Source organism: Leuresthes tenuis, unplaced genomic scaffold (assembly GCF_036924035.1).
Source record: "Leuresthes tenuis unplaced genomic scaffold, fLeuTen1.0.hap1 SCAF_21, whole genome shotgun sequence".
NCBI classification, from domain to species: Eukaryota; Metazoa; Chordata; class Actinopteri; order Atheriniformes; family Atherinopsidae; genus Leuresthes; species Leuresthes tenuis.
The window spans coordinates 295566-564687 of record NW_027325375.1 but is presented as its reverse complement, the minus strand read 5'-3'; the positions used below and the strand labels follow the sequence as shown (position 1 = coordinate 564687).

The following is a 269122-nucleotide window of genomic DNA, read 5'->3' as shown; positions in this document are numbered from 1 at the left end:
TTTGACCCTATAAAGGGTCGTAACTCTGGAAGCTTTGACCCTATATAGGGTCATAACTCTGGAAGCTTTGACCCTATATATCTCGTTTAATTAAGCGTGTCCACCAAACGGATTTTTTACAGCGATAAAAAGATACCATTCAGCGTCATTGAGACACATTAAAACTCCTGAATCCGACTGTAAAACTCCTGAATCCGACTGTAAAACCCCTGAATCCGACTGTAAAACTCCTGAATCCGACTGTAAAACCCATTAATCCGACTGTAAAACCTATGAATCTGACTGTAAAATTCCTGAATCCGACTGTAAAACCTATGAATCCGACTGTAAAACTCCTGAATCCGACTGTAAAACCTATGAATCCGACTGTTAATCTCCTGAATCCAACTGTAAAACTCCTGAATCCGACTGTAAAAACTCCTGAATCCGACTGTAAAAACTCCTGAATCCGTCTGTTAAAACTCCTGAATCCAACTGTAAAACTCCTGAATCTGACTGTAAAACTCCTGAATCTGACTGTAAAATTCCTGAATCCGACTGTAAATCCTATGAATCTGTCTGTAAAACTCCTGAATCTGACTGTAAAATTCCTGAATCCGACTGTAAAACCTATGAATCTGACTGTAAAATTCCTGAATCCGACTGTAAAACTCCTGAATCCGACTGTAAAACTCCTGAATCCGACTGTAAAAACTCCTGAATCCGTCTGTTAAAAACTCCTGATTCCGACTGTAAAACTCCTTAATTCGACTATTAAACTCCTGAATCTTACTGTTAATCTCCTGAATCACACTGTAAAACCGATTAATCCGACTGTAAAAACTCCCGAATCCGACTGTAAAACTCCTGAATCCAACTGTAAAACCTATGAATCTGACTGTAAAACTCCTGAATCCGACTGTAAAACCTATGAATCTGACTGTAAAATTCCTGAATCCGACTGTAAAACTCCTTCATTCGACTGTTAATCTCCTGAATCCAACTGTAAAACTCCTGAATCCGACTGTAAAACTCCTGAATCTGACTGTAAAACTCCTGAATCCGACTGTAAAACTCCTGAATCCGACTGTAAAACTCCTGAATCCGACTGTAAAACTCCTGAATCCGACTGTAAAACTCCTGAATCCGACTGTAAAACTCCTGAATTCGACTGTAAAACTCATGAATTTGACTGTAAAATTCCTGAATCCGACTGTAAAACCCACGAATCCGACTGTAAAAACTCCTGAATCCGTCTGTTAAAACTCCTGAATCCAACTGTAAAACTCATAAATTTGACTGTAAAACCCATGAATCCGACTGTAAAACCCACGAATCCTACTGTTAAAACTCCTGAATCTTACTGTAAAACTCCTGAATCCGACTGTAAAACTCCTGAATCCGACTGTAAAACTCCCGAATCCAACTGTAAAACTCATAAATTTGACTGTAAAACCCATGAATCCGACTGTAAAACTCCTGAACCTGACTGTAAAACTCCTTAATTCGACTATTAAACTCCTGAATCTTACTGTTAATCTCCTGAATCAGACTGTAAAACCGATTAATCCAACTGTAAAAACTCCTGAATCCGACTGTAAAACTCCTGAATCCAACTGTAAAACTCCTGAATCTGACTGTAAAACTCCTGAATCTGACTGTAAAACTCCTGAACCTGACTGTAAAACTCCTTAATTCGACTATTAAACTCCTGAATCTTACTGTTAATCTCCTGAATCAGACTGTAAAACCGATTAATCCGACTGTAAAAACTCCCGAATCCGACTGTAAAAACTCCCGAATCCGACTGTAAAACTCCTGAATCCAACTGTAAAACTCCTGAATCTGACTGTAAAACTCCTGAATCTGACTGTAAAATTCCTGAATCCGACTGTAAAATTCCTGAATCCGACTGTAAAACTCCTTCATTCGACTGTTAATCTCCTGAATCCAACTGTAAAACTCCTGAATCCGACTGTAAAATTCCTGAATCCGACTGTAAAACTCCTGAATCCGACTGTAAAACTCCTGAATTCGACTGTAAAACTCATGAATCTGACTGTAAAACCTATGAATCTGACTGTAAAACTCCTTAATTCGACTGTAAAACTCCTGAATCTTACTGTAAAACTTCTGAATCCGACTGTAAATCTCCTGAATCCGACTGTAAATCTCCTGAATCCAACTGTAAATCTCCTGAATCCAACTGTAAAACTCATTAATTTGACTGTAAAACTCCTGAATCCGACCATTTGAGTGTTGAAGAAGCACAGCTTTTATGTTTCGTGATTATTGTTCTGGAAAATGAATTCCTGGACCGACTGTAAGCACCACACAGCTGGATCTGAGTCCTATGAAAACAGACGGCAGCAGTGCAGAGATCTGGCCTTGCATTAGTTGTTTTTCCCATTTACTCAGCGAGCTCCGTTTCTGAGGATGTTTACGCAGGTAATCAAGCTGCTCTTGGTTTGCTGTTGTTGGTGCGTGTGAATGAAGCTCGAGAGTTTTTAAAGATTTGTTTTCCGTTATGAGTTCAAGATAATTTCTTTAGGAATCAGCATGAAATAGGAAAACTTCTCTGAATTACTCTTTTAAACTCGACTGCCGGCTGCTGCTGACCCGGAGAAGCAGAATTCAAGGTTTCATACATTGAAATGACTCGTTTTGTGTTAATTCAGTGTTTGAGCTTCAGCTAAATATACTAAAAGAAGACGCAGCCAAAGTATTGTCTAATTCCCGTGTGAACAGGGCCGTGCAGCCGAACCATGGTTCTGTTTCAACGTTTTCTTTAAAGGCCTTTTTAAGACTCTGAAGTGTGTTAATACCAGAGGAAAATCCCAGAAGTCTCAGCACACTTTACTCCAGAGAGTATCCCCAACCTTCTTCTTCATTTTCTGTGCTGAGATGGAACCGATGGAACTGATTTTAACCTTTTTTTTTACCGGTAACTCACTCAAAAAGCTGTGACAGCGATGATGCTGGCTCCAAGGCAGCATGTGTCTCCAAAATATTTCTGCATCCTTGCTGGTTTCTCATCTCTGACACACAGGCGCCTCCTGCATTATTTACAGCTCTGCTTCATGGCTTCATTTCTGCATCTGATGATCAAACAACAGGCTGAGCACAGAGGAAATGATAGGCCTCAAAGCTATAAAATAACAATTTAACACAGAAATCTGTTAGTTTAGGGGGAAAATAAGATGAGGAACACACAAATAGATTAATAATAGATCAATAAAAAAGTAAATAAAGTGGTTTTGACACTAAGTTAATGCAGAAATTTACATTAACTGATGTATAAACTAATGCTTTGCTGCATTTTGGTAACATTTATTGGATTATTATCAGTCTGTTCATTGAGCCCCCCCCAGACAGACCTCATTCTGCAGCACAGGGAATTCTTTATATGCAGCTGGCCTGTTAAACCTCTAAGGATCATTTCTTAACTCAGAGACAGATTTCCTTTGTGTTCCCCCCCCTTTTTGTTTTTTATTATTATTCTAATGTGATGAAATAGGCTGAACTGGGTGTTAAAAACAAAGAAAGGAAAGTTTCCCACTGGAGAAACAAGCTCGAGTCTCTGTGTTGCCTCAATTTCAGCAATGGATCTGCTCAGATGAGATTACGGCTAATCCACAAAGGATTTTCAAAGAACCAAAGAAGAGTGATGGAGATAAGTGAGCGAGGCTTTCCCCACAGGGACCCGTCACAGAGTGATGTCCAGCAGCCACAGAGGCATCAGATCGGAGAGACCAAGCATCTGGAGGTGAGTTAGCTAACTCCATAACTCTGGGAGTGTTTAAACCCTCAGCGTTTGGCACTTAGAGCAGAAAGCAGGACAGGCAGGGGCACATTTAGGGGCTGGGAATTGCATTCGAGAGGGGGGGGGCAGAGAGGTATAAAAGAGTTGAGTCACGTCCTACGCTGAGAACAGACACTGAACGGGGCTTTGAAGGGGTTTGCTGTGGAGGCATTTAAAGGGGAGAAATAATTGGATGCTGGAGGCCTGGTATCAGCAGAAGAAAGTATGCAGTCCTCATTCTTTCAATGAATCTGAGGCATGTGGAGGAGCTGAATCTGGGGAAATCACATCCCTTTCCCTCAACATCAGCCATTCAATATAAACTCTTTATCCTCTTCATCCAAACCTGTGAGTCGGGTTTCCTTCCCAGACATCCATCCCTTCAGGGCTGCTCCACAGTAAATAACAGGGACTCTCTGCCGGGTTTCACTCTTTCTGAAGAAAGAACTGAAGCAGAACCGCTGAATGGGATCCTGTGACCCGGGCCACACTTTCAGGAGCAGACCGGAGAGCCTGAGCAGCTCATCCTCCTTCATCCTCGTTGAATTTATGGTAATTGGCTGGATTAAGGTTATTTGACCAGAATGACACGTCACAGTCAATTTAGCACGAATATGTTTGAGTGCGATTGGCTCTAAGGCCGCCTCACAGAGAGCTGCTGGACTCATTTATCCTGCACACTATGAGGCTATAAAGCTGCTCAGAGCGCTCATGGCTGCCTCCTGCTTTCAGACCACAGCTCCTTCATCAACGCAGTATTTTATCCTCTTTCAGCACTTTTAAGCGTGTTGTTTAGATAATATTCCACAAGAAGAGATTCTCATTAGTTAAATTGTGATGCTTGGGTTTATCCTGATTATGATTCGGTTTCTGCAGAATTCTGTCAATAGTTTCATAGATGAACATCTTTCCTAATTTCAGAAATGTGGGAAACCAGATCCCTGCTTTGAGGAGCCTCAAACTGTCAGGTCTCACAGGCTCTTAGGTTTTTGTAGCTTCTCTTGTCACTTCCTGTTTTATTTTGAAATTAACAACTCCTCTTGTTTCAGATAACTTGCTCTTCCTCCCTTATCTTATTGTCTTCCCTGATTCCCAAAGTGTTTCCCCCTGGTCCCTCAGGTGTATTTAGTTTGCGTTTCCCTTTGTCTCGTTGCCAGTGTGTTGAATTGTCTTTTGAGCGTTAGTCCGCCAGCCTCCAAAGTGACACCAAGTGTCCAAAGTGTCCAAAGTGTCCTCGAGTGTCCCCGAGTGTCCCAGAGTGTCCAGAGTGTCCAGAGTGTCCAGAGTGTCCAGAGTGCCCCGAGTGCCCCGAGTGCCCAGAGTGTCCCGAGTGTCCCGAGTGTCCCGAGTGTCCAGGTGTCCAAAGTGTCCCCGAGTGTCCCCGAGTGCCCCGAGTGCCCAGAGTGTCCCGAGTGTCCCGAGTGTCCAGGTGTCCAAAGTGTCCCCGAGTGTCCCCGAGTGTCCCCGAGTGTCCCAGAGTGTCCCCGAGTGTCCAGAGTGCCCCGAGTGTCCCGAGTGTCCCGAGTGTCCCAAAGTGTCCCAGAGTGTCCCAGAGTGTCCCCGAGTGTCCCAGAGTGCCCCGAGTGTCCCGAGTGTCCCGAGTGCCCAAAGTGTCCCGAGTGTCCCGAGTGTCCCGAGTGTCCAGGTGTCCAAAGTGTCCTCGAGTGTCCCCGAGTGTCCCAGAGTGTCCCCGAGTGTCCAGAGTGCCCCGAGTGCCCCGAGTGCCCCAAGTGTCCCGAGTGTCCCGAGTGTCCCGAGTGTCCCGGTGTCCAGAGTGCCCCGAGTGCCCCGAGTGCCCCGAGTGCCCCGAGTGTCCCGAGTGTCCCGAGTGTCCAGGTGTCCAGAGTGCCCCGAGTGCCCCGAGTGCCCCGAGTGCCCCGAGTGTCCCGAGTGTCCCAAGTGTCCCAGAGTGTCCCAGAGTGTCCCGAGTGCCCCGAGTGCCCCGAGTGCCCCGAGTGCCCCGAGTGTCCCGGTGTCCTCGAGTGTCCCCGAGTGTCCCCGAGTGTCCCAGAGTGTCCCAGAGTGTCCCAGAGTGTCCCAGAGTGTCCCAGAGTGCCCCGAGTGTCCAGAGTGCCCCGAGTGTCCAGAGTGCCCCGAGTGCCCCGAGTGCCCAGAGTGTCCCAGAGTGTCCCAGAGTGTCCCAGAGTGTCCCACAGTGTCCCAGAGTGTCCCGAGTGTCCCCGAGTGTCCCCGAGTGTCCCCGAGTGTCCCCGAGTGTCCCGAGTGTCCAGAGTGCCCAGAGTGCCCAGAGTGCCCAGAGTGCCCAGAGTGCCCCGAGTGCCCCGAGTGCCCCGAGTGCCCCGAGTGCCCCGAGTGCCCCGAGTGCCCCGAGTGCCCCGAGTGCCCAGAGTGCCCAGAGTGCCCAGAGTGTCCCGAGTGTCCCGAGTGTCCCAGAGTGCCCAAAGTGTCCCAAAGTGTCCCAGAGTGTCCCAGAGTGTCCCAGAGTGTCCCAGAGTGTCCCAGAGTGTCCCAGAGTGTCCCAGAGTGTCCCAAGTGTCCCAAGTGTCCCAAGTGTCCAAAGTGTCCAAAGTGTCCAAAGTGTCCCCGAGTGTCCCCGAGTGTCCCCGAGTGTCCCCGAGTGTCCCCGAGTGTCCCGAGTGTCCCAGAGTGTCCCGAGTGTCCCGAGTGTCCCAGAGTGTCCCGAGTGTCCCGAGTGTCCCGAGTGTCCCAGAGTGTCCCAGAGTGTCCCGAGTGTCCAAAGTGTCCAGAGTGTCCCAAAGTATCCTAAGTGTCCAGAGTGTCCAGAGTGTCCAGAGTGCCCAAAGTATCCTAAGTGTCCAGAGTGTCCAGAGTGTCCAGAGTGTCCAGAGTGTCCAGAGTGCCCAGAGTGCCCAGAGTGCCCAGAGTGCCCCAAGTGTCCCGAGTGTCCCAGAGTGTCCCGATTGTCCCAAAGTATCCTAAGTGTCCAGAGTATCCTAAGTGTCCAGAGTGCCCAGAGTGCCCAGAGTGTCCCGAGTGTCCCAAGTGTCCCAAGTGTCCCAAGTGTCCCAAGTGTCCAGAGTGTCCAGAGTGTCCAGAGTGTCCAGAGTGCCCAGAGTGCCCAGAGTGTCCAAAGTGTCCAGAGTGTCCCAAAGTATCCTAAGTATCCTAAGTATCCTAAGTGTCCAGAGTGTCCAGAGTGCCCAGAGTGCCCAGAGTGCCCAGAGTGCCCCAAGTGTCCCGAGTGTCCCAGAGTGTCCCAAAGTATCCTAAGTGCCCAGAGTGCCCAGAGTGCCCAGAGTGCCCCAAGTGTCCCAAGTGTCCCAAGTGTCCAAAGTGTCCAAAGTGTCCCGAGTGTCCCGAGTGTCCCGAGTGTCCCGAGTGTCCCGAGTGTCCCAGAGTGTCCCAGAGTGTCCCGAGTGTCCCGAGTGTCCCGAGTGTCCCGAGTGTCCCAGAGTGTCCCGAGTGTCCCGAGTGTCCCAGAGTGTCCCAGAGTGTCCCGAGTGTCCAAAGTGTCCAGAGTGTCCCAAAGTATCCTAAGTGTCCAGAGTGTCCAGAGTGCCCAGAGTGCCCAGAGTGTCCAAAGTGTCCAGAGTGTCCCAAAGTATCCTAAGTGTCCAGAGTGTCCAGAGTGTCCAGAGTGTCCAGAGTGCCCAGAGTGCCCAGAGTGCCCAGAGTGCCCCAAGTGTCCCGAGTGTCCCAAAGTATCCTAAGTGTCCAGAGTATCCTAAGTGTCCAGAGTGTCCAGAGTGTCCAGAGTGCCCAGAGTGCCCAGAGTGCCCCGAGTGTCCTGAGTGTCCCAAGTGTCCCGAGTGTCCAGAGTGTCCAGAGTGCCCAGAGTGTCCAAAGTGTCCAGAGTGTCCCAAAGTATCCTAAGTGTCCAGAGTGTCCAGAGTGTCCAGAGTGCCCAGAGTGCCCAGAGTGCCCAGAGTGCCCAGAGTGCCCCAAGTGTCCCGAGTGTCCCAGAGTGTCCCGAGTGTCCAAAGTGTCCAGAGTGTCCAGAGTGTCCCAAAGTATCCTAAGTGTCCAGAGTGTCCAGAGTGTCCAGAGTGTCCAGAGTGCCCAGAGTGCCCCAAGTGTCCCGAGTGTCCCGAGTGTCCCAAGTGTCCCAAGTGTCCAAAGTGTCCAAAGTGTCCAAAGTGTCCAAAGTGTCCAAAGTGTCCAAAGTGTCCAAAGTGTCCCGAGTGTCCCGAGTGTCCCCGAGTGTCCCCGAGTGTCCCCGAGTGTCCCCGAGTGTCCCCGAGTGTCCCGAGTGTCCAAAGTGTCCCGAGTGTCCCGAGTGTCCCGAGTGTCCCGAGTGTCCCCGAGTGTCCCGAGTGTCCCGAGTGTCCCCGAGTGTCCCAAAGTGTCCCAGAGTGTCCCGAGTGTCCCAGAGTGTCCCGAGTGTCCCCGAGTGTCCCCGAGTGTCCCAGAGTGTCCCAGAGTGTCCCGAGTGTCCCGAGTGTCCAGAGTGTCCCAAAGTGTTTATTAATGATTTCCTCCTTGAGAGTGATTTTCTGTCTCTTTGTCTTCCCTGATTCCCAAAGTGTTTCCACCTGTTCCCCTTGGTCCCTCAGGTGTATTTAGTCTGCGTTTCCCTTTGTCTCGTTGCCAGTGTGTTGAATTGTCTTTTGAGCGTTAGTCCGCCAGCCTCCAAAGTGACACTAAGTGTCCCAAAGTGTCCCAGAGTGTCCAAAGTGTCCAAAGTGTCCAAAGTGTCCAGAGTGTCCCCGAGTGTCCCGAGTGTCCCGAGTGTCCAAAGTGTCCAGAGTGTCCAAAGTGTCCAGAGTGTCCAAAGTGTCCAGAGTGTCCAAGTGTCCAGAGTGTCCAAGTGTCCAGAGTGTCCAGAGTGCCCCGAGTGTCCCCGAGTGTCCCAAAGTGTTTATTAATGATTTCCTCCTTGAGAGTGATTTTCTGTTGTAAGTTTTGCCATAGATTTATTCAGTAGTTTCTCCGGTAGATGAGTGTCTTTGACTTAAAGTTATAACTTTCATAGCAGCTCCATTAGAAGGAGCCTCCTTTTATTTATTGGTTCGTTAAATTTCTATAGAGCCTCCGACGGTTCGGATAAGTTTATTTGTAAGATTTATATAACCATTTATTTTTCCTCCTAGCGTGGAGAGAACTTTCTTTTGATAAGTTTTATAGCCTCACTCTCCTCCCCATAAGTATCGAGAAGAGTTAGGAGTTTATCATCAAGTGACTATCATTCTATAAATAAAATCTGATTATTGATTATTGACTCTACCCTGCATCTGAGTCCACTGCTTTCACGGATCGAGACACATACGTTCCTGCAGAGAAACCAGGATATTCTCTAAGCTTTTGAACCCTCTCATGGTGGCGGTAAATGAAGAAGCAGCTCCAGGTTTGATCAAACCATGCTCTGATGTTGTTTGACAGGACTAACCGGAGCTCTCGAGTTGCATGTAAACACAATAACTCAAATCATATCCGACGCTCGTCAGGGTTCAGGATTGTTTGAGGGGAGCTGTCCTCAGGAGACGTACCTTTAAGTCAGAGACCAATCAAGATCTTATATTGAGAATAATCTGATGTTTTTGGACTGCTTGGAAAAATAAGATTCTTCTCCCCAACCTTTCAAGACCAAATAATCAATCAACTCTGGGCTGGAAATTGGCTTCTCTGGTGATGAGAAAGCCCAGATTTATGGGCTAATAGACGGAGACTGTGTCTGCTGCTCGGGCTTTTGGCTAAATTAAAGATTCTTTACAGGTTTCTGTGTTTAACGGGGCATTAATATCTGTAAATGAACTGTTTCTGTGCATTTCTGACAGTTTGTTCCCATCTGATTGCATAATGCTGCACAGTCGGAAGCCTTTTGAACAAGTTTTCAATGCGTTTTGCTGATTTTTACCTTCACTTTCTGACCGATAGGGACACATCCGACTGGTGTCTGCTGTCAGTTTTCCTTCTGTTGCAGCCATGAATGCAGACAGGAAAACATCCTTCTGAAGTGCTCTCTTACAGGAGACTGCAGTGCCGGTCCAACCTTCAGCCTGACAGGTACAACTTTCTTTATTTGCTCTACTGCATTAAGTGTTGAAGGTCCTGGTTAAGGTTGGTGAAAAATAAAAACAGCATCATGCTTTTATTGTGGAAAGCGTTCCCACGGTGACTCGGCCTGACATCTTCAATTCAATTTTATTTATAAAGCGCCAGATTACAACAATTGCAACAAGGCACCTAAGTAATATAGTCCAATTCAAGCCAATTCAGCAGTCAAACCATTAGATTTGACCAGTTTTTCTGGTCAAATCTAATGATTAAACTGTGTATTTGTGCGGATTGATCTTCTTTTGGACCTTCAGACTCTTTGGATATATTTCGTATGACTCTTTGAGTCTTAAGTCCATTGATAAGACATGAATGTGTGCAGCAGTTCACTCTCCTCTGCTGCAGCACCTCTACACATGTTATCGTGTCTTTTTGTCTTTATTTTGTCACTGAAAGCCTTTAGATTCCTGCCACCACTCTAGTCTTCTGTAGCCATGCAGTCCTATCAGTGCCAGGCAGAAATTCACAGGCTGTGCTTTACAAAGAGGCTGCAGCAGCAGAGCACTCAGCATGCAGAGGAATATGTCTGCATATAGTGGACATATGTAGCGGTGTGTGTGCCTTGCAAGGTCAACGTCTCTCATCAATCATCCAGATAGATGAGATTCTCTAATCTGCCAAAGTATGGCAAGGTTGGACTGAACAGCTCCCATTAAAGATGGAGGGGGATTGTTTTGTGTCTGCAGGACTGTTTCAATGTCATTTATGAGCTTCTCGATCCAGGAAAATCTATTTCTGGTGTTTCCTTTGGAAGCGTGCAGCTTCTTAAGGTGAAATGAAAGCTTAATCTTTCATATTTTATCAGGGAGAATAACCAGGGACACAGATTCTGTGATTTTGGTTCAGATGAGCTGTCATGGTGCAACGTACAGAGTGGCTTTTTCAGCGGATAAACTTAGTCAATGAGATGCAAATCCATGCAGCACAGAAGAGGAAAGGCAGCCAGCAGCACGTGCACGCTCTCCCGTGCACGCTCACACACAAACGGCATTAAAACATGACTCTCTTCCGGAGATGCTGAGTGGTGAAAGTGTCCTTAGTCTCGATCAGTCACCATGTGGCTCATTCTCCAGGGTGTAGCCCACAGAGCTGTCCGGGCGAGCCGAGCCACAACTGAATCAGGCCAATCAACCTCGCCAAATCTAATCATTCTGCAATACAAATATTCCACGTGGGCCTTTATTCGGTTAGAGAGGAGCCGTGTTTCTAACCGTCATACATCCATTTCAGCTGGGGTAAAAGGTGGGGAAGAGGTGGGGAAGAGGTGGGGAAAAGGTGGGGAAGAGGTGGGGAAAAAGTAGGGAAAAGGTGGGGAAAAAGTAGGGAAAAGGTGGGGAAGAGGTGGGGAAAAGGTAGGGAAAAGGTGGGGAAGAGGTGGGGAAAAGGTGGGGAAAAAGTGGGGAAAAGGTGGGGAAAAAGTGGGGAAGAGGTGGGGAAGAGGTGGGGAAAAAGTAGGGAAAAGGTGGGGAAGAGGTTGGCGAGCCGAGCCACAACTGAATCAGGCCAATCAACCTCGCCAAATCTAATCATTCTGCAATACAAATATTCCACGTGGGCCTTTATTCGGTTAGAGAGGAGCCGTGTTTCTAACCGTCATACATCCATTTCAGCTGGGGTAAAAGGTGGGGAAGAGGTGGGGAAAAGGTGGGGAAGAGGTGGGGAAGAGGTGGGGAAAAGGTGGGGAAAAAGTAGGGAAGAGGTGGGGAAAAGGTGGGGAAAAGGTGGGGAAAAAGTAGGGAAAAGGTGGGGAAGAGGTGGGGAAAAAGTAGGGAAAAGGTGGGGAAGAGGTGGGGAAAAGGTGGGGAAAAAGTAGGGAAAAGGTGGGGAAGAGGTGGGGAAAAAGTAGGGAAAAGGTGGGGAAGAGGTGGGGAAAAAGTAGGGAAAAGGTGGGGAAGAGGTGGGGAAAAAGTAGGGAAAAGGTGGGGAAGAGGTGGGGAAAAAGTAGGGAAGAGGTGGGGAAAAAGTAGGGAAAAGGTGGGGAAAAAGTAGGGAAGAGGTGGGGAAAAGGTGGGGAAGAGGTGGGGAAAAAGTAGGGAAAAGGTGGGGAAAAGGTGGGGAAAAAGTGGGGAAAAGGTGGGGAAAAAGTAGGGAAGAGGTGGGGAAAAGGTGGGGAAGAGGTGGGGAAAAAGTAGGGAAAAGGTGGGGAAGAGGTGGGGAAAAGGTGGGGAAAAGTAGGGAAAAGGTGGGGAAAAAGTAGGGAAGAGGTGGGGAAAAGGTGGGGAAGAGGTGGGGAAAAAGTAGGGAAAAGGTGGGGAAAAGTGGGGAAGAGGTGGGGAAAAAGTAGGGAAAAGGTGGGGAAGAGGTGGGGAAAAGGTGGGGAAGAGGTGGGGAAAAAGTAGGGAAAAGGTGGGGAAAAGGTGGGGAAGAGGTGGGGAAAAAGTAGGGAAGAGGTGGGGAAAAAGTAGGGAAAAGGTGGGGAAAAGGTGGGCGAGCTGAGCCACAACTGAATCAGGCCAATCAACCTCGCCAAATCTAATCATTCTGCAATACAAATATTCCACGTGGGCCTTTATTCGGTTAGAGAGGAGCCGTGTTTCTAACCGTCATACATCCATTTCAGCTGGGGTAAAAGGTGGGGAAGAGGTGGGGAAAAGGTGGGGAAGAGGTGGGGAAGAGGTGGGGAAAAGGTGGGGAAAAAGTAGGGAAGAGGTGGGGAAAAGGTGGGGAAAAGGTGGGGAAAAAGTAGGGAAAAGGTGGGGAAGAGGTGGGGAAAAAGTAGGGAAAAGGTGGGGAAGAGGTGGGGAAAAGGTGGGGAAAAAGTAGGGAAAAGGTGGGGAAGAGGTGGGGAAAAAGTAGGGAAAAGGTGGGGAAGAGGTGGGGAAAAAGTAGGGAAAAGGTGGGGAAGAGGTGGGGAAAAAGTAGGGAAAAGGTGGGGAAGAGGTGGGGAAAAAGTAGGGAAGAGGTGGGGAAAAAGTAGGGAAAAGGTGGGGAAAAAGTAGGGAAGAGGTGGGGAAAAGGTGGGGAAGAGGTGGGGAAAAAGTAGGGAAAAGGTGGGGAAAAGGTGGGGAAAAAGTGGGGAAAAGGTGGGGAAAAAGTAGGGAAGAGGTGGGGAAAAGGTGGGGAAGAGGTGGGGAAAAAGTAGGGAAAAGGTGGGGAAGAGGTGGGGAAAAGGTGGGGAAAAGTAGGGAAAAGGTGGGGAAAAAGTAGGGAAGAGGTGGGGAAAAGGTGGGGAAGAGGTGGGGAAAAAGTAGGGAAAAGGTGGGGAAAAGTGGGGAAGAGGTGGGGAAAAAGTAGGGAAAAGGTGGGGAAGAGGTGGGGAAAAGGTGGGGAAGAGGTGGGGAAAAAGTAGGGAAAAGGTGGGGAAAAAGTAGGGAAAAGGTGGGGAAAAGGTGGGCGAGCCGAGCCACAACTGAATCAGGCCAATCAACCTCGCCAAATCTAATCATTCTGCAATACAAATATTCCACGTGGGCCTTTATTCGGTTAGAGAGGAGCCGTGTTTCTAACCGTCATACATTTATTTCAGCTTCAGAGTTCATCATCAGCTCTACTCTGAACCATTGGGAAGGAAGAGATTTAGCTTGAAATGCTATTATCATGATGGATGAGACATCTTTTGTAAAGTTATTCAACTTGTTTCTTGAATTTGCTTCATTACAAACACCTCGGCTTTAATTGCATTGCTAGGTGTGCATGTCAGCCCCTTCTGGGCTAACCTGGTGCAACAATCTGTGGTGTTTTTGGATAAAAATCAGCTCATAGAATCCATTTTTCTCATTAAACTAATTAAAACACATCATCTTGAACTGCATTCTGCCACAAACCCCCCCGAATGTTGCACTCTGGGTACTTTAAGGATGCATCAAACGCTGTGAAGCACTTAATGTGAGCTCCGTGCATTATAGATAAACACGGGTGAACTTTGCTGAGGCCTCAGACGTCAGTTAGCTTATTAGCGCTAACGCATGTTCGCTGTCTTCTTCAGAAGAATCCAGACGATGAAATTTTCAGAGCTTTATGAATAGTTGATGCGGATGACTCTTCAAACTGTGTTCCAACAACCTGCTGCTGTGGAGTCCTCAGAGGAGCCGCCAAGCCCTGCAAACCGAGAGCTGAACTTTCCAAAGCAAGAGAAGGGCAAGAGAAGGGATTTCAGAGGTGATGGCTAACACTAAGGATGCCCTTGTTGCACCTGCACAGATATGACCTTCAGACTTCAGCAGGGAGCATCACCAACATGTGTAACATCCAAATGAATCCTCAGAGTTTGCAGAATTCAGTGAAAAGGAAAGGAGACATTTTACTGGATCAGGAGAGCAGCTCAGTGATATTAATTCTCATGCAAGAGGCCGTTAAATTCCACAGAAGATGCTCAAAGTGAAACAAAATCATCTGACTTCTGAGCCCCTCGCCGTACAGCAGCTCTTTGTCTCCTCTTAGAGCTTCACTTAAATCTCATGCCTCTAATGGGACCTTCGCTCTCAGGCTGCAGGTTTCCTTCCCAGGAAACTGAGAGCTGAACTTTCCAAAGCAAGAGAAGGGCAAAAGAAGGTTTCAGGGAACTGTTTCAGAGCTAAGGATGCCCTTGTTGCACCTGCACAGATATGACCTTCAGACTCCAGGAGGGAGCATCACCCGTTAGTCTGTGAGAATAAAACCTTTTGGCCTCAGAGTTTGCAGAATTCAGTGAAAAGAGCAACACAAAGGAGAGATTTCTCTGCTCAGTGATATTAATTCTCATGCAAGAGGCCGTTAAATTCCACAGAAGATGCTCAAAGTAAAGCAGAATCATCTCCACGCTGTGACTTCTGAGCCCCTCGCCATTCATTTGATGTTTTCCTCAGCAGCTGTTTCTCTCAGAGCAGCGGCTTCACTTAAATCTCACGCCTCTGATGCATCACGAGTTATTTGAAGTATTTATCAGTATATTTTTACTCATGAAATCAAATTGCAGCTGAAAATGAGCCGTTTTCCTCAGCTATCGCTCCCTGTTCACTGCATATTTCATAATCATCCATCAAACTTCTTCACAGTGTGTCGTTCTGCATCATCTGTGCGTGAGAAGAGTCACGGTGGCAGGAACGAGCCTCGCTGTGTCTGAGGAGGAGGTCACGTTTTGTTGTGCTCTGCAGATCCTGTGAAGGTGGCAGCTGAGTCAGATTAGATATTGATCTCCATTGTGTGTGTGAGTTCATGTTTGGCTACTTTTCAGTGAGTTACCCAGAAGGCTTTGCAGCATCTGTAAGCTGCAGGTCAGTCTTTGACTCCAGGGTCCTTGGATCTGCCGGCGGTTTGATGAATGCTTTAGGCCTTCTCTCTTCTTTAAATGTGTGTGTGGTGCATTAGTGGATGGATTCTCCTCAGTTTGGTTTAGTTTAGTCGAGTCCTCCTTCTGTCTGTGATACAGATCATCAGAGGAAGGTGACTCCTGACTGATGGAGGATTCAGAGAGTAATGAGGAATCTGCCTTTTGATGCTTTCTGTTTAGTGTGCTGTCATTTTGTACAAGGATCCAGGAGATACTGCTGCACCTCAGCTAGCAAAACGTCCAGGAGAAAGGTGGGAAAAGGTGGGGAAGAGGTGGGGAAAAGGTGGGGAAGAGGTGGGGAAGAGGTGGGGAAAAAGTAGGGAAGAGGTGGGGAAAAGGTGGGGAAGAGGTGTGGAAAAGGTGGGGAAGAGGTGGGGAAAAAGTAGGGAAGAGGTGGGGAAAAGTGGGGAAAAGGTGGGGAAAAAGTAGGGAAGAGGTGGGGAAAAAGTAGGGAAGAGGTGGGGAAAAGGTGGGGAAGAGGTGGGGAAAAGGTGGGGAAGAGGTGGGGAAAAAGTAGGGAAGAGGTGGGGAAAAGTGGGGAAAAGGTGGGGAAAAAGTAGGGAAGAGGTGGGGAAAAAGTAGGGAAGAGGTGGGGAAAAGGTGGGGAAGAGGTGGGGAAAAGTAGGGAAAAGGTGGGGAAGAGGTGGGGAAAAGGTGGGGAAAAGGTGGGAAAAAAGTAGGGAAAAGGTGGGGAAAAGGTGGGGAAAAGGTGGGAAAAAAGTAGGGAAAGGGTGGGGAAGAGGTGGGGAAAAGGTGGGGAAGAGGTGGGGAAAAGGTGGGGAAGAGGTGGGGAAAAAGTAGGGAAGAGGTGGGGAAAAGTGGGGAAAAGTGGGGAAAAAGTAGGGAAAAGGTGGGGAAAAAGTAGGGAAAAGGTGGGGAAAAAGTGGGGAAAAGGTGGAAAAAGGTGGGGAAAGAGGTGGGGAAAAAGTAGGGAAGAGGTGGGGAAAAGGTGGGGAAAAGTGGGGAAAAAGTAGGGAAAAGGTGGGGAAAAGGTAGGGAAAAGGTGGGGAAAAGGTGGAAAAAGTAGGGAAGAGGTGGAAAAAGGTGGGGAAGAGGTGGAAAAAGGTGGGGAAGAGGTGGGGCACCACTGGCACCGGGGGTCCTTCTCCTTTAAAAAAAAAAAAAGGATTTCTTTGAACAGTTTTAAGCTTAAAGCCCGTCTCGCAGGAGGAAATAAAAAACCTAGTGGCCTTTCTCTGTCATTGAAACTGAATTGAAACTGAATTGAAACTGAATTGAAGTGCACACATTTACTCTTATTCTGTCCTGTGGAACAGAGCGGTCCGGATTTCTTCTTTTGTGCATCATAATCTAGCTTTTCTGCTTCTTCCGAGAGCTTTTATTGGTACAATGTCATTTTCTTTCTTTGTGTTTTGTAAAAGTAAATCTGACCTTGATGTCATCCTCTTAACCTGCTATTTCCTGTTTTGAATGAATAAATAACCTTTGTGTTCTCTCCTCTGCACAGTGACATCACTACAGTAACTGAGCAGGTTGATCACACACAGCAAGGCTCTGCTTACAGCCATAAGTAATAAATGTAAGTTTTAAGAGTCAGTTTGAATGCAGAGAAGAGACTCCCTCTGATGATATTCAATCATTTTAAGTAAAAATCCAGCAAGGACACAATAATTTGTCATTAAAGGTTTCCTTTGTCAGTTTTTATTGGAGGCTAACAAAGAAGATGAATGTGGGGAGAAGAGCTTTTTGCCAGATTAATACCAGAAAGTAGGAGAAATCACCTGCTGGGTCCACTTCAGGGGTTGAATCCTCAAAGATGCCTGAAACACCAAGTTTATAATGACAAATAACATCAGATTTATTGTCATAACCCATCCAGGTTGGCTGGCTCAGATGAGCCTGAAACATCCCATAGTTCTGCTGCTATGGGCCCAGCCTGCTCAGGACATAAATCACACGCTGAACTGAAATCTAACTTGAGCCCTTTGCTCAAAGACGGGCACATCAACGTAGCTGGATATATGATGAATAAAGAATAGCCCGTTTACAGTTTTATGTACAATAGTCTTCCATTTTTTCTCCACACAACAGGACATTTATCTATGCAAAATTTAGGAAGAAATTAAAAATGATGCCAACACCTTAATTCTCTGAAGCAATGCTTTGAACTGTGAACCTGTTGTTTTAACTCTATCTCACTCCCTCTTCCTTACCTGTCCAGGTAAGGTTCCTTATTGTGTCCCATCAACTTGTTATTTCTTCTGCATCCCCAGTTCTTAACCAACCAGACTGTTCAAGAAGGTTTTATATCCAATCTCCCTTTTTTGTCTAAAGTTCTTAAAAAATAGTTGCAGTTCAACTTTGTGATAATTTCCACAGAAATAATCTGAAGAGTTTCAGTCAGGATTCAGAGTGCATCATAGCACAGAAACAGCACTGGTGAAAGTTACCAATGATCTCCTCTTAGCCTCTGATAGCGGACTTGTTTCTTGTCCTGTTGGATCTCAGAGCTGCATTTGATACGATCGATCACAGCATTCTGTTACAGAGACTTGAACATGTTATTGGGATTAAAGGAACTGCATTAGGCTGGTTTAAGTCACATTTATCTGATAGATTCCAGTTTGTTCTTGTAAATGAAGAATCTTCCTCACACGTTGGAGGAAGTCATGGAGTTCCTCAGGGTTCTGTGCTTGGACCGATTCTTTTTACTTTATACATGCTTCCATTAGGTAACATTATCAGACAGCATGGCATAAATTTCCATTGTTATGCTGATGATACTCAGCTGTACTTATCTATGAAACCAGATGAAACCAAGTTGTACTGAATGAAGTGGACTGATGTCCGATCCATGTTTCCAGCCCTTGAAAAGATTTTGACATGAAAGTGCCTTAAAGAGCACTTTAAGGAACAAGCCTATCATCACAATTACTCTAATACTGAATGGAAGTAAATGGGACTGATCCCTGATGTAGAGATAACTTGGACATTTACACCCTCTCTACCTTTAAGATCAGGCTGAAACTTTCCTTTCTGATAAAGCTTATAGTTAGGGATGGCTCAGGTGAGCCTGAAACATCCCATAGTTCTGCTGCTATAGGCCCAGCCTGCTGGGGGAGCTCCCATGATGCACCTCTCCTCCCTCCATGTACAGATGACATCATTGCTGTCATTAACTTGTGTTTCTCTCTCTCAGCAGGTGTCTCTGGCCTGGTGTTACGCTGCTTGTTGTCCCCTCTTTCCTGTCCTCTCAGCCCCAGCTGGTCCAGGCAGATGGACCCTTCCTGGTTCTGGTTCTGATGGAGGTTTCTTCCTGGTTCTGGTTCTGATGGAGGTTTCTTCCTGGTTCTGGTTCTGATGGAGGTTTCTTCCTGTTAAAGGGAGTTTTTTCTCTCCACAGTCGCCTTCTGCAGCTCAGGATCAGAGAGAAGTTTCAGTTAATCTGCTGGTTTCTTTAGCTGTGAAACCGTGGCTTTGAATGTATGAATTGGACCAAACTGGAATATAATGAATTGGATTTGATTGGATTATCATTGGATTGCAGTGATGGTACCTTTGAAGTGCCACACTGCAAAGATTCAAACTGCAGAACCAATCAGATATGAATACAACATAAATGCTGTAATTTAAGTGTTAAATCTTAACTTCCTTCAGCTTTCTACTCAGCTACACCATATCAGCATTTTGGGAATGTAAGAAATAAAGGTTCGTGGCGCTGAAAGTGAAAACTTTCCTCTTTCTGGCTTGATAAAGGGTTTAAGCAGTTATTTTGCTGTTATTTTGCTGGTTAATCTGCTTTCTCCACCTATCTTTGGCTCAGTTTGTCAGCCGGTCTCTTACCTGCTTCCTCTGCCCTCATCGCCTGCTCAGTCCTCAGCTTTTCTTGTCTTTTCTTCGCTTTAAGCCCACCTGAGCCGAGCCTTTTCCTCCCATATTACTGTTTTATGCAGTTTTGTTGTTTAAGCTGCAGCACGGTTACTCTCTGTGGCTCTTATCTTGGGACAGGAGTCATTTGTGCTGATGAAAAAGCTCTCCTCCTCATCTCTGTGAAGCATTTCAATGTTTCTCACCTCATTTTACTGTAATGTGTTTGTTTCCTCGGTCATCGGCTTTATTTCTAACTCCTGCAGGCGGCTGCTTTCAGCCAGAAAGACGCGTTCAGCAGCAAACTGCAGCCTAACGTGTGGAGCGTTCAACAGATGTTTCCTTTCAGGGTTTCAGACCAAAACAGAGATTAAGGAGACTGGAGACTGGTACCTCAGTCAGCTTTCCGAGGTATAAAGTGTCAGAGTTACAACCCAAACCACTGGATCTATTTAACTGTTAATTGAAGCCTTTAACCACTGATGCTGTGGATGCAGATCGATCGTTTCACACACTCGAAGCCAGATATACGTCAAGTTTTCAGCTGCTTTGTTTGCAGAGGATGACTCAGCAGACAAAGCTGCAGCTTTAGTGTGTTTGAGGGATTTATCCATGTTTCTGAGACACCGTTTTAAATAAAAACCTTTCAAACCGCAGATGAAGGGGAAATAAACCAGCCTTCACATTCAAATGACTTCACCTGAAAGACTGAGAGCGAGGAACTGTCTTCCTGTGGGTGTTTGCTCAGCCAGTCAGACCTCAGGCTGTTCATCTTTTCATATTAGAGTTGGCAGCCTCTTCCTGTTTCTGTGTATATTTAGATATTGAAATATGTCTCTTATGCATGTGCAGGAAGTCTAACTATGCTAATTCAGTCCCTCTTTCTCACCCAGTGCATTTACGCACCGTTCCCCACCTCTGGCACACTGACAGCCCGCCCTGCGCCTCTCCTTTGGCCTACTTCCTCTCTGGTCATGTGACCAGCTGGCAGCAGCCTGATGGAGAGGGAGAGCTGCCCCACCATGCTGGAGGGCCCTGCAGGTCCCAGGATGCAAAGGGGCGCCTCGCTGCTTTCCTCACCCCTCGAGGAGCTCTCAGTCAGTAATTAGCCAACACCGCCTCTGGTGTGTGTGTTGTCAGCGTATTACTCATCTTGTGGGGACCCAAGTGTCTCTGCCGAGCCCCACTGTGGAGACCGGTCTTCCTTATGGGAGCGAAAACAAACTCCTGTTCGGTAAATGATTCACATCTGAGGCGATGAAGCTTTTTCAGCTTAAGGATAAGCTGAGGTGGGAAAAGGTGGGGAAGAGGTGGGAAAAAGGTGGGGAAGAGGTTGGGAAAAGGTGAGGAAAAGGTGGGGAAAAGGTGGGGAAAAAGTGGGGAAAAAGTGGGGAAGAGGTGGGGAAAAAGTGGGGAAGAGGTGGGGAAAAAGTAGGGAAAAGGTGGGGAAGAGGTGGGGAAGAGGTGGGGAAAAGGTGGGGAAGAGGTGGGGAAGAGGTGGGGAAAAAGTAGGGAAAAGGTGGGGAAGAGGTGGGGAAAAGGTAGGGAAGAGGTGGGAAAAAGGTGGGAAAAAGGTGGGGAAAAGGTGGGGAAATGGTGGGGAAGAGGTGGGGAAGAGGTGGAGAAAAGGTGGGGAAAAGATGGGGAAAAGGTAGGGAAGAGGTGGGAAAAAGGTGGGGAAAAGGTGGGGAAAAGGTGGGGAAAAGGTGGGAAAAGGTGGGAATAAGGTGGGAAAAAGTAGGGAAAAGGTGGGGAAGAGGTGGGGAAAAGGTGGGGAAGAGGTGGGAAAAAGGTGGGGAAGAGGTTGGGAAAAAGTGGGGAAGAGGTGGGGAAGAGGTGGGGAAAAAGTGGGGAAGAGGTGGGGAAAAGGTGGGGAAAAAGTGGGGAAGAGGTGGGGAAGAGGTGGGGAAAAGGTGGGGAAAAGATGGGGAAAAGGTAGGGAAGAGGTGGGAAAAAGGTGGGAAAAAGGTGGGGAAAAGGTGGGGAAATGGTGGGGAAGAGGTGGGGAAGAGGTGGAGAAAAGGTGGGGAAAAGATGGGGAAAAGGTGGGGAAAAGGTGGGGAAAAGGTGGGAAAAAGGTGGGGAAGAGGTGGGGAAAAGGTGGGGAAAAGATGGGGAAAAGGTAGGGAAGAGGTGGGAAAAAGGTGGGAAAAAGGTGGGGAAAAGGTGGGGAAGAGGTGGGGAAGAGGTGGAGAAAAGGTGGGGAAAAGATGGGGAAAAGGTAGGGAAGAGGTGGGAAAAAGGTGGGGAAAAGGTGGGGAAAAGGTGGGGAAAAGGTGGGAAAAGGTGGGAATAAGGTGGGAAAAAGTAGGGAAAAGGTGGGGAAGAGGTGGGGAAAAGGTGGGGAAGAGGTGGGAAAAAGGTGGGGAAGAGGTTGGGAAAAAGTGGGGAAGAGGTGGGGAAGAGGTGGGGAAAAAGTGGGGAAGAGGTGGGGAAAAGGTGGGGAAAGAGGTGGGAAAAAGTAGGGAAAAGATGGGGAAAAGGTGGGGAAGAGGTGGGAAAAAGTAGGGAAAAAGTAGGGAAAAGGTGGGGAAAAAGTAGGAAAAAGGTGGGGAAGAGGTGGAGAAAAGGTGGGGAAGAGGTGGGGAAAAAGTAGGGAAAAGATGGGGAAAAAGTAGGGAAAAGATGGGGAAGAGGTGGGGAAAAGGTGTGGAAGAGGTGGGGAAAAGGTGGGGAAGAGGTGGGGAAAAGGTGGGGAAGAGGTGGGGAAAAGGTGTGGAAGAGGTGGGGAAAAGGTGGGGAAGAGGTGGGGAAAAGTAGGGAAAAGATGGGGAAAAGGTGGGGAAGAGGTGGGGAAAAGGTGTGGAAGAGGTGGGGAAAAGATGGGGAAAAAGTAGGGAAGAGGTGGGGAAAAGGTGGGGAAGAGGTGGGGAAAAGGTGGGGAAGAGGTGGGGAAAAGGTGGGGAAAAGGTAGGGAAGAGGTGGGGAAAAAGTAGGGAAAAGGTGGGGAAGAGGTGGGGAAAAAGTAGGGAAGAGGTGGGGAAAAGGTGGGGAAAAGGTGGGGAAAAGGTGGGGAAAAGGTGGGGAAGTCTGAGGCGATGAAGCTTTTTCAGCGTAAGGATAAGCTGAGGTTTAGGCTTAGGGTCAGAATACAAGTCAATGTGATGTCTCTAAGTCATGAAAACACTGTTTGAGTGTTTTTGGATGTTCACAGGAGATCGTGTTGCTCTCTCATTCCTGACCTCATTATTCTCCTGGTAAATACAAGATGGCTGCACTTTCATTTCCTTTGGTTTTATGGCATTTTGCATAAAACACTCTGGAAAAGTGGAAATTCCTGCTCAAGTGGACTTTGACAGTCCTCACAACCTGTGAGAAGTTTACTTCCTTTATTTCCCAGGCTGGCTGAGGCTCTACTGAGGCAGTTATCATCAATATGTCGTGCATTTAGGTTCCTGCTTTGATCAGTTCCAGTTTCTCTTTGAAAAGTGTTGGTATCTCAGTCAGTCTTGGGTTCATACTGACCGGCTGCTCACTCATTCAGCCACTCAGAGAGGATGGAACACAGTAAATATGCAGCATTTAGTCACAATTACCAGTATTAGCCAATCAGATTGAGTGATTTTAATGAAAATGTGTGGAGTCAGCTACAGACTCGTGCTGTTCTGCAGCCACAGAAACACACCTGTAAGGTTGTAGCTGTGCTATTACATCACTTCATTGTGCTTTATCCATGCAACACGGTGTTTGTAACTCACCTGAAAGAAGCTTCTGAGTCTGTTTATAACCCAGAGACCCGCTGCAGCGGTTCTGCAGAGTGAGTTTAGCTTCACAGTACAGGGTAGAATGAATAAGGGGGTTTGGCTTTTCTTTGGTTTTCTGTCACTGCAGGTTTTTTACCGCCTGGGGTTCATCTACTGTTTCACAGACTGTCTTTCAAACAAGCTTTCTACCCACTTTGTAGTTAGTGTGTCCCAGTTCTGATTCCCCTCGTGTTTTACTGTAAGTTTCAGTGTGTTTTCCATCTTACCTGCGCCTGGTTTTCTGGTCTTTTTGGATCTTGCCTTTCGTTCTGGTGGCCTTGCCTTGCTGCCTCACCTTTGAGAGCTTTTCCCTTGTTCTACACTTGGATCATAAAGTTAAATCCCTGCGTTTGGACCCTCTTCATCACAGAAGTTCAGGTCGTTTCAGAGTGTTTAGTGAGATGTGACCTCTTCCATAAATAATAACCTGCATGTTCAACTGCTAATGTGTCCATAAAGAAGGTTTAATGGAGTCAGTCAATGAATTCTTGGCTAAATATCATGTTGACCCCTTATTTTAATCACTAAAAGGGCAGATTAAACATTACTTTTATGTTACTGGACTAATTTATCCTGCTATAAACAACCTCTTAACAGACAAATGTCACTATATATATATATATATATATATATATATATATATATATATATATATATATTCAAGGTTCATTCCATATATTCAGAGTTTCATTCAATATATTCAGAGTTTCATTCAATATATTCAGAGTTTCATTCAATATATTCAAGGTTCATTCAATATATTCAGAGTTTCATTCCATATATTCAGAGTTTCATTCAATATATTCAGAGTTTCATTCCATATATTCAGAGTTTCATTCAATATATTCAGAGTTTCATTCAATATATTCAGAGTTTCATTCAATATATTCAGAATTTAATTCAATATATTCAAAGTTTCATTCCATATATTCAGAATTTCATTCAATATATTCAGAGTTTCATTCAATATATTCAGAGTTTCATTCAATATATTCAAGTTTCATTCAATATATTCAAGTTTCATTCAATATATTCAAGTTTCATTCAATATATTCAAGTTTCATTCAATATATTCAAGTTTCATTCAATATATTCAGAGTTTAATTCAATATATTCAAGGTTCATTCAATATATTCAGAGTTTCATTCAATATATTCAGAGTTTCATTCAATATATTCAAGGTTCATTCAATATATTCAGAGTTTCATTCAATATATTCAAGGTTCATTCAATATATTCAGAGTTTCATTCAATATATTCAGAGTTTAATTCAATATATTCAGAGTTTCATTCAATATATTCAGAGTTTAATTCAATATATTCAAGGTTCATTCAATATATTCAGAGTTTCATTCAATATATTCAGAGTTTAATTCAATATATTCAGAGGTTCATTCCATATATTCAAGGTTCATTCCATATATTCAGAGTTTCATTCCATATATTCAGAGTTTAATTCAATATATTCAGAGTTTCATTCAATATATTCAAGTTTCATTCCATATATTCAGAGTTTAATTCAATATATTCAAGGTTCATTAAATATATTCAGAGTTTCATTCAATATATTCAGAGTTTCATTCAATATATTCAAGTTTCATTCAATATATTCAAGTTTCATTCAATATATTCAGAGTTTAATTCAATATATTCAGAGTTTCATTCAATATATTCAAGTTTCATTCCATATATTCAGAGTTTAATTCAATATATTCAAGGTTCATTCAATATATTCAGAGTTTCATTCAATATATTCAGAGTTTCATTCAATATATTCAAGTTTCATTCAATATATTCAAGTTTCATTCAATATATTCAGAGTTTCATTCAATATATTCAGAGTTTAATTCAATATATTCAGAGGTTCATTCCATATATTCAGAGTTTCATTCAATATATTCAGAGTTTCATTCAATATATTCAAGGTTCATTCAATATATTCAGAGTTTCATTCCATATATTCAGAGTTTCATTCAATATATTCAGAGTTTCATTCCATATATTCAGAGTTTCATTCAATATATTCAGAGTTTCATTCAATATATTCAGAGTTTCATTCAATATATTCAGAATTTAATTCAATATATTCAAAGTTTCATTCCATATATTCAGAATTTCATTCAATATATTCAGAGTTTCATTCAATATATTCAGAGTTTCATTCAATATATTCAAGTTTCATTCAATATATTCAAGTTTCATTCAATATATTCAAGTTTCATTCAATATATTCAAGTTTCATTCAATATATTCAAGTTTCATTCAATATATTCAGAGTTTAATTCAATATATTCAAGGTTCATTCAATATATTCAGAGTTTCATTCAATATATTCAAGGTTCATTCAATATATTCAGAGTTTCATTCAATATATTCAAGGTTCATTCAATATATTCAGAGTTTCATTCAATATATTCAGAGTTTAATTCAATATATTCAGAGTTTCATTCAATATATTCAGAGTTTAATTCAATATATTCAAGGTTCATTCAATATATTCAGAGTTTCATTCAATATATTCAGAGTTTAATTCAATATATTCAGAGGTTCATTCCATATATTCAAGGTTCATTCCATATATTCAGAGTTTCATTCCATATATTCAGAGTTTAATTCAATATATTCAGAGTTTCATTCAATATATTCAAGTTTCATTCCATATATTCAGAGTTTAATTCAATATATTCAAGGTTCATTCAATATATTCAGAGTTTCATTCAATATATTCAGAGTTTCATTCAATATATTCAAGTTTCATTCAATATATTCAAGTTTCATTCAATATATTCAGAGTTTCATTCAATATATTCAGAGTTTAATTCAATATATTCAGAGGTTCATTCCATATATTCAAGTTTCATTCAATATATTCAGAGTTTCATTCAATATATTCAAGTTTCATTCAATATATTCAAGTTTCATTCAATATATTCAGAGTTTCATTCAATATATTCAGAGTTTAATTCAATATATTCAGAGGTTCATTCCATATATTCAAGGTTCATTCAATATATTCAGAGTTTCATTCCATATATTCAGAGTTTAATTCAATATATTCAGAGTTTCATTCAATATATTCAAGTTTCATTCCATATATTCAGAGTTTAATTCAATATATTCAAGGTTCATTCAATATATTCAGAGTTTCATTCAATATATTCAGAGTTTCATTCAATATATTCAGAGTTTCATTCAATATATTCAAGTTTCATTCAATATATTCAAGTTTCATTCAATATATTCAGAGTTTAATTCAATATATTCAGAGGTTCATTCCATATATTCAAGGTTCATTCCATATATTCAGAGTTTCATTCCATATATTCAAAGTTTCATTCCATATATTCAGAATTTCATTCAATATATTCAGAGTTTCATTCAATATATTCAGAGTTTCATTCAATATATTCAGAGTTTCATTCAATATATTCAGAGTTTCATTCAATATATTCAAGTTTCATTCAATATATTCAAGTTTCATTCAATATATTCAAGTTTCATTCAATATATTCAAGTTTCATTCAATATATTCAGAGTTTCATTCAATATATTCAGAGTTTCATTCAATATATTCAAGGTTCATTCAATATATTCAGAGTTTCATTCAATATATTCAGAATTTAAATCAATATATTCAGTTTCATTCAATATATTCAGAGTTTCATTCAATATATTCAGAGTTTCATTCAATATATTCAGAGTTTCATTCAATATATTCAGAGTTTCATTCAATATATTCAGAGTTTCATTCAATATATTCAGAGTTTCATTCAATATATTCAAGTTTCATTCAATATATTCAAGTTTCATTCAATATATTCAGAGTTTAATTCAATATATTCAGAGTTTCATTCAATATATTCAAGTTTCATTCAATATATTCAAGGTTCATTCAATATATTCAAGTTTCATTCAATATATTCAAGTTTCATTCAATATATTCAAGGTTCATTCCATATATTCAAAGATTAATTTCCTGAACGGCATGCCATAATATATATATATATAATCACTAGAATAACAGGAAATGGGAGGTCAGGCTGACCAAACCCCAGATTTGTCCCAGATATTTTCAGATTTGTGCTTGAGTCAAAGTCCAAATTCTAAGACACGCTGAGCCTGAAAAACTCGCCTCAGTAACTTCTCAGAGCTTAATTAGTCACATTAAAGCAACTGAATGAACCATTAAACCATGTGCAGTTCCAGAGCTAAAAAAAGGTTTGAATATTCGCTGAAAAGACGAAGAGTAATTAAACTGAAACCAACAGATTATCTGTTTGCACGTCCAACAGCTGCTGTGGGAAACCTCTGAGCTGGGCCCAGAGGAGGTGAACCTGAAACATTTATTCTGGGCCAGAGGTGATCGTGTATTTAAATGCAACACATTCTCCTGAATACACCTGGTCCCGTGTCCTTGATCTTGTCCTGAATCCCTTTGGAAACACACTCAGACATCAGATCCCTGCACTCAGACACTCAGAAACAAACATTTACCCAGCTGTGGTTTATGTTGAATCACCTTCATCCTTTACGCCGTCAGCGCCTGTTCTCTGTTAGAGACGGAGCTCATAATCAGACTCCACCTTCATCATCTCCATTCATTGTAACTACACAAAGACCTCGCTGCTCTCCTTCTTCTTCACATGCTGCATTTAAGCTGAACAGAGCCAGTGATTGATGTGCCGCTCTGCCCCCTCTTCAGCTCCTTCTCCAGAGCTGCCTTTTGTGTCCGTCTGCATCCGCGACTCATCAGGTAAAGGAATAATAAAGGGAAACAGGTAAAGGAATAATAAAGGGAAACAGGTAAAGGAATAATAAAGGGAAGCAGGTAAAGGAATAATAAAGGGAAGCAGGTAAAGGAATAATAAAGGGAAGCAGGTAAAGGAATAATAAAGGGAAGCAGGTAAAGGAATAATAAAGGGAAACAGGTAAAGGAATAATAAAGGGAAGCAGGTAAAGGAATAATAAAGGGAAGCAGGTAAAGGAATAATAAAGGGAAGCAGGTAAAGGAATAATAAAGGGACAAACCTGGCCTCCGACCGGCTGAATGGGAGGCAGAGCCTTCAGTTATCAGGCCCCTAAAAGCAGAATGGGAGGCAGAGCCTTCAGTTATCAGGCCCCTAAAAGCAGAATGGGAGGCAGAGCCTTCAGTTATCAGGCCCCTAAAAGCAGAATGGGAGGCAGAGCCTTCAGTTATCAGGCCCCTAAAAGCAGAATGGGAGGCAGAGCCTTCAGTTATCAGGCCCCTAAAAGCAGAATGGGAGGCAGAGCCTTCAGTTATCAGGCCCCTAAAAGCAGAATGGGAGGCAGAGCCTTCAGTTATCAGGCCCCTAAAAGCAGAATGGGAGGCAGAGCCTTCAGTTATCAGGCCCCTAAAAGCAGAATGGGAGGCAGAGCCTTCAGTTATCAGGCCCCTAAAAGCAGAATGGGAGGCAGAGCCTTCAGTTATCAGGCCCCTAAAAGCAGAATGGGAGGCAGAGCCTTCAGTTATCAGGCCCCTAAAAGCAGAATGGGAGGCAGAGCCTTCAGTTATCAGGCCCCTAAAAGCAGAATGGGAGGCAGAGCCTTCAGTTATCAGGCCCCTAAAAGCAGAATGGGAGGCAGAGCCTTCAGTTATCAGGCCCCTAAAAGCAGAATGGGAGGCAGAGCCTTCAGTTATCAGGCCCCTCTCTGTGGAACCAGCTGCCAGTTTGGCTTCAGGAAGCAGACACCCTCTCTACCTTTAAGATCAGGCTGAAACTTTCCTTTCTGATAAAGCTTATAGTTAGGGATGGCTCAGGTGAGCCTGAAACATCCCATAGTTCTGCTGCTATAGGCCCAGCCTGCTGGGGGAGCTCCCATGATGCACCTCTCCTCACTTTGCTCTCTTTTTCCCCCTGTTTAATTTCTAAATGATTTTATGTCCATGTGACATTATTGTGGTTATTAACTTGTGTTTCCCTGTTCCAGCAGGTATCCTTTGAATGGTGTTATGGTGTTTTTCCCCCCTCTTTTCCCTCTTTTCTGTCTTCTCAAACCCCAGCTGGTCGAGGCGGATGGCCACCCTTCCTGGTTCTGGTTCTGCCAGAGGTTTCTTCCTGGTTCTGCCAGAGGTTTCTTCCTGGTTCTGCCAGAGGTTTCTTCCTGGTTCTGGTTCTGCCAGAGGTTTCTTCCTGGTTCTGGTTCTGGTTCTGTCATGAATTGGTTTGTTATTATGCTGAAAACTCAACCTATAAATCAGATAATGGAGATGATGAAGTCTGGCCAACTGTTGTTGAATCAGAGATTTTAGAATCCACCGCTCAGGTGAAACTTTCAGAGAACAGTTCTCTGAAAGCTGCAGTTTAAGCTTTTTCTGACCATCTGTGTGTTTGCAGGGATGGAGGCAGCAGGGTCTGTTTGCTCCTCCTTTACAACGAGGTGAGGCTTAGAAGACGAGTTTGGGTCCAAACCACTCCTCCTCCTCACATACTGATACATAATGAGCCATTTCTCACTGAGGAGAGTGTTGTCCGGTAGAATAATGGCCCATAAAAGTGTTTTTATGAAGGTTAAATTAGAATATCTTATCATGTGGCATTAAACTGGCAACAGATGGAGACCTATGGCCACTTGTCTGCTTCCACCAAGGGCAAATAGTCATGTTCTGCTTTGTTTTTGTCCTTGGACTGGCCCCATAGTCACATGATGCTGCAGCTCTGCTCTTTTTCATTAGTATTAATGAATCACAAACCAACTGCATCCCATTCATTATCTCTCTTTTCCTTTCAGTTCAGCTCAGAGAGACCCGGTTAAACACTGATGAAACAAAGCTCAGGAATCCTTCTCTTCTAATGAAATGTAATGACCGTCTGTACTGACTCATTAAGGCTGAGATTTCTGACATGTTGACAGTATTTAAGGCTCATTCAGCCTTCTTTGATGTCACATCAGCAGCTAAACTGTCAGAAAGTGAAGAACATTTCAGGATAAAAGCTGCACATTCGCTGTGTTTTCCTCTCTGTTGTCTACAGAGATGCAGATTTGATGCATTTCTCCATATAAATCCAGTTTTAATGAGTCAAACACGTCTGAGGATGGCAGGAAGTGGTGATCCACAGGCCTTCATGCAACAGAGAGCTGGTCCAGTCTCCATCAGACACCTGTTAGTCGAGCAAATGGAGATTTAAAACTGCATTAATCAGTACTTTGCACTGGAAAATCCATATTTAACTAGAAAGGGACAAAGCTGCGTAGCTTTAATATTGGGGACAGAGCTTTCGACGGGTGATAAACTCTTTCCCTGCAGTTTGCTGTTACAGCAGCACCCAAACTGGCCTTATTATTCTCAGCCATCGTTAACAGCTGTCAGTAATTAACACCAGAATCCAGCTGCTCCACGAAGGAAACATCTGAAGCATCTTTTCACCACCAGCAGCATTCATTCCTTCGTTCTAATTACTCACACGGTGTTGTTTTCAGCCGGCTGCTGTCCAACGGTACTGGGCACCTGAAGAAAAACAACATGTTTTACTTACAGCTGCTTACAGGAAGGTTTAGAGGCTGAAGAGCCAGATAAAGCGTCTGAAACCCGACCAGAGGAATAATTAATGCTGGCTGTCCTCAGTCAGACATCAGCAGGTTTCTGTATTTATCAGACGCTTTTATCCAAAGAGACTTACAAATGAAGATATAACAGCTCTATAAAAAGCTAACAATAAGCTAACAATAAACTAACAATAAGCTAACAATAAGCTAACAATAAACTAACAATAAGCTAACAATAAGCTAACAATAAGCTAACAATAAGCTAACAATAAGCTCCATAGAAGGAACCCAGGAGTCCGACTCTGTCAGAGGGGACAGAGTAGAGATAGGGTGCAGGCATAGAAGGAAGTGCAGAAAGATAAAGTGCAGAGATAGAGGGGGGAGGGAAGTACAAGGTAAGTGCTGGGATAGGAGATGCTCTCTGAAGAGCTGGGTTTTCAGGAGCTTCTTGAAGATAGACAGGGACGCCCCTGTTCTGGTAGCGCTCGGTAGCTCATTCCACCATCGTGGGACGACACATGAACAGAGTTTGGATTGTCTTAGGCGTGGTGTAGGAGCTGCTAGACGACAATCCTGGGACCAACGGAGGGACCCAGTTGGGACAGAAGCCTTTGCAAGAGCATTCAAGTAGATGGAGCCGTTCCATTAAGCTCTTTGTAGCTAACATCAGGGACTTGAACCTGATGCAGGCGGCTAAGGGCAGCCAGAGGAGTTCAATGAACAGAGGGGGGACGTGTTCTTTTAGGCTGATCCAAGACCAGACGCACCGCCGCCTTCTGGACCATCTGCAGAGGTTTCACAGGCTGGAGACCAGTTAGGAAACCAGTTAGGAGACCAGTTAGGAGAGCAGTTAGGAGACCAGTTAGGAGACCAGTTAGGAAACCAGTTAGGAAACCAGTTAGGATACCAGTTAGGAGACCAGTTAGGAAACCAGTTAGGAAACCAGTTAGGAAACCAGTTAGGAGACCAGTTAGGAAACCAGTTAGGAAACCAGTTAGGAAACCAGTTAGGAGACCAGTTAGGAAACCAGTTAGGAAACCAGTTAGGAGACCAGTTAGGAGACCAGTTAGGAAACCAGTTAGGAAACCAGTTAGGAGACCAGTTAGGAGACCAGTCAGGAGACCAGTTAGGAAACCAGTTAGGAGACCAGTTAGGAGACCAGTTAGGAAACCAGTTAGGAGACCAGTTAGGAAACCAGTTAGGAGACCAGTTAGGAGACCAGTTAGGAAACCAGTTAGGAAACCAGTTAGGAAACCAGTTAGGAAACCAGTTAGGAGACCAGTCAGGAGACCAGTCAGGAAACCAGTTAGGAGAGCAGTTAGGAGACCAGTTAGGAGACCAGTTAGGAAACCAGTTAGGAGAGCAGTTAGGAGAGCAGTTAGGAAACCAGTTAGGAAACCAGTTAGGAAACCAGTTAGGAGACCAGTTAGGAAACCAGTTAGGAAACCAGTTAGGAGACCAGTTAGGAGACCAGTTAGGAAACCAGTTAGGAAACCAGTTAGGAAACCAGTTAGGAGACCAGTCAGGAGACCAGTTAGGAAACCAGTTAGGAGACCAGTTAGGAGACCAGTTAGGAGATCAGTTAGGAAACCAGTTAGGAGAGCAGTTAGGAGAGCAGTTAGGAAACCAGTTAGGAAACCAGTTAGGAGACCAGTTAGGAAACCAGTTAGGAGACCAGTTAGGAAACCAGTTAGGAAACCAGTTAGGAAACCAGTTAGGAGACCAGTCAGGAGACCAGTTAGGAAACCAGTTAGGAGACCAGTTAGGAGACCAGTTAGGAGATCAGTTAGGAGACCAGTTAGGAGACCAATTAGGAGAGCAGTTAGGAAACCAGTTAGGAGACCAGTTAGGAGACCAGTTAGGAAACCAGTTAGGAGACCAGTTAGGAGACCAGTTAGGAAACCAGTTAGGAGACCAGTTAGGAGACCAGTTAGGAGACCAGTTAGGAAACCAGTTAGGAGACCAGTTAGGAGACCAGTTAGGAGACCAATTAGGAGAGCAGTTAGGAAACCAGTTAGGAGAGCAGTTAGGAGACCAGTTAGGAGAGCAGTTAGGAGAGCAGTTAGGAAACCAGTTAGGAAACCAGTTAGGAGACCAGTTAGGAGACCAGTTAGGAGACCAGTTAGGAGACCAGTTAGGAAACCAGTTAGGAGAGCAGTTAGGAGACCAATTAGGAAACCAGTTAGGAGACCAGTTAGGAGACCAGTTAGGAGACCAGTTAGGAGACCAGTTAGGAAACCAGTTAGGAGACCAGTTAGGAGACCAGTTAGGAAACCAGTTAGGAAACCAGTTAGGAGAGCAGTTAGGAAACCAGTTAGGAGACCAGTTAGGAGAGCAGTTAGGAGAGCAGTTAGGAAACCAGTTAGGAAACCAGTTAGGAGACCAGTTAGGAAACCAGTTAGGAGAGCGTTGCAGTAGTGAAGGTGGGAGATGACCATGGCCTGCAGCAGGAGCTGGGGGGCATGTTGGGTCAGGTATGGTCTGATCTTTCTGATGTTTAGTAATGCAAAGAACGAGTAACCAAGGTAACGGGATCTTTGAAGGTTAGTTGGTCACCAATCAGGACAGTTTCAGCAACCTTTGATGCAGCCAGAGATTCAGTTTGGATGCAGATGCTGTGGTGTTTGGTTGGTTTGGCAGCAGCTCAGTTTTCCATGCTATATGATGCAGATTCATGCACTCCCTCTACAATACTCACCATGACTTCACTTGAGAATAGACTATAAATTTTAGTCTTTCTTTACTACCTGCTATTTTCAGCATATTTTGTAGGAATTTTTCCATTTACCTTATAGGAAACCCACCAATCTCACACCTTGGCAGCCCCTGTGCTGCACTTACAGAACGTGTTGTGACAAAGCTGACCTCCTTTCCTGCATCTCTGGGGAGGAGAGATGTGGATGATGGGGAAAGAAAGGAAACTGACAACTAACAGGGGGATTTGGGCTGTGAAAGGTGAGGTGAGATAGCTGGTATAAAAGTGAGAGGCTCTGGGATCTCAGCCTCCACCCCCATTTCTGTGGGCTGATGCTAACACCTGAGCTGCTGTTCACCTGCTATGACATCACAGAGCGTCACATGACCACCGAAGATGGGAAAAAAGTGTCGTTCTGCAGAAAAAAGCAGGCTTTTTTATTATTATAACCCTGCTGTAAAACAGCTGAGGATGTTGTCATAGAAATTCAGTTTCGTAAAGAACTCGAATGCGTTTCCATGGTGATTTCCATGGCAGCTAAGGTGTCATGTGAGCCCGATGAGCTTTCCATATTTGAATTGGTGCTTATTTCCAGTCATGTTACACAGCTGAGATCAGACACACTTTTTTAAAGCTGATGATGAATCCAAATGATACATAAACCTGTTAAGTTATGGCCGGAAACTCCTTCATGATGCTTCTTTGTCCTCCACCTAATGAAATATGGACTTGGACCACCTATAGCAGGGGTCGGGAACCTGTGGCTCTTTTGATGATTGCATCTGGCTCGCAGATAAAACTAAATATTCTCACTTGTTTTAATCCATCCATCGATTTTTCATGTCCTGCTCAGGGCTGCAGGAGCATTATTTTAATTGGATGATGCTGGACTACGTTGTAAAACAGGTAAACGGCCCCTTTTGAATCAGTCTGCTCGGTCGTTAGCTCAAAGCTAACCCTTCGACGAAGAAGATGGCGAAAAGAAAAAAAGATGACGAGTATCGTACATTTCAGGCTGAATGGACTGAAGAATTCGCCTTTGTGGAGAGAGCAAATTCTGCGGTGTGTCTAATTTGCAAAGACAAAATTACATCGATGAAACGGTCGAAAAACACGCGCCATGCTACCTTTGCATCAAAATACCCGGCAGGAGGCAGCAGAAAGAATATAATATATTATATGGCTCTCATTGAAATAAATTCCCAATTTTTTTGCTTTCATGGCTCTCTTAGTCAAAAAGGTTCCCGACCCCTGACCTATAGGGTTAGGTAGACTCACAGCACAAGGTGAGATTAGCACGAATTAGCACAGCTGCTGAAGGAGATTAATTATATATATATATATATATATATATAATGTGATTTTCAGAGTTATCAGTTAGAGGTTTCTCTGATTTCTCTTCTCAGATGATGCCACATAGAGTCTAATTTTCCTTAATCCAAACCAAGTTTTAACTTGACCTGGAGGTTAAAGATATATAATCTGAATCAAGCCAAATGAACTAAATACAGAAGAGAAGACTGAAGTTAAAGTGTAGAAAGTATCTGGGAAGGGAGGAGACAAGCTGACTGACTTCTGCAGAGCTTCATCACCACTGAAGATGATAAAAATGGTTCCTAACGATGATAATTCTACAAAATGTTTGTGTCTTGGTTGGTGCAGAGTGACTGTGGAGGAAATAAAAGATCCTCCATGTTTCTCAGGCCACCTTTGGACCTTTTCCTGTATCTAATCTTTCTTTATTTATCAGACTTCCTGGCAAACTTTTCTTTTCCCTCTTGTTGTTAGTTTACAGCTGTGTTGCACCTGCTGATTCTCTCTGTTTGCAGATCATCATCATGTCTCCCTCCTTCAGCCCGGTCAGATCCCTGTTGGACTATCCCCACTTTTACAGCCTTTTAGAGCCTTTTACAGCCTTTTAGAGCCCTTTACAGCCTTTTATTCAGTCTTTTAGAGCCTTTTACAGCCTTTTACAGCCTTTTTAGAGCCTTTTACAGCCTTTTAGAGCCTTTTACAGCCTTTTAGAGCCTTTTACAGCCTTTTAGAGCCTTTTACAGCCTTTTAGAGCCTTTTAGAGCCTTTTATTCAGTCTTTTAGAGCCTTTTACAGCCTTTTACAGCCTTTTAGAGCCTTTTATTCGGCCTTTTACAGCCTTTTAGAGCCTTTTATTCTGCCTTTTAGAGCCTTTAACAGCCTTTTAGAGCCTTTTACAGCCTTTTAGAGCCTTTTAGAGCCTTTTATTCGGCCTTTTAGAGCCTTTTATTCAGCCTTTTATTCGGCCTTTTAGAGCCTTTTACAGCCTTTTAGAGCCTTTTATTCAGCCTTTTATTAGGCCTTTTAGAGCTTTTTACAGCCTTTTACAGCCTTTTAGAGCCTTTTATTCGGCCTTTTACAGCCTTTTAGAGCCTTTTATTCAGCCTTTTATTCTGCCTTTTAGAGCCTTTTACAGCCTTTTAGAGCCTTTTATTCTGCCTTTTATTCGGCCTTTTAGAGCCTTTTACAGCCTTTTAGAGCCTTTTAGAGCCTTTTATTCAGCCTTTTATTCGGCCTTTTAGAGCCTTTTACAGCCTTTTAGAGCCTTTTATTCAGCCTTTTATTAGGCCTTTTAGAGCTTTTTACAGCCTTTTAGAGCCTTTTATTCGGCCTTTTAGAGCCTTTTACAGCCTTTTATTCAGCCTTTTAGAGCCTTTTAGAGCCTTTTACAGCCTTTTACAGCCTTTTAGAGCCTTTTATTCAGCCTTTTAGAGCCTTTTACAGCCTTTTACAGCCTTTTAGAGCCTTTTATTCGGCCTTTTAGAGCCTTTTACAGCCTTTTAGAGCCTTTTATTCGGCCTTTTAGAGCCTTTTACAGCCTTTTAGAGCCTTTTACAGCCTTTTAGAGCCTTTTATTCGGCCTTTTAGAGCCTTTTACAGCCTTTTAGAGCCTTTTACAGCCTTTTACAGCCTTTTACATCCTTTTAGAGCCTTTTAGAGCCTTTTATTCGGCCTTTTACAGCCTTTTAGAGCCTTTTACAGCCTTTTAGAGCCTTTTACAGCCTTTTACATCCTTTTAGAGCCTTTTAGAGCCTTTTATTCGGCCTTTTACAGCCTTTTAGAGCCTTTTACAGCCTTTTAGAGCCTTTTACAGCCTTTTACAGCCTTTTAGAGCCTTTTATTCAGTCTTTTAGAGCCTTTTACAGCCTTTTACAGCCTTTTAGAGCCTTTTATTCGGCCTTTTACAGCCTTTTAGAGCCTTTTATTCAGCCTTTTATTCTGCCTTTTAGAGCCTTTTACAGCCTTTTAGAGCCTTTTACAGCCTTTTAGAGCCTTTTATTCTGCCTTTTATTCGGCCTTTTAGAGCCTTTTACAGCCTTTTAGAGCCTTTTAGAGCCTTTTATTCAGCCTTTTATTCGGCCTTTTAGAGCCTTTTACAGCCTTTTAGAGCCTTTTATTCAGCCTTTTATTAGGCCTTTTAGAGCTTTTTACAGCCTTTTAGAGCCTTTTATTCGGCCTTTTAGAGCCTTTTACAGCCTTTTATTCAGCCTTTTAGAGCCTTTTAGAGCCTTTTACAGCCTTTTACAGCCTTTTAGAGCCTTTTATTCGGCCTTTTAGAGCCTTTTACAGCCTTTTACAGCCTTTTAGAGCCTTTTATTCGGCCTTTTAGAGCCTTTTACAGCCTTTTACAGCCTTTTAGAGCCTTTTATTCGGCCTTTTAGAGCCTTTTACAGCCTTTTAGAGCCTTTTATTCGGCCTTTTAGAGCCTTTTACAGCCTTTTAGAGCCTTTTACAGCCTTTTACAGCCTTTTACATCCTTTTAGAGCCTTTTATTCGGCCTTTTACAGCCTTTTAGAGCCTTTTACAGCCTTTTAGAGCCTTTTACATCCTTTTAGAGCCTTTTAGAGCCTTTTATTCGGCCTTTTACAGCCTTTTAGAGCCTTTTACAGCCTTTTAGAGCCTTTTACAGCCTTTTAGAGCCTTTTAGAGCCTTTTATTCGGCCTTTTAGAGCCTTTTACAGCCCTTTAGAGCCTTTTACAGACTTTAGAGCCTTTTATTCGGCCTTTTAGAGCCTTTTACAGCCTTTTAGAGCCTTTTACAGCCTTTTAGAGCCTTTTATTCAGCCTTTTAGAGCCTTTTACAGCCTTTTAGAGCCTTTTACAGCCTTTTAGAGCCTTTTATTCAGCCTTTTAGAGCCTTTTATTCGCCCTTCCTCCTTACAGAGCTGCTACTTTCTGCACCTGATGGCCTTTTAAACTCAGTTCCTTTTGCTTGTGCAGAGCTGCTGGAATCCCCTTGTATAGCATAGTTAAGTCCTTGTGTTTGGAGCCTATAATGACCACAGAGCACCCTCCTCTCCCCTCCCCAGCCTGTAGAAACAGAGTTTCTCCTTCCTTACCCTCACCTGCTCCTTCCTTCTGGTCTCCCTCAGCTGTCTGTCTCTCTTCCCCTTAAATCTACCCTCTTTTAAACCCTTCCCCTCCTCCTCTGGTTCCCCTGCTCATCAGACATGTTTCATTTACTCTAATCTAATTGGATGTTATTCAATTTGGAGAGCCGTGACTTGTGATGGCTCAGCAGGGACTCGGCAGTTTGTAGAAAAGTGCACGTGCACGTGCACAGATTCCCCTCAGCAGAGCAGAGATGTTGGATTTTTTCAGGCTGGAGTCAGAGAAAATAAACTAACTTAAAATCATGCCAAGATGAGGATTTATTCACATGTTTGAGGAGGAGCTGGGAGGCGGAGGGATGATGAGGGGCAATAATCGGGTGGATAGGGTGCAAGATGAGAAATAAATGGGAAGAAGAGGGAAAGGATGGCTTTCGATGACCTTGGGGAGGCCTTATAAACAGGGCTGTTGTGATTTATATAACTTGATGCATTATTGACAAGCCAATTATACGCTGCGGGCAACAGCCTCTTCTTCCAATAACCTCCAGACTACTTTAACAGAAGTGCATTTCCCATTCTGCTGCAGCCCAAAGGACACAAACAAGCTGCAGAGGATGGCTCTGAAACTCCAACATGGAGAGCACTGCTGCCTCTGAAGCATGTCAGCCGTAACGCTGCAGCCACAGATTTCTGTTGGATGTGGTTTGAATCATTATTCTGCAAATTTAGGAGCAATGACCTGCATGGATTTTAAGAGCAAAATACTAAAAAATACTTTTATAAACACAGAAAACGTTTTATTTGGGTTTTTTCATGCTTAACATCATTGAGAAGAACAACCAAAGGCAGCCAGAGCTGAGGAAGTAACCAGGACAGGAGCTGAGGAATGAAGCAAAACTCCAACAAGAACCAAACCAAGCTGACAGAAAACCTGAAATCTTCCTGCCAAAGGAAGAAAAAGCAAGAACCTACAGAGCATGACAGGTAAAGTGCTCTTTGGTGGCCAGTGTCATCACTGAATTATGAGCAGAGATGAAATCCTGTTAGTTTAATCCTTCAGACTTCCCCAGAGAGCTGCCAGCAGCAGCATATGATCAGGGATTAAAAGTCATTTGATTGTGCTTTAATCAGACCTCATTTGGGTCTGTTACCGGGCGGATTTATGCTGGTCTGTGCCCACCGGGGTTTCTGCAGGCTTTGGTCTCTCCCTTTAGATGTTTTCTGGACTTTTTAAAGCAGCCCTTCTCTCAGTTTTCTTTCTGCTGCTTGTTTCTTACTTTGGGTTCGAACTCCTGCTCCTGCTTCACTTCTCTGTTATCTACAAAGACACACAGTTAGAGAAAAACACTAAAATCCCCGACTGAATGCATATTTCTCTGGTTTGTTGACTCCACCTGAGCAGATTCTGCGCCTGTTGGATGTGAATTGGAGCTGGAGGATAAGCAGCAAAGTGCTGCTGCTGGATCTGGGTTTCTGCAGAGATGATGGACTGGCAGCTGCCAGCTTAAACCTACCAAGGTGTGAGATTTATTCATGCAGGGTGTCTGCTGAGGTGCAGCTGATGTGGTTCCAAGAACAGGTACATTTGTGAATTACATTCAGTCATTTCAGGCCAAAAGGGACTCCTGTGTATCACCTTTTTATTCCTTGGGTGGGAGAGACTTCTGAAAAGTCATTTAGGACAAAGTGACACTCTAAAACCTCTTCTGAAGCCCATTAAAAATAGAAGAGTCCCTCTTTGATGCTTGGGGTTAAAATGGGTTTTTAATTTACCAAAACATTCGTAAATGATTAAATGAGTGAGTTAAATCTGCAAAGAGCAGAATGAATGGCTCCAGGAGGATGATTAGAAAGGATGCTTCTTCTTGTGCATCCGTTTGCTCAGAGGAGATGATGAAGCAGCCAGAGAGCTGGAGTTAAACAGTATTTTCAGGTAGTCACGGTGCAAAACTGAAGCGTTAGCAGTTCGAACAACTCTCACTTTCTCTGAAGTGGGTCGTAATTCTTCATTTTATGGCAGGAGCCATGTTAAAGTTCCCGTGTCTGATGCCATTAAAGGCCGTCGAACACTCATTACTCCAGATGTGTGGCTCTCAGCTCCCAAAGTCTGCACAGCTGAGGCATCAGTGGCTCTCTCTGTGTATCAGAGTTCTGTTTTTATCCTGAGACGACAGCACCTTGATTGATGGAAAATGCTCAGATCAGGTACAATAAGTCAGACTTTTTGTTATGTCTCCATCCTTCAGTTTGCAAAGCAATGACTGATGGAAAAATGTGGGAAAACTGAGGAAAGTGCAGCCAAAACCACATTCTGTTCTGTCTGCAAACACACTGACAAAATGAAGTCTTAACAAGTTGTTTCTGTCGTAAAAAAGTAGCTTAAACAAACTTATTTAGTGATAAATTGCAGTCATGCTCTTTATTTTCACACATCCGGGACATGAAGACGTCTCTGTTTTGCATAAGAAACCATTCAAAGAAACTTAGCTGAGATTATTAGCTCTTCTAACTCCTGCATTTATTTTGTGGCAGCACAGAAACACTCCTGGAGATGCAGCATTTACTCACTGAGCCCAGCCTCACCATAAAACAATTTGTCCACATTTCCAGAACCTTATTGGGCCATAACTCAGTCCGAGGAGCTGTTTTAGATGTTATTGGGTCATAAATCAGTCCGAGGAGCTGCTTTAGACGTGCAGGGCGGGTGCTGAAGCTGAGGTATCTCTAAAAGGTGTTTAAATGTTCAGGGAAAGACTTGGAGGGACGCTCTGCAGACACAGGGAGAACACAGCACCTCTGCTGAGAGGCGGCGCCTTAAAACACCATTAAGCCCGTGTTTATGTCCTAACTCTGAGGAAGCTGATTATCTTCATGTCTCAGTGTTAAATGGACGAGCAGCTGGCCTTTTCCCAGCTGCCTTCCTCCAAAGGGCTGCCTGTTAAACCCAGTCTGAGCTGCATTATTCAGCAGGTGTTGCTGATGTGAGCTCCCTGGGAAGCGGCCTGAAGATTTTTCATGATGTTTGGCTGACTAACCTTTGACCTGTGATGTAATGTGCCATGAATCTATCCCAGCTCCACAGACACCTGAGTTACCTGCGTAGGGATTAGATTTAATTCCCCATGATGCCGACAGCTGAAACTCAGGCTGACAGGGTCCTGATTCTCCCCCATGGAAGGTCACCGCTGCTCCGGGGCTGGAAATGACCACGAGGTGGCTGTGGAGAGGAATGGATGATGACAACATTTACATGCTAATGAAGATGAAGCATGTGTTTCTGAGGTTTCCACCTCAGGAGGGAACAGGAAACAGTATCTGAAGTCACCCAGACAGAGGAGCTCTGCAGTCACAATTCATTTCACGCCACCTTTATCCTTTATTTGAAGTTATTCCATCACCAGACCAGGCCTTCGAGCTTTTCTTTGAATGCAACATGGAAGCAGCTCCTGAAACAGCTCATTGTCGTCACATTTCCTGTTTGGGGATGAAATGAATTGCCGTATTTGAACTTGAACTTTGAAATGGCCTCTTTGACCTCTGCAGAGACACTTTGAATAATTCGGGAGTATTTGACCTTCTGATCTGCTGCTGCAAACCGACCATTTGGTGCCGTTTGGTAACTCATCCTCAGCTCCCTCCAGCCCTTTAAACTGCATCTCTTTCCTCTGTAACAGTCTCATTAGATAACAGGCAGAGTGTGAAAACCATCTCAAAGGCTGTGTTTTACTCATAGTCTCAATTATAATCATAATAATTAAAGTTGTGCATCTATTAGTGAGAAAAACATGGTTTTGCAGAGCAAACATTGGAAAAAAGGTGACTTTTAAAGCCAGACATGGCTCCCTGTATTGACTTGTTTTGAGGTCAGAGTTGGCACCCCCCCCGTGGCTCTATTGGATGGTTTAGACCCCCCCCTGTGACTCCTCTTTTTGTATTTGTGAAGCCTGAGATTTCGCCCATTGTCAGCTGTCTCGGGTCGAGTAAAATCCATGTGATACTCAGGCTAAAGTGTTTTATCCAGCCAGCAGGGAGCTGCAGGATGCTGAAAACAAGTCAGCTCCTTTGACTCTCTGCAGAGGTCCGCATTGAAGGGAAAACAGAAAAGGAGCGGCTGACATTTTGTTTGTGATGTTTATTCTGGGAAATGAACGATAAACCAAATGCAGCAAATTGGATTTCTCAGTACCTGAGACTCCCCGTGAGACTGAGATTATCAGCAAGCCAGATATTTACCTCCCAGCTGTGTCCCCTCTGCGGTAAAGGAAGAAGAAAGACATCAACACCCAGACATTTGTGTGCATTTGGGACAGAATCCGCAGGACAAGGAGCTGTTTAAGGTTTTCAATGATAAAAAGATTCATATTTCATGATTTTACTGATTCAACAGATGTAAAAAGGCTCCCCATGAAGCCCACTGATGTGTGAAAAATCACAGAAAAAAGTCCCTGAATGGTGAGCAACATGCAAGCGTATATTCCCAGATTTAAAGATCCTTTTAGACTTCATCACAACACCAAGAGGGGAAGGATTAATAGAACATTTGTCCTCCATTCAGAAGAGTTCAAAGAGAGTTCAAAGACTCTACATCAAGCGGCTCTGCGTTAATAATCAGCTCAAACACCTTGTTTTGTCCCAACAACACACTGAAAAGTCTCTTCCATGTGTGACACATGAAGGCAGATCATTCTCACATCTCTTATAGGCCAGAAACAGACGTTTTAAGAAAATAACTAATCATTCAGTGAGCTTCTAACAGGTAAATTCAGACCAGGCAGCTTTAAAATGATGCTGTGGCAATAAATTCAAACCTAAGCCGTAAGCAGACTGTCCAACATATAGAGAAATACATCTTAATTAGCGGTAAAAGGCATTATTTTTCTCTTTCGGATGTCTAAACTGTGGTAATATGTACACCTAGGGTCTCACTGAATGAAAAACATGCTCTAATGAAGGAATGAAGGCTAATTTATTGCTTTCTTGGCTCATTGCTCCATCTTGTTCTGCCTTCTGTACTCTCTAATATATCTAACTCTATATATCTGTGTCCAGGCAGTATGAAAACCTGTTTATTTTAGTTTTTTCCCTCCTCATCAGGCCCTAAATGCTCCCTTATCGGGGCTTTGCTGAAATGAACGTGTAAAAACACAGGTGGGGCCCATTAAAGTCACTCTTTATCTCCCCAGAGAGCGGATTTAACGCAGTTTACACTTTTTCCTTTGTTTCATGGGATTATTCATCCAGTAAGAGACTAATGTTTTTGAAAATTCGCATAGTCAGAATGAGATAATGAGATAAAAATAATGAAATTTTAAGATATAAGAGCGTTTGGATCCATATTTATGGATTTATTACGGAATTAGCGCTATGAGAAGAAAACATTCCCTGTTTCTCTCTCGGATGGCGCCTCAGAAGAAGTTCAAATCTTATTTGAGGAGGCATAAATTACAGCCAGGCTGTTTCTAAATGCCGCCACGAGGCACATCGCTTCACCTTCACTTGTCCTACCTCAGCAGGACTTAAAAAGCCTTCAGATCCACCGCTTCATCATGATCGCTTTTGGAATTAAAATGTAAAATCCAACCAGATTAGTTCAGGTTTCACATCAGTCTCAACAGAGATTGTCCCACAGTGGCCTGAGACGTTCATGACTCACTTCTGCTGCCTTTACTTTGTACTTGAGCCCAAACTCCCGGTGAAACAGAGCAGCCTGGCGGCCCATCACACAATGCGTTAACCCTTCAAAAACCGGACGGATTGGGTGATTGAACAAGGAGCTGCAACCATCTTTAATTAGAACAGAGGCAGACACAGCTTCATCCTCCAGGCTGAGACTGCAGCCGTGCTGCTGCGTCCCACTGAGGAGCATCTTATGTAATTATAAGAGAAACGGGTTAGTTTGGGGGGGGGTGCTAATAAGAGTGTGAAAAGTGTGGAAAATGTCTTGAATCTTTCAATAAGATGAGGAAGAAGATTAAATTTGGGTGGTGGGAGGTAAGAGGAGGACGGGGGCAGGCGCTGCATCATTTAAGTACTGCGGCTGATGTAATTTCCTAAGCACCATAATTGGACATCAATGACTCTTACAGCTGTGAAGAATGGCTGAATGAAGACACGCGCGCGCACACGCCCCCAGAGGGAAGGTTGCTGCTTCACTGGTCCACTGAAACCTTAATGGCTCGGACCTCACAGCGCCTCTCTTTCTGCCTCACGCACACACCTGAGAGGAGCCACATTTCCACGCTCACCTACACGCATCCTGCCGCCGTGGCCCCCACCTGGCCCCTCCCTCACCAGACAGCACGGACACGTTAAATGAGTTAAATCTGTCACGCGGAGCAGCGGGAGATCCCTTGACCGAGCCGCGCGCGGAGCTCTCGCCGGGCATCCTCCCTCCTCTCCGGCGGTGATTCAGCAGCGCAGACGGATCCAAAGCTGCGGTTTCCCCCTTTAGAAGAAGCGGCGGCAGCGCACCTCAGACCCAGACCCGTGGGCGGCTGCGGGTGGTCTGCGCGAGCTGATAGGACGGGATCCGGCGCCAGCTGCCTCAGCCCAACAACACCCCGACATCTCAGGATATGGCGCTGATGTAGAGAAGCCACAGTAAGTCATTCATGCGGGCTTTGACTGAAACGGACAGCATCTTCCTCCTTACCAGTTGATATTCTAAGTACCTAAAAGTGCGCGGCTGGTGAATTCGCGCGGCAGGTCCAGCTCTCAGACTGAATGAGTCCATCTTTGGCCGTCGGACGGACTCAGGAACCCACAGCCTCTCCGCCGCCGGTAAACTAACCAAACGGGAGGGGACCCTCACACCGGCGGACCGCAGATTCACAGGCAGGTAAGCTGCGCGTGTCACCTCTGCGCGTGCGTGTTAAAGGTGACTGTCCGCTCCTGCTGGTGGCCGCAGAGCCTCCCAAGCGTCTGCACCTGTTGTGATCTCCGTGAACGCACGGGGCGTGCTTGTGCGCGTGCACGCTTTAATGGCTGATCACACCTAACGTGTGGCTGTCCGTTTGCGTTCAGCATCTGACCGTTTCCACTGTTTCCCCAAACCTTTGTGATGTTGGTGCGCGCTGTGTGGGTTTGATCGATGTGATTATAGGTCCATCACGCGCCTTAAGTGTAATTACAGTGTGATTGTCTGAGCACGCGGCGGGTGTAAAGCACTCCATCATGCTCTATATATCATTCTTTGCGCCTCATTCAGCCTGGAGCCTGATGAATGGAGTCTGGCTGCACTCTGAAACCCAAGTGAATTCATTCTCAGTGCCAGATGCTCTGTGATCCTCAGTCTTATGGCATGATGGCCACATCTGTTACCTGCTGCGCGCTCCCATCATGAAGAGGATCCACGTCCACCTGTGGGTGGAGAAGGGAAGGATGGAGGTGTGTGAGAGAGAGAGAGAGGGGTGTTAAGTCCTTATTTACCTGTTATTTACCTGTTATTTCTATATTATATTATATTATTTTGTGTTCCTGTTATTGTGCAACATGTATATGTTATATATATACATCTATATATCCATATACATCTATATATATATATATACAAATATATATATATATATATATGTGTGAATATGAATATGAATATTACATATTCTTCACCATGTAATTCTTCACCTTGGAGCGTCAGACGGTGAGTTTCCAGCTGCGCTCCGTCCGCTGTCAGACCTTCAAAGTGTCCAACACTTCTTTCCCTACGGGTGGGGGTTCTGTTAGTGTCTGTCAGACCCCCCACACACACACTAAAGGCCGCGTGTGCACGTCTCCCCTGGCGGAGCCGGGCACGAAGCACGGCCGCGGCTGACGGGGTCAGAATGACCCGCAGCTCGACAGCAGAGGCGGCTGTGGGCGAAACTACGGAAGCCCACGCAGGGCCCCTCCTCGGGAAATGTTTTCAGGAGGTGGGATTGATGGGTTGGAGACAGACAGCTGAGATCATAGCTGTTATTGTCTTTGCCCAAGGTGACTTCCGAAGGACGCTGACAGGGTGCTACTGTGCAGGACAACAGTAAATAATCTCATTTCTCTGCATCATGTTGTTATTGGTTTAAAGTCTAAAGTAAATCTAATAAAATGCCATTTTATTGTTGGTTCCCATTGAGCCTCCTCTGATCCTCTCCATGAGAAACTTACTCTGACCAATCACAGAGCGGCTCTTTACTTTTCTCCCGCAGAGCTTCAGCTGATCAGCCGAGCCTCGGAGTTTTTGGCAGGTTTCAGCGGCTTTAATTCTAAAACCGGAGACTTTCAGTGGCTGTGAGTAAAAGGAGAATTATCTGTTATCTAAGGCCCTCTGTAGATCTCAGGTGCATCAGAGAGGCACCGCAGGAAGTTAAATCACAGTCCTGCTCGTTTATTTGGTTAATTGGTGGCTGAGGGGGAAACAGCATGTCTTCCTTCTGAAGGTTTGATTCTGATCTAAAGGATCTAAAGGCTCTCTGTTTGTGCTATATTGCTGAAAAAAACACTGTTGTGACCCTGTTCCTGCCAGTTGGCGAATGCATTTTCCTCCATGGGGGACAAAGAGTGAAAAAACAAACCCTTTTTGTTTAAATCTCAGTTTCCCTTCATCTCAATCTCTCCTTTGGGCTTAATTTGGTTCTGGTGGCCTGCTGCAGACTTGAAACTGGGCTCCCTGGTGACCCACAGTTCAGACACTGACAGGCAGCCCACTTTCATTTGCTCCTTTCATCTTCTCCACATACTGTTTCCATACCTCCTGCACTCAGGCAGTGGAGCTCATGGAGGTGTCCTGTGAAAGCCTGTCGCTGTCAGCTCCCATCTCTGTGCCATCAGCCGCTGATTTCACACGTTAGGAAAGAATAAAAAAAGATGCAGCCCAAAAATATATGGAGGATAATAGACTGTGACAGAAAAGACTTATTTTTGTGTGCATGTGTGGCTGAGTGGGTGTTTCTCTGAGGGAACAGTTGGGAGCAGATGGACTGTTGAAATACATTCTCATATTAATTTCATATCATATGTCTTATTAATTTGTCCAGTTGAAGAATTTGGGAATTTCAGCTTTCTGCGGCAAATCAGTCATGACATCTCCATTAGTTTGGACTTATAGATGCATCCTTATAGATCACATAAGTCCGGTCCTGGAGGGCCGCTGTCCTGCAGCTTTTAGATGTTTCCCTGCTTCAAAGCACCTGATTCAGATCAAATGGATCTCTTCAAAAGATTGTTAAGTTCTGCACAAACCAGCTAATGAGGCATTGATCTGATTCAGGTGTGTTGAAGCAGTGAAACATCTAAAACCTGCAGGAAACATCTAAAACCTACAGGAAAACATCTAAAACCTACAGGAAACATCTAAAACCTGCAGGAAAACATCTAAAACCTGCAGGAAAACATCTAAAACCTACAGGGAAACATCTAAAACCTGCAGGAAACCTGATAAAACCTGCAGGAAACATCTAAAACCTGCAGGGAAACATCTAAAACCTGCAGGAAAACATCTAAAACCTGCAGGAAAACATCTAAAACCTACAGGGAAACATCTAAAACCTGCAGGAAACCTGATAAAACCTGCAGGAAACATCTAAAACCTGCAGGGAAACATCTAAAACCTGCAGGGAAACGTCTAAAACCTGCAGGGAAACATCTAAAACCTACAGGAAAACATCTAAAACCTGCAGGGAAACGTCTAAAACCTGCAGGAAAACATCTAAAACCTGCAGGGAAACATCTAAAACCTGCAGGAAACATCTAAAACCTGCAGGAAAACATCTAAAACCTGCAGGGAAACGTCTAAAACCTGCAGGGAAACGTCTAAAACCTGCAGGGAAACGTCTAAAACCCGCAGGGAAACGTCTAAAACCCGCAGGAAAACATCTAAAACCCGCAGGAAAACATCTAAAACCCGCAGGGAAACATCTAAAACCCGCAGGGAAACGTCTAAAACCCGCAGGGAAACGTCTAAAACCCGCAGGGAAACGTCTAAAACCCGCAGGGAAACGTCTAAAACCCGCAGGGAAACGTCTAAAACCCGCAGGGAAACGTCTAAAACCCGCAGGAAAACATCTAAAACCCGCAGGGAAACATCTAAAACCTGCAGGAAACATCTAAAACCTGCAGGGAAACATCTAAAACCTGCAGGGAAACATCTAAAACCCGCAGGGAAACGTCTAAAACCCGCAGGAAACATCTAAAACCCGCAGGGAAACGTCTAAAACCCGCAGGAAACGTCTAAAACCCGCAGGGAAACGTCTAAAACCCGCAGGAAAACATCTAAAACCTGCAGGAAAACGTCTAAAACCTGCAGGGAAACATCTAAAACCTGCAGGGAAACATCTAAAACCTGCAGGAAAACATCTAAAACCTGCAGGGAAACATCTAAAACCTGCAGGGAAACATCTAAAACCTGCAGGAAAACATCTAAAACCTGCAGGAAAACATCTAAAACCGGCAGGGAAACGTCTAAAACCTGCAGGGAAACATCTAAAACCTGCAGGGAAACATCTAAAACCTGCAGGAAAACATCTAAAACCTGCAGGGAAACATCTGAAACCTGCAGGAAAACATCTAAAACCTGCAGGGAAACATCTGAAACCTGCAGGAAAACGTCTAAAACCTGCAGGGAAACGTCTAAAACCTGCAGGGAAACATCTAAAACCTGCAGGGAAACGTCTAAAACCTGCAGGGAAACAACTAAAACCTGCAGGGAAACAACTAAAACCTGCAGGGAAACGTCTAAAACCTGCAGGGAAACGTCTAAAACCTGCAGAGAAACGTCTAAAACCTGCAGGGAAACATCTAAAACCTGCAGGAAACATCTAAAACCTGCAGGAAAACATCTAAAACCTGCAGGGAAACATCTAAAACCTGCAGGAAAACATCTAAAACCTGCAGGGAAACATCTAAAACCTGCAGGGAAACGTCTAAAACCTGCAGGAAAACATCTAAAACCTGCAGGGAAACATCTAAAACCTGCAGGGAAACGTCTAAAACCTGCAGGGAAACGTCTAAAACCTGCAGGGAAACATCTAAAACCTGCAGGGAAACGTCTAAAACCTGCAGGGAAACATCTAAAACCTGCAGGGAAACGTCTAAAACCTGCAGGGAAACGTCTAAAACCTGCAGGGAAACGTCTAAAACTTGCAGGGAAACATGTAAAACCTGCAGGAAAACATGTAAAACCTGCAGGAAAACGTCTAAAACCTGCAGGAAAACATCTAAAACCTGCAGGGAAACATCTAAAACCTGCAGGAAAACATCTAAAACCTGCAGGGAAACATCTAAAACCTGCAGGAAAACATCTAAAACCTGCAGGAAAACATCTAAAACCTGCAGGAAACATCTAAAACCTGCAGGAAAACATCTAAAACCTGCAGGGAAACATCTAAAACCTGCAGGAAACATCTAAAACCTGCAGGAAACATCTAAAACCTGCAGGGAAACATCTGAAACCTGCAGGAAAACATCTGAAACCTGCAGGAAAACGTCTAAAACCTGCAGGGAAACGTCTAAAACCTGCAGGGAAACGTCTAAAACCTGCAGGGAAACATCTAAAACCTGCAGGAAACATCTAAAACCTGCAGGAAAACATCTAAAACCTGCAGGGAAACATCTAAAACCTGCAGGAAAACATCTAAAACCTGCAGGGAAACATCTAAAACCTGCAGGGAAACGTCTAAAACCTGCAGGAAAACATCTAAAACCTGCAGGGAAACATCTAAAACCTGCAGGGAAACGTCTAAAACCTGCAGGGAAACGTCTAAAACCTGCAGGGAAACATCTAAAACCTGCAGGGAAACGTCTAAAACCTGCAGGCAAACGTCTAAAACCTGCAGGGAAACGTCTAAAACCTGCAGGGAAACATCTAAAACCTGCAGGAAACATCTAAAACCTGCAGGAAAACATCTAAAACCTGCAGGGAAACATCTAAAACCTGCAGGAAAACATCTAAAACCTGCAGGGAAACATCTAAAACCTGCAGGGAAACGTCTAAAACCTGCAGGAAAACATCTAAAACCTGCAGGGAAACATCTAAAACCTGCAGGGAAACGTCTAAAACCTGCAGGGAAACGTCTAAAACCTGCAGGGAAACATCTAAAACCTGCAGGGAAACGTCTAAAACCTGCAGGGAAACATCTAAAACCTGCAGGGAAACGTCTAAAACCTGCAGGGAAACGTCTAAAACCTGCAGGGAAACGTCTAAAACCTGCAGGGAAACATGTAAAACCTGCAGGAAAACATGTAAAACCTGCAGGAAAACGTCTAAAACCTGCAGGGAAACGTCTAAAACCTGCAGGGAAACATCTAAAACCTGCAGGAAAACATCTAAAACCTGCAGGAAACATCTAAAACCTGCAGGGAAACATCTAAAACCTGCAGGGAAACATCTAAAACCTGCAGGGAAACGTCTAAAACCTGCAGGGAAACGTCTAAAACCTGCAGGGAAACGTCTAAAACCTGCAGGGAAACGTCTAAAACCTGCAGGGAAACATCTAAAACCGTCAGGAAACATCTAAAACCTGCAGGGAAACATCTAAAACCTGCAGGGAAACGTCTAAAACCTGCAGGGAAACGTCTAAAACCTGCAGGGAAACGTCTAAAACCTGCAGGGAAACATGTAAAACCTGCAGGAAAACATGTAAAACCTGCAGGAAAACGTCTAAAACCTGCAGGGAAACGTCTAAAACCTGCAGGGAAACATCTAAAACCTGCAGGAAAACATCTAAAACCTGCAGGAAACATCTAAAACCTGCAGGGAAACATCTAAAACCTGCAGGGAAACATCTAAAACCTGCAGGGAAACGTCTAAAACCTGCAGGGAAACGTCTAAAACCTGCAGGGAAACGTCTAAAACCTGCAGGGAAACGTCTAAAACCTGCAGGGAAACGTCTAAAACCTGCAGGAAAACGTCTAAAACCTGCAGGGAAACGTCTAAAACCTGCAGGAAACATCTAAAACCTGCAGGAAAACGTCTAAAACCTGCAGGGAAACGTCTAAAACCTGCAGTGAAACATCTAAAACCTGCAGGAAACATCTAAAACCTGCAGGGAAACATCTAAAACCTGCAGGAAAACGTCTAAAACCTGCAGGAAAACATCTAAAACCTGCAGGGAAACATCTAAAACCTGCAGGGAAACATCTAAAACCTGCAGGGAAACGTCTAAAACCTGCAGGGAAACATCTAAAACCGGCAGGAAACACCTAAAACCTGCAGGGAAACATCTAAAACCTGCAGGGAAACATCTAAAACCTGCAGGGAAACGTCTAAAACCTGCAGGGAAACATCTAAAACCGTCAGGAAACATCTAAAACCTGCAGGGAAACGTCTAAAACCTGCAGGGAAACGTCTAAAACCTGCAGGACAGCGGCCCTCCAGGACCAGAGTTTGACATCCCTGTTATAGATGAACAGTCTGTGGTCAGAACAACATGTTAAAAGGTGCTTAGTTTGAATGATTCGCTGGGAGGTTGTCATGGAGACGGGGCATAACAATGTGGATAATATTACACACCTTTAGCAGCATTAGGGACTGTGAAAGCCAGCTCTGCTTTTGCTTTGCTACCAATCATTTCACCGTAAAAGAAGTGGAAGAGGAGCAAAGCTGTTCTACAAATCTAGTTTTTTACATACTGCACTGTTAAAAAAGATAAATCGAACTGACGATGTGTGTCACAGGTTGCCAGTTTGAATCTGAGCTGAAGCCTTTCTGTGTGGAGTTTGCTCTTCTGTAGCTTCTCTGCAGGGACTCGAGTTGTCCAGAAGAACCTCTCAGCCAGCATCTAAATGCCAGCTCTCACAGAGGCTCTTAGGTTTTGGTAGCTTCTCTTGTCACTTCCTGTTTTATTTTGAAATTAACATCTCCTCTTGTTTCAGGTAACTTGCCCTTCCTCCCGTGTGTCTCTTTGTCTTCCCTGATTCCCAAAGTGTTTCCACCTGTTCCCCTTGGTCCCTCAGGTGTATTTAGTCTGCGTTTCTACACATTTTGTAGCCTTATCTAAACTTCCCACAGCCCTGGAAACTGCAGAACTTCTCTCCAGTCGTGCGTTTTACTCACTTTGCATCCTCACTGATGGCTTTTTTTGTCATACTCTGTGTCAGTTTGTCCACTGGTTTTCACTCTCAGAAAGCAGAGTTGGCCAACCAAGAACTGGAGGCTGCTCTACTGTGCATTGTTGCCACCAATCCCTCCACCTACGCCAGTGGAATCCGCCCATAATTCTCTCATCTCCACAGCCGCAGGACTGCCTCCCTTCGAAAGCTATCTACTAACACTATTCCCAGATCTGGAGGGAGAGATTGCTGTGCTGTCCATGCAACTCTGTCTCTGCTGCAGACTCCGGAGAGAGATGAAGACCCTCCTCAGGACCTCTGAATGCAACCAACAAGTTGCGGACCATTGTCAGACATCTGCACCTTATTATTGTCAAGGTCAGAAAGTCAAGACAGAAATATCTTCTGCATACTTCATACAGAAACTGTCCCTCAGGTACATTGGACCCTCGAAAGCAGTGATTTGGTTCCAGACACCCTTCACCCTCTGGGTCATTGAAAAGCAGCCTGAATTCCCTGCTCATGTCTTCTGAATGTCCATCGCAGTGGTCGGGGTCTCTAGTACCCGGCTGACAGGGAGCGATAAAGTCCTGAGGAGAGGTTGTGGGTGACCCACTTCCTCATCTTGCACTCCAACCTGGTGAATGGATTTCAGGATGTCCATCCAGACAAGCCTGGAGGATCAGCTGGAGGCTCCTGTTGAAGTACTGTCATGAGGCCATTCCTCTGGACTTGGTATGTGTGTGTTTGTTTTTTACTGTGGTGTGCTGTGGAGAAAAGGCCAGAGAAGGTGTCAGATAGCTGTCCATCATCACTTCATCATAGGATCTGCTTCTCTGCCCTGATTGGCTCTCTCCTCATCATCAGATCATTTAGTTTCCCTCTGTGGTAAACGTTGGCTGAATACCTCGTCCCTGGTTCTTTCTCTGTCTATGCCCTTATCTAATCTTGTGTTCTCCGTGTTCCTCAGCTGGTCTGGAGAAGCTATTCTCAGAAACCAATGCACCTTACTACACCAAACCCACAGAAATCCTGAAGGACTCGACTATTGGCCTGGCTCCTCCATGTACCCTGGAAACCATGACTTACCTGGACTGCATGTCAGATGGTTTGGCTTACACAATCTCTTTGGGGTCCTTTGGGGTCCTTTGAGGTCCTTTAGGGTCCTTTGAGGTCCTTTGAGGTCCTTTGGGGTCCTTTGAGGTCCTTTGGGGTCCTTTGGGGTCCTTTAGGGTCCTTTGAGGTCCTTTAGGGTCCTTTGAGGTCCTTTAGGGTCCTTTGAGGTCCTTTAGGGTCCTTTGAGGTCCTTTGAGGTCCTTTAGGGTCCTTTGGAGTCCTTTGGAGTCCTTTAGGGTCCTTTGGGGTCCTTTGGAGTCCTTTAGGGTCCTTTGGAGTCCTTTGGAGTCCTTTAGGGTCCTTTGGAGTCCTTTAGGGTCCTTTGGAGTCCTTTGGAGTCCTTTAGGGTCCTTTGGAGTCCTTTGGAGTCCTTTAGGGTCCTTTGAGGTCCTTTGGGGTCCTTTGGAGTCCTTTAGGGTCCTTTGGGGTCCTTTGAGGTCCTTTGAGGTCCTTTGAGGTCCTTTGAGGTCCTTTGGGGTCCTTTGGGGTCCTTTAGGGTCCTTTAGGGTCCTTTGAGGTCCTTTAGGGTCCTTTGAGGTCCTTTAGGGTCCTTTGGAGTCCTTTAGGGTCCTTTGGAGTCCTTTGGAGTCCTTTGAGGTCCTTTGGGGTCCTTTGGGGTCCTTTGGGGTCCTTTGAGGTCCTTTGGGGTCCTTTGGGGTCCTTTGGGGTCCTTTGGGGTCCTTTTGGGTCCTTTGGGGTCCTTTGGGGTCCTTTGGGGTCCTTTTGGGTCCTTTGGGGTCCTTTGAGGTCCTTTGGGGTCCTTTGGGGTCCTTTGAGGTCCTCTGGGGTCCTTTGAGGTCCTTTGGGGTCCTTTGAGGTCCTTTGAGGTCCTTTGGGGTCCTTTGGGGTCCTTTGAGGTCCTTTGGGGTCCTTTGGGGTCCTTTGGGGTCCTTTGGGGTCCTTTGAGGTCCTTTGGGGTCCTTTGGGGTCCTTTAGGGTCCTTTGAGGTCCTTTGGGGTCCTTTGAGGTCCTTTGAGGTCCTTTGGGGTCCTTTGGGGTCCTTTGGGGTCCTTCGAGGTCCATTGGGGTCCTTTGAGGTCCTTTGGGGTCCTTTGGGGTCCTTTGGGGTCCTTCGAGGTCCATTGGGGTCCCTTGGGGTCCTTTAGGGTCCTTTAGGGTCCTTCGGGGTCCTTCGGTTTCCAGAAAGACTCCATAAGTCCCGGCACCTCTGCTTCCTGGAACCCACATCTTAACATTTTCCCTAGAAGAACGTACCTGCCTGTTAAGGGTTCTAACCTGAGTTTTCCGGTGACTCGTCTGCCTTTCTGGGTCCAAACCTTTTGACCATGTGACAGATTTTCTTTTTTCGTTGCAGCAGGTTGTAAAAGCAGCAGTAAAACCTGAAGTCGCTGATGTTAATGAGTCAGAATCCACTCCTCATGCCAGGCAAAGACTGTCCCTGCCTGCTTGTTTTGATCACTTCCTTGAAATCATTTTCCTGGTCTGTCACAGCAAGAATGCTGCGGCGCATTTTAATGTCTGTAAATCCTGCTTTAATTTTCTGTAAGAGCAAGAATCCTGCCTCTCATTTTTCAGCAAACAGTGACAGAAATAGGGAAAGTCAATTTAAAAAAGAGGATCCAGGAAGAACTGATGAAATAAAGGTCAATCATTCAATTTACCCCCCCCACACACCTCTTTCTGCCTCTTTTCGTGATGATCGATGTGACCAAATACAGAATAAGAACACGAGTACAGGCTACTGTTTGGCTCAGTCTCACGTTGCCGTGGTGATCTGAGTAGCTTTAATGTGCAGGTGAGATAAGAGTGGACCCAGGAACAGATGGACCGAGGGGTAAATCTTCTCAGAGCTCACAGAAACATCCTTATACACCAGATCATCAGAGCCCACCCTTTTTCACAGTCTCTGCCTCCCATTTTCTTTCTCTGCTCCGGTTCTACAAAGCGCCGCTGTCCTGAACAACAGCAACGAGAGGAGAGAGGCTGCTTCTATTTCCTGTCACAGAAACACTTCCATCCCCATTGCTCTCGTCTGGCAGCTGCCGGCTCAATGCTCTTGGGATTTCTGTCCCTCCCACGTCTTCTTTTCTAACCCTCACCTCAGCTCAGCTCGGCTCCACATGTTCTGGAGGCAGAAATAACATGGAGCCTATCACCAAAATGTCAAATTTACACACAACTCTTCTTCAAAGCAGGGAATCGCTCTGATCTCGCACCGGCGGGGGCCACGGCTGATGTTTGGTGGCAGCGGGGATCGTCTTCTGGGACAAGGAGTCAGCGAATCTGACAGACTAGGTTAGAGGAAACAACAGCTGACAGGGCTTTCTCCTCCTCTCCTCTGGCACTCAGAGAATGGCTGCTGGCTGTGCTCTGCTGGTATTATTCACAACAATAATAACGTCTTTTTCTTTGGGATCCATTGAATTTTAATGTGATTACATCATTTGTTGCTTTGATTGTGAAAAGAGGACCTTTCTAAAAAGAGCCAGCGTTTGAAAGCACTGAACCAGTCTTTCCCATCTCTGTTTTTCCCTCTGTGACACATCTTCACAGCCGCTGTGCGTTTCCTCCACAGGGAGAAGATGCCGTTCCACCATGTGCGGGCCGGCCTGCTCTATCCAGACAACTACCTGAGCAGCTCCCTGACGGAGGGCAGCGAAGCCTTCCAGCTCACCAGCCTCTCCACAGAAGAACTGGGAGGTAAGGGTGCTGACAGGGAGGCAGGAGGTGCAGAACAAGGTCTGAGGTCCACCAGTGGAACGATGCAAGGCTCCAGCCTTTCCTGTCGGCCATTTTGTCTTGATTGGATGCATTGGTTTCCGATTACAGAGCTTTGGCAATGAAATGAGTCAAAGGGCTCATAATGAAGCCTGAGAGAACACCAATGTGTTACTGTTAGCATCTTAATCCAAGTTTTCATTTCAGACCAGATTATCAGTTACCAGACCCCCAAATATTGAGCTTTGAGGTTGCAAATGTTCAGAGAAATATGCTCCATTCGTGAGGAACAGTGCTTTAATCTCTCGTATTATTCTCATCATTTTTCAGCCATGATAGTTAGTTTTTCTGGCACAGAAACACAAAACTCAACAAGCCGATCCCTGAGTTACTGAGGAATGCAGCAACATCTGTAAAAATAGAAATAAAAACATCTGTAAAAATAGCTCAAACCGGCTCACAGGAAAGCAGTGAACACATCTCCAGGTTAGTCGGATGTGTTTTAGGGACAGAAGTTACAGCAGCACCTGCAGCGGCTGATTGTGTGCACGGCTGTGCACGTTATTACTGATTGTGTGCACGGCTGTGCACGTTATTAAGCATGACTGCATCATTTCAGGGTATCTTCTTCATATAGAGCTAATGTAACTGCTTCCAGTGTTGAACAAAGACATTAAAAGCACAGTTTTTGCTGAATTCACCTTTAATTTAATCACATAAAAGGTTTGCTTTTCAAAGGTTATGCTCACCCTGGAAGACGTGCACGTGCACTGCTTCTGTCACTTTTGGTGGGAAAGAAGCAGCTAATCCTGAGCTTTGAGTGTGTCTCTGTTGTTCCAGTTCGTACATGTGGCCTTTTGTCGTTTGCTCGATTCTGCTTTGCTATGAAGTACTTTGCAGAATAAATCTTTTAATCCGATGTCTCTGGAGCACAACTGGACTCGAACCGGTTCAACAGAACAGTCACCGACAGCAGAGCTTCTCCTTCGTCTGGTTGGCCTCTGCCTGTGTTTTATTCGCTGTAATTCGGACATATAAGTTGCTTTAATATATAAATTGAGTTGAAGAATCTGTAGTTGCTGTCAGCCACAGATCTGAGGCAAAAATCGAGTTTAATGTGTGTTTGCTTCCAGCGTTTTTGGAAAACTTCTAATCCTACTTCAGAGAGACGTTCAAGGTTCCTTCAGGATAATCAGTTAGAACAGATTCAAAGCTAGTTAATCACCCCTCAGTTTCCAGGCTTTTCATCAGTGAAATGATGCCAAATGCAGGCAGTCTTCTCTGCACATCCCACAGAAAAACATCCGGCTCCCTGGTTCCATATGTAAGATGTAGTCTTAACTGTTGAGCTGCATACAAAAGCACGCCAGCTTGTTTTAGGAGCCCCAACAGCTCGCCTATGATTCTCACTTCATGGAGTGAGACTGGAGCTCCAGTCCAGTTGGGAGCCGGGGGGTGTTTCCAGGCTTAGAAGGGTCTGAATTTCAGCTGTTTTTATGCAACATGCAGAGGAAAGAGAGGCACAGGGAACAGGTCGGACACAGAGGAAAGAGAGGCACGGGGAACAGGTCGGACACAGAGGAAAGAGAGGCACGGGGAACAGGTCGGACACAGAGGAAAGAGAGGCAGGGGGAACAGGTCGGACACAGAGGAAAGAGAGGCACGGGGAACAGATCGGACAGAGTGGAAAGAGAGGCACGGGGAACAGTTCGGACACAGAGGAAAGAGAGGCACGGGGAACAGATCGGACACAGAGGAAAGAGAGGCACGGGGAACAGGTCGGACACAGAGGAAAGAGAGGCACGGGGAACAGGTCGGACACAGAGGAAAGAGAGGCACGGGGAACAGGTCGGACACAGAGGAAAGAGAGGCACGGGGAACAGATCGGACAGAGTGGAAAGAGAGGCACGGGGAACAGTTCGGACACAGAGGAAAGAGAGGCACGGGGAACAGATCGGACACAGAGGAAAGAGAGGCACGGGGAACAGGTCGGACACAGAGGAAAGAGAGGCACGGGGAACAGGTCGGACACAGAGGAAAGAGAGGCACGGGGAACAGATCGGACAGAGTGGAAAGAGAGGCACGGGGAACAGTTCGGACACAGAGGAAAGAGAGGCACGGGGAACAGGTCGGACACAGAGGAAAGAGAGGCACGGGGAACAGGTCGGACACAGAGGAAAGAGAGGCACGGGGAACAGGTCGGACACAGAGGAAAGAGAGGCACGGGGAACAGGTCGGACACAGAGGAAAGAGAGGCAGGGGGAACAGGTCGGACACAGAGGAAAGAGAGGCACGGGGAACAGGTCGGACACAGAGGAAAGAGAGGCACGGGGAACAGATCAGACCCAGAGGAAAGAGAGGCACGGGGAACAGGTCGGACACAGAGGAAAGAGAGGCACGGGGAACAGATCGGACAGAGAGGAAAGAGAGGCACGGGGAACAGGTCGGACACAGAGGAAAGAGAGGCAGGGGGAACAGGTCGGACACAGAGGAAAGAGAGGCACGGGGAACAGATCGGACAGAGAGGAAAGAGAGGCACGGGGAACAGGTCGGACACAGAGGAAAGAGAGGCACGGGGAACAGATCAGACACATAGGAAAGAGAGGCACGGGGAACAGGTCGGACACAGAGGAAAGAGAGGCACGGGGAACAGGTCGGACAGAGAGGAAAGAGAGGCACGGGGAACAGGTCGGACACAGAGGAAAGAGAGGCACGGGGAACAGATCGGACAGAGAGGAAAGAGAGGCACGGGGAACAGATCGGACACAGAGGAAAGAGAGGCACGGGGAACAGGTCGGACACAGAGGAAAGAGAGGCACGGGGAACAGATCGGACAGAGAGGAAAGAGAGGCACGGGGAACAGGTCGGACACAGAGGAAAGAGAGGCACGGGGAACAGGTCGGACCCAGAGGAAAGAGAGGCACGGGGAACAGGTCGGACAGAGAGGAAAGAGAGGCACGGGGAACAGGTCGGACACAGAGGAAAGAGAGGCAGGGGGAACAGGTCGGACCCAGAGGAAAGAGAGGCACGGGGAACAGGTCGGACACAGAGGAAAGAGAGGCACGGGGAACAGGTCGGACACAGAGGAAAGAGAGGCAGGGGGAACAGGTCGGACCCAGAGGAAAGAGAGGCACGGGGAACAGGTCGGACACAGAGGAAAGAGAGGCAGGGGGAACAGGTCGGACACAGAGGAAAGAGAGGCACGGGGAACAGGTCGGACACAGAGGAAAGAGAGGCACGGGGAACAGGTCGGACACAGAGGAAAGAGAGGCACGGGGAACAGGTCGGACAGAGAGGAAAGAGAGGCACGGGGGAACAGGTCGGACACAGAGGAAAGAGAGGCACGGGGAACCGATCGGACACAGAGGAAAGAGAGGCACGGGGAACCGATCGGACACAGAGGAAAGAGAGGCACGGGGAACAGGTCGGACACAGAGGAAAGAGAGGCACGGGGAACAGGTCGGACACAGAGGAAAGAGAGGCACGGGGAACAGGTCGGACACAGAGGAAAGAGAGGCACGGGGAACAGGTCGGACACAGAGGAAAGAGAGGCACGGGGAACAGGTCGGACACAGAGGAAAGAGAGGCAGGGGGAACAGGTCGGACAGAGAGGAAAGAGAGGCACGGGGAACAGGTCGGACACAGAGGAAAGAGAGGCACGGGGAACAGGTCGGACACAGAGGAAAGAGAGGCACGGGGAACAGGTCGGACACAGAGGAAAGAGAGGCACGGGGAACAGGTCGGACACAGAGGAAAGAGAGGCACGGGGAACAGGTCGGACACAGAGGAAAGAGAGGCACGGGGAACAGGTCGGACACAGAGGAAAGAGAGGCACGGGGAACAGGTCGGACACAGAGGAAAGAGAGGCACGGGGAACAGGTCGGACACAGAGGAAAGAGAGGCACGGGGAACAGGTCGGACACAGAGGAAAGAGAGGCACGGGGAACAGGTCGGACACAGAGGAAAGAGAGGCACGGGGAACAGGTCGGACAGAGAGGAAAGAGAGGCACGGGGAACAGGTCAGACACAGAGGAAAGAGAGGCACGGGGAACAGGTCGGACACAGAGGAAAGAGAGGCACGGGGAACAGGTCGGACAGAGAGGAAAGAGAGGCACGGGGAACAGGTCGGACACATAGGAAAGAGAGGCACGGGGAACAGGTCGGACACAGGAAAGAGAGGCAGGGGGAACAGGTCGGACACAGAGGAAAGAGAGGCAGGGGGAACAGGTCGGACACAGAGGAAAGAGAGGCACGGGGAACAGGTCGGACACAGAGGAAAGAGAGGCACGGGGAACAGGTCGGACACAGAGGAAAGAGAGGCAGGGGGAACAGGTCGGACAGAGAGGAAAGAGAGGCACGGGGAACAGGTCGGACACAGAGGAAAGAGAGGCAGGGGGAACAGGTCGGACAGAGAGGAAAGAGAGGCACGGGGAACAGGTCGGACACAGAGGAAAGAGAGGCACGGGGAACAGGTCGGACACAGAGGAAAGAGAGGCACGGGGAACAGGTCGGACACATAGGAAAGAGAGGCACGGGGAACAGGTCGGACACAGAGGAAAGAGAGGCACGGGGAACAGGTCGGACACAGAGGAAAGAGAGGCACGGGGAACAGATCGGACAGAGAGGAAAGAGAGGCACGGGGAACAGGTCGGACAGAGAGGAAAGAGAGGCACGGGGAACAGGTCGGACAGAGAGGAAAGAGAGGCACGGGGAACAGGTCGGACACAGAGGAAAGAGAGGCACGGGGAACAGGTCGGACACAGAGGAAAGAGAGGCAGGGGGAACAGGTCGGACAGAGAGGAAAGAGAGGCACGGGGAACAGGTCGGACACAGAGGAAAGAGAGGCACGGGGAACAGGTCGGACACAGAGGAAAGAGAGGCACGGGGAACAGGTCGGACACAGAGGAAAGAGAGGCACGGGGAACAGGTCGGACAGAGAGGAAAGAGAGGCAGGGGGAACAGGTCGGACACAGAGGAAAGAGAGGCACGGGGAACAGGTCGGACAGAGAGGAAAGAGAGGCAGGGGGAACAGGTCGGACACAGAGGAAAGAGAGGCACGGGGAACAGGTCGGACAGAGAGGAAAGAGAGGCACGGGGAACAGGTCGGACAGAGAGGAAAGAGAGGCACGGGGAACAGGTCGGACACAGAGGAAAGAGAGGCACGGGGAACAGGTCGGACACAGAGGAAAGAGAGGCACGGGGAACAGGTCGGACAGAGAGGAAAGAGAGGCACGGGGAACAGGTCGGACACAGAGGAAAGAGAGGCACGGGGAACAGGTCGGACACAGAGGAAAGAGAGGCAGGGGGAACAGGTCGGACAGAGAGGAAAGAGAGGCACGGGGAACAGGTCGGACAGAGAGGAAAGAGAGGCAGGGGGAACAGGTCGGACACAGAGGAAAGAGAGGCACGGGGAACAGGTCGGACACAGAGGAAAGAGAGGCACGGGGAACAGGTCGGACACAGAGGAAAGAGAGGCACGGGGAACAGATCGGACACAGAGGAAAGAGAGGCAGGGGGAACAGGTCGGACACAGAGGAAAGAGAGGCACGGGGAACAGGTCGGACACAGAGGAAAGAGAGGCACGGGGAACAGGTCGGACAGAGAGGAAAGAGAGGCACGGGGAACAGATCGGACACAGAGGAAAGAGAGGCACGGGGAACAGGTCGGACACAGAGGAAAGAGAGGCAGGGGGAACAGGTCGGACACAGAGGAAAGAGAGGCACGGGGAACAGGTCGGACACAGAGGAAAGAGAGGCAGGGGGAACAGGTCGGACGCAGAGGAAAGAGAGGCACGGGGAACAGGTCGGACACAGAGGAAAGAGAGGCACGGGGAACAGGTCGGACACAGAGGAAAGAGAGGCACGGGGAACAGGTCGGACAGAGAGGAAAGAGAGGCACGGGGAACAGATCGGACACAGAGGAAAGAGAGGCACGGGGAACAGGTCGGACACAGAGGAAAGAGAGGCACGGGGAACAGGTCGGACACAGAGGAAAGAGAGGCACGGGGAACAGGTCGGACACAGAGGAAAGAGAGGCACGGGGAACAGGTCGGACACAGAGGAAAGAGAGGCACGGGGAACAGGTCGGACACAGAGGAAAGAGAGGCACGGGGAACAGGTCGGACACAGAGGAAAGAGAGGCACGGGGAACAGGTCGGACAGAGAGGAAAGAGAGGCAGGGGGAACAGGTCGGACACAGAGGAAAGAGAGGCACGGGGAACAGGTCGGACACAGAGGAAAGAGAGGCACGGGGAACAGGTCGGACACAGAGGAAAGAGAGGCAGGGGGAACAGGTCGGACACAGAGGAAAGAGAGGCACGGGGAACAGATCGGACACATAGGAAAGAGAGGCACGGGGAACAGGTCGGACACAGAGGAAAGAGAGGCACGGGGAACAGGTCGGACACAGAGGAAAGAGAGGCACGGGGAACAGGTCGGACACAGAGGAAAGAGAGGCACGGGGAACAGGTCGGACACAGAGGAAAGAGAGGCACGGGGAACAGGTCGGACACAGAGGAAAGAGAGGCACGGGGAACAGGTCGGACACAGAGGAAAGAGAGGCACGGGGAACAGGTCGGACAGAGAGGAAAGAGAGGCACGGGGAACAGGTCGGACACAGAGGAAAGAGAGGCACGGGGAACAGGTCGGACACAGAGGAAAGAGAGGCACGGGGAACAGGTCGGACAGAGAGGAAAGAGAGGCACGGGGAACAGGTCGGACACATAGGAAAGAGAGGCACGGGGAACAGATCGGACACATAGGAAAGAGAGGCACGGGGAACAGGTCGGACACAGAGGAAAGAGAGGCACGGGGAACAGGTCGGACACAGAGGAAAGAGAGGCACGGGGAACAGGTCGGACACAGAGGAAAGAGAGGCACGGGGAACAGGTCGGACAGAGAGGAAAGAGAGGCAGGGGGAACAGGTCGGACACAGAGGAAAGAGAGGCACGGGGAACAGGTCGGACAGAGAGGAAAGAGAGGCACGGGGAACAGATCGGACACAGAGGAAAGAGAGGCACGGGGAACAGATCGGACAGAGAGGAAAGAGAGGCACGGGGAACAGGTCGGACAGAGAGGAGAGGAGAACTTTAATGGCATACAGCATGAGACAGAGATGATCTTCATGTAAAATTCATCAGCTGCACTCAGGAAAGGATCAGTCTTGGGGAAATACACTTTTGATTGTGTTTCTCCAGTAATGATTTGCAGTGTAGCCAAATGCTGTCATGACACCTTTTCCACCCCGAGATGCAGAGATCGACCGTTCATTTAGTTTTCATTCCCGCTTCATCCTACGCAGGGAAGAGGGGCGGCTGGAGCCGGTCCCAGCTCCCGCCGGGGGGGAGGCGGGGTACCGACAGGACGCCGGGGGGGAGACGGGGTACGGACGGGGCGCTGGGGGGGAGGCGGGGTACGGACGGGGGGGAGGCGGGGTACGGACGGGACGGCGGGGGGGAGGCGTGGTACGGACGGGACGACGGGGGGGAGGCGGGGTACGGACGGGGCGCCGGGGGGGGGGGCGGGGTACGGACGGGACGCCGGGGTACGGACGGGACGCCGGGGTACGGACGGGACGGCGGGGGGGGGGGCGGGGTACGGACGGGACGCCGGGGGGGAGGCGGGGTACGGACGGGACGCCGGGGGGGGGGGGGTACGGACGGGAGGCCGGGGGGGAGGCGGGGTACGGACGGGACGCCGGGGGGGGGGGGGGGGGGGTGGGTACCGACGGGAGGCCGGTCACAGCTCGCAGACATCTTCAGAATAGCTCAATAAATTACACAGAATCGTCGGTTTGTAAAAAGAAAAAAAGAAAAGTATCACGACTCTCCCGTCTCTGACATCTTTATCAAGTCAATAAATTCGAGCAACTCTTCGAGTTCAAGCGGTGCCTGCCCCCCCCCCAACATCCCTGCCAAATGATTGACAGGTAATTTACTGGAGACTGACAAGGTCATTTTTTATCATGTTCCTCAGTTTGAGTGTTTCTGCTGCAAAGACAGACGCTACTGTTGAGTTCTGGGTCTGAAATGACATTTTCAAGGTAGAAAGAAGCCTTTTTATAGGTGGGAGGAGAGCTATTGGCACTGATAACAGTGATTAAAGTGTGGAGCCATCCCAGCAGGGCCTTTTGGGCCCTTTGGGTTTGTAAAATACGAGTTTATGTCTATTTATTTATGTTTATGAGGAAAAACCTGACCAGACATCAGTGGAGGTGAAGGTGAGGAATAAAGAGTAAAAATAAACCTGAAACCAAAAGCCAAGACAGGACAGTTACTATAGATGTAGGAGAGAAAAGGGAAGGAGGCTGCAGCACCTCCAGTTCATGGGAAAGCACCTTCCAGACCTGTTAATCATCCATTTTGGGTTTTACTCTGACACACTGATACCATCTGATGACTCACACTTATATTTTTGGATTAAGCTTTCTGAAGCTGAACCAAAACAATGGAAAAATGCTGTCTCTTAGAAATTTGTGCTGTTGCAACCTGTTGAAGCGAATGATCGGGGTCTTTGTTGCTGTGAGTGACTCATATCTTTTATTGTTGAGGTTTAGCTCCAGTTGGACAATAAAACTTCTTGGTTACAGGACAGGAATCCAAGCTTAACAACACAGAACGACCCCAAAGGATCGTGTTCATCTTATCTTAAAAACATTTAAGTCTATATTATTACAGCCAAACTTCCAGTTTGACTTGTGGTCCCTTAAAGTAGTTCCAAACTGTAGCTCTGCGCCAATAAATCCAGGTTTTTATAACTTAAAGACAAAGTCTGTGCAGTGAATTCAGGTTATTTAGCTGTTTAATGATATTCCACAGAGAAAATGAGAGGTAGCAGAATATCTTGTACAATATGGTGGCAAATAAAGTATCTAAAGTATCGGTTCAACGGTGACATTCAGTATCTAAGTTCATTTGTTAGACTCTGCATGCACCACATTGTCTGTTCTGCAGAATGATTAATCAAACCTGCTGCATTTAATACACAAACCAGCTGAATCTGTGGCTTCTTGTACCGTGATTCATGGCATTTTTTGGTTTAATTTGTACATTTTTGCACATGCAATGCTTCAGTTTCTGAGAGGAATGTGTTAAAGTCAAAAAGTTATCTTCTCTGGGGATGCAAAGATCAGCAAATCCTGGTTAAGTTCTACTTACCAGCAGCGCAGCGCTTCACCCAAACGCTATCTGTCCAAACTTCACACAGAGTTTGCTGCTGATAGTTTTGTGCAACATGGCAGGATATTTATCAGATTTAGACAATATGAACGAGGACTTTGAGTAAGATGGAGGTTCTTACCGGAGTGAATGAGCTGTGGTTTAAGGTTTAAGCGAGACACTGGACCTCACATGTATGTAGAAAGTGATAACGAGGCGCTATATAAGTGTGAATTGTGTATGTCATGCAGCAACATATTGATGAGAGGAAAGATATATCAGGAATTAAAAACCTTTAGAAGAAGTTTTGATTGCAGATGTACAGTAAAAAAGAAGAGAAAGTAGAGTATTACTCACCAGATCTCATATGAAAACATTTAGGGAAAGATTACTCAGTCAGTTATGTCCCAGTCCTGGTTTTTAAAGGTTTTTAAGGGTTTTTTTTTGGGGGGGGGGGGTTAAGGGTTTTTAAGGCTTTTTAAAGGTTTTTAAGGGTTTGTAAGGTTTTGTTTAGGGTTTTTAAGGGTTTGTAAGGTTCTTTTAGGGTTTTTAAGGGTTTGTAGGGTTCTTTTAGGGTTTTTAAGGGTTTTTAAAGGTTTTTAGGGGTTTTTATAGGTTTTTAAGAGTTTTTTAAGGGTAACGCTCTCCTGTGAGGAGTCATCTGCTTGTGAGACACATAGAAAACAAGAAGTGACAGAGTTCACAAATGTTCACACCTCACTGTCTGCAACCAGCAGACACTTTAGATGCTTCTTTAGGGTTTTTAAAGTTTTGTAAGGGTTTTTTAAGTGTTTGCAAGGTTTTTTTAGGGTATGTAAGGGTTTTCTTTAGGGTTTTTAAGGGTTTGTAAGGTTTTGTTTAGGGTTTTTAAGGGTTTGTAAGGTTTTGTTTAGGGTTTTTAAGGGTTTGTAAGGTTCTTTTAGGGTTTTTAAGGGTTTGTAAGGTTTTGTTTAGGGTTTTTAAGGGTTTGTAGGGTTCTTTTAGGGTTTTTAAGGATTTTTAAAGGTTTTTAGGGGTTTTTATAGGTTTTTAAGAGTTTTTAAGGGTAACGCTCTCCTGTGAGGAGTCATCTGCTTGTGAGACACATAGAAAACAAGAAGTGACAGAGTTCACAAATGTTCACAGCTTACCTCACTGCCTGCAACCAGCAGACGCTTTAGATGCTTCTTTAGGGTTTTTAAAGTTTTGTAAGGGTTTTTTAAGTGTTTGCAAGGTTTTTTTAGGGTATGTAAGGGTTTTCTTTAGGGTTTTTAAGGGTTTGTAAGGTTTTGTTTAGGGTTTTTAAGGGTTTGTAAGGTTCTTTTAGGGTTTTTAAGGGTTTGTAAGGTTTTGTTTAGGGTTTTTAAGGGTTTGTAGGGTTCTTTTAGGGTTTTTAAGGGTTTGTAAGGTTTTGTTTAGGGTTTTTAAGGGTTTGTAGGGTTCTTTTAGGGTTTTTAAGGGTTTTAAAGGTTTTTAGGGGTTTTTATAGGTTTTTAAGAGTTTTTAAGAGTAACGCTCTCCTGTGAGGAGTCATCTGCTTGTGAGACACATAGAAAACAAGAAGTGACAGAGTTCACAAATGTTCACACCTCACTGCCTGCAACCAGCAGACGCTTTAGATGCTTCTTTAGGGTTTTTAAGGGTTTGTAAGGGTTTTTAAAGGTTTGTAAGGGTTTGTAAGGGTTTTTAAGGGTTTGTAAGGTTCTTTTAGGGTTTTTAAGGGTTTGTAAGGTTTTGTTTAGGGTTTTTAAGGGTTTGTAGGGTTCTTTTAGGGTTTTTAAGGATTTTTAAAGGTTTTTAGGGGTTTTTATAGGTTTTTAAGAGTTTTTAAGGGTAACGCTCTCCTGTGAGGAGTCATCTGCTTGTGAGACACATAGAAAACAAGAAGTGACAGAGTTCACAAATGTTCACAGCTTACCTCACTGCCTGCAACCAGCAGACGCTTTAGATGCTTCTTTAGGGTTTTTAAAGTTTTGTAAGGGTTTTTTAAGTGTTTGCAAGGTTTTTTTAGGGTATGTAAGGGTTTTCTTTAGGGTTTTTAAGGGTTTGTAAGGTTTTGTTTAGGGTTTTTAAGGGTTTGTAAGGTTCTTTTAGGGTTTTTAAGGGTTTGTAAGGTTTTGTTTAGGGTTTTTAAGGGTTTGTAGGGTTCTTTTAGGGTTTTTAAGGGTTTGTAAGGTTTTGTTTAGGGTTTTTAAGGGTTTGTAGGGTTCTTTTAGGGTTTTTAAGGGTTTTAAAGGTTTTTAGGGGTTTTTATAGGTTTTTAAGAGTTTTTAAGAGTAACGCTCTCCTGTGAGGAGTCATCTGCTTGTGAGACACATAGAAAACAAGAAGTGACAGAGTTCACAAATGTTCACAGCTTACCTCACTGCCAGCAGACGCCGTCACACCAGGACCATCAAGTGGACCACATGGTTTATACTCTTTATTCCTGCAGCTGTTTGAACTCTAAAATACCAACTGTGTCACTGCAGAACGTGTGATAACCATAGTCCACGCCAGAACCCTTTATTTTCCCCATACTGACCGACAGGGAAACATCTTGTGTTTGTTGTGCAGAGATCCGAGAGGCGTTTCGTGTTTTGGATCGGGATGGAAATGGTTTCATCTCCAAACAGGAGCTGGGCATGGCCATGCGCTCCCTGGGTTACATGCCCAGCGAGGTGGAGCTGGCCATCATCATGCAGAGACTGGACATGGATGGTGAGGCTCTACATGAGGACACACACTCGGGTGCATGCACAGAACATGCAAAGCAAGGAAAACCTGCACAAACGGGACAGTTTAACATGAGAATCTGTTTTACTGTCATATATTATGCGTAACCCTGAATAGGGAAGTGTTCCTATTCTCAGACAGTTGGTATGAATGTTTCAGTAAATGAAAAACACTAAACTGAATGCCTCCTTCATTTGCCTCAGGCTCATGTAGGATTTCCTTTAAAAATGACTCCATTAAACAGTTTCTAAACAGCCTTAATGGGAGCAGGTGGTCAGCTGTCAAGAAATGATTCCCCTGGAGTGGTGAAGAGCCGGCCGATCAGCTCTTTCTGCCTAAACTCCAGCTCTGCTTGTAATTCCAAGCAGATTGCAATGACTCCTATGCAGCCCTTGCATCAGAAACAGTCTCCTGAGGCGTTTCAGCTGGTTCCTTATCAGCCTGGTCTTGGTTCTTGATTCCACAGCTTGTGGTAAATCTCAAAGGTCAAAGCTAAAAGCTTTTTGCTTCCATGAGTAGCCAAGCACCTGAAAGCATAGCTGCCGTTTGTTCTGAGGCTGCATCTCTCTCAGATTCCTCTACAACTGACTTCCATAATGTCCCAACACGTCTTTCAGCTGTATTCTATGACATTAAACACGTGCTCAACATGAATTAACCGCTGGTACCTGCAATTATCCACCTTCTAAGCCTTTAATATTCTTTATTAGGATTTAGTTCTGTTAATTCGGGGCTGTAGTATTTGAGGAAGTCATCAGGTTTAGCAGGAATTGAAATGGATGATACACACAGACAATAATTATCTGGCATTTCTTCACCATTTGGGTCATTTTGAGGCTGGAATTTATTTTCTAGAAAGAACCACGTTGGGTAAATATTAGTTTTCTGTGCTTTAATGAAGCTGAAATTGAATTTTAGGCTTGCCCAAAGACAGATTTTATATTTTTGTGCCCTGGAACTCACAGAAATGAATAAGAAACTCTTCTTCTTAGTGTTATTAAAGTGTTTTCTGATGTATTTTCGTGCTCCTTATCATGACGCAGGAACTGAATGCTGTGATCTTGCAGTGAAATCGGTTAAATCGAGCTGCAGTTTATGCTGTTTTCCAGCGCTGTCACGATGGTGCCCGGCTGTGTAAAGCTGTCACTGACTGCAGGCTGCACCTGAATACATAATGCAAACTCACACAAGTCGTGTCCTTTGAATTCAAATGTTACCCGACAACACGCCCAGCTGCCCTGTTACACATGACCACAGATGAGAGGCACACACCTTATCTGAAAAGGCGAATTAATGCTGATGATGTGTGTCACGGAGGATTCCCATTCCTCGATCTTCTTCTTCTCAGTAAACACAGATGATTGAGCTCTTTCCTGCCAGGCTTCCTGTCTGATTTTCTTCTTCTTCTTCTTCTTTTTCCCGTCCTGTCTCTCTCTTTGTGGCCCTGCAGGCGACGGCCAGGTGGACTTTGAGGAATTCATGACGATACTGGGGCCTAAGCTGCTGTCCTCCGACAACAGAGAAGGATTCCTGGGTAACACCATTGACAACATCTTCTGGCAGGTGCGAGACATAACTTCCTCCTCCCAGCAGGCAAACCGTCTGTTTCTCATCACTTTGACTACCTGTTATTTATCAGCTCCATCTTTTTTCACCTCTGGCATTCAGAGCAAATCTCACATTCTCAAGCACAGCCCGAGTTTCTGCAGGAACAGAAAATACCCTCCCAGCCTGCTTCTTTCTGCTTCTTTCTGCTTTTTTTGAGTTGGGGGAAGGAAAGGAGACCTGGGGAGAATTCAGAGGTATGCTTGAGTGTGTTTGGGCATAATGTTAGCGCTGTAAAGACTTCAGGGATGCTATCTCAGGAATGTCTGAGTTTGTGTGTGTTTAAGTAGCCACAGTGGGTGCGATGGTCATTAAGGCTGCATTAATGCTGTTCTCTGAGTCATTATCTGCCTCTTAAGGCCTGCAACATCACAGAAACAGTGTAGAAGCTGTGTCTGTGAGGTGTTTGCATGCAGAGACGGGGGGGCGACAGCACTCAGGAAGCTGTGCTCTGCTTCCCTTGGACCAACTGAGAGGAGAAACGTTTAGAGGGTGACTCACTGGAATCAGGAGGAAGTTACACAGACCTTCCTCATCCCAGGTTTCATCTCTTTAGAGAAGATAATAACTGAGGAAACGGTTAACTATGCTGTTCACGGATCAGAAAACAAACACATTCAAATGCTGATTTTAATGGAAGATCTTTTATAAATGAGATGCACAGCTTCTGGGATGGAGAGGAGGACCAACCTGGACTGCAGGGTGCCACCCAGCGAGCCTAAAGAGACAATATGAGGGGATGGGGGGGGTGCCCCACATAAAGAGACAGGAATATGAAGGAAAATCACAAAGGAGAAGAGAAAATGAAAGACGTGTGAGAGTCTGTGACTCATGAAGGTGGCAGACAGTGTGCATCTCAGGGGATTTAAAACATTCAACTCCCACAAAGGATGGAGCGGGAGAGGATGGATGGAGCGGGAAAGGATGGATGGAGCGGGAAAGGATGGATGGATGGAGAGGGAAAGGATGGATGGATGGAGCGGGAGAGGATGGATGGATGGAGCGGGAGAGGATGGATGGAGCGGGAAAGGATGGATGGATGGAGCGGGAAAGGATGGATGGAGCGGGAAAGGATGGATGGAGCGGGAAAGGATGGATGGAGAGGGAAAGGATGGATGGATGGAGCGGGAAAGGATGGATGGAGCGGGAAAGGATGGATGGAGAGGGAAAGGATGGATGGAGCGGGAAAGGATGGATGGAGCGGGAAAGGATGGATGGAGCGGGAAAGGATGGATGGATGGAGCGGGAAAGGATGGATGGATGGAGCGGGAAAGGATGGATGGAGCGGGAAAGGATGGATGGAGCGGGAAAGGATGGATGGAGCGGGAAAGGATGGATGGAGCGGGAAAGGATGGATGGAGCGGGAAAGGATGGATGGAGAGGGAAAGGATGGATGGATGGAGCGGGAAAGGATGGATGGAGCCGGGAAAGGATGGATGGAGAGGGAAAGGATGGATGGATGGAGCGGGAAAGGATGGATGGATGGAGCGGGAGAGGATGGATGGAGCGGGAAAGGATGGATGGATGGAGCGGGAAAGGATGGATGGAGCGGGAAAGGATGGATGGAGCGGGAAAGGATGGATGGAGAGGGAAAGGATGGATGGAGCGGGAAAGGATGGATGGAGCGGGAAAGGATGGATGGAGCGGGAAAGGATGGATGGAGCGGGAAAGGATGGATGGAGAGGGAAAGGATGGATGGAGAGGGAAAGGATGGATGGAGCGGGAAAGGATGGATGGAGCGGGAAAGGATGGATGGAGCGGGAAAGGATGGATGGAGCGGGAAAGGATGGATGGATGGAGCGGGAAAGGATGGATGGATGGAGCGGGAAAGGATGGATGGAGAGGGAAAGGATGGATGGATGGAGCGGGAAAGGATGGATGGATGGAGCGGGAGAGGATGGATGGAGCGGGAAAGGATGGATGGATGGAGCGGGAAAGGATGGATGGAGAGGGAAAGGATGGATGGATGGATGGAGCGGGAAAGGATGGATGGAGAGGGAAAGGATGGATGGATGGAGCGGGAAAGGATGGATGGAGCGGGAAAGGATGGATGGATGGAGCGGGAAAGGATGGATGGATGGAGCGGGAAAGGATGGATGGATGGAGCGGGAAAGGATGGATGGAGCGGGAAAGGATGGATGGAGCGGGAAAGGATGGATGGAGCGGGAGAGGATGGATGGAGCGGGAAAGGATGGATGGAGAGGGAAAGGATGGATGGATGGAGCGGGAAAGGATGGATGGATGGAGCGGGAAAGGATGGATGGATGGAGCGGGAAAGGATGGATGGATGGAGCGGGAAAGGATGGATGGATGGAGCGGGAAAGGATGGATGGAGCGGGAGAGGATGGATGGAGCGGGAGAGGATGGATGGAGAGGGAAAGGATGGATGGAGCGGGAAAGGATGGATGGATGGAGCGGGAAAGGATGGATGGATGGAGCGGGAAAGGATGGATGGAGCGGGAAAGGATGGATGGAGCGGGAAAGGATGGATGGAGCGGGAGAGGATGGATGGAGCGGGAAAGGATGGATGGAGAGGGAAAGGATGGATGGATGGAGCGGGAAAGGATGGATGGATGGAGCGGGAAAGGATGGATGGATGGAGCGGGAAAGGATGGATGGATGGAGCGGGAAAGGATGGATGGATGGAGCGGGAAAGGATGGATGGAGCGGGAGAGGATGGATGGAGCGGGAGAGGATGGATGGAGAGGGAAAGGATGGATGGAGCGGGAAAGGATGGATGGATGGAGCGGGAAAGGATGGATGGATGGAGCGGGAAAGGATGGATGGAGCGGGAAAGGATGGATGGAGCGGGAAAGGATGGATGGAGCGGGAAAGGATGGATGGAGCGGGAAAGGATGGATGGAGCGGGAAAGGATGGATGGATGGAGCGGGAAAGGATGGATGGAGCCGGGAAAGGATGGATGGAGCCGGGAAAGGATGGATGGATGGAGCGGGAAAGGATGGATGGAGCGGGAAAGGATGGATGGAGCGGGAAAGGATGGATGGAGCCGGAAAGGATGGATGGAGCGGGAAATGAAAGCACAAAGCCAAAGAGTCCAGCAGGAGAGGAGGGGAGGGAAATGGCTGCAGGGGGGTGTCTCAGAGGAGCCTGTTTCTATTTCACAGACTTCAGGGGAGGCAGGAGAGATGGAGCTGGGTTAAAAAGGAGGAGAAAAAAGGAGGAGAAAAAAGGAGGAGATGGAGCTGTGTTAAAAAGGAGGAGAAAAAGGAGGAGATGGAGCTGGGTTAAAAAGGAGGAGAAAAAAGGAGGAGATGGAGCTGGGTTAAAAAGGAGGAGAAAAAGGAGGAGATGGAGCTGGGTTAAAAAGGAGGAGAAAAAGGAGGAGATGGAGCTGTGTTAAAAAGGAGGAGAAAAAGGAGGAGATGGAGCTGGGTTAAAAAGGAGGAGAAAAAAGGAGGAGATGGAGCTGGGTTAAAAAGGAGGAGAAAAAAGGAGGAGATGGAGCTGGGTTAAAAAGGAGGAGAAAAAGGAGGAGATGGAGCTGGGTTAAAAAGGAGGAGAAAAAAGGAGGAGCTGGAGCTGGGTCACCACAGAGAAACCGTCAGCACGATTCCTTCACTGCAGAATTAGCAGGTTTTAGCAGGTTTTATCTGTAATAAGACAGTAGAATTATTGGAATTCCTTTTGGTCCTTTGGTTCCTTTTTCTTCAGCAGCACAAAGCTTCCCTACAGTCTGACTGAAAATGTTTACAGATGTTTGGCTGCAGAACCTTCAGCAGCTGCTGGATGCAGGAAAACAGGAGCTTCCTGCCGGCAGTTTCTGCCTCTTTCTTTGCTCTGGTTCAGTGGGATTCTGCTCATTCCTCTCAGCCTCTCAGATGAATATTCAGCTCATCGTTCTGCAGTAAAACATCGTTCATTGACTCATTCGCACCACAATTATTGTCCAGAACATCTTTGTTTTGGACTCTTCCAGATGAAAAGCCTTTATTTTGCTGCTGTTCCATAAATCTGGACATTTCATTCAAATATTCTGATGATATTCTGATTTCTGTGCCCATAATCAATGAGCTCACCAGACAGAAATGTGCTGTGAGTTCATCTGAGAGACTTTAGAGTCAGATGCCTGCAGTAAGAACATGTTCTCGGGTTGCTGGGCATTTAAAACAGTTCATTTGCTGTGTGGCTCTCATCACAAAGTAAGACAGAAAGGAGGTTTTTGCCTTTATTGACAGACTGCTGCAGACAGTGGAGGTCTGACGCTAACAGCCACGGGTTTGAATAGATTCAGGGAGGATTTCAGCTTCTTTATTGGATGCAAACTCTACCAGGAGAAGCTGTTCACTGCACCTGTCCACAAACCTTTCAGCTTCCCAGGTCCTGGCATTCATCAGGATGTTTCCTTCATCTCACATAACTAACCCAAACAGAAGAGCGAGTTCTCCACATGGCAGCTGCTCTGTCAGAGGGGGGCAGCCACCCGGCAGGACTGCTCCCCCATCAGAATGTCCTGATACTTTCCAAACAGAGCATCACACCCTTCACCCTTTTCCTGGCGTTTACTTCCCTGAGCCGAGCAGCTGAAGGCTTCAGATGGAGTTCTGTTTGTGCAACTTAAGAAGAAGAAACATCTGTGGAAGCTCACAGGAGAAGGAAGGAGGATGAGGAGCAAACTAGAGTCTTACTCTCTTAATCAAAGGTGGGAAACCGTCCTCTGATCGAATCGAATGGACAAAAACAGAGAAAGCTGATGAAGATGGGACCCGAGTCGGCATAAAGAAGGCGCCGTGCAAACAAAGGGACCCGAGGAGCATGAATGATGACCAGAGCAGTTAAAACTGGAATTAGGAGGGAAACCTATCGGAGCGGCACAAGGAAAAGCTTTTTTAGAGAAAAAGTGAAGCCAAAGAAGCTCCAGAACCCAAAGGACAGAGTCCCAAAGAACATAAACCCAAGAGTCAGAGCTGAGGTTTGTCTCAGTCTATCTGTGAAAAGGGTAAGAAGTGGTTCAAATCTCTGCTGAAACACTCTGTAACGTTCATTTTAATGAGCTCTGATATCAGTCTTTTAAAGGGTTGCCTCCCTGTTGCATAATAACTGAGAAATGGCTGTAATATGGGCTGATGAAATGCTTTCAGAGCTGCTTTTCCCTCAGTCAGCTGTGACTGGTTCTGTTGTTCTGAGGCCTCATTTCAGCCATTTTTTAAGTGTCCTTGTTCAGATTTCTTTAGTTTAGCATCATCTTTACTCCAATGTGAGACATTAAGCTGGTAAAGTCAGAGGAAAACAAACTTTTTGTTAAGGGTCAGAAGACAGAGCAGGTGGAGGCCTGACGACTGGAGGCCCGGCGGGACGAGAGGCTGGGGAGGCACCTGCTCCTCTGATTGATGCGTCTTGGCTCTCGCTGACAGGCTCTCGCCGTGTTCTCGCAGATTTAGGTTCAGAAATCTCTCAGATCTTCATGTGGCCTGTCGGTTTCTCCGTGAGCGTCCGTCAGAGTCTGCTGGTGGCAACAGGAAGCTGCTCTGGAGCTGCCTTTCTTCAGCTGTCATCTGCAGCTCAGACACATTTCGCTCCGTTTCCCTGCATGCATTCGAGGCAAAGACAGCAGAAATCAAGCATCACCTCCAGCTGCTCGTGCCACAGCTTGCTTATGTTCCCTGGAGCGCCACATATTTTTTTACCAGGTCTGCAAATTGGCAATGACCCCCTAAAAAAGGTCAATATGACGTTGACACGGGGACCATAGCAACAGAAACCCCACAAGGAGCCCCTGATAAAGTGCATGAGCAGCTTTGGCAGACCGAGGCAGACCTACATGATATCAGACAGATGGTTTCAGGGACCCCCATGATGCTCACTTACAGATAATTATATTTTCCAGGTCCACCAGAAAAAAGGTGACTCAAACAGTACAATCCCTGCCAAAAGAATTAGGCCATTTATTCAGCTGTTACATTCTGCCAAAAGAAAGAAAAAGAGAAGGAAAAACCATCGAAACTCAGGTGATTTTCACACATTAAATTAAAAAAATTCATGAATTAATACAACCGACGGCTTTTTTCAGGTCGAGAATGCAAAAGAAATATTGAATTGTGAAAAAATGAATCACATCTAGTGACAATTTGATCAAAAAGATACATGTACACTTAATTTATTATTCCTCTGAGGCTGAAAAATGCTCCTGCTGCTGGTAAGGAGGCAGAAAATGTCTTTGATGGACACATCTGCCTCAGACCTTTACTCACAGCTGGAAATAGCCCCTTTAATCCTCTCCCTGTTAATAAACAGCAGAAGCAGGCCTCTGGGAGTTTGAGTTTGGTGCTAAAAGAAGCAGCAAAAATGCTAAAATTGATATGTTTCCATCAGGCTCCTCTTTTATGACCAAATGCACAGAATCTGATGGATGAAGTTGAGAAAACAAGCGACTTTCCTCTATATTTTCCACTTTTTATATTCTGAAATCTCTTTATCTGACGCCCGTTTAAAAACCTTTGAATCCACAGTCAGGATGATTTTATTTACCGGCTAAATATTTGTCCTTATAAGCATAGAAATGTCCTTCTTTATGCCCAAAGTTGTGCATCAGCTTTAAGACACGTTGCTTTGAGTTTGGCTCCCTGACATGTTTCCCTTTCACTTCCTTTGTGTTGGCACTTGGCCCAAAGTGGGGTGGAACCAGCATCTTTTGTCAGACTTTGACTCGATGCAGTTTATTGAGGTGCTTTTATCATCCTTTCCATTGTTTCCAGTGACAGCTCTCTTGTCGGGGGCATGTTTCCTGTCAATCAGCCAGCTGCAACAGCTCATTAAGCTCTGCCAGCGCTCCCTTTTAACTCCACACTCATCCGCATATTAAGGTATTCCTTTGAGAAAATCAGCACCGTATATCTTATAGTTGTGTTTTCCAAAGAATGAAATAGTTTTCTGTCATTTTTTGAGTATAAATCCTCCCAGACGGGTGATAGTTGGCTGCAGCAGCTCCTCTCACCTTCTGTTTTCAACACCTTGCTTAGCTCCTCTGTCTCTGAGATCCTCTGAGATCTGAGCCAGAAGACAAGTCCAGTCAAGTCCTTTCTTTCTTCATACGAGCCATCATAGCCTCATGGGGCTTCACAGTCTCTGAATACCACTCATTCAGCACTTGATTACAGAGAAGGAGCCTTTTTCAAAGGAAAACTAGAGAAGAAACCCTGAACAGAGCATCTGAGGAACGATTCCTCCTCCAGGATGGGCCATTATGGAACAAAAGACCAAGAAAGGGGTTTTATAATGGAGAATTTAGAAGATTTATGTGGAAATAATCCATGAAGACATCGAGTAGCGACCACATTTGGTCACACAGAAGAGATAAAATATGATAATTCAAGCTGTTAGGAGGTATTAATCTATCAATCAGATATAAAAGGACGACTCAGCACCCCAAAGGTGGAGGTGGGACAGCTGCACTCTGGCTGAGGTGTAAATGTGTAAAGTGGCTTTTTAGGCTTCTTCTTTCCTTTTAGGGGAAGAAGCCGGGTGTTTCTCCCATGTGAAATCCTCCTCCTGTGGTGTTTGTTTCTGCTCTAAAGCCTGTGTGGTACGTGGGAGTATTTCCATAATTATGGAAATGAATGATAAATCAATAGACATGTGCAGAGAGGAGGAGGCATGCAAACACATGATCTCACTCAGTTACATAAAATGTGTTTGCTTGCCTCATTATGCGAACATATGTATGTCTGAAGATAGTTTCCCTCTCTTCCATAAGCGTATTAATATCTTTCTAACTGTCCTCTGGTGACGCTTCAGTTGGAAGTTTGATGCTTCTCTCATATGAAGCTCCGCCTGCATGTGAAACGGCTTCTTTTCTGCCTTTGGTCGGGGGAAATTCAGCCGTTTCTCCCACTTTGAGTCTAAAGTGAAACCTTCTGGTGTCTCGGACCCAAAGGACCGGTTTGACCCTTCAGATGTTTTCATCTATGCCAAAAATGAGAAATTTTACATTCAAAGACTGAAAATGAGAAAGAAAAGTGGAAGTAGCTCTTAAATATATTATTCTTTCTTACTTTGGTCTCTTTAATGTTCAGATATTTTACTTTTAGTTTGTGAAACCAGACGATTTGACGTCTTTTTAAGTGAAATATCGTAGTTCTGTTGGTTTGTTTCAGCTTAAGTAAAGCATCTCTGCCACCATCTGTCCCTCTTCTTCACTCATCTGCCTCTTCTTCATACTTTCCTCGTCCTTCCCCTCTCCCCCGACCCCCTTTTCTCCCCCTCTTCCCCATGCCGGCCTCGCTGTGTCCATCTGTTGTGCGAAACCAAGCGACTGATTGTATTTGAGGCTGTCAGGGATGTAAATAACGCAGGGATGCTCTGTGCATACATATGTGTGGATTTAAGGGAAGAGCTGCGGGGAGGATGTGATTTTCTCTGGAAGATCATAAAAGATGGAGCAAAGGAGTCACATCAGAGCCTCCTGAATCATTTTATAAGGCTGTAAATGCAGCGTTTTAATTGATAAAGCCATTGAATTGATGGGGCCGGCATGCATTAATCCTCCTGTATCACACACAATCAGACGGCTGTAAATAGCTTCAGCTTCACATTACAAAGCAGCGTTTCTGCAGATATAAGCCGGTGCAGAACATGCTGCTCGGTTATCTCACACACTGCTGATGGCTCTCTGCATTGATCCCTGTGTCCCTGCAGTTTGACATGCAGCAGCTGTCTCTGGATGAGCTCAAGCAGGTGCTGTTCCACGCTTTCCGAGACCACCTGACGATGAAGGACATCGAGAACATCATCATCACCGAGGAGGAGAGCCTCAATGAAACCTCAGGGAACTGTCCCGAGTATGAGGGAGGTGAGGAAGCGTGGCGTTCATATTCTGCATTATTTACAGCAGCACAGGCTGCGGTTACCAAGGTGAAAAAGCTCTAAAGAAACAGAAAAGAAATCTGTTGCAGAGGGGTTGATGGGGAAATCTATATCTCAATATACTGGAGCTAAAAGCCAAGTAACAATGTGCAAAAATACAAGAAACAGCAGGAGACTGACCTGCTTCCAGGTCTCTGACGGATCCCTGGAGCAGAGTTTAGTGAGAAATGATAAAGACACAATCTTCCTGCTCAGGTCCTTTAAATATAGAAGACAAACAACGCCGGTTAGGGAAAGGAAAAGATGCTTTAACATGAAATATGATCACATCTCGGTTAAGATAATTCCTCTGCAGCTGAAATGTGAGGATGGGCTGTTTATAATGAGGTAGCCATGACTGAAATGAGTTAAAAGCACCTTTGAAGACACGTTATTTGGGTGAAATGTTGCTTGAAATCCTACTTAATGTGTTAAAATAAAGAAATATCTGCCCCAGGTTTGATCTGTAGGGTGTCTACAGAAACAAAAGCAGAAACCTGGCCCCGTGGCTGCTGTGAAACATCCTTCAAGACAGACTGGAGAGCAGTAAAGACAGATCAAATGTGCTAGAAAACTTCTAAAAGTCTTAATGAATCCACTGGGTACCGGCCCACAGGCTCAGTGAGACCTAAAAAGAGTGTGCCGGCGGGAAATGGAGGAGAAGGCGGCGTAAAGGAGGAGATAAGAGGCTAAAGAAGGGATCAGGGAAGTGCTGGCCAGACATTTCCCAAAGTTTCTGGTGTTTAGGGTGGAATATACCATGCGTTGGGGAGGTTAGGGGGAGTTAAAACACTGAAATAAAAGAGGGTTTAAGAAGAGGAGATGAAAGGAGTCTGTTACCCTCATCCTCTACTTCCTTCCACCATCCTCTGTCTGTCAGGTGGGAGCTCAGTTCTGCTCACAGCTCCTCTTCGACCCACCAGTCAGAGCTCTGAGTCGGAGTTACTGATGCAGTGTGGGACTCTGACAGACTCAGACAGGGGAACTGGCAGAAAGGAAACTTCTCTGCTCATCTGCCTCTTTCAATCACCATGAAACCCCGTCTTTGGGGGAAGGAAGTCCTGAACAGACTGATAGCAGAGCAAAAGTTCCACCCTGCCTTTGTTTTTGCTGCTTTTGTAACCGCTCTGAGTCACTTCTGCTTCAAATCTGGGTCACAGAAATAAGCTGCAACACAAGGCAACTGGAAAGCCTTTTCTTTCAGGCAAAGGACATTCGTGTCCCGTGAGAACCGAGCCAGGATTCTGAAATCTGACATTTTTATTGAGGTGCAAAAGAAGAGTTTTTTATTCACGTTAGCATGAAGTGTGACAAAACAGTTTGTTTCAGAGCTTTTGACTGCATGTCACACTTTTCATTTGGCTGAGGTGAGCTCCAACATTTATAGACCTCTGCAGAAATATGATCTGAAACAGCACAGATCACAACACTTATACAGCCCCAAAAACATCTGGACGCCGTGTGGGACGTGAATAAAATCAGAACGCAGCAGATTTACAGTTTTCCACCAGGAACAACATCAAATGTGAGACATTTCGCTCTTTCTTCTCATTTTAAATGTCATCAACGTGTCTCAAAAGCATTGGGATGAGGCCCAGTTCACCACTGTGTAGCATCCCCTCTTCCTTTAACCACATCTGGACACATCTGGGGACGGAAGAGACCAGCCGCTGGACCTTAGAGGGAGGAATGTTGTCCCAGGGACTGAAGCTGCTCAACATTTCTTCAGGACATTCCTGGAGCTGGAATAAAAGGAGCATCTCAGCTGTTTTCAGAACCTCTTTTCCAGCTTTATCCAGATGTGTTGTTGCATCAGATTCCAGATGAGCAGATATTTGTCATTTCAGCATGTTTAGAAGTGGATATAGATGGATTTAGATGTGCATATCTGTGAGTAAAAGAAAGCCTTTGCTGTCAGAATCTGGTGCCTGCTGTTGGTTAGTCCTTCACATCACCTTGAAGGGGTTTGTGGAGATGACTTCAACCCAAAGATATCAGTGGCTTTTCCCTCATATGCTGGTTTTTAAAGGTTTTTAAGCATTAACTCGGTTCCTATTTGAACCATTCTTTGGTTGAAAGACATGCTGAGATCCTGTTTTGCTGTAGAATCTGTTAATTCAGACTTAATCCTTCAGCCGATGCCTTTAATCTGCCCTGGTGCAGCATATTGACCCAAACCATGATACATCCACCAACATGTTCACACATGGGGCTCTGTTTTGGTGCCATATGTCCCCATAAAAAACAGCACCAAACAAACAGCACCAAACAAACAGCTCCAAACAAACAGCACCAAACGACCAGCACCAAACGAACGGCACCAAACGAACGGCACCAAACGAACGGCACCAAACGAACGGCACCAAACGAACGGCACCAAACGAACGGCACCAAACAAACGGCACCAAACAAACGGCACCAAACAAACAGCACCAAACAACCGGCACCAAACAAACGGCACCAAAAAACCGGCACCAAACGAACGGCGCCAAACGAACGGCGCCAAACAAGCGGCGCCAAACAAACGGCACCAAACAAACGGCACCAAACAAACGGCACCAAACAAACGGCGCCAAACAAACGGCGCCAAACAAACGGCACCAAACAACCGGCACCAAAGAAACGGCACCAAACAAACAGCTCCAAACAAACAGCACCAAACAAACAGCACCAAACAACCAGCACCAAACAACCAGCACCAAACAAACGGCACCAAACAACCAGCACCAAACAACCAGCACCAAACAAACAGCACCAAACAACCAGCACCAAACAACCAGCACCAAACAACCAGCACCAAACAAACAGCACCAAACAACCAGCACCAAACAACCAGCACCAAACAACCAGCACCAAACAAACAGCACCAAACAACCAGCACCAAACAACCAGCACCAAACAACCAGCACCAAACAACCAGCACCAAACAACCAGCACCAAACAAACAGCACCAAACAACCAGCACCAAACAAACAGCACCAAACAAACAGCGCCAAACAACCAGCGCCAAACAAACAGCGCCACACAAACAGCGCCAAACAAACAACACCAAACAAACAGCACCAAACAACCAGCACCAAACAACGAGCACCAAACAACCAGCGCCAAACAAACAGCGCCACACAAACAGCGCCAAACAAACAGCACCAAACAAACAGCACCAAACAACCAGCACCAAACAACCAGCGCCAAACAAACAGCGCCACACAAACAGCGCCAAACAAACAGCACCAAACAAACAGCACCAAACAACCAGCACCAAACAACCAGCACCAAACAACCAGCGCCAAACAAACAGCGCCACACAAACAGCGCCAAACAAACAACACCAAACAAACAGCACCAAACAAACAGCACCAAACAACCAGCACCAAACAACCAGCACCAAACAACCAGCACCAAACAAACAGCACCAAACAAACAGCACCAAACAACCGGCACCAAACAACCGGCACCAAACAACCGGCACCAAACAACCGGCGCCAAACAAACAGCGCCACACAAACAGCGCCAAACAAACGGCGCCAAACAAACGGCGCCAAACAAACGGCGCCAAACAACCGGCACCAAACTACCGGCACCAAACAACCGGCACCAAACAACCGGCACCAAACAACCAGCACCAAACAACCAGCACCAAACAAACAGCTCCAAACAAACAGCGCCAAACAAACAGCGCCAAACAAACAACGCCAAACAAACAGCGCCAAACAAACAGCGCCAAACAAACAGCGCCAAACAAACAGCGCCAAACAACCAGCGCCAAACACACAGCGCCAAACAAACAGCGCCAAACAACCAGCGCCAAACAAACAGCGCCAAACAAACAGCGCCAAACAAACAGCGCCAAACAACCAGCGCCAAACAACCAGCGCCAAACAACCAGCGCCAAACAACCAGCGCCAAACAAACAGCGCCAAACAACCAGCACCATACAAACAGCACCAAACAAACAGCGCCAAACAACCAGCACCAAACAAACAGCACCAAACAACCAGCACCAAACAAACAGCGCCAAACAACCAGCGCCAAACAACCAGCGCCAAACAAACAGCGCCAAACAAACAGCGCCAAACAAACAGCGCCAAACAAACAGCGCCAAACAAACCGCGCCAAACAAACCGCGCCAAACAAACAGCACCAAACAAACAGCACCAAACAAACAGCGCCAAACAAACAGCGCCAAACACACAGCAGCAAACAACCAGCACCAAACAAACAGCGCCAAACAAACAGCGCCAAACAACCAGCACCAAACAACCAGCACCAAACACACAGCACCAAACAACCAGCACCAAACAAACAGCGCCAAACAAACAGCACCAAACAACGAGCACCAAACAACCAGCGCCAAACAAACAGCGCCACACAAACAGCGCCAAACAAACAGCACCAAACAAACAGCACCAAACAACCAGCACCAAACAACCAGCGCCAAACAAACAGCGCCACACAAACAGCGCCAAACAAACAGCACCAAACAAACAGCACCAAACAACCAGCACCAAACAACCAGCACCAAACAACCAGCGCCAAACAAACAGCGCCACACAAACAGCGCCAAACAAACAACACCAAACAAACAGCACCAAACAAACAGCACCAAACAACCAGCACCAAACAACCAGCACCAAACAACCAGCACCAAACAAACAGCACCAAACAAACAGCACCAAACAACCGGCACCAAACAACCGGCACCAAACAACCGGCACCAAACAACCGGCGCCAAACAAACAGCGCCACACAAACGGCGCCAAACAAACGGCGCCAAACAAACGGCGCCAAACAAACGGCGCCAAACAACCGGCACCAAACTACCGGCACCAAACAACCGGCACCAAACAACCGGCACCAAACAACCAGCACCAAACAACCAGCACCAAACAAACAGCTCCAAACAAACAGCGCCAAACAAACAGCGCCAAACAAACAACGCCAAACAAACAGCGCCAAACAAACAGCGCCAAACAAACAGCGCCAAACAAACAGCGCCAAACAACCAGCGCCAAACACACAGCGCCAAACAAACAGCGCCAAACAACCAGCGCCAAACAAACAGCGCCAAACAAACAGCGCCAAACAAACAGCGCCAAACAAACAGCGCCAAACAACCAGCGCCAAACAACCAGCGCCAAACAACCAGCGCCAAACAAACAGCGCCAAACAACCAGCACCATACAAACAGCACCAAACAAACAGCGCCAAACAACCAGCACCAAACAAACAGCACCAAACAACCAGCACCAAACAAACAGCGCCAAACAACCAGCGCCAAACAACCAGCGCCAAACAAACAGCGCCAAACAAACAGCGCCAAACAAACAGCGCCAAACAAACAGCGCCAAACAAACCGCGCCAAACAAACCGCGCCAAACAAACAGCACCAAACAAACAGCACCAAACAAACAGCGCCAAACAAACAGCGCCAAACACACAGCAGCAAACAACCAGCACCAAACAAACAGCGCCAAACAAACAGCGCCAAACAACCAGCACCAAACAACCAGCACCAAACACACAGCACCAAACAACCAGCACCAAACAACCAGCGCCAAACAAACAGCGCCAAACAACCAGCGCCAAACAAACAACGCCAAACAAACAGCAGCAAACAACCAGCAGCAAACAACCAGCACCAAACACACAGCACCAAACAAACAGCACCAAACAAACAGCGCCAAACAACCAGCACCAAACAACCAGCACCAAACAACCAGCACCAAACAAACAACACCAAACAACCAGCACCAAACAAACAGCGCCAAACAACCAGCGCCAAACAAACAACGCTAAAAACAAACAACGCCAAACAACCAGCACCAAACAACCAGCACCAAACAACCAGCACCAAACAACCAGCACCAAACAAACAGCGCCAAACAAACAGCAGCAAACAACCAGCACCAAACACACAGCACCAAACAAACAGCACCAAACAAACAACACCAAACAACCAGCGCCAAACAAACAGCGCCAAACAACCAGCGCCAAACAACCAGCGCCAAACAACCAGCACCAAACAAACAACGCCAAACAACCAGCACCAAACAACCAGCACCAAACAAACAGCACCAAACAAACAGCACCAAACAACCAGCACCAAACAACCGGCACCAAACAACCAGCGCCAAACAACCAGCGCCAAACAAACAGCGCCACACAAACAGCGCCAAACAAACGGCGCCAAACAAACGGCGCCAAACAACCGGCGCCAAACAACCGGCACCAAACTACCGGCACCAAACAACCGGCACCAAACAACCGGCACCAAACAACCAGCACCAAACAACCAGCACCAAACAAACAGCTCCAAACAAACAGCGCCAAACAAACAGCGCCAAACAAACAACGCCAAACAAACAGCGCCAAACAAACAGCGCCAAACAAACAGCGCCAAACAAACAGCGCCAAACAACCAGCGCCAAACACACAGCGCCAAACACACAGCGCCAAACAAACAGCGCCAAACAACCAGCGCCAAACAACCAGCGCCAAACAAACAGCGCCAAACAAACAGCGCCAAACAAACAGCGCCAAACAAACAGCGCCAAACAACCAGCGCCAAACAACCAGCGCCAAACAAACAGCGCCAAACAACCAGCACCATACAAACAGCACCAAACAAACAGCGCCAAACAACCAGCACCAAACAAACAGCACCAAACAACCAGCACCAAACAAACAGCGCCAAACAACCAGCGCCAAACAAACAGCGCCAAACAAACAGCGCCAAACAAACAGCGCCAAACAAACCGCACCAAACAAACCGCGCCAAACAAACAGCACCAAACAAACAGCACCAAACAAACAGCGCCAAACAAACAGCGCCAAACACACAGCAGCAAACAACCAGCACCAAACAAACAGCGCCAAACAAACAGCGCCAAACAAATGGCACCAAACAACCAGCACCAAACACACAGCACCAAACAACCAGCACCAAACAAACAGCGCCAAACAAACAGCGCCAAACAACCAGCGCCAAACAAACAACGCCAAACAAACAGCAGCAAACAACCAGCAGCAAACAACCAGCACCAAACACACAGCACCAAACAAACAGCACCAAACAACCAGCGCCAAACAAACAGCACCAAACAAACAACACCAAACAACCAGCACCAAACAAACAGCGCCAAACAACCAGCGCCAAACAAACAACGCTAAAAACAAACAACGCCAAACAACCAGCACCAAACAACCAGCACCAAACAACCAGCACCAAACAACCAGCACCAAACAAACAGCGCCAAACAAACAGCAGCAAACAACCAGCACCAAACACACAGCACCAAACAAACAGCACCAAACAACCAGCACCAAACAAACAGCGCCAAACAAACAGCGCCAAACAAACAGCGCCAAACAAACAACGCCAAACAAACAACGCCAAACAACCAGCACCAAACAACCAGCACCAAACAAACAACACCAAACAAACAGCGCCAAACAAACAGCGCCAAACAACCAGCGCCAAACAACCAGCACCAAACAAACAACGCCAAACAACCAGCACCAAACAACCAGCACCAAACAACCAGCACCAAACAAACAGCAGCAAACAACCAGCACCAAACAAACAACACCAAACAACCAGCACCAAACAAACAGCACCAAACAACCAGCACCAAACAAACAGCACCAAACAACCAGCACCAAACAAACAGCAGCAAACAACCAGCACCAAACAAACAACACCAAACAACCAGCACCAAACAAACAACACCAAACAACCAGCACCAAACAAACAACACCAAACAACCAGCACCAAACAAACAACGCCAAACAACCAGCGCCAAACAAACAGCGCCAAACAACCAGCGCCAAACAACCAGCGCCAAACAAACAACGCCAAACAACCAGCACCAAACAACCAGCACCAAACAACCAGCACCAAACAAACAGCACCAAACAAACAGCAGCAAACAACCAGCACCAAACAAACAACACCAAACAACCAGCACCAAACAAACAGCACCAAACAACCAGCACCAAACAACCAGCACCAAACAAACAGCACCAAACAAACAGCACCAAACAAACAGCAGCAAACAACCAGCACCAAACAAACAACACCAAACAACCAGCACCAAACAACCAGCGCCAAACAACCAGCACCAAACAACCAGCACCAAACAAACAGCACCAAACAAACAGCACCAAACAACCAGCACCAAACAAACAGCGCCAAACAAACAGCGCCAAACACACAGCACCAAACAACCAGCACCAAACAACCAGCGCCAAACAACCAGCGCCAAACAACCAGCACCAAACAAACAGCGCCAAACAAACAGCGCCAAACAAACAACGCCAAACAAACAACGCCAAACAACCAGCACCAAACAACCAGCACCAAACAAACAACACCAAACAACCAGCGCCAAACAAACAGCGCCAAACAACCAGCGCCAAACAACCAGCACCAAACAACCAGCACCAAACAACCAGCACCAAACAAACAGCAGCAAACAACCAGCACCAAACAAACAACACCAAACAACCAGCACCAAACAACCAGCACCAAACAAACAGCACCAAACAAACAGCAGCAAACAACCAGCACCAAACAAACAACACCAAACAACCAGCACCAAACAAACAGCACCAAACAACCAGCACCAAACAAACAGCGCCAAACAACCAGCGCCAAACAAACAGCGCCAAACAAACAGCGCCAAACAAACAGCACCAAACAACCAGCACCAAACAACCAGCACCAAACAAACAGCGCCAAACAAACAGCGCCAAACAAACAGCGCCAAACAAACAGCACCAAACAACCAGCACCAAACAACCAGCACCAAACAAACAGCGCCAAACAACCAGCGCCAAACAAACAGCGCCAAACAAACAGCGCCAAACAACCAGCGCCAAACACACAGCGCCAAACAAACAGCGCCAAACAAACAGCGCCAAACAACCAGCGCCAAACAAACAGCGCCAAACAAACAGCGCCAAACAAACAGCGCCAAACAAACAGCGCCAAACAACCAGCGCCAAACAACCAGCGCCAAACAACCAGCGCCAAACAACCAGCGCCAAACAACCAGCGCCAAACAACCAGCGCCATACAAACAGCACCAAACAAACAGCGCCAAACAACCAGCACCAAACAAACAGCACCAAACAACCAGCACCAAACAAACAGCGCCAAACAACCAGCGCCAAACAACCAGCGCCAAACAACCAGCACCAAACAACCAGCGCCAAACAAACAGCGCCAAACAAACAGCGCCAAACAAACAGCGCCAAACAAACAGCGCCAAACAAACAGCGCCAAACAAACCGCGCCAAACAAACCGCGCCAAACAAACAGCACCAAACAAACAGCACCAAACAAACAGCGCCAAACAAACAGCGCCAAACACACAGCAGAAAACAACCAGCACCAAACAAACAGCGCCAAACAAACAGCGCCAAACAACCAGCACCAAACAACCAGCACCAAACACACAGCACCAAACAACCAGCACCAAACAAACAGCGCCAAACAAACAGCGCCAAACAACCAGCGCCAAACAAACAACGCCAAACAAACAGCAGCAAACAACCAGCAGCAAACAACCAGCACCAAACACACAGCACCAAACAAACAGCACCAAACAAACAGCGCCAAACAACCAGCACCAAACAACCAGCACCAAACAACCAGCACCAAACAAACAACACCAAACAACCAGCACCAAACAAACAGCGCCAAACAACCAGCGCCAAACAAACAGCACCAAACAAACAGCGCCAAACAAACAGCGCCAAACAACCAGCACCAAACAAACAGCGCCAAACAAACAGCAGCAAACAACCAGCACCAAACACACAGCACCAAACAAACAGCACCAAACAACCAGCACCAAACAACCAGCACCAAACAAACAGCGCCAAACAAACAGCAGCAAACAACCAGCACCAAACACACAGCACCAAACAAACAGCACCAAACAAACAACACCAAACAACCAGCGCCAAACAAACAGCGCCAAACAACCAGCGCCAAACAACCAGCGCCAAACAACCAGCACCAAACAAACAACGCCAAACAACCAGCACCAAACAACCAGCACCAAACAACCAGCACCAAACAACCAGCACCAAACAAACAGCACCAAACAAACAGCACCAAACAACCAGCACCAAACAACCGGCACCAAACAACCAGCGCCAAACAACCAGCGCCAAACAAACAGCGCCACACAAACGGCGCCAAACAAACGGCGCCAAACAACCGGCGCCAAACAACCGGCACCAAACTACCGGCACCAAACAACCGGCACCAAACAACCGGCACCAAACAACCGGCACCAAACAACCAGCACCAAACAAACAGCGCCAAACAAACAACGCCAAACAAACAGCGCCAAACAAACAGCGCCAAACAAACAGCGCCAAACAAACAGCGCCAAACAACCAGCGCCAAACACACAGCGCCAAACAAACAGCGCCAAACAAACAGCGCCAAACAACCAGCGCCAAACAACCAGCGCCAAACAACCAGCGCCAAACAAACAGCGCCAAACAAACAGCGCCAAACAAACAGCGCCAAACAAACAGCGCCAAACAACCAGCGCCAAACAACCAGCGCCAAACAACCAGCGCCAAACAAACAGCGCCAAACAACCAGCACCAAACAAACAGCGCCAAACAACCAGCGCCAAACAAACAGCACCAAACAACCAGCACCAAACAAACAGCGCCAAACAACCAGCGCCAAACAAACAGCGCCAAACAAACAGCGCCAAACAAACAGCGCCAAACAAACAGCGCCAAACAAACAGCGCCAAACAAACCGCGCCAAACAAACCGCGCCAAACAAACAGCACCAAACAAACAGCACCAAACAAACAGCGCCAAACAAACAGCGCCAAACACACAGCAGAAAACAACCAGCACCAAACAAACAGCGCCAAACAAACAGCGCCAAACAACCAGCACCAAACAACCAGCACCAAACACACAGCACCAAACAACCAGCACCAAACAAACAGCGCCAAACAAACAGCGCCAAACAACCAGCGCCAAACAAACAACGCCAAACAAACAGCAGCAAACAACCAGCAGCAAACAACCAGCACCAAACACACAGCACCAAACAAACAGCACCAAACAAACAGCGCCAAACAACCAGCACCAAACAACCAGCACCAAACAACCAGCACCAAACAAACAACACCAAACAACCAGCACCAAACAAACAGCGCCAAACAACCAGCGCCAAACAAACAACGCTAAAAACAAACAACGCCAAACAACCAGCACCAAACAACCAGCACCAAACAACCAGCACCAAACAACCAGCACCAAACAAACAGCGCCAAACAAACAGCAGCAAACAACCAGCACCAAACACACAGCACCAAACAAACAGCACCAAACAAACAACACCAAACAACCAGCGCCAAACAAACAGCGCCAAACAACCAGCGCCAAACAACCAGCGCCAAACAACCAGCACCAAACAAACAACGCCAAACAACCAGCACCAAACAACCAGCACCAAACAACCAGCGCCAAACACACAGCGCCAAACAAACAGCGCCAAACAAACAGCGCCAAACAACCAGCGCCAAACAACCAGCGCCAAACAACCAGCGCCAAACAAACAGCGCCAAACAAACAGCGCCAAACAAACAGCGCCAAACAACCAGCGCCAAACAACCAGCGCCAAACAACCAGCGCCAAACAAACAGCGCCAAACAACCAGCACCAAACAAACAGCGCCAAACAACCAGCGCCAAACAAACAGCACCAAACAACCAGCACCAAACAAACAGCGCCAAACAACCAGCGCCAAACAAACAGCGCCAAACAAACAGCGCCAAACAAACAGCGCCAAACAAACCGCACCAAACAAACCGCGCCAAACAAACAGCGCCAAACAAACAGCACCAAACAAACAGCGCCAAACAAACAGCGCCAAACACACAGCAGCAAACAACCAGCACCAAACAAACAGCGCCAAACAAACAGCGCCAAACAAATGGCACCAAACAACCAGCACCAAACACACAGCACCAAACAACCAGCACCAAACAACCAGCGCCAAACAAACAGCGCCAAACAACCAGCGCCAAACAAACAACGCCAAACAAACAGCAGCAAACAACCAGCAGCAAACAACCAGCACCAAACACACAGCACCAAACAAACAGCACCAAACAACCAGCGCCAAACAACCAGCACCAAACAACCAGCACCAAACAAACAACACCAAACAACCAGCACCAAACAAACAGCGCCAAACAACCAGCGCCAAACAAACAACGCTAAAAACAAACAACGCCAAACAACCAGCACCAAACAACCAGCACCAAACAACCAGCACCAAACAACCAGCACCAAACAAACAGCGCCAAACAAACAGCAGCAAACAACCAGCACCAAACACACAGCACCAAACAAACAGCACCAAACAACCAGCACCAAACAAACAGCGCCAAACAAACAGCGCCAAACAAACAACGCCAAACAAACAACGCCAAACAACCAGCACCAAACAACCAGCACCAAACAAACAACACCAAACAAACAGCGCCAAACAAACAGCGCCAAACAACCAGCGCCAAACAACCAGCACCAAACAAACAACGCCAAACAACCAGCACCAAACAACCAGCACCAAACAACCAGCACCAAACAAACAGCAGCAAACAACCAGCACCAAACAAACAACACCAAACAACCAGCACCAAACAAACAGCACCAAACAACCAGCACCAAACAAACAGCACCAAACAACCAGCACCAAACAAACAGCAGCAAACAACCAGCACCAAACAAACAACACCAAACAACCAGCACCAAACAAACAACACCAAACAACCAGCACCAAACAAACAACACCAAACAACCAGCGCCAAACAAACAGCGCCAAACAACCAGCGCCAAACAACCAGCGCCAAACAAACAACGCCAAACAACCAGCACCAAACAACCAGCACCAAACAACCAGCACCAAACAAACAGCACCAAACAAACAGCAGCAAACAACCAGCACCAAACAAACAACACCAAACAACCAGCACCAAACAAACAGCACCAAACAACCAGCACCAAACAACCAGCACCAAACAAACAGCACCAAACAAACAGCACCAAACAAACAGCAGCAAACAACCAGCACCAAACAAACAACACCAAACAACCAGCACCAAACAACCAGCGCCAAACAACCAGCACCAAACAACCAGCACCAAACAAACAGCACCAAACAAACAGCACCAAACAACCAGCACCAAACAACCAGCACCAAACAAACAGCGCCAAACAAACAGCGCCAAACACACAGCACCAAACAACCAGCACCAAACAACCAGCGCCAAACAACCAGCGCCAAACAACCAGCACCAAACAAACAGCGCCAAACAAACAGCGCCAAACAAACAACGCCAAACAAACAACGCCAAACAACCAGCACCAAACAACCAGCACCAAACAAACAACACCAAACAACCAGCGCCAAACAAACAGCGCCAAACAACCAGCGCCAAACAACCAGCACCAAACAACCAGCACCAAACAAACAGCACCAAACAAACAGCAGCAAACAACCAGCACCAAACAAACAACACCAAACAACCAGCACCAAACAACCAGCACCAAACAAACAGCACCAAACAAACAGCAGCAAACAACCAGCACCAAACAAACAACACCAAACAACCAGCACCAAACAAACAGCACCAAACAACCAGCACCAAACAAACAGCGCCAAACAACCAGCGCCAAACAAACAGCGCCAAACAAACAGCGCCAAACAAACAGCACCAAACAACCAGCACCAAACAACCAGCACCAAACAAACAGCGCCAAACAAACAGCGCCAAACAAACAGCGCCAAACAAACAGCACCAAACAACCAGCACCAAACAACCAGCACCAAACAAACAGCACCAAACAACCAGCGCCAAACAAACAGCGCCAAACAAACAGCGCCAAACAAACAGCACCAAACAACCAGCACCAAACAACCAGCACCAAACAAACAGCGCCAAACAACCGGCGCCAAACAAAAGGCACCAAACAACCAGCACCAAACACACAGCACCAAACAACCAGCACCAAACAACCAGCACCAAACAAACAGCAGCAAACAACCAGCGCCAAACAAACAGCGCCAAACAAACAGCGCCAAACAACCAGCGCCAAACAACCAGCACCAAACAACCAGCGCCAAACAAACAGCGCCAAACAACCAGCGCCAAACAAACAACGCCAAACAAACAGCGCCAAACAACCAGCACCAAACAACCAGCACCAAACAAACAGCACCAAACAAACAGCAGCAAACAACCAGCAGCAAACAACCAGCACCAAACAAACAGCACCAAACAAACAGCAGCAAACAACCAGCACCAAACAACCAGCGCCAAACAACCAGCGCCAAACAAACAACGCCAAACAAACAGCACCAAACAACCAGCACCAAACAACCAGCACCAAACAAACAGCACCAAACAAACAGCAGCAAACAACCAGCAGCAAACAACCAGCAGCAAACAAACAGCACCAAACAAACAGCAGCAAACAACCAGCACCAAACAACCAGCGCCAAACAACCAGCGCCAAACAAACAGCGCCAAACAAACAGCGCCAAACAACCAGCGCCAAACAACCAGCGCCAAACAAACAGCGCCAAACAAACAGCACCAAACAAACAACGCCAAACAAACAGCGCCAAACAAACAGCGCCAAACAAACAGCACCAAACACACGGCGCCAAACAAACAACGCCAAACAACCAGCACCAAACAAACAGCGCCAAACAAACAGCAGCAAACAAACAGCACCAAACAACCAGCACCAAACAAACAGCACCAAACAAACAGCACCAAACAACCAGCACCAAACAACCAGCACCAAACAAACAGCACCAAACAACCAGCACCAAACAACCAGCAGCAAACAAACAGCACCAAACAAACAGCACCAAACAACCAGCACCAAACAAACAGCACCAAAAAAAAAGCTATCCAGCTGGCTGCCGTCTTCATGGCAGCTTGTTTCCAAGGCCACCGCTGTTTTCCGGTGTTCACATGAGCGCCAACATGAGCCGATGTACGAGAGGCTTTCAGTTGTTTCGAGGTCCAGCATCCATCCATCCATCCATCATCCATCCATCCATCCATCCATCTATTCCTCCATCATCCATCCATCCATCATCCATCCATCCATCATCCATCATCCATCATCCATCCATCCATCATCCATCATCCATCCATCCATCCATCATCCATCCATCCATCATCCATCATCCATCATCCATCCATCCATCCATCATCCATCCATCCATCCATCCATCCATCATCCATCCATCCATCATCCATCCATCCATCCATCCATCCATCATCCATCATCCATCATCCATCCATCATCCATCCATCCATCCATCCATCCATCATCCATCCATCATCCATCATCCATCATCCATCCATCCATCCATCATCCATCCATCCATCCATCCATCCATCCATCATCCATCCATCATCCATCCATCATCCATCCATCCATCATCCATCCATCCATCCATCAATCCATCCATCCATCATCCATCCATCCATCATCCATCCATCCATCCATCCATCCATCATCCATCATCCATCATCCATCCATCATCCATCCATCCATCATCCATCCATCATCCATCATCCATCATCCATCCATCCATCCATCATCCATCCATCCATCCATCCATCCATCCATCCATCCATCCATCCATCCATCATCCATCATCCATCATCCATCATCCATCATCCATCCATCATCCATCCATCCATCCATCCATCATCCATCATCCATCCATCATCTATCCATCTATCCATCCATCCATCATCCATCATCCATCATCCATCCATCCATCCATCCATCATCCATCATCCATCATCCATCCATCCATCATCCATCCATCCATCATCCATCCATCCATCCATCCATCCATCCATCCATATACTTTTTTCATACATTTTCAAATACGTAAATCCCATATTTCAGGTCCTATTTATGTAGCCACACAGCCAAATCTAAAGGGTTCACAAACTTTAAAGCACCAGTCATGACACGAAGGCCCAATGAAACTCTTATGACTCATTTCTTCTTCTCTCTCTCTCCTCTCAGTCCACCCTAAGAAGAAGAATCGGCAGACGTGTGTCAGGAAAAGCCTGATTTGCGCCTTCGCCATGGCTTTCATCATCAGTGTCATGCTTATCGCAGCCAACCAGATGCTGCGGAACGGCATGGAGTAAACCTATTGCACTGTGAGCATGGGGGGTGGACAGAGCAGCCAGGACCTCACATCTCGCCTCTGCAGCCAAAGCTGGACCAACCACAACCCGAGCACTTCTCCAACAACCCGTTGAGTTTTGGTTTTCATTTGAACTGACCCTGTGAAACGGATCCAGGAGTTCTGCAGTGAAGGACTCACTGGGCAAAAGGAACCTGAAGTTTTATATCATGACAGGAAAGATAGGGTCTTATTCAGCTGTTTTTCAGACCAAAACCACCCTTTAAACTTGATTTTATAATTACCGAAAATCAGGTGCTTTGAGCCATTCCTAGTTTTGGAAAACAAATACCAATTATCACGGATAACTGCATATTTACCCTCCAGAAACTGCATCCAATGTGAGCTGAGCACTGAATATTGGCCACAACATTTAAACTCTTCACTTCTCATGTAGCCGTGTACCAACATCCCACTTTTGTCTCCTCGTCTCGGCACACATGAGATCTTTTTGTGTATTTACAGGAAGCACAACTCAACACTCAGAGAGGGACCACTTCACTGGACACACTGGTCCACAGACATCATTTGCTCAGGCTGCCTGAAGGGTGTTAAAGATGAGAAGCCAAAAGAGACCAGACTGAGACGAAAGGCTTCAGAATTTCACTGTAAAACTGCCCAACTGTGGAATTAACTGCACAGCAGCATGCCAGTATATACACTGCCATTTACTCCAGCTCCCCGTAGAGTTCGCTGTATATATAGTACTACTTAGTTTGTGTAATATATTACTCCTCTCAACAAGAGAATGTATGAAAAAGATAGAAACTAGTGAGATATATCAGGGATCTACAGTAGAGCCGTGTTAGGAAAAGGCTGCCCTCTAGTGGTCAGACTGAGAACTGCAGAGACATGAGAGCACCACTGAATCTGAGCCTTCATGTTGTGATCAGTCTCTGTTTTTAATGGTAAGATCTTTTGTTTTTTACACAACCCAAACTGTGCAGATCGGGATTGGATGGAATACTTTGAAATGACTCATTTGGGCCTCATCTTGTATACTTTCTGCACTCATCGTCCAGTTATAGCTCTAGTCTGTTATGTGGAGCAGGCGTGAGTCGGCTTTAAATGCACATTGGAGCCATGTTAGGAATGAAGGTGGAGGAGTTTAGGCAGCCAGTCACCATGAGAGTACCATCATTTACAGTAAGGCCAAACACCTGTGGTACCCAGGCAGCTTGGTCCGACTCATGAGGCTTACAGGGCTGGAAAGGTTGGGGAAACACTTTGTAGGAGTTCACGGTTAAGCTTTTCTTCTGGTATGAAGGATGAGGGCCTAACTGAGCCCACAGATGGAAACCGAGGATGAAAACATCCTTTCAGTGGGTGCAGGACAGGATGCTCGTCCAAAACTATGTTGGATTCTTAGCAAATTCTCACGTTTCGAGTAGCAAGTCTAAGGAACGAATGAAACCCTGTGACAACACGTACTGTTTGAATTAACTTCTGTGTGATAACTGTGTGAAATCAGTATATATATCCCCTGAATATTCTCATTTCGACCACCCAGCCCTCTGTAAATGTAGCCGTGTCTGTGAATCATACGGTGCTCCCCTGGGACAGTTATGGGCTGCAGACTTATGGGCATCAAGACCTCAGAGCATTCCTGTCTTTCTTTGGTTTTTCTTCCCGTCTTTGCTCAGTAAAACATTTCAGTCAGACGTTAGCGCAGCCGTGTGGTTTACTGTTGGCTGGAAAGAGGATCGAGGGCTTTCTTTTAAAACAGAACATAGCTTTCTAAGACCATGTATCGCAACAAAAATGCACGATACTGGAAGTGAGTCTGCAGGAAACAGGGAATCCAATGACTTTGGTTTAAATGTGAGTATCTCGTCTCTTGACTTTCCAATTTCTACTGTAATAGCCATTTTTATAGTTTCAACCAGCTATTAATCAAATCCAAGCGCAGAAGAGGGCATTTTCATAAATATGCAAATACAAGGTCACGTCGTCATGGTGTCCGTTTCCGTCCTCTGAGGTGGAGCCAGCGGAGTCTCTGGATGGCTTCACTCGTTCAGTCCACTGTATTTTGTGTTTTAGTCACTTTAGGCTGTACTGGAGTGTCCCACTGCCTCATATGTCTGTACCAGCTGCTGTATAACGTGCGCTACACTCATCCTTTTGTCTTTGATATTCTCGGCACGATGTTTCTACTTCTGTCTGTGACATCATGGCCCGTTTGAAACCAGCATAACTCATTTTATCCGAACAATTCTCTAATATTTGTGCCACTCAGACATCCTTGCATGACTATGTAAGGCTTTCAGCCCTTTTAAAGTTTACATTGTTACACTTTACATCTGTTTCAGGATCGGTTCATGTTTTTGACTTTTGTTTTTACCTAAACATGTTTTTACCAGCTGTAAACTGTACAAAGATAAAACTGAACCCAGATTATATGTATTCCAACCTTGGCCTGCAGCCTGGAACAGGAGCAAGAAAACAGCAATAGTTACCAACTGAGTGGATATTAAAAATGCAAAGTTGGATCTGTTTAATCTAAAAATATATATCCATACATGTTTATGCAATAAAACCTTGTTTTGATAGAAATACTTTGCAGCTGTGTCTGTTTGTAAAGGAGAAAAGAAAAGAGCCCTCCAGAGGAAAGGTTTTCACCTGATTTACAGCTCAAGGTTGCTGCTCATCACGGCGCCGTCCTTTTAAACACCGACCCACGGGTTAGAGGACGACCCACGGGTTAGAGGACGACCCACGGGTTAAACGCCGACCCTCGGGTTAAAGGACGACCCGTCCTTTTAAACGCCGACCCACGGGTTAGAGGACGACCCACGGGTTAAAGGACGACCCGACCCACGGGTTAAAGGACGACCCACGGGTTAAAGGACGACCCGTCCTTTTAAACGCCGACCCACGGGTTAAAGGACGACCCGTCCTTTTAAACGCCGACCCTCGGGTTAAACGCCGACCCACGGGTTAAAGGACGACCCGTCCTTTTAAACGCCGACCCTCGGGTTAAACGCCGACCCACGGGTTAAAGGACGACCCGTCCTTTTAAACGCCGACCCACGGGTTAGAGGACGACCCACGGGTTAGAGGACGACCCACGGGTTAAAGGACGACCCGACCCACGGGTTAAAGGACGACCCACGGGTTAAAGGACGACCCGTCCTTTTAAAGGACGACCCGTCCTTTTAAACGCCGACCCACGGGTTAAAGGACGACCCGTCCTTTTAAACGCCGACCCTCGGGTTAAACGCCGACCCACGGGTTAAAGGACGACCCGACCCACGGGTTAAAGGACGACCCACGGGTTAAAGGACGACCCGTCCTTTTAAACGCCGACCCTCGGGTTAAACGCCGACCCACGGGTTAAAGGACGACCCGTCCTTTTAAACGCCGACCCTCGGGTTAAACGCCGACCCACGGGTTAAAGGACGACCCGTCCTTTTAAACGCCGACCCACGGGTTAGAGGACGACCCACGGGTTAAAGGACGACCCGTCCTTTTAAACGCCGACCCACGGGTTAGAGGACGACCCACAGGTTAAAGGACGACCCGTCCTTTTAAACGCCGACCCACGGGTTAAAGGACGACCCGTCCTTTTAAACGCCGACCCACGGGTTAGAGGACGACCCACAGGTTAAAGGACGACCCGTCCTTTTAAACGCCGACCCACGGGTTAAAGGACGACCCGTCCTTTTAAACGCCGACCCACGGGTTAGAGGACGACCCGACCTTTTAAACGCCGACCCACGGGTTAGAGGACGACCCACGGGTTAGAGGACGACCCGACCTTTTAAACGCCGACCCACGGTTTAGAGGACGACCCTCGGGTTAAAGGACGACCCGTCCTTTTAAACACCGACCCACGGGTTAGAGGATGACCCACGGGTTAGAGGACGACCCGTCCTTTTAAACGCCGACCCTCGGGTTAAAGGACGACCCGTCCTTTTAAACACCGACCCACGGGTTAGAGGATGACCCACGGGTTAGAGGACGACCCACGGGTTAAACGCCGACCCACGGGTTAGAGGACGACCCTCGGGTTAAAGGACGACCCGTCCTTTTAAACGCCGACCCTCGGGTTAAACGCCGACCCGTCCTTTTAAACACCGACCCACGGGTTAGAGGATGACCCACGGGTTAGAGGACGACCCGTCCTTTTAAACGCCGACCCACGGGTTAGAGGACGACCCGACCTTTTAAACGCCGACCCACGGGTTAGAGGACGACCCACGGGTTAAAGGACGACCCGTCCTTTTAAACGCCGACCCTCGGGTTAAAGGACGACCCGTCCTTTTAAACACCGACCCACGGGTTAGAGGATGACCCACGGGTTAGAGGACGACCCGTCCTTTTAAACGCCGACCCTCGGGTTAAAGGACGACCCGTCCTTTTAAACACCGACCCACGGGTTAGAGGACGACCCACGGGTTAGAGGACGACCCACGGGTTAAACGCCGACCCACGGGTTAGAGGACGACCCACGGGTTAGAGGACGACCCACGGGTTAGAGGACGACCCACGGGTTAGAGGACGACCCTCGGGTTAAAGGACGACCCGTCCTTTTAAACGCCGACCCTCGGGTTAAAGGACGACCCGTCCTTTTAAACGCCGACCCACGGGTTAAAGGACGACCCGTCCTTTTAAACACCGACCCACGGGTTAAAGGACGACCCACGGGTTAAAGGACGACCCGTCCTTTTAAACGCCGACCCACGGGTTAAAGGACGACCCACGGGTTAAAGGACGACCCGTCCTTTTAAACGCCGACCCACGGGTTAAAGGACGACCCGTCCTTTTAAACGCCGACCCTCGGGTTAAACGCCGACCCACGGGTTAGAGGACGACCCACGGGTTAGAGGACGACCCACGGGTTAGAGGACGACCCACGGGTTAAAGGACGACCCGTCCTTTTATTCATATGCTGATTCCAATCTTCCCCCAATAAAGAAGTCACACTGATGATGGAAGGGATAAAAACTATTTAATGAGGTACTAATTGTCACTTTGATGCTCACACATTTAAATGCACACACAGAACGGATGTAAAACACAGAACTCCCCCCAGACCCACAGAAACTGATCCCAGACCCACAGAAACGGATCCCAGACCCACAGAAACGGATCCCAGACCCACAGAAACGGATCCCAGACCCACAGAAACGGATCCCAGACCCACAGAAACGGATCCCAGACTGATCCAGACTGATCCAGCAGAGTGGAACACATTAACCAGCAGCACCGCACATCATGGCAGCCATTCAAAGAGGCTTTGAGGAAAAGCTAAAGGAGCAGTACGTAACTGAGGCTTGCTGCGTTGGTCCATTAAAACGAGGCTTTGATGTGAAAACCAGGACAAAGTATCCAGTGGCCTGCAAAAAGTATTTACCCCCTTTGGCAGTTTCAGCCTTGAATATGCAAAATAAATTTTAAAAAAGCATTTTTATTCACCATGATTAGCGCCCTGCCGCTGCGGCGCGATGCTGCCGCCACCGTGCACCTGTGACCGTGGCGATGGTTCAGTTCCTGTCTCACCTGAGGATCTTCTTCCATATCTACACGCTTTCTTATTTTTCCTGAAAGCTAAAGGTCTTTTCTTTCCGGCCACTCTTCAGCAGGTGCAGAAGATGGATGAACTTTGCCCCTGAGCTGTTTGCAGAGCTCCTCGGACTTCAGGGTGCCGCTTCCTGATTAGTGACTCTGGGGCCTCTCAGCACAGGGGGCCCTCCTCGAAGGCCCTGCTTCAACACACCTGATTCAGATCAAACGGATCTCTTCAGGCTTGTTAAGTTCTGCACAAACCAGCTTTGAGCTCGGGTCTGCTGAAGCAGGGAAACGCCTAAAACCTGCCGCCGCCGGCCCTCCGTTTGACTTCCCCGACATGAGTGACATTAGGCTGCACACGGGGGGCGTTTTTAACCAAATTTATGACATATGAGGGTCATTTGTAGAGCAGAACACGTTTTTTTCCCCATTACTTCACCAAATTGGACCATTTTGAGAGTTAAATTGGAGGATTTAAGGCAAGAGAAACTGAAAAATGGGGGGGGGGGGGGTGTTTCTACAGGCCACTGTAACACCTTTTCAGCCCTTTTCAGCACGATCTTTACACGCCTTCAGAGCTGTGGCGTGGTGACGAACAACAGCAGAAGAAGAAGAAGCCACATCAGCTGGAACAAAGAAGCTTTAATAGCTCGTCCTCCTGCACCCGACGGGACATTTCAGAAGAAGGTTTACAGACTTTAATCATCTGAGTGCAGCTGGCTGCAGGTTCACGTGTCCTTGCGGGAGGGGATGTGTCTGCAGATATAACCAGAGGTGGGGGGTCAGAACTCTGTGTGTGAGTGACTGTAGTCTCGGCTGCCCGCCGGCATCTCGCTGGGCTTCATGAAGATGCCCTCCATGGCCTTCCACAGGCCGTGCTGGCTGGGGCTCGGCATGGCGTGGACCTCCATCTGACCGTGGATGGGCCGGCCGTACTGCTCGCCCGTCACCGACAGCACCGCATCCGTGGCCCTGTGGCGGAAGCGGATGGCCTCCTCGCGTTTCCACACGGATCCCCCACACTGGACTGTCCACTCGTCGAGGTTGTCCCCCTCTCCCTCCTCGCCAAACGCACTCACCTCCTGTGCACACAGGAACAGGAATCAGACGAGCTTTATTCACATGGTTTTAGTTTCTGACATGAACAGCCCTCGGTGCCTCACAGCTTCCTGTTAACTCAGAGCTGTACGAGTCATACAAGGCGCCCTGCTGCACGCCGATGACTGCGCCTCACACTGTGGGACGGTATGCAAAACCTTCCACTGCTGCCACACCGGTTCGACCACATCACCATTTATGCACGTGTGGCCCATTGACTGGAGTAATCATCCACCTCTAAGGACACTTTTCTACTCGTCCTGCTCGACCTCTGACCCCTGCACGGTTTGGGCTGAACTCGCATTTTGTTGACCTGAAGCTTTTCCCCAGAGACTTTCAGTTCAGTGCAGAAACTGTTCTAAGCTCAGGCACATTTCAAATAGTCTGTCCAGAATCTAACTCAGGCTTTAACCCGGTCTCTAACCCGGGCTTTAACTCAGGCTTTAACTCAGGCTTTAACCCAGGCTTTACCTAAGGCTTTAACTCGGGCTCTAACTCGGACTCTAACTCAGGCTTTAACCCAGGCTTTACCTAAGGTTTTAACTCGGACTTTAACTCAGGCTCTAACCCGGGCTTTAACCCAGGCTTTACCTAAGGCTTTACCTAAGGCTTTAACTCAGGCTCTAACCCGGGCTTTAACCCAGGCTTTACCTAAGGCTTTAACTCGGGCTCTAACTCGGGCTCTAACCCGGGCTTTAACCCAGGCTTTAACCCAGGCTTTAACCCAGGCTTTAACTCAGGCTTTAACTCAGGCTTTAACTCAGGCTTTAACTCAGGCTTTAACTCAGGCTTTAACTCAGGCTCTAACCCGGGCTTTAACCCAGGCTTTACCTAAGGCTTTAACTCAGGCTTTAACTCAGGCTTTAACTCAGGCTTTAACTCAGGCTTTAACTCAGGCTTTAACCCAGGCTTTACCTAAGGCTTTAACTCGGGCTCTAACTCGGGCTCTAACCCGGGCTTTAACCCAGGCTTTACCTAAGGCTTTAACTCAGGCTTTAACTCAGGCTTTAACCCAGGCTTTACCTAAGGTTTTAACTCGGACTCTAACTCGGACTCTAACTCGGACTTTAACTCGGACTTTAACTCAGGCTCTAACCAAGGCTTTAACTCAGGCTTTAAACCAAGGCTTTAACTAAAGCTTTAACTCCGACTTTAACTCGGACTTTAACTCGGACTTTAACTCAGGCTCTAACCCGGGCTTTAACCCAGGCTTTACCTAAGGCTTTACCTAAGGCTTTAACTCTGGCTCTAACTCTGGCTCTAACTCGGGCTCTAACCCGGGCTTTAACCCAGGCTTTAACTCGGGCTTTAACTCGGGCTCTAACTCGGACTTTAACTCGGACTTTAACTCGGGCTCTAACTCGGGCTCTAACTCCGACTTTAACTCAGTGTTTCCAGTGCTCATGACCCACCGCCCTGCATGTTTTGGATGTTTCCCTCCTCCACCACACCTGATTCGGCTCTTCATCAGGCCGCTGCAGAGCTGGATGGCGAGCTGATCATTTGAATCAGGTTGAGAAACGCTGCTTTATTTTAGCATTAATGCATATTATTTATCAGTTCCTACCACAGATCTGTCAGAGGCATAAACCTGGCTCACTGCTGATGGATTTTGGGTTTCTGAAGCATTCTAACAATCAGATTTTCTAAATGAGTCCAGCTGTTACAAGGCTGCCTTTTGAGCATGAACCATTTCCTGATCTCTGCAGGAAGCTCTGGGTTAACCCTTCCCCTGACCCCTGACCCCGTCTTCACGCTCTGCTCCTCGTAACGCACCTGGTTAGAGGACAGGGGGGGAGAAGTGGCGGCTGTAACGCACCTGGTTAGAGGACAGGGGGGAGGAGAAGTGGTGGCTGTAACGCACCTGGTTAGAGGACAGGGGGGAGGAGAAGCGGTGGCTGTAACGCACCTGGTTAGAGGACAGGGGGGAGGAGAAGTGGTGGCTGTAACGCACCTGGTTAGAGGACAGGGGGGGAGGAGAAGAGGTGGCTGTAACGCACCTGGTTAGAGGACAGGGGGGAGGAGAAGTGGTGGCTGTAACGCACCTGGTTAGAGGACAGGGGGGAGGAGAAGCGGTGGCTGTAACGCACCTGGTTAGAGGACAGGGGGGGAGGAGAAGCGGTGGCTGTAACGCACCTGGTTAGAGGACGGGGGGGAGGAGAAGTGGTGGCTGTAACGCACCTGGTTAGAGGACGGGGGGGAGGAGAAGTGGTGGCTGTAACGCACCTGGTTAGAGGACGGGGGGGAGGAGAAGTGGTGGCTGTAACGCACCTGGTTAGAGGACAGGGGGGAGGAGAAGCGGTGGCTGTAACGCACCTGGTTAGAGGACGGGGGGGAGGAGAAGTGGTGGCTGTAACGCACCTGGTTAGAGGACAGGGGGGAGGAGAAGCGGTGGCTGTAACGCACCTGGTTAGAGGACGGGGGGGAGGAGAAGTGGTGGCTGTAACGCACCTGGTTAGAGGACAGGGGGGAGGAGAAGCGGTGGCTGTAACGCACCTGGTTAGAGGACAGGGGGGGAGGAGAAGCGGTGGCTGTAACGCACCTGGTTAGAGGACAGGGGGGGAGGAGAAGTGGTGGCTGTAACGCACCTGGTTAGAGGACAGGGGGGGGGGAGAAGAGGTGGCTGTAACGCACCTGGTTAGAGGACAGGGGGGAGGAGAAGTGGTGGCTGTAACGCACCTGGTTAGAGGACAGGGGGGAGGAGAAGCGGTGGCTGTAACGCACCTGGTTAGAGGACAGGGGGGGGGGGGAGAAGCGGTGGCTGTAACGCACCTGGTTAGAGGACGGGGGGGAGGAGAAGAGGTGGCTGTAACGCACCTGGTTAGAGGACAGGGGGGGGGGGAGAAGCGGTGGCTGTAACGCACCTGGTTAGAGGACGGGGGGGAGGAGAAGCGGTGGCTGTAACGCACCTGGTTAGAGGACAGGGGGGGGGGGAGAAGCGGTGGCTGTAACGCACCTGGTTAGAGGACGGGGGGGAGGAGAAGCGGTGGCTGTAACGCACCTGGTTAGAGGACAGGGGGGAGGAGAAGTGGTGGCTGTAACTCACCTGGTTAGAGGACAGGGGGGAGGAGAAGTGGTGGCTGTAACGCACCTGGTTAGAGGACAGGGGGGGGGGGAGAAGCAGTGGCTGTAACGCACCTGGTTAGAGGACAGGGGGGGAGGAGAAGTGGTGGCTGTAACGCACCTGGTTAGAGGACAGGGGGGAGGAGAAGCGGTGGCTGTAACGCACCTGGTTAGAGGACAGGGGGGGGGGGAGGAGAAGCGGTGGCTGTAACGCACCTGGTTAGAGGACAGGGGGGAGGAGAAGTGGTGGCTGTAACGCACCTGGTTAGAGGACAGGGGGGAGGAGAAGCGGTGGCTGTAACGCACCTGGTTAGAGGACAGGGGGGAGGAGAAGCGGTGGCTGTAACGCACCTGGTTAGAGGACAGGGGGGAGGAAAAGCGGTGGCTGTAACGCACCTGGTTAGAGGACAGGGGGGGAGAAGCGGTGGCTGTAACGCACCTGGTTAGAGGACAGGGGGGGAGAAGCGGTGGCTGTAACGCACCTGGTTAGAGGACAGGGGGGAGGAAAAGCGGTGGCTGTAACGCACCTGGTTAGAGGACAGGGGGGAGGAGAAGCGGTGGCTGTAACGCACCTGGTTAGAGGACAGGGGGGGGGGGGAAGTGGTGGCTGTAACGCACCTGGTTAGAGGACAGGGGGGAGGAAAAGTGGTGGCTGTAACGCACCTGGTTAGAGGACAGGGGGGAGGAAAAGTGGTGGCTGTAACGCACCTGGTTAGAGGACAGGGGGGAGGAGAAGTGGTGGCTGTAACGCACCTGGTTAGAGGACAGGGGGGGGGGGGAGTGGTGGCTGTAACGCACCTGGTTAGAGGACAGGGGGGAGGAGAAGTGGCGGCTGTAACGCACCTGGTTAGAGGACAGGGGGGAGGAGAAGTGGTGGCTGTAACGCACCTGGTTAGAGGACAGGGGGGGGGAGAAGTGGCGGCTGTAACGCACCTGGTTAGAGGACAGGGGGGAGGAGAAGTGGTGGCTGTAACGCACCTGGTTAGAGGACAGGGGGGAGGAGAAGTGGTGGCTGTAACGCACCTGGTTAGAGGACAGGGGGGAGGAGAAGCGGTGGCTGTAACGCACCTGGTTAGAGGACAGGGGGGAGGAGAAGTGGTGGCTGTAACGCACCTGGTTAGAGGACAGGGGGGAGGAGAAGCGGTGGCTGTAACGCACCTGGTTAGAGGACAGGGGGGGGGGGGAAGTGGTGGCTGTAACGCACCTGGTTAGAGGACAGGGGGGAGGAGAAGCGGTGGCTGTAACGCACCTGGTTAGAGGACAGGGGGGGAGGAGAAGTGGTGGCTGTAACGCACCTGGTTAGAGGACAGGGGGGGGGGGGAAGTGGTGGCTGTAACGCACCTGGTTAGAGGACAGGGGGGAGGAGAAGTGGTGGCTGTAACGCACCTGGTTAGAGGACAGGGGGGGGGGGGAAGTGGTGGCTGTAACGCACCTGGTTAGAGGACAGGGGGGAGGAGAAGTGGTGGCTGTAACGCACCTGGTTAGAGGACAGGGGGGGAGGAGAAGTGGTGGCTGTAACGCACCTGGTTAGAGGACAGGGGGGGGGGGGGAAGTGGTGGCTGTAACGCACCTGGTTAGAGGACAGGGGGGAGGAGAAGTGGTGGCTGTAACGCACCTGGTTAGAGGACAGGGGGGAGGAGAAGTGGTGGCTGTAACGCACCTGGTTAGAGGACAGGGGGGGGGGGGAAGTGGTGGCTGTAACGCACCTGGTTAGAGGACAGGGGGGAGGAGAAGTGGTGGCTGTAACGCACCTGGTTAGAGGACAGGGGGGAGGAGAAGTGGTGGCTGTAACGCACCTGGTTAGAGGACAGGGGGGAGGAGAAGTGGTGGCTGTAACGCACCTGGTTAGAGGACAGGGGGGGGGGGGAAGTGGTGGCTGTAACGCACCTGGTTAGAGGACAGGGGGGAGGAGAAGTGGTGGCTGTAACGCACCTGGTTAGAGGACAGGGGGGAGGAGAAGTGGTGGCTGTAACGCACCTGGTTAGAGGACAGGGGGGGGGGGAGTGGTGGCTGTAACGCACCTGGTTAGAGGACAGGGGGGAGGAGAAGTGGTGGCTGTGCAGGTTGCGGCCCGTGTTGACGTGCGTGAGGCGAATCGTCTGCCCACACTTCACTGGAGTACCCCGATGGCACAAAGTGTCCCCGGTACCACGAACCCTCCAGTAGCTGTTACTGTCCTCCACCGCCGTGACCCCCGTCACAGACTGCTGCCCACTGCCTGTGTCACAGACCAGGAAGAGAAAGTCAGGATTTATGGATGCAAATCGTTGCCACAGTTCCAGCAGCGAGCTCCAAATGTTGCAAAAGTCCACCTTCAGCACACCTGTATGCACTGCCTTCATCTATTCCTGTATTTGTTGCTGTCCGGCTTGAAGGGAGACATGAAAACTATCCTCCCATCAATAGCCGGAAGTAATTCAGCTAAGTCACGTGATCGATTTCAGCCCACCGACCATTTGACAACTTAACTACAGCAATCTAAACTAAATTAATCCACAACCACCCTTATCCTGCTTCGTGTTGAATCCCTTTAGAAAAGCTGGTTAATTAATTTTTAATAATATTTTAGGTGCACCACTGTGACAGCATCCATTATGTCACCATGGACACGGAAATGCACAATTTCATACTCACACTGACAAATAAATAAGCAATTGCACTGGAAGTCGATATTTTGGTTTGTTTATGAATCTTTAGTCGATAAAAAATGTAATAAAATGAAGAGGAGACTCACCGGATCCGTAGCGCACATCGTGAGAGTGTAATCTCACATTGTGCTTCACATTCAGCAGTTTAATGACTGAGCCGCACGTCACAAAGCTCAGCTCCGTTTCCAGCGACAGCCCGAACACGCAGGATAGCACTAAGAAAAAGGCCGGCGCATATTTATGGTCGACATTATAGTTTAAGTAAGCCATTCCGACTCCAGCTGTAGCTCAAGCAGTCGCCAGTGCTAGAAGATTTCTGTCATTCTGTAACGCTACGTCATTACAGTTGTAAACTGTCCCAATGGGAAGTTAAACAGCGCCCCTAGCAACTCGGAGTGGTAACGACACGGGTCTTTGGGGGGCTTTCGGTTTATTTCAGGCTACTTTAGGCAACCCTTTTTAATTAATCCCTTGATAAATCATATGTTAAAACAGCTAAACTCCCAGCCATCTTGACCGTTGCTACAATTTGCCGACCGACGTCTTTGTGTCGTTTTGTGCACACTCGAAAATGAACCAGCAGGGGGCGGTGTTTTGGTGCCTTTTGGAAGTAGCCTTACTGCATCCAGGTGTAGCGTCAAAATCTGTGACCTGTTAGATTCAGGACGATAGGAGGTTGTATTGTCGTTGCATAAACGACATAATTATGTTTATAGAATATAAGAAGCTTCCTGTGTGGCGCGTATTTCAGAGATTTTGATATCTTGAGCATTATTCTGACTTAGTGTTGGCTCTAAAGGTTCAGAAAAAGGATGTGCTTGCAAATCCGATTTACTTCAGAAGAAATGGCAAAATCGCACACATTATTATATCTAACAGCTCTTCAGCATGTGGATTCTGACCGATAGTTTAAAGCTGATATAAGATCATGATCTGACCAAACAAACACTATATTAGGGGGGATAGAGCTACAGGTTCAAGCCAACATGGCAAGAACTGGCGTGATAACAAAAGAAAACATGTTTAATCACTTGAGAAATACTTTTTAAAATAATTTTTTCAATATATATATATATAAGTACCCAACCGGATATATGCTCACTTCATTTTAACAGGTTGTAATTGTACTACTTTATTGTAGAGAATACAATAACTGAGCAATATAAGGGAAGCAAAAACAAGCAAAATACTTTTCAATCACGTGACATTTCTAACATTCTTAAAGATTCTTAAACTATTTCAGCTAAAATAATCCTTTTCCATGTGTCTGATCGCCTGCTCCAGACTTCACGCCAGTTGATGGCGGTAATGAATCTGCTCGGCGGCGTGTTACGAACACAAAGGTGGGGGAAGAATCCGATGGGTAACAGAAATTGACGGTACACCGGAATTGTCATCACGCCGCTTGTTCTCGGCCATTTTTACAAGTGCAAGCTCCGAAACACAAAACACAACACATAGCGGTTATTACTCTTAATTATTTTTTGGGACTTTATCACCATATTAAGACGTGTAAGTCCAACTTCATCGTGGTCCTTTTTTTTGCCATGTCTACGTTGTGCTGTTAAAGCTAACCGTCGCTCAAGCTGGTTGTTGTCGTACAGGCTAACTCGATGCTATGCTAAAGCTTTACCTAGCTAATGTTGGACTCCGAGTGGGTTCGGAGGCCTTGCTTTGATTTCTGCAGTGGTTCGCTTGCTCAGGCTATATTTTCGTTGCTATTTGAGATGTTGCTGAGAACAAAAACGTTTTGAAGGACTAGAGAATTAATAATTAGCTAGTTGTTGAAATGCGCTTCACTAGCTAACCTGCTAATATTGATTAGCATCGTCGGTGGTTGCTAGCTGATGAGGATAACATTAGCTAAAAGGCTTATATTTCTATTTTACAGCGATTTAATAGGCAGTTGGTTCACAAGTACGCGTTAATGTGTCCTCTGGATAATGGCAGCCACCGTTGGATGTGAAGCAGACTGCCTGTATTGAGCATCTCCGCCGCTTTTTTCTGTGCGCAATGCGACATTTAGACGTGATTTTTTTCTTCTCGACCTCGAAAGTTGCATCTTTCTGTTTTGCTTTTTTAAAATTTTGTAACTTAGAAATTTCAACCCAGTTTTAGAGCGATAGCCACTGCCAAGTCGACTGCCAGCACTTGTAGTATTAATGAGTATTAATGTCGTTTGTTGAAAGGACTTTGCTTTATAAAATGTGCCACAAAGCTTTGGGATTTCCTCTTGTAATATATGCTCTTATGAATCGTTTTTAGCTAATTGTGTAAAAGTGAATTAAAAAAATACAGATATGAATAGGGTTACTGTAAGAGAAACCGTGTAGAAACAAGATTCCTCTGTTTGAATTACAGTAAATGTATTCAAATAAATATTTATATGCACATAATAAACAGCCTGGATCAACCGGTCAGGATTGAATCTACAGTATTTTCAGGGGCATTTAAAATGCAAAATCTTTAAATTACATAAAGGGGGGTTGAAGAAACCCGGATATTTCAGTGTGAAACTGTTGTGTCATTAATAATTTAAAGAATAATTTAATATCTGTGCCAGGAGATGACTTTAACGTCCGGTGATGCTAACGTCTTCTTGCCTGCTTTCACCAGGATCGGCTGCCATGTCGGACTTTATTGAGAGCGAGGCAGAGGAATCGGAGGAGGAGTTTGAGGAGAAGGATCTTAAGCCTAAGAAGACTCAGAGATTCTTAGAGGAAGATGGTAAGATCCGAAGGCTTTTAGCTTTGGAAATGTGTTTAAGAGCCAGACTTCTGTGCTTTGCAGACAACTCTCCTGTCTGTTTTACACCAGATGAGGAGGAAGATGTTGTCAACCCAGAGGAACAAGATGAGCATGGAAATTTGCGGGGTTTGATCGATGATGGAGATGAGGATGGAGAGGAGGATGAGGAACCCGGAAGGAGTGGAAGTGGAGGAGGGAGCGACTCAGAGGAGGAAGTGAGGCACCGACGGAAAAAGCGCAGTGAGTTCATAAAGACTTCATTAAAGCTCGTAAAAAACCATCCTGAACCATCCTTCAGTCGATGGTTCAGACGTTTGGAGACGAACCTTTAAACTAATCTTGCCAAATCCGTTGAAAAGTTCTTTATTTCTGGAGGCTTTGAGCTTTTGGAAAGTCTGCTGTTCGTAGACTCTGGTACTGAGGAGCGTTGTTTGGGTTTGATGAGTCAAACTTCTTTAAAGGTCATTTCACACAACCAGAGGAAAACAGAGACCCTGTTAAGCTCCTCTGGTTATTCACACAGCCCCACATCAGTGCTTCTACCCATCAAGCTGGGAGAATCAGCCTCACCTGTACTCACCGTTTCCCCTCTTTTACAAACTCTGCTGGCGTATCATCAGCCTCTGACGTTCTCTGCTTGAAGGTCACATGTGAAGCTGAAGTATACGACACGCTCAGTTTGTGTCGGTCGATAACTGAGAAGCTCTGATGTTCCGTTGCTGTGATGCTGCTCTGTTTCTCTCCCCAGGGACTGGTAAAGGAAACCAGAGGGATGCAGGCACTGCTGGCCTCACATTCTCTAGACTTTTTCTGGAGGTGTTGCATTGGAGAATCTAACATTATTATTATTATCACTGCTGAGTTTTCTGTGCCAGTCTCAAAAATGAGTGAAAGAATGAGTGAAAGTGTCACAAATCAGTGGTACGCCTGCACTAAGATGTGGGACTAACGGGTGAATTTACTGAAAACCAGGAAAACGAGTCCGTTTACCATTCCTCTGACTTCATGTCTCAGATTAAAAACTCTCATTTTAAACAAACTCTTCACAGATTTCAGATTAGTCTTGATTTTGTACCTTGGAGGAAACAATGAAACTGATCTGATTGGTATTTTTTCAGCTGTGAATTCTCTGTATAATACTGAACTGCTGAATTTATGTGGAAAGAGTTGATCTAAAACACTGAAGAATGATTATTAAGCTAATTTCTATCATCTGTGAAGCAGGAAATGCTTCTTTTTTCAGGAAGTTAGAGCCAGACCCAGCTATCTATTCCGGTTAAATGTTCCTCATGTTTTTTCTTTGTCTTTATCCATAAAGTCCATTTTGATAGGAAATATTATTAACTTGCTGCAGTTATACAGATTATTGGTCTGAATTATGAGCTAAATATGCCAAAAAGAAGCACATTTAGAGTTTTTACAGTGGTGTAAATGCATCGTATCTCCAGGCTGGTTCCTCTCTTAGAGACTTTCTGTCTCCGTAGATTATGACGACTACCTGGATGACGACGATCTCGACCTAATTGAGGAAAATTTGGGTGTGAAAGTAAAAAGAAGGGTGAGTACGGCTTTAAGTGAATATCTCCGGTGGGTAATTGGAGAAAGGATTTCCACCGTTAGCCTCACGTTTAGCACCAAGCCGCTGATGCTCTGCCCGTCTTGTGTCACAGAAGAAGAAATATGACCGCGTAAAGACGCTGGACGACGATGAAGAAGACGATGACGAGAAGGACCTGATTGCAGACGAGATCTTTCACGGAGATGGCGACGGCGAGCTGGAGGAAGGCGAAGCCGTCGAGGAGCCGCTCCAACATGGAGATGATGACGAGGAGGGAGAAGATGAAGAGTCAGGTTGGCAAAAATCTCTTTACAAGTGAACTAAATGATGAGGAAGTAAACATGGTAACTGAATCAGCTTGAAATGTGAGCCTTCTGTTCCACAGATATAGATGATTTTATTGTGGATGATGACGGCCAACCCATCACCAAGAAGAGGGGCAAGAAGTTCTCCGGATACACAGATGCGTGAGTGTTTTTCTGTAAATCTGGGGATATTTCTACCTTTAGGGAAAGGTTGGGAAAGGAAGTGTTGAATCTTTCTGCCTCGTTCCACAGAGCCCTGCAGGAAGCTCAGGAGATTTTTGGTGGCGACTTCGACTTTGCGGATTTTGACGCAGACGCTTATGACCAAGGCGAAGAGGAGGAAGAGGATCAAGATGAAGAGGGCTGGGACCGACCCAAGAAGCAGACGAAGAGGAGGCTGGGGAGAAAGAGCATCTTTGAGATATATGAGCCCAGTGAGCTGGAAAGCAGTCACATGACGGACCAGGACAATGAGATCCGGTCTACAGACATGCCCGAGAGGTTCCAGGTGCGTGGTCATGGGTCAGGGGGTCGTTGGCGTGTTTATTTTGTGATGCTGAGGCTGGTGGTTTTTGTGCTTTGCAGTTACGATCCATCCCCGTTAAACCTGCTGAAGATGATGAGCTGGAAGAGGAAGCAGAGTGGATCTTCAGACATGGGTTCTCTACTCTGACCATCTCCATGCAGGTACAACCAACTGCAACCTGGGAAAACACCAAATAACAGCTGGCATTCAGTGTGGTCTGAGGCCATAGACCTTTCCCTCATTAGAACAGAAATAAATCTTCCTTTCTGTCACCAACAGGAAAGCACGGATTATCTTGACAGAGGAACAACCACAAACTTCAGCAGAAAAGGACCCAGCACAATCGCCAAGATCAAAGAGGCCCTTAACTTCATGAGGAATCAACAGTTTGAGGTACTTCAAATCACCTGTATGTCAGACTATAGTCTGTCAGTCTATAGTCTGTCAGTCTGTACTATTTCAGTCTGTAGTCTGTCAGTCTGTCAGTCTGTACTATTTCAGTCTGTAGTCTGTCAGTCTGTACTATTTCAGTCTATAGTCTGCAGTCTGTCAGTCTGTAGTCAGTCTGTAGTCTGTCAGTCTGTAGTCTGTCAGTCTATAGTCTGTCAGTCTATAGTCTGTCAGTCTGTACTATTTCAGTCTGTAGTCTGTCAGTCTGTACTATTTCAGTCTGTAGTCTGTCAGTCTGTACTATTTCAGTCTATAGTCTGCAGTCTGTAGTCTGTCAGTCTATAGTCTGTCTATAGTCTGTCAGTCTGTACTCTTTCAGTCTATAGTCTGTCAGTCTGTACTCTTTCAGTCTATAGTCTGTCAGTCTGTACTCTTTCAGTCTATAGTCTGTCAGTCTGTACTCTTTCAGTCTATAGTCTGTCAGTCTGTACTCTTTCAGTCTATAGTCTGTCAGTCTGTACTCTTTCAGTCTATAGTCTGTCAGTCTGTACTATTTCAGTCTGTAGTCTGTCAGTCTGTACTATTTCAGTCTGTAGTCTGTCAGTCTGTACTCTTTCAGACTATAGTCTGTCAGTCTGTAGTATTTCAGTCTGTAGTCTGTCAGTCTGTACTATTTCAGTCTGTAGTCTGTCAGTCTGTACTATTTCAGTCTATAGTCTGTCAGTCTGTAGTCTGTCAGTCTGTAGTCTGTCAGTCTGTACTATTTCAGTCTGTAGTCTGTCAGTCTGTACTATTTCAGTCTATAGTCTGCAGTCTGTCAGTCTGTAGTCAGTCTATAGTCTGTAGTCTGTCAGTCTGTAGTCTGTCAGTCTATAGTCTGTCAGTCTATAGTCTGTCAGTCTGTACTATTTCAGTCTGTAGTCTGTCAGTCTGTACTATTTCAGTCTGTAGTCTGTCAGTCTGTACTATTTCAGTCTATAGTCTGCAGTCTGTAGTCTGTCAGTCTATAGTCTGTCTATAGTCTGTCAGTCTGTACTCTTTCAGTCTATAGTCTGTCAGTCTGTACTCTTTCAGTCTATAGTCTGTCAGTCTGTACTCTTTCAGTCTATAGTCTGTCAGTCTGTACTCTTTCAGTCTATAGTCTGTCAGTCTGTACTCTTTCAGTCTATAGTCTGTCAGTCTGTACTATTTCAGTCTGTAGTCTGTCAGTCTGTACTATTTCAGTCTGTAGTCTGTCAGTCTGTACTCTTTCAGACTATAGTCTGTCAGTCTGTAGTATTTCAGTCTGTAGTCTGTCAGTCTGTACTATTTCAGTCTGTAGTCTGTCAGTCTGTACTATTTCAGTCTATAGTCTGTCAGTCTGTACTATTTCAGTCTGTAGTCTGTCAGTCTGTACTATTTCAGTCTATAGTCTGTCAGTCTGTACTATTTCAGTCTATAGTCTGCAGTCTGTCAGTCTGTACTATTTCAGTCTATAGTCTGTCAGTCTGTACTATTTCAGTCTGTAGTCTGTCAGTCTGTACTATTTCAGTCTATAGTCTGTCAGTCTGTAGTCTGTCAGTCTGTACTATTTCAGTCTGTAGTCTGTCAGTCTGTACTATTTCAGTCTATAGTCTGCAGTCTGTCAGTCTGTAGTCTGTCAGTCTGTACTATTTCAGTCTGTAGTCTGTCAGTCTGTACTATTTCAGTCTATAGTCTGCAGTCTGTCAGTCTATAGTCTGTCAGTCTGTAGTCTGTCAGTCTGTACTATTTCAGTCTGTAGTCTGTCAGTCTGTACTATTTCAGTCTATAGTCTGCAGTCTGTCAGTCTGTACTATTTCATCTATAGTCTGCAGTCTGTCAGTCTGTACTCTTTCAGTCTGTAGTCTGTCAGTCTATAGTCTGTCAGTCTGTACTATTTCAGTCTATAGTCTGTCAGTCTGTACTATTTCAGTCTATAGTCTGTCAGTCTGTACTATTTCAGTCTATAGTCTGTCAGTCTGTACTCTTTCAGTCTATAGTCTGTCAGTCTGTACTCTTTCAGTCTATAGTCTGTCTATAGTCTGTCAGTCTGTACTATTTCAGTCTATAGTCTGTCAGTCTGTACTATTTCAGTCTATAGTCTGTCAGTCTGTACTATTTCAGTCTGTAGTCTGTCAGTCTGTCTTTAGGAGACCAAAATGTAACTCTTTGTTAAACACTTTTCTTTCTGTTGAAGGTCCCGTTCATAGCTTTCTACAGAAAAGAATATGTGGAACCAGAGCTCAATATCAACGACCTGTGGAAGGTGTGGCAGTGGGATGAAAAGGTATCGTTTTCATGCGTTTTTATGTGAAATCGGTCAGAGTTGAGATGAAGTTTATGAAATAAAACAGATGTTCTTCATCTTCTCCCCACCAGTGGACTCAGCTGAAGACGCGGAAGCAGAACCTGACCCGCCTGTTTCAGAAGATGCAGTCCTACCAGTTTGAGCAGATATCTGCTGACCCGGACAAACCTTTGGCTGATGGCATCCGTCCTTTGGACACCGCTGACATGGAGAGGTACAGATCCAGACTGAGCCTTCTGTGCTGTCTTTGGTTTTGATCGCTCTAAACAAGGAGCAATTGCATTGAATTAAACCCCTTTTTATATATGTTTAAAGGCTGAAAGATGTGCAGACTCTGGAGGAACTGGGTGATGTGTACAATCACTTTTTGCTCTACTACGGCCGGGACATCCCTAAGATGCAGAACGCTGCTAAAGCCACCAAGAAGAGGCTCAAGAAGATCAAAGAGGTGTCAGAAGATGGTAAGTCGGGTTTTAGAAGATCATGGCTGGAAACTAAAGGATTATTATTATTAAACCGTGTGTTAACCTCAGGTGAGGAGGAGGAGCTGGAAGTGGAGGAAGAGGAGGAACCGAAGGGGCCTGATCTGAAGTTGGCATCTCGTAGGGACATGTACAGCATCTGTCAGAGCGTGGGACTCGGTGAGTCATTTCTCCTGCTGTGGACACAGTCTCACAGTTTAAAAACCCCGGCTACAGTCTCTTCTGTCGCTTCTTTACTGCAGACGGCCTGGCCAAAAAGTTTGGATTGACTCCAGAGCAGTTTGGAGAGAATTTGAGAGACAGTTATCAGCGGCACGAGACGGAGCAGTTCCCCGCCGAGCCTCTAGAGCTGGCCAAAGACTACGTTTGCAGTCAGTTCGCCACTCCTGAGGCGGTGCTGGAGGGAACCAGGTACATGGTCGCCATGCAGATCGCCCGAGAGCCTCTGGTCAGACACGTGCTCCGTCAGACCTTCCAGGAGAGGGCCAAGATCAACACCAAACCCACAAAGAAGGGCAAAAAGGTTCGGCTGGGTTTGAGGGCAGAGGTCTTCCTGAACACAGGTTACCTTCCTGAACTCATCTCTTGTTACTGTCCAATAGGAGGTTGACGAGGCCCACTTTGCCTACTCCTTCAAGTATCTGAAGAACAAGCCTGTGAAGGAGCTGAATGGGGACCAGTTCCTGAAGATGTGCCTGGCAGAAGATGAGGGGCTGCTTTCCATTGATATCTGTATAGATTTGATAGGGGTCAAGGGGTAAGTAGATCTTTTTGATTGAATCAGTTATGCAGACGTCCCTAAGAGGAATTTCCTGTCTTTATTAGGCAGGCATGAAGGATATTTTCCAGCTGTCAGCTTTATTTAAGCCCATCAGACACAGCGTAGAGTTCTGTTTATAGCATCTGCTGTCAGAGGAAAGATGAGCTGCTCAGGCTCCCCTGAGCTTCACCTTTCAGGGAGAAAACTGTAGCTTCATTGTTTTTATCCATCATCCTGGCAGGTAAAATAATTTGTAACCGGCTCTTCTTCTTGTCTCCATTATTCCCCTTTTTCAGGTACGCTGGGGACCAGACGTACTTTGATGAGATCAAGCAGTTCTACTACAGGGATGAGTTCAGTCACCAGGTGCAGGAGTGGAACAGGCAGCGGACTTTAGCCATCGAGAGAGCTCTCAATCAGTTTCTCTACCCTCAGATGGCCAAAGAACTCAAGAGCAAACTCATCGCTGAGGCCAAAGAGAGCATCGTAAAGGTGAAGCGTCTGTTTTCTGATTGGCTGCTTTATTGCTTTACCTTAACACTGTGAAGTAAATGTAGTTTATTTCTACAGCCCTTTACAACAATCCATCTCGGTTTACAGCAGATAATAAATAGAGAAAAGAATAAGTAAAAAAAACAATAAAATAACAGTAAAAAAACAATAAAATAACAGTAAAATCAATAAAATGACAGCAAAATTGAATAAGATAATATAAAAGTGTCACCATACTACTGGGTATTAAAAGCCATCTGAAATAAGTATGTTTTTAGCCCAGATTTAAAGAGGTCAGAGGTCAGAAATAAGATGCATCTGAGGGGGGGGGCTTATTCCAGAGCCTGGGGGCAGCAGCAGAAAAGGCTCGGTCACCCCAGGGCTTTTATTTTGACCTGAACACTTCCAACAAAAGTTGATTTGTTGACCTCAGAGCTCTGCCAGGGTTACAGTTAAAAGCTCAGATAAATACAATGGGGTGAGGGTTACAAAACAATAAAATAACAGTAAAAAACAATAAAATAACAGTAAAAAACAATAAAATAACAGTAAAAAACAATAAAATGACAGTAAAAAACAATAAAATAACAGTAAAAAGCAATAAAATAACAGTAAACACAATAAAATAGCAGTAAAAAACAATAAAATAGCAGTAAAAAACAATAAAATAACAGTAAAAAACAATAAAATAGCAGTAAAAAACAATAAAATAGCAGTAAAAAACAATAAAATAGCAGTAAAAAACAATAAAATAGCAGTAAAAAACAATAAAATAACAGTAAAAATCAATAAAATAACAGTAAAAAACAATAAAATAACAGTAAAAAACAATAAAATAACAGTAAAAAACAATAACATAACAGTAAAAAACAATAACATAACAGTAAAAAACAATAAAATAACAGTAAAAAACAATAAAATAGCAGTAAAAAGCAATAAAATAACAGTAAAAAACAATAAAATAACAGTAAAAAACAATAGAATAACAGTAAAAAACAATAAAATAACAGTAAAAAACAATAGAATAACAGTAAAAAACAATAAAATAACAGTAAAAAACTATAAAATAGCAGTAAAATCAATAAAATAACAGTAAAAAGCAATAAAATAACAGTAAACACAATAAAATAGCAGTAAAAAACAATAAAATAACAGTAAAAAACAATAAAATAACAGTAAAAAACAATAAAATAACAGTAAAAATCAATAAAATAACAGTAAAAAACAATAAAATAACAGTAAAAATCAATAAAAGAACAGTAAAAAACAATAAAATAACAGTAAAAAACAATAAAATAGCAGTAAAATCAATAAAATAACAGTAAAAGCAACAAAATGCAGCAAAATTGAATAAGATAATATAAAAGTGTCTATTAAAGGGTATTAAAAGCCATCTGAAATTAGTTTTTAGCCCTGATTTAAAGTAGAGCTAATCAGCACTTCTGGTCCTTCTGGTTCTCCTGTTTTAGAACATTTGCAAACTAACTAAACGATTTGTTTGCTTTTCGTCTCATGTTCTTCCTTTCTTTCTCCTTGAAGTCCTGCTGTCGCCGGCTGTATAACTGGCTGAAGGTGGCTCCCTACAGGCCTGATCAGCAGGTGGAGGAGGACGATGACCTGATGGATGAGAGTCAGGGCAAAGGCATCCGGGTGCTGGGTGTTGCCTACGCTCCCAGCAGGTGGGATTCCAGCCTTTTCCTGCCTGTATAAGCACAGCTGAAGCAACAGTTCATGACTGTAATCTTTACTCTGGCAGGGACACACCTGTCTTCTGTGCTCTGATCAACGGGGAAGGAGAGGTGGTGGACTTCCTCCGGCTGCCTTACTTCATGAAGAGGAGGAATGCCTTTCGGGAGGATGAGCGAGAGAAGAAGGTACAAGCAGAGAACGCCATTTTCCCGCCTTGCAGCTCTTTGTTTCAGCTTTTTAAACAGTGAATTCTTTCTTCTGCAGGCCAACGATATAGAAAACCTTAAAAAGTTTCTGTCCAGCAAGAAGCCTCATGTTGTAGCAGTGGCTGGAGAAAACCGGTAAGACTTTAGATGATTGTAATTTTAACATTTGGCCTGATTAACAGCTGGGAAAGTTTATTTATATGGCACATGTCCCTTAGAGCTGAGCTGATAGTGAAGTTCTCTGGTGGTAGATCTATAATCTGTCTGAGGTCACACAAACCCAGATAATTCATATATTAACCAGGCACAGCGAGGGAGGCTCACTGGTATGGCAGCAGAACATTTTGATCTCCACATGCAGCGACTTTGAGACGAAACTTTGTCTGTAGAACAGAAATCCAGCTGCCCTGCCTGTCTGGAGCCTCAGAGGAATGCAGTCCATCAACCTTAAGCTAAATCTAATTTGGATGTTTGGAAAACTGTGTCCTCCTGAGCAGCATTTAGGTCAAATAATTACGTGTTGTATGTGCAGAGATGCCCAAATGATCATGGAGGACATAAAGAGGACCATCAGTGAGCTGGAGCAGGAGTCCTCTCTGCCTGCTGTTGGAGTGGAACTGATAGACAACGAGTTGGCCACATTGTACATGAACAGCAAGAAGTCTGAGGTGCCCCGACTCCTCCATACGCATCAGTCACTGTTCGCCTTTGGCCCTCAGGCTCACTTTCCCCCTCTTTTCTCCCCGCTGTGCAGGCGGACTTTAGGGATTATCCTCACTTGCTGCGGCAGGCGGTGTCGATAGCCAGAAAGATTCAGGACCCCCTGGTGGAGTACGCTCAGGTGTGCAGCACAGACGAGGACATCCTGTGCCTTAAACTGCACCCGCTGCAGGTGAGAGACTCGCGTGCTTTCATGGCTCTGTGGGCCGGGTTTTTCTCTTTGGCTGCATGTTGTGTCACAAACAGCCTGTTGATTCAATTCAATTCAATTCAGTTTTATTTATAAAGCGCCAGATTACAACAATTACAGTCATCTCAAGGCACTTAAGTAATAAAGTCCAATTCAAGCCAATTGGAATTCAATTCATTGTAATAATAATCCAATTAATTCATATGGAGCCAATTCAAAAAAATAATATCCGAGCTAAGGAAACCAACAGATTGGACCGAAACTTGTCTTCAGTCCAATCTCCCGTCCTGAGCCTGAGGGACTGTGGAAAGGAACGACTCCCTTTAACAGGAAGAAACCTCTGGCAGAACCAGAACCAGGAAGAAACCTCTGGCAGAACCAGAACCAGGAAGAAACCTCTGGCAGAACCAGGAAGAAACCTCTGGCAGAACCAGAACCAGGAAGAAACCTCTGGCAGAACCAGAACCAGGAAGAAACCTCTGGCAGAACCAGAACCAGGAAGAAACCTCTGGCAGAACCAGGAAGAAACCTCTGGCAGAACCAGGAAGAAACCTCTGGCAGAACCAGGAAGAAACCTCTGGCAGAACCAGAACCAGGAAGAAACCTCTGGCAGAACCAGACCCAGGAAGAAACCTCTGGCAGAACCAGGAAGAAACCTCTGGCAGAACCAGGAAGAAACCTCTGGCAGAACCAGAACCAGGAAGAAACCTCTGGTAGAACCAGAACCAGGAAGAAACCTTTGGCAGAACCAGGAAGAAACCTCTGGCAGAACCAGAACCAGGAAGAAACCTCTGGCAGAACCAGGAAGAAACCTCTGGCAGAACCAGACTCAGGAAGAAACCTCTGGCAGAACCAGAACCAGGAAGAAACCTTTGGCAGAACCAGGAAGAAACCTCTGGCAGAACCAGAACCAGGAAGAAACCTCTGGCAGAACCAGAACCAGGAAGAAACCTCTGGCAGAACCAGAACCAGGAAGAAACCTCTGGCAGAACCAGGAAGAAACCTCTGGCAGAACCAGAACCAGGAAGAAACCTCTGGCAGAACCAGAACCAGGAAGAAACCTCTGGCAGAACCAGAACCAGGAAGAAACCTCTGGCAGAACCAGGAAGAAACCTCTGGCAGAACCAGACTCAGGAAGAAACCTCTGGCAGAACCAGAACCAGGAAGAAACCTCTGGCAGAACCAGAACCAGGAAGAAACCTCTGGCAGAACCAGGAAGAAACCTCTGGCAGAACCAGGAAGAAACCTCTGGCAGAACCAGAACCAGGAAGAAACCTCTGGCAGAACCAGACCCAGGAAGAAACCTCTGGCAGAACCAGGAAGAAACCTCTGGCAGAACCAGGAAGAAACCTCTGGCAGAACCAGAACCAGGAAGAAACCTCTGGTAGAACCAGAACCAGGAAGAAACCTTTGGCAGAACCAGGAAGAAACCTCTGGCAGAACCAGAACCAGGAAGAAACCTCTGGCAGAACCAGGAAGAAACCTCTGGCAGAACCAGACTCAGGAAGAAACCTCTGGCAGAACCAGAACCAGGAAGAAACCTTTGGCAGAACCAGGAAGAAACCTCTGGCAGAACCAGAACCAGGAAGAAACCTCTGGCAGAACCAGAACCAGGAAGAAACCTCTGGCAGAACCAGAACCAGGAAGAAACCTTTGGCAGAACCAGGAAGAAACCTCTGGCAGAACCAGAACCAGGAAGAAACCTCTGGCAGAACCAGAACCAGGAAGAAACCTCTGGCAGAACCAGAACCAGGAAGAAACCTCTGGCAGAACCAGAACCAGGAAGAAACCTCTGGCAGAACCAGGAAGAAACCTCTGGCAGAACCAGACTCAGGAAGAAACCTCTGGCAGAACCAGAACCAGGAAGAAACCTCTGGCAGAACCAGAACCAGGAAGAAACCTCTGGCAGAACCAGGAAGAAACCTCTGGCAGAACCAGAACCAGGAAGGGTGTCCATCCGCCTCGACCAGCTGGGGTTTGAGAAGACAGAAAAGAGGGAAAAGAGGGGGGGAAAACACCATAACACCATTCAAAGGATACCTGCTGGAACAGGGAAACACAAGTTAATAACCACAATAATGTCACAGGGACATAAAATCATTAGAGAAATTAAACAGGAGGAAAAAGAGAGGAAAGGGAGGAAAGGTGGGACAGATGAGGTCCCCCAGCAGGCTGGGCCTATAGCAGCAGAACTATGGGATGTTTCAGGATCACCTGAGCCATCCCTAACTATAAGCTTTATCAGAAAGGAAAGTTTTAAGCCTAATCTTAAAAGTGGAAAGGGTGTCTGCTTCCCGGACATTTACTGGCAGCTTGTGATGTAGGATGGTTTTGGCCAACCTCCAGGAGCAGTGACAGCTTCTCTGAACCTTCAGAACAGCATGAATATAGGGTCTTTACGTGTGAAACTCTGCTGTTCCTCAGGAGCACGTCGTTAAGGAGGACCTGCTGTGCGCTCTCTACTGTGAGTTCATTAATCGAGTGAACGAGGTCGGCGTAGACGTGAACCGGGCCATCGCCCACCCCCACACCCAGAGCCTGGTGCAGTATGTCTGTGGTTTGGGCCCCAGGAAGGGCTCCCACCTGCTGAAGGTAGGGTTCTGGTGCCAGCATGAGGAGGTGTGCTGCTGCCAGCTCACTCCATATCAGCCCTCATCACAACTGTGCTTCTCTGATCTCTGAAGATTCTGAAGCAGAACAACACTCGTCTGGAGAACCGAACTCAGCTGGTCACCATGTGCCACATGGGACCCAAAGTGTTCATCAACTGTGCCGGTTTCATAAAGATTGACACTGCATCACTCGGGGACAGGTTGGTATATTTTCAGATCCTTCAGGTATCTCCCATCAGCCCAGATATACAGATGTTAGACTGCGGTTTCTCTCAAATCCACCTGACAGCACGGACTCGTACATCGAGGTTCTGGACGGTTCTCGCGTCCACCCTGAGACGTACGAGTGGGCTCGCAAGATGGCTGTCGATGCCCTGGAGTACGACGAGTCTGCAGAGGATGCAAACCCAGCTGGGGCTCTGGAGGAGATCTTAGAGAATCCAGAACGCCTCAAAGATCTAGATCTGGACGCCTTTGCTGAGGAGCTGGAGAGACAGGTGGGCTTTATTCATTCTGTCGTAGATGAGCATCAGTAACTTAATGGATATTATGTCCCATTTAAGGCATTTAAGGCAGAGGAGCACATCAGTCCAGCTGTGAGGTCTTTCCACCGGCTGCCGGTCCATCAGAGGATAGACTTTAAGGTTCTGATGCCGGTCCATCAGAGGATAGACTTTAAAGTTCTGATGCCGGTCCATCAGAGGATAGACTTTAAAGTTCTGATGCCGGTCCATCAGAGGATAGACTTTAAAGTTCTGATGCCGGTCCATCAGAGGATAGACTTTAAAGTTCTGATGCCGGTCCATCAGAGGATAGACTTTAAAGTTCTGATGCCGGTCCATCAGAGGATAGACTTTAAAGTTCTGATGCCGGTCCATCAGAGGATAGACTTTAAAGTTCTGATGCCGGTCCATCAGAGGATAGACTTTAAAGTTCTGATGCCGGTCCTTCAGAGGATAGACTTTAAGGTTCTGATGCCGGTCCATCAGAGGATAGACTTTAAAGTTCTGATGCCGGTCCATCAGAGGATAGACTTTAAGGTTCTGATGCCGGTCCATCAGAGGATAGACTTTAAAGTTCTGATGCCGGTCCATCAGAGGATAGACTTTAAGGTTCTGATGCCGGTCCATCAGAGGATAGACTTTAAAGTTCTGATGCTGGTCCATCAGAGGATAGACTTTAAGGTTCTGATGCCGGTCCATCAGAGGATAGACTTTAAGGTTCTGATGCTGGTCCATAAAGCTCTGACCTCTGACCTCCTGACCCACTGTGAACCTCCCAGACCCCTCAGGTCATCTGGATCCGGTTCTTTATCAGTTCCCAGAGTCAGAACCAGACCTGGAGGAGCTGCATTCAGCTTCTATGCTCCACATGTCTGGAACAAACTCCCAGAAAGCCTCAGATCAGCTGAAACTCTCAGGATTTAAGTCCAGGCTGAAGAAACATTTGAATAAGTTTCAAAACGGAATCATATTTTAACTGATTTTATCTTTCATATATATAATTTTTTCTGATTTTATCTATTGTCCTTATTTCTTTCTTTTGCTTAAATTTTTTCTCATGCTTTTTATTGTTTATTTCTTCTGTTTTAGTGTCTCTCTCTTGTTGTTGAATTGTGCTATAAAATAAACTTGCCATTTTATGTTAAACCCAGACCAACAGAGGGGTCACACTCTTCTTCTCTTGTTTGGTCCTACAGGGTTATGGCAACAAGGGCATTACGCTGTATGACATCCGTGCTGAGCTGAGCTGCAGGTACAAAGACCTCAGAGTCGTCTACAGAGTCCCCAACACTGAGGAGGTCTTCAACATGCTCACCAAGGAGACTCCAGAGACCTTTTATATCGGTACAGTTTCTTTTTTTCAAAGAGCTTCTCCAAGGATTTGGTTTATATCAGTGAATTTCTAACGATTACTGCTTCTAACGAACACTTTTAAGCTTGAAGTGACACAAAAACACTGATAAAAATGAAGATAATGTCAGTAATTTCCCCTAAAAGCTGAAGGTTTGACGTCTCAGATGTTTCTTTGTTTGGTTCTAGTTCCTCCAGAGGCTGAGAACGGTTGTTTTTCCATATTTGTTTCAGGAAAGCTGATCACCAGCATCGTAACTGGCATCGCTCACCGGCGTCCTCAGGGCGAGAGTTACGACCAGGCCATCCGGAACGATGCCACGGGCCTGTGGCAGTGTCCCTTCTGCCAGCAGGACAACTTCCCCGAACTGAGCGAGGTACCCGGCGGCTCAGTGCCTGCATGTTTCTGCTCCCTGAGCCTCTCTCTTCATGGTGATCCCCTCTGCTGCAGGTGTGGAATCACTTTGACAGCGGCTCCTGTCCAGGCCAGGCCATCGGCGTGCGGTCCCGGTTAGACAACGGCGTCCAGGGCTTCATTCCCACCAAGTTTCTCAGTGATAAGGTGGTCAAACACCCCGAGGAGAGAGTCAAGGTAAGGCTGGAAGAAAAGCATCTTTCTGCTTCTGTCGGCTGCGTTTTGGCGCTCTTTGACCCTTCCTCGCCCTCCTGCAGGTGGGCATGACGGTTCACTGCCGCATCATGAAAATCGACATTGAGAAGTTCAGCGTTGACCTGACATGCCGCACCTCGGATCTGATGGACAAGGCCAACGAGTGGAAGCTCCCGAAGGACACCTACTATGACTTTGACACGGAGTCTGAGGACCAGAAACAGGATGAAGAGCTCAAAAAGAAGCAGCAGCGAACACGTCAGTGCGAAGCTAAAAGAAGGCTGAACCGCACCTTTCAATATGCTTTATCTACCCCAGAATGTTCTCTTTACATCACTGATGAGTCATTTATCTGCTCTTTGCCCCCCAGCATACATAAAGCGAGTCATCGCCCACCCCAACTTCCACAATATCAGTTTCAACCAGGCGGAGAAGATGATGGAGACCCTGGACCAGGGAGACCTGATCATCCGACCCAGCAGCAAGGGAGAGAACCATCTCACCGTCACCTGGAAGGTGAGAGGATGCAGCAGGATCTGCAAATGAAGCAAAGAAAGCAGCTTCCACGCTGCTCTGAGACGCTCATTTTCTGATTGGCTGTTTTCCAGGTGGCTGATGGCATCTACCAGCATGTGGATGTGAGGGAGGAAGGCAAAGAGAACGCCTTCAGTTTAGGGCACACGCTCTGGATCAATAATGAAGTGAGCTTCGTTTTGTTCTGCGTGATCCAGCCGCTGTGGTCTCTGCCTTCTCACTCACTCGTCTGCTTTTGGCTCTGCAGGAGTTTGAGGATCTGGATGAAATCACTGCTCGGTACATCCAGCCGATGGCCTCGTTCGCACGAGATCTGCTGTCCCACAAATACTTCCAGGACTGCAACGGGGGAAGCAAGGAGGTGCGTGCTTCAGCTTCAGCCTTTGCTGCTCTGTTGTCCCTCATCTCTGACGTTGATCTGCTCTCTTTGACAGAAAATGGAGGAGTTACTGGTCAGGATAAAGAGGGAGAAGCCCACTTTCATTCCTTACTTCATTTCAGCTTGTAAAGAACTGCCAGGAAAGTTCATCTTGGGCTACCAGCCTCGTGGAAAACCTCGGTGAGCAGATTCTGATTCCTGGCTGTAGAGATCCAGTCAGACACAACTGGAGATTATATGCATGCTTTCAGCTCTGAGAACCGAGAGAATCCACTTAAACACTTAAAGTCCCGCCTCCTCCTCAAAGTTACGCCATCTTCACCTAAAGTGTGTGACCCTCATTGGACGTTTGAGTCTTCATCTGTTCAGGTTTGATGAGCAAAAACACTGAAGGTTTCCAACACTTCCATCAGCTGCTGGACAGCCTTCCCAGTCTGTCAGAACAAGCTTATCGTTTTCAAGCTGTTAAAGGGGAACTCTTTGTTTTTAAACCTTATTTCTGGCATGAAATACGTTCATCTACTCACTGAGAACAGTTTGGTGAAAGTCGGCGTCCTTCTGAAGATATTTAGATAACTGGAGATCCATATAACGGAGAGAACGGGGCTTAGAGGATGCAGCCTCTAAATAAGGCATTATCTGTCTTTATTTCACCAATACTTTAAGAAGAATGAATGAATGAACGTGTGCTATAGCTCTGTTAGCTCATAGCTCTGTTAGCTCATAGCTGCTGTTAGCTCATAGCTGCTGTTAGCTCATAGCTCTGTTAGCTCATAGCTCTGTTAGCTCATAGCTCTGTTAGCTCATAGCTGCTGTTAGCTCATAGCTCTGTAAGCTCATAGCTCTGTTAGCTCATAGCTCTGTTAGCTCATAGCTCTGTTAGCTCATAGCTCTGTTAGCTCATAGCTCTGTTAGCTTATGGCTCTGTTAGCTCATGGCTCTGTTAGCTCAGAGCTGCTGTTAGCTCATAGCTCTGTTAGCTCATAGCTCTGTTAGCTCATAGCTGCTGTTAGCTCATAGCTGCTGTTAGCTCATAGCTGCTGTTAGCTCATAGCTGCTGTTAGCTCATAGCTGCTGTTAGCTCATAGCTGCTGTTAGCTCATAGCTCTGTTAGCTCATAGCTCTGTTAGCTCATAGCTCTGTTAGCTCATAGCTGCTGTTATGTGGCTACTTGCAGCTATAGGAGAGCTAACGGAGGGATTTCTACACAGGCACTCTACTGGGACCACTTCATCCACACGCCCCCCTGCAGCACAGCTTATTCACTCCGTGCTCTGTGACAGTCGGCTAACTTCACACAGAGTTTGCTGCTGATAGTTTTGTGCAACATGGCAGGATATTTATCAGGTTTTGACAACGTGAACGACGACTTTGAGTAAGATGGACGTTCTTACCGGAGTGAATAAACTGTGCTGCAGGGGGGCGTGTGGATGAAGTGGTCCCAGTAGAGTGCCTGTGTAGAAATCCCTTACCTTTAGTTTACCTTTAGTTTATAGTTTAAGTCGAATGAAACATCTGGAAGTCGCTGTAATCAGCCTCTCTCTCTCCCTTTAGGATCGAGTATGTGACCATCACCCCGGACGGCTTCCGCTACCGTTCTCAGATATTTCCCACAGTAAACGGGCTTTTCCGGTGGTTTAAGGACCATTACCAGGAGCCTGTGCCAGGTACTGACGCACTGTACCTGCAGGTCACATTTAAAACTGTGGAACTGCAGATTACTGACACTTTCTCCTCCATCAAAGGCATCACTCCAACCAACAGCAGCCGGACCAGGACTCCTGCGTCCCTGAACGCCACGCCAGCTAACATCAATATAGCAGGTGAGTTCTGCTTCTCCCCCACCCAGAGTCTGCCGTTCAGGATGAGTTTGATCATTTCTCCTTCCTCCCCAGACCTGACGCGAGCGGTCAACGCTCTCCCACGCAACATGACGTCTCAGATGTTCAGCGCCATCGCCGCAGTCACGGGTCAGGGCCAGAACCCCAACACCACCCCCGCACAGTGGGGCTCCAGCCAGTACGGCTACGGGGGCAGCACGGGAGGCGGAGGAGGGAGCTCCTCTGCTTATCACGTAAGGAGAAGCTCAATGTGGGAGGAAAGGGGCTCCTGGTGATGTTTGAGGCTCCTGGTGTCTCTCCTGGTGATGTTTGAGGCTCCTGGTGATGTTTGAGGCTCCTGGTGTCTCTCCTGGTGATGTTTGAGGCTCCTGGTGTCTCTCCTGGTGATGTTTGAGGCTCCTGGTGTCTCTCCTGGTGATGTTTGAGGCTCCTGGTGTCTCTCCTGGTGATGTTTGAGGCTCCTGGTGTCTCTCCTGGTGATGTTTGAGGCTCCTGGTGTCTCTCCTGGTGATGTTTGAGGCTCCTGGTGTCTCTCTGGTGTTTATGAGCTGCTTGAGGCTCGGTGAAGCTGCAGGACATGTCCTGCTTTTAGTTTTTATCATTAACAGCCTTCCAAAGTAAGAGGAGACCAAATGATTAGCTGGATGAGAATGATTTAAAGCATAGGTGTCAAACTCTGGCCCGCGAGGCAATTTCAAATTAAATTTAGAGCTGGTCCGTCAGTATAATACGGCGGCAGCGCTGTAACACCACTTATACTACAAATCCCACAATGCTCTGCTGTTGTTTTGGTGCGTCAGTTAGAACAGAGGCAGATACGCCCCCTCCTCTGAGTCAGTAGCATCTATGCTAGCAGTCTTCTTGTGCCCCCCGCCTCTCCCCCAGACCTCAGACCACAGCTGTCACTGTTACCTACCAAAAAATGGCCAAAAGAAAGGCAGAAAATAGAACTTTTCTGGACAGGTGGGAGACAGAATATCTGTTTATGTAAAAGACAGACCTGTTTGTCTTGTTTGTGGAGCCAACGAGTCAGTAACTAAGGAGTAACTAAGGAGTAACTATGGAGTAACTATGGAGTAACTATGGAGTAACTATGGAGTAACTAAGGAGTAACTAAGGAGTAACTAAGGAGTAACTAAGCAGTAACTAAGCAGTAACTAAGGAGTAACTAAGGAGTAACTAAGGAGTAACTAAGCAGTAACTAAGCAGTAACTAAGCAGTAACTAAGGAGTAACTAAGGAGTAACTAAGGAGTAACTAAGGATATAATATTAGAGACACTATGAAACGAAACACCTGGACACAGCTCAAAGGAGCCAGAAAGTAAAGGAGATGAAAAGAGGTTTATTTTATTTTCACATTTATTAGCCTGTGTAAGAAGCTAATTTTGACATAAATCAGAAGGCTGCAAACAGAAAGGAGGCATTCATTTTTATTTATATTTAATTAAATATGCCATTGATGATGTTTTTATTATTATTATTATTAGATATTTCCCCCCCCTGGACTTTAAAGTTAAGCCTTGCTGGTTCAGTATTCATTGTTAAATCAAAGCTTGTTGGGTTCCATATTAAAAGGTTAATTTGTTCAGTTTAACATTTCGGCCCCCTGTGAGTTTGAGTTTGACCCCCCTGATTTAAAGCATCCGGGGTGAAAAATTCCGCCTTTCAGGCCTAAAAACGGCGTGTTTTTTAGGTTCCTTCAGCCTGTTGCTGAACGCCGTTCTTTCTGCTCTGCAGGTCTTTGCCACGCCTCAGCAGCCCATGGCCACTCCCATGATGACGCCCAGCTACTCCTACACCACGCCGAGCCAGCAGGCCCTGGGCACGCCGCAGTACCCCGGCTCCACCCCCCAGTCCTCCCACGCCCACCTGCCCCACCACAGCCACCACAGCAGCCATCACGGTCACTCCTCCGGCACGCCGTCGTCCTCCACCTCATCCCGAGGACGGACGCCGCAGCAGCAGCCGCCGCCAAAGTAAGCGCCGCCTTCCCTGGATGTTAAACAGGAATGATTCAGCTTCAGTGTCTGGTTTATGCCACCAGGTGGCGCTGCTCCCACAGTCTGGTTTATGCCACCAGGTGGCGCTGCTCCCACAGTGTCTGGTTTATGCCACCAGGTGGCGCTGCTCCCACAGTGTCTGGTTTATGCCACCAGGTGGCGCTGCTCCCACAGTGTCTGGTTTTATGCCACCAGGTGGCGCTGCTCCCACAGTGTCTGGTTTATGCCACCAGGTGGCGCTGCTCCCACAGTCTGGTTTATGCCACCAGGTGGCGCTGCTCCCACAGTGTCTGGTTTTATGCCACCAGGTGGCGCTGCTCCCACAGTGTCTGGTTTATGCCACCAGGTGGCGCTGCTCCCACAGTGTCTGGTTTATGCCACCAGGTGGCGCTGCTCCCACAGAGTCTGGTTTATGCCACCAGGTGGCGCTGCTCCCACAGTGTCTGGTTTTATGCCACCAGGTGGCGCTGCTCCCACAGTGTCTGGTTTATGCCACCAGGTGGCGCTGCTCCCACAGTCTGGTTTATGCCACCAGGTGGCGCTGCTCCCACAGTGTCTGGTTTATGCCACCAGGTGGCGCTGCTCCCACAGTGTCTGGTTTATGCCACCAGGTGGCGCTGCTCCCACAGTGTCTGGTTTTATGCCACCAGGTGGCGCTGCTCCCACAGTGTCTGGTTTATGCCACCAGGTGGCGCTGCTCCCACAGTCTGGTTTATGCCACCAGGTGGCGCTGCTCCCACAGAGTCTGGTTTATGCCACCAGGTGGCGCTGCTCCCACAGAGTCTGGTTTATGCCACCAGGTGGCGCTGCTCCCACAGTCTGGTTTTATGCCACCAGGTGGCGCTGCTCCCACAGTCTGGTTTATGCCACCAGGTGGCGCTGCTCCCACAGTCTGGTTTTATGCCACCAGGTGGCGCTGCTCCCACAGTCTGGTTTATGCCACCAGGTGGCGCTGCTCCCACAGTCTGGTTTATGCCACCAGGTGGCGCTGCTCCCACAGAGTCTGGTTTATGCCACCAGGTGGCGCTGCTCCCCCACAGTCTGGTTTATGCCACCAGGTGGCGCTGCTCCCACAGTCTGGTTTATGCCACCAGGTGGCGCTGCTCCCACAGTCTGGTTTATGCCACCAGGTGGCGCTGCTCCCACAGTCTGGTTTATGCCACCAGGTGGCGCTGCTCCCACAGAGTCTGGTTTATGCCACCAGGTGGCGCTGCTCCTACAGTCTGGTTTATGCCACCAGGTGGCGCTGCTCCCACAGTCTGGTTTATGCCACCAGGTGGCGCTGCTCCCACAGTCTGGTTTATGCCACCAGGTGGCGCTGCTCCCACAGTCTGGTTTATGCCACCAGGTGGCGCTGCTCCCCCAGTGTCTGGTTTATGCCACCAGGTGGCGCTGCTCCCACAGTCTGGTTTATGCCACCAGGTGGCGCTGCTCCCACAGTCTGGTTTATGCCACCAGGTGGCGCTGCTCCCACAGAGTCTGGTTTATGCCACCAGGTGGCGCTGCTCCCACAGTCTGGTTTATGCCACCAGGTGGCGCTGCTCCCACAGTCTGGTTTATGCCACCAGGTGGCGCTGCTCCCACAGTTTCTGGTTTATGCCACCAGGTGGCGCTGCTCCCACAGAGTCTGGTTTATGCCACCAGGTGGCGCTGCTCCCCCAGTCTGGTTCATACCACCAGGTGGCGCTGCTCCCACAGTCTGGTTCATACCACCAGGTGGCGCTGCTCCCACAGTCTGGTTTATGCCACCAGGTGGCGCTGCTCCCACAGAGTCTGGTTTATGCCACCAGGTGGCGCTGCTCCCACAGTCTGGTTTATGCCACCAGGTGGCGCTGCTCCCACAGTGTCTGGTTTATGCCACCAGGTGGCGCTGCTCCCACAGTGTCTGGTTTATGCCACCAGGTGGCGCTGCTCCCACAGTCTGGTTTATGCCACCAGGTGGCGCTGCTCCCACAGTTTCTGGTTTATGCCACCAGGTGGCGCTGCTCCCACAGAGTCTGGTTTATGCCACCAGGTGGCGCTGCTCCCACAGTCTGGTTCATACCACCAGGTGGCGCTGCTCCCACAGTGTGGTTTATGCCACCAGGTGGCGCTGCTCCCACAGAGTCTGGTTTATGCCACCAGGTGGCGCTGCTCCCACAGTCTGGTTTATGCCACCAGGTGGCGCTGCTCCCACAGTGTCTGGTTTATGCCACCAGGTGGCGCTGCTCCCCCAGTATTGGCTCCTTAAAGCTAAACCATGTGACTAACCCCCTCCCTCTCCGCAGGCCGAGCAGCAGCAGCAGCACCAGCTCCACCGCCGTGGACTGGGGCAAGATGGCCGAACAGTGGCTGAAGGAGAAGGAAGCAGAGGGGCGGAAGAAGGCCCAGCGGATGACCCCCCGGCCCTCGCCCAGCCCCATGATCGAGAGCACGCCCATGTCTCTGGCTGGAGACGCCACGCCCCTGCTGGATGAAATGGACCGATAGGACGCGGCGGGGGGCAGAGCCACTCCCCCCACAGCCCTTTGCATGGTGCTGACCACCAGCTGAAGCCCCCCCATGTCTCACGTTGTGTTTCCCTCCCCGTGTTGTCGCCCCCCCACAGCTCGCAGCCTCAGACAGAAAGAGGCTCAGAGCGGCGCTCCGGTGACAGAAAGACCGATCAGTTCCATGCAGGATATGGACCTCACAGACGCTGGTTTTCTTTGGTCCCTGAATGCTTCGACACACGGCGACGCTCCTCCTTTCCTCCACGACGACTCGCTGGAGTTCTGACAGCAAAAGATCGCTTTGCCCAGAAAATCAGGAAATTTAATTTTTGTATGGAATGCATCAGAATGAATAAAGACTTGTTTTTTTTCTGTTTGAAGCTTCAGACTCCGGCTTTCCCCGCTGTCCCCGACCGACAAAGCAAACACTAAAGTAGCTGCAGACGGGGGGGGGGGTAGGTCAGCTGACCTGGGACCTGTGGGCCGCTGGCGTTTGGGCCAGAAGACGCTGGGGTTATTATTTTAAAGCGGTTTATCTAACGTCTCTCATCTTATCTGGCAGTTTATTGGCCTCCTGTTGGCAGCTGAGTGATTATTTCTCCCGTGGGTTAGTCCTCTGCAGCATGTGATGTCTCAGCATGTGATGTCACAGCATGTGACGTCACAGCGTGTGATGTCACAGCCTGTGATGTCACAGCATGTGATGTCACAGCGTGTGACGTCACAGCATGTGACATCGCAGCGTGTGATGTCACAGCATGTGATGTCGCAGCGTGTGACGTCACAGCATGTGATGTCACAGCGTGTGATGTCACAGCGTGTGATGTCACAGCGTGTGATGTCACAGCGTGTGATGTCACAGCGTGTGATGTCACAGCGTGTGATGTCACAGCGTGTGATGTCGCAGCGTGTGATGTCACAGCTCTGACTGACAGGTAAACCCTGGGTTTCTGTTTAACTTTCAGACGTGACGCAGCTACTTTAGTGGAATGAACGTGGTGTTGAAGACGTTTTGTGGCCGTCGTTTCCAGCTGCTCCGCTTCACTCGTGGCTCTCCTGTCTCTCCTGGCTCTGTGCCACAGAACAAACGCTCTGCACAAACATCATGCTCCCCTGAAATGCATATTCTCCATAATTATTGTTTTTGGGTTCCACTTCTCCTGCCAGGTGAAGAAACTGCACCTGTCTCAGAGAGGCTGTGATTGGTTGTCAGCAGCAGTTGGTGAAAAAGTGATGTCTCTGCTGATGACCTTTTCTATCTGTGATCCCTTTAATAAAAGTGTTCATAGTAAACTCTTTTGTCCTGTTTATGCCAGTCCAATAAACACCAGTTTATTCCCAGTTTGTGGTCTTTTAGCACAGATGCCTCAGATTTAAACGTCCTTATTTATTAAAGAACAACTGAAATCTAAGAACTAATTGTCCCTGTTATGTTGAAAATCCACATACGGTGAACCAGCTACGATTTAGAGAAGCTGTGGCTGTCAGATTAGCACAATTTAGACTTTTAAAAAGAAAAACAGTCGAGCTCCAAGTAAGTGGTTCCTTAGTGAGAAAACTGTAAAAAGGTGACCGTCCCATCCGCTCTGCAGCTGGATGGAGCCGACGGATAAGGGGCCCAACAGGCTGCATTTCTGTGGTATTTAAGCAAAACTACAGCGAAGCGTGGCGGCGGCGTCCTGCGGCGGCGGCGTTCATAACTGAGACGGAAGAGAACTGAAGGAAGTTGGAGGGAATCTACTTTTCAGCGGGATGAAGAACACACCTAATGCTGTCATTTCTGCACTAAGAGCTTTTTCAAAGCATTCATTTAGAGCAGGGATGTCAAACTCCGGTCCTGGAGGGCCGCTGTCCTGCAGGTTTTAGATGTTTCCCTGCTTCAAAGCACCTGATTCAGATGAAATTGATCTCTTCTAAAGATTGTTAAGTTCTGCACAAACCAGCTAATGAGGCATTGATCTGGATCAGGTGCGTTGGAGCAGGAAAACATCTAAAACCTGCAGGAAAACATCTAAAACCTGCAGGGAAACATCTAAAACCTGCAGGGAAACATCTAAAACCTGCAGGAAAACATCTAAAACCTGCAGGGAAACATCTAAAACCTGCAGGGAAACATCTAAAACCTGCAGGGAAACATCTAAAACCTGCAGGGAAACATCTAAAACCTGCAGGGAAACGTCTAAAACCTGCAGGAAACATCTAAAACCTACAGGAAACATCTAAAACCTGCAGGGAAACGTCTAAAACCTGCAGGGAAACGTCTAAAACCTGCAGGAAAACATCTAAAACCTGCAGGAAAACATCTAAAACCTGCAGGGAAACGTCTAAAACCTGCAGGAAACATCTAAAACCTGCAGGGAAACGTCTAAAACCTGCAGGAAACGTCTAAAACCTGCAGGGAAACATCTAAAACCTGCAGGGAAACATCTAAAACCTGCAGGGAAACGTCTAAAACCTGCAGGGAAACGTCTAAAACCTGCAGGAAACATCTAAAACCTGCAGGAAACATCTAAAACCTGCAGGGAAACGTCTAAAACCTGCAGGGAAACATCTAAAACCTGCAGGGAAACATCTAAAACCTGCAGGGAAACATCTAAAACCTGCAGGGAACATCTAAAACCTGCAGGAAAACGTCTAAAACCTGCAGGGAAACATCTAAAACCTGCAGGAAAACGTCTAAAACCTGCAGGAAAACGTCTAAAACCTGCAGGAAACATCTAAAACCTGCAGGGAAACATCTAAAACCTGCAGGGAAACATCTAAAACCTGCAGGGAAACATCTAAAACCTGCAGGAAACATCTAAAACCTGCAGGGAAACATCTAAAACCTGCAGGAAAACGTCTAAAACCTGCAGGAAAACGTCTAAAACCTGCAGGAAACATCTAAAACCTGCAGGGAAACATCTAAAACCTGCAGGGAAACATCTAAAACCTGCAGGGAAACATCTAAAACCTGCAGGAAACATCTAAAACCTGCAGGGAAACATCTAAAACCTGCAGGAAAACGTCTAAAACCTGCAGGAAAACGTCTAAAACCTGCAGGGAAACATCTAAAACCTGCAGGAAAACATCTAAAACCTGCAGGGAAACGTCTAAAACCTGCAGGAAAACATCTAAAACCTGCAGGACAGCGGCCCTCCAGTCCCTGATTTAGAGCTTTGATGATATTTTAAATGACTTTTTAAGGTTTTTGACGTGTTTTGATGGGTTAGTGAGGGTGCACCTGTCAGCTCAGGTTCCCGGGGGTTTGGATACTTTGTGAGGAAGGTTTGTGTCTGCTGGACAGAGGCCTGGGAAGCACACGCTTCCTCCTCTCTGGCTCAGAGGAAACCAGGTGGCCGAAGATGCAACTGCAGCTTGTTTCCATTCCAGCAAACAATCCCTCCATTTTAAGATCATGTGAACCTTGTGTCAGAGGAGAGAGTTTCTTTATGGGCATGACGGAGGTCATTGGACCCGGCATATGCATCGAATTAGCAGCGGAGACACATGACGGGAGGCCAGAGAAGAGCCGCAGCGGCTCTGAGTTTTCAGCCGCTACAGCAGAAAAACACGGACCTCATTACGAAGGCATGGAAAGATGGAGAGAACAGTTCTTCTTTTCTCAACGTTTATGTAAGCAGAGACATCACAAAGAATGACTTGTTGCAGACCTGATGGCAGTCAACATTCCTGAGAGTACCTCACAGACGTCTACAGACTCAACCAAGAACTCTCAGAGCTGAAGCCACAACCTGGACTGGAACCAACTGCCTCTAAGGCTGTTTTCAGAATGCTACAAGTACATCATCAGCTGAGATAGCTTTTCAGGGAAGCACACTGAGTCCATTTTCCTGTTTCAGTAGAATCCAGGCGCTCCGTTGTTCAGCCTCAGCAGCAGTTGGACCTCCTCTTGGGTTTGTGATCGGCTTCTGTGCTGTCTGTGATCCCTGAAAGCAACACAAACATCCCTTTAAGTTGTGTCAGCACATAAAACCACCAGAACCTGCAATCACAGCCATGAGGGTTGGACCCTGAGGGTTGGACCCTGAGGTTGGACCCTGAGGGTTGGACCCTGAGGTTGGACCCTGAGGTTGGACCCTGAGGTTTGGACCCTGAGGTTGGACCCTGAGGGTTGGACCCTGAGGTTGGACCCTGAGGTTGGACCCTGAGGGTTGGACCCTGAGGTTTGGACCCTGAGGTTGGACCCTGAGGGTTGGACCCTGACCCTGAGGTTGGACCCTGAGGGTTGGACCCTGACCCTGAGGTTGGACCCTGAGGGTTGGACCCTGACCCTGAGGGTTGGACCCTGAGGGTTGGACCCTGAGGCTAATAAATCAGCATCATTTTCACTGTGGAACAACAGTTTCTGCACATTTTGAACTGAGTCTGACTTTGAGTCTGAACTGAGTCTGAGTCTGAACTCAGTCTGAGTCTGAGTCCGAACTGAGTCTGAGTCTGAACTGAGTCTGAGCTGAACTGAGTCTGAACTGAGTCTGAGTCCGAACTGAGTCTGAGTCTGAACTGAGTTTGAGTCTGAACTGAGTCTGAGCTGAAATGAGTCTGAACTGAGTCTGAGCTGAAATGAGTCTGAGCTGAACTGAGTCTGAGTCCGAACTGAGTCTGAGTCCGAACTGAGTCTGAGTCCGAACTGAGTCTGAACTGAGTCTGAGTCTGAGCTGAACTGAGTCTGAGCTGAGTCTGAGCCCGAACTGAGTCTGAGTCTGAACTGAGTCTGAGTCCGAACTGAGTCTGAGTCTGAGTCTGAGTCTGAGTCTGAACTGAGTCCGAACTGAGTCTGAGTCTGAACTGAGTCTGAGCTGAACTGAGTCTGAACTGAGTCTGAGCTGAGTCTGAGTCTGAACTGAGTCTGAGTCTGAACTGAGTCTGAGTCTGAGCTGAACTGAGTCTGAACTGAGTCTGAGCTGAGTCTGAGCTGAGTCTGAGTCTGAACTGAGTCTGAGTCTGAACTGAGTCTGAGTCTGAGCTGAGTCTGAGTCTGAGCTGAGCTAAACTGAGTCTGAGCTAAACTGAGTCTGAGTCTGAACTGAGTCTGAGTCTGAGCTGAGCTGAGTCTGAACTGAGTCTGAGTCCGAACTGAGTCTGAGCTGAACTGAGTCTGAACTGAGTCTGAGTCCGAACTGAGTCTGAGCTGAACTGAGTCTGAACTGAGTCTGAGTCTGAACTGAGTCTGAGTCCGAACTGAGTCTGAGTCTGAACTGAGTCTGAGTCCGAACTGAGTCTGAGTCTGAACTGAGTCTGAGTCCGAACTGAGTCTGAGTCTGAACTGAGTCTGAGTCCGAACTGAGTCTGAGCTGAACTGAGTCTGAACTGAGTCTGAGTCCGAACTGAGTCTGAGTCTGAACTGAGTCTGAGTTTGAACTGAGTCTGAGTCCGAACTGAGTCCGAACTGAGTCTGAGTCTGAACTGAGTCTGAACTGAGTCTGAGCTGAACTGAGTCTGAGTCTGAGTCTGAACTGAGTCTGAGCTGAACTGAGTCTGAACCGAACTGAGTCTGAACTGAGTCTGAGTCCGAACTGAGTCTGAGTCCGAACTGAGTCTGAGTCCGAACTGAGTCTGAGTCTGAACTGAGTCTGAGTTTGAACTGAGTCTGAGTCTGAACTGAGTCTGAACTGAGTCTGAGTCTGAACTGAGTCTGAGTCTGAGCTGAGTCTGAACTGAGTCTGAGTCCGAACTGAGTCTGAGCTGAACTGAGTCTGAACTGAGTCTGAGTCCGAACTGAGTCTGAGCTGAACTGAGTCTGAACCGAACTGAGTCTGAACTGAGTCTGAGTCCGAACTGAGTCTGAGTCTGAACTGAGTCTGAGTCCGAACTGAGTCTGAGTCTGAACTGAGTCTGAGTCCGAACTGAGTCTGAGTCTGAACTGAGTCTGAGTCCGAACTGAGTCTGAACTGAGTCTGAGTCCGAACTGAGTCTGAGTCTGAGTCTGAACTGAGTCTGAGTCCGAACTGAGTCTGAGTCTGAACTGAGTCTGAGTTTGAACTGAGTCTGAGTCCGAACTGAGTCTGAGTCTGAACTGAGTCTGAACTGAGTCTGAGCTGAACTGAGTCTGAGTCTGAGTCTGAACTGAGTCTGAACTGAGTCTGAGTCTGAACTGAGTCTGAGTCCGAACTGAGTCTGAGTCTGAGTCTGAACTGAGTCTGAGTCCGAACTGAGTCTGAGTCTGAGTCTGAACTGAGTCTGAGTCCGAACTGAGTCTGAGTCTGAACTGAGTCTGAGTCTGAACTGAGTCTGAGTCTGAACTGAGTCTGAACTGAGTCTGAGTCTGAGTCTGAGTCTGAGTCCGAACTGAGTCTGAGTCTGAACTGAGTCTGAGTCTGAGTCTGAGTCTGAGTCTGAACTGAGTCTGAGTCCGAACTGAGTCTGAGTCTGAACTGAGTCTGAGTTTGAACTGAGTCTGAGTCCGAACTGAGTCTGAGTCTGAACTGAGTCTGAACTGAGTCTGAGCTGAACTGAGTCTGAGTCTGAGTCTGAACTGAGTCTGAACTGAGTCTGAGTCTGAACTGAGTCTGAGTCCGAACTGAGTCTGAGTCTGAACTGAGTCTGAGTCCGAACTGAGTCTGAGTCCGAACTGAGTCTGAGTCTGAACTGAGTCTGAGTCCGAACTGAGTCTGAGCTGAACTGAGTCTGAACTGAGTCTGAGTCTGAACTGAGTCTGAGTCCGAACTGAGTCTGAGTCTGAACTGAGTCTGAGTCCGAACTGAGTCTGAGTCTGAACTGAGTCTGAGTCCGAACTGAGTCTGAGTCTGAACTGAGTCTGAGTCCGAACTGAGTCTGAGCTGAACTGAGTCTGAACTGAGTCTGAGTCCGAACTGAGTCTGAGTCTGAACTGAGTCTGAGTTTGAACTGAGTCTGAGTCCGAACTGAGTCCGAACTGAGTCTGAGTCTGAACTGAGTCTGAACTGAGTCTGAGCTGAACTGAGTCTGAGTCTGAGTCTGAACTGAGTCTGAGCTGAACTGAGTCTGAACCGAACTGAGTCTGAACTGAGTCTGAGTCCGAACTGAGTCTGAGTCCGAACTGAGTCTGAGTCCGAACTGAGTCTGAGTCTGAACTGAGTCTGAGTTTGAACTGAGTCTGAGTCTGAACTGAGTCTGAACTGAGTCTGAGTCTGAACTGAGTCTGAGTCTGAGCTGAGTCTGAACTGAGTCTGAGTCCGAACTGAGTCTGAGCTGAACTGAGTCTGAACTGAGTCTGAGTCCGAACTGAGTCTGAGCTGAACTGAGTCTGAACCGAACTGAGTCTGAACTGAGTCTGAGTCCGAACTGAGTCTGAGTCTGAACTGAGTCTGAGTCCGAACTGAGTCTGAGTCTGAACTGAGTCTGAGTCCGAACTGAGTCTGAGTCTGAACTGAGTCTGAGTCCGAACTGAGTCTGAACTGAGTCTGAGTCCGAACTGAGTCTGAGTCTGAACTGAGTCTGAGTCCGAACTGAGTCTGAGTCTGAACTGAGTCTGAGTTTGAACTGAGTCTGAGTCCGAACTGAGTCTGAGTCTGAACTGAGTCTGAACTGAGTCTGAGCTGAACTGAGTCTGAGTCTGAGTCTGAACTGAGTCTGAACTGAGTCTGAGTCTGAACTGAGTCTGAGTCCGAACTGAGTCTGAGTCTGAGTCTGAACTGAGTCTGAGTCCGAACTGAGTCTGAGTCTGAGTCTGAACTGAGTCTGAGTCCGAACTGAGTCTGAGTCTGAACTGAGTCTGAGTCTGAACTGAGTCTGAGTCTGAACTGAGTCTGAACTGAGTCTGAGTCTGAGTCTGAGTCTGAGTCCGAACTGAGTCTGAGTCTGAACTGAGTCTGAGTCTGAGTCTGAACTGAGTCTGAGTCCGAACTGAGTCTGAGTCTGAACTGAGTCTGAGTTTGAACTGAGTCTGAGTCCGAACTGAGTCTGAGTCTGAACTGAGTCTGAACTGAGTCTGAGCTGAACTGAGTCTGAGTCTGAGTCTGAACTGAGTCTGAACTGAGTCTGAGTCTGAACTGAGTCTGAGTCCGAACTGAGTCTGAGTCTGAACTGAGTCTGAGTCCGAACTGAGTCTGAGTCCGAACTGAGTCTGAGTCTGAACTGAGTCTGAGTCCGAACTGAGTCTGAGTCTGAGTCTGAACTGAGTCTGAGTCCGAACTGAGTCTGAGTCTGAACTGAGTCTGAGTCTGAACTGAGTCTGAGTCTGAACTGAGTCTGAACTGAGTCTGAGTCTGAGTCTGAGTCCGAACTGAGTCTGAGTCTGAACTGAGTCTGAGTCTGAGTCTGAGTCTGAGTCTGAACTGAGTCTGAGTCTGAACTGAGTCTGAGTCTGAGCAGCTTTGCTGCGGTGTCATCTTTAACTTCATACGGTAAGAAGCGACTCACTAATAATGTCTTTGATGTGCCGCGTCCCACTTTTCTCAAGCTCAGCCAGAACGTTGGCCTCGAAAGTCAAAGACGCCACGCGTGAGAAGAAGTCTCTGATGCCTTCTCCTGGAACAGAAAACAGCCAGAGAGCACGGTTTGAGACAGAAAACTCCTTCTCTGGACTGGTGACTGGACCGGGTTCATCTCTCACCAGACTTTGCAGACACGGCCCAGTACTCAGCTTTGATTTCCTCAGAGAGTCTGATGGCTTCCTGCTCAATCTGAGCCAACTGATCAGGAGACTGAGGAGCAAAAGAAGCTTTAAAGCTCGACATGTCACAGAAAATTACATTCAGAGCAGCAAAAAGCTAATTATTCATCAGCATTAAGGATTTCAACATAAAAACTGCTGCTGTTCTGCTGCTGTTCTGCAGATGTTCTGCATCTTTTCTGCTGCTGTTCTGCATCTGTTCTGCTGCTGTTCTGCATCTGTTCTGCTGCTGTTCTGCTGCTGTTCTGCTGCTGTTCTGCATCTGTTCTGCTGCTGTTCTGCATCTGTTCTGCTGCTGTTCTGCTGCTGTTCTGCATCTGTTCTGCTGCTGTTCTGCTGCTGTTCTGCATCTGTTCTGCTGCTGTTCTGCTGCTGTTCTGCATCTGTTCTGCTGCTGTTCTGCTGCTGTTCTGCTGGTGTTTTGCATCTGTTCTGCTGCTGTTCTGCATCTGTTCTGCATCTGTTCTGCTGCTGTTCTGCTGCTGTTCTGCATCTGTTCTGCTGCTGTTCTGCATCTGTTCTGCTGCTGTTCTGCTGCTGTTCTGCTGCTGTTCTGCATCTGTTCTGCTGCTGTTCTGCATCTGTTCTGCTGCTGTTCTGCTGCTGTTCTGCATCTGTTCTGCTGCTGTTCTGCATCTGTTCTGCTGCTGTTCTGCTGCTGTTCTGCTGCTGTTCTGCATCTGTTCTGCTGCTGTTCTGCATCTGTTCTGCTGCTGTTCTGCTGCTGTTCTGCATCTGTTCTGCTGCTGTTCTGCTGCTGTTCTGCATCTGTTCTGCTGCTGTTCTGCTGCTGTTCTGCATCTGTTCTGCTGCTGTTCTGCATCTGTTCTGCTGCTGTTCTGCATCTGTTCTGCTGCTGTTCTGCTGCTGTTCTGCATCTGTTCTGCTGCTGTTCTGCTGCTGTTCTGCATCTGTTCTGCTGCTGTTCTGCTGCTGTTCTGCATCTGTTCTGCTGCTGTTCTGCATCTGTTCTGCTGCTGTTCTGCATCTGTTCTGCTGCTGTTCTGCTGCTGTTCTGCTGCTGTTCTGCTGCTGTTCTGCTGCTGTTCTGCTGCTGTTCTGCTGCTGTTCTGCATCTGTTCTTCCTCGGTTCTAACTGGGCAGAAAGTCACCAAAGTGGTTTCTTTCCTTTAAAGGGAACTGGATCAGTATGAAGGAACCTGAACTCTCATTAAAAACATTAAAATCTGGTGTTTAAATCGGTGAAAATGGGACATGAAAAGCAGCTAAAGGTGGAATGTTTAAGCGACTCTTCTCTGTTCCACAGAGCGTCGGGTCTCTGCTCGACTTTCATCGTTTCATCGTGGGTCAACGGTCCAAATTCCCTGAACTCTTCTACTCTTTCTTTCCAGTTTGTTAAATGTTTTCACAGCATTTGAATCTTTCATGAATTTCACCCACGCTGAGGTCCTTCTTGGTGCCAACGAGGAAAAGCAGAACGCTGGACGGGTCGTTTTCCTTCATGGCGTCCTCCAGCCACTGCCTGCAGACGCCACAGAAGAACCCGTTACCACAGAAGAACCCGTTACCACAGAAGAACCCGTTACCACAGAAAAGGCTTTTAAAGGAGTAACGAGTGCATGTGAGGATCACCCACCTGGCATGAACTAATGAGTTCTCACTGCTCAGGTCGAACACCACTATGATGGCTGGGGAGGCATGGAGAGACAGCAGGTGTGAAAACTTGAACCAGTCAAAGCAATAAAGGAAGAGCTCAGCTCACCTTGGGCTCCTCGGTAATATGTGGAAGCGATGCACTTGAACCGCTCCTGTCCCGCTGTGTCCCACCTGAAACACAACCTGAGCGTAAAGTGGGCTGAAGACATAATGATCAGTTATTATGGTAATTAACAGTTATTATGGTAATTAACAGTTATTATGGTAATTATCAGTTATTATGGTAATTATCAGTTATTATGGTAATTATCAGTTATTATCATAATTAACAGTTATTATCATAATTAACAGTTATTATCATAATTAACCGTTATTATCATAATTATCAGTTATTATCATAATTATCAGTTATTATCATAATTATCAGTTATTATGGTAATTAACCGTTATTATCATAATTAACCGTTATTATCATAATTAACAGTTATTATCATAATTAACAGTTATTATCATAATTATCAGTTATTATCATAATTATCAGTTATTATGGTAATTATCAGTTATTATGGTAATTATCAGTTATTATCATAATTAACAGTTATTATCATAATTAACAGTTATTATCATAATTATCAGTTATTATCATAATTATCAGTTATTATCATAATTATCAGTTATTATCATAATTATCAGCTGTTTTCAGTAAGACTCAGAAGCTGCAGGCAGAGCTGAGAAGTACTTTAGTCCAACTTTAACTGTTCAACCAGGTTAATTGAGTTTGTCCAGCCTCACAATCAGTCTAATTAAGCCCTCATTACGTTCCCCCAGTGATTAGAATCGGTTTAATGCTGCAGTCATGCTCACAGCTGCAAGCTGAAGGGAACACCGATCACTTCGAATCGCTCCATCTCGAAATCCACCCCGATGGTTGCTTTGTAGTTCTTACTGAAAGCACCTTTGCAGAACCTCAAAAGACACAGAAAACAGTTTATTTTTCCTTAATAAAAGATCATTAATGCAGGTTTGTGTCTTAAAGCTGTTTTATCACTTTAACCCTTCGGTGACCTTTATTATCACGTTTTTATGGAAGAACATTAAAGTTGAAATCCAACGAGCACCTCACCTGCTGATCAGACACGTTTTCCCCACTGCCACGTCCCCCACCACGATGACCTTGGCGAGGTTGAAGCTGGCGACAGAGAGCCAAGGCTGTGATTGGTCGTGAAACAACAACCTAACTGCAGGTTAGAAAACATCTACATTTAAAGCTTAAACAGCTGATGAGACTCAGCAGGAGCCACAGCAGGCCGGGAATTTCCTGCCTTCACCTGCTGCTGCTCCCCATAACTTTCTGTTACTCCTCATTCAAGATGACGCTCTCTTTCTTTTTTTATTCTCACTCAACCCACAAAGCCGAGAAAGGAAACAATTAATGTCCTCCAAGTTTGCCTGAAATAGATCAAAAGTCTTTTATATGTAACATTGTGTTGTAAAAGTAAAAATAAGGACCACAAACAGAAGCTATCTGAGCTGCTTTCAACACAAAAAGCTAAAAATATCGAGCTGCTTAGATAAAAACTGCTGGTTTCTTCTATTTTTAACAACTTTTTCTCAGAGCACTGATTTAGAAGAAGAAAAGAAACATTTACAGAGCTGGCAGAGCGATCTTTACCATGAAAACAGAACAATATACACCGGAGATGAACAGCTGTAACTTTCTGTTGGAGGTATTTCAACCACTGGAATGAGCTCCATGAACAGTTTTAATGCCAGTCCTGCCTCATGACTTCGGTCCTTTGAGAGAAAACAGTTTTCTACCTGAGCAAAGGTTTCTCCTGATGATAGGAGTGAATCAAACGACTGTATTTTGTGTTCGTGTGGAGCTCAATGAATGAACAAATCTTCACAAATAACAGGCGATGGCTCAGAGCTGGAATTATGTCACATATAGAGCAGCAGAAACCCTGTGAGGCTGGAAACTGCTTATTGTTCTGCGCCACAGATGTTGAACTCCGGTAAACTCCACCAGAGGTTATGTGGCGTCTTCTGCCATTTTGGCGGATCAGAGCTTCTGAAAGCTGTTTAAGCTTTAAATGTTTTCTGGTTCCACATCTGTGTGTGGTGCTGGCTGTCTTGGTATCTTGGGAGCTCTTGGAAAACAGAATCTGAAGAGCAACATTTTCCCAGTTAAATGACGGTGAAACAGAAGTGGAATTTAAAAAATGCTGTCCTGCTCCTCTGCTTCAGACACGTATCACTCCCCGCCAAAATCTAGTCCCTGACCGGGCCTCTTTTAAAACTGAGACCATAAGTTCTTCAGCGAGATCCTCCACAGGAATTCAGACAGAATGTGTTTGTTTTGTTCTTTTTCATGTGATTTACAAGATCTGTCTTATCTTTAAATAGACCGCCGGAAAAATGCGGTCCGATGCGGTGGGTTTGGAAGATGTGTATCAGCTGACTGAGCAGACATAGCATGAAATAAAGGTCCCTGTCAGAACTAATTGGTTTAGCCCAAACACTTCTCTCAGTGTGCAGCCAGATGGGAGGCAGAGTTTTCCTTAATAATCCTCGTGCTTTCTCACCTCATAGCATCCGTCTTCTGGGCCTGGCACACGGCCTTCACCTGAGGGTGGAAGCCTTCTTTGGTGTGGAGAGCTGCATTTGGACTGAAACACTGAAAGAAAGCAGGGAACCAAAGGGTCAGAAACCGCAGAAAAGAGGCAACAATGATCCAAGCTACAGCTGCAAGTTGGTGAAACTTTCTCAGCTTTGTCCAGTTTAAAATAGCCTCAACATCAATAGTAACATTGTTAGCTGTAATTGCATTACAGCGCGCATTTACAGCAGCGGCTGTGTTTGAAATAAGCTGCGAGATCCCTCCACATTCTGCTTAAATAAGAAGGATGACATAACCTAAACCAGAAAGAGTTAGAATATTATATCTGCTGAGAAAAAGGATGAATTCTTACAGAAGAGGCTGTACTTTGGGATGTTGGTGCTTTTTGTCTCAGTAAAATTCCACAGTTCTTATTGGATTAAAGTCTTTGACCTGCCTTCCTAAATCATTAACTTAATTCTTCTTTAACCATTGTGTGACTAAAACTCATTTGAGTTGTTCTCTTCCTGTTTTGCCCATTTTTCCATCTGAACCATCTTTTACAAAAGAGAACAAATTGATATTATGATCCTCATCATCTGGGCTTTGGTTGCCTTTTATGATTTAGATGTTAATGAGAAACATTTACCAGTTTTTGGCCATTTTGAAGCAGACTTTATAGACCCTGGGAGAAATAAAACACTGCTTTGGGGATCTGATCTGACCTGTTAAATGACACAACTCCAAGCTGTTTGAGATGCTGGAACCCAGAAAAGTCATGGTGCTGCCACCACCGTGTTTCAGTGACTTTTTGTTTGAAATATAAAGCAATAAATTAATAAATAAAGCTCGTTTTGAATGTGATGCCCAGAAGACATCTTTTAAAAAGTGGAATAATATTATCTTTGTTTTCTTTTACTGCTTTTGGGACGGCGCTGATGATGGTTCTGGGCATATTGTAAGATTTCACGTCTTTAAATGGCTCCACTGACCTTTGGGAGGTGGGAGATGACGCGGTCCTTCTTCACAGGCGGCAACATGCTGCAGCAGTCGGTTAATATCACATGGACAGACACGCATTCAAGTCCACACTTTCACTGCCACAAGTACACTCCTCATTCAAGATGACGCTCTCTTTCTTTTTTTATTCTCACTCAACCCACAAAGCCGAGAAAGGAAACAATTAATGTCCTCCAAGTTTGCCTGAAATAGATCAAAAGTCTTTTATATGTAACATTGTGTTGTAAAAGTAAAAATAAGGACCACAAACAGAAGCTATCTGAGCTGATTTCAACACAAAAAGCTAAAAATGTCGAGCTGCTTAGATAAAAACTGCTGGTTTCTTCTATTTTTAACAACTTTTTCTCAGAGCACTGATTTAGAAGAAGAAAAGAAACATTTACAGAGCTGGCAGAGCGATCTTTACCATGAAAACAGAACAATATACACCGGAGATGAACAGCTGTACCTGGAGCAGATTCAAGGCGCGGGTCGGGAGCTTTGTCCGCAGTTTGCCACTGAAACAGAAGCACGCGCTCCTCAGGCAACATTCACACACAGCAGCAGACTCACAAACTGGCGCTTCATGCCCTTTGAGGGATTTAAGTGAAGAGAACCAGCGTCAAAGCGAGCCGTCAAACAGCGCCACCTGCCGTCTCAGAGCTTTCTAAAATGGTAGATTTTTAACTAAACTCAAGTATTCATCCAGAGGTGGCCGAACGCGCGCCTTTATTTGGTTATTCTTTAGAGAAATAAAGCAGGTACTGTTTTAAAATGCTCGTTTTATCTGATCTGTGTCTTTCAGGTCGCTGAAAAAAATCGTATCGTCTCTTAAACCTTCTCTGGATTCTTTTGAGTAAAACTACTGACCTAATCCACTGCGTTGCCAAGGTTACACTATGATAATCGATTTGTATTATTTAGTAGGTCCAAACTGTTGTACCTTATGAGTTGTATTACTTTTCTCTGTAAAAATCTAACAACTTTTTTGAAGGGGAATTACTCCCGTTTTACAAGTTAATCATTAAGAAATAAGCAAATGAAAATACGCACAGCATCCCTTAACCTACCGGGACGTCCAGGAGGCGTTTTCCTTATTTTGTATGAGCTTCATATTGCTGCTGTTTTGATTAGAATATTTCTCTTGAATAATTTCTCAATCATTCAGAAATAGATTTGATTTTTTCACGTTTTTTAAGATCTGATCGGCGCTGATTACAACTATCTGCTGCTTATTATCTAACAGTGTAATCCTGACCCTGTGCGACCTATGATACGCGCTGTGGTGCAGAATAGGGAGCTTTCTTGTTTTTTACAAGTAGTTGACCAAGTATATTCAGTTAAACTTATTTCCGGTCATTTCAGTCCAAACTCTTTCCCTAATAAAATTACTCTGACGTGTCTGAAAGCTTTAAAAACAAGTTTGATCTTTTTTATTATTATTATTTTAGTTCCTTCAGGTAAAGGTATTCTTCGAGATTTACAATAAACTCCTAAAACGTTTAGGCTAAAAGTTTAACAAAAGTAAATCGTTCCCGCGACTTTATGTGAGACAACTGGAACGAAGTCACGACGGTCTCGTTCTCAGCCAATGAGCGTCTTTAACGTCAATGTTACGCGCAAGGACTAGTATTAATGACGTCATATTACCGCGACGGTCAGAGTTTAAAAGGGAGCCCGTCCTCGTCGTCGGTCCTTTCAGCTTCAACCTGGCTCCTTGCTGTGTGGCCTGACTGGTCTCTCTTGTAATTTGTTAGGAGCATTTAGCAAATATGGGTCACCAGCTTACTTTTAAAGCAAAACGTGCACGTTCATGCTTCCTTTTAAGTGAATTAAATTTAAACATCGGATAGCTGCAGTTTAGCGTCGCTGTGTGAAGATGGGCCTCATTCAGCCACGTGGAGAGGACGGTGGCGTCTGGGCTCTCTGGACATGAGTTTTACGACAAATACTCAAAGGTTAGACTATTTTCTTTTTGTCTTTGTTTTTTAACACAGATTTTAAGTTCTTTTGTTGCTCAAACGAGCTGCATTTAACCAGGTTTGGTGCTGATTGTTACTAGTGTCGCATTTCAGTGGCTTTTACTTTACGTTTACTTAGTTTGTGGCTGATTTTTGTGTATTTAAAATGGATTAGATCTGAACTGAGCCATGAAATTGTACTGAGGTTTTCTGCACTGCTCTTCCTATAGCAGCTACATTACAGATGAACGGTGGCCTCAGGTGAACCTTATTTAATCCTGGTTTTAAATCGCTGCTTTATGTGCGTTTCCCTTCAGGTGTGAGTCGGAGTGTTTCACACATGAGGAGCATCAGATGTCCTTGTTTTGGGAGGTGAGTAAAAGTGAAGTGTTCTCCGGTTTCTGATGCAGTTGTGTCGGTGATGAAAACTGTGAATAGGAAGTGCCGTCTGATGCGACAACTGACGATGTTATTTCTCACTGTTCTGAGCCTTAAACCTGCTGAATGTGGAGCCGTAAGCTTCCCAGGAAGCATGGACTCATTTTAATCGTAGTTTCTTTTTTTCCACAGACTTAATGGAGCATCGCAGCTCTAAGATTAAGGTTTGTTCTTTTTGGTTTTATAGTCTTAGATGATCCAGTTTTCCTTTAATAGCATTTTCAAATGAAATCTGAACCGAAATGGCTGGAATGACCCTTTAAGGATCTGATTTCTGGCCATGAGGAGCTGCAGAGTTTAACAATGAATGTTCTTCTTCTGCAGCCCGTAAAGCCTGCTGAGGAGGCCAGAGTCTGAGGACTTTCTGCAGCCAGGTGAGCGTGGATCTGCACCAGAACTCAAACTGGCTGCTTCTGTTGTGATGAAACTTAAACTAATGCTGGAATTACCGGCAGATTGTTCAGTGGTGATAATTGGTTTTCTGAGCTCCAAATGGAAGAAACTTGTCTGGACTTGATGGTTCTGCTCAGGTTTGTCCTCCTGAACGTTTTCTCTTATTCCAGCTGGTCGGGACTTGAATGTTTCCTCCTCTGGAGTCTTCTGATCCTGACGTATCGAGCAGCTTTCCTCAGGTAACTGTTGGGCAGCTTTCCTCAGGTAACTGTTGGGCAGCTTTCCTCAGGTAACTGTTGGGCAGCTTTCCTCAGGTAACTGTAACAGAACGCTGCAGCCAGCTGTCGGTCTTTGTTGTGATGAAACCAAACTGAAACGCTGGAATTACCGGCAGATTGTTCAGTGGTGACTCTCGGTTTTCTGAACATTAAATGGCAGCACGATGAGTTGCTCTAAAGCCGCGACTCGCAGCTTAACCTCGGTCTCGTCCTTCAGGGCTGGCGCCGGTCTTCTGGATGTTCGGCGCTTTCACTCCTGGGCCTCAGAGCTGCAGCTGCATCCATGAAAGGAGCCTAACTCACCCCATCCAGTCCCAGGATACAAGTTCAGAATGCAGCAGGCGACCAGTTTTTGAAGATTTTTCTGACCCTGTTGAATGTCTGAAATGTTTCCTACATGTTGAGTTTATTTGTAGAAGTAAATCTACTTTAACTTTGTCTTTTTGCCTGTAAATGATCTGAATCCTTTGTTTTGTCTGACAAATACTTTCCAGAATGATTTTAGAATAAAATATTTAAAGCAAACCTGTTTGACTCTGAAGTTTCTTTCTGTGGAGGGTTAGGGTAACTGGCCCTAACCCAGCTAAAGGGTCATTCTGCAGAGAACAGAGTTACAGCTTCAGCTAAAGGTGAGTTTAAGTTTTAAGGGAACCTAAATGCACTGTTAGACCCTTTTTCTTCTGTGGTTCTTTGTCCACTTCGGCTCCAGATCTGCCTCATAAACCAGAACAGATCAGCTGAACCAGAGCTTCATCCGGGTCAGAATCTGCTCTTGTTCTGGATCTGAGAACGTCTGACGCTCCCCTTCAGTGTGTAATAAGATGTGCAAAATGCAAATTATAATCCATCGCATTACTTTCTTTTGCTCCTTTTATCATTGCTTCAGAAATGTTAACTTTATTACTGTCAGACCCAGAAATAATGCAATATTCTACAAATTACTTTCTGTTGGAGGCAGATGTAAAGCTGCTCAGCATCGAGGGAGCAGAACGAGCTTCTTATGGAGGTGAGTGACACTGAAGAAGCACAGTTGGACTCAAAGGAGCCAAATTAAATGGCAAAGGCATCTGTGAATAACCACAAGTAAAACCAATATTTTAGGATGCTGCCTTATTGAGCCATGGACTGTTTAAATGGGTTTAAAGTTAAATTTGAGCCATCGCCATGGCTACACTCTTTGGCAAGGGGTAAAGCTTCTGATAACCTTTAATAACGAGGTTTGAGGCTGACTTCAGAGCAAGATGTAAAACCTGTTGCAGAAGTTTGTTAAATGTCCTAAAAAAGGCCAAAACAGCTGCTAAAACTGGACTTGGATTCAAAATGGCTGACTTCCTGTTTGATTCAGAACGTGGCTCCAGGAGGCTTTTTGTACCAGTTTAATCCAGATGAATTCAGTGGGTGGGTTGAATTCTTGAAGTTGTTCAGGGGGTGCTCCGGAGGTGTTTTAGCATCAGTTCAGCGCGTGTCCGTCAGCTCACGTGCACAGTCTGGGGACGACTGGATATGAGTCGGATATAATCCTGTTTCATGGTAAAAAAGTATCATGAACGGCTCGACGCTCCGCTGACACACTTTTAAGGGATAAATCTTTGAGAATTTGCATAATTTCCTGTTGTCAGTGGGCGGGGCTACATGTATAGATCTGATCAGGGCCTTAAAGAGATTACAGATGATCTAAACTTGGTGCTGCTCCAATGAGATCTGAGCGATTTATGAGCGATTTGTCCTCCAGTAAAAACTAAGTTTTCTATATAAAGCATCGTGTTGTCTGACCACAGCTGAAGTTGAAGTGCTTCAAAAGGTCAAAGATCAAATGAACCTCCTGTGAAATGGTGACTGAGTACTGACCCAGTTTAAAATCTGAAAAGGAGTTCAAACATCAGGCCTTCATTCATTTTCTGGCCTGTGGGTGAAAGTCGGGGCTGTGGTTCTGTGCTAATGCATTAAAGCAGAAGGTGTTCTTTGGCCACATTCCTTCGGCCCGCTGACCCTGATGCTTACTTGGAAGAACTAAAGTAAAACGGGCTTTTTACTCCGGTGCTGTTCAGATTCCTGGTGCTCGGGTCAGTGTTTCCTATCACTGGACACGGTGCAGCTGATGCCTCGGTACCTGAAGCCTGTCAGCCTCATCAGAGATTCATTTAGAGAATGAGGAACTGAAAAGTGACCGTAAGAAGTAAGAGGAAGGACTTAAATATGGCCTCAGATGAGACGGTGACAGACAATATGTCATTTAGCCGAATACACGGCTTCAGTTTTCCTCCCACTGTGCAACAAGGAAGTGAAGCGGTGGCTCGAAGTGATTCAGCTCTGCAGAGTGTCAGAAACACATAAAACAAATATATAACCCTATCGGTTGAGTATATTTCCTAACCCTAACCCTATCCATAAGAAAATACAAGTGAACTATTGAACTATAATGATAGTTTGGCAGTTTCCTCTTTTTGATGTGACATATCCTGTCAGACTGCAGTATGATAGGTGCTAAAGCACCATGAGAGCTGCTTTTATTCCTCCTTTTACAGAACTAACTTCTTCTAACTTCTGTCTTTACTGTGATGGATAACGCCTCTATGATGGCAACACAAAGCGAGCATAAAGTGTTGGTTCTGAGGCATCCAAACGAACACTTCTCTCCTCGTCTTGCATGCAGTGGAAGTTCCACTTTGCTCTTTCTCTGTCTTCCTCTAAGTGATGATTTAAAACAGACAAACAGCAGCAGCACTGTTCATCAGCCAAATGTTGAGCAAACTCCCCTCATCCCAACCAAAGCCAACTATATGACAACAGGAGACAGAAATCAGAGCTGTCAGTGATACAAAGAGAGGTGTGAAATGATCCCTGAGCAGCGAAGCAGAACAGGAAGAGAGAAAAAAACCAAGGCAGAAGTGGTTGGTGTTCGAGTCGTGAGAGCGAAGGTTTGATCCGAGGCAGCAGATGTTTGAGCGAAGACGAGACTGAAGCCGACGATCTCAAAGTAAAACACTGGATCTGACTGGATATGGGGTGAGTCCGTTTATACAGACCATTATTTCTCTGTCTCAAACTGATCACACTTTACTAAAAACATCGATTCTCTTCGAGCCAACTGGGTTTGTTTGATGATAATTCAGAAGAGGAGTCTTCTCAGGTCACTTTACAAAGAGAGAACCAACAACTCATTTCCTGCTGTTTGCAGCATCTGCAGCTGCAGGTGCTCCACTTTAAACTTTACTGGAAACCTTCAACAGCATCTCCGGTTTTCATGCCAGCAGAACTTATAAAAGACAGTGTTTTTCTCTCAGTGAGCTGCAGAAGTTGGGACTTAGTGGATAAATACAGTCCATATAAGGCAACAATGTGCTGAGCCCAGGAAGTGGTCAAAACTCGAAAACCTTATTGACAGGAAGTAAAGATTTCCCACATAGCTGCACTGAGAATAACTCGTTGTTATGCCTGGTAGAAATAAACGCAGCACCTTTATTTTTATTCCTCTTACTTTAGCAGCTAATGAGGTTGTTTGGCTACAAGTCAGTAGCAAACAAGCAGAGACTGAAAAGAGCGCCATGCAGAGGCAGAGTTCCTAAGACCTTCAAAAAACAGCATCTACACACTGTTCCTCAACATGAAACTGCAAAGACACAATATCACCAAATATCAGGGAAAGACTTTATATCCAAGGTTAATATCCAAGGTTAATAGGCTGAAAATCAATGGGTGCGCCGCATGTTTTCTACAAAACAAGGAGACTCGTCCCTCTGCAAACCAATCAGAGCCATTCAACCAACACAACCCCAAAAGATTGATGTTTTATTCACAACAGAGCAGAGAAAACTGGGATGGGGCACCTGGAGAGAAGGTGGCACAAGAATACAGCTGAGTGAACATGTTGCTAACTCACTAATTAGGTCAACAGGTCAGTGACATCACTGGGCATAAAAAAGAGCACCTTAGAGAGGCAGAGACTCTGAAAGATGCTTCAGGAATCTGCAAAACAGATTTAATCTCTAAAGACTTGGAATATTCCATTGTCCATGGCTGAAAATCTGGGATATTCACAATCTTCAGGCTCTCTGGGATTAAAAACAGACCTGATCCTGTCGTGGAAACCCCTGCCAGGGCTCAGGAACACTTCCAGGACTCAGCCAAACATCCACAGGTGCAGGTTAAAGCCCCATCAGGCAGGGAAGAAGCCACATGTGAACACGATGTCGTCTTTGTGCTGAAGATCATCTGAAATGGACTGAGGCAAAGTGGGGAACTGTCAAAATTGTCTGTCCTCTGGACCAAAGAGGGACCATCTGGCTTGTTCTCGGTGCTCTGCTCAAAGGCCTGCATCCCTTATGCTGAGAGGGTGCAGCTGTGGTATGAAACAGAAAACTTACACAGCTGGAAAGGCACCGTAAAATGCTGAAAGTTATGAAAAGGGCCACAGATCCCATCCAGATGACATATTTTTCAGGGGCCTTTGACCTGTTAGAGACAGCGATAAAACATTTGGAGCATCGAGAAACTCACAAAACAACAAGAATGAGACAACATTCCTCCCCCACAGCTCCAGCAGGTGGTTCCTGCAGGTGGACCTTTCCCCTCGGTTCCTGCAGGTGGACCTTTCCCCTCGGTTCCTGCAGGTGGACCTTTCCCCTCGGTTCCTGCAGGTGGACCTTTCCCCTCGGTTCCTGCAGGTGGACCTTTCCCCTCGGTTCCTGCAGGTGGACCTTTCCCCTCGGTTCCTGCAGGTGGACCTTTCCCCTCGGTTCCCGCAGGTGGACCTTTCCCCTCGGTTCCCGCAGGTGGACCTTTCCCCTCGGTTCCCGCAGGTGGACCTTTCCCCTCGGTTCCCGCAGGTGGACCTTTCCCCTCGGTTCCTGCAGGTGGACCTTTCCCCTCGGTTCCTGCAGGTGGACCTTTCCCCTCGGTTCCCGCAGGTGGACCTTTCCCCTCGGTTCCCGCAGGTGGACCTTTCCCCTCGGTTCCCGCAGGTGGACCTTTCCGCTCGGTTCCAGCAGGTGGACCTTTCCCCTCGGTTCCTGCAGGTGGACCTTTCCGCTCGGTTCCTGCAGGTGGACCTTTCCGCTCGGTTCCTGCAGGTGGACATTTCCCCTCGGTTCCCGCAGGTGGACCTTTCCCCTCGGTTCCTGCAGGTGGACTTTTCCCCTCGGTTCCAGCAGGTGGACCTTTCCCCTCGGTTCCTGCAGGTGGACTTTTCCCCTCGGTTCCCGCAGGTGGACCTTTCCCCTCGGTTCCTGCAGGTGGACCTTTCCCCTCGGTTCCTGCAGGTGGACCTTTCCCCTCGGCTCCTGCAGGTGGACCTTTCCCCTCGGTTCCTGCAGGTGGACCTTTCCCCTCGGTTCCTGCAGGTGGACCTTTCCACTCTGTTCCTGCAGGTGGACCTTTCCCCTCGGTTCCTGCAGGTGGACCTTTCCCCTCTGTTCCCGCAGGTGGACCTTTCCACTCGGTTCCTGCAGGTGGACCTTTCCCCTCGGTTCCTGCAGGTGGACCTTTCCCCTCTGTTCCTGCAGGTGGACCTTTCCACTCTGTTCCCGCAGGTGGACCTTTCCCCTCGGTTCCTGCAGGTGGACCTTTCCACTCTGTTCCTGCAGGTGGACCTTTCCCCTCGGTTCCTGCAGGTGGACCTTTCCCCTCGGTTCCTGCAGGTGGACCTTTCCACTCGGTTCCTGCAGGTGGACCTTTCCCCTCGGTTCCTGCAGGTGGACCTTTCCTCTCTGTTCCTGCAGGTGGACCTTTCCCCTCGGTTCCCGCAGGTGGACCTTTCCACTCTGTTCCTGCAGGTGGACCTTTCCCCTCGGTTCCTGCAGGTGGACCTTTCCACTCGGTTCCTGCAGGTGGACTTTTCCCCTCGGTTCCTGCAGGTGGACCTTTCCCTTCGGTTCCTGCAGGTGGACCTTTCCCCTTTGTTCCTGCAGGTGGACCTTTCCCCTCGGTTCCTGCAGGTGGACCTTTCCACTCGGTTCCTGCAGGTGGACCTTTCCCTTCGGTTCCTGCAGGTGGACCTTTCCCCTTTGTTCCTGCAGGTGGACCTTTCCACTCTGTTCCTGCAGGTGGACCTTTCCCCTCGGTTCCAGCAGGTGGACCTTTCCCCTCGGTTCCAGCAGGTGGACCTTTCCCCTCGGTTCCTGCAGGTGGACCTTTCCACTCTGTTCCTGCAGGTGGACCTTTCCACTCGGTTCCTGCAGGTGGACCTTTCCACTCGGTTCCTGCAGGTGGACCTTTCCACTCGGTTCCTGCAGGTGGACCTTTCCCCTCGGTTCCTGCAGGTGGACCTTTCCCCTCGGTTCCCGCAGGTGGACCTTTCCCCTCGGTTCCCGCAGGTGGACCTTTCCCCTCGGTTCCTGCAGATGGACCTTTCCCCTCGGCTCCTGCAGGTGGACCTTTCCCCTCGGTTCCCGCAGGTGGACCTTTCCACTCGGTTCCCGCAGGTGGACCTTTCCACTCGGTTCCCGCAGGTGGACCTTTCCCCTCGGTTCCCGCAGGTGGACCTTTCCCCTCTGTTCCTGCAGGTGGACCTTTCCACTCTGTTCCTGCAGGTGGACCTTTCCCCTCGGTTCCTGCAGGTGGACCTTTCCCCTCTGTTCCTGCAGGTGGACCTTTCCCCTCGGTTCCTGCAGGTGGACCTTTCCCCTCGGTTCCTGCAGGTGGACCTTTCCCCTTTGTTCCTGCAGGTGGACCTTTCCCCTCGGTTCCTGCAGGTGGACCTTTCCTCTCTGTTCCTGCAGGTGGACCTTTCCTCTCTGTTCCTGCAGGTGGACTTTTCCCCTCGGTTCCTGCAGGTGGACATTTCCCCTCGGTTCCTGCAGGTGGACCTTTCCCCTCGGTTCCTGCAGGTGGACCTTTCCACTCGGTTCCTGCAGGTGGACCTTTCCACTCGGTTCCTGCAGGTGGACCTTTCCCCTCGGTTCCTGCAGGTGGACCTTTCCCCTCGGTTCCTGCAGGTGGACCTTTCCACTCGGTTCCTGCAGGTGGACCTTTCCACTCGGTTCCTGCAGGTGGACCTTTCCACTCGGTTCCTGCAGGTGGACCTTTCCACTCGGTTCCTGCAGGTGGACCTTTCCACTCGGTTCCTGCAGGTGGACCTTTCCCCTCGGTTCCTGCAGGTGGACCTTTCCCCTCGGTTCCTGATAGTTACACCTTTGTAGACCTTCTAGTCTGACCGTTAGTTTGAGGGTGCTAACCAGACGAATCCTTTGGAGAACATCTGCCAAACCTGAGAGGTGGACTGGGGACCTCTATCTGAAACTATGTCTGTGGAAGGATCCTGATAAATATCAAGGCCATCAGTGGCATAGAGGATGGAAAAAGATGATTTCCTGAAAGCTGGAGCTTGATGAGGGTGGTGGAAAAAGAAATGTCAGCGATATTGTAGTGTAACTTTCAGGGTTTGATTTAACGGTACCAGAGGAATATTTAACGGTACCAGAGGAATATTTAATGGTACCAGAGGAATATTTAACTGTACCAGAGGAATATTTAACGGTACCAGAGGAATATTTAACGGTACCAGAGGAATATTTAATGGTACCAGAGGAATATTTAACGGTACCAGAGGAATATTTAACGGTATCAGAGGAATATTTAACGGTACCAGAGGAATATTTAACTGTACCAGAGGAATATTTAATGGTACCAGAGGAATATTTAACTGTACCAGAGGAATATTTAACGGTACCAGAGGAATATTTAATGGTACCAGAGGAATATTTAACGGTATCAGAGGAATATTTAACGGTACCAGAGGAATATTTAACTGTACCAGAGGAATATTTAACTGTACCAGAGGAATATTTAACTGTACCAGAGGAATATTTAACGGTACCAGAGGAATATTTAACGGTATCAGAGGAATATTTAACGGTACCAGAGGAATATTTAACGGTACCAGAGGAATATTTAACGGTACCAGAGGAATATTTAACGGTATCACAGGAATATTTAACGGTACCAGAGGAATATTTAACGGTACCAGAGGAATATTTAACGGTATCAGAGGAATATTTAACGGTACCAGAGGAATATTTAATGGTACCAGAGGAATATTTAACGGTACCAGAGGAATATTTAACGGTACCAGAGGAATATTTAACGGTATCAGAGGAATATTTAATGGTACCAGAGGAATATTTAATGGTACCAGAGGAATATTTAATGGTACCAGAGGAATATTCAACTGTACCAGAGGAATATTTAATGGTACCAGAGGAATATTTAACGGTACCAGAGGAATATTTAACGGTACCAGAGGAATATTTAACGGTATCAGAGGAATATTTAACGGTACCAGAGGAATATTTAACGGTACCAGAGGAATATTTAACGGTACCAGAGGAATATTTAACGGTATCAGAGGAATATTTAACGGTACCAGAGGAATATTTAACGGTACCAGAGGAATATTTAACGGTATCAGAGGAATATTTAACGGTACCAGAGGAATATTTAACGGTATCAGAGGAATATTTAACGGTACCAGAGGAATATTTAATGGTACCAGAGGAATATTTAACGGTACCAGAGGAATATTTAACGGTACCAGAGGAATATTTAACGGTATCAGAGGAATATTTAACGGTACCAGAGGAATATTTAACGGTATCAGAGGAATATTTAACGGTACCAGAGGAATATTTAACGGTACCAGAGGAATATTTAACGGTATCAGAGGAATATTTAACGGTACCAGAGGAATATTTAACGGTACCAGAGGAATATTTAACGGTACCAGAGGAATATTTAACGGTACCAGAGGAATATTGGGCTGCAAAGTAAACTCCTGCTCACTGAAACTGTTCTCAGGAGACAAACTAGACTGACCAAAAGTAAAAGTGAAAAGTGGAACTGCTGGCAGAACACCCACATCCTCAGCGAGCGACGTCTTTTAACTGATGTGGTGGAAACTTTAGTAAGGCGCAGAGTCAGTTATTTTTAAGGAAATAAGATGCTTTTAATAATATCTCACAGAGAGAACGACACAGAGCAAAGTACAGAGCTGCTCTGACCACTGAGGCTAAAGCAGTTCAGTCATGATGCACAGTGTTGAGTCACCGCTGCTTGGGTGTAGTTCTTATCTAGTCTCTCTAGCCTTCGTTCCTCTCTAGCTGCAGCCGAGGTTTCGCTTTTATCCTCCTTAAAACGCAGCTTCATCATTTAACGATGCTCTCAGGAGGAAAGAGAAGAACAGGATGTGTTGCTCTGCAGCTGATACACAGTAACACTCAGTATAATGCATATAAGGATTCATTTTCCATTAGACTGGCCTGTAGCAGTTAGACAGCAACTCTATCAGTATTTACCCTCCTCAGTCTCTCCTCTGGGGTTAACTGCTGGGGCTTTGGGGGACCCTAACGGGTGAAGTTTATAAGGTGGAGGCTTGTTATTACGTTGCTATCCTACCTGACTAAACACAGATGAGACAGAAGATATTCCCATTCGGTCCATTTTCTGTGATCCGATCCCAAATAGCCTGAACACTTTCTGATCTGGTCTTTCAGGCCACATTCAGAAGGGTCCAGGACACCTTTGTTTGCATCTTCATGATAATCTCAATGCAGTTATCACCACTTTTCATATTCTACCTGTATTTTGAAAAGTTTTTCTGTGTTATATCACATATTTCTCTAAGTTTTCTCATTTTTGCTGATTTGTGACATCTTTATTACAGTGAGTCAAGTATCTGTCAGGCGAGAGCCTCGGTCATGCTGTACGATGACAGCAGCAAGCGCTGGGTGCCGGTAGGATCTGATGTTCCTTACATTAGTCGTGTGCAGATCTATCACAACCCTGCAGGAAACACCTTCAGAGTGGTGGGCCGCAAACTGCAGACCGACCAGCAGGTATGAGACGAGTTACGAACCTTTACCCTCAGTTATGCATCAGGTCTCGCGCTGCCTTTGGAGATCACTCACCACCGAATAGATTTTAAATGCTCAGCTGCATCACAGGACTGAGAGGTTCAGGAGGTCCTTTCAGGCTTTTTAACAGTGACTGCTGACACGTTATTTATTCATTCATTATTATTATTCTTGTTCTAATATACAATCATTGTAAATATTTTAACTGAGCTACATAACTATTTGAATTTCCCCACGGGGGATGAATAAAGTATTTTTATTTTATTTTATTTTATTTTATTTTATTTTGTTTTGTTTTGTTTTGTTTTGTTTTGTTTTGTTTTGTTTTGTTTTGTTTTGTTTTATTGTATTTTGTTTTGTTTTGTTTTATTTATTTATTTGTTTTGTTTTGTTTTATTTTATTTTATTTTATTTTATTTTGTTTTGTTTTGTTTTGTTTTGTTTTGTTTTGTTTTGTTTTGTTTTGTTTTGTTTTGTTGTATTTTGTTTTGTTTTGTTTTATTTATTTTTTTGTTTTGTTTTGTTTTATTTTATTTTGTTTTATTTTGTTTTGTTTTGTTTTGTTTTATTGTATTTTGTTTTGTTTTATTTTATTTTGTTTTGTTGTATTTTGTTTTGTTTTGTTTTATTTTGTTTTATTTATTTTTTTGTTTTGTTTTGTTTTATTTTATTTTGTTTTATTTTGTTTTGTTTTGTTTTGTTTTATTGTATTTTGTTTTGTTTTATTTTATTTTGTTTTATTTATTTTTTTGTTTTATTTTATTTTATTTTATTTTATTTTATTTTATTTTATTTTATTTTATTTTATTTTATTTTATTTTATTTTATTTTCTGCAGATTTCCCTGTGTTAGATCCAGTTTATAACAGAACTGAACTGAAATGCATTGCTTTGTTCGGGGATTTTGTTTTGTTTTGTTTTGTTTTGTTTTGTTTTGTTTTGTTGTATTTTGTTTAGTTTTGTTTTATTTTGTTTTATTTATTTTTTTGTTTTGTTTTGTTTTATTTTATTTTGTTTTATTTTGTTTTGTTTTGTTTTGTTTTATTGTATTTTGTTTTGTTTTATTTTATTTTGTTTTATTTATTTTTTTGTTTTATTTTATTTTATTTTATTTTATTTTATTTTATTTTATTTTATTTTATTTTATTTTATTTTATTTTATTTTATTTTATTTTATTTTATTTTATTTTCTGCAGATTTCCCTGTGTTAGATCCAGTTTATAACAGAACAGAACTGAAATGCATTGCTTTGTTCGGGGATTCATTTGATTCTAAACTATTCCTTCCTTGTGCTGCAGGTGATAATCAACTGTCCCATTGTCAAAGGGATGAAATACAATCAAGCCACACCAACTTTCCATCAGTGGCGCGATCCCAAACAGGTGTGGGGCCTGAACTTTGGGAGTAAAGAGGATGCTGCTGTGTTTGCTGCCTCCATGACGCATGCCTTAGAGGCTCTGAGTGCATCAGCAGGTAACCACAGCAGGAGGGCCCATCAGATCCACTTATCGTACTGTTCGTGTGCCATAAGTCCAGAAAGCATCCCAATCTGAGACTGAGCAGGAGTTAGAGTTGTTTGATAGGATTTAAAACACATTTTCATGGCCTCTGATGTAGCTTTTAAAGTGTTTAAACTGATGTTGGAACCCACAGGATGTCCTCAGAGCGAGTCAAAGGTCCATCATGAGGCTCTTTGTATTCCTTATTGATGGTGAAATTGCTGAATTTGCAGCCTTCTTCTGTAGTTTGTCGACTGCCCCTCTGTCCAGTCACCAGAATCAGTCTGGATCTGGACTTTAGCTTAGATACCGGCTTATAGCCTCATACATCTGGGGTCCTGACTGATGTGGCAGACCTGGGCCTCTATTGGTTCTATGGATCAGTGAAAAGCTTTTTCCTCATCATCTGAATGTCATGTGGACCAGATAAATGTGTCTGAACTGTCTCAAAGAGGTGATCATAACTGAGGGGCTTCACCTCCCAGAGCCCACCAGATATATATATATATATATGTATTTATATTTATATTGTTTGGGGCTCCTGGTATTTACACAATGATTCTTTCCACAGAGCCGCCTCAGAATGGCCCAGCTGCACCACAGCTGGAACAGAGAAGGTACTTTTCTTTTCTCAGGGACTAAAGTTTGTGTCAGAAAGGCATTTTCAGTAAATTCCAGGATGTTTTAAAGGCAGGAATCATTAACTGCATGATTTTTAACCCATTTATTAGCAGTTTTTCAGTCTTTGGTTACAGTTGCACACATTATATCATGTTTCAGAGCGGAGCCACAGACTCTTCCTACATCCCCAACCCCAGCAGCTGCTCCACCTGCTCCACCTGCTCCACCTGCACCCCCTGCACCCCCTGCACCCCCTGCACCTCCACCACCTCCAGGCCCACCCCCGGCTCCCTCTGGGATGGTCCCACCTGCGCCTCCTCCCCTTCCTTCTGGGGGCTCAGTTCCACCTCCCCCACCTCCACCCCCTGTGGGAGGAAGTGGAGGCGGAGGAGGTGGAGGAGGTGGGGGAAATGATCTTGCTGCTGCTCTTGCAGGAGCCAAACTGCGTAAAACTCAGAAGGTGAGGCCTGTGCAGCAGGGCTGGGTCTTAATAAGGAAGCTGAAGAGGATCTCTGTTCTGATACAGCATGGATTGGGGGTGTTTTTGTGTCTCTAGGATGAGGGCGGAGCTCCAGCACCCAAACCAGCTTCCTCATCCGGTGGAGGAGGCGACCTAATGGGAGAAATGAGTGCCATGCTTGCAAGGAGGCAAGTGAACACTTAAGATCTGTAGAAGTCTGAGGTAATGATGTGCTGCTTGGCCTCTTCATGACTTTATTTATTCATCTCTAAACCAGGAGGAAAGCTTGTGATAAGCCTGCTCCCAAAAAGGAGGAAGCTTGCAATGTAAGGCCCCTCAGAGTCATTTCTATTATTATTATAGTTATTCTGCTTCCTTTCACTGCTGTGTAGTAATCGTAGAATAAGTATCAGAGTATTTAGCTGAATAATAACAGTTTATCTGTACATGACTGCAGGAAGAATGTGACTCTTCAGGTTTATCAGGATCTGGAGGTGAGGAAACTGTCCCGCAGGAGTGTGAAATACTAGATAAATACGGTTTAAAGCAGCATGGCAGAAAGATTCAGGGATAACACATAAAAATAATAACAGAAAATGTTTCAACAGAAAACAACCAGCCAAAGGAAAAATCTGCAGCCACGCTAAGGTGAGAGCCTGATGGATGAGCATCATAAGGCTCATGGTTATATTAAGAATGATAAACAGCGTGTTCTTGTTCCAGGGCCAAGTCCTTAAGCAGCACTCAAAGGGACTCAGGTCCCAGCTCCAGCCCGTCTGCATCCTCTGCCTCCACCACTGCTCCCGTGTCCAGGTACCAGCATGACCTCTGACCTGCTCTCCTCTGCATGCTGTTTACATGCTAACAGAATTAGCTCTGTGCTAAATCCTCACACTACAGCCCTCAGAAGTGTGCTGCTTTACTAATCAATCAAGCTCTCCACAACTGGGTCTTAGTTTAGAGTTCTAGTTATTTTATTTTATTTTGTTTTGTTTTATTGTATTTTGTTTTATTTTATTTTATTTTGTTTTATTTATTTTTTTGTTTTGTTTTATTTTATTTTATTTTATTTTATTTTATTTTATTTTATTTTATTTTATTTTATTTTATTTTATTTTATATTGTTTTGTTTTGTTTTGTTTCGTTTCGTTTAATTTATTTAATTTTATTTCGTTTAATTTAATTTAATTTAATTTAATTTAATTTTGATTTATTTAATTTAATTTAATTTAATTTCGTTTCGTTTCGTTTCGTTTAATTTATTTTATTTTATTTCGTTTAATTTAATTTAATTCAATTTAATTTAATTTAATTTAATTTAATTTAATTTAATTTAATTTAATTTAATTTGATTTGATTTATTTTATTTTATTTTATTTAGTTTCGTTTAATTTAATTTAATTTAATTTGATTTGATTTATTTTATTTTATTTAGTTTCGTTTAATTTAATTTAATTTAATTTAATTTAATTTAATTTAATTTAATTTAATTTAATTTAATTTAATTTAATTTGGTTTAATTTAATTTGGTTTAATTTAATTTAATTTAATTTCATTATCACTGCTCCCGTGTCCAGGTACCAGCATGACCTCTGACCTGCTCCCCTCTGCATGCTGTTTACATGCTAACAGAATTACCTCTGTGCTAAATCCTCACACTACAGCCCTCAGAAGTGTGCTGCTTGACTAATCAATCAAGCTCTCCACAACTGGGTCTTAGTTTAGAGTTCTAGTGAGAGACTTATTTTATTTTATTTTATTTTATTTTATTTTATTTTATTTTATTTTATTTTATTTTATTTTATTTTATTTTATTTTATTTTATTTTATTTTGTTTTGTTTTGTTTTGTTTTGTTTTATTTTGTTTTGTTTTGTTTCGTTTAATTTATTTTATTTTATTTCGTTTAATTTAATTTAATTTAATTTAATTTAATTTAATTTTGATTTATTTTATTTTATTTTATTTTATTTCGTTTGATTTATTTTATTTTATATTGTTTTGTTTTGTTTCGTTTCTTTTAATTTATTTTATTTTATTTCGTTTAATTTAATTTAATTTAATTTAATTTAATTTAATTTAATTCAATTTAATTTAATTTAATTTAATTTAATTTAATTTAATTTAATTTAATTTAATTTAATTTAATTTAATTTAATTTAATTTATTTTGGTTTATTTTATTTTATTTTATTTTATTTCGTTTAATTAATTTAATTTAATTCAATTTAATTTAATTTAATTTAATTTTATTTCGTTTAATTAAATTAAATTTAATTTCATTTCATTTCATTATCACTGCTCCCGTGTCCAGGTACCAGCATGACCTCTGACCTGCTCCCCTCTGCATGCTGTTTACATGCTAACAGAATTAGCTCTGTGCTAAATCCTCACACTACAGCCCTCAGACGTGTGCTGCTTGACCAATCAATCAAGCTCTCCACAACTGGGTCTTAGTTTAGAGTTCCAGTGAGAGACTGAGACTTATTTTATTTTATTCTTTTTATTTTATTTATTTTATTTATTTTATTTATTTTATTTTATTTATTTTATTTATTTTATTTATTTTATTTATTTTATTTATTTTATTTATTTTAATTTATTTTATTTTATTTTATTTCGTTTAATTTAATTTAATTTAATTTAATTTTATTTTATTTTATTTTGGTTTATTTTATTTTATTTTATTTTATTTAGTTTAATTTAATTTAATTTAATTTAATTTAATTTAATTTCATTATCACTGCTCCCGTGTCCAGGTACCAGCATGACCTCTGACCTGCTCCCCTCTGCATGCTGTTTACATGCTAACAGAATTAGCTCTGTGCTAAATCCTCACACTACAGCCCTCAGTATCTGTGCTAAATCATCATTAAAAATCATTAAAAGTTGACACTTTGGAGAAAAAGAAATGAAACTTGCTTCTCCTGTACAGCTTTCTCTTAGAAAACGTCTTTGGCTGAGGGTAAATATATATCTTACAGGCTTAAAGTGGTGAAGAAGAACGTAGACAAAGCAGAGGATCATGCAGATATGGAAAGTATCAAGCAGGTGAGATCAATCTTTATCTGAATGCACAAAAGAAAACTCATCAGCGCCTTTTTCTAAGTAAGCTCAGTTATAAAGTAAAGAAACACGACTCAGGCCTAATGGAACTGCTGCATGTTTGCAGGAAATCATTGAAGAAGTGAAAAAAGAGCTCCAGAAGATGAAGGAGGAGATTATCACAGGTAGGTTTTAAACCTCATTCAGTCAAACTTCCCAGCTCCGCGGTGGTCATCCTGGTTGTGTTTGTCTCTTCCAGCGCTGATCCAGGAGCTGCACACTGCAAAGCCCCAGAGTGAAGACTGCTGAAGGCCGGAGGAGTTTAAGGATGAGCCGTTACTGCTGTGTCACCCAGAGCTCTTATTCTCACTGATAGATGGGGTTTCTCTGTATTTATGCAGCTCACATCTGCTTCTTCTGTTCATGTGATGCTAACTGATCACACTGATGCTCATAGAAAGACTTATAAAGCTGATAAAGTTACTTGGATCTATGTTTTTTTTTTTATTTACACCTCTAGAATTCATCCAAAACTGGGTTTTTACCCTTAAAACTTTTACCAGGTGGTAAAAACATCCATTTAGTGTAAAGCGCTGAGCTGAGCAGCTGGAACCCAAACAGCAGATACACCAGTTAGCATAAGTACCTGTAGCTCAGGTGAGCACATTTTACAGAGAAAGGAAGTAAATGAACCCCAGTTCAATCAAACTATGGAACAATTCAGCCCATTTTATCATGAATGTATCAATAAAAGTGTAATAAAAAGTGGCTTCACTCACTTGTATGGAAAGCTTTGGCTGAAAACACTGAGAGGAGCTCAGAGACTGTGTTCAAACTAATCAATGAATGTGATTCATTTTATTATTATATTATATTAATATAACCCAAATTTACGGTGATTATCCAGCAGTGAGACTCATGGAGTAACTTACTAACATACTGGTGCAGAAAAGTGGAGGTTCTGCCCTGATGTCTGCACCAGCTCCTATGAAGACCGTGCAAAGAAAGAGAAAAACAGAACTAAAAACCTTATGCAGGTCAGAGAAGCAGAATCCTTCCTAACCCCAAGCAGCAAAATGTTTCACAAACACTGAGAGTTTCAAGGTGATTTAACAGAGAAGCTGAGCTGACAGCAGTCTTCCAAAGTCTGAAAACCTCACGGAAAACCTCTTTGTAGGGTTCAAGAAACACAATAAAATCAAGCAGAGTTTGCACTCTCCTATCAAGAAGATGCTTAGTTTGCTGAACCTCGTGTTTGAGACTCAGATCTGACTCAAAGGCAGAAAGAAGCGCCTCAGCCCTCATTATATTAAGGGTCAGTTTGACCCATTTCAGTTTCTGTGGTGCCCAAAGTGCTGCTTATCCTTTCTCTGTCTTTTTTGTGATGAACTGGTGTGTAAAAACTTTGGTGTGTAGCGGAATAGTGCAAAGCCCTGCTCTGCCGTGCTCGGAAGAAGCTGGACGTCACCGGAAAGACCCGAGTAGTCCCGAGAGAACACGAACACGGCGGCAGTAAAGCGACGAGCACAACTCTACGGTTATGATAGCACCGTTATAATCACCCACCATCATAACCATCACTCTGTGTCTGATGTCTGAGGGAAAAGTCAGTCAACATCAGGTGTTTGGTCCGTTTTTCTGAACCTAACCGGCCGCCATGTTGTGCTGCGGACTTCCGCTCAAAGCTTTCTTTATATCGCCACAGATTTATATTTATATTTATATACCCTCTGGCATATAATACCGCTTTTATTGGTGATATTCACGTTTATTTACAGTTTTTGTTGCACAATGATACAGCCTGAGGCGCCCCCGCGCGGCCATTTCAGTGTATTGCTCTGACCTCAGAAGTGATGTGACTTTATTTTTGTACCTTATATTTATGGTGTTTTTATTTGATATGATTCAGGAAACCACAGCAGGTACATGTGCACTGTTCAAAGCTTTAAAAGGCAATAAAGAAGCCTAACAGAAAGCTTTATTCAAAAGATCATTTACAGGGATGTCTGTGCAGTTCTGATCCAAAATAAACATCTCTTTATTGCACAGTTATTTGTATTTTCTTTACCTGAGAGAGCTGAAATTATCACAGATGTTGATGCTAGGACCTGGGATCCTCTGTGAGGTGACGGCGCTCACCAGCACACCGCCGTGCAGCCGAGGGTTAAGAAAGCGGCGCTCTTTGGGTCCAGAGATGATCTCACGACTTTCCTTTGGAGAACGCCTCTTCAGCTCAGTTAGAGACAGTAGATTACCTGATAAGAGGGTGATCTGGATCAGCATCACAGCTTCTCTGCCCTGCAGTGCTCATCACCAGTGAGTCTTCAGCTTATTCTAGGATGTCTTTTAAACTGCGTTTTTTCACTGCTCAGCAAGATCCTCAACCTCTTAATTACCTCTCATTTCTGTAGTCCTGGAAAGTGTCTGAAGGGCAACTACTCGATCCTCAGATCACGAGTGCAGGACTGGAGCATATCAGAAAGACATTTGGGTCCTATGACCTGTAGCTCTATCTGAGAAACCCACGCTTCCTCTCATCTTTCATGTCTTTCAAGATCCTGCAACAGTCTGCTGGATTACGGCATGCTGTGTATCTGCACCGTGCGTCTGTGCCTGCAGCTCCCTCTGCTGCTGCTGCTGCTGCTGAAGCTGCTGCTGCTGCTGCTGAAGCTGCTGCTGCTGCTGCTGCTGCTGCTGCTGCTGCTGCTGCTGCTGCTGCTGCTGCTGCTTCTGCTGCTGCTGCTGCTGCTGCTGCTGCTGCTGCTGAAGCTGCTGCTGCTGCTGCTAAAGCTGCTGCTGCTGCTGCTGCTGCTGCTGCTGCTGCTGAAGCTGCTGCTGCTGCTGCTAAAGCTGCTGCTGCTGCTGCTGCTGAAGCTGCTGCTGCTGCTGCTGCTGCTGAAGCTGCTGCTGCTGCTGCTGCTGAAGCTGCTGCTGCTGCTGCTGCTGCTGCTGCTGCTGCTGAAGCTGCTTCTGCTGCTGCTGCTGCTGCTGCTGCTGCTGCTGCTGCTGCTGAAGCTGCTGCTGTTGTTGTGGACAGAGCTCTTTCTGAACTGTGAACCTCTTCAGATGCACAGCCAGATTCAAAGCTGTACAGCTGCTGCAGAAGTGAAACAAAGTCAGCAACCTCAGGCACTGCTTTGGAGCATCAACAAGAACTAAACAGCGTGGCGCATTACAGTGAATGTAGAGACAGCAGAGTGTTTCCTGCTCATGGTGGATGTCCCACGAGGTTCCTTCATGTTACTGGGACCTGCTGCATCAAGGCTGTCAGCTGCCTGTTTCTACCCTGACCCTAACCCTGCTTTCCTGGAATAATAAACCAAAGAAGTTCTTTTGTTTCATCTGCAGTCACTGAACACGTCCTTTTCTTTCACTTCCTTCATGATTTCATTCTGTACCATCTCAGCTCAGCCCTGAAGAACTTCGTTTTGGATTTGCTGACTTGTGTATTTTGCATTGCCACGTGCACTTTTTAAATAAATCTGTCATGCTTCGCTATTTAATGTAATATGGCCAAACATTTTCCCCTATTCTGAGAGTCCTCAGACTCTGGATGACCCCTCTGGGCTATGCTTCAGGTTGCATTTGCTGTTGCTTTGACATAATGTTGATTTTCTTCCTCTTTCTTTTGTCGATTTCTGTCCATAGAAGTTAACACAGTTGTGTCCATCTCAGCGGTTCTGGGGAATTTAAATGGAGACAGACCCAGCTGAACGGGAATATCTGAAATAATATCTGAAATAATATCTGAAATAATATCTGAACTATCTGGAATAGAAACAAAATGGTCATGGAAACACAGTTCAGGGATCCAGAAGAATATTAGACGATAACTGCAGCTAACTCGCAGGTTTTCAGGTAAGTAGACTGAGCCCTGGCTCCTCTGGGGAGAACAGCAGGGCTGGAAGCAGAGGTCTCTGTGCCAGAGTTGCTGCTCCCAGCAGCATCACTTACAATCACACTGCTTCTTAAATCTCCACTTTCAGTCTAAAAACTGCGGAAACACTGCGCCTCCAGGTGCCTCCTCTCCTCCAGGTGCCTCCTCTCCTCCAGGTGCCTCTCCTCCAGGTGGCGCCTCTCCTCCAGGTGCCGCCTCTCCTCCAGGTGCCTCTCCTCCAGGTGCCTCTCCTCCAGGTGCCTCTCCTCCAGGTGGCGCCTCTCCTCCAGGTGCCGCCTCTCCTCCAGGTGGCTCCTCTCCTCCAGGTGCCTCTCCTCCAGGTGCCTCTCCTCCAGGTGGCTCCTCTTCTCCAGGTGCCTCTCCTCCAGGTGCCGCCTCTCCTCCAGGTGCCTCTCCTCCAGGTGCCTCTCCTCCAGGTGCCTCCTCTCCTCCAGGTGGTGCCTCCTCCAGGTGGCGCCTCTCCTCCAGGTGCCTCTCCTCCAGGTGCCTCTCCTCCAGGTGCCGCCTCTCCTCCAGGCGGTGCCTCCTCCAGGTGGCGCCTCTCCTCCAGGTGCCTCTCCTCCAGGTGCCTCTCCTCCAGGTGCCTCCTCTCCTCCAGGTGGCTCCTCTCCTCCAGGTGGCTCCTCTCCTCCAGGTGCCTCCTCTCCTCCAGGTGCCGCCTCTCCTCCAGGTGGCGCCTCTCCTCCAGGTGCCTCCTCTCCTCCAGGTGCCTCCTCTCCTCCAGGTGCCTCCTCTCCTCCAGGTGCCTCTCCTCCAGGCGGTGCCTCCTCCAGGTGGCGCCTCTCCTCCAGGTGCCTCCTCTCCTCCAGGTGCCTCTCCTCCAGGTGCCTCCTCTCCTCCAGGTGCCTCTCCTCCAGGTGGCGCCTCTCCTCCAGGTGCCGCCTCTCCTCCAGGTGCCTCTCCTCCAGGTGCCTCTCCTCCAGGTGCCTCCTCTCCTCCAGGTGCCTCTCCTCCAGGTGCCTCTCCTCCAGGTGCCTCTCCTCCAGGTGGCTCCTCTCCTCCAGGTGCCTCTCCTCCAGGTGCCTCTCCTCCAGGTGGCGCCTCTCCTCCAGGTGCCTCCTCTCCTCCAGGTGCCTCTCCTCCAGGTGCCTCTCCTCCAGGTGCCTCCTCTCCTCCAGGTGCCTCCTCTCCTCCAGGTGGCGCCTCTCCTCCAGGTGCCTCTCCTCCAGGTGCCTCCTCTCCTCCAGGTGCCTCTCCTCCAGGTGCCTCTCCTCCAGGTGCCTCTCCTCCAGGTGGCTCCTCTCCTCCAGGTGCCTCTCCTCCAGGTGGCTCCTCTCCTCCAGGTGCCTCTCCTCCAGGCGGTGCCTCCTCCAGGTGGCGCCTCTCCTCCAGGTGCCTCCTCTCCTCCAGGTGCCTCTCCTCCAGGTGCCTCTCCTCCAGGTGGCGCCTCTCCTCCAGGTGGCGCCTCTCCTCCAGGTGCCTCTCCTCCAGGCGCCTCTCCTCCAGGTGCCTCTCCTCCAGGTGCCGCCTCTCCTCCAGGTGCCTCTCCTCCAGGTGCCGCCTCTCCTCCAGCTGGCGGCTCCTCCAGGTGGCGGCTCTCCTCCAGGTGCCTCCTCTCCTCCAGGTGCCTCTCCTCCAGGTGCCTCTCCTCCAGGTGGCGCCTCTCCTCCAGGTGCCGCCTCTCCTCCAGGTGCCGCCTCTCCTCCAGGCGCCTCTCCTCCAGGTGCCTCCTCTCCTCCAGGTGGCTCCTCTCCTCCAGGTGGCGGCTCTCCTCCAGGTGCCTCCTCTCCTCCAGGTGACTCCTCTCCTCCAGGTGGCGGCTCTCCTCCAGGTGCCTCCTCTCCTCCAGGTGGTGGCGCCTCCAGGTGGCTCCTCCAGGTGGCGCCTCCAGGTGGCGCCGTGTGCCCAGAGGACGGTGATAATCCCGTGTGAAGCAGCAGAAGAAGAGCGCTCGGCTCTTTCCTGAGTGGACGGCCTTCTCTGGATCAAACCTGTCATAACAACGTTGGGACGACAGAAACGTGGAAGAAAGTCGTGAAATGTGCGTGAAACCGCTTCCTTTCAGAGTTGTGTGCAGAAAATCTCATGTTTGTTGATTAGTTTAGAAAGTTTTATTGGTTAAAGTTAGTTCTTTAAGCACCTCGCTGTAGCTCAGGCTGTGTGTGTTGCACGCGACACATGATCGCTAATGTGAGAAACTGTTTACTGATGATGAACTTTAGTAACTAATGCTGGGTCCAAAGAGGACCAAAGAGGTCCAAAGCGGACCAAAGAGAGCAAAGAGGTCCAAAGAGGTCCAAAGAGGTCCAAAGCGGACCAAAGAGGTCCAAAGCGGACCAAAGAGGTCCAAAGCGGACCAAAGAGGTCCAAAGAGGACCAAAGAGGACCCAGAGCCGGTGTGTGTGTTCGTTTCTGTGAACCCTGAACTCGGTGTGTCACAGAAAGTTTGAAATCTCAGTTCTTCTGTTTCTCTGTTTTACCACAGAGGAGGAATTGGATCTGTCAGATAACCGCTTATTGTAAAGTGGAAACATCGGTGTTCTGCTCAATATGTTTCCCCAGTTTGGACTGTTCTAGTTAACCAGAAGGCAACCTGCCAGATGTGTTACTGTCTCAGAATAGTTTGAACTGGTTCAGCACTTTCACTGAAAACTGTGGACATAAAAACTAAGTGCTTTGGTCACATGTTGCAGAGGGATGAAGGAGCTTCTTCTTCTTCTTCCTCCAGCCAGCTCTCACATGAAGAACCTGTGTGACGGCACCTGAGCCGTGGCAGTTAGTGAAGGTCCAGCTGAACCGGAGTGACTTCACATTGCACCTGTGCCTTTAATTCAGCAGCATTCACACCCTGCAGCTTTCTTTGAACTGAGCCAGTTGTGCCTTTAATTCAGCAGCATTCACACCCTGCAGCTTTCTTTGAACTGAGCCAGTTGTGCCTTTAATTCAGCAGCATTCACACCCTGCAGCTTTCTTCCTGAACTGAGCCAGTTGTGCCTTTAATTCAGCAGCATTCACACCCTGCAGCTTTCTTCCTGAACTGAACCAGTTGTTCCTTTAATTCAGCAGCATTCACACCCTGCAGCTTTCCTCCTGAACTGAGCCAGTTGTTCCTTTAATTCAGCAGCATTCACACCCTGCAGCTTTCTTTGAACTGAACCAGTTGTTCCTTTAATTCAGCAGCATTCACACCCTGCAGCTTTCTCCCTGAACTGAGCCAGTTGTTCCTTTAATTCAGCAGCATTCACACCCTGCAGCTTTCTTCCTGAACTGAGCCAGTTGTTCCTTTAATTCAGCAGCATTCACACCCTGCAGCTTTCTTCCTGAACTGAGCCAGTTGTTCCTTTAATTCAGCAGCATTCACACCCTGCAGCTTTCTTTGAACTGAGCCAGTTGTTCCTTTAATTCAGCAGCATTCACACCCTGCAGCTTTCTTTGAACTGAGCCAGTTGTTCCTTTAATTCAGCAGCATTCACACTGTGCAGCTTTCTTTGAACTGAGCCAGTTCCTTTAATTCAGCAGCATTCACATCCTGCAGCTTTCTTCCTGAACTGAGCCAGTTGTTCCTTTAATTCAGCAGCATTCACACCCTGCAGCTTTCTCCCTGAACTGAGCCAGTTGTTCCTTTAATTCAGCAGCATTCACACTGTGCAGCTTTCTTTGAACTGAGCCAGTTCCTTTAATTCAGCAGCATTCACATCCTGCAGCTTTCTTCCTGAACTGAGCCAGTTGTTCCTTTAATTCAGCAGCATTCACACCCTGCAGCTTTCTTCCTGAACTGAGCCAGTTGTGCCTTTAATTCAGCAGCATTCACACCCTGCAGCTTTCTTCCTGAACTGAACCAGTTGTTCCTTTAATTCAGCAGCATTCACACCCTGCAGCTTTCTCCCTGAACTGAGCCAGTTGTTCCTTTAATTCAGCAGCATTCACACCCTGCAGCTTTCTTCCTGAACTGAGCCAGTTGTTCCTTTAATTCAGCAGCATTCACACCCTGCAGCTTTCTTTGAACTGAGCCAGTTCCTTTAATTCAGCAGCATTCACACCCTGCAGCTTTCTTTGAACTGAGCCAGTTGTGCCTTTAATTCAGCAGCATTCACACCCTGCAGCTTTCTCCCTGAACTGAGCCAGTTGTGCCTTTAATTCAGCAGCATTCACACCCTGCAGCTTTCTTTGAACTGAGCCAGTTGTTCCTTTAATTCAGCAGCATTCACACCCTGCAGCTTTCTTCCTGAACTGAGCCAGTTGTGCCTTTAATTCAGCAGCATTCACACCCTGCAGCTTTCTTCCTGAACTGAGCCAGTTGTGCCTTTAATTCAGCAGCATTCACACCCTGCAGCTTTCTTCCTGAACTGAGCCAGTTGTTCCTTTAATTCAGCAGCATTCACACCCTGCAGCTTTCTCCCTGAACTGAGCCAGTTGTTCCTTTAATTCAGCAGCATTCACACCCTGCAGTTTTCTTTGAACTGAGCCAGTTGTTCCTTTAATTCAGCAGCATTCACACCCTGCAGCTTTCTTCCTGAACTGAGCCAGTTGTGCCTTTAATTCAGCAGCATTCACACCCTGCAGCTTTCTTCCTGAACTGAGCCAGTTGTTCCTTTAATTCAGCAGCATTCACACCCTGCAGCTTTCTCCCTGAACTGAGCCAGTTGTTCCTTTAATTCAGCAGCATTCACACCCTGCAGCTTTCTTCCTGAACTGAGCCAGTTGTTCCTTTAATTCAGCAGCATTCACACCCTGCAGCTTTCTTTGAACTGAGCCAGTTCCTTTAATTCAGCAGCATTCACACCCTGCAGCTTTCTTTGAACTGAGCCAGTTGTTCCTTTAATTCAGCAGCATTCACACCCTGCAGCTTTCTTTGAACTGAGCCAGTTGTGCCTTTAATTCAGCAGCATTCACACCCTGCAGCTTTCTTCCTGAACTGAGCCAGTTGTTCCTTTAATTCAGCAGCATTCACACCCTGCAGCTTTCTTTGAACTGAGCCAGTTGTGCCTTTAATTCAGCAGCATTCACACCCTGCAGCTTTCTTCCTGAACTGAGCCAGTTGTTCCTTTAATTCAGCAGCATTCACACCCTGCAGCTTTCTCCCTGAACTGAGCCAGTTGTTCCTTTAATTCAGCAGCATTCACACCCTGCAGCTTTCTTCCTGAACTGAGCCAGTTGTTCCTTTAATTCAGCAGCATTCACACCCTGCAGTTTTCTTTGAACTGAGCCAGTTGTGTCTTTAATTCAGCAGCATTCACACCCTGCAGCTTTCTCCCTGAACTGAGCCAGTTGTGCCTTTAATTCAGCAGCATTCACACCCTGCAGCTTTCTTCCTGAACTGAGCCAGTTGTTCCTTTAATTCAGCAGCATTCACACCCTGCAGCTTTCTTCCTGAACTGAGCCAGTTGTTCCTTTAATTCAGCAGCATTCACACCCTGCAGTTTTCTTTGAACTGAGCCAGTTGTGTCTTTAATTCAGCAGCATTCACACCCTGCAGCTTTCTTCCTGAACTGAGCCAGTTGTTCCTTTAATTCAGCAGCATTCACACCCTGCAGCTTTCTTTGAACTGAGCCAGTTCCTTTAATTCAGCAGCATTCACACCCTGCAGCTTTCTTTGAACTGAGCCAGTTGTGCCTTTAATTCAGCAGCATTCACACCCTGCAGCTTTCTTTGAACTGAGCCAGTTGTGCCTTTAATTCAGCAGCATTCACACCCTGCAGCTTTCTTTGAACTGAGCCAGTTGTTCCTTTAATTCAGCAGCATTCACACCCTGCAGCTTTCTTTGAACTGAGCCAGTTGTGCCTTTAATTCAGCAGCATTCACACCCTGCAGCTTTCTTTGAACTGAACCAGTCGAGCCTTTAATTCAGCAGCATTCACACCCTGCAGCTTTCTCCCTGAACTGAGCCAGTTGTTCCTTTAATTCAGCAGCATTCACACCCTGCAGCTTTCTTCCTGAACTGAGCCAGTTGTTCCTTTAATTCAGCAGCATTCACACCCTGCAGCTTTCTTTGAACTGATCCAGTTGTGCCTTTAATTCAGCAGCATTCACACCCTGCAGCTTTCTTATTGAACTGAGCCAGTTGTGCCTTTAATTCAGCAGCATTCACACCCTGCAGCTTTCTTTGAACTGAGCCAGTTGTGCCTTTAATTCAGCAGCATTCACACCCTGCAGCTTTCTTTGAACTGAGCCAGTTGTTCCTTTAATTCAGCAGCATTCACACCCTGCAGCTTTCTTCCTGAACTGATCCAGTTGTGCCTTTAATTCAGCAGCATTCACACCCTACAGCTTTCTTTGAACTGAGCCAGTTGTTCCTTTAATTCAGCAGCATTCACACCCTGCAGCTTTCTTTGAACTGAGCCAGTTGTGCCTTTAATTCAGCAGCATTCACACCCTGCAGCTTTCTCCCTGAACTGAGCCAGTTGTGCCTTTAATTCAGCAGCATTCACACCCTGCAGCTTTCTTCCTGAACTGATCCAGTTGTGCCTTTAATTCAGCAGCATTCACACCCTGCAGCTTTCTTCCTGAACTGATCCAGTTGTGCCTTTAATTCAGCAGCATTCACACCCTACAGCTTTCTTTGAACTGAGCCAGTTGTTCCTTTAATTCAGCAGCATTCACACCCTGCAGCTTTCTTTGAACTGAGCCAGTTGTGCCTTTAATTCAGCAGCATTCACACCCTGCAGCTTTCTTTGAACTGAGCCAGTTGTTCCTTTAATTCAGCAGCATTCACACCCTGCAGCTTTCTTTGAACTGAGCCAGTTGTTCCTTTAATTCAGCAGCATTCACACCCTGCAGCTTTCTTCCTGAACTGAGCCAGTTGTTCCTTTAATTCAGCAGCATTCACACCCTGCAGCTTTCTTCCTGAACTGAGCCAGTTGTTCCTTTAATTCAGCAGCATTCACACCCTGCAGCTTTCTTTGAACTGAGCCAGTTGTGCCTTTAATTCAGCAGCATTCACACCCTGCAGCTTTCTTCCTGAACTGATCCAGTTGTGCCTTTAATTCAGCAGCATTCACACCCTGCAGCTTTCTTTGAACTGAGCCAGTTGTTCCTTTAATTCAGCAGCATTCACACCCTGCAGCTTTCTTTGAACTGAGCCAGTTGTTCCTTTAATTCAGCAGCATTCACACCCTGCAGCTTTCTTTGAACTGAGCCAGTTGTGCCTTTAATTCAGCAGCATTCACACCCTGCAGCTTTCTTCCTGAACTGCTCAGTTGTTCCTTTAATTCAGCAGCATTCACACCCTGCAGCTTTCTTCCTGAACTGCTCAGTTGTTCCTTTAATTCAGCAGCATTCACACCCTGCAGCTTTCTTCCTGAACTGAGCCAGTTGTTCCTTTAATTCAGCAGCATTCACACCCTGCAGCTTTCTTCCTGAACTGCTCAGTTGTTCCTGCACCGGAGGAGTATCTTGAGGAAAAGTCGTACAGTTACTAAAATAACTTCTGCTTATGTGTCGGTTTTTCGGTGGATTTAATGTAATCTTTGTAAATATTTTCTGTCTAAACTTTTTTAGGATCCACAGCGGGGTGCTTTTGATGTAAATGTCATAATCTAAAGAAACATTTCTAAAGAAAAAGCAAACAGTTGTTCTTTTAGTATCGGCTGTTTTCTGTTCTTTGCACCTTTGCTGTTTAATGTTGAACGCTGAAAAAGACCCTAACCCTAACACCGGTTATTCCAACAGGCACAAGATGCACGGAGCACCTCCATTAATCAAGTCTTACATCTGTCTGTGCATCTGGACACACATAAATCCATAAAAGTGTCTCATAATTACACCTTTTTTTGTTTAACTCGGCATGTTCTGTTCAGATTTTCTTTCTGTGACTGAGATTTGAACGGATCAAGGCAGAAGCCACTGTTCCCCTTCCCGTCTTCCTGTTCCTGACCCTCCCTTAAGTACATCTCCAACCATGGCTGAAGTAAATGTAGTCAGAGAGGGCTGGCTCCACAAAAGGGGTAATTAGTACGAGAAATTACATTTGATTTCCTAACAGTGGTTTACCAGAGTTATCGATAGTCTCATGACACTATGCATAACTTCTGAGATGGTGTCAAACTAAATTGAATTACTTGTCTCTAAAGTGCTCTGAGCTTCTAATTGTCTCCCTCCATCCCAGGTGAATATATCAAAACATGGAGGCCAAGGTATTTCATCTTGAAGAGTGACGGTTCCTTTATTGGCTACAAAGAAAAGCCTGATCTACATGACCAGACTTCCTCACCGCTCAACAACTTTTCTGTGGCAGGTTAGACTCTGACTGGAGAGATTTTCCTGAAAGCAGTTCTGTGAGTTTTCATCCAGTTAAGAGCCCGATGTTAACGTCTGAACTGGACTCTGCTGTTTACAGAGTGCCAGTTGATGAAGACTGAAAGACCCCGGCCCAACACATTTGTCATTCGTTGCCTTCAATGGACCACCGTCATTGAACGTACTTTCCATGTGGAAAGCAGTCTGGAGAGGTACAAAAAGAGTAACATCATATCAAACTGCTGGAGTACTGTGATGGGATGTAAATGTGTGACCACTTCTGGTACTTTTCAGAAAAGAGTGGATGAGTGCAATCCAGTCTGTGGCAAATAGTCTGAAGATGCGGGAACAGAAGGAGGAGGAGGAGGAACCTATGGATGTGTTGAGTATGCCAAGCCAGAACAGCCTGGAAGAGATGGAACTGGCAATGTCGAAGAGCCACAACAAAGTGGTGAGATGATTATTTGGTATCTATAGATATATATGCACATATGTATATATATTGATCAGGTCTGTCTGACCTTGGGTTAACCAGTCTGGGTGGGTCCCAGCCATCACTGGTTAATTTGTGCTGTGAGGCGTTCATGGAGGACTGTTAGTTTCTTTAGCCAGTAGGTGTGTATCATGTCAGAGTCTCTGGTCTCCATTCCAGCTCTTCATATTTGAGACTTAATGTTTGCCACCGTGATGGTTACTGCTTCTTATGACTATATGTGTGTCTGTGCGTGTTTGTGTGTGTATTTCAACTTGTTGCCCTTTGCTGTATGTCATCCTCCACTTAGCTGCTCTGTCTCCACTGCTCTGTCTCCACTGCTCTGTCTCCACTGTACTGTGCTCTGTCTCCACTGTACTCTACTCTGTCTCCACTGCTCTGTCTCCACTGTACTCTACTCTGTCTCCACTGTACTCTACTCTGTCTCCACTGCTCTGTCTCCACTGTACTCTACTCTGTCTCCACTGCTCTGTCTCCACTGTACTGTGCTCTGTCTCCACTGTACTCTACTCTGTCTCCACTGCTCTGTCTCCACTGTACTCTACTCTGTCTCCACTGTACTCTACTCTGTCTCCACTGCTCTGTCTCCACTGTACTCTACTCTGTCTCCACTGCTCTGTCTCCACTGTACTCTACTCTGTCTCCACTGCTCTGTCTCCACTGTACTCTACTCTGTCTCCACTGTACTCTACTCTGTCTCCACTGCTCTGTCTCCACTGTACTCTACTCTGTCTCCACTGCTCTGTCTCCACTGTACTCTACTCTGTCTCCACTGCTCTGTCTCCACTGTACTCTACTCTGTCTCCACTGCTCTGTCTCCACTGTACTCTACTCTGTCTCCACTGTACTCTACTCTGTCTCCACTGCTCTGTCTCCACTGTACTCTACTCTGTCTCCACTGCTCTGTCTCCACTGTACTCTACTCTGTCTCCACTGTACTCTACTCTGTCTCCACTGTACTCTACTCTGTCTCCACTGTACTCTACTCTGTCTCCACTGCTCTGTCTCCACTGTACTCTACTCTGTCTCCACTGCTCTGTCTCCACTGTACTCTACTCTGTCTCCACTGTACTCTACTCTGTCTCCACTGTACTGTGCTCTGTCTCCACTGTACTCTACTCTGTCTCCACTGCTCTGTCTCCACTGTACTGTGCTCTGTCTCCACTGCTGTCTCCACTGCTCTGTCTCCACTGTACTGTGCTCTGTCTCCACTGTACTCTACTCTGTCTCCACTGCTCTGTCTCCACTGTACTCTACTCTGTCTCCACTGCTCTGTCTCCACTGTACTCTACTCTGTCTCCACTGCTCTGTCTCCACTGTACTCTACTCTGTCTCCACTGTACTCTACTCTGTCTCCACTGCTCTGTCTCCACTGTACTCTACTCTGTCTCCACTGCTCTGTCTCCACTGTACTCTACTCTGTCTCCACTGCTCTGTCTCCACTGTACTCTACTCTGTCTCCACTGTACTCTACTCTGTCTCCACTGTACTGTGCTCTGTCTCCACTGTACTCTACTCTGTCTCCACTGCTCTGTCTCCACTGTACTGTGCTCTGTCTCCACTGCTGTCTCCACTGCTCTGTCTCCACTGCTCTGTCTCCACTGTACTGGACTCTGATGCCCAAAAGAAACCCTGGTTAATGTTTTTATTCTATTCTATTCTCTTGTACTCTAGTTCATTTTTGTGTATTTTACAGACGATGAATGATTTCGAATACCTTAAGCTTCTTGGCAAGGGTACCTTTGGGAAGGTGATTCTAGTCAAAGAGAAGTCCACTGGAGTTCATTATGCCATGAAAATACTACGCAAAATGGTCATCATAGCCAAGGTAAGTAAAGTGTGTGTTTGAACTCCAGCCTTCACTTTAAACTTTATGCATTCTGTCACATTTCCATGTAGTATCAGGAACTTCTTTCAGAATAATTAAACTGATAATGATACAACAATTCTGCTATAGCATGATGCTTCACCAGACCAGACAAGACTGAGACGGAGAATCCACTCATTAAAGCTGATGATGGCTGACATCATCAGCTTTAATGTTTCATAAAAACAAAAGAAAGACTCTCATTACTGGTGTAGCAGACAGCTGCATGTCCTGCTAGCTTTCAGGCTCATGATGATTACTGAGGAGCTTAATGTTAGCGAGCGCCGTCTTCAAACCTTTGGTGTTTCAAATGAAAGGAGTCATCCTGTGATGCCCTCTTTCCACATGCTAATACTTTTTTATGGGTCTTAATGAGGCGTCTGATGTGTTTAGGTCAAAATAACACGGAGACTGTACAGCAACTTCATCATTAACTTACACCTCTTATCCAGTTAATTCACTTAATTAATCATTGACACTTCACAGTGCATTTGTGCACTTTTGGTCTTGTTCTCAGGGGTTGAAGGAAATTGTGCCAGAGAAAAAATGAGGAGGATATTCTGTGGCTCCTAACTTTCAGTGATCACTGCAAAGCTTTTTCCAACAGAAAGTCTATTTGTTCTGAAATTAAATGTGGTGTTTTCAGTGTTTTCTGTGTTTCTTTGCAGGATGAGGTGGCCCACACGGTTACAGAGAGCAGAGTGTTACAGAACACCAGGCACCCCTTTCTTACGGTGAGAAACAGGGGAATGAATCTTTGGATTCAGTGTGTGTTGCCTTTAAACTAAACATGGTGTTTGTTTAACGACTGCTACGATCCTACTCAGCTGTTTGTTCTTTAAAACCGTCATAGGCAAAGAATCATCTAGAATAAGACGCGTATTCCTCTACTTCTGATGTGTTGATATGCTAATCTGAGCATTTTTAGGTTTCTTGTGACAGTCTGGAATAGTGTCTGAAGCCATTTCCTCACACGGTCTGACAGGCGTTGTGTTTCTTGTTGCCTCTTCAATGGTTTCTCCTTTCTCTGAGCGCCGTGATCATCTGTGCTACCCTATATTCATGAAGAGGTTAGATGGTGCAGGAAACCAGTCCAATCACAGCAGTTTGCTAATGCCATTGAATTACAGAGTTAGCAACATTAGCAGAATAAATGCAATCATAGAAGGTGACGATTTGGAGTAAAAGCAAAACATCTTACAGAACTACAGCTGCAGCATCAGCCTGAAATTAATTTTAACTGCAGACTGACACCAAAACCGGAGCTGAGTGGTGAAAGGAAGTGAGGGGCTCGGACTTTCAGTGTATTACGTAGCACGGAGTTGCTCGCTGCTAGAGCTACATTTCAGAAACCTTGTCAAACAGGATTCTGCTCACTGAACAACCCAAAAATGTAACAAAATGGATGAACTTCAGCAACAGACTCGTACAGGAATATTATATCCTATATTAAAGGTAGCTATTTAGGTTGCCATGACAGAAACACAGCTGCACCCCACCCACCTGGGCAATGGCATCCATACATAACCATGACGGGTCTCATTATAGAAGGAGATGAGGCTGCATATGAGAAGGAGGTCCAGCAGTTTGTATGTTGTAGCATAATTTGATCTTTTACACCTCAAAGGCCAAAGAGCTGATCATCAACTTTAGGACAGTCGGCCAGTCAGCATGAACTACGTAAAGAGGGTCTTGGACCCTTTGTTTCCTGGGTACCCACATCAGGGAGGACCTGACCTGGACTGCACTCCTGAAAGAAGCTCATCAGGGATTTGACCTGTTGGGGATCATAGGAAAGGCTGCTGGTGTCGTTCTACTGCCACTGAGTCGGTGCTGCTGAGAGGAAATCTGTCTGGGGGGGGCGGTGGTGTGTGTCATTACGCTGCCAAGAGACTCACTGGGTGCCCTCTTTCCTTTCTACTTACTGCTTAAACATTGAGCTGTGCAACAGCTGTTTGTGCAGTATTTTTACAGTTTAATTCTATCGTTCATAATTGATCTCTTTATTGAACTCTTAGAGAGTCTTTTTAATCTCCCGCTGGTTATTATTTTATATTTGACTCTTTTATAGTACCAAATCTGAGAGTTCTGCCTACATTTAGCTGTGTTTGAACCATTTTACCACTGAAAGGATGACTTTTGTACACACAAACGTGTTAGCGGGAGCCGAAGATGGGGCCGACTTGTCCTCCTTTAGTTCACTCCTAACAACATGCTTTGGGACCTGCAAATGGTTGAGAATCTGCAGCAAATCGCGCTTGTAGAAATCAATCGGCTCAACAGATGGAGCAGCCAAAAGCGCTCCAACATAAATGTGGACGCCATGGGAACCAAGACTCAGGGATTGACTGAATATATAAACCAGACCGGCTCTGGCAGGCAGAGCAGGAGGCGGCATAAGAAATGCACAGATCGTTTACTGTAATAAGGAAGTCTTTTCTTTTTGCTGTACTCGGAGGCACAGAAAGCCGCTGTGTTCTCATCATACTCATCATACAGCAGCATTGTTTGCAGTTGGCCCCAACAATCAGAAGATAAGAAATGTTTGAAATGTCTTGCTTAAGGCAGCAGAGTTTCCGTGGTTCTTCTTCACTCATCAGCTTGAGAAAGCCTCTGAGCCCTCTGTGTAAAAATAATTCAGATGCCAAGATGAAAAAATCAAGTGGCTGACATTGTAGGCTTCTGAGGAGCAGTGGTTCCCAACTGGTGCGTTTTCAATGGGTTTCAACTCTGACTGGGAAATAAAGTTCAGACCGTGCTTTAATTCAGAATGTATTCACACTCCTAAACAGTAGGTGGCGCCGATGCCCTGTAATGCTCATCCACTCCTGCTATTTCACAGATAGAAGAAAAGCTGTTTTCATATAGAGTGACTGTGGCTAAACGCAGGAACTGACTACATAAAGTTTGGATTTTCTTATATTGAGGACAGAAGGAGGAACTCGGTGCACTTTTTGATTTGGAATTAAAATGCAGCCTCTTGAGTGTTAAAGGGCATTTCTCCTCTACTGTCACACTCTTTTGTTTGCGTTTGTTTATCATTAAACTTGAATTCTGTGACACACACTGTGATATTTTATTTCATTAAAGTAATTTGAGCTGTTAAAAGTTTTCCTGGGTCGCAGCTTGTCTATAATGACGGCGGGTCCTGGAGCCGGACCAGTAGGAACCAGTAGGAACCAGTAGGAACCACTGGTTACTCGACACACCTAATCTGTGCTTCTGTGACTCCTGATTTCAGCAGGTTTCTTCTCCCCTAATGTCAGGATCTGGTGGCAGAGGTTTTTCATTGTGATGTTTTGGTTGCAGACACTGAAATATGCCTTTCAAACCCACGACCGGCTCTGTTTTGTCATGGAATATGCGAATGGAGGCGAGGTGAGACTCACACATCAGCCACAGCATGCCTGGTCCTCTCTTTCAAATGTTCTGTAATGACTTCACCTGCTCTCGTCCTCCAGCTTTTCTTCCACCTGTCACGGGAGCGAGTGTTCACAGAGGAGCGCGCACGTTTTTATGGCGCCGAGATCGTGTCAGCGCTGGAATACCTCCATTCACGTGATGTCGTCTACCGTGATCTAAAGGTGATCCGAGAGCATTCAACACAGATTGATGCAGCACATTGATGTTTCCAGCACACAAAGAAGCATTTACATGCGCGTTAGAGCCTTTAGAGTGTGTGTAGCTCCTCTTTAACATGATCCAGTGCACATCTGCATACATGGGGTGTGTCACGGTTCAGACTTTTAACTGTGTCTAATGACATGAATTCTGCTTTGTTTCTGTCTCTGTGTTTATCAGAAGCTTTTATCCAAAGAGACTTACAAATGAAGATATAACAGCTATATATAAAGCTAACAATAAGCTAACAATAAGCTAACAATAAGCTAACAATAAGCTAACAATAACCTAAAAATAAGCTAACAATAAGCTAACAATAAGCTAACAATAAGCTAACAATAACCTAAAAATAAGCTAACAATAAGCTAACAATAAGCTACATAGAAGGAACCCAGGAGTCCGACTCTGTCAGAGGGGACAGAGTAGAGATAGGGTGCAGGCATAGAAGGAAGTGCAGAGATAGAGGGGGGAGGGAAGTACAGGGTAAGTGCTGGGATAGGAGATGCTCTCTGAAGAGCTGGGTTTTCAGGAGCTTCTTGAAGATAGACAGGGACGCCCCTGTTCTGGTAGCGCTCGGTAGGTCCTTCCACCATCGTGGGACGACACATGAACAGAGTTTGGATTGTCTTAGGCGTGGTGTAGGAGCTGCTAGACGACAATCCTGGGACCAACCGAGGGACCCAGTTGGGACAGAAGCCTTTGCAAGAGCATTCAAGTAGATGGAGCCGTTCCATTAAGCTCTTTGTAGCTAACATCAGGGACTTGAACCTGATGCAGGCGGCTAAGGGCAGCCAGAGGAGCTCAATGAACAGAGGGGGGGCGTGTTCTTTTAGGCTGATCCAAGACCAGACGCACCGCCGCGTTCTGGACCATCTGCAGAGGTTTCACAGGCTGGAGACCAGTTAGGAGACCAGTTAGGAGACCAGTTAGGAGACCAGTTAGGAAACAAGTTAGGAAACCAGTTAGGAAACCAGTTAGGAGACCAGTTAGGAAACCAGTTAGGAAACCAGTTAGGAAACCAGTTAGGAAACCAGTTAGGAGACCAGTTAGGAAACCAGTTAGGAAACCAGTTAGGAGACCAGTTAGGAGACCAGTTAGGAAACCAGTTAGGAAACCAGTTAGGAAACCAGTTAGGAAACCAGTTAGGAGACCAGTTAGGAAACCAGTTAGGAAACCAGTTAGGAGACCAGTTAGGAGACCAGTTAGGAAACCAGTTAGGAAACCAGTTAGGAGACCAGTTAGGAAACCAGTCAGGAGACCAGTTAGGAAACCAGTTAGGAGACCAGTTAGGAGACCAGTTAGGAAACCAGTTAGGAGAGCAGTTAGGAGAGCAGTTAGGAAACCAGTTAGGAAACCAGTTAGGAAACCAGTTAGGAGACCAGTTAGGAAACCAGTTAGGAGACCAGTTAGGAGACCAGTTAGGAAACCAGTTAGGAAACCAGTTAGGAAACCAGTTAGGAGACCAGTCAGGAGACCAGTTAGGAGACCAGTTAGGAGATCAGTTAGGAGAGCAGTTAGGAGAGCAGTTAGGAAACCAGTTAGGAAACCAGTTAGGAAACCAGTTAGGAGACCAGTTAGGAAACCAGTTAGGAAACCAGTTAGGAGACCAGTTAGGAGATCAGTTAGGAGATCAGTTAGGAAACCAGTTAGGAAACCAGTTAGGAAACCAGTTAGGAGACCAGTTAGGAGACGTGTTCTTTTAGGCTGAATGGAATCAGCATGTCCAGCTAAAGGGAAATGCTTCCATACATTATCTGTCCTGAGATGTCTTCAGTTGGATGGAATTAATGATCCTTGAGCCCAAGAAAATGTAAATAAAAGAAATGATTCAATCGGTTTCTGTAGCGGAAATGTTGGGGGGGGGGGTTCTTATTTACACGCTAATATAAATTGTTTAGTGCACATATAACAGATCCAGATGTGCTGCTGGCACAGACACAGCCATGGGTCACTTTTAACTGCTGAAAACAGGATTCAGACAAGTTGAACTGAGAGAAACAACATGTCTGCAGGTCACTGGCAGCGATACTCGGGTTAATACCAACTCAACTTATACTCTGAGCAGCTTCTGCTAGCTTCAGTCAGGCTCTCAATGGGAAACAGTGTCTTCACTGCTGTATATTTTCACTTTATCTCATCTCTCCATAACATTGTTAACAAACCAGCAAGCCATGTATTTTTTTCTTAATGTTAGGAATGTCCTCAGGTGTTTGGAGGGACCTGATTTGTTGGCTTCTTTCTCTCTGTCACAGCTGGAAAATCTGATGCTGGACAAAGACGGACACGTCAAAATCACAGATTTTGGTCTTTGTAAGGAGGGCATTACTCCAGATGCAACCATGAAAACCTTCTGCGGGACTCCTGAATATTTGGCACCTGAGGTAAGCGTGTACATGGGGCCGATAACTTTGGATATTTAGCAGTAACTCACTTTTTTACAGTAAGGAGATGAGAACTGCTGCTTCATTTTTGTTGCAAACTTTTTGAGTAAATTTGGAAAATTCAAATCATCCATTTTCGATTAATCTGTCGGTCGGGGGGGGGGTGGGGGGGGTGGAGCCTATTCCAGGGGTCATCGGAGAGAGAAAATTCAATTCAGTTTTGTGTATTTAGCGCCATATTACAACAAATCTCAAGGTAAACTTCATATGAAACCAATTACAATCCAGTTCTTTGTTATACATTCAATCAAATTCATTAAGATCCAGGTTTGTCCAGTTCAGCCAATTAAACAAAAATTAGCCAAGTTAAGGAAACAAACGCATTGCATAGAAACTTCTCTTTGGTCCAATCCCTCATCCTGAGCGTGCCTGAGGCTACTGGAGAGAAAAAACTCCCTTTTAACGGGAAGAAACCTCCATCAGAACCAGAACCAGGAAGGGTCCATCTGCCTGGACCAGCTGGGGCTGAGAGGACAGGAAAGAGGGGACAACAAGCAGCGTAACACCAGGCCAGAGACACCTGCTGAGAGAGAGAAACACAAGTTAATGACAGCAATGATGTCATCTGTACATGGAGGGAGGAGAGGTGCATCATGGGAGCTCCCCCAGCAGGCTGGGCCTATAGCAGCAGAACTATGGGATGTTTCAGGCTCACCTGAGCCATCCCTAACTATAAGCTTCATCAGAAAGGAAAGTTTCAGCCTGATCTTAAAGGTAGAGTGCTCTTTAAGGCACTTTCATGTCAAAATCTTTTCAAGGGCTGGAAACATGGATCGGGCATCAGTCCACTTCATTCAGTACAACTTGGTTTCATCTGGTTTCATAGATAAGTACAGCTGAGTATCATCAGCATAACAATGGAAATTTATGCCATGCTGTCTGATAATGTTACCTAATGGAAGCATGTATAAAGGGAAAAGAATCGGTCCAAGCACAGAACCCTGAGGAACTCCATGACTTCCTCTGGTGTGTGAGGAAGATTCTTCATTTACAAGAACAAACTGGAATCTATCAGATAAATATGCCTTAAACCAGCCTAATGCAGTTCCTTTAATCCCAATAACATGTTCAAGTCTCTGTAACAGAATGCTGTGATCGATCGGATCAAATGCAGCTCTGAGATCCAACAGGACAAGAAACAAGTCCGCTATCAGAGGCTAAGAGGAGATCATTGGTAACTTTCACCAGTGCTGTTTCTGTGCTATGATGCACTCTGAATCCTGACTGAAACTCTTCAAACAGATTATTTCTATGTAAATGATCACAAAGTTGAGCTGCAACTATTTTTTCAAGAACTTTAGACAAAAAAGGGAGATTGGATATAGGTTGATGACAGGAAAAACCTTCTTGAACAGTCTGGTTGGTTAAGAACTGGGGATGCAGAAGAAATAACAAGTTGATGGGACACAATAAGGAACCTTACCTGGACAGGTAAGGAAGAGGGAGTGAGATAGAGTTAAAACAACTGGTTCACAGTTCAAAGCATTGCTTCAGAGAATTAAGGTGTTGGCATCATTTTTAATTTCTTCTTAAATTTTGCATAGATAAATGTCCTGTTGTGTGGAGAAAAAAAGACTATTGTTCAGAAAACTGTAAACAGGCTATTCTTTATTCATCATATATCCAGCTACGTTGATGTGCCCGTCTTTGAGCAAAGGGCTCAAGTTAGATTTCAGTTCAGCGTGTGATTTATGTCCTGAGCATTTTTTCTTCAGGGCCACCAAAGTATCAGGCCCTAGAAAGGTTGCCAGATCAGAGAAGAAGATGGAGAGACAGTGGTTTAAAAAGTAGAAGTTAACTAGTGACTACCTTTTGTCAGGTAGGTTTACAGGGTAAATTCCTGGCTCTGGGCTCAAAGTATCCTGGAGTGTTTAATCTTCCTAAGACCAAAATAAGACTCTTATTTTCCTGATGGAGGCAAGGCAGAGAAGCTGTAAGCATTTCTTAACATTTCCATCCATCCATCCTCTTTCTATACCCGCTAAATCCAACTCAGGGGGGGCTGTTTGGGGCTGGAGCCTATCCCAGCTGTCATTGGGCGAGAAGCGGGGTACACCCTGGGCAGGTCGCCAGTCCAGTTAACCTAACATGCATGCTTTCTCCCACCCGGTGAGAACCCACACATACAAGGTGAGAACATGCTCCACACTGAAAGGCCTCAGCTGGGCTTCAGACCTCTGCTGTGAGGCGGCAGTGCTGACCGCCACACCACCGTGCAGCCCTGAACATTTGCATAAAAGAAATCAACTTTCTTTTTCTTGTGGAAGTGAAGCAGAGAGAGAGACTAAATACAATTATTTGGAAGCTTAGATGGACAACAAAACATGTTGTTAATCATGTCATTAAGTTAACATTACTTACCTTACTGCTTCAGGTGGAGGGAGCGGGACGTAGTCACAGCAGCTGCAGGGGAGTTTTTCTACTTTGTCTGGTAGTCCCTGGTGTCATTCCAGTGGTCTGAACCAGTTGGGCAGTGGTCCCTGGTTTCATTCCTGTGGTCTGAACCAGTTGGGCAGTGGTCTCTGGTTTCATTCCTGTGGTCTGAACCAGTGATCAGTGGTCCCTGGTTTCATTCCTGTGGTCTGAACCAGTTGGGCAGTGGTCCCTGGTGTCATTCCAGTGGTCTGAATCAGTTGGGCAGTGGTCCCTGGTTTCATTCCAGTGGTCTGAACCAGTTGGGCAGTGGTCCCTGGTTTCATTCCAGTGGTCTGAACCAGTTGGGCAGTGGTCCCTGGTTTCATTCCAGTGGTCTGAACCAGTTGGGCAGTGGTCCCTGGTTTCATTCCTGTGGTCTGAACCAGTTGGGCAGTGGTCCTTGGTTTCATTCCTGTGGTCTGAACCAGTTGGGCAGTGGTCTCTGGTTTCATTCCTGTGGTCTGAACCAGTGATCAGTGGTCCCTGGTTTCATTCCTGTGGTCTGAACCAGTTGGGCAGTGGTCCCTGGTTTCATTCCAGTGGTCTGAACCAGTTGGGCAGTGGTCCCTGGTTTCATTCCAGTGGTCTGAACCAGTTGGGCAGTGGTTCCTGGTTTCATTCCTGTGGTCTGAACCAGTTGGGCAGTGGTCCCTGGTTTCATTCCTGTGGTCTGAACCAGTTGGACAGTGGTCCCTGGTTTCATTCCTGTGGTCTGAACCAGTTGGGCAGTGGTTCCTAGTTTCATTCCAGTGGTCTGAACCAGTTGGGCAGTGGTCCCTGGTTTCATTCCAGTGGTCTGAACCAGTTGGGCAGTGGTCCCTGGTTTCATTCCTGTGGTCTGAACCAGTTGGGCAGTGGTCCCTGCTTTCATTCCTGTGGTCTGAACCAGTTGGGCAGTGGTCCCTGGTTTCATTCCTGTGGTCTGAACCAGTTGTGCAGTGGTCTCTGGTTTCATTCCTGTGGTCTGAACCAGTGATCAGTGGTCCTTGGTTTCATTCCAGTGGTCTGAACCAGTTGGGCAGTGGTTCCTAGTTTCATTCCAGTGGTCTGAACCAGTTGGGCAGTGGTCCCTGGTTTCATTCCTGTGGTCTGAACCAGTTGGGCAGTGGTCTCTGGTTTCATTCCTGTGGTCTGAACCAGTGATCAGTGGTCCCTGGTTTCATTCCTGTGGTCTGAACCAGTTGGGCAGTGGTCCCTGGTTTCATTCCAGTGGTCTGAACCAGTTGGGCAGTGGTCCCTGGTTTCATTCCTGTGGTCTGAACCAGTTGGGCAGTGGTCCTTGGTTTCATTCCTGTGGTCTGAACCAGTTGGGCAGTGGTCCCTGGTTTCATTCCTGTGGTCTGAACCAGTTGGGCAGTGGTCTCTGGTTTCATTCCTGTGGTCTGAACCAGTGATCAGTGGTCCTTGGTGTCATTCCAGTGGTCTGAACCAGTTGGGCAGTGGTTCCTGGTTTCATTCCAGTGGTCTGAACCAGTTGGGCAGTGGTTCCTGGTTTCATTCCAGTGGTCTGAACCAGTTGGGCAGTGGTCCCTGGTTTCATTCCTGTGGTCTGAACCAGTTGGGCAGTGGTCTCTGGTTTCATTCCAGTGGTCTGAACCAGTTGTGCAGTGGTCCCTTGTGTCATTCCAGTGGTCTGAACCAGTTGTGCAGTGGTCCCTGGTTTCATTCCTGTGGTCTGAACCAGTTGGGCAGTGGTCCCTGGTTTCATTCCAGTGGTCTGAACCAGTTGGGCAGTGGTCCCTGGTTTCATTCCTGTGGTCTGAACCAGTTGGGCAGTGGTCCTTGGTTTCATTCCTGTGGTCTGAACCAGTTGGGCAGTGGTCCCTGGTTTCATTCCTGTGGTCTGAACCAGTTGGGCAGTGGTCTCTGGTTTCATTCCTGTGGTCTGAACCAGTGATCAGTGGTCCTTGGTGTCATTCCAGTGGTCTGAACCAGTTGGGCAGTGGTTCCTGGTTTCATTCCAGTGGTCTGAACCAGTTGGGCAGTGGTTCCTGGTTTCATTCCAGTGGTCTGAACCAGTTGGGCAGTGGTCCCTGGTTTCATTCCTGTGGTCTGAACCAGTTGGGCAGTGGTCTCTGGTTTCATTCCAGTGGTCTGAACCAGTTGTGCAGTGGTCCTTGGTGTCATTCCAGTGGTCTGAACCAGTTGTGCAGAGGTCCCTGGCGTCATTCCAGTGGTCTGAACCAGTTGTGCAGTGATCCCTGGTTTCATTCCAGTGGTCTGAACCAGTTGTGCAGTGGTCCTTGGTGTCATTCCAGTGACCTGAACCAGTGATCAGTGGTCCCTGGTTTCATTCCTGTGGTCTGAACCAGTTGTGCAGTGATCCCTGGTTTCATTCCTGTGGTCTGAACCAGTTGTGCAGTGGTCCCTGGTGTCATTCCAGTGGTCTGAACCAGTTGGGCAGTGATCCCTGGTGTCATTCCAGTGGTCTGAACCTGTGATTATTGATCCCTGGTGTCATTCCAGTAGTCTGAACCAGTTGTGCAGAGGTCCCTGGTGTCATTCCAGTGGTCTGAACCAGTGGGCAGTGGTCCCTGGTGTCATTCCAGTGGTCTGAACCAGTTGGGCAGTGGTCCCTGGGTTCATTCCAGTGGTCTGAACCTGTGATTATTGATCCCTGGTGTCATTCCAGTGGTCTGAACCAGTTGGGCAGTGATCCCTGGTTTCATTCCTGTGGTCTGAACCAGTTGGGCAGTGGTCCCTGGTGTCATTCCAGTGGTCTGAACCAGTTGGGCAGTGGTCCCTGGTGTCATTCCAGTGGTCTGAACCAGTTGGGCAGTGGTCCCTGGTTTCATTCCTGTGGTCTGAACCAGTTGGGCAGTGGTCCTTGGTTTCATTCCTGTGGTCTGAACCAGTTGGGCAGTGGTCCCTGGTTTCATTCCTGTGGTCTGAACCAGTTGGGCAGTGGTCTCTGGTTTCATTCCTGTGGTCTGAACCAGTTGGGCAGTGGTCCCTGGGTTCATTCCTGTGGTCTGAACCAGTTGGGGAGTGATCCCTGGGTTCATTCCTGTGGTCTGAACCAGTTGGGCAGTGGTCCCTGGTGTCATTCCAGTGGTCTGAACCAGTTGGGCAGTGGTCCCTGGGTTCATTCCTGTGGTCTGAACCAGTTGGGCAGTGGTCCTTGGTGTCATTCCAGTGGTCTGAACCAGTTGGGCAGTGGTCCTTGGGTTCATTCCAGTGGTCTGAACCAGTTGGGCAGTGGTCCCTGGGTTCATTCCAGTGGTCTGAACCAGTTGGGCAGTGGTCCTTGGGTTCATTCCAGTGGTCTGAACCAGTTGGGCAGTGGTCCCTGGTGTCATTCCAGTGGTCTGAACCAGTTGATGTCAAAACAAGCACAGAGATGCGCAGCAACATGTGTTGGTAAACCTGGCTGTGCAGCGAGCACAACAATATTTGGTTGACTTTGCAGATCTTGGAACAATGTGGGGGGAATATTGTATATTCAGAGCTGTTAGAGCTGGTCGATAAACTGTTGATGAGCACAAAGCAGTAGAGACGCCTGAAAAAACTTACTATAGTTTTTATCCATCAGTTAGTATGTAGATATGTGTTTATATATGTCATTTTTGTCATTGATATCATCAGAACTTCGTCCTTTTCATAATCTCTTGGCACCTACATAAAGTCTTGGCAACCTCAGGCTGCCAGTTTCTCCAGCATGCTCTAAATATAATGCAGCCATAAGCTGATGTTGCAGAGGACTTGAGTGGCAAAGAGCAACACAGCATCTGACAGGAAGCATGAAGACTCACTTCTCATGTAATAATGTGCTGTGGAAATAAACGGAACTCCAGATACTGAAAATATTCTCACCTTTAAAAGTATAACCTGGTTCTGTTGGAAACAGGTTCTGGAAGATAATGACTACGGCCGGGCGGTGGACTGGTGGGGCCTCGGTGTCGTTATGTATGAGATGATGTGCGGCCGCCTGCCTTTCTACAACCAGGACCATGAGCGTTTGTTCGAGCTCATTCTCATGGAGGAGATCCGCTTCCCCAGGAACCTGACGCCTGAGGCCAAGGCCCTGCTGGCCGGCCTGCTGAAGAAGGACCCCAAGCAGAGGTACCTCACCAACATCATGCTGTTCCCGCACTGGTTCTCAGAATGAATACTTCGATCTCATGTCATTCTGTCTGGGCTGACAGATTAGGGGGCGGTCCCAATGATGCCAAAGACGTAATGAGCCACAAATTTTTCATTTCTATCAACTGGCAGGATGTGGAACAGAGGAAGGTAAGACTTTCTTTGGCTCAGGTTACATGAAGGTTACTGATGGAGCGCCGTGTTCAGTCACCATGTCGGTTACTTCAGAACTGGATCAGAAGTTAGTATTTTTTGTGTAAAGTTGTGTTGATAAAATGTTTAATGATGCAACGGTTTAACCGTGCTGCTGAAACAGGACAGCAAAATTAAACTAGATCAAGCTTTTAATCAGCAGCGTGGAAGATGAGAAAGCTGAAAAAAGGGAAAGTTTAGCAGAAAAGCTGTCGCTTGAGCTGAAAACTTTAAAAAAATGCAGAAAAGAAAGTTGCTGGAGTCTCAGCAGTAATTTTACGGGGGGACCAGGAGCTGAAAAAAAGCACAAAAATGAACACAAAGCAAGTCATTTGAAGGCTGCAGTGGAAGGAGAAATCACTGGAAAGGGTTTAAGAAGCTGAAGATTTGGTGAAAATGGCTGAAAACAACAGTTTAGGTCTGGGCTTTAGAGCATCTCAACAGAGATCAGGGCTCATGGAAAAGGTCAAAGGTCACCTGAACACTGATCTTAAATGGGAAACACTGTGTTTTGGGGTAAGTCAGACCTGATTGATGCTGCTGGACCTTGGAGGGGTCAGTCTTGTGATATATGGGACCAGTGGGTTCAGAGAAGACATGGCACCGGTACTGGACTGTCCTTAGAGAAACAAATGAAGGAAATAACACCAGAACAGTACCTTAGAGTATAAACAGACCTGCTTTCTTACCTCTGATGTGAGCTGTCTGACCCGCTGTCTACTGAACACTCCTGCTTCCAGCCTCATCTGCTGGGACTCTTGGTCCTGCTGACAACAGAACCAGAACAGAACCCTCCTTACCACACTGTTAGGAAAATGAATACGAAGACCCAGGAATACTGCCTGAAATTCAAAAGCAGAGGACATTTCTTATCCTGCAGCAAGGGAACATTCACACCCAGAGGCTGATGCAAATGTTCAAAGATCTCTGGAAGCTTTTATAGGGGAGAGAAGACGGTGCCTGTGTCCATGCATGAGACATTTCCTCCTGTGCTGCTGGGAGCAGAGAGTAGAGGCTGAGAATCTCATGCATACGTCAACATTAGCAGTTCCACAGAAGTAGAAACGATTAAAGGACAAGAAATATTCAGCTGAAAGCAGTTAATGTGAACCGTGGCCTGCAGTGGAACTGAAGCTGAAACACATCTGTGTGAAAATAAAACAGAAACTGAACATAAAGCTGAACAAGGGTCCAAAAAGGTCATCCTCACTCAACCTGAGCAGTGCTGGAGAAACCTCTTTCACTGCAGCTCAAGCTTATTTATCAGAATTATTTCTGTGAAAAATGAACATTTAATGTGCTCAAAGACCCTGTTTGCATCACATGAGCTAACTGCACCATTACCAGCTGTCAGATTGGCTCCTGTTTCCTGGTCATTTACAGTCATCAGAAGAAGCAGAACCGCTGAATGTCCCCATGTCCACTTTCTTAATGTTTTTCTCTCCCGGTCGAAGCTGGCTCCACCGTTCAGACCTCATGTGACATCAGAGACAGACACGCGCTACTTTGACGAGGAGTTCACGGCCCAGACCATCACGCTTACTCCTCCAGATAAGTGTGAGTATCTTCTGCCTGTGCTGAGCTGTCGGCTCTGTGATCGTGACCTCTGACCTGTGCCGACTTGTTCTTTCAGATAACAATCTGGAGTGTGACGATCCCAGCCAGGATGCTCATTTCCCTCAGTTCTCATATTGTGCGAGCATAAGAGAGTGATGGCGTCTCTGCCACCAAGACAACCAGCACCTCAGGGCCTGGTTCAAATGTCCCAAACCCTCCTCACACGAGGCTTTGCTTGGGGGAGGATCCAAGTGCCTTGTTTGGCCTGTTCGTCTAAACTATGAAAAACAAAGCCTGACAGTGGCTCTAATCTGTCAAACTGGACATTTTCTCACATATAGTCACCAGCATGGTCAGAACTGTCTCTGCACAGTCTCACGTTTTTCACCTCTGAAGAGTTCCTCTGGATGTTTGCATTTTATCTTCCTATGGACAGGCTTCTGTGTGTGTGTGTGTGTGTGTGTGTGTGTGTGTATAGATGTACAGTATATCTATATATGCATATATGAGATGTTCTCACTTCAGTGTTATCTCAGTTAAACCTATCAAGTTGAATTAAATTCAGTTTTATTTATATAAATCACAACAATGTCACCTCAAGGCCCTTTAAAGATGAGAAACAGTCCAATTCTGTCATTATCCAATCAAGTTAGTTCAATTCCACGCTGGTCCAGTTCATTCAAAGCCAGTTCAAACTGCACCCAATCCCCGTCCTGAGCGTGCACGAGGCGGCTGTGGAGAGAAAAGCTCCCTTTTAACAGGACGATCTTTGTGGATCAGCAGTATTTAAGGTGCTTTCTGATGCTCATCAAGCATTTACTGATGTAGTCACTGAGCTGGAGGTGAACTGCAGCTGTTAGGAGGTGTTAGCTGCCCTCAGCAGGCAGGCAGACGGGGAACTTAGAGAAGTTATTCTGGAAAGAAAAAGCACTAAACTTTGTAAAGCTGCTACTGAAGAGCTGGTGCAGAGAACATTGTCCAACATACTGTACACGCTGCGTCTAAATCATTTCTGTTCCTCTTTTTCCATCGGTTTCATGATATCCGATCATCCTTCCTGGAGAACAGTTTCACCACATCCAGGGATGAATGATAATGTTTGAGTTCTCTTTGGCATCGTGTTTAAAGTCTTCATTTCTACTCATGTCACTGAATGTAACTCTGAAACAAAGTGATAAAATACACATTTGTAACTATGTGAATACATCCTTGTTTTTTTCTTTCATTCTTCAGCTGTTTGTCCAGGAGTCACCAGCCACAGTCATACATGTCCAGAGCTGCTGTGAAATACCAGCTTTAACTATAAATGCATTAATTTAACCTGTAATGAGAGGGGTGGAGCTGCAGGGTGGAGCTGCAGGGTGGAGCTGCAGGGTGGAGCTGCAGGGGTGGAGCTGCAGGGGTGGAGCTGCAGGGGTGGAGCTGCAGGGTGGAGCTGCAGGGTGGAGCTGCAGGGGTGGAGCTGCAGGAGGGGAGCTGCAGGGGTGGAGCTGCAGGGGTGCAGCTGCAGGGTGGAGCTGCAGGGGTGGAGCTGCAGGAGGGGAGCTGCAGGGGTGGAGCTGCAGGGGTGGAGCTGCAGGGTGGAGCTGCAGGGTGGAGCTGCAGGGTGGAGCTGCAGGGGTGGAGCTGCAGGGGTGGAGCTGCAGGGGTGGAGCTGCAGGGTGGAGCTGCAGGGTGGAGCTGCAGGAGGGGAGCTGCAGGGGTGGAGCTGCAGGGTGGAGCTGCAGGGGTGGAGCTGCAGGGTGGAGCTGCAGGGTGGAGCTGCAGGGTGGAGCTGCAGGAGGGGAGCTGCAGGGTGGAGCTGCAGGGGTGGAGCTGCAGGGTGGAGCTGCAGGGTGGAGCTGCAGGAGGGGAGCTGCAGGGTGGAGCTGCAGGGTGGAGCTGCAGGAGTGGAGCTGCAGGAGTGGACTCTTGGTCAGTCCAAGGTGCTGTAGCTGCAGGGTGGAGCTGACTCAACAAACATGAAATGATTGAAGCTGAGGTGATAAGTTGATAATTTAATATAATAATGCAGTAATTACAAAAGGTGATAAATGACCATTTAAGTCATTTTATTCATTGGACACTAACTCAATTATAACTATTATGTAACATAGCTTTGTTAAATCTTTCTTAGTGTTCATCATTTGCAAAACAAAACCTTATTTCAGAAAAGTTCCTTCAAAGTAACAAAACGTTTCTTTTTGTTTGAAGCAGTTTGTGAATCCCATTCATCTCCATTTATCTTTGAATAAGAGTCAATTAACCGCATTTAAAAACCTTTTTTGTTGTGCTCTAATTTTTAGAATGAACTAAAAATCGTAATTCTTCTTTTAGTTTAAAAAATAGCTTTCATGTTCTTTGTAGAATTTGATCTTCGTTACTTTTATCCCTCATGAGTTGCACTAAAAGCCATATCTGAACCGGTTTTGGTGTTTTTTTCTTTGCTCTTTTTTTCGTACCAGTGTAAAAGGAGCCTCTGGCATGTGTTCACAGAGTTCTGCTGCAGGGATCAATACCTCCTTAAGCAAGCCTGAAATCACATACTTTCCATACACATGAGCGCTTTCCATCACCACAGCTGCAAAGGAGATTCTGCAGCGCCGGCATCCATTTGTGTGGTAATGGGTAACCAATTCCCAACATCTGAGAATGAAGTGGGCAGAATACGGACTGGAGTCCGCAAAAGAAGACGAGAGCTCTGGAAACGCTGAAGGTAAAGCCAGAACAACAGATAACAGCCCCACAGCCCCATTGTCCCAACCTGCTGAAGTTACTGGGGAGGATTTTGTTAGAGAAGAAGGCTTACACAGTCCTCCTCACTGTCACCAGAGCGGTGCATTTAAAGTTCCTCTCAGTTTTAGCTTAGCCTACAGTTTATTGCAAGGTGTGGATTGTGTAGCATTATTTACTCAGACAATGCCGAGACCTTTAAAGGAGAAGATCAAGACCTCAAAAAACTGGAAATCTTTGAGGGAAGCAGAGCTCAGAAGGGTTTTTTCAGAGAAGGGATAACATGGAAGTACGCTGCTCGGTGGGGTGACTTCTGGGAGAGGCTGGTTAGATCTGTAAAGACCAGTTTAAAAAGGGTCCAAAGGGTCCAAAAGCCTTACACTTTACTAAAGGGTGAAGGAAATCACAACCATTCTGGCAGAGGCTCTACTCAGCTACAGACCTCTCTCATGTGACCCATCAGAACCCCCGACACCCTCTCACTTCCTGGTTGGTGGAAGGCTGACCTCACCTGTGCCTCACCCATCTCCCATCACCAATGCAGGCAGGGAGGAGATGGCTTTGGAATACCTGGAAAGGTGTTCCACAGCTGTAAGACATCTGGACCACCTCCTGCCTGGAGGGAACAACACGCCCGGGCAGACATGGAAAATGGACTGTTTCCAGGGACAGATCCTGAACTGTAATAGTTTCCATCTTTTCAGAACTCTTCTTTTCTTTTGGTAACTCATCACAGCAGATGTTGAAAAGTCTACAGAAGAGGGTATAAAACAGCGCATCCTAGAATCAAATCATGTGCCTTTCTTATGCTGAACAGTGACCTGTAACCGCGTTATTGGTCTAATTTAACTCAAAAAGAGCAGCCCGACTGTTGTAGGTCTGGAAATATTGTAAGTTTTTATTGAGCAGTTAAGATTTTACATGCTGTCATGATATTTTTTACTTCTGAGTAATAAAAATGTCTTAAATCCATTGTTCAATTAAAGTAAATCCAGGTTATAATCTTTCAGATCCAATATTTTAAGTACTTTTGTGAGTGAAATGATCAGTTTCTGTGCATTCTGACTGTTTCATGGAGATAAAAAGGTGGTGATGAACATATTTAACACAGAAAGTGATACAGTAATTATTACATGTATTGCATATTAATATATGTTTACATAGAAGGAGAAGTGAGCTTATTTCTGAATGAGACCATAAATGTTTCCATGTATTTAATACATATATATATTAAAAATATCTAATATTTATATGATAGTAGATTTATATCAAATAGAAATATATTTACTAAACGTATGTTCTTCTTTTTCGATTTAAAACACTGAATCATAGAGTTATAGTCCACTTTTTTCCAGCTTGTGTAACTGCTGAAGGGGGGGGGGTGATTAGATTTCAGAGTTAACTATGACAACTATTACTTTTTCACATTTAAATTCAGAGTAGACCTTTGGTTTGGAAGAAAAATAACAGCTCCGCAGCTCCGGCGGTGTTATGTAAGCAGGTAGCACGCGCGTGGGAGCCTCCTGCTGCCTTCCTCCTTTCTCAAGGGCTCGTGTGCTGCCGGCCAGCGGCCACGCGCCGACGCGCAGCTCACATGTTGCTGCACGCATCCTCAGTCAGCTGTGCTGATTACGTAAAGAATAAGAATGCTGCTCAGTTTGATAAAGGGCAGACCTTCATGATCACTGCAGATTAAACCACATGATGCATTCAGTTCAGAGTGTGTGCGCGCGCGCGCGTGTGTGTGGGGGGGCACTGATGATTATGCTAATTTAATTGATCTAACCTATCCCCCGCAACACAACGCGTGGCTCCTTCTGCCGTCACTGAAAGCAACGCGCACTGAGAGGAACACAACCCTCACATGGCCTTTCTGACGTCACCACAGAAACACGTGTCCCGGCGCTGTGTGACGCGACCACACAGCAGTTTCGCTGACGACGCACACGTTGTCATTGGGAGAATGGGCGTGGCCAGCGAATGAACATGACGGAAGCTTTAAGCCTGGTCCTCCACCATCACACCCATTCACTTTCTGATCTGTCTGGAAAGGGAAAAATGCGTGTGTGTGACTCCAGAAAGAGTTGGTCTTGATTGTGTGGTTGAAGCCTGGACTGCACGAGGTTTTGCACCGTTGCTGTGGAGATGCTGCCACAGTGTTTTCTGTCATCCTGAAGAGAACGCACTGACAGGTGAGGACGCCGTTCACACTCTGACTTTAAAAGCTGCTCAACTTTTTCTGCTCTTCATCGTGTGGGACAGACCGGCTGGTCTTCACTTTGTGTTGCTGACATTTAATGGGACTGTCAGGAGGATTTATAGCAGGCACATGTTTTCCACTTGACAGCAGCAACAGTAGTTACATAACAGTGTTGGGGTGAGAGTTTTCACACCGTCTGATTAGGTTTCTGCTGCAGCTTCATGTGCGGTTACACCGGAGAAAATCCCACAGCTCGGTCTGAGCTTTCATGGTGTCCAATGGATCTCCAAAAGATTTCTAGCCTTAGAGAGCAGCTAACTTCCTGTGTGACCTTTCCTTGACTCCTGTGCTGGAGAACAGCCACAGATGAGCTTCATCATACTGAATGGGATAAAAACTCACACCATTCTCTCACCTTTATGATTTCACCACCAAGAACCGACATGATCGCACTTTGCATGTTGATAAGAACTAGAATTCTTTAAAAGGCAGAGTTCGACTTAAATTCCACGGCTTTGTCAGCACAGATACAGACTGCAGCATGACTGAACGATAGCGTGTGTTGTGTAATAGTATGACAACAAATACTTGTGTGGTCAAAACACAAACCATATATGGCAACCGAAACAAAACCAGCGATGTTTTCCCATGTGACCTGCCTGTCTCCTGCCCTCAATATATACAGAATGTGGTCAGAAACATGATTATTGGGCATAAAAGAAGACCTTAGAGAAGCAGAGTCTCTCCATAGTAAAAATACATAGAGGAATCTGCAAAAAAGTGTCAAAATATTGTGGAGCAATTTCAGAAAAACGTTCCTCAGTGCAACTGTTCCTCCACCTACAGTTAAAGATTCAGGAAAAATGGAGGTATCTCTGTGTGCTTGGCAAAGGACACGGAGGAAAATCAATACTGGTTGCACGTGATCTTTGGACTCTTTGGCAGCTCTGCATTAAAAACAGACCGGATTCTGTCCTGGAAGACTTCAGGGACTCACTGTCTGTGAACACAGCTCAGCGTAACATCCACAGCTCACAGCTCACAGTAACATCCACAGCTCACAGCTCACTGTAACATCCACAGCTCACAGCTCACTGTAACATCCACAGTTCACAGCTCACTGTAACATCCACAGCTCACAGCTCACTGTAACATCCACAGCTCACTGTAACATCCACAGCTCACAGCTCACTGTAACATCCACAGCTCACAGCTCACAGTAACATCCACAGCTCACAGCTCACTGTAACATCCACAGCTCACAGCTCACTGTAACATCCACAGCTCACAGCTCACAGTAACATCCACAGCTCACAGTAACATCCACAGCTCACTGTAACATCCACAGCTCACAGCTCACTGTAACATCCACAGCTCACAGTAACATCCACAGCTCACAGTAACATCCACAGCTCACAGTAACATCCACAGCTCACTGTAACATCCACAGCTCACTGTAACATCCACAGCTCACAGCTCACTGTAACATCCACAGCTCACAGTAACATCCACAGCTCACTGTAACATCCACAGCTCACAGCTCACTGTAACATCCACAGCTCACAGTAACATCCACAGCTCACTGTAACATCCACAGCTCACAGCTCACAGTAACATCCACAGCTCACAGCTCACTGTAACATCCACAGCTCACAGTAACATCCACAGCTCACAGTAACATCCACAGCTCACAGCTCACTGTAACATCCACAGCTCACAGTAACATCCACAGCTCACTGTAACATCCACAGCTCACAGTAACATCCACAGCTCACAGCTCACTGTAACATCCACAGCTCACAGTAACATCCACAGCTCACTGTAACATCCACAGCTCACAGCTCACTGTAACATCCACAGCTCACAGTAACATCCACAGCTCACAGCTCACTGTAACATCCACAGCTCACTGTAACATCCACAGCTCACTGTAACATCCACAGCTCACAGCTCACAGTAACATCCACAGCTCACAGTAACATCCACAGCTCACTGTAACATCCACAGCTCACAGCTCACTGTAACATCCACAGCTCACTGTAACATCCACAGCTCACTGTAACATCCACAGCTCACTGTAACATCCACAGCTCACAGCTCACTGTAACATCCACAGCTCACAGCTCACAGTAACATCCACAGCTCACAGCTCACAGTAACATCCACAGCTCACAGCTCACAGTAACATCCACAGCTCACTGTAACATCCACAGCTCACTGTAACATCCACAGCTCACAGCTCACAGTAACATCCACAGCTCACAGTAACATCCACAGCTCACTGTAACATCCACAGCTCACAGCTCACTGTAACATCCACAGCTCACTGTAACATCCACAGCTCACTGTAACATCCACAGCTCACTGTAACATCCACAGCTCACAGCTCACTGTAACATCCACAGCTCACAGTAACATCCACAGCTCACTGTAACATCCACAGCTCACTGTAACATCCACAGCTCACTGTAACATCCACAGCTCACAGCTCACAGTAATATCCACAGCTCACTGTAACATCCACAGCTCACTGTAACATCCACAGCTCACTGTAACATCCACAGCTCACTGTAACATCCACAGCTCACTGTAACATCCACAGCTCACAGCTCACTGTAACATCCACAGCTCACAGCTCACTGTAACATCCACAGCTCACTGTAACATCCACAGCTCACTGTAACATCCACAGCTCACAGCTCACAGTAACATCCACAGCTCACTGTAACATCCACAGCTCACTGTAACATCCACAGCTCACTGTAACATCCACAGCTCACTGTAACATCCACAGCTCACAGCTCACAGTAACATCCACAGCTCACTGTAACATCCACAGCTCACAGTAACATCCACAGCTCACTGTAACTTCCACAGCTCACAGCTCACAGTAATATCCACAGCTCACTGTAACATCCACAGCTCAGTGTAACATCCACAGCTCACAGCTCACAGTAATATCCACAGCTCACAGCTCACAGTAACATCCACAGCTCACAGTAATATCCACAGCTCACTGTAACATCCACAGCTCAGTGTAACATCCACAGCTCACAGCTCACAGTAACATCCACAGCTCACAGCTCACAGTAACATCCACAGCTCACTGTAACATCCACAGCTCACTGTAACATCCACAGCTCACAGTAACATCCACAGCTCACAGCTCACAGTAACATCCACAGTTCACTGTAACATCCACAGCTCACTGTAACATCCACAGCTCAGTGTAACATCCACAGCTCACTGTAACATCCACAGCTCAGTGTAACATCCACAGCTCACTGTAACATCCACAGCTCACAGCTCACAGTAACATCCACAGCTCACAGTAATATCCACAGCTCACTGTAACATCCACAGCTCAGTGTAACATCCACAGCTCACAGCTCACAGTAACATCCACAGCTCACAGCTCACAGTAACATCCACAGCTCACTGTAACATCCACAGCTCACTGTAACATCCACAGCTCACAGTAACATCCACAGCTCACAGCTCACAGTAACATCCACAGTTCACTGTAACATCCACAGCTCACTGTAACATCCACAGCTCACTGTAACATCCACACCTCAGTGTAACATCCACAGCTCACTGTAACATCCACAGCTCACTGTAACATCCACAGCTCACAGCTCACAGTAACATCCACAGCTCACTGTAACATCCACAGCTCACAGCTCACTGTAACATCCACAGCTCACTGTAACATCCACAGCTCACAGTAACATCCACAGCTCACAGCTCACAGTAACATCCACAGCTCACTGTAACATCCACAGCTCACAGCTCACAGTAACATCCACAGCTCACTGTAACATCCACAGCTCACAGCTCACTGTAACATCCACAGCTCACAGCTCACAGTAACATCCACAGCTCACTGTAACATCCACAGCTCACTGTAACATCCACAGCTCACAGCTCACAGTAACATCCACAGCTCACAGCTCACAGTAACATCCACAGCTCAGTGTAACATCCACAGCTCACTGTAACATCCACAGCTCACTGTAACATCCACAGCTCACAGCTCACAGTAACATCCACAGCTCACAGCTCACTGTAACATCCACAGCTCAGTGTAACATCCACAGCTCACTGTAACATCCACAGCTCACTGTAACATCCACAGCTCAGTGTAACATCCACAGCTCACTGTAACATCCACAGCTCACTGTAACATCCACAGCTCACAGCTCACAGTAACATCCACAGCTCACTGTAACATCCACAGCTCACTGTAACATCCACAGCTCACAGTAACATCCACAGCTCACTGTAACATCCACAGCTCACAGTAACATCCACAGCTCACTGTAACATCCACAGCTCACTGTAACATCCACAGCTCACAGCTCACAGTAACATCCACAGCTCACTGTAACATCCACAGCTCACAGTAACATCCACAGCTCACAGCTCACAGTAACATCCACAGCTCACTGTAACATCCACAGCTCACTGTAACATCCACAGCTCACAGCTCACAGTAACATCCACAGCTCACTGTAACATCCACAGCTCACAGCTCACAGTAACATCCACAGCTCACTGTAACATCCACAGCTCACAGCTCACTGTAACATCCACAGCTCACAGCTCACAGTAACATCCACAGCTCACTGTAACATCCACAGCTCAGTGTAACATCCACAGCTCACTGTAACATCCACAGCTCACAGCTCACTGTAACATCCACAGCTCACTGTAACATCCACAGCTCACTGTAACATCCACAGCTCACAGCTCACAGTAACATCCACAGCTCACAGCTCACAGTAACATCCACAGCTCACAGCTCACTGTAACATCCACAGCTCAATGTAACATCCACAGCTCACAGTAACATCCACAGCTCACAGTAACATCCACAGCTCACAGCTCACAGTAACATCCACAGCTCACTGTAACATCCACAGCTCACAGCTCACAGCTCACAGTAACATCCACAGCTCACTGTAACATCCACAGCTCACAGCTCACAGTAACATCCACAGCTCACAGCTCACAGTAACATCCACAGCTCACTGTAACATCCACAGCTCACTGTAACATCCACAGCTCACAGTAACATCCACAGCTCACAGCTCACAGTAACATCCACAGCTCACAGTAACATCCACAGCTCACAGCTCACTGTAACATCCACAGCTCACTGTAACATCCACAGCTCACTGTAACATCCACAGCTCACAGTAACATCCACAGCTCACAGTAACATCCACAGCTCACAGCTCACAGTAACATCCACAGCTCACTGTAACATCCACAGCTCACTGTAACATCCACAGCTCACTGTAACATCCACAGCTCACAGTAACATCCACAGCTCACAGCTCACAGTAACATCCACAGCTCACTGTAACATCCACAGCTCACAGCTCACTGTAACATCCACAGCTCACTGTAACATCCACAGCTCACTGTAACATCCACAGCTCACTGTAACATCCACAGCTCACAGCTCACAGTAACATCCACAGCTCACAGCTCACTGTAACATCCACAGCTCACTGTAACATCCACAGCTCACTGTAACATCCACAGCTCACAGCTCACTGTAACATCCACAGCTCACAGCTCACTGTAACATCCACAGCTCACAGCTCACAGTAACATCCACAGCTCACAGTAACATCCACAGCTCACTGTAACATCCACAGCTCACTGTAACATCCACAGCTCACAGCTCACTGTAACATCCACAGCTCACAGTAACATCCACAGCTCACAGCTCACTGTAACATCCACAGCTCACTGTAACATCCACAGCTCACAGCTCACAGTAACATCCACAGCTCACTGTAACATCCACAGCTCACAGCTCACAGTAACATCCACAGCTCACAGTAACATCCACAGCTCACTGTAACATCCACAGCTCACAGCTCACAGTAACATCCACAGCTCACTGTAACATCCACAGCTCACAGCTCACTGTAACATCCACAGCTCACAGTAATATCCACAGCTCACTGTAACATCCACAGCTCAGTGTAACATCCACAGCTCACTGTAACATCCACAGCTCACAGCTCACAGTAACATCCACAGCTCACAGCTCACAGTAACATCCACAGCTCACTGTAACATCCACAGCTCACAGCTCACAGTAACATCCACAGCTCACAGCTCACTGTAACATCCACAGCTCACTGTAACATCCACAGCTCACAGCTCACAGTAACATCCACAGCTCACTGTAACATCCACAGCTCACAGCTCACTGTAACATCCACAGCTCACAGTAACATCCACAGCTCACAGTAACATCCACAGCTCACAGTAACATCCACAGCTCACTGTAACATCCACAGCTCACAGCTCACAGTAACATCCACAGCTCACAGCTCACTGTAACATCCACAGCTCACTGTAACATCCACAGCTCACTGTAACATCCACAGCTCACAGCTCACTGTAACATCCACAGCTCACTGTAACATCCACAGCTCACTGTAACATCCACAGCTCACAGCTCACTGTAACATCCACAGCTCACTGTAACATCCACAGCTCACTGTAACATCCACAGCTCACAGCTCACTGTAACATCCACAGCTCACAGCTCACTGTAACATCCACAGCTCACTGTAACATCCACAGCTCACAGCTCAGTGTAACATCCACAGCTCACTGTAACATCCACAGCTCACAGCTCACAGTAACATCCACAGCTCACAGCTCACTGTAACATCCACAGCTCACAGCTCACTGTAACATCCACAGCTCACAGCTCACTGTAACATCCACAGCTCACAGCTCAGTGTAACATCCACAGCTCAGTGTAACATCCACAGCTCACAGTAACATTCACAGCTCACTGTAACATCCACAGCTCACAGCTCACTGTAACATCCACAGCTCACAGCTCACAGTAACATCCACAGCTCAGTGTAACATCAGGCTGTTAAATAAGTAGGAGATGCTACACTTTGGTAAACGAGGACCTGTCCCAACTTTGTATCGTTGGCATCAAATTCAGTGAATGAATGAAACAGTAAAATGTCTCACATATCAACACGTGATATATTTTCTATGTTCTATTTTGAATCAAATATTGGTTGAGACTTACAAACCGATGCATTCTGTTTTTAATACACATAATTGATAACAGGATGCCCCCCAACCTTTTGGAACTGGTGTTATATGGGTCACCTCAAAGGTTGCTGTGTTGGGATAGTGGATACATTTATGTCATGTGGTGTATTGGGGATGGTCGCTTTCAAACTGCCTGTGTGGATGATGCAGGAAGAACTCTGCTGACACAGACTTAGTCGAACACAGAAACATTTATCTTCAACCAGGTCCGTATCAGAATTACAGAATGATGCATCAGGTCTGGAGAGAGGTGTCAAGCCTGGATTCCCTAAAATCTCTGCCTTACTGAGGGTCTTCGTTAAGTAGAATCTGCAGTTTTTAGTGACCTTGAAGATGTTTCATGTTCCCATCACTGAGAAGCCCAGACATGGTGTTTGCGTAACTTTGAGCCTATTCTTGGACAGACTTACTGGGGAGTATGTTATTCTCAAAATGTCCTGATTTATACCCATAACTCCCTTACACAGATGGCAATTAACAGACTTCTTATCATTTTCCCAAGGCAGCTTTGCACAGGTGGTAAACATCAGACACTTCAGTCATTATCTCAAAAATACCAAGGCTCGTTTTCTCAAGATAATGGGTTCATATATTGTGTTAGTTTGGCCTCCCAAAGTTCCTTTAACCATACAGTGGGACTGCCTGAAAGCTGCGGATTCATCAGGGTGCAGGGGCAGCAGCACGGGGGCTCCGGCAGCAGGGGATCCATGTGGAGATGCCAGAGAAAGAGAGCTGCATCAGCAGCGGAGTGCACCGTGGAAACGAGTGGGATCACGAGTGGATATGATGGGATGGCCCAAAGAACGCCTACAGCAGCTCCAGCTCGTGTTGGGAAGTTCGGCTCCTTTTACTGAATCGGATCTTTTGCTCTAGAACAGTAAATTGCACAAATCTTTTTTGGAGTCATTTCGTTCATTTCTCCAGCAGGTGGCGCTGTAGCCCCACTGTGGGCGTTGCACAAAAAGGCCACGATTCAGAACACTTAACACTGAAGGCAACATAGTTTGCTTCAGCTGAGCTGATAAAGTACAAAACACAAAACGCCACAAACAATAATAATAAAAGATCAGTTCAACAACAGAAACTGAAACTTCGACAACAGAAACCGGAATGAACAGCGTACAAGAACAGACAAGAGTTCGAGAAAAAGTCTCGATTTATGAAGCAGGACCTAAAGCAGCCAAACTATTTGCCCGACGGCTGAGAAAACAAGAAGCAGACAGTACCATCTGTAAGGAACCCGGAAACAAATCAACTGAAACACCACCCAGAAGAAATAAAAGCTATTTTCTCAAATGATCACCAACAACTATACACTAAATCTTCTGAAGCTATAGTTGAAGACATGAGAAACTTTCTGAATAATTTAGACTTACCGAGCATTGGCAAAATACAGAATGAAGTTATTACAACAGAAATGACTCCGGAGATGAATGCAACTAACAACTCCAAACCAGATAAGACCCCAGGCAGTGATAGCCCCCCCCCCCCCCTATTGAAGACATTCAATTGGATTAAAGATGTAGGTAAAATATAACAGTAATGGGGAAAGATGGGGAATATAGTAGTAACTATAGACCTATTTCATTTCGGAATATAAGCTGTACACATCGATAACTGCGAAAAGACTTCAGCAGCTTCTCCCAGATTTAACTGACGAAGACCAGACTGGATTTATTAAAACTCGTCAAAGGCACGATAATATCAGAAGGACCTTAAGATACAAAAGGAAAATAAAGCTGCAGTACTGCTAAGCCTTGATGGACAATGATAAAAATGACTCGTGCTACGTCTGAGGGAAGGTTTATTAGAGAAAAGATGGCAGAAGTGGACGTTTTATCAGGGGAAAGTATAAGGTTACTGATATGTTGTGAGTAAACTATGTAGAAGACCACTATTAGGAAGGGAAGAAATGTCTTCCTGTATTAATGTATCGTCCCATAAGCCATATTCTTTACACTTTATTTATTTCTTTGTTCTCTCCTACTCTTTACTTTGTTTGCTATTATGTTCAATTGTGTGCATTTGTACTAGCTTAAAAACTTAATAAAAGATTAAGTGATGATCAACAAGGAAATAAAGAGCAGACAGTGACCAGGGGCCTCATGTACAAAGGGTGCGTCTGCATAAAGGTGGCGTTCGCACTTTTTCCCATCAACCATCAGCCGTATCAGAACGAATGACCGTGGAAATGTGCGGCGCCTCACGCCACCTTCAGGGCTGTCGCACGCACTTTTCTACAGCTGCTGATTCTTTGGCGACACTTGGTCCTAATCCCATTAGGCACGTTTCATCGTGTTATTTTCGTCACCCTTTTGAGTAAATAACCAGCAGATGTGTCTTTAATGCTTTGAACTGAGTGTTTGTTCTCTTGTTCTCAGCTGTGATGCCGAAGGAACAGCCTCAGTGTGGGGAGAGCACCGCTCAGAGCAACTCCAAGAATGCCAAGGAGAAGAGTAACTGTGCCACCCTGCGGACCTGTCAGGCTGCCAGCCACAGGGAGCTGTCTGCAGCCCATTACATGAGCAAGCATGTGCTGTGCTGGGACTCTGAGAAGGACTCCGGATACTCAGGTGAGCTTGGTGGGTCTGACCATGGCTCAGACCACAGGGACACCTTGATTTTATTCACAAACATGCAGTGAATGAATCTAACTACTCTGTCCCTCAGAGGCTGGCTCTGATGATCAGCACAGCAGCAAGAGTCAGCCTTTCAAAGCAAGCAGCAAAAGCTCCAACAACATCACGACTGCTTACGAGGAACTTCCCCCCATTTATGTCCTCAAACACCTGCTGGTGAAGCCGGTGAGATACTCACTGCCACATCAACTGTTGAAGTGCAACATCACCCTGATCAGTGTTTTAGAACAGCTCCATTCTCTGTCAGAGGGTCCAAGTCCAGTTAGATTTCAGCATGACTCCAGAAATGACGGCTTTACCCTGAGTGCTTTCAGAACTTATCGAACACATGTTGTGTGTCTTTTAAAGTATTCATCACACATGAAAACCTTTTTTTTCCAACCGTTTATTGCAAGAAAACAAAACATCCCTAAATATATTATATTTAGAAAGTAGAAGCACGTTTAAAGTTGGATATCAGCGACACACTCAGAAATATTTGTTCTGTTCCGTTGTCCATAATGTAGGACACTGATTGTTGCAGTTTTTCAGAGGAATCTGAGTCCATTCCTGCTGAACCCCAGATTTCAGGGTCTGGTTCTCCTCTTCATGATGCTCCAACATCTGCAGCAGGAGACAGATGTGGACTGCAGGCAGGCAGCCGAGCTCACACACTCTGTGTGTCTGAAGCTGAAGGAGGTCTGGCATCGTCCTGCTGAAATAACCACGGACCTGCCCAAATACGTTGAATCGATCCCATGACAGCAGAAAGTGCCTCAGCAGTCTAAAGGATCATATGAAGTAGTGTTGCTTTGTTCATTTAGAGTGCATAAGTACGAAGGTAAATGACATCTCTTCAGGGGACCTTTTCCTTTCCGAACCAATGAATAGTGGTTTTCTGGCCCTGATACCAGAACATTTAGAAGAATCTGGTATACTAGATGCCATTGATGTCTAAAAGAAAGAGGGTCCATTACCATCAAATTACAACCAGAAGCCTGGAAGCATTTTCTTGATTGGACTTAAAGTTCATGTACTATGCTTCTGTATTCCACACACTTTAAAGTAAAGGAAAGGAAATGATGCAAAACAGCCACATTTTACCAAAAACAACCACATTTAAGTTTTAATTAAAGTGCTGGCGGGTTAAAAGTGCCTCTTATTTGCTGAGATTTGTTCCATAAATGTTATTCTGATGATGAACTTTTATTAGAACCTCTCTTTACGTTAAGGTCTCCATGCTTATTGGTGTCATTGCAATAATCGTTTTGAACCTGCTGGTTGTCCCTTTGTGACGTAATTCTCTTTCCTTCTTGTGCTCTCTTTCTCATACAAACACATAAACCTGCTCACAACCTCCTGGTGATACAGCCGGGACCAGAACAGCTGCTGCATGGCCCCCTTTCATGGGCTGGAGATTGGCAGAGCCTCAGCAGTGGCAAAGCCCCCACTCAGCTTGTGCTGATCCAGCAGCCGGTGATGCCTGCTCCCTCCTCTTCCACCGTGACTTCTTCATCCTGTCAGGCTTCACGACAAGCTCATGTAAAAAAAGCCGGCAGTCGCAGCAGCCACTTGCACAGCAGTAAGAACTCATACTTACCCATCCTGAACTCTTATCCTCGCATCGCCCCCCACCCCAGAAAGGATATCTGTGAGGGTAAGGAGGCTTTGCGGGTTCAGGGAGGTAAAGAGAGTGAAGGTCAGAGCCAGAGGAAGAGGGTGCGCACTGAGGAGGAGAAGAGGGAGGTGGTCTCTACCATCGGCTCCCTCCCAAGGCCCGAGCATCTGCAGCAGCTGGAGGGCAGAGAAGGCCACAGTTCCTCCCCCAGCACCCAACACCAGGCCCAGCGCTGTCTGCAGAACTCACTCTCTGTCAGCTTAGACTCACCTTCCAGCTCCCAGACTCCATCGCCGCCCTCCTCCTCCACCTCCTCTTCATCCTGCTCCCCTCCCTCCTCATCTCCCTCATCTTCAACAGTTCACGGTCCACATCGTGCGGTTCCGGACAGCACGTCCACTCGCCAACGCCGTTTCCTCAACACAGCAGAGATCCTCAACCAATCGGGCCTGCTGGCCATCACGCTGCGGACCAAGGAGCTGCTGAGGCAGAACTCCAGCACAGAGAGAGAAATCCTTCAGCTCCGTCAGCACACCCATCTGCTGTGCAACATCGCACAGGCCAGCCAAAGTAGCTTCAGCCACGACCCGCACAGCCTAAACAGACTCTTCCAGGACATGAACGGATCTGGTTCCTACCCAGATTTAGACTTACATCACCTGAAAACACTGGGCAGCAGCCACCAGCACGGCAGGGTTAGAGATGAGGACGGTACAGAGGGGGAGAACCACATAAAAGCCACTAAGATAGACAGCAGCTCGCCCCCCGTTGTGTCATTGCACAGCAGAGATGATGGAAACTCCCCCCCCTCCCCGCTGTTTGCCCCCTCTCCAGACACAGAGGAAACATTTACCAGCTGTGCCCTGGAACCTGTATCTACCTCCCTCTAAGTTTCTTTTCTATTTGATTAGTTTCTCCAGCAGAATAAATCACTTCATGCCAGAGATGATGTGCTTTCTCTGGTTCTTCAGCTTTTCTAGAATCATCTCAACTCAGCTTTGAAAAGTCTTTCTATTTCTAATTCTATGCCAATAAAGACAAAATGTTTCCATTCAAAGTCTTCAGACTGAGTTAAAACAGAATTCTTTAGACCAAGTGTACAGAACAGCGACGTTTAGATGGGATGTAAGTTGTTATAATGAAAAAAACTGATGCACAATAAAAGCAGGAAACTAAACTCTTATCTTTGTTATTCAAAGCAGCATCATTCCCAGGACTGACCTCTACTTCAAGTTGTTTCTCATTATTTGCATACGTTACCACAGTTATGATGATGAGTACGACTGATGCTATGGTTTGAGTTGAAAATCAACAGTAATTGTAACTGAATTTAAAGTAAAAACACTTTTGTGGTGAAGCTCAGGTGTGTGATGTCTTTAGTAAGATCTGATGCCACATGATGCAGTTTTATAAAAGTTTATGCATCCCATGGTCAGGGAAGAGAGCAGCCTCTGTCCCTCTGTCACTGTTTTACTCGGTATGTTAGTGAGTGAGGTGCAGACAGGGCAAAGTGACCATCCTGCATCAGTTTATGGGACAGCCTACCTATGGCAGCTGGCATTGCATCCTGTACTTTTGCATGATTTCCAGTCACCAGTTAACCTGACAGCATGTTTTTGGATGGTGGGAGGAAGCCGGAGTACCGGAGAGAACCAATGCACCCATGGGAGAACATGCAGCCTCCACACAGGAAGGCCACAGCTGGGAGTTGGACCAGGAACCCTCTGCTATGAGGCGACGGTGCTGACCACCACAGCACCGTGAACCACAGCTTCCACTCTCTACTAAATGATTTAGATTTAGGTAGATTTAGGTAGAAACTTGCCTTTATTTTCAAACCAGTTCTACCAGCTGTTAGTCAGTTGTGGACGGTTGAAGCCATTTTTCCTACTGAATATCTGTTTTTCCATGTGAAGTGCTAGAGATGGACTCCTGTCCTTCAGGACCCTGAAAATGAACTAAAACTGTTGAAGTGACTGATATCTCCCTTTATGAGCACAGAAACACACAGATTGTAGTTTATTCTGATAAAGTTCCACATGTAATGTGCTGCTGCCAACAAGAGGATGAAAGGAGGTTTGATTCAACAGTTCCTTTAATTACTGTCACTGCAGGAGTTCTGCAGGGTGCACCTGTATAAACTGTCAGTGTCATGGACAGGTGAAGAGAAAATTCCACAGCTGTGACAGAAAAAGGATTCTAACCTGAAGGTGAGTCTCACTCTGAAATGTAGCCGTGATGGTGTACAGCAGAAAGGAGTTTGACAATGAATGCTCAGAAATGATCAAACCCTTTTGGAGCCCTTAAACTACCAGAAGCGGGTTCAGAGGTGGGCTCTGAGGCGGGCTCGGGGGCGGGTTCAAAGACGGATTCAGAGGCTCTGAGGCGGGATCAAAGACGGATTCAGAGGCGGGATCAAAGACGGATTCAGAGGCGGGATCAAAGACGGATTCAGAGGCGGGATCAAAGATGGATTCAGAGGCGGGTTCAAAGACGGGTTCAAAGACGGGTTAAGAGGCGGGTTCAAAGATGGATTCAGAGGCGGGTTCAGAGGCGGGTTCAAAGAAGAACTCGGGGGCGGGTTCAAAGACGGGTTCAGAGGCGGGTTCAGAGGCGGGTTCAGAGGCGGGTTCAGAGGCGGGTTCAGAGGCGGGTTCAAAGACGGGTTCAGAGGCTCTGAGGCGGGTTCAAAGACGGATTCAGAGGCTCTGAGGCGGGATCAAAGACGGATTCAGAGGCTCTGAGGCGGGATCAAAGACGGATTCAGAGGCGGGATCAAAGACGGATTCAGAGGCGGGATCAAAGACGGATTCAGAGGCGGGTTCAAAGATGGGTTCAGAGGCGGGTTCAGAGGCGGGTTCAAAGGAGAACTCGGGGGCGGGTTCAAAGACGGATTCAGAGGCTCTGAGGCGGGTTCAAAGACGGATTCAGAGGCTCTGAGGCGGGATCAAAGACGGATTCAGAGGCGGGATCAAAGACGGATTCAGAGGCGGGATCAAAGACGGATTCAGAGGCGGGATCAAAGATGGATTCAGAGGCGGTTTCAAAGATGGGTTCAGAGGCGGGTTCAGAGGCGGGTTCAAAGACGGGTTCAAAGACGGGTTAAGAGGCTCTGAGGCGGGTTCAAAGATGGATTCAGAGGCGGGTTCAGAGGCGGGTTCAAAGGAGAACTCGGGGGCGGGTTCAAAGACGGGTTCAGAGGCGGGTTCAGAGGCGGGTTCAGAGGCGGGTTCAGAGGCGGGTTCAAAGACGGGTTCAGAGGCTCTGAGGCGGGTTCAAAGACGGATTCAGAGGCTCTGAGGCGGGATCAAAGACAGATTCAGAGGCTCTGAGGCGGGATCAAAGACGGATTCAAAGGCGGGATCAAAGACGGATTCAGAGGCGGGATCAAAGACGGATTCAGAGGCGGGTTCAAAGATGGGTTCAGAGGCGGGTTCAGAGGCGGGTTCAAAGACGGGTTCAAAGACGGGTTAAGAGGCTCTGAGGCGGGTTCAAAGATGGATTCAGAGGCGGGTTCAGAGGCGGGTTCAAAGGAGAACTCGGGGGCGGGTTCAAAGACGGGTTCAGAGGCGGGTTCAGAGGCGGGTTCAGAGGCGGGTTCAAAGACGGGTTCAGAGGCTCTGAGGCGGGTTCAAAGACGGATTCAGAGGCGGGTTCAGAGGCGGGTTCAGAGGCGGGTTCAAAGATGGGTTCAGAGGCGGGTTCAGAGGCGGGTTCAAAGACGGATTCAGAGGCGGGTTCAAAGACGGGTTAAGAGGCGGGTTCAGAGGCGGGTTCAAAGGAGAACTCGGGGGCGGGTTCAAAGTAGGACTCGGGGCGGATTCAAAGGAGAACTCGGGGGCGGGTTCAAAGATGGATTCAGAGGCTCTGAGGCGGGATCAAAGACGGATTCAGAGGCGGGTTCAAAGACGGGTTCAGAGGCGGGTTCAGGGGCTCTGAGGCGGGTTCAGAGGCTCTGAGGCGGGTTCAAAGACGGATTCGGAGGCGGGTTCAAAGACGGGTTCAGAGGCTCTGAGGCGGGTTCAAAGACGGGTTCAGAGGCTCTGAGGCGGGTTCAAAGATGGATTCAGAGGCGGGTTCAAAGACGGGTTCAGAGGCGGGTTCAGAGGCGGGTTCAAAGGAGAACTCGGGGGCGGGTTCAAAGTAGGACTCGGGGGCGGGTTCAAAAGCGGGTTCAAAGGAGAACTCTGAGGCGGGTTCAAAGACGGGTTCAGAGGCTCTGAGGCGGGATCAAAGACGGATTCAGAGGCTCTGAGGCGGGTTCAAAGACGGATTCAGAGGCGGGTTTAAATACGGATTCAGAGGCAGGTTCAAAGACGGGTTCAGAGGCTCTGAGGCGGGTTCAGAGGCTCTGAGGCGGGTTCAAAGACGGATTCGGAGGCGGGTTCAAAGACGGGTTCAGAGGCTCTGAGGCGGGTTCAAAGATGGATTCAGAGGCGGGTTCAAAGACGGGTTCAGAGGCTCTGAGGCGGGTTCAAAGATGGATTCAGAGGCGGGTTCAAAGACGGGTTCAGAGGCGGGTTCAGAGGCGGGTTCAAAGGAGAACTCGGGGGCGGGTTCAAAGTAGGACTCGGGGGCGGGTTCAAAAGCGGGTTCAAAGGAGAACTCTGAGGCGGGTTCAAAGACGGGTTCAGAGGCTCTGAGGCGGGATCAAAGACGGATTCAGAGGCTCTGAGGCGGGTTCAAAGACGGATTCAGAGGCGGGTTTAAATACGGATTCAGAGGCAGGTTCAAAGACGGGTTCAGAGGCTCTGAGGCGGGTTCAGAGGCTCTGAGGCGGGTTCAAAGACGGATTCGGAGGCGGGTTCAAAGACGGGTTCAGAGGCTCTGAGGCGGGTTCAAAGATGGATTCAGAGGCGGGTTCAAAGACGGGTTCAGAGGCTCTGAGGCGGGTTCAAAGATGGATTCAGAGGCGGGTTCAAAGACGGGTTAAGAGGCGGGTTCAAAGATGGGTTCAGAGGCGGGTTCAAACACGGGTTCAGAGGCGGGTTCAAAGGAGAACTCGGGGGCGGGTTCTAAGTAGGACTCGGGGGCGGATTCAAAGGTGAACTCGGGGACGGGTTCAAAGGCGGGCTCAGGGGCGGGTTCAAAAGCGGGTTCAAAGGAGAACTCTGAGGCGGGTTCAAAGACGGGTTCAGAGGCTCTGAGGCGGGATCAAAGACGGATTCAGAGGCGGGTTCAGAGGCTCTGAGGCGGGTTCAGAGGCTCTGAGGCGGGTTCAAAGACGGATTCGGAGGCGGGTTCAAAGACGGGTTCAGAGGCTCTGAGGCGGGTTCAAAGATGGATTCAGAGGCGGGTTCAAAGACGGGTTCAAAGATGGGTTCAGAGGCGGGTTCAGAGGCGGGTTCAAAGACGGGTTCAGAGGTGGGTTCAGAGGCGGGTTCAAAGACGGGTTCAGAGGCGGGTTCAAAGACGGGTTCAGAGGCTCTGAGGCGGGTTCAAAGACGGATTCAGAGGAGGGTTCAAAGACGGGTTAAGAGGCGGGTTCAGAGGCGGGTTCAGAGGCGGGTTCAAAGACGGGTTCAGAGGCTCTGAGGCGGGTTCAAAGACGGATTCAGAGGCGGGTTCAGAGGCGGGTTCAAAGACGGGTTCAGAGGCTCTGAGGCGGGTTCAAAGACGGATTCAGAGGCGGGTTCAAAGATGGGTTAAGAGGCGGGTTCAGAAGCGGGTTCAAAGGAGAACTCGGGGGCGGGTTCAAAGACGGGTTCAGAGGCGGGTTCAGAGGCGGGTTCAGAGGCGGGTTCAAAGACGGGTTCAGAGGCTCTGAGGCGGGTTCAAAGACGGATTCAGAGGCGGGTTCAAAGACGGGTTAAGAGGCGGGTTCAGAGGCGGGTTCAAAGGAGAACTCGGGGGCGGGTTCAAAGTAGGACTCGGGGCGGATTCAAAGGAGAACTCGGGGGCGGGTACAAAGTAGGACTCGGGGGCGGATTCAAAGGTGAACTCGGGGGCGGGTTCAAAGGCGGGCTCGGGGGCGGGTTCAAAAGCGGATTCAAAGGAGAACTCTGAGGCGGGTTCAAAGACGGATTCAGAGGCTCTGAGGCGGGTTCAAAGATGGGTTCAGAGGCGGGTCCAGAGGCGGGTTCAAAGACTGGTTCAGAGGCATGTTCAGAGGCGGGTTCAAAGACGGGTTCAGAGGCTCTGAGGCGGGTTCAAAGACAGATTCAGAGGCGGGTTCAAAGACAGGTTCAGAGGCGGGTTCAGAGGCGGGTTCAGAGGCGGGTTCAGAGGCGGGTTCAAAGACTGGTTCAGAGGCGGGTTCAAAGATGGGTTCAGAGGCGGGTTCAAAGACGGGTTCAGAGGCGGGTTCAGAGGCGGGTTCAGAGGCGGGTTCAAAGACTGATTCAGAGGCGGGTTCAAAGATGGGCTCAGAGGCGGGTTCAAAGACGGGTTCAGAGGCGGGTTCAGAGGCGGGTTCAGAGGCGGGTTCAAACACGGGTTCAGAGGCAGGTTCAGAGGCGGGTTCAAAGACGGGTTCAGAGGCTCTGAGGCGGGTTCAAAGAAGGATTCACAGGCGGGTTCAAAGACGGGTTAAGAGGCGGGTTCAAAGACGGGTCCAGAGGCGGGTTCAAAGGAGAACTCGGGGGCGGGTTCAAAGTAGGACTCGGGGGCGGGTTCAAAGGAGAACTCGGGGGCGGGTTCAAAGGAGAACTCGGGGGCGGGTTCAAAGTAGGACTCGGGGGCGGATTGAAAGGAGAACTCGGGGGCGGGTTCAAAGGAGGACTCGGGGGCGGATTCAAAGGAGAACTCGGGGGCGGGTTCAAAGTAGGACTCGGGTGCGGGTTCAAAGGAGAACTCGGGGGCGGGTTCAAAGTAGGACTCGGGGCGGATTCAAAGGAGAACTCGGGGGCGGGTTCAAAGGAGGACTCGGGGGCGGATTCAAAGGAGAACTCGGGGGCGGGTTCAAAGGCGGGCTCGGGGGCGGGTTCAAAAGCGGGTTCAAAGGAGAACTCTGGGGCGGGTTCAAAGGCGGGCTCGGGGGCGGGTTCAGAGGCGGGTTCAAAGACGGGTTCAGAGGCGGGTTCAGAGGCGGGTTCAAAGACGGGTTCAGAGGCTCTGAGGCGGGTTCAAAGACGGATTCAGAGGCGGGTTCAAAGACGGGTTAAGAGGCGGGTTCAAAGACGGATTCGGAGGCGGGTTCAAAGACGGGTTCAGAGGCTCTGAGGCGGGTTCAAAGATGGATTCAGAGGCGGGTTCAAAGACGGGTTAAGAGGCGGGTTCAAAGATGGGTTCAGAGGCGGGTTCAGAGGCGGGTTCAGAGGTGGGTTCAAAGACGGGTTCAGAGGCTCTGAGGCGGGTTCAAAGACGGATTCAGAGGCGGGTTCAAAGACGGGTTAAGAGGCGGGTTCAGAGGCGGGTTCAGAGGCGGGTTCAAAGACTGGTTAAGAGGCGGGTTCAAAGATGGGTTCAGAGGCGGGTTCAGAGGCGGGTTCAAAGACGGGTTCAGAGGCTCTGAGGCGGGTTCAAAGACGGATTCAGAGGCGGGTTCAAAGATGGGTTAAGAGGCGGGTTCAGAAGCGGGTTCAAAGGAGAACTCGGGGGCGGGTTCAAAGACGGGTTCAGAGGCGGGTTCAGAGGCGGGTTCAGAGGCGGGTTCAAAGACGGGTTCAGAGGCTCTGAGGCGGGTTCAAAGACGGATTCAGAGGCGGGTTCAAAGACGGGTTAAGAGGCGGGTTCAGAGGCAGGTTCAAAGGAGAACTCGGGGGCGGGTTCAAAGTAGGACTCGGGGCGGATTCAAAGGAGAACTCGGGGGCGGGTACAAAGTAGGACTCGGGGGCGGATTCAAAGGTGAACTCGGGGGCGGGTTCAAAGGCGGGCTCGGGGGCGGGTTCAAAAGCGGGTTCAAAGGAGAACTCTGAGGCGGGTTCAAAGACGGATTCAGAGGCTCTGAGGCGGGTTCAAAGACGGGTGAAGAGGCTCTGAGGCGGGATCAAAGACGGATTCAGAGGCGGGTTCAAAGATGGGTTCAGAGGTTGGTCCAGAGGCGGGTTCAAAGACTGGTTCAGAGGCGGGTTCAGAGGCGGGTTCAAAGACGGGTTCAGAGGCTCTGAGGCGGGTTCAAAGACAGATTCAGAGGCGGGTTCAAAGACAGGTTCAGAGGCGGGTTCAGAGGCGGGTTCAGAGGCGGGTTCAGAGGCGGGTTCAAAGACTGGTTCAGAGGCGGGTTCAAAGATGGGTTCAGAGGCGGGTTCAAAGACGGGTTCAGAGGCGGGTTCAGAGGCGGGTTCAGAGGCGGGTTCAAAGACTGGTTCAGAGGCGGGTTCAAAGATGGGTTCAGAGGCGGGTTCAAAGACGGGTTCAGAGGCGGGTTCAGAGGCGGGTTCAGAGGCGGGTTCAAACACGGGTTCAGAGGCAGGTTCAGAGGCGGGTTCAAAGACGGGTTCAGAGGCTCTGAGGCGGGTTCAAAGAAGGATTCACAGGCGGGTTCAAAGACGGGTTAAGAGGCGGGTTCAAAGACGGGTCCAGAGGCGGGTTCAAAGGAGAACTCGGGGGCGGGTTCAAAGTAGGACTCGGGGGCGGGTTCAAAGGAGAACTCGGGGGCGGGTTCAAAGGAGAACTCGGGGGCGGGTTCAAAGTAGGACTCGGGGGCGGATTGAAAGGAGAACTCGGGGGCGGGTTCAAAGGAGGACTCGGGGGCGGATTCAAAGGAGAACTCGGGGGCGGGTTCAAAGTAGGACTCGGGGGCGGGTTCAAAGGAGAACTCGGGGGCGGGTTCAAAGTAGGACTCGGGGGCGGATTGAAAGGAGAACTCGGGGGCGGGTTCAAAGGAGGACTCGGGGGCGGATTCAAAGGAGAACTCGGGGGCGGGTTCAAAGGCGGGCTCGGGGGCGGGTTCAAAAGCGGATTCAAAGGAGAACTCTGGGGCGGGTTCAAAGGCGGGCTCGGGGGCGGGTTCAAAGGCGGGTTCAAAGACGGGTTCAGAGGCTCTGAGGCGGGTTCAAAGATGGATTCAGAGGCGGGTTCAAAGACGGGTTAAGAGGCGGGTTCAAAGATGGGTTCAGAGGCGGGTTCAAACACGGGTTCAGAGGCGGGTTCAAAGGAGAACTCGGGGGCGGGTTCAAAGTAGGACTCGGGGGCGGATTCAAAGGTGAACTCGGGGGCGGGTTCAAAGGCGGGCTCGGGGGCGGGTTCAAAAGCGGGTTCAAAGGAGAACTCTGAGGCGGGTTCAAAGTAGGACTCGGGGGCGGATTCAAAGGAGAACTCGGGGGCGGGTTCTAAGTAGGACTCGGGGCGGATTCAAAGGAGAACTCGGGGGCGGGTTCTAAGTAGGACTCGGGGGCGGATTCAAAGGTGAACTCGGGGGCGGGTTCAAAGGCGGGCTCGGGGGCGGGTTCAAAAGCGGGTTCAAAGGAGAACTCTGAGGCGGGTTCAAAGACGGGTTCAGAGGCTCTGAGGCGGGATCAAAGACGGATTCAGAGGCGGGTTCAGAGGCTCTGAGGCGGGTTCAGAGGCTCTGAGGCGGGTTCAAAGACGGATTCGGAGGCGGGTTCAAAGACGGGTTCAGAGGCTCTGAGGCGGGTTCAAAGATGGATTCAGAGGCGGGTTCAAAGACGGGTTAAGAGGCGGGTTCAAAGATGGGTTCAGAGGCGGGTTCAGAGGCGGGTTCAAAGACGGGTTCAGAGGCGGGTTCAGAGGCGGGTTCAAAGACGGGTTCAGAGGCTCTGAGGCGGGTTCAAAGACGGATTCAGAGGCGGGTTCAAAGACGGGTTAAGAGGCGGGTTCAGAGGCGGGTTCAAAGACGGGTTCAGAGGCTCTGAGGCGGGTTCAAAGACAGATTCAGAGGCGGGTTCAAAGACAGATTCAGAGGCGGGTTCAAAGACAGGTTCAGAGGCGGGTTCAGAGGCGGGTTCAGAGGCGGGTTCAGAGGCGGGTTCAGAGGCGGGTTCAAAGACTGGTTCAGAGGCGGGTTCAAAGATGGGTTCAGAGGCGGGTTCAAAGACGGGTTCAGAGGCGGGTTCAGAGGCGGGTTCAGAGGCGGGTTCAAAGACTGGTTCAGAGGCGGGTTCAAAGATGGGTTCAGAGGCGGGTTCAAAGACGTGTTCAGAGGCGGGTTCAGAGGCGGGTTCAGAGGCGGGTTCAGAGGCGGGTTCAAACACGGGTTCAGAGGCAGGTTCAGAGGCGGGTTCAAAGACGGATTCAGAGGCGGGTTCAAAGATGGGTTCAGAGGCGGGTTCAAAGACGGGTTCAGAGGCGGGTTCAGAGGCGGGTTCAGAGGCGGGTTCAAAGACTGGTTCAGAGGCGGGTTCAAAGATGGGTTCAGAGGCGGGTTCAAAGACGTGTTCAGAGGCGGGTTCAGAGGCGGGTTCAGAGGCGGGTTCAGAGGCGGGTTCAAACACGGGTTCAGAGGCAGGTTCAGAGGCGGGTTCAAAGACGGATTCAGAGGCGGGTTCAAAGACGGGTTAAGAGGCGGGTTCAAAGACGGGTCCAGAGGCGGGTTCAAAGGAGAACTCGGGGGCGGGTTCAAAGTAGGACTCGGGGGCGGGTTCAAAGGAGAACTCGGGGGCGGGTTCAAAGGAGAACTCGGGGGCGGGTTCAAAGTAGGACTCGGGGGCGGATTGAAAGGAGAACTCGGGGGCGGGTTCAAAGGAGGACTCGGGGGCGGATTCAAAGGAGAACTCGGGGGCGGGTTCAAAGTAGGACTCGGGGGCGGGTTCAAAGGAGAACTCGGGGGCGGGTTCAAAGTAGGACTCGGGGGCGGATTGAAAGGAGAACTCGGGGGCGGGTTCAAAGGAGGACTCGGGGGCGGATTCAAAGGAGAACTCGGGGGCGGGTTCAAAGGCGGGCTCGGGGGCGGGTTCAAAAGCGGGTTCAAAGGAGAACTCTGGGGCGGGTTCAAAGGCGGGCTCGGGGGCGGGTTCAAAGGCGGGTTCAAAGGCGGGCTCGGGGGCGGGTCCAAAAGTGGGTTCAAAGGAGAACTCGGGGGCGGGTTCAAAGGCGGGCTCGGGGGCGGGTTCAAAAGCGGCTTCAAAGGAGAACTCGGGGGTGGGTTCAAAGGCGGGTTCAAAGGCGGGTTCAAAGGAGAACTCGGGGGCGGGTTCAAAGGTGGGTTCAAAGGCGGGTTCAAAGGAGAACTCGGGGGCGGGTTCAAAGGCGGGCTCGGGGGCGGGTCCAAAAGCGGGTTCAAAAGAGAACTCGGGGGCGGGTTCAAAGGAGAACTCGGGGGTGTATTCAAAAGTGGCTTCAAAGGAGAACTCGGGGGCGGGTTCAAAGGTGGGTTCAAAGGCGAGTTCAAAGGAGAACTCGGGGGCGGGTTCAAAGGTGGGCTCGGGGGTGGGTCCAAAAGCGGGTTCAAAGGAGTTCTCGGGGGCGGGGTCAAAGGTGGGCTTGGGGGCGGGTTCAAAGGCGGGTTCAAAGGAGAACTCGGGGGCGGATTCAAAGGTGGGTTCAAGACGGGTTCACTCTGAAATGTAGACGTGCTTTTTTGGAGCCCTTAAATGCTCTGAGGCGGGTTCAAAGGCGGGCTCAGAGGTGGGCTCGGGTTCAAAGGAGGGCTCGGGTTCAAATGAGGGCTCGGGGGCGGGTTCAAAGGAGAACTCGGGGGCGGGTTCAAAGGCGGACTCGGAGGCACCTGTAGCTACCCCTTTCATCGAGGCAGGGATAAGTAAAATTGCAGAGGCGAAAATAGATAAAATGTTAGTGCATACTTGAAATTAAGCCATTTGTACTATAACTGGGCTTTCAAAGGCGGGCTCTGAGGCGGGTTCAAAGGCGAACTCGGGTTCAAAGGTAGGCTCTGAGGCTGGTTCAAAGGCGGGCTTAGAGGCGGGCTTGGGTTCAAAGGAGAGCTCGAGGGCGGGTTCAAAGACGGGTTCACTCTGAAATGTACCCGTGCTTTTCTGGAGCCCTTAAACGCTCTGAGGCGGGTTCAAAGGCGGGCTCAGAGGCGGGCTCGGGTTCAAATGAGGGCTCGGGGGCGGGTTCAAAGGCGGGCTCAGAGGCGGGCTCGGGTTCAAATGAGGGCTCGGGGGCGGGTTCAAAGGCGGGCTCGGAGGCGGGCTCGGGTTCAAATGAGGGCTCGGGGGCGGGTTCAAAGGCGGGCTCGGGGGCGGGTTCAAAGGCGGGCTCGGAGGCGGGCTCGGGTTCAAAGGAGGGCTCGGGGGCGGGTTCGAAGGCGGGCTCGGGGGCGGGTTCAAAGGCGGGCTCGGAGGCGGGCTCGGGTTCAAAGGCGGCTCGGAGGTGGGTTCAAAGGTGGGCTCGGAGGCGGGTTCAAAGGTGGGTTCAAAGGCGGGTTCAGAGGCGGGCTCGGATTCAAAGGCGGCTCTGAGACGGGTTCAAAGGCGGACTTGGAGGCGGGCTCAAAGGAGGGCTCGGGGGCGGGCTCGGGTTCAAAGGCGGCTCGGAGGTGGGTTCAAAGGCGGGTTCAAAGGCGGGTTCAAAGGCGGGTTCAAAGGCAGAACCACTCCTTTATAGAGTTGTCTCATTCCCACCTGGTGTCTGTTCCATTTGCACAACAGCAGGAGAAACTGATTCACCATCAGTGTTGCTTCCTAACTGGACAGGTTGGTTTCACAGAAGTGTGATTGACTTGGAGTTAGATGGTGTTGTTTAGGTGTTCCCTTTATTTCTATATTTGAAATATGCAAACTAAGTGAAGCTAAGCTCCCTTTATTTTTATTGTTTTATTATTTATTATTTGTTTTTTTTATTTAAGAACAAACTGGTTCACGAACACAGTTCTTGATTAAAGATTATGAATTAAACTGAATTACATAAATCATTATGAATTAAAGAACTCACAACTGCACAGGCTGCAGTCATAAAACAAGCCATTTGGCGTATTTCTTGTGTTGTACATTATTTCTTCTATTTTCTTACTCCATAAGCCATCGTGGGATGTGTAGGAAAAGTTTAAATAAGCGATAATCCATCAGTTTAATCCATTTTAGATTGATTCATATGGGGAAAATAGTTTCAGTTTGTGAACATTTTGATTTATAAACAGCTATAAACACTTAAAGATGTGCTCCAGGGATGCTGGGAATTGAGCTACGAGAATGTTCCATGTGGTACATGTAAGTAAATCCTTCACAAAGAAAGCTTTATTCAAAGATATACTTTATTTAAAACATGTACTTTATTTAAAACAGAGCTGTTCTTGTACTTTTTCACATTTATCTCTCATTTCAGCTTCTTAAACAACTAGAACATCACAATAAGCATGACTAAATGTTTTCAAAGAGAGAAAAATGAGCAACATTAACAATACTCAACCTCACGAGCTCAGTTTGGAGAAACTTAAGCTTCATTGTGGAATAACTTTCTCATTGTCTGGGTTTTATGTTTCATACTGTAAGACTGTAAAAAGAATCTTAGTCCTAAACAAGAAAACCTTCAAAACCTGCAAACTTTAAAGCATGAAGCATACACAAAACAAGACATTTAGATATTTGGAGAAGGAAGTACAGAGCATGTAATTAGTTAGGTTTTGTAATTGTTAGATGTTGAGCTCTTCAGGCATCTGCTGCAAACAGAACATTTGCATATCATGGGATACACTAAAAATGTTCAAATGTGTTAAATAAAACAGCGAAATTAACGGAGCTCTCATTCTTCTGTACAACAGGCACAACAACGGCAGCAACAGCGCCAGCAGTGACGCCGCACCTGACGGAGGAGTCCGCTCGCCCTCTCTGGGGCTGCTTCAGAGGTGTCTCTTACTTGTTCTTCACTGTCTCTGCTGAAAGCTGGTTGGGGAGTCTGAGCTTTCTGATTAGCTGTCAGTGTTTGTACAACTTTTTCCTTCATGTGAAGAGTCTGGAGCTCACTGAGCATTTGGACTTTAAGCTGCTGCAGCTCGACGTATTTCTCATTGACCAATTTGCAGTCTCCATCCAATTTACTCTGAGTGACTGTATGCTGAGTTTGTGCTTGGGTGCTCATCAAAGCCTTTTCTTTTTGGAACAAGGTTTTCTGAATGAAACTATTCACCACTTTCAGTTTTCTCTCACAAGTGATTTTCATTTCCTGACCCCTGTGCTTCATTTGATTGATCTCCTTGCGTTCCATCCTGGTCTCCTTCCAGATCCTTCGTAAGTAATCCCTTTTCTCCTGATTTCTGAGGTCATATTGCTGCCCTGACAGCTCGAGTAGAGATGCATCCTGACTCTGTATATTTCCCTGTTGTTCACCCTTTCGTAGAGAATCTTCCACCTTGACTTTTAAAGATCTGCTTTTACTTATCAGACAATCCTCGACTTCGCCAGCTGAAAACTTCAGAACATCCATCTCACATTGGAGTTTGTTTACTTCCTGTTTGACTCCCTCATGCTGATGAAAGCATTCAGTTTGAGATGCTTTGTCACATTTCTGTGTGGAAAAATATTCAACTTCTTCCTGGATCAACCTGCACTGACTAAAAATCTCTTTTGTGTGCCAATAAAATTCAAAATTGTTTTCAAATGTAGATATCAGCTGGATTATGTCTTTAATTTTTTGCTCTAAATTGTGCAATTTTTCTCCAAAACACTCATTAGTCATTTGATTCAACCATTTCAATTTAACTATGAAGTTTTCAAATGATTCGACTCGACTGCTGAGCTGTTCCTCACCGACGGTCAGTTTAAGACTTTTGTGAGGATGGACTGTCTGATCACTTGGAAATATTCCTCTCTCAATGTTTGTAAGTTGAGAAATTGGCAGAATTTCCTTATTTGTTGGATCGTGGAAAGATGTTTCAATAAGTTGTAATTCAGACTTGGTTATTTCTGCTTTAAGTTCACCCAGATCTTGTTTTCCCAGGTCAACCCATTGCTTCCTTTTATTTTCCATGGCTTCTCTCTGGGTGATGGTGTCTGACACAATAGTTTTTAGGGCTTCCTTTTCTCTCTCTAACATCTCAGTGTAAGAGGCCATGTTTTCCTTCTCTTGGTTAAAGGCTGCAAGCTTTTGCTCCAACAGAGTGCACATCTTTCCAGCATTGTCGCTGTTTTGTTGCAGTCGGACCATTTTCTCTTTGATATCTTGACTCATTCTTTCTTTGAGTTGTTGGAGTTTCATTCTCAGAGTCTGTGTTGACTCGATTTCATTCAAGAGTCGCTGTTCTCTTGTATTCAGCTCAGATCGTTCCTCTTCCAGTCTTTGCTTCTCGCTTAAAATCAGATGTCTTTCTTTGTCATTTTCCATCTTCATCTGATTAAGCTGCTCTTTTTCTCCACGGATGTTGTTCATTGCGGCTTCAACCTTTTCTTTGCTCATCTTTATTTGACCGTCCAACTCTTCTCGCTCTTCCTGAACTTTTTTCAATTTTTGGTTGAGATCTTCTGTCATTCTTTTCAATTCTATGTCTTTGCTTTCTCTTTCTTTTTGCTGAGAGACAATCACATCAACAACACCTTCAAGTCTGCCTCTTTGAGTCTGGAACTGAAGGATGAGATCTTTGAGTTTACTTTTCTCTCTGATTATCTCATCAAACAGACTGCTAGCGTCTTCTCTCTTCTTTTGTAATTCAGACTTGGTTATTTCCAACTGCTCCTTTTGCTCTTTCATACCTTCCTTTGCTTGTCGTAATATGTCAGATTGTTTCTGGATGTCCGACCTCATCCGCTCCAAGTCCAGTTTCTCTGTGTTCATCACCTCAGTCATTCTGTCCATACGCTGTCTGTACTGTTTCTCCTCTGCTTTAAGTTCACCCAGATCTTGTTTTCCCAAGTCAACCCATTGCTTCCGTTTATTTTCCATGGCTTCTCTCCAGGTGATGGTGTCTGACGCAATAGTTTTTAGGGCTTCCTTTTCTCTCTCTAACATCTCAGTGTAAGAGGCCATGTTTTCCTTCTCTTGGTTAAAGGCTGCAAGCTTTTGCTCCAACAGAGCGCACATCTTTCCAGCATTGTCGCTGTTTTGTTGCAGTCGGACCATTTTCTCTTTGATATCTTCCCTCATTCTTTCTTTGAGTTGTTGGAGTTTCATTCTTAGAGTCTGTGTTGACTCGATTTCATTCAAGAGTCGCTGTTCTCTTGTATTCAGCTCAGATCGTTCCTCTTCCAGTCTTTGCTTCTCGCTTAAAATCAGATGTCTTTCTTTGTCATTCTCCATCTTCATCTGATTAAGCTGCTCTTTTTCTCCACGGATGTTGTTCATTGCGGCTTCAACCTTTTCTTTTCTCATCTTTATTTGACCGTCCAACTCTTCTCGCTCTTCCTGAACTTTTTTCAATTTTTGGTCTAGATCTTCTGTCATTCTTTTCAATTCTTTGTCTTTGCTTTCTCTTTCTTTTTGCTGAGAGACAATCACATCAACAACACCTTCAAGTCTGCCTCTTTGAGTCTGGAACTGAAGGATGAGATCTTTGAGTTTACTTTTCTCTCTGATTATCCCATCAAACAGACTGCTAGCGTCTTCTCTCTTCTTTTGTAACTCAGACTTGGTTATTTCCAACTGCTCCTTTTGCTCTTTCATACCTTCCTTTGCTTGTCGTAATATGTCAGATTGTTTCTGGATGTCCGACCTCATCCGCTCCAAGTCCAGTTTCTCTGTATTCAGCTCAGATCGTTCCTCTTCCAGTCTTTGCTTCTCGCTTAAAATCAGATGTCTTTCTTTGTCATTTTCCATCTTCATCTGATTAAGCTGCTCTTTTTCTCCACGGATGTTGTTCATTGTGGCTTCAACCTTTTCTTTGCTCATCTTTATTTGACCGTCCAACTCTTCTCGCTCTTCCTGAACTTTTTTCAATTTTTGGTTGAGATCTTCTGTCATTCTTTTCAATTCTTTGTCTTTGCTTTCTCTTTCTTTTTGCTGAGAGACAATCACATCAACAACACCTTCAAGTCTGCCTCTTTGAGTCTGGAACTGAAGGATGACATCTTTGAGTTTACTTTTCTCTCTGATTATCCCATCAAACAGACTGCTAGCGTCTTCTCTCTTCTTTTGTAATTCAGACTTGGTTATTTCCAACTGCTCCTTTTGCTCTTTCATACCTTTCTTTGCTTGTCGTAATATGTCAGATTGTTTCTGGATGTCCGACCTCATCCGCTCCAAGTCCAGTTTCTCTGTGTTCATCACCTCAGTCATTCTGTCCATACGCTGTCTGTACTGTTTCTCCTCTGCTTTAAGTTCACCCAGATCTTGTTTTCCCAAGTCAACCCATTGCTTCCTTTTATTTTCCATGGCTTCTCTCCAGGTGATGGTGTCTGACACAATAGTTTTTAGGGCTTCCTTTTCTCTCTCTAACATCTCAGTGTAAGAGGCCATGTTTTCCTTCTCTTGGTTAAAGGCTGCAAGATTTTGCTCCAACAGAGCGCACATCTTTCCAGCATTGTCGCTGTTTTGTTGCAGTCGGACCATTTTCTCTTTGATATCTTGACTCATTCTTTCTTTGAGTTGTTGGAGTTTCATTCTTAGAGTCTGTGTTGACTCGATTTCATTCAAGAGTCGCTGTTCTCTTGTATTCAGCTCAGATCGTTCCTCTTCCAGTCTTTGCTTCTCGCTTAAAATCAGATGTCTTTCTTTGTCATTTTCCATCTTCATCTGATTAAGCTGCTCTTTTTCTCCACGGATGTTGTTCATTGCAGCTTCAACCTTTTCTTTGCTCATCTTTATTTGACCGTCCAACTCTTCTCGCTCTTCCTGAACTTTTTTCAATTTTTGGTCTAGATCTTCTGTCATTCTTTTCACTTCTTTGTCTTTGCTTTCTCTTTCTTTTTGCTGAGAGACAATCACATCAACAACACCTTCCAGTCTGCCTCTTTGAGTCTGGAACTGAAGGATGAGATCTTTGAGTTTACTTTTCTCTCTGATTATCCCATCAAACAGACTGCTAGTGTCTTCTCTCTTCTTTTGTAACTCAGACTTGGTTATTTCCAACTGCTCCTTTTGCTCTTTCATACCTTCCTTTGCTTGTCGTAATATGTCAGATTGTTTCTGGATGTCCGAGCTCATCCGCTCCAAGTCCAGTTTCTCTGTTTTCAGCTCAGATCGTTCCTCTTCCAGTCTTTGCTTCTCGCTTAAAATCAGATGTCTTTCTTTGTCATTTTCCATCTTCATCTCATTAAGCTGCTCTTTTTCTCCACGGATGTTGTTCATTGCGGCTTCAACCTTTTCTTTGGTCATGTTGGTCATCTTTATTTGACCATCCAACTCTTCTCGCTCTTCCTGAACTTTTTTCAATTTTTGGTCTAGATCTTCTGTCATTCTTTTCACTTCTTTGTCTTTGCTTTCTCTTTCTTTTTGCTGAGAGACAATCACATCAACAACACCTTCAAGTCTGCCTCTTTGAGTCTGGAACTGAAGGATGAGATCTTTGAGTTTACTTTTCTCTCTGATTATCCCATTAAACAGACTGCTAGCGTCTTCTCTCTTCTTTTGTAACTCAGACTTGGTTATTTCCAACTGCTCCTTTAGCTCTTTCATACCTTCCTTTGCTTGTCGTAATATGTCAGATTGTTTCTGGATGTCCGACCTCATCCGCTCCAAGTCCAGTTTCTCTGTGTTCATCACCTCAGTCATTCTGTCCATACGCTGTCTGTACTGGTTCTCCTCTGCTTTAAGTTCACCCAGATCTTGTTTTCCCAAGTCAACCCATTGCTTCCTTTTATTTTCCATGGCTTCTCTCCAGGTGATGGTGTCTGACACAATAGTTTTTAGGGCTTCCTTTTCTCTCTCTAACATCTCAGTGTAAGAGGCCATGTTTTCCTTCTCTTGGTTAAAGGCTGCAAGCTTTTGCTCCAACAGAGCGCACATCTTTCCAGTATTGTCGCTGTTTTGTTGGAGTCGGACCATTTTCTCTTTGATATCTTCGCTCATTCTTTCTTTGAGTTGTTGGAGTTTCATTCTTAGAGTCTGTGTTGACTCTATTTCATTCAAGAGTCGCTGTTCTCTTGTATTCAGCTCAGATCGTTCCTCTTCCAGTCTTTGCTTCTCGCTTAAAATCAGATGTCTTTCTTTGTCATTTTCCATCTTAATCTGATTAAGCTGCTCTTTTTCTCCACGGATGTTGTTCATTGCGGCTTCAACCTTTTCTTTGGTCATGTTGCTCATCTTTATTTGACCGTCCAACTCTTCTCGCTCTTCCTGAACTTTTTTCAATTTTTGGTCTAGATCTTCTGTCATTCTTTTCACTTCTTTGTCTTTGCTTTCTCTTTCTTTTTGCTGAGAGACAATCACATCAACAACACCTTCAAGTCTGCCTCTTTGAGTCTGGAACTGAAGGATGAGATCTTTGAGTTTACTTTTCTCTCTGATTATCCCATCAAACAGACTGCTAGCGTCTTCTCTCTTCTTTTGTAATTCAGACTTGGTTATTTCCAACTGCTCCTTTTGCTCTTTCATACCTTTCTTTGCTTGTCGTAATATGTCAGATTGTTTCTGGATGTCCGACCTCATCCGCTCCAAGTCCAGTTTCTCTGTGTTCAGCTCAGATCGTTCCTCTTCCAGTCTTTGCTTCTCGCTTAAAATCAGATGTCTTTCTTTGTCATTTTCCATCTTCATCTGATTAAGCTGCTCTTTTTCTCCACGGATGTTGTTCATTGCGGCTTCAACCTTTTCTTTGCTCATCTTTATTTGACCGTCCAACTCTTCTCGCTCTTCCTGAACTTTTTTCAATTTTTGGTCTAGATCTTCTGTCATTCTTTTCAATTCTTTGTCTTTGCTTTCTCTTTCTTTTTGCTGAGAGACAATCACATCAACAACACCTTCAAGTCTGCCTCTTTGAGTCTGGAACTGAAGGATGAGATCTTTGAGTTTACTTTTCTCTCTGATTATCCCATCAAATAGACTGCTAGTGTCTTCTCTCTTCTTTTGTAATTCAGACTTGGTTATTTCCAACTGCTCCTTTTGCTCTTTCATACCTTCCTTTGCTTGTCGTAATATGCCAGATTGTTTCTGGATGTCCGACCTCATCCGCTCCAAGTCCAGTTTCTCTGGATTCAGCTCAGATCGTTCCTCTTCCAGTCTTTGCTTCTCGCTTAAAATCAGATGTCTTTCTTTGTCATTTTCCATCTTCATCTGATTAAGCTGCTCTTTTTCTCCACGGATGTTGTTCATTGCGGCTTCAACCTTTTCTTTGCTCATCTTTATTTGACCGTCCAACTCTTCTCGCTCTTGCTGAACTTTTTTCAATTTTTGGTCGAGATCTTCTGTCATTCTTTTCAATTCTTTGTCTTTGCTTTCTCTTTCTTTTTGCTGAGAGACAATCACATCAACAACACCTTCAAGTCTGCCTCTTTGAGTCTGGAACTGAAGGATGAGATCTTTGAGTTTACTTTTCTCTCTGATTATCCCATCAAACAGACTGCTAGTGTCTTCTCTCTTCTTTTGTAATTCAGACTTGGTTATTTCCAACTGCTCCTTTTGCTCTTTCATACCTTCCTTTGCTTGTCGTAATATGTCAGATTGTTTCTGGATGTCCGACCTCATCCGCTCCAAGTCCAGTTTCTCTGTGTTCATCACCTCAGTCATTCTGTCCATACGCTGTCTGTACTGTTTCTCCTCTGCTTTAAGTTCACCCAGATCTTGTTTTCCCAAGTCAACCCATTGCTTCCTTTTATTTTCCATGGCTTCTCTCCAGGTGATGGTGTCTGACACAATAGTTTTTAGGGCTTCCTTTTCTCTCTCTAACATCTCAGTGTAAGAGGCCATGTTTTCCTTCTCTTGGTTAAAGGCTGCAAGATTTTGCTCCAACAGAGCGCACATCTTTCCAGCATTGTCGCTGTTTTGTTGCAGTCGGACCATTTTCTCTTTGATATCTTGACTCATTCTTTCTTTGAGTTGTTGGAGTTTCATTCTTAGAGTCTGTGTTGACTCGATTTCATTCAAGAGTCGCTGTTCTCTTGTATTCAGCTCAGATCGTTCCTCTTCCAGTCTTTGCTTCTCGCTTAAAATCAGATGTCTTTCTTTGTCATTTTCCATCTTCATCTGATTAAGCTGCTCTTTTTCTCCACGGATGTTGTTCATTGCAGCTTCAACCTTTTCTTTGCTCATCTTTATTTGACCGTCCAACTCTTCTCGCTCTTCCTGAACTTTTTTCAATTTTTGGTCGAGATCTTCTGTCATTCTTTTCAATTCTTTGTCTTTGCTTTCTCTTTCTTTTTGCTGAGAGACAATCACATCAACAACACCTTCAAGTCTGCCTCTTTGAGTCTGGAACTGAAGGATGAGATCTTTGAGTTTACTTTTCTCTCTGATTATCCCATCAAACAGACTGCTAGCGTCTTCTCTCTTCTTTTGTAACTCAGACTTGGTTATTTCCAACTGCTCCTTTTGCTCTTTCATACCTTCCTTTGCTTGTCGTAATATGTCAGATTGTTTCTGGATGTCCGTCCTCATCCGCTCCAAGTCCAGTTTCTCTGTATTCAGCTCAGATCGTTCCTCTTCCAGTCTTTGCTTCTCGCTTAAAATCAGATGTCTTTCTTTGTCATTTTCCATCTTAATCTGATTAAGCTGCTCTTTTTCTCCACGGATGTTGTTCATTGCGGCTTCAACCTTTTCTTTGGTCATGTTGCTCATCTTTATTTGACCGTCCAACTCTTCTCGCTCTTCCTGAACTTTTTTCAATTTTTGGTCGAGATCTTCTGTCATTCTTTTCACTTCTTTGTCTTTGCTTTCTCTTTCTTTTTGCTGAGAGACAATCACATCAACAACACCTTCAAGTCTGCCTCTTTGAGTCTGGAACTGAAGGATGAGATCTTTGAGTTTACTTTTCTCTCTGATTATCCCATCAAACAGACTGCTAGCGTCTTCTCTCTTCTTTTGTAATTCAGACTTGGTTATTTCCAACTGCTCCTTTTGCTCTTTCATACCTTTCTTTGCTTGTCGTAATATGTCAGATTGTTTCTGGATGTCCGACCTCATCCGCTCCAAGTCCAGTTTCTCTGTATTCAGCTCAGATCGTTCCTCTTCCAGTCTTTGCTTCTCGCTTAAAATCAGATGTCTTTCTTTGTCATTTTCCATCTTCATCTGATTAAGCTGCTCTTTTTCTCCACGGATGTTATTCATTGCGGCTTCAACCTTTTCTTTGCTCATCTTTATTTGACCGTCCAACTCTTCTCGCTCTTCCTGAACTTTTTTCAATTTTTGGTCTAAATCTTCTGTCATTCTTTTCAATTCTTTGTCTTTGCTTTCTCTTTCTTTTTGCTGAGAGACAATCACATCAACAACACCTTCAAGTCTGCCTCTTTGAGTCTGGAACTGAAGGATGAGATCTTTGAGTTTACTTTTCTCTCTGATTATCCCATCAAACAGACTGCTAGCGTCTTCTCTCTTCTTTTGTAACTCAGACTTGGTTATTTCCAACTGCTCCTTTTGCTCTTTCATACCTTCCTTTGCTTGTCGTAATATGTCAGATTGTTTCTGGATGTCCGTCCTCATCCGCTCCAAGTCCAGTTTCTCTGTATTCAGCTCAGATCGTTCCTCTTCCAGTCTTTGCTTCTCGCTTAAAATCAGATGTCTTTCTTTGTCATTTTCCATCTTCATCTGATTAAGCTGCTCTTTTTCTCCACGGATGTTGGTCATTGTGGCTTCAACCTTTTCTTTGGTCATGTTGGTCATCTTTATTTGACCGTCCAACTCTTCTCGCTCTTCCTGAACTTTTTTCAATTTTTGGTTTAGATCTTCTGTCATTCTTTTCACTTCTTTGTCTTTGCTTTCTCTTTCTTTTTGCTGAGAGACAATCACATCAACAACACCTTCAAGTCTGCCTCTTTGAGTCTGGAACTGAAGGATGAGATCTTTGAGTTTACTTTTCTCTCTGATTATCCCATCAAACAGACTGCTAGCGTCTTCTCTCTTCTTTTGTAACTCAGACTTGGTTATTTCCAACTGCTCCTTTTGCTCTTTCATACCTTCCTTTGCTTGTCGTAATATGTCAGATTGTTTCTGGATGTCCGACCTCATCCGCTCCAAGTCCAGTTTCTCTGTGTTCATCACCTCAGTCATTCTGTCCATACGCTGTCTGTACTGTTTGTCCTCTGCTTTAAGTTCACCCAGATCTTGTTTTCCCAAGTCAACCCATTGCTTCCTTTTATTTTCCATGGCTTCTCTCCGGGTGATGGTGTCTGACACAATAGTTTTTAGGGCTTCCTTTTCTCTCTCTAACATCTCAGTGTAAGAGGCCATGTTTTCCTTCTCTTGGTTAAAGGCTGCAAGCTTTTGCTCCAACAGAGCGCACATCTTTCCAGCATTGTCGCTGTTTTGTTGCAGTCGGACCATTTTCTCTTTGATATTTTCACTCATTCTTTCTTTGAGTTGTTGGAGTTTCATTCTTAGAGTCTGTGTTGACTCGATTTCATTCCAGAGTCGCTGTTCTCTTGTATTCAGCTCAGATCGTTCCTCTTCCAGTCTTTGCTTCTCGCTTAAAATCAGATGTCTTTCTTTGTCATTTTCCATCTTCATCTGATTAAGCTGCTCTTTTTCTCCACGGATGTTGTTCATTGCGGCTTCAACCTTTTTTTTGCTCATCTTTATTTGACCGTCCAGCTCTTCTCGCTCTTCCTGAACTTTTTTCCATTTTTGGTCGAGATCTTCTGTCATTCTTTTCAATTCTTTGTCTTTGCTTTCTCTTTCTTTTTGCTGAGAGACAATCACATCAACAACACCTTCAAGTCTGCCTCTTTGAGTCTGGAACTGAAGGATGAGATCTTTGAGTTTACTTTTCTCTCTGATTATCCCATCAAACAGACTGCTAGCGTCTTCTCTCTTCTTTTGTAATTCAGACTTGGTTATTTCCAACTGCTCCTTTTGCTCTTTCATACCTTCCTTTGCTTGTCGTAATATGTCAGATTGTTTCTGGATGTCCGACCTCATCCGCTCCAAGTCCAGTTTCTCTGTGTTCATCACCTCAGTCATTCTGTCCATACGCTGTCTGTACTGTTTCTCCTCTGCTTTAAGTTCACCCAGATCTTGTTTTCCCAAGTCAACCCATTGCTTCCGTTTATTTTCCATGGCTTCTCTCCGGGTGATGGTGTCTGACACAATAGTTTTTAGGGCTTCCTTTTCTCTCTCTAACATCTCAGTGTAAGAGGCCATGTTTTCCTTCTCTTGGTTAAAGGCTGCAAGCTTTTGCTCCAACAGAGCGCACATCTTTCCAGCATTGTCGCTGTTTTGTTGCAGTCGGACCATTTTCTCTTTGATATCTTCCCTCATTCTTTCTTTGAGTTGTTGGAGTTTCATTCTTAGAGTCTGTGTTGACTCGATTTCATTCAAGAGTCGCTGTTCTCTTGTATTCAGCTCAGATCGTTCCTCTTCCAGTCTTTGCTTCTCGCTTAAAATCAGATGTCTTTCTTTGTCATTCTCCATCTTCATCTGATTAAGCTGCTCTTTTTCTCCACGGATGTTGTTCATTGCGGCTTCAACCTTTTCTTTTCTCATCTTTATTTGACCGTCCAACTCTTCTCGCTCTTCCTGAACTTTTTTCAATTTTTGATCTAGATCTTCTGTCATTCTTTTCAATTCTTTGTCTTTGCTTTCTCTTTCTTTTTGCTGAGAGACAATCACATCAACAACACCTTCAAGTCTGCCTCTTTGAGTCTGGAACTGAAGGATGAGATCTTTGAGTTTACTTTTCTCTCTGATTATCCCATCAAACAGACTGCTAGCGTCGTCTCTCTTCTTTTGTAACTCAGACTTGGTTATTTCCAACTGCTCCTTTTGCTCTTTCATACCTTCCTTTGCTTGTCGTAATATGTCAGATTGTTTCTGGATGTCCGACCTCATCCGCTCCAAGTCCAGTTTCTCTGTATTCAGCTCAGATCGTTCCTCTTCCAGTCTTTGCTTCTCGCTTAAAATCAGATGCCTTTCTTTGTCATTTTCCATCTTCATCTGATTAAGCTGCTCTTTTTCTCCACGGATGTTGTTCATTGCGGCTTCAACCTTTTCTTTGCTCATCTTTATTTGACCGTCCAACTCTTCTCGCTCTTCCTGAACTTTTTTCAATTTTTGGTTGAGATCTTCTGTCATTCTTTTCAATTCTATGTCTTTGCTTTCTCTTTCTTTTTGCTGAGAGACAATCACATCAACAACACCTTCAAGTCTGCCTCTTTGAGTCTGGAACTGAAGGATGACATCTTTGAGTTTACTTTTCTCTCTGATTATCTCATCAAACAGACTGCTAGCGTCTTCTCTCTTCTTTTGTAATTCAGACTTGGTTATTTCCAACTGCTCCTTTTGCTCTTTCATACCTTCCTTTGCTTGTCGTAATATGTCAGATTGTTTCTGGATGTCCGACCTCATCCGCTCCAAGTCCAGTTTCTCTGTGTTCATCACCTCAGTCATTCTGTCCATACGCTGTCTGTACTGTTTCTCCTCTGCTTTAAGTTCACCCAGATCTTGTTTTCCCAAGTCAACCCATTGCTTCTTTTTATTTTCCATGGCTTCTCTCCGGGTGATGGTGTCTGACGCAATAGTTTTTAGGGCTTCCTTTTCTCTCTCTAACATCTCAGTGTAAGAGGCCATGTTTTCCTTCTCTTGGTTAAAGGCTGCAAGCTTTTGCTCCAACAGAGCGCACATCTTTCCAGCATTGTCGCTGTTTTGTTGCAGTCGGACCATTTTCTCTTTGATATCTTCCCTCATTCTTTCTTTGAGTTGTTGGAGTTTCATTCTTAGAGTCTGTGTTGACTCGATTTCATTCAAGAGTCGCTGTTCTCTTGTATTCAGCTCAGATCGTTCCTCTTCCAGTCTTTGCTTCTCGCTTAAAATCAGATGTCTTTCTTTGTCATTCTCCATCTTCATCTGATTAAGCTGCTCTTTTTCTCCACGGATGTTGTTCATTGCGGCTTCAACCTTTTCTTTTCTCATCTTTATTTGACCGTCCAACTCTTCTCGCTCTTCCTGAACTTTTTTCAATTTTTGGTCTAGATCTTCTGTCATTCTTTTCAATTCTTTGTCTTTGCTTTCTCTTTCTTTTTGCTGAGAGACAATCACATCAACAACACCTTCAAGTCTGCCTCTTTGAGTCTGGAACTGAAGGATGAGATCTTTGAGTTTACTTTTCTCTCTGATTATCCCATCAAACAGACTGCTAGCGTCTTCTCTCTTCTTTTGTAACTCAGACTTGGTTATTTCCAACTGCTCCTTTTGCTCTTTCATACCTTCCTTTGCTTGTCGTAATATGTCAGATTGTTTCTGGATGTCCGACCTCATCCGCTCCAAGTCCAGTTTCTCTGTATTCAGCTCAGATCGTTCCTCTTCCAGTCTTTGCTTCTCGCTTAAAATCAGATGTCTTTCTTTGTCATTTTCCATCTTCATCTGATTAAGCTGCTCTTTTTCTCCACGGATGTTGTTCATTGTGGCTTCAACCTTTTCTTTGCTCATCTTTATTTGACCGTCCAACTCTTCTCGCTCTTCCTGAACTTTTTTCAATTTTTGGTTGAGATCTTCTGTCATTCTTTTCAATTCTTTGTCTTTGCTTTCTCTTTCTTTTTGCTGAGAGACAATCACATCAACAACACCTTCAAGTCTGCCTCTTTGAGTCTGGAACTGAAGGATGACATCTTTGAGTTTACTTTTCTCTCTGATTATCCCATCAAACAGACTGCTAGCGTCTTCTCTCTTCTTTTGTAATTCAGACTTGGTTATTTCCAACTGCTCCTTTTGCTCTTTCATACCTTTCTTTGCTTGTCGTAATATGTCAGATTGTTTCTGGATGTCCGACCTCATCCGCTCCAAGTCCAGTTTCTCTGTGTTCATCACCTCAGTCATTCTGTCCATACGCTGTCTGTACTGTTTCTCCTCTGCTTTAAGTTCACCCAGATCTTGTTTTCCCAAGTCAACCCATTGCTTCCTTTTATTTTCCATTGCTTCTCTCCAGGTGATGGTGTCTGACACAATAGTCTTTAGGGCTTCCTTTTCTCTCTCTAACATCTCAGTGTAAGAGGCCATGTTTTCCTTCTCTTGGTTAAAGGCTGCAAGCTTTTGCTCCAACAGAGCGCACATCTTTCCAGCATTGTCGCTGTTTTGTTGCAGTCGGACCATTTTCTCTTTGATATCTTGACTCATTCTTTCTTTGAGTTGTTGGAGTTTCATTCTTAGAGTCTGTGTTGACTCGATTTCATTCAAGAGTCGCTGTTCTCTTGTATTCAGCTCAGATCGTTCCTCTTCCAGTCTTTGCTTCTCGCTTAAAATCAGATGTCTTTCTTTGTCATTTTCCATCTTCATCTGATTAAGCTGCTCTTTTTCTCCACGGATGTTGTTCATTGTGGCTTCAACCTTTTCTTTGCTCATCTTTATTTGACCGTCCAACTCTTCTCGCTCTTCCTGAACTTTTTTCAATTTTTGATCTAGATCTTCTGTCATTCTTTTCAATTCTTTGTCTTTGCTTTCTCTTTCTTTTTGCTGAGAGACAATCACATCAACAACACCTTCAAGTCTGCCTCTTTGAGTCTGGAACTGAAGGATGAGATCTTTGAGTTTACTTTTCTCTCTGATTATCCCATCAAACAGACTGCTAGCGTCTTCTCTCTTCTTTTGTAACTCAGACTTGGTTATTTCCAACTGCTCCTTTTGCTCTTTCATACCTTCCTTTGCTTGTCGTAATATGTCAGATTGTTTCTGGATGTCCGACCTCATCCGCTCCAAGTCCAGTTTCTCTGTGTTCATCACCTCAGTCATTCTGTCCATACGCTGTCTGTACTGTTTCTCCTCTGCTTTAAGTTCACCCAGATCTTGTTTTCCCAGGTCAACCCATTGCTTCCTTTTATTTTCCATGGCTTCTCTCTGGGTGATGGTGTCTGACACAATAGTTTTTAGGGCTTCCTTTTCTCTCTCTAACATCTCAGTGTAAGAGGCCATGTTTTCCTTCTCTTGGTTAAAGGCTGCAAGCTTTTGCTCCAACAGAGTGCACATCTTTCCAGCATTGTCGCTGTTTTGTTGCAGTCGGACCATTTTCTCTTTGATATCTTGACTCATTCTTTCTTTGAGTTGTTGGAGTTTCATTCTTAGAGTCTGTGTTGACTCGATTTCATTCAAGAGTCGCTGTTCTCTTGTATTCAGCTCAGATCGTTCCTCTTCCAGTCTTTGCTTCTCGCTTAAAATCAGATGTCTTTCTTTGTCATTTTCCATCTTCATCTGATTAAGCTGCTCTTTTTCTCCACGGATGTTGTTCATTGTGGCTTCAACCTTTTCTTTGCTCTTCTTTATTTGACCGTCCAACTCTTCTCGCTCTTCCTGAACTTTTTTCAATTTTTGGTCTAGATCTTTTGTCATTCTTTTCAATTCTTTGTCTTTGCTTTCTCTTTCTTTTTTCTGAGAGACAATCACATCAACAACACCTTCAAGTCTGCCTCTTTGAGTCTGGAACTGAAGGATGAGATCTTTGAGTTTACTTTTCTCTCTGATTATCCCATCAAACAGACTGCTAGCGTCTTCTCTCTTCTTTTGTAATTCAGACTTGGTTATTTCCAACTGCTCCTTTGTCTCTTTCATACCTTTCTTTGCTTGTCGTAATATGTCAGATTGTTTCTGGATGTCCGACCTCATCCGCTCCAAGTCCAGTTTCTCTGTGTTCATCACCTCAGTCATTCTGTCCATACGCTGTCTGTACTGTTTCTCCTCTGCTTTAAGTTCACCCAGATCTTGTTTTCCCAAGTCAACCCATTGCTTCCTTTTATTTTCCATGGCTTCTCTCCAGGTGATGGTGTCTGACACAATAGTTTTTAGGGCTTCCTTTTCTCTCTCTAACATCTCAGTGTAAGAGGCCATGTTTTCCTTCTCTTGGTTAAAGGCTGCAAGATTTTGCTCCAACAGAGCGCACATCTTTCCAGCATTGTCGCTGTTTTGTTGCAGTCGGACCATTTTCTCTTTGATATCTTGACTCATTCTTTCTTTGAGTTGTTGGAGTTTCATTCTTAGAGTCTGTGTTGACTCGATTTCATTCAAGAGTCGCTGTTCTCTTGTATTCAGCTCAGATCGTTCCTCTTCCAGTCTTTGCTTCTCGCTTAAAATCAGATGTCTTTCTTTGTCATTTTCCATCTTCATCTGATTAAGTTGCTCTTTTTCTCCACGGATGTTGTTCATTGCAGCTTCAACCTTTTCTTTGCTCATCTTTATTTGACCGTCCAACTCTTCTCGCTCTTCCTGAACTTTTTTCAATTTTTGGTCTAGATCTTCTGTCATTCTTTTCACTTCTTTGTCTTTGCTTTCTCTTTCTTTTTGCTGAGAGACAATCACATCAACAACACCTTCAAGTCTGCCTCTTTGAGTCTGGAACTGAAGGATGAGATCTTTGAGTTTACTTTTCTCTCTGATTATCCCATTAAACAGACTGCTAGCGTCTTCTCTCTTCTTTTGTAACTCAGACTTGGTTATTTCCAACTGCTCCTTTTGCTCTTTCATACCTTCCTTTGCTTGTCGTAATATGTCAGATTGTTTCTGGATGTCCGACCTCATCCGCTCCAAGTCCAGTTTCTCTGTGTTCATCACCTCAGTCATTCTGTCCATACGCTGTCTGTACTGTTTCTCCTCTGCTTTAAGTTCACCCAGATCTTGTTTTCCCAAGTCAACCCATTGCTTCCTTTTATTTTCCATGGCTTCTCTCCAGGTGATGGTGTCTGACACAATAGTTTTTAGGGCTTCCTTTTCTCTCTCTAACATCTCAGTGTAAGAGGCCATGTTTTCCTTCTCTTGGTTAAAGGCTGCAAGCTTTTGCTCCAACAGAGCGCACATCTTTCCAGTATTGTCGCTGTTTTGTTGGAGTCGGACCATTTTCTCTTTGATATCTTCGCTCATTCTTTCTTTGAGTTGTTGGAGTTTCATTCTTAGAGTCTGTGTTGACTCTATTTCATTCAAGAGTCGCTGTTCTCTTGTATTCAGCTCAGATCGTTCCTCTTCCAGTCTTTGCTTCTCGCTTAAAATCAGATGTCTTTCTTTGTCATTTTCCATCTTAATCTGATTAAGCTGCTCTTTTTCTCCACGGATGTTGTTCATTGTGGCTTCAACCTTTTCTTTGGTCATGTTGCTCATCTTTATTTGACCGTCCAACTCTTCTCGCTCTTCCTGAACTTTTTTCAATTTTTGGTCTAGATCTTCTGTCATTCTTTTCACTTCTTTGTCTTTGCTTTCTCTTTCTTTTTGCTGAGAGACAATCACATCAACAACACCTTCAAGTCTGCCTCTTTGAGTCTGGAACTGAAGGATGAGATCTTTGAGTTTACTTTTCTCTCTGATTATCCCATCAAACAGACTGCTAGCGTCTTCTCTCTTCTTTTGTAATTCAGACTTGGTTATTTCCAACTGCTCCTTTTGCTCTTTCATACCTTTCTTTGCTTGTCGTAATATGTCAGATTGTTTCTGGATGTCCGACCTCATCCGCTCCAAGTCCAGTTTCTCTGTGTTCAGCTCAGATCGTTCCTCTTCCAGTCTTTGCTTCTCGCTTAAAATCAGATGTCTTTCTTTGTCATTTTCCATCTTCATCTGATTAAGCTGCTCTTTTTCTCCACGGATGTTGTTCATTGCGGCTTCAACCTTTTCTTTGCTCATCTTTATTTGACCGTCCAACTCTTCTCGCTCTTCCTGAACTTTTTTCAATTTTTGGTCTAGATCTTCTGTCATTCTTTTCAATTCTTTGTCTTTGCTTTCTCTTTCTTTTTGCTGAGAGACAATCACATCAACAACACCTTCAAGTCTGCCTCTTTGAGTCTGGAACTGAAGGATGAGATCTTTGAGTTTACTTTTCTCTCTGATTATCCCATCAAACAGACTGCTAGCGTCTTCTCTCTTCTTTTGTAATTCAGACTTGGTTATTTCCAACTGCTCCTTTTGCTCTTTCATACCTTCCTTTGCTTGTCGTAATATGTCAGATTGTTTCTGGATGTCCGACCTCATCCGCTCCAAGTCCAGTTTCTCTGGATTCAGCTCAGATCGTTCCTCTTCCAGTCTTTGCTTCTCGCTTAAAATCAGATGTCTTTCTTTGTCATTTTCCATCTTCATCTGATTAAGCTGCTCTTTTTCTCCACGGATGTTGTTCATTGCGGCTTCAACCTTTTCTTTGCTCATCTTTATTTGACCGTCCAACTCTTCTCGCTCTTGCTGAACTTTTTTCAATTTTTGGTCGAGATCTTCTGTCATTCTTTTCAATTCTTTGTCTTTGCTTTCTCTTTCTTTTTGCTGAGAGACAATCAGATCAACAACACCTTCAAGTCTGCCTCTTTGAGTCTGGAACTGAAGGATGAGATCTTTGAGTTTACTTTTCTCTCTGATTATCCCATCAAACAGACTGCTAGTGTCTTCTCTCTTCTTTTGTAATTCAGACTTGGTTATTTCCAACTGCTCCTTTTGCTCTTTCATACCTTCCTTTGCTTGTCGTAATATGTCAGATTGTTTCTGGATGTCCGACCTCATCCGCTCCAAGTCCAGTTTCTCTGTGTTCATCACCTCAGTCATTCTGTCCATACGCTGTCTGTACTGTTTCTCCTCTGCTTTAAGTTCACCCAGATCTTGTTTTCCCAAGTCAACCCATTGCTTCCTTTTATTTTCCATGGCTTCTCTCCAGGTGATGGTGTCTGACACAATAGTTTTTAGGGCTTCCTTTTCTCTCTCTAACATCTCAGTGTAAGAGGCCATGTTTTCCTTCTCTTGGTTAAAGGCTGCAAGATTTTGCTCCAACAGAGCGCACATCTTTCCAGCATTGTCGCTGTTTTGTTGCAGTCGGACCATTTTCTCTTTGATATCTTGACTCATTCTTTCTTTGAGTTGTTGGAGTTTCATTCTTAGAGTCTGTGTTGACTCGATTTCATTCAAGAGTCGCTGTTCTCTTGTATTCAGCTCAGATCGTTCCTCTTCCAGTCTTTGCTTCTCGCTTAAAATCAGATGTCTTTCTTTGTCATTTTCCATCTTCATCTGATTAAGCTGCTCTTTTTCTCCACGGATGTTGTTCATTGCAGCTTCAACCTTTTCTTTGCTCATCTTTATTTGACCGTCCAACTCTTCTCGCTCTTCCTGAACTTTTTTCAATTTTTGGTCGAGATCTTCTGTCATTCTTTTCAATTCTTTGTCTTTGCTTTCTCTTTCTTTTTGCTGAGAGACAATCACATCAACAACACCTTCAAGTCTGCCTCTTTGAGTCTGGAACTGAAGGATGAGATCTTTGAGTTTACTTTTCTCTCTGATTATCCCATCAAACAGACTGCTAGCGTCTTCTCTCTTCTTTTGTAACTCAGACTTGGTTATTTCCAACTGCTCCTTTTGCTCTTTCATACCTTCCTTTGCTTGTCGTAATATGTCAGATTGTTTCTGGATGTCCGTCCTCATCCGCTCCAAGTCCAGTTTCTCTGTATTCAGCTCAGATCGTTCCTCTTCCAGTCTTTGCTTCTCGCTTAAAATCAGATGTCTTTCTTTGTCATTTTCCATCTTCATCTGATTAAGCTGCTCTTTTTCTCCACGGATGTTGTTCATTGCAGCTTCAACCTTTTCTTTGCTCATCTTTATTTGACCGTCCAACTCTTCTCGCTCTTCCTGAACTTTTTTCAATTTTTGGTCGAGATCTTCTGTCATTCTTTTCACTTCTTTGTCTTTGCTTTCTCTTTCTTTTTGCTGAGAGACAATCACATCAACAACACCTTCAAGTCTGCCTCTTTGAGTCTGGAACTGAAGGATGAGATCTTTGAGTTTACTTTTCTCTCTGATTATCCCATCAAACAGACTGCTAGTGTCTTCTCTCTTCTTTTGTAACTCAGACTTGGTTATTTCCAACTGCTCCTTTAGCTCTTTCATACCTTCCTTTGCTTGTTCTAATATGTCAGATTGTTTCTGGATGTCCGACCTCATCCGCTCCAAGTCCAGTTTCTCTGTATTCAGCTCAGATCGTTCCTCTTCCAGTCTTTGCTTCTCGCTTAAAATCAGATGTCTTTCTTTGTCATTTTCCATCTTCATCTGATTAAGCTGCTCTTTTTCTCCACGGATGTTGTTCATTGTGGCTTCAACCTTTTCTTTGCTCATCTTTATTTGACCGTCCAACTCTTCTCGCTCTTCCTGAACTTTATTCAATTTCTCTTCTAGATCTTCTGTCATTCTTTTCAATTCTTTGTCTTTGCTTTCTCTTTCTTTTTGCTGAGAGACAATCACATCAACAACACCTTCAAGTCTGCCTCTTTGAGTCTGGAACTGAAGGATGACATCTTTGAGTTTACTTTTCTCTCTGATTATCCCATCAAACAGACTGCTAGCGTCTTCTCTCTTCTTTTGTAATTCAGACTTGGTTATTTCCAACTGCTCCTTTTGCTCTTTCATACCTTCCTTTGCTTGTCGTAATATGTCAGATTGTTTCTGGATGTCCGACCTCATCCACTCCAAGTCCAGTTTCTCTGTGTCCATCACCTCAGTCATTCTGTCCATACGCTGTCTGTACTGTTTCTCCTCTGCTTTAAGTTCACCCAGATCTTGTTTTCTCAAGTCAACCCATTGTTTCCTTTTAATTTCCATGGCTTCTCTCCAGGTGATGGTGTCTGACACAATAGTTTTTAGGGCTTCCTTTTCTCTCTCTAACATCTCAGTGTAAGAGGCCATGTTTTCCTTCTCTTGGTTAAAGGCTGCAAGCTTTTGCTCCAACAGAGCGCACATCTTTCCAGCATTGTCGCTGTTTTGTTGCAGTCGGACCATTTTCTCTTTGATACCTTGACTCATTCTTTCTTTCAGTTGTTGGAGTTTCATTCTTAGAGTCTGTGTTGACTCGATTTCATTCAAGAGTCGCTGTTCTCTTGTATTCAGCTCAGATCGTTCCTCTTCCAGTCTTTGCTTCTCGCTTAAAATCAGATGCCTTTCTTTGTTATTTTCCATCTTCATCTGATTAAGCTGCTCTTTTTCTCCACGGATGTTGTTCATTGCGGCTTCAACCTTTTCTTTGCTCATCTTTATTTGACCGTCCAGCTCTTCTCGCTCTTCCTGAACTTTTTTCAATTTTTGGTCGAGATCTTCTGTCATTCTTTTCAATTCTTTGTCTTTGCTTTCTCTTTCTTTTTGCTGAGAGACAATCACATCAACAACACCTTCAAGTCTGCCTCTTTGAGTCTGGAACTGAAGGATGAGATCTTTGAGTTTACTTTTCTCTCTGATTATCCCATCAAACAGACTGCTAGCGTCTTCTCTCTTCTTTTGTAACTCAGACTTGGTTATTTCCAACTGCTCCTTTTGCTCTTTCATACCTTTCTTTGCTTGTCGTAATATGTCAGATTGTTTCTGGATGTCCGACCTCATCCGCTCCAAGTCCAGTTTCTCTGTGTTCATCACCTCAGTCATTCTGTCCATACGCTGTCTGTACTGTTTCTCCTCTGCTTTAAGTTCACCCAGATCTTGTTTTCCCAAGTCAACCCATTGCTTCCTTTTATTTTCCATGGCTTCTCTCCAGGTGATGGTGTCTGACACAATAGTTTTTAGGGCTTCCTTTTTTCTCTCTAACATCTCAGTGTAAGAGGCCATGTTTTCCTTCTCTTCGTTAAAGACTGCAAGCTTTTGCTCCAACAGATTGCACATCTTTCCAGCATTGTCGCTGTTTTGTTGCAGTCGGACCATTTTCTCTTTGATATCTTCACTCATTCTTTCTTTAAGGTGTTGGAGTTTCATTCTCAGAGTCTGTGTTGACTCGATTTCATTGAAGAGTCGCTGTTCTCTTGTATTCAGCTCAGATCGTTCCTCTTCCAGTCTTTGCTTCTCGCTTAAAATCAGATGTCTTTCTTTGTCATTTTCCATCTTCATCTGATTAAGCTGCTCTTTTTCTCCATGGATGTTGTTCATTGCGGCTTCAACCTTTTCTTTGGTCATGTTGCTCATCTTTATTTGACCGTCCAACTCTTCTCGCTCTTCCTGAACTTTTTTCAATTTTTGGTCTAGATCTTCTGTCATTCTTTTCAATTCTTTGTCTTTGCTTTCTCTTTCTTTTTGCTGAGAGACAATCACATCAACAACACCTTCAAGTCTGCCTCTTTGAGTCTGGAACTGAAGGATGACATCTTTGAGTTTACTTTTCTCTCTGATTATCCCATCAAACAGACTGCTAGCGTCTTCTCTCTTCTTTTGTAATTCAGACTTGGTTATTTCCAACTGCTCCTTTTGCTCTTTCATACCTTCCTTTGCTTGTCGTAATATGTCAGATTGTTTCTGGATGTCCGACCTCATCCGCTCCAAGTCCAGTTTCTCTGTATTCAGCTCAGATCGTTCCTCTTCCAGTCTTTGCTTCTCGCTTAAAATCAGATGTCTTTCTTTGTCATTTTCCATCTTCATCTGATTAAGCTGCTCTTTTTCTCCACGGATGTTGTTCATTGCGGCTTCAACCTTTTCTTTGCTCATCTTTATTTGACCGTCCAACTCTTCTCGCTCTTCCTGAACTTTTTTCAATTTTTGGTCTAGATCTTTTGTCATTCTTTTCAATTCTTTGTCTTTGCTTTCTCTTTCTTTTTTCTGAGAGACAATCACATCAACAACACCTTCAAGTCTGCCTCTTTGAGTCTGGAACTGAAGGATGACATCTTTGAGTTTACTTTTCTCTCTGATTATCCCATCAAACAGACTGCTAGCGTCTTCTCTCTTCTTTTGTAACTCAGACTTGGTTATTTCCAACTGCTCCTTTTGCTCTTTCATACCTTCCTTTGCTTGTCGTAATATGTCAGATTGTTTCTGGATGTCCGACCTCATCCGCTCCAAGTCCAGTTTCTCTGTGTTCATCACCTCAGTCATTCTGTCCATACGCTGTCTGTACTGTTTCTCCTCTGCTTTAAGTTCACCCAGATCTTGTTTTCCCAAGTCAACCCATTGCTTCCTTTTATTTTCCATGGCTTCTCTCCAGGTGATGGTGTCTGACACAATAGTTTTTAGGGCTTCCTTTTCTCTCTCTAACATCTCAGTGTAAGAGGCCATGTTTTCCTTCTCTTGGTTAAAGGCTGCAAGCTTTTGCTCCAACAGAGCGCACATCTTTCCAGCATTGTCGCTGTTTTGTTGCAGTCGGACCATTTTCTCTTTGATATCTTGACTCATTCTTTCTTTGAGTTGTTGGAGTTTCATTCTTAGAGTCTGTGTTGACTCGATTTCATTCAAGAGTCGCTGTTCTCTTGTATTCAGCTCAGATCGTTCCTCTTCCAGTCTTTGCTTCTCGCTTAAAATCAGATGTCTTTCTTTGTCATTTTCCATCTTCATCTGATTAAGCTGCTCTTTTTCTCCACGGATGTTGTTCATTGCGGCTTCAACCTTTTCTTTGCTCATCTTTATTTGACCGTCCAACTCTTCTCGCTCTTCCTGAACTTTTTTCAATTTTTGGTCTAGATCTTCTGTCATTCTTTTCAATTCTTTGTCTTTGCTTTCTCTTTCTTTTTGCTGAGAGACAATCACATCAACAACACATTCAAGTCTGCCTCTTTGAGTCTGGAACTGAAGGATGAGATCTTTGAGTTTACTTTTCTCTCTGATTATCCCATCAAACAGACTGCTAGCGTCGTCTCTCTTCTTTTGTAACTCAGACTTGGTTATTTCCAACTGCTCCTTTTGCTCTTTCATACCTTCCTTTGCTTGTCGTAATATGTCAGATTGTTTCTGGATGTCCGACCTCATCCGCTCCAAGTCCAGTTTCTCTGTGTTCATCACCTCAGTCATTCTGTCCATACGCTGTCTGTACTGTTTCTCCTCTGCTTTAAGTTCACCCAGATCTTGTTTTCCCAGGTCAACCCATTGCTTCCGTTTATTTTCCATGGCTTCTCTCCGGGTGATGGTGTCTGACACAATAGTTTTTAGGGCTTCCTTTTCTCTCTCTAACATCTCAGTGTAAGAGGCCATGTTTTCCTTCTCTTGGTTAAAGGCTGCAAGCTTTTGCTCCAACAGAGCGCACATCTTTCCAGCATTGTCGCTGTTTTGTTGCAGTCGGACCATTTTCTCTTTGATATCTTGACTCATTCTTTCTTTGAGTTGTTGGAGTTTCATTCTTAGAGTCTGTGTTGACTCGATTTCATTCAAGAGTCGCTGTTCTCTTGTATTCAGCTCAGATCGTTCCTCTTCCAGTCTTTGCTTCTCGCTTAAAATCAGATGTCTTTCTTTGTCATTTTCCATCTTCATCTGATTAAGCTGCTCTTTTTCTCCACGGATGTTGTTCATTGCGGCTTCAACCTTTTCTTTGCTCATCTTTATTTGACCGTCCAACTCTTCTCGCTCTTCCTGAACTTTTTTCAATTTTTGGTCGAGATCTTCTGTCATTCTTTTCAATTCTTTGTCTTTGCTTTCTCTTTCTTTTTGCTGAGAGACAATCACATCAACAACACCTTCAAGTCTGCCTCTTTGAGTCTGGAACTGAAGGATGAGATCTTTGAGTTTACTTTTCTCTCTGATTATCCCATCAAACAGACTGCTAGCGTCGTCTCTCTTCTTTTGTAACTCAGACTTGGTTATTTCCAACTGCTCCTTTTGCTCTTTCATACCTTCCTTTGCTTGTCGTAATATGTCAGATTGTTTCTGGATGTCCGACCTCATCCGCTCCAAGTCCAGTTTCTCTGTGTTCAGCTCAGATCGTTCCTCTTCCAGTCTTTGCTTCTCGCTTAAAATCAGATGTCTTTCTTTGTCATTTTCCATCTTCATCTGATTAAGCTGCTCTTTTTCTCCACGGATGTTGTTCATTGCGGCTTCAACCTTTTCTTTGCTCATCTTTATTTGACCGTCCAACTCTTCTCGCTCTTCCTGAACTTTTTTCAATTTTTGGTCGAGATCTTCTGTCATCCTTTTCAATTCTTTGTCTTTGCTTTCTCTTTCTTTTTGCTGAGAGACAATCACATCAACAACACCTTCAAGTCTGCCTCTTTGAGTCTGGAACTGAAGGATGAGATCTTTGAGTTTACTTTTCTCTCTGATTATCCCATCAAACAGACTGCTAGCGTCTTCTCTCTTCTTTTGTAACTCAGACTTGGTTATTTCCAACTGCTCCTTTAGCTCTTTCATACCTTCCTTTGCTTGTCGTAATATGTCAGATTGTTTCTGGATGTCCGACCTCATCCGCTCCAAGTCCAGTTTCTCTGTGTTCATCACCTCAGTCATTCTGTCCATACGCTGTCTGTACTGTTTCTCCTCTGCTTTAAGTTCACCCAGATCTTGTTTTCCCAAGTCAACCCATTGCTTCCTTTTATTTTCCATGGCTTCTCTCCAGGTGATGGTGTCTGACACAATAGTTTTTAGGGCTTCCTTTTCTCTCTCTAACATCTCAGTGTAAGAGGCCATGTTTTCCTTCTCTTGGTTAAAGGCTGCAAGCTTTTGCTCCAACAGAGTGCACATCTTTCCAGCATTGTCGCTGTTTTGTTGCAGTCGGACCATTTTCTCTTTGATATCTTGACTCATTCTTTCTTTGAGTTGTTGGAGTTTCATTCTTAGAGTCTGTGTTGACTCGATTTCATTCAAGAGTCGCTGTTCTCTTGTATTCAGCTCAGATCGTTCCTCTTCCAGTCTTTGCTTCTCGCTTAAAATCAGATGTCTTTCTTTGTCATTTTCCATCTTCATCTGATTAAGCTGCTCTTTTTCTCCACGGATGTTGTTCATTGCGGCTTCAACCTTTTCTTTGCTCATCTTTATTTGACCGTCCAGCTCTTCTCGCTCTTCCTGAACTTTTTTCAATTTTTGGTCGAGATCTTCTGTCATCCTTTTCAATTCTTTGTCTTTGCTTTCTCTTTCTTTTTGCTGCGAGACAATCACATCAACAACACCTTCAAGTCTGCCTCTTTGAGTCTGGAACTGAAGGATGACATCTTTGAGTTTACTTTTCTCTCTGATTATCCCATCAAACAGACTGCTAGCGTCTTCTCTCTTCTTTTGCAATTCAGACTTGGTTATTTCCAACTGCTCCTTTTGCTCTTTCATACCTTCCTTTGCTTGTCGTAATATGTCAGATTGTTTCTGGATGTCCGACCTCATCCGCTCCAAGTCCAGTTTCTCTGTGTTCATCACCTCAATCATTGTGTCCATACGCTGTCTGTACTGTTTCTCCTCTGCTTTAAGTTCACCCAGATCTTGTTTTCCCAAGTCAACCCATTGCTTCCTTTTATTTTCCATGGCTTCTCTCCAGGTGATGGTGTCTGACACAATAGTTTTTAGGGCTTCCTTTTCTCTCTCTAACATCTCAGTGTAAGAGGCCATGTTTTCCTTCTCTTGGTTAAAGGCTGCAAGCTTTTGCTCCAACAGAGCGCACATCTTTCCAGCATTGTCGCTGTTTTGTTGCAGTCGGACCATTTTCTCTTTGATATCTTCACTCATTCTTTCTTTAAGTTGTTGGAGTTTCATTCTCAGAGTCTGTGTTGACTCGATTTCATTCAAGAGTCGCTGTTCTCTTGTATTCAGCTCAGATCGTTCCTCTTCCAGTCTTTGCTTCTCGCTTAAAATCAGATGTCTTTCTTTGTCATTTTCCATCTTCATCTCATTAAGCTGCTCTTTTTCTCCACGGATGTTGTTCATTGTGGCTTCAACCTTTTCTTTGCTCATCTTTATTTGACCGTCCAACTCTTCTCGCTCTTCCTGAACTTTTTTCAATTTCTGATCTAGATCTTCTGTCATTCTTTTCAATTCTTTGTCTTTGCTTTCTCTTTCTTTTTGCTGAGAGACAATCACATCAACAACACCTTCAAGTCTGCCTCTTTGAGTCTGGAACTGAAGGATGAGATCTTTGAGTTTACTTTTCTCTCTGATTATCCCATCAAACAGACTGCTAGCGTCTTCTCTCTTCTTTTGTAACTCAGACTTGGTTATTTCCAACTGCTCCTTTTGCTCTTTCATACCTTCCTTTGCTTGTCGTAATATGTCAGATTGTTTCTGGATGTCCGACCTCATCCGCTCCAAGTCCAGTTTCTCTGTGTTCATCACCTCAGTCATTCTGTCCATACGCTGTCTGTACTGTTTCTCCTCTGCTTTAAGTTCACCCAGATCTTGTTTTCCCAAGTCAACCCATTGCTTCCTTTTATTTTCCATGGCTTCTCTCCAGGTGATGGTGTCTGACACAATAGTTTTTAGGGCTTCCTTTTCTCTCTCTAACATCTCAGTGTAAGAGGCCATGTTTTCCTTCTCTTGGTTAAAGGCTGCAAGCTTTTGCTCCAACAGATTGCACATCTTTCCAGCATTGTCGCTGTTTTGTTGCAGTCGGACCATTTTCTCTTTGATATCTTGACTCATTCTTTCTTTGAGTTGTTGGAGTTTCATTCTTAGAGTCTGTGTTGACTCGATTTCATTGAAGAGTCGCTGTTCTCTTGTATTCAGCTCAGATCGTTCCTCTTCCAGTCTTTGCTTCTCGCTTAAAATCAGATGTCTTTCTTTGTCATTTTCCATCTTCATCTGATTAAGCTGCTCTTTTTCTCCACGGATGTTGTTCATTGTGGCTTCAACCTTTTCTTTGCTCATCTTTATTTGACCGTCCAACTCTTCTCGCTCTTCCTGAACTTTTTTCAATTTTTGGTCGAGATCTTCTGTCATTCTTTTCAGTTCTTTGTCTTTGCTTTCTCTTTCTTTTTGCTGAGAGACAATCACATCAACAACACCTTCAAGTCTGCCTCTTTGAGTCTGGAACTGAAGGATGAGATCTTTGAGTTTACTTTTCTCTCTGATTATCCCATCAAACAGACTGCTAGCGTCGTCTCTCTTCTTTTGTAATTCAGACTTGGTTATTTCCAACTGCTCCTTTTGCTCTTTCATACCTTCCTTTGCTTGTCGTAATATGTCAGATTGTTTCTGGATGTCCGACCTCATCCGCTCCAAGTCCAGTTTCTCTGTGTTCATCACCTCAGTCATTCTGTCCATACGCTGTCTGTACTGTTTCTCCTCTGCTTTAAGTTCACCCAGATCTTGTTTTCCCAAGTCAACCCATTGCTTCCTTTTATTTTCCATGGCTTCTCTCCAGGTGATGGTGTCTGACACAATAGTTTTTAGGGCTTCCTTTTCTCTCTCTAACATCTCAGTGTAAGAGGCCATGTTTTCCTTCTCTTGGTTAAAGGCTGCAAGCTTTTGCTCCAACAGATTGCACATCTTTCCAGCATTGTCGCTGTTTTGTTGCAGTCGGACCATTTTCTGTTTGATATCTTGACTCATTCTTTCTTTGAGTTGTTGGAGTTTCATTCTTAGAGTCTGTGTTGACTCGATTTCATTGAAGAGTCGCTGTTCTCTTGTATTCAGCTCAGATCGTTCCTCTTCCAGTCTTTGCTTCTCGCTTAAAATCAGATGTCTTTCTTTGTCATTTTCCATCTTCATCTGATTAAGCTGCTCTTTTTCTCCACGGATGTTGTTCATTGCGGCTTCAACCTTTTCTTTGCTCATCTTTATTTGACCGTCCAACTCTTCTCGCTCTTCCTGAACTTTTTTCAATTTTTGATCTAGATCTTCTGTCATTCTTTTCAATTCTTTGTCTTTGCTTTCTCTTTCTTTTTGCTGAGAGACAATCACATCAACAACAAATTCAAGTCTGCCTCTTTGAGTCTGGAACTGAAGGATGAGATCTTTGAGTTTACTTTTCTCTCTGATTATCCCATCAAACAGACTGCTAGCGTCTTCTCTCTTCTTTTGTAATTCAGACTTGGTTATTTCCAACTGCTCCTTTAGCTCTTTCATACCTTCCTTTGCTTGTCGTAATATGTCAGATTGTTTCTGGATGTCCGACCTCATCCGCTCCAAGTCCAGTTTCTCTGTGTTCATCACCTCAGTCATTCTGTCCATACGCTGTCTGTACTGTTTCTCCTCTGCTTTAAGTTCACCCAGATCTTGTTTTCCCAAGTCAACCCATTGCTTCCTTTTATTTTCCATGGCTTCTCTCCAGGTGATGGTGTCTGACACAATAGTTTTTAGGGCTTCCTTTTCTCTCTCTAACATCTCAGTGTAAGAGGCCATGTTTTCCTTCTCTTGGTTAAAGGCTGCAAGCTTTTGCTCCAACAGAGCGCACATCTTTCCAGCATTGTCGCTGTTTTGTTGCAGTCGGACCATTTTCTCTTTGATATCTTGACTCATTCTTTCTTTGAGTTGTTGGAGTTTCATTCTTAGAGTCTGTGTTGACTCGATTTCATTGAAGAGTCGCTGTTCTCTTGTATTCAGCTCAGATCGTTCCTCTTCCAGTCTTTGCTTCTCGCTTAAAATCAGATGTCTTTCTTTGTCATTTTCCATCTTCATCTGATTAAGCTGCTCTTTTTCTCCACGGATGTTGTTCATTGCGGCTTCAACCTTTTCTTTGGTCATCTTTATTTGACCGTCCAACTCTTCTCGCTCTTCCTGAACTTTTTTCAATTTTTGGTCTAGATCTTCTGTCATTCTTTTCAATTCTTTGTCTTTGCTTTCTCTTTCTTTTTGCTGAGAGACAATCACATCAACAACAAATTCAAGTCTGCCTCTTTGAGTCTGGAACTGAAGGATGACATCTTTGAGTTTACTTTTCTCTCTGATTATCCCATCAAACAGACTGCTAGCGTCTTCTCTCTTCTTTTGTAATTCAGACTTGGTTATTTCCAACTGCTCCTTTTGCTCTTTCATACCTTCCTTTGCTTGTCGTAATATGTCAGATTGTTTCTGGATGTCCGACCTCATCCGCTCCAAGTCCAGTTTCTCTGTGTTCAGCTCAGATCGTTCCTCTTCCAGTCTTTGCTTCTCGCTTAAAATCAGATGTCTTTCTTTGTCATTTTCCATCTTCATCTGATTAAGCTGCTCTTTTTCTCCACGGATGTTGTTCATTGCGGCTTCAACCTTTTCTTTGCTCATCTTTATTTGACCGTCCAACTCTTCTCGCTCTTCCTGAACTTTTTTCAATTTTTGATCTAGATCTTCTGTCATTCTTTTCAATTCTTTGTCTTTGCTTTCTCTTTCTTTTTGCTGAGAGACAATCACATCAACAACACCTTCAAGTCTGCCTCTTTGAGTCTGGAACTGAAGGATGAGATCTTTGAGTTTACTTTTCTCTCTGATTATCCCATCAAACAGACTGCTAGCGTCTTCTCTCTTCTTTTGTAATTCAGACTTGGTTATTTCCAACTGCTCCTTTTGCTCTTTCATACCTTTCTTTGCTTGTCGTAATATGTCAGATTGTTTCTGGATGTCCGACCTCATCCGCTCCAAGTCCAGTTTCTCTGTGTTCATCACCTCAGTCATTCTGTCCATACGCTGTCTGTACTGTTTCTCCTCTGCTTTAAGTTCACCCAGATCTTGTTTTCCCAGGTCAACCCATTGCTTCTTTTTATTTTCCATGGCTTCTCTCTGGGTGATGGTGTCTGACACAATAGTCTTTAGGGCTTCCTTTTCTCTCTCTAACATCTCAGTGTAAGAGGCCATGTTTTCCTTCTCTTGGTTAAAGGCTGCAAGCTTTTGCTCCAACAGAGCGCACATCTTTCCAGCATTGTCGCTGTTTTGTTGCAGTCGGACCATTTTCTCTTTGATATCTTCCCTCATTCTTTCTTTGAGTTGTTGGAGTTTCATTCTTAGAGTCTGTGTTGACTCGATTTCATTCAAGAGTCGCTGTTCTCTTGTATTCAGCTCAGATCGTTCCTCTTCCAGTCTTTGCTTCTCGCTTAAAATCAGATGTCTTTCTTTGTCATTTTCCATCTTCATCTGATTAAGCTGCTCTTTTTCTCCACGGATGTTGTTCATTGCGGCTTCAACCTTTTCTTTGCTCATCTTTATTTGACCGTCCAACTCTTCTCGCTCTTCCTGAACTTTTTTCAATTTTTGTTCGAGATCTTCTGTCATTCTTTTCACTTCTTTGTCTTTGCTTTCTCTTTCTTTTTGCTGAGAGACAATCACATCAACAACACCTTCCAGTCTGCCTCTTTGAGTCTGGAACTGAAGGATGAGATCTTTGAGTTTACTTTTCTCTCTGATTATCCCATCAAACAGACTGCTAGCATCTTCTCTCTTCTTTTGTAACTCAGACTTGGTTATTTCCAACTGCTCCTTTTGCTCTTTCATACCTTCCTTTGCTTGTCGTAATATGTCAGATTGTTTCTGGATGTCCGACCTCATCCGCTCCAAGTCCAGTTTCTCTGTGTTCATCACCTCAGTCATTCTGTCCATACGCTGTCTGTACTGTTTCTCCTCTGCTTTAAGTTCACCCAGATCTTGTTTTCCCAGGTCAACCCATTGCTTCCTTTTATTTTCCATGGCTTCTCTCTGGGTGATGGTGTCTGACACAATAGTTTTTAAGGCTTCCTTTTCTCTCTCTAACATCTCAGTGTAAGAGGCCATGTTTTCCTTCTCTTGGTTAAAGGCTGCAAGCTTTTGCTCCAACAGAGCGCACATCTTTCCAGCATTGTCGCTGTTTTGTTGCAGTCGGACCATTTTCTCTTTGATATCTTGACTCATTCTTTCTTTGAGTTGTTGGAGTTTCATTCTCAGAGTCTGTGTTGACTCGATTTCATTCAAGAGTCGCTGTTCTCTTGTATTCAGCTCAGATCGTTCCTCTTCCAGTCTTTGCTTCTCGCTTAAAATCAGATGTCTTTCTTTGTCATTTTCCATCTTCATCTGATTAAGCTGCTCTTTTTCTCCACGGATGTTGTTCATTGCGGCTTCAACCTTTTCTTTGCTCATATTTATTTGACCGTCCAACTCTTCTCGCTCTTCCTGAACTTTTTTCAATTTTTGGTCTAGATCTTCTGTCATTCTTTTCAATTCTTTGTCTTTGCTTTCTCTTTCTTTTTGCTGAGAGACAATCACATCAACAACACCTTCAAGTCTGCCTCTTTGAGTCTGGAACTGAAGGATGAGATCTTTGAGTTTACTTTTCTCTCTGATTATCCCATCAAACAGACTGCTAGCGTCTTCTCTCTTCTTTTGTAACTCAGACTTGGTTATTTCCAACTGCTCCTTTTGCTCTTTCATACCTTCCTTTGCTTGTCGTAATATGTCAGATTGTTTCTGGATGTCCGACCTCATCCGCTCCAAGTCCAGTTTCTCTGTGTTCATCACCTCAGTCATTCTGTCCATACGCTGTCTGTACTGTTTCTCCTCAGTGACAGTTTCCGATTTTGCTTTTTTGATTTTCACCCCTTCTTTCAGTGTTTCTGGATCACGTTTTTCAAAGTCAGACCATGTCTTATCTCTGTTTTTAATTTGATCTAAATTCTTTTCTTTCTGTAATGCTTTTCTTCCTTTTTTCTCTTCTTTTTTAACAACTTTACTTTCCCATTTCATACTCTGTGCAGGAATGTTACCCTCTAGATTCTCTTCCATTAATAACAGCTCCTTATCATTTATATCTCCACTGATCACATTAAACCTTTGACTTTGCTCAGTGTTTCCTTCCTTTTCTTTTATCTGATGACTTTCCTCAGTCATATCAACAGTTTTTTCTGTGTTTTTCACTGTTTCAGCTTCATTTTCCATGTACTTCTTCTGTTTAATATTTTTTGGATGGTCTTTAAACTCAGGTTCCAGTTTCCTTTTACCCTTTAATTCCATTTTTTCCTCTGTATTTGTGTTCATACCAACCTGACGCTGTTCTGTGTACTTTAGTGTTTGTTCTCCATCTTTGGGGATCATCATCACTTCGTCTTTCTCCATCTTGACAACATGCTCTTCTTTTTCATTCTTCTCCTCATGTTTCCAGGAGATTTTCCTCTCTTTGATCCTCTTTAATGCACCTGTAATAAATTCCCGTTTTCTTTTTATGTCCCACTTGATATCAGTCGTCTCTTTCCTTGACTGTTGGATGGTTTCTGCCTGGACCTTAACGTCGTGTTTTAAGCCCTCCATCACTGCACTGATACTTTCACTTTGTATATTCAAACTCTTACATTTTTCAGTCCACATCTGAATCAGTCCCCAGTGCTTCTGAATCTGGTCAGGATTTTGTGTGATGGCTGACATGTTGGACTTGAGCTTTCTGATCTCTTCACTTTCTTTTTTCAGCTTGAGCTTCATGATCTCTAGTTCATCTCTTTCTCTGATTATTCTCTCCAGTCGCTGGTCAAGTTCCTTCTTTTTTCTCTGTGTTTGTCTCTTGAGGGCATCCATTTCTCCTTTTATCTCAGCCTGCTCCTTTTCAATTTCTTGCCCTTTTTGAATGTTTATTCCAACAAGCTCTTCTTTCTGTTGTTTCATTTTCATCTGCAACACTTCTAAAGCATGCCTCTCTCTCAAGGTTTTCTCCAGTCTTTGGGCCAATTCTCTTCTTGTCTTTTTGGTTTCTCTCCTCAGAGATGCCCTTTTCTCCTTTATTTCATTTAAAAACATTTCATTTTCCTTCTTTTCTCTCCTGATCTTTCTGAATATATGTTCACTTTCTTTTCTCTGTATTTGTAGCTCAGACATCAGAATCTCCATTTCTCCAATTTCCCTTTTCGATAGTGTTCTGCTTTCATCAAACTTCTGTCCTTCGGTAGTTTCTCCTTCACGCTGTGGATGTACTTTAGCTTCTGCTTGCTGTGTTGTTATTCTGGCATCTTCTCTCTCTGCTTTAAACCGCTCTGTCAGCATTTCATTCTCAGCCTGGTATCCAAATCCTACCATTACCCTGATTTCTTTAGTTCTGCTACTCTCAGTGTTTTCCAGTTTCACAGCATCAGAAACTTTCTCATGACTCAGCTTTTGCTTCTCGACTGATCTTAAAAAGTCAGACTGTTGTTCAGCCAGAGAACTTCTCTCATCCTGCATTATCTTACTGATAAATTTATCTCTGAGTTGTGGTTCTTTCACCTGTTTCGGCCTTCTTTCGTGCACGTTTCCCCTTTCTGTCGCTTCAGAGTCTGGTCTCTGCAGGTCATATATTTCTGTGATGAGCCTTTTCATCGTTTGACTTTTTGCCTTCATATGTTCTGAATGATGCGTTATTTGTCCCTTTATTTCATCTTCCTGCTCCTTGAGTTTAGCTATCTGATTCTCCACCTCAACCTTCTCTACATTTAACAGCAGATTTGATCCCTCACAGGCTTCCCCGACCGGAGACTGGTCCTTCACATCCACCTGCTTCTGTAAGTAGATCTCAGAGTATTTCTGCTCATGTTGTTTTATCTCCTCAGTTTGATTCAGACCTTCTGAAGTCGTAGGATGCTGCACAGCCTCTTCTGTCTCTTGTTCTTCTGGTTTGTATTTGTCAGACGAAGTCCCGGATGTTTGATCTTTCTGGTCGTCTTTGTGAGTTTCTTTCTGAAGTTTACATGTATCACATGTGTACATGTGGGTCCGATTGATTGTAGACTGTGTCAGTTTCCATCTGCTCACACAGTTTTTCATTGATGCCAGTTTGTCCTTCACAGAAAAAGAATTATCATACCATTATATTACTCTTGGAAACTATAGAATCAGATTTGTGCCAATATCAGAAAATGTGAAGAGAAATAAGTCAAAATGAAGCAAAAAAATGTCAAAATTACAAAAAAGTTTTTAAAAAAAGTAGAACTTGTGATTTACAACGATTTAATCACACAATGGTCTTTTATATATTTTTAAATATATTCTTTTGTCTTCGCTCTGCTTCATGCTCACTGATCAGAACTTTCCAGCTCTCTCCTTTTTCTTTGCACTCCTTCAACAATTATCACAGGTTGGACGTTTTTCGAGAGATTTATTCCCATTAGCTGATGAATTCTTGAGTGTTCTGCATAGATAGTGACTTTCCAGTTTTGTTTTGGTGCCGCTGAGCAGCTGAATTAATGTGCTCTCACCTCTTATTCACTTGCTAGATTGGATTCTTACAAAATTGAACAAATTTACAATCAAAAACTGCTCCATGCATCTGTTCCTTCAGGACTGAACTACTGTAATTCCTTATTATTGGGCTGTCCCACAGATTCTCTGAAAAGCCTCCAGCTGATCCAAAACCCTGCAGCCAGAGTTCTGATGAGATCTAACAGCAGAGATCATGTTTCTCCAGTTTTAGCTTCTCTTCATTGGCTCCCTGTTAGATTCAGAATAGAATTTAAGATTCTTCTCCTCACATATAAAGCTCTTAATGACCGAGCTCCATCACATCTTAAAGATCTCACAGTTGGATATTTCCCCAACAGAGCACTTTGCTCTCAGGCTGCAGGTTTCCTTGTGGTTCCCAGAGTTTCTAAAAGTAGAATGGGAGACAGAGCCTTCAGTTATCAGGCCCCTAAAAGCAGAATGGGAGGCAGAGCCTTCAGTTATCAGGCCCCTAAAAGCAGAATGAGAGGCAGAGCCTTCAGTTATCAGGCCCCTAAAAGCAGAATGGGAGGCAGAGCCTTCAGTTATCAGGCCCCTAAAAGCAGAATGGGAGGCAGAGCCTTCAGTTATCAGGCCCCTAAAAGCAGAATGGGAGGCAGAGCCTTCAGTTATCAGGCCCCTAAAAGTAGAATGGGAGGCAGAGCCTTCAGTTATCAGGCCCCTAAAAGCAGAATGGGAGGCAGAGCCTTCAGTTATCAGGCCCCTAAAAGCAGAATGGGAGGCAGAGCCTTCAGTTATCAGGCCTCTAAAAGCAGAATGGGAGGCAGAGCCTTCAGTTATCAGGCCCCTAAAAGCAGAATGGGAGGCAGAGCCTTCAGTTATCAGGCCCCTAAAAGCAGAATGGGAGGCAGAGCCTTCAGTTATCAGGCCCCTAAAAGCAGAATGGGAGGCAGAGCCTTCAGTTATCAGGCCCCTAAAAGCAGAATGGGAGGCAGAGCCTTCAGTTATCAGGCCCCTAAAAGCAGAATGGGAGGCAGAGCCTTCAGTTATCAGGCCCCTAAAAGCAGAATGGGAGGCAGAGCCTGATTACTCCTCATGAATAACTGTCCACTGCTAAAAAGACAGAAAACAGACTTACCGCGTATTCTTTCACTTCTTCTTGGTTTATTCGCTGCTTTCTTTGGGTTTGGAGTATTTCCTCCCTGCTGCTCTTCATCTCTGCTGCACATCTTTCCATCTGAGCTTTCATCTCAGCCACAGTAATAACTGTAGTCGTCATGTCTTTCATTTTCTTCTCAACCTCCTGTCTTTGTTGTTGAATTTTCATCCTCAGTATGTCTAACTCATCCCTCTCTTTCATGGTCTTCTCCAGCCGCTGGTCGAGCTCCTGTCTCTTTTTCTTCATCTGATAATTCATCCATTTTACTTGCCTCTTTCCTTCTGTACAGTCCAGTCTGCACTGCTCTGCAGCATCAGATCTATCATCCCTGGACTCCAGGACCTGCTCTGACCTCTGCTCTGACCTCTGCTCTGACCCCTGCTCTGACCCCTGCTCTGACCTCTGCTCTGACCTCTGCTCTGACCCCTGCTCTGACCTCTGCTCTGACCCCTGCTCTGACCCCTGCTCTGACCTCTGCTCTGACCCCTGCTCTGACCTCTGCTCTGACCTCTGCTCTGACCCCTGCTCTGACCTCTGCTCTGACCCCTGCTCTGACCCCTGCTCTGACCCCTGCTCTGACCTCTGCTCTGACCCCTGCTCTGACCCCTGCTCTGACCTCTGCTCTGACCCCTGCTCTGACCTCTGCTCTGACCTCTGCTCTGACCTCTGCTCTGACCTCTGCTCTGACCCCTGCTCTGACCTCTGCTCTGACCTCTGCTCTGACCCCTGCTCTGACCTCTGCTCTGACCCCTGCTCTGACCTCTGCTCTGACCTCTGCTCTGACCTCTGCTCTGACCCCTGCTCTGACCTCTGCTCTGACCCCTGCTCTGACCTCTGCTCTGACCTCTGCTCTGACCTCTGCTCTGACCCCTGCTCTGACCTCTGCTCTGACCCCTGCTCTGACCTCTGCTCTGACCTCTGACCTTCACTCTTACTTTGTTTCTCACTTTCCTCCCTCCACCTGCTGCTTTCTTCCTTCTTTATCCTGCTACTTCTTATCATTTTCACCAGATCTCTTTTCTTTATCTCAACCTCAGCACTAATCACTTCCATCTCTCTTATCTCTGTCCTGATCCTCCGTAACTTGCTGTCCAGGTCATTCATTTTCCTCTCATTACTCTGGCTCATATTATTTAGAGAATCCATCTCTGTTTTAACCAGTTTCCTATCTCTTTGTATGTTTTCTTTCTCAGTCTCTATTTCCAGTTTGATTCTTTCTATCTTAGCTCTTTCAGACTGGACATGTATTGATTTGTCTTCAAGCTCATCCAAAAGCTTCCCCATGTTTTCCTGGATACTCTTGAGTTTAATCTTCACAGGATCCAGTTTTTCAGACGTCAGTCTGTCGGTGTCTTCCTGCAGCTGCTTTGTATTTGTCTTCAGAAAGTCAATCTGACTTCTCTCTCTTTGGGCATCTTCCCATAATTGTTCAGCGTCTTTAATTGCTTGACTCAGCACTTGTCTTTGTTTTTCCATGGTTTCCCTTTTGGTTTTCGTATCACTTTCTATTTGTTTGGCTTCTAATTCATTTCTGTTTTCCATCATCTTGCCACTCTGCTGTCTTTGTTCTGTTGGAGAAAAAATGGAAAAGTTCCTTTAGGAAACAAACCAGGAGTAACACCCAGCTGTATAAAACATTCAGCATCCATCCAAATACACAGTAAAGACCTGAAGGGCCTTTTAAGCAGCGGGACCATGTCACAACACACCATTTTATATCTTTCTCTAAAAGGCTAAAGACTGCAAACAAAATAATTCAGTCAATACAAAGTAATGCAACCGATACGCTGGAAGTATCATCTGACAGGTGCACACAGAGTTTAACTGAGTAAGATTCAGGCTGTTTCATATCCCACAGAAGCTCTAAGCCCTTTGTTACTTGGATCTGTCTCCGTCTCCCTCCAGACAAGCAGCTGATCTGTAGTTTAAAATGTGTAATGATCTGGTGCCTTCTCCACATATTCTGCACCTCTTCCTCACAGTCACTACATCTGCCAGCTAACATGTGAGCAAATTCCACTTCAAAAGTCCTATAAAGCCGTTTAGACTCAGAAACAGTTTTTTACTCGAATCCACGGAAACCACGGAAGTGCTTCCACACATACTGAATCTTTGTGGCTCATGTTATCTCTTTGTTTTTTCTTAAATGTTTTTTGAGATCATCAAATCCAATTTTCAAACACGGTACTCAAAATAAAATAAAAATCCAAATGCAAAATACTAAAATTTGCCAAAAGGATCAGCAAATCGAACTTTTTTAGGACTAACGACCTGAAACGGTAGTATAAATACATATATACATATATATCTGTGTACCTATACACACATATATCTATATATAGATATGGGAAAAAGTCATATCACGATATTTTCAGTCGAAATATCGATATATATCGCGATATTTTTCTATATAAGTCGATATCGATATATAATCAGTCGATATATATCGCGATATTTTTCTATATAGGTCGATATCGATATATAATCAGTCGATATATATCGCGATATTTTTTCTATATAAGTCGATATCGATATATCTGGGGTCCATAACTTTTAGCATCCACTTGAAGCCCTTATCTTCCTCTGTGCTTATTGGCAGCAGGTCTTTTGCAGTAAGCTTCTGCCTTTGTAATATCACGGTGTCTCTTAGATCTTTTGGCCTGTGGCCTGACGCTGTATAAAGCAGACTCTACGGTCTTCTGTTGCTGCTGCACAGGTGCTGTTATTGGGAGAAGATTAGCACTTGTTCCAGGCTGTTTGTAAGTTTGGATTCTCTTTGCTTCAGCTGATGAAAAAGATTAGTACAGTAGGGACCCTACCTCCACACCACCGAACCTTTTAGGCCCTTCTTATCAACAATCCTTTACACCTTGGGCTGTGCACTCATTTTCTTTTTCTATACGGCTGCAGCAGCTCAAACAAACACGACTAGCTGCTGGCATGGTTCTATTCCAGCCACCTGATTGGTTCAGCACGGCGCAACTCTCTTTGTCATTGGCTATTCGTACTGTCTGTCAAAAGGTGGACGAATGTAATCTATCCAAAAGTATATTGACCATGTTTCATATCTCTATCGAGGAAAAGTTACTCCTCGATAGCTATCGTTGTCGTCTTATTGCCTAATAAGACTTATATACTTATATAGTTTTCACAAGTCTGAAGTTTGGGTTCTTTTGTTTTTACATTAATGGACAGATCTGAAGTTCAGCATCTCTTGACAGATAATCTTCTCAGCCTTCCAGGACATAGAATTTGTTTAACATGTTTTTATGCAGAGCTTGCAGACACATGCAGAACTATGGTGCGCTGCACCTGTTCAACTTTCAAATAAAATTAGATTTAAAAACCTACGACGGAGTATTTGGGCCACGTTTAAAAAAAAAAAAGTGGAATTAATTACGAGATTAAAGTGGTTGTTAAATATGGTGAGAATAAAGTCGTAGTTGATAAATTGTTCTACTTAAAACAGAAAAGGTGTTAGCATGTAATGCTACAGGCTACACGTTAAACATTAATTAAACGGCTCACTGATAGAATATTTAAGACTTTATTCCCCTTATTTATTCTCATCATGTTTAATAACAACTTTAATATCGTAATTAATTATTATTTTTAATGTGGCCCTAATATAAACAGTAAACTGAGTTTAAGATGCCATTGTACCGTGTCAGCAGGTTTCAGCTTACCTGATTCATTTTGAAGCTTTGCCTGGTCTGAACCCATCTGGAAGAACTTCTCCTCAGCCCCACATGCATTTATTTCTCTTTCCAAAGCATGAAACAGTTCCCTCATTTGCTCCAGTGGGCTCAGTAACCTCCGGGTGGCGGCTCCAGCTGACCTCAGCCCAGTGATGTCTTGCATTCTGAGCTCCTCCGGAGAGCTTCCCACTACACATGAACTGGGTGGTTACTGCTCTGCTAAGATCAACAGTGGTCACTATTTATGGAAGCGAATCTTCACCATAATTCACATTAAAATGCATTTGCAGAAATGCTTTTTCATTTTAAGAATGTGGCTGAATTATTGGACTCATAAATAAAATTAGTAATCATTCAATAACTTTCAGTGAACTGAACGGATGCTGATGGTTGGTCGTCCCATTTGAGGCTCCACAGCATCCAGCTGTTCCAGGACTGAACAGGTTTACTGTGGAACCTCATTAAAGTGTAAATCTGTGACGGCAGAGTCTGCAGCCAGGCTCTCTGACTGGTTCTGCTCGGCCACAGGCATCAGACCCAGATATATTATCAGATTCTACCTGCTCAGCTAATTCTAACAGTGTTTGAACAGTTTGAGGGAGCGCCATGATCTGTGATGCTTCCTCTAAAGACCCGGCAATTCAATCAGTTTCCCGGCACATTTGTAATGTAATGCAGATGTGCACAGCGCCCCCTACTGAACAGGATGGGTCTAATAATATGTGCACAGCGCCCCCTACTGAACAGGATGGGTCTAATAATATGTGCACAGCGCCCCCTACTGAACAGGATGGGTCTAATAATATGTGCACAGCGCCCCCTACTGAACAGGATGGGTCTAATAATATGTGCACAGCGCCCCCTACAGATTAGGATGGGTCTAATAATATGTGCACAGCGCCCCCTACTGAACAGGATGGGTCTAATAATATGTGCACAGCGCCCCCTACAGAACAGGATGGGTCTAATAATATGTGCACAGCGCCCCCTACTGAACAGGATGGGTCTAATAATATGTGCACAGCGCCCCCTACTGAACAGGATGGGTCCAATAATATGTGCACAGCGCCCCCTACTGAACAGGATGGGTCTAATAATATGTGCACAGCGCCCCCTACTGAACAGGATGGGTCTAATAATATGTGCACGAGGCCCCTACTGAACAGGATGGGTCTAATAATATGTGCACAGCGCCCCCTACTGAACAGGATGGGTCTAATAATATGTGCACAGCGCCCCCTACTGAACAGGATGGGTCTAATAATATGTGCACAGCGCCCCCTACAGAACAGGATGGGTCTAATAATATGTACACAGCGCCCCCTACTGAACAGGATGGGTCTAATAATATGTGCACAGCGCCCCCTACAGAACAGGATGGGTCTAATAATATGTACACAGCGCCCCCTACTGAACAGGATGGGTCTAATAATATGTGCACGAGGCCCCTACTGAACAGGATGGGTCTAATAATATGTGCACAGCGCCCCCTACAGAACAGGATGGGTCTAATAATATGTGCACAGCGCCCCCTACTGAACAGGATGGGTCTAATAATATGTGCACAGCGCCCCCTACAGAACAGGATGGGTCTAATAATATGTGCACGAGGCCCCTACTGAACAGGATGGGTCTAATAATATGTGCACAGCGCCCCCTACTGAACAGGATGGGTCTAATAATATGTGCACAGCGCCCCCTACTGAACAGGATGGGTCTAATAATATGTGCACAGCGCCCCCTACAGAACAGGATGGGTCTAATAATATGTGCACAGCGCCCCCTACTGAACAGGATGGGTCTAATAATATGTGCACAGCGCCCCCTACTGAACAGGATGGGTCTAATAATATGTGCACAGCGCCCCCTACTGAACAGGATGGGTCTAATAATATGTGCACAGCGCCCCCTACAGAACAGGATGGGTCTAATAATATGTGCACAGCGCCCCCTACTGAACAGGATGGGTCTAATAATATGTGCACAGCGCCCCCTACTGAATAAGATGGGTAGCTCGGTCAGCTGGGAGCTGAGGAAGAGCGGCTGCTGACGTCACTCTGCTGCACCGCTCAGAATGATTTTTCCTTTTCAATCATGGGCAGGACTTTGAAAACGAAAAAGCAATAATGTGCCGTCTTTAAGAAGAAAATGCAAATAGAATAATTGATTACTAATTTTATTTATGAGTCCAATAATGCAGCCACAGTCTTAAAATGAAAAAGCATTTCTGCAAATGCATTTGAATTTTCAAATTTGACATTTCAAATTGAATTTTGGCATCTATTTTCTGGGGCATATTTTGAAAATTAAATCTCAAATGTCTATTTCTTTTTAATTTTAATTAAGTGAAAGATTGAGCTCTCTTGAAGAAAATTAAAATGCAAATAGGATGATTGATTACTTATTTTATTTATGAGTCCAATAATGCAGCCACATTCTGAAAAAGCATTTCTGCAAATGCATTTTAATTTGAATTATGGTCAAGATTCGCTTCCATAGCTATTTGACATTTGTTGTACTTCAGTGTCAAATGTATTAAATTTAATTTTTCAGTCCCACAGAATTTTAAATGTTAAATGAAACTGCAGTTAAATGTTTTTCTTCCTCATTAAGTATTGAAAATATTTGCAGAAATACATGTAAAGGCATTTATGAATAAGAGAAACAGTTTGTTGTTGTGAATAAAGCGTAAATATTAACTCACCGTGGTCTCTTGATTGGGCCATGTTTCCAGGTTACAAATTAATTATTAAACTTTCCCACGAGATCACAGACCTGAACAGAAATTCTTCAAAATTCAAATTGAAAAACATCAGAACCACAAAAGAGCTGAAGAACCTCACACCCAAAGTTGAATATACATTAATATAAAAGAGTCTATGTTTTTTAAATCCTGGAGCCCTGTATCATGTATAAATGGTATTAACTACGCTTTATTTTAGTCATAATTTGTGAATGAAATACCTGAGAAGTCACCTGAGAATGCTGCTCTGCTTCGTTGGTTCTTCTGTGACGATGAGGCTCGGTGTCGCATGTTGGGTTGGGTTAACCCTAACCTTGGGATATCTTCCCCTTGCAAATGTTTGTTGACCAACAGATTTGGTTGTCAGATAGTTGTGGCACCAGTGATTGGATGGTGGTGGGTTTTGGCTGCCTGGATGTCAAGCCCACGGAGTCTGGTCTCCGCTGATAAGGGTGGGGTTCATGTTTGTTTCTCCTGAATATATGAAGGCTCTCATACTCGCATTCAGGGTTTTCACATAATATGCTCGAGACTTAATGATGATTTCAAAGCAACTTTATGTAACTTAGAAGTAGATATTAGTAATTATTCATTTTTATACACATTTTCTCACCTTTTAGTATTTTATGTACATTTTTTATGGTTCTGCTGTTGCTATTTAGCCAAAACTTCCACCACTTCCTTTGCAGCTTAGTGAGGATCATGAACTTTAATTCCCCCGATGCTTTTAATACAGTTCAGCCTGTACTGTTACACAGGAAGCTGCAGAAAATACAATAAAATACAGGCGCCATCTCTCCTCATCAGACAAGGTTTTCTCCAGAAAGATGTCCAATTATCTCTGTAGCCCATTATTTTACTGTATTTACGCTTATCCTTAGCTAGCAGTTTTAAATAGGATTCTATGGCCCCTGTTCTGGCCTAATCCATCTCTAATGCCACGTTTCTGACTATAGAGCTGCCCATTACCAGGTTTTGTCCTCAGCGGGTGTGTCGCTGAGTGGGGAAAACGTGGACAGGTTGATGGTGAACCACAGGCTTTACTTTAGGCCTTTTCTTCCTGACAGTCACCCAGGAAGGGTGGGGTCCTGGCTGCTCGGGTTCTGCTAAAGGGCAGCTAACGGGGTTATCTACACCAGGTGGCTCTGCACTGGCTAAAGGGAACTGGCTCGCTGTTGGGGGGGTTTCTAATGCAGATAACCTCGCCTCCAAAACTACACAAAGACTACATTTGTTACATGTACCATTATCACCCAGGGAGGCAGAGTCCAGATTGAACTCTGGCTGATGAACAGGAAGGGAAAGGACAGCTACAGGGGGAAACTCGGAAGCGTCTGGAGCAGAACAACACCAGAGATTTTTTTGATTTTTTGATTCAGCTCTGTCCTCTGGACTCCACAGACAGAGGAAGTGGGTAAGAGGAGGATGTTTACTAAGCTGACGTCCATCATGGACAACACCTCCCACCCCCTACAGGACGCTGTGGGGTCCCTGAACAGCTCCCTGAACAGCTCCCTGAGCAGCTCCTTCAGCTGCAGACTGCTACACCCCCGGTGGAAGGAGAGGTTCCTCAGGTCCTTCAGCCCAGCTGCTGTCAGGCTCTACAACACCTGATAATGTTTTAGTTTCCTGTTCATGTCTCTACTCACTGATACTCACCTTTATTTATTCTGTATTTATATTTCTCATATTTCCAGTATTTTTTATATTTGTTTCCACTTATAACATTGTAATATTTTAATTTAATTTATGTCTTGCAGTATTATTTATGACATGTTCACTTACTTTTTCAGTATTACTGATATTATGGTGACTTTACATCACAATGCTTTTTATATCAGTCACTTTTTTATCGTCAGCACTTGTTTTTGCACATTGATTTGTTTTCTGGTTTATTGTGCAGGTTATAGATAGTTATTTCAGTTTTTTCTGTTTCTGCCCTTTTTGCTTTAATTCTGTACTGTTTACTACACTTTATTTTCTTTTCTGCTGCTGTAACAAGTAAATTTCCCCGTGTGGGATGAATAACGTATAAATCTAATCTAATCAGGGGAGTAACTCTGTACCAGGTCCCCATAAGGCTGTATAACCCTTCACTGGGTGGCCAGGGAGCATCGTGATTAAACTCCCATACATATCAGAAGTGTTTGCACATTTTTACATTTATTTTATACTTATATCCTACTTTATGTTGTTACTAACTGAGTTTTTCTTTGTTGATACTAACCTGCCTTTGGAGAAGCAGGTGAAAGCAGGAGCTGGAGAGAGAGAACTGGTAGCTATGCTAAGCTAGAGAACACTGCTAAAAACATTAAATAAACACCAAAAACCTGTAGGAGTGACTGTTAGTAGGAACTGAGGATAAAGAAATTCCACAGAACTCAATCAAGGTAACAGGAAGTGAAGCAATACGTCTTAAAGCAAAGCATCAGTTTATTCAGAGCTGGAGGAATCACAGGAGAAGGGTTGGGTTTGGTTGACCTGGGACAGCAGACCGGACTAGAAATGCAACACTAAGGCTCTGCAGGACATGATAAGCTGTACGTCTAAAGGGAGAAACCGTTATTCCTTCAATGTCTGCACAAACATGATGTATCAGAGTGTGGGAAACAGAACAAGCTTTTCTGCAACCATCCGTTAGGACAGACTTTAAATAGGACAATTCAACAGCAAAGTGATTTAAAGTGCTTTACATAGAACATAAAAATACAATAAAATACATTTACAAACAGAGAGAGAGAAGTACAGTGAAAGGTTAAGTTCTCCAGCATCTCTGGACCTGGTTCTCAGTGATGGTGAGTCAGAGATGGACAGAGGGATCGGGGCTTCGTCAGCAGTAATGAGGGCGCTGCTCCGGTCCGTTTGGTGAAGCTGAGCCGGAAGGAGAAGCTTTCAGGTTCCTGCTCCATCTTTGTTCCAACCCTCACCTGAGCTCACAGATCTGGGTTCTGACCCAAAGAAGGAGGTCGTGGATACAAGCGGCTGAAATGAGTTCCTTCAGAGGGGGGCGGGGCTCAGCCTTAGAGACAGGGGGAGGAGCTCCACCATCCGGGGGGAGGAGCTCCATCATCCGGGGGAGGAGCTCCATCATCCAGGGGGGGGGGCTCCACCATTCAGAGGGAGGAGCTCCATCATCTAGGGGAGGAGCTCCATCATCCCAGGGAGGAGCTCCATCATATAGAGGGAGGAGCTCCACCATCCGGGGGGAGGAGCTCCATCATCCGGGGGAGGAGCTTCACCATCCGGGGGAGGAGCTCCACCATCCCAGGGAGGAGCTCCATCATATAGAGGGAGGAGCTCCACCATCCGGGGGGAGGAGCTCCATCATCCGGGGGAGGAGCTTCACCATCCGGGGGAGGAGCTCCATCATCCGGGGGGAGGAGCTCCACCATCCAGGGGAGGAGCTCCACCATCCGGGGGAGGAGCTCCACCATCCAGGGGAGGAGCTCCACCATCCGGGGGAGGAGCTCCACCATCCAGGGGAGGAGCTCCACCATCCGGGGGAGGAGCTCCACCATCCGGGGGAGGAGCTCCACCATCCAGGGGAGGAGCTCCACCATCCGGGGGGAGGAGCTTCACCATCCGGGGGAGGAGCTCCACCATCCGGGGGGAGGAGCTCCACCATCCGGGGGGAGGAGCTCCACCATCCGGGGGAGGAGCTCCATCATCTAGAGGGAGGAGCTCCATCATCTAGGGGAGGAGCTCCACCATCCAGGGGAGGAGCTCCATCATCTAGGGGAGGAGCCCCACCATCCAGGGGGAGGGGCTCCACCATCCGGGGGGGGAGCTCCATCATATAGGGGGAGGAGCTCCACCATCCAGGGGGAGGAGCTTCACCATCCGAAGGGAGGAGCTCCAACAACCAGGGGGAGGAGCTCCTCCCCCCACATGTATTTAACACACATTAAATTAATTATGTACTATTAGTGCAATCAATCTTTCTGTCAGTGTTTAAAACCAAATGACATCAAGTAATAATCTGACTAGCCAATGACAGCTTCTCCAGACGAGGCATTCATAAAATGAACAGTAGTGTAACAAAAGAGTACAAATAATTTAAGTTCTTTGGAAGAGTTTGAATACAAGAAAATAGCCCTAAAACAGTTGCTCAGATTATCTCTTACAGCCTCACATCCTCACATCATGCACTGAGCGCACACACAGCAGATGGCACATTAACACCAGGCAGCCTGAGAGGTTCAGTTCAAAACTGCTGCCAGCTCGGAGTCTTTGTCTTGATGCTGCCATGGTTGAACCTCTTCTTCACCACTAAGACAGAGAAGGAAATAATCACTAAAAATCACCAGAACAAATCCACCTTGAAAAAAAACACAATAGAAAAATGATTTAAGTTGATTCCAACTGAGATTATATGTTTTTAAGCTTTAACTCCATTTATATGCAGATGTTATTAAAGTCAAAAGTGGAAAAAGCTAAATTAGGTGTGTCAATTAGCTTCCTACATAAACTTTGGGTCATCCTTAACATTTCTCTAATTTACAGAAAGTCTCCATCTCCTATCAGTTTTAAGATATAGCCTTTGGAAATCTACAGGCCTACAGGGTTAAGCCCCTTTTCCTGCTCCTGGTTCCAGGCGTCTTATCATCGTCTAACTTCAGTTCCAGTCTGTTGTTCCCATGATGGACCCATTGTTCTTAAACCTGCTTATTATTATGGTAACTGCATAGTTTTATCTTTTTAATGCGCTTGTTTCCATGCTGTGAGCTAAGGTGCCAGCCTGCAGCACAGTTAGAGTTTCACACACTTATAGTGTAATAATATTGGATCATTTCCCACAATAGAAGCATTTTTAAGGATGACTTTTGTCTAAAATGTGACTATTTTCTAATAAAGGGACTGTGGGAACATGTAAGGATCTTTTATTTCATATTTCTGATTAATTAAAAAACCTGATGCTGGTGTGAAAACTGACAGAAGCGTGATGTCAGACTAGCTTTTATAGATTTACATATGGTACAATGTTTTGTTGGTATTCTTAGACAGCTGTGTTGTGTAGATCTACCTGAGGACCCTTTAAACCGTGCCATTTGTCTTTTCCAGTGTCTCTTTCTCCTCTGCTGTTCCCCTTTCTCTCTCGCCACTTTCCCAGCTTCCTCTGTGGGGAATACAGAATATATTTACTTGTATCTGGTAGAAACTCTCATCCAAAACCCCTTCCTTGTGAGAACAAGGAAACGCTTTGAAACGGGTCGAAGAAGTCTGACTTGTTGTGTTTTAAGAAACTTTTCTGGATAAGTGATCCGCTCGGTTGGGTTCTGAGTTCCAGGTAAGGTGAGCAGGTATCCAGGAAGTCCAGGCGGAGTCTGAACTGCTCGTCTGCGCTGGTTAGAGCCGACTCTTAAGGACCTGCAGGAGCTCAGCAGCGCTTCTCAGTGTTACCAAACCTTCCTGGAACTCATCGTTCATTACGATAAGGGACGAGGTGACCTTCCATGTGGGAGACCTGAGTTCAAATCCCCTGCATGACTCCAGTAGGGGTCCCTAGGCAAGACCCCCTTACCCTACATGCCTGCCTGTAAGTCGCTTTGGATAAAAGCGTCTGCTGAATGCATAAAGATAAACATCATCAGTGCCTCTGCTGAGATCCTTCACTAAGTCCAGATTACAACCTGCGTTCTCCTCTGCTTCCTCGCTTTATACCCGCCTGCTCGCCCCGCCGCCATCTTGGCGAGAGTCATCTTTACCCCCAACCTGTGTTGGAAACCTTCCTGGAGACATTAAGCTCTTACTGTGGAAACTATCATCATTCGATTCCTCCATGGAGCCATTTAACCGTTCCTCCTCCCTTCCTGGAGATGGAGCCGAACTGGACTCTCTGTGGATCTAATGAATCAGATCCTTTCTCCCATCCCTCTGTCAGTCTGTCAGATTCCTCATGGTCGCCCTGCTCTGATAACAGACTGAAATAAGAACAGTCTGGACAGATGCGTAGGGACTGCAGCATCAGACGAGCAGAAGCCTGTATGACTGAGTTTAAGGAGCTGGCTGGAGACCCACAGCTCACACTGGAGGCAGCATTAGCCACTTGAACGTAACTCAGGCAGCGACAGGAAGCCAGTGAGCCCCAAAGAGAGGAAGAGTCACACAACCTGTTTCAAACACCATCTGTAGGGGTTTCACTGTTTATGCTGAACCATTGTTCCTTCCAGGTTTCTCACTGTTTCCATGAA

General features: G+C 46.0%; 10 protein-coding genes, 1 long non-coding RNA gene, 3 other non-coding genes and 1 pseudogene across 16 annotated transcripts in view; 9 read left to right on the top strand and 6 right to left on the bottom strand.

The window, feature by feature from the left end:
* Positions 1-43290: 43290 nt before the first annotated feature.
* On the top strand, positions 43291-96060 carry caln2 (calneuron 2). Its single transcript, XM_072375603.1, has 6 exons — positions 43291-43982; positions 54816-54940; positions 66648-66791; positions 68257-68369; positions 77065-77218; positions 93385-96060. The coding sequence occupies exons 2-6, from the start codon at positions 54823-54825 to the stop codon at positions 93510-93512; spliced, it is 657 nt and encodes a 218-aa protein (XP_072231704.1). The 5' UTR covers positions 43291-43982; positions 54816-54822; the 3' UTR covers positions 93513-96060.
* Positions 96061-98481: 2421 nt separating this feature from the next.
* On the bottom strand, positions 98482-106192 carry sdf2 (stromal cell-derived factor 2). Its single transcript, XM_072375307.1, has 3 exons — positions 105957-106192; positions 105244-105440; positions 98482-100143 (listed from the first exon to the last, which is right to left on the bottom strand). Exons 1-3 carry the CDS (start codon positions 106138-106140, stop codon positions 99844-99846), a joined length of 681 nt encoding a protein of 226 aa, XP_072231408.1. The 5' UTR covers positions 106141-106192; the 3' UTR covers positions 98482-99843.
* A 1049-nt stretch (positions 106193-107241) lies between these two features.
* supt6h (SPT6 homolog, histone chaperone and transcription elongation factor) lies at positions 107242-130925 on the top strand. The gene is made up of 37 exons (XM_072374250.1): positions 107242-107382; positions 108487-108597; positions 108688-108858; positions 110103-110176; positions 110289-110469; positions 110562-110643; positions 110734-110989; positions 111067-111168; positions 111287-111400; positions 113595-113684; positions 113777-113919; positions 114021-114166; positions 114239-114346; positions 114430-114710; positions 114790-114944; positions 115244-115439; positions 116979-117118; positions 117196-117313; positions 117393-117469; positions 117867-118002; positions 118089-118226; positions 120669-120836; positions 120929-121056; positions 121146-121353; positions 122556-122703; positions 122944-123086; positions 123161-123301; positions 123382-123577; positions 123690-123835; positions 123928-124020; positions 124101-124214; positions 124288-124412; positions 125787-125899; positions 125978-126055; positions 126128-126306; positions 127812-128050; positions 130342-130925. The coding sequence occupies exons 2-37, from the start codon at positions 108498-108500 to the stop codon at positions 130541-130543; spliced, it is 5229 nt and encodes a 1742-aa protein (XP_072230351.1). The 5' UTR covers positions 107242-107382; positions 108487-108497; the 3' UTR covers positions 130544-130925.
* A 3381-nt stretch (positions 130926-134306) lies between these two features.
* On the bottom strand, positions 134307-144394 carry LOC140279678 (ras-related protein Rab-34-like). The gene is made up of 10 exons (XM_072374839.1): positions 144347-144394; positions 143341-143432; positions 141879-141944; positions 141620-141721; positions 140862-140926; positions 140736-140787; positions 140540-140621; positions 139079-139169; positions 138886-138993; positions 134307-134474 (listed from the first exon to the last, which is right to left on the bottom strand). Exons 1-10 carry the CDS (start codon positions 144392-144394, stop codon positions 134416-134418), a joined length of 765 nt encoding a protein of 254 aa, XP_072230940.1. The 3' UTR covers positions 134307-134415.
* A 1630-nt stretch (positions 144395-146024) lies between these two features.
* Positions 146025-147911, top strand: LOC140279639 (uncharacterized). 3 transcript variants are annotated; one of them, XR_011909348.1, is made up of 6 exons: positions 146025-146311; positions 146632-146686; positions 146885-146916; positions 147077-147126; positions 147316-147409; positions 147460-147911. It is a non-coding gene; the product is annotated as an uncharacterized lncRNA (long non-coding RNA). The 3 variants fall into 3 exon arrangements; XR_011909349.1 differs by having other exon boundaries at positions 146026-146311; positions 147316-147384; positions 147641-147911; XR_011909347.1 differs by having other exon boundaries at positions 146029-146311; positions 147316-147911.
* LOC140280792 (small nucleolar RNA SNORD49) lies at positions 146729-146804 on the top strand. Its single transcript, XR_011909712.1, has one exon. It is a non-coding gene; the product is annotated as a small nucleolar RNA SNORD49 (small nucleolar RNA).
* LOC140280796 (small nucleolar RNA SNORD65) lies at positions 147169-147239 on the top strand. The gene has a single exon (XR_011909716.1). It is a non-coding gene; the product is annotated as a small nucleolar RNA SNORD65 (small nucleolar RNA).
* LOC140280795 (small nucleolar RNA SNORD65) lies at positions 147500-147571 on the top strand. Its single transcript, XR_011909715.1, has one exon. It is a non-coding gene; the product is annotated as a small nucleolar RNA SNORD65 (small nucleolar RNA).
* A 2430-nt stretch (positions 147912-150341) lies between the features above and the next one.
* On the top strand, positions 150342-163337 carry LOC140280287 (uncharacterized). The gene is made up of 13 exons (XM_072375588.1): positions 150342-150429; positions 157079-157250; positions 158566-158740; positions 159338-159383; positions 159547-159847; positions 159944-160035; positions 160125-160173; positions 160305-160341; positions 160456-160495; positions 160571-160660; positions 162829-162895; positions 163017-163074; positions 163149-163337. The coding sequence occupies exons 1-13, from the start codon at positions 150425-150427 to the stop codon at positions 163196-163198; spliced, it is 1182 nt and encodes a 393-aa protein (XP_072231689.1). The 5' UTR covers positions 150342-150424; the 3' UTR covers positions 163199-163337.
* A 5314-nt stretch (positions 163338-168651) lies between these two features.
* Positions 168652-191810, top strand: LOC140279804 (RAC-beta serine/threonine-protein kinase-like). The gene is made up of 14 exons (XM_072374990.1): positions 168652-168768; positions 174524-174670; positions 174832-174960; positions 175063-175174; positions 175257-175413; positions 177152-177283; positions 177991-178056; positions 180632-180700; positions 180784-180906; positions 183196-183324; positions 189647-189861; positions 189945-190032; positions 191529-191631; positions 191708-191810. The coding sequence occupies exons 2-14, from the start codon at positions 174625-174627 to the stop codon at positions 191785-191787; spliced, it is 1449 nt and encodes a 482-aa protein (XP_072231091.1). The 5' UTR covers positions 168652-168768; positions 174524-174624; the 3' UTR covers positions 191788-191810.
* A 4503-nt stretch (positions 191811-196313) lies between these two features.
* LOC140280161 (CLOCK-interacting pacemaker-like) lies at positions 196314-209067 on the top strand. The gene is made up of 4 exons (XM_072375446.1): positions 196314-196535; positions 206032-206223; positions 206321-206454; positions 207640-209067. Exons 2-4 carry the CDS (start codon positions 206037-206039, stop codon positions 208774-208776), a joined length of 1458 nt encoding a protein of 485 aa, XP_072231547.1. The 5' UTR covers positions 196314-196535; positions 206032-206036; the 3' UTR covers positions 208777-209067.
* Positions 209068-211205: 2138 nt separating this feature from the next.
* LOC140280286 (uncharacterized) lies at positions 211206-218277 on the bottom strand (annotated as a pseudogene).
* A 2697-nt stretch (positions 218278-220974) lies between these two features.
* Positions 220975-247361, bottom strand: LOC140280282 (uncharacterized). Its single transcript, XM_072375586.1, has 13 exons — positions 245402-247361; positions 243977-244711; positions 240235-243802; positions 239139-239388; positions 235925-238175; positions 235016-235750; positions 234141-234841; positions 233617-234014; positions 231565-232779; positions 228808-231051; positions 228228-228477; positions 224523-227780; positions 220975-224396 (listed from the first exon to the last, which is right to left on the bottom strand). The coding sequence occupies exons 1-13, from the start codon at positions 247304-247306 to the stop codon at positions 221429-221431; spliced, it is 20478 nt and encodes a 6825-aa protein (XP_072231687.1). The 5' UTR covers positions 247307-247361; the 3' UTR covers positions 220975-221428.
* Positions 247362-247373: 12 nt separating this feature from the next.
* LOC140280281 (uncharacterized) lies at positions 247374-256841 on the bottom strand. The gene is made up of 5 exons (XM_072375585.1): positions 256470-256841; positions 249072-254953; positions 248163-248945; positions 247528-248036; positions 247374-247399 (listed from the first exon to the last, which is right to left on the bottom strand). The coding sequence occupies exons 1-5, from the start codon at positions 256746-256748 to the stop codon at positions 247374-247376; spliced, it is 7479 nt and encodes a 2492-aa protein (XP_072231686.1). The 5' UTR covers positions 256749-256841.
* A 9723-nt stretch (positions 256842-266564) lies between these two features.
* The window catches only part of LOC140279508 (CD166 antigen homolog), a 20738-nt gene continuing 18180 nt past the window's right edge, over positions 266565-269122 (bottom strand). Inside the window, exons 14-16 of the mRNA XM_072374657.1 lie at positions 267955-268047; positions 266795-267200; positions 266565-266663 (exon numbers count right to left, since the gene is read on the bottom strand). Coding sequence (XP_072230758.1) covers positions 267966-268047 — 82 coding nt within the window. The 3' untranslated portion in view covers positions 266565-266663; positions 266795-267200; positions 267955-267965. The remainder of the gene's footprint in view (positions 266664-266794; positions 267201-267954; positions 268048-269122) is intronic.

What these genes read in the sequence shown, in the direction of transcription:
- LOC140280161 (XM_072375446.1), top strand. Translation starts at nt 206,037, where the DNA reads ATGCCGAAGGAACAGCCTCAGTGTGGGGAGAGCACCGCTCAGAGCAAC. An exon ending in GAAGGACTCCGGATACTCAG is followed by an intron (nt 206,224 to 206,320) that starts GTGAGCTTGGTG and finishes TCTGTCCCTCAG; the next exon opens with AGGCTGGCTCTGATGATCAG. An exon ending in AACACCTGCTGGTGAAGCCG is followed by an intron (nt 206,455 to 207,639) that starts GTGAGATACTCA and finishes CTGGTGATACAG; the next exon opens with CCGGGACCAGAACAGCTGCT.
- LOC140280282 (XM_072375586.1), bottom strand. Translation starts at nt 247,306, where the DNA reads ATGACAGAAGATCTAGATCAGAAATTGAAAAAAGTTCAGGAAGAGCGA. An exon ending in AGAGCGAGAAGAGTTGGACG is followed by an intron (nt 239,389 to 240,234) that starts GTCAAATAAAGA and finishes AAAATCTTGCAG; the next exon opens with CCTTTAACCAAGAGAAGGAA. An exon ending in CTGGACTTGGAGCGGATGAG is followed by an intron (nt 227,781 to 228,227) that starts GTCGGACATCCA and finishes TCTGATTTTAAG; the next exon opens with CGAGAAGCAAAGACTGGAAG.
- LOC140280281 (XM_072375585.1), bottom strand. Translation starts at nt 256,748, where the DNA reads ATGAATTATCAGATGAAGAAAAAGAGACAGGAGCTCGACCAGCGGCTG. An exon ending in AAGAAGTGAAAGAATACGCG is followed by an intron (nt 254,954 to 256,469) that starts GTAAGTCTGTTT and finishes TTTTCTGTGAAG; the next exon opens with GACAAACTGGCATCAATGAA. An exon ending in GTTCAGGAAGAGCGAGAAGA is followed by an intron (nt 248,037 to 248,162) that starts GTTGGACGGTCA and finishes TCTGATTTTAAG; the next exon opens with CGAGAAGCAAAGACTGGAAG.
- sdf2 (XM_072375307.1), bottom strand. Translation starts at nt 106,140, where the DNA reads ATGGCTTACTTAAACTATAATGTCGACCATAAATATGCGCCGGCCTTT. An exon ending in CGATGTGCGCTACGGATCCG is followed by an intron (nt 105,441 to 105,956) that starts GTGAGTCTCCTC and finishes TCTGTGACACAG; the next exon opens with GCAGTGGGCAGCAGTCTGTG. An exon ending in CCCCCCTGTCCTCTAACCAG is followed by an intron (nt 100,144 to 105,243) that starts GTGCGTTACAGC and finishes CTGTGTGCACAG; the next exon opens with GAGGTGAGTGCGTTTGGCGA.
- supt6h (XM_072374250.1), top strand. Translation starts at nt 108,498, where the DNA reads ATGTCGGACTTTATTGAGAGCGAGGCAGAGGAATCGGAGGAGGAGTTT. An exon ending in GGGAGAAGATGAAGAGTCAG is followed by an intron (nt 110,470 to 110,561) that starts GTTGGCAAAAAT and finishes TCTGTTCCACAG; the next exon opens with ATATAGATGATTTTATTGTG. An exon ending in ACTGCATCACTCGGGGACAG is followed by an intron (nt 121,057 to 121,145) that starts GTTGGTATATTT and finishes TCCACCTGACAG; the next exon opens with CACGGACTCGTACATCGAGG.
- LOC140279678 (XM_072374839.1), bottom strand. Translation starts at nt 144,394, where the DNA reads ATGTTGCCGCCTGTGAAGAAGGACCGCGTCATCTCCCACCTCCCAAAG. An exon ending in CAGAAGACGGATGCTATGAG is followed by an intron (nt 141,945 to 143,340) that starts GTGAGAAAGCAC and finishes CTCTGTCGCCAG; the next exon opens with CTTCAACCTCGCCAAGGTCA. An exon ending in GCACATCAAAGACATTATTA is followed by an intron (nt 134,475 to 138,885) that starts GTGAGTCGCTTC and finishes TGTTGCTTTCAG; the next exon opens with GGATCACAGACAGCACAGAA.
- LOC140279804 (XM_072374990.1), top strand. Translation starts at nt 174,625, where the DNA reads ATGGCTGAAGTAAATGTAGTCAGAGAGGGCTGGCTCCACAAAAGGG. An exon ending in CTGAATATTTGGCACCTGAG is followed by an intron (nt 183,325 to 189,646) that starts GTAAGCGTGTAC and finishes TGTTGGAAACAG; the next exon opens with GTTCTGGAAGATAATGACTA. An exon ending in GCTTACTCCTCCAGATAAGT is followed by an intron (nt 191,632 to 191,707) that starts GTGAGTATCTTC and finishes TTGTTCTTTCAG; the next exon opens with ATAACAATCTGGAGTGTGAC.
- caln2 (XM_072375603.1), top strand. Translation starts at nt 54,823, where the DNA reads ATGCCGTTCCACCATGTGCGGGCCGGCCTGCTCTATCCAGACAACTAC. An exon ending in CTCCACAGAAGAACTGGGAG is followed by an intron (nt 54,941 to 66,647) that starts GTAAGGGTGCTG and finishes TTTGTTGTGCAG; the next exon opens with AGATCCGAGAGGCGTTTCGT. An exon ending in TTGACAACATCTTCTGGCAG is followed by an intron (nt 68,370 to 77,064) that starts GTGCGAGACATA and finishes GTGTCCCTGCAG; the next exon opens with TTTGACATGCAGCAGCTGTC.
- LOC140280287 (XM_072375588.1), top strand. An exon ending in AACTGCAGACCGACCAGCAG is followed by an intron (nt 157,251 to 158,565) that starts GTATGAGACGAG and finishes CTTGTGCTGCAG; the next exon opens with GTGATAATCAACTGTCCCAT. An exon ending in AAATCTGCAGCCACGCTAAG is followed by an intron (nt 160,496 to 160,570) that starts GTGAGAGCCTGA and finishes TTCTTGTTCCAG; the next exon opens with GGCCAAGTCCTTAAGCAGCA.